Genomic DNA, 288358 nt, shown 5'->3' on the forward strand with positions numbered 1-288358 from the left:
ACTTCTTTCAGATGGGTCCGACAGAAAATCCAATTGGGGATTTATCTTGAGGTGAAAATGCAGCCTTCCTGCTTGTAAGCAAACTGCCCACGATATCATGAGCTCAGACTGCAGGACTCGGTAGAACAAAGACAGGAAAGCTGGTCACTTCCGATCGGGGGTGCATATTAATTCCCCGTACTTTGTTGCAACTCATGACTCCATGGATGGAGTTCTTTCAAGAAAAGAAAAATAGACCTTGTCATTTCCTATTGTTTCAAAGACAAAATCCAGCCTGGGAAAGATTAAGGCAAGAGGAAGGGGACTCGTGTTCAGATGACTAAACAGCAATCTGACCTGGAAAATGCTTGATTAGTTTCTGAGGAAGGGAGGGAGTAGCAATTAGAGGGATGTGTAGAATCATGATATTACCTCCCTCAAGGAGAAAAAGCAAAATGTTCCCAACCCACTAACCATGAACTAGCAAGAGAATGTGTTAGAAATCTACGAAGCATTTGCAAACCCAGTGAGTTGCCTCCCAGCTCTGAGCTCCCGAACTTCCTTCCTTAGAACTTGACCTCTGATTGTAAAGCCTCTGGACCCTGGGAGACCAAGGCATGTGCTGTCAGCAGAGGGGGAAATCACAGGAGCTAGCCAGGCTCACCTCCTCCGAGGTTTCTGTTAAATCAGACTTGCCTACATCACTCAGCTCAGGCACGTGGAAAACTTCTTTTCTTATGGAAGATGTCTTGGGAAGAATTCCAACTGTTCGGAAAAAATTAGAATAAAGACGTGTTGTACTGTGTTTTTAAATGAGGTAGATCTGTATATACAGACGTGAAAAATTCTTGAAGTCTTATTCAGTGAAAAGGGCAAACTGGAAAATAATGCATAGATTATGATATCATTATGTAAAGGAAAAAGACTCCCACATAAAACTATATTTTTCTGTGCATGCATAGAAATCTATAGGTCTGCCTCTCACGTTTGCAGGTCGGAGAGAAGGAACGAGTGTTACATACCAAACAGCCGAGCATTAAAATGTTACAGACATCAGACCGAAAATATAAAGTTATATAAAAAAATGTTCTCTTGCCTTCCTTGACGAGTATACCTTTATGACGACCTTGAAGCCCAGGTTCAAACTTAGAATTCTCAGGCTCTTCGGGGTTTGATGCGGCAACGCGGCTGCAGGGGGAGGAGGGGGCTGGTCTCAGACTCTGGCCCCTGACCCACCTTTCGCGTCCCACCTCCCTTCTGTCCCTCCCTGGGAGGGGCCTCACATACTTAAGTGTGGATGACACAGCTCCTGTGTGCATTCTCTGTTCCACGCATGCTCCCAACAGCCTTAAGTATGTGATCTCCTGCTGGGGGCCCAGCCCTATAGGAAGTCAGGATGGTTGACAAGGCACTGGGGTGAAACAGGGTGGAGAAGGCTGGAAGAGAGCGGAGAGCAGGTGGGTCAGGGCAAAGGGAAGGGATTCTGTACAAGGGCAAACAGAAAGCCCAAATATGGGGGGGGGGCCTGGGCTGCAAGAGATAAGCAGGTAGATGGCAGGGCTCAGGAAGCCCAGGCAGAGGCCAGGCCGGGCCTCTCAGCCGCCTGCCCATCGGAATCCCGGGGGAGGGAATTCCCTGGCGGTCCAGTGGTTAGGACTCTACGCTTTCACTGCCCGGGCTTGATGCCTGGTCAGGGAACTAAGATCCCACAAGCCGTGCAGCACGGCCAAAAAAAAAAGAAAGAAACGCAGGGGAGCTTGTGATAAGAATGAAGATTCCTGGGCCCCGCCCCCTGAGACTCAGTGGCTCTTGGGTGGGGATTTGGAATCTATCCTCTTAGACAACGTGAAGAGCCCTGGGTGGGGGCTGCAGATGGCCTGGGCTGAGGACCAGGACTGGTCCCCGGATCAAGAGGTCCTTGACCTGGGAAAGGCAGGGGGCAGGAAGCCAAGCAGGTGAAGACAGCTCAACTTCACGCCTCCAGAAATCCCAAACCCTCCTGTAAGCCTGTCTAAAAGCTCCCACTGACCTAGTGGGTATCCTTGGGTGTCTGCCTACAGGGCTGGTGAGAAGCTCAGGTGAGTGGGGTTTTACAAGCACTTCTCATATCTGTAGTAGTTTCAGCTAGGGTGACCCCCCATCCTGGTTTGCTGGGGACCAAGGGGTCTTCTGCAATGCGGAAGTCTCAGTGCTAAAGCCAGGGTCGTCATCCTGGGCAGTCGTGATGGGTGGACACACACGGGTGGTCACCCTAATTCTCACCTTCCTTCTGACCAGGCAGTGCAAGGATAGAAATCTCACATTGCAACGAACAGCCACTGGGTTCTAAATCTCATTTTCCTTAAATCCATGTCCCAAAGAAATATTATAGCATTTGCTCTTTTTCATTTTATAAGACATGTTGAAAAACTGCCATTCATTTCTAAATCCCTCTTTTCAGTCACTTTTAATATTCTTTTTAAAAGAAAGAAAGAAAGAGAGAAGGCCATTGGGACTAAAACTTCACATACTTGGACTAGACCCAAAGGTGAATATTTATTTCAGCAAAATTTATTCAGGGTCTTGAAAGTCAAGTGTGTGAATATAAAATGCACCTTTTCAGTCTAAAATAATGCCCTTTTCTGCGCTTGGATGCCTGAATCATGAAATGTCAGGTTGACATATTCGGCGATCCCAGGAATGTGACCCTAGAAAACAAGAAAGGAGAATGCGGTACTTCTAAAGTCATGGGCTCCTTGGGGCCTGCGAGGCTGCCCAGGCTGGTTGGCGGACTTGGGTTCTGGGAGGGTCCGGTCCAGCGGCCTTGCCCTGGGGCTGCTCCCATCTTACCCCCTTGTGACCCTTCCTGCTCATGGGGTCTGTTCAAACTCCTTTCACACACGAGCGTCATTCGTTTCAGCTTCAGCCCCTCACCCCGATTCCAGCATGAAAGTGTGTCTGGGTCTCACACAAGGTGCCCTCGTGTGGGCGGGGCCAGGAGGATCCATCAGCACCTTCAAATTCCAGCCCCATCAACCCAGGCACAGAGCACCGCATCCCGCCCGCCCGTCACAAAGGCTCCCGGCCCCAGAGCTGCAGAAACCAGGCTTTCATCCTCTCAGATCTTCATTTGCTCAGTTGTTCTTTCCATCAGAATCACTAGCTGTTTGAAGGACAAAGAGAACATGGTGCGCGTGCATGGGTGCATCTGTGTGCGCATGTGTGCGGGTGCATCTGTATGTGCATGTGTGCACATGCATGTATGTCTGTAGCTGTGTGCATGTGTGTGTGCATGCATGTGTGTGCATGCATGTGTGTCTTTTCTCCCTTTGCCCTTAAAAGCACGTTGCCAAGTGCCCAGGGCATGAGGTGTCGTTTCCACTTTGCGGGTCTTCATATATATGTTTGAATAGAGGCCGGCTGGCGTAGAGGTCAGTAGGGTGGGTGCCGGTTTCTGCTGACCTGGGATCAAACCCCATCTCTGCCACTGGGTAGCTGCGTGACCTTGGGTGGCTTGCTTGGCCCCTCTGTGCCTCTGTTTCCTCCTCTGGAAAATAGAGATTATGGTAGTACAACCACAGAGTGCTGTGGCGGGAAGTAAATGAGGTTGGGAGCGCCAAGGGCTTGCACAGGGCCCAGATGTCAGAGTGCTCGGGGAACGGGAGCCGGGAGCCCCTGTCCTGAGGATTCTCCAGGTGTTCCCACCCTCACAGGCAACCCTCCAACCCCACTGCTTGTTGAAAAGCCTGGCTTTGGTCAAGAAAGTGGGAAGTTTACTCACACAGAATTCCTAGGAAGTTTGTCTTTAATGAAAAGGAAAACAGAGAGGAGATAAAGGCTGGAAGGAGCCCTGTCCCTGCACAGCTGGCCAGGCCCTGGGCTCAGGGGCCCTCTCGGCCACCTGGACTGTTTCCCTGGAGAAGGCCCGGCTCATGTCACCTTGTGCCCCAAGAATGATTCCCTTTTGGTCAGCGCTGGAGCCCACCCATCATCCCCAAGACCACAGCCCATCACCCGGCCCCGCCCAGCCCTCCAGAGCCCTTCAGGGAGATCACAGGATGGAGAAAGTCTTTGAAAAATCCTGTGTTCTAAGGCTCATCTAGGAAAACAGTGAAAGTAACACATTAGCGTATAGAAAAAACATCTACTAGAATGTGCTAGGCAGTGTCATTCCTACATATAAAAACATAAACATTGACATAGCAGTGTTATTCACAAGAGCCAAAAGGGGGAAGCAACCCAAGTGTCCACTGACAGATGATAAGCAAAATGTGGTCTATCCACACAATGGAATATTATTCAGTCTTAAAAAGGAAGGACATTCTGACACAGGCTACAATGTGTGAACCTTGAGGACATTTTGCTAAGTGACGTAAGCCAGACACAAAAGGACCAACACTGTGTAATTTCACTTATAGGAGTAGTCGAATCCATGGAGACAAAGTAGAATGGTGGTTGCCAGGGGCTGGGGGTGGGAGGAACGGGGGAGTTGTTATTTAATGGGTATAGAGTTTCAGTTTTGCAAGATGAAAGGCGCTCTGGAGATGGGTTTCATAACAATCTGAATGTACTTGACACTGCTGAACTGTGCCCTTGGAAGTGTTTAAGATGGTAAGTCTTGGGTTATGTGTATCTTACCACAAGTCAAAAAAGTATACGTAAACATTGATATTCATACTTAAAAATGAAAAGCTAACATTATGAAACCAAATACTTGTGTGACTCTGCCAGTGGTTGGTTCAGGGCTCCTCAGCCACGCTCAGCCTGCGTTTCACAGCCGGAGTACATCCTTCTAGAATGAAGGCTGCAGCTCTTTCTACCCTGTGGTGAAGCCATGGTGGGAAAACCCCATATTCGGGCCCACCATGAGAAACAGACAAATGAAAGGAGTCGCAGGGTGCTGGCTGTGCAGGGACACAGGGGAGTGTGGCGGGACAAGCGGGATAGGTAGGAAATTGGAGTCTAAAGGGGCCCAGACAACCTCACCAGACATTCCAGCAACCACGCTTCTCCGTATTTACTCAAAGGAGTTGAAAACTTATCTCCACACAAAAACCCACACACGAATGTTTAGAGCAGCTTTATTCATAATCACCAAAACTTGGAAGCAACCAAGAAGTCTTTCAGTAGGTGAATGCATAAACTGTGGTCCATCCAGACAACGGGATATTATTCAGTGCTAAAATGAAATGAGCTTTTCAAGCCATGAAAAGATATGAAGGAAACTTAAATGTGTATTACAAAGTGAAAGAAGCCAATCTCAAAAGGCTGCCTATGCTATCATTCCAACCATATGACATTCTAGAAAAGGCAAGACTACAGAGACAGTGAAAGCATCAGTGGTGGCCAGGGTTAGACGAGTGGAAGGGATGGATAGATGGCGCTCAAAGGATTTTTAGGGCAGTGAAAGTACTCTGTATGATACTGTAATGTAGATACATGTCATACATTTGCCCAGACCCATAGGATGTACAACACAAAGAGTGGACCTTAATGTAAACTATGGACTTCGGGTAATAATAACCTGTCAATGTAGGTTCATTGATTGTGACAAATGTACGCCTCTGGTCTGGGGTCTCAATAATGGGAAAGGCTGTGCATGTGTGACGGCAGGTAGTTATGGGGCCTCTCTGTGCTTTCCATTCAGTTTTGTTGTGAACCTAACACAGTTCGAAAAAATAAAATCTATTTAAAAGGAAAACAAAAAATACGGGTAAATAAAGGCTGACTACTTTTTAAAAAAAGGACCCAGACAATTTCCTTGAGAAATTAGAAAATGTCCCAATTTATTAAATTCCATTCATTTCTTCATTCAATAATTTTTTTTTATTTGCCATCTCTTCTTTGGTGAGGTGTCCGTTCAGATTTCTTGCCTATTTTTAGTTGGCAAAATAAACTTATTTTCTTATTGTTGAGTTTTAAGAGCTCTTTATATATTTCGGATGTTAGACCTTGATCAGATAAGGACTTTTAAAAAATATGAGGGCTTACTCTGTGCCAAGCACTGTTCTAGGGAGTGAACAAAACAGAAAACACCCCACCCGCATGGATCTTATGTTCTAAGTAACCCACAGTAGGCCATCTTGTGATAAATGCTATGGGGACAAATAAAACAGAGTAAGGTGGAGGAAGAGACCTTGGGATGCTATTTTACAAGAATGGTCAGGGAAGGTCTCGCTAATAAGGTTGCATTTGAGCACAAACCAGAAGGAAGTGAAGGAACAAGCCACAAAGCAGAGGGAAGAGGGCTCCCGGAAGAGGCAGAGTGAGTGCAAAGGCCCCGAGGAAGAGAACATGCTCGGCCTGTTTGAAGGAGAGCAGGAGGTCAGGGTGGTGGAGTCGGGTTGGGGGAGGGCAGGGGCTGGTCATTTAGGGCCATGTAGGCCCCTGAGAAGGACTTTGGCTTTGGGTTGTGGATCCATTTCCTGCAGCTGCTGTAACAAATACCACAAACTAGGTGGCTTAAAACAACAGAAATTAGTCTCTGACCGTTCTGCACCCTAGAAGCCAGAAATCCAGGGGTCGCAAGGGCTGTTTTCTCTGAAGGCTCTAGGGGAGGATCCTCCCTGGCCTCCTCCAGCCTCTGATGGCTCCAGGTGGTCTTGGCTTGTGGCTGCATCACTCCAGTCTCTGTCTCCCTCTTCACATACCCTTCCCTTCTCTCGGTGTCTCCTTCTCTGTGTGTCTCTAAAAGGACACCTCATTGGATTTAGGGCCCTCCTGGATAACCCACGATGATCTTGTCTCAAGGTCCTTAATTTAGATTATATCTGCAAAGACTCTATTTCCAACAGCATGGAGGTCAACGGTGGTGTGACAAGAGCCACTTCCGTGATGCTGTGTGGACTAGAGCCCACCTGGAGTAGGTTCAAGAGAAAATGCGAGGGAACAGCAGGTGTGGACGATGGTTTTAAGGTGCTTCGCTATAAAGGAAAGCAGAGAAGGGAGACAATAGCTAGAGAAGGATGGGAGGTCAAGAGGGGATTTTTTAATATGCTGTTTAAATTTTTTATTTAATTTATTTATTACATAAATGCAGTCACATTTATATATAATTTCGGTAAGCCACTTTGTGGCAACAATACATTACAACTATCTTCCCATGTTATTTACTGTACTTCTACAACTGACTTTTAATTTTTTTTCTTTATTTTTTATTGTGGTAAAATATATATAACACAAAATTTTCCATTTTAACCACTTTCAAGTGTACAGTTCAGGAGTATAAAGTACATTTTTGTGCAATCATCACCACCATCCACCACCAGAACTCTTTTCATCTTGCAAAACTGAAACTCGGTATCCGTTAAAGACTAACTCTGCATTCCTCCACTGCCCAGCCCCCTGGCAACCACCACTCTGCTTTCTGCCTCTGACTCTGACTACTTTGGGAAACTCATATAAGTGGAATTATGCAGTATTTGTCCTTTTGTGTCTGAGTCATGTCTCTTGGCAGAATGTCCTCAAGTTTCATCCATGTTGTAGCCTGTGTCAGAGTTTGCTTCCTTTTTAAGGCTGAATAATGTTCCATCGTATGGATAGACCACATTTTGTTTATCCATTCATTCCTTGATGGACACTTGGGTTGCCTCTGCCTTTTGGCTGCTGTGAATGCTGATGCTACGAGCATGGTATACTACTACAGCTGGCTTTCATGTTTATTTGGATAGGTGACTTCAAAAGGTACGAAAGAGCACGTAGTGAAAGCGTGACTCCTCCCATCCCATCCCCCTCCTCGCTACAGTTTTAACCACAAGTGGTCACAGTTACCAGTTTCTTGTGATTTTTCCACAAACAGTCTATGAGTATACGAGCATTTATGTATTTATTTTTCTTTTTAAACAAATGGTTGAGTGCATACACATAGTTTTGTATCTTGATTTTTCTATCCCCAGTCAGTACACATATCACGTCCTTGCTCCTAACAATGGCTGCAGGTGTTCCAGGATGTGGATGTACAATAATTTATCCATCCATTCCTTTTTGATGGACATTCAAGATGCTTCTAATCTTTTGCTATTACAGTGTTGTTAGGTGTAGTAGACTGAATGGTGGCCACCCAAACATATCAAGTCCTAATTCCTGGAACCTGGGAGTGTTACTTTATGTGGGAAAAATGTGCAGATGTGATTAAAGATGTGATTAAGACTCAAGATGGGGCTTCCCTGGTGGCGCAGTGGTTGAGAGTCTGCCTGCCAATGCAGGGAACACGGGTTTGAGCCCTGGTCTGGGAAGATCCCACATGCTGCGGAGCAACTAGGCACGTGAGCCACAATTGCTGAGCCTGCGCGTCTGGAGCCTGTGCTCCGCAACAAGAGAGGCCGCGACAGTGAGAGGCCCGCGCACCGTGATGAAGAGTGGCCCCCACTCGCCGCAACTAGAGAAAGCCCTCGCACAGAAACGAAGACCCAACACAGCCATAAATAAATAAATAAATAAATAAATAATTAAAAAAAAAAAAAGACTCAAGATGAAGAGATGATCCTAGATTACATCTATCTCCCACTTTTTGAAAGTTCATTTTAGGACACTTCGCTTTTACTAAAGACCTACGTTAGTACCTGTTTTTGCTAACCGAAAGAATTTCGAAGAGGATTTTCATTTATATGAAAAAAGGCAAAAATTGAAAAATAGCATTCAGCATTTGTTTTGCAGCGAGCTGTTATAGAGGTAGTCATCCTGAGCAGCTAGAGTGGTACCACCGAGCTCCTTCCCTAGGAACTCCACTCAGCATCTCAGCACCAAGCCGCCAGAGCTTTGAACTGTCTGAGCATCTGTGCTCAATTTACTTTGTGCATTCATTAACAAGATGTGTCCTAAGGTAATTGCTTCTTTACTTTATGCCAGTTCGGCTTACGGAAGATTTCATAGCAATGCTCTACTTTTGGATGATGGGGGGAAACCTGTATCTGAGTGAAATCATATGTGTCCTTAGAGAGGCAGAGGGAGATTTGGTACAGACAGAAGAGAAGAAGGCACACACAGAAAGAAGGTGATGTGAAGACAGAAGAAGAAACTGGGATGCTGGCAGCCATGAGAAGCCGGAAGAGGCAAGGAAGGACTTGTCTTCACAGAGTGTGGACCAGCTGACACCTTGATTTTGACTCAGTGACACCAGTTTTGGACTTTATCTCCTAAATGTGAGATAATAAATTTCTGTTGTTTAAGCCACCAAGTTTGTGGTAATTTATAGCAGCCACAAGAAACAAATACAATAAATATATCCTCAAAACGTAAATCTACACACATTTGTGACTATATCTGTAGGAAAATTGCTAGAAGTGGAATTACGAGGTAAAAGGATAAGTATACTTTAAAATTTGATAGATGTTTACCAAAATGCCCTTCAGCAGGGTGGTCCTAATTTCAGCTCCTGCCAGCTATAAACAAGAATGCCTATCCCCCACTTGGGGCGACTTCCCATCCCCCACCTGGTCTCACGCATGCACATTTCACCAGCAGGTGAAGCCTGTAAATCTAGCTCTGGCTGTCGGAATGTGAACAGAAGTGATGTGTGCATCCAGGGGAAGTGAGAAGAGGGTGTGCATTCTCCACTTTCTCTTTTCCTCTCCACCAGCTGGAAGTCAATTTCAAGGCCCTGGGAAATGGTAGAGCCCACATGGTGGAAGGAATCCATCAATGAGTCACTGAACCACCAAGTGGAAAAATACTGTCCACCAACTAGAAACATCCACACGGGACTATTACAGAAGCAAAAAATGCATTTCTATTGTATTAAGACTCTGAAATGTTGGCTTTTGTCACATTACCCTAATACGCCATGATACTATTTTTTAAATAAAAACACCAGATCCCCTTTTCTGAGGACTCACTTGGGAAGTGTTGGTCACATATGTCAAGGTTAAGAATGACATTAGCTGCTGGGACTTCCCTGGTGGCATAGTGGTTAAGAATCCTCCTGCCAATGCAGGGGACATGGGTTCGATCCTTGGTCCAGGAAGATGCCACATGCCGCGGAGCAACTAAGCCCGTGTGCCACGACTGCTGAGCCTACACTCTGGAGCCTGCGAGCCACAACTACTGAGCCTGCGTGCCACACTACTGAAGCCTGTGCGCCACAACAAGAGAAGCCACTGCAATGAGAAGCCTGCACACCCCAACGAAGAGTTGCCCCTGCTCGCCTCAACTAGAGAAAGCCCGCGCGCAGCGACGAAGACCCAACACAGCCATAAATAAATAAATAAATGACATTAGCTGCTCTTTATTCTTTATCATGATGAGAAAGTATCCTTCATTTCATGGATTACCAATTGCCTTCCAATTCGGGGGATGCGGTTTCAATCCCTGGTCGGGGAACTAAGATCCCACATGTGGCAGGGCAACTAAGTCCACACGCCACAACTAGAGAGAAGCCCACGCACCATGACAAAAGACCCTGTGTGCCACAACTAAGACCCAACGCAGCCAAATAAATAAATATTTTTTTAAAAAAAGTAAACAGAAAATGCAAATTAAAACATTTCGGTAGATGAAAATTCTTCCCTTAAAACCAACTACAAAGCACAAGACTCATTCGGACAAATAACAAAAAGAAAACCTAGAATCAGATAGTCAAAAAATAAAAACAGAAATGGAAGGAAAAATTTAAAAAAAAAATTTTTTTTTCCATTGAGGAAGCAAAAAAGAGAAGAGACACTTCTGACACCAAATTCGTTGTGCGGACAGAGAGGATTTGTTTTAAGATGGGGACCATTACGTAATTATAGATTAATGGGATGGACGATGTTGTAGGGAGTATGGTGATGTGGAGGAGAGAGGGGGGTCGGCCAGAGCTGTGTCCTGGGCGGGCAACAAGGCCCTGGCCTTGGCGGGAGCCCAGACAGTTTGTCCACAGAAATGGGGACAGATGCCAGGTGGAGGCGAAGGGGTGGCAGGAGCGTGTGGACCGTCTCTCTGATAGGGGCTTCTGTCTTCTCTGTGAATTAGGAGGCAAGAGAGGATGGGAGGAGGGCAGAGATCTGGCGAGAGAGGAGACGTGACATGGGTGCCTAAGGGGAGAATCTAAGGACCAGGGGTGCCCTCCCTATGACCATGACCGTGGTGTTCTCTCCATCACGCTGCGCTGGAATGTTGTTTTTAACAACGGTTGGGGTTTTGCCAAACAAAGTTCCCAAGGGAGAGGGCCAAGTGTGGGAGCTGACTGGGCCTGCTGGGGGGGTTTAAAGGCGCCCTGAGGTCTGTGAGGGGGGGTTCAGATGCAGGGGCGGTGAAGGGGCAGCAAACAGAGCTGTACAAAGACCCCGAGGGGTTGAAGAAGTGTCAGAGGCAGGGTTTTGAGGGAAGAGAGAGGATTATGATCTAGAACAGCCAGGAGGACATCGACCCACACCCATCTGGGAATCGGGGGATTGGGAGAAACTGGTCCCCACTTCACAGGGTGCACAGAGATCGGTCCTCAGGGAAGAGTCAGGCTTTCGATGCGACAGAGAGAAGGAGACACCGAAGGGGAGGTTGAGCATAGGAGGGATTTTCGTGGATGTACCACAGGCTCTCCAGAGCCAAATGGTAGGGATCAGGATGAGAGACCCAGGAGTCTTGGGCTTCTTGGGACCATCAAAAATGGGAATAAAGGGCATGATGGGACCAGCCAGAATGGTCCCCAAGCAGATCACAGGGGCCTGGGACCCTCTACATTCTAGTGAAGTTCCTCACTCAACAACTTTCTATTAAAATTTGCCCTGTGGCAGGCACCATGAGAGAACCCCAGCTGGACCAAAATCTGACAGACTTCTTTCCTGGGGAGGCTATGTTCGAAGATTGAGGCCGTGATATGCTGGGTCCGTCACCTCCCTTGATCCAGGAGAACTCAATTATCACTTGGTTCTGGAGGATTTGACTGTCCTCAAATCACATCTCCTGAAACTATGAACAGTAACTGAAAATTCTGGGACTCTTTCTCTGTGTCACGTTAAGTGTTTTTACAGGGAGTATTTCATTTAGTCTTCTTAAGAGCCCTATGAAGTTAGGTGTATTATTATTCCCATTTTACAGGTGAGGACACTGAGGCAGACAAAGGTAAAGTAACTTGTTTAGATTTCAGAGCCAGCAAGAGGTGGTGTCAGGATTTGAACATGAGTCTGTGATCTTCACCCAAGCTGCTCTGCCTGCTACCAGCACAGGCAAGCACCAAAAAAGCCTAAACTGACACATGTCTGCAGAAGAGGGGCGATGCTCAATTGCCCCAACTCTGGAGATGAAAAGATTTTTCTTTCGATTCAGAAGTTACTCCCCATCCTCCCCCCATAGTCACCCACTCAGTGATCAGCTCTCATTGTTTCTACCTCTCTCAGTTAAATGGCCAAATGGTGCTTGCAATGGTGACTTACCATTTCAAAACTGCCGGCAGAAAATGCTCAGTAGAGGAAAAAGCGAAGTTGCCAGATTAGATGTTGATTCAGGAGCAATGAGCGATTCCCACGTTTGTCTGTCTGACAGTCGAGCGCTGAACCATCTGGCTCGGGTCTTCTTTTGAGTGTGGAACTAGGGAAGACTCTTTGAAGTGTTCCTCTGTTTTCCTCTGGCAGGCATGTGCCCTTCAGTCTTTCAACACTCCAGCACAAAGCATTGGCTCAGTGCATCTCGATTTTCCACAGCCTGAGGCAACTTCATCAATTCTGGCTCTGGTTTCTCTTTTTTTTTTAAATTTATTTATTTAATTTATGTATTATTTTTGGCTGTGTTGGATCTTCGTTGCTGTGCGTGGGCCCTCTCTAGATGCAGCAAGCGGGGCTTCTCTTGTTGCGGAGCACGGGGTCTAGGCGCGCAGGCTTCAGCAGTTGTGGCACGCGTGCTCAGTAGTTGTGGCACACAGGCTCAGTTGCTGCGAGGCATGCGGGATCTTCCCGGACCAGGGCTCGAACCCGTGTCCCCTGCATTGGCAGGCGGATTCTTAACCACTGCGCCACCAGGGAAGTCCCAGACCAGAATTTTAAAGCATCCCCTCCCTTCCTCCATTCCTTCAGGTTTCTCTGGAGCATGAAGTCTATATTTAGGAAGAACTAGGAGACATACATGTGTCTGGTGCTGGGATCTGTGGACAAGCTATGCTGGGTAAGCATATGCAAGCAAAGTGCCCAGAGGTGGTGGGTCTAAGGGTGATTTCTGCCTCCCCCAGAGCAGCCTGAAGGTGGGAGGCACAGGGAGGTGCTATTTAAACGGTAAAAAGAAGATGTTAAATTTGTCTCCTGGCCAATTCAACAGGGGTCCACTCTAGTTCATCGTGCCAGGGATGGGGGCCCAGCACTATGGGATCCCTGTCTGTCTCTCTTTATTCTGACACCCAGCTAATCACTGCAGGATCCTTGACAATGTCACAGAAAGTCAAGTTCAGGACTCGGCCCATCTCTCATGAGTTCAGACCAGTTATTACAAGTGTCCATGCATAGCCCAGCTTCCCCAGGCTCAGTAAGCCACCCATGTAGGAGGAGTCTCAGCTGGGTCAGGTTCAGGGCCCCTACTGGCCCAGATGTTGCCTCTGTGACAATTAAAAAAAATAAGAAAAAGGTGCTCTCTCTGGGGAGATGCAGCTCCATGCTCAATCTCAGCACCCACACAGCCAGGACTATTTGTGCTGTGTACAACCTGAACAGCTGTGAATGGCAGCCCTGATAAAGAGGATATAAACTAGCGGCTGGCATCACGTTTTCTGGTCACCCAAACAACCATTACTGATTATTTCCCAAGTGTGAGGAGTACCTTGTACTCCTGCCCCATTGATGTGGGTCCTCCCTCCGCCCTGCCAAGCTGGAGAGGATAGAGCAAAGCAGTGAAGAACATAGGTTCAGATTTAGATAAACCTGGGGTCAAATCCTGGCTTCGCACTTATGAGTTGGGCGATCTTGGGCAGCATGACGACCCTCTTGAGACTCAGTTTCCTTGTCTCTAAAGAGAATCATAACACCTATCTCAGGATTCTTATGAAACTTCAGGGAGAGATAACCTATGTGGTTTAGTTAGAATTAGGCTCAGCTTTGAGAAGCAGAAAAACCCAAGAGAGTAATGGCTTAAAAAAATACCAGTTTCTTTTCTCCCCGTACTCAAGACGGCAGGTACATCCATCTCCAAGATGTGACTCCCTTCTCAAGGTCAGGTTATGGTCCATGGTGTTGGAGTTCCAGGGACAAATAACCTGCACATTCCAGCTCGCTGGAAAGAGAGGGGTGGGCAGGTGAGAAGGTACATGTCTCAGAAGTCACACACAGAGTTTCTGTTTGTAACCCAGAAATCACAAGGTTATGCTTCAGTGGGAAGCTGGGAAATGTAGATTTTATTTGGGAGGGTCCTGCTACCAGCTGAATTTTGGGGTTTCAATTATTAAAGAAGTAGAGGAGATAGTGGGGGACCGCTACAGCCTCTGCTGTGGTGCGTGAAGCACTTAGCGCAGAATCTCGAACGTTCTTTGGACAGATCTCCATCTCATACCCAGTAATCAGAATAGTGAGGATTTCTTGAGCTCCATCGTGGAAGAGTGAGACTGGCACGACCAGGGTGTCTGCTCTTGTCTCGTCTCATTATACATGAAGGGAGGCTTCATGGAGGAGGGGGTCATTGAGCAGGTCCCTGAAGTACAGGTAGAAGTTGCTCAGGTAGAAGTGTGTCGGGAAGAGGGTCTTCTGGGGGTGAGGGAGCAACAGGAGTTGAGGGGCGGACACCAGAGATGCGAGCCTCTTAGGGGAACGTGTTAGGTCAGGATCCCTAGAAGCAGAACCTGAGATGGGGATTCCTGTTCAAGAGATTCATTAAGGGCGGGCTGTCCGAGGGGAGTGGGGGAAGGGGAATGGAGCAGAGGAAGAGAGCCCAGCAGGGCTGTGGATTCAGCCTGCCCCACTGGAGCCCTGCAGCGAAGCGCGTTCACAGGAGTGGTCCACAGTCGGTCGTGGGCGTGGGGAACTTGGTGGGGAGAGAGGCCAACTTCCCCATCAAGGTGGCTCCTGATTGGCAGACAGCAGGTCCCCAGGGAATGGGGTGGTGGTGGGAATTTAGCAGCCAAACTCACAGCGATGGGGGGATGGGCGCATCAGCCCAGTTAAGCAAATGGTGGGGGAGGGAGTTGTGCTCAGCAGTGACCATCACAGGGAAGGATGGGCAGTTCCATTCAGCTGGAATGTGGGGACCCAGAAGGGAATGATGGTGATCCCTGTGTCACCGGGGGTGGGGAAACACGAACGGCCAACTGGGCCCAGATCGTGACGCCAGCCAGTCGTCAGTGACCCATTCTAGCGGTTTTTCCTGCTTGAATGAGGAGTTTGAACTGAACTGTGAAGTCAAAGGGGAGCCTTAGAGGGGTGACCCCAACGAGTGAGGGGCTTGTGGTGGGATTCAGACAAAATCAGAGCAGAGAGAAATTAGAGGCGGTGGTCCAATTCAGAGACCATAAAACACTATATGCCCCCAGTCACCTTCTTGATCACCCCAAACCAAATCATATTTAGTATAGTTTCCAGTGATTGATGTGCTTTATTTTAATTCTTTAAACATTGGTATTTTAATGACTGTGGATCTATAGTGAGCATAATATTTGATTAAAAAGAGTATCCTGAGACTTCTGCTACTGGCCAAAATGGAGAACAGAGACTAGATTTACCCTCCCACCTGCAACAATCAAACACTTTAAAAAGGATGTGAAACAACGTCTTCAAGACACTGGACATGAGGCAAGGAGGGGCAGTGCTCGCCCCACTCACTGCCGTGGGGGCAGCGTAGGGCGGGGCAGCCCCGGGGGCAGGGGGTTGGGCAGTGGCTGACCTGAGCTGAAGACATGGAGCTGAGCATGCAGGGACACCAAGGTGGCCAGAGTCCCCGGGACAGAGTGTCGGGGAGGAGAGGGGTGCACAGGGAGAGAGAACCCAGGGGTGAGCAGAGGCCCCCTCGAGAAGGCAGCTGAGAGCTCATCACATGTGCTTGTGAGGGAACCACTCGAGGCTGGGGTAGGAGGGTGGGTAAAACAGGCAAGGCCTAGCAGAAGCTGCATCCCGAGCTCTCCAAGGAGCAGAGATGCCTGTTCCACCAGCGAGACCGGAAAACCTCGCAATTCTCGGGACAGCTGGCCAGGCACTCAGAGAGTCTCGCTTCAGAGGTGACTTTTGGAGATTCTGCCCCACGTGTGACATGGCTGTCCCGGTTATCCCCGTGGACCTGCTTTATGATGACCTCCCCGCACCCAGCCAAGCTCCAGCACTCTGGGAAGCACTTGGTTCCCCAAAGCCGAGGACCCAGGGCCGCTGAGAACCAGCCCATTCCTCTGACTTCACTTGGCCACCACACGTTCCTGTTGGGAGTCTGCTTGGTCTCCAGCTATTGAAACTCTTTCTCACGATGGCAAAATCTTGAGCTCATATGTAACTGGGCTGTGTCTGTATCCAAGGAAGTGCTATATTTCCCACAGCTTTATATAAACTTCCTTTTACTGAAACAGCCCGAACGCATCTGGGTTCACAAGCTGTGAACCTTTCTTTGAGATTCTAAACTTAGCAGCCTTTTTTCCCCCTCTGTTCCCCAAATATGGGTTCAGATAGAGCATACACTCTGGGAATCCAAAGGTCCAGTCGCTGCACCCCACAGCCTCGTGACCAGGGTGGGGTGCGTGGGGACCGGGCAGTGGGGCAGGGGTCAGATAGTGATGTGGGGAAGAACTGCCAAGAAGGGCCACGCCCGGAGGCAGGGGCCGGCGTCCGCGTTCCTGTGCATCCTGTATCGAGGGGAGAAGCGGCGCCTTCAGAGCTGGGCAGAGGCAGGTAGTCCACCTGAGGCCGAGTTGCACACCAGGATCTCAGCCACGCCCCCAGGCGTGAGCAGTTCTCTAAACTGCCTGTACTTGCCTATATTTTTGTGTTATCCTCTTCCTGTTAAAACATCGGTTGTATTATTATTTGGGGGTAGTGAAGGCAGCAGATCAGGAGACAACTGCTGCTGAAAAGACAGCTTGTTACTCACAGTTCCTAAGAGGAGGGTGCACACCGCCCCATGCAGGGCCACACGGGGAAGCACGAGGGTCGGTCAGGAGATGGAGGGAGTGCAGGGGAAACGTGAACAGAGCCTTTACTGTGGTTTAACTGGAAGGAATGGGCTAGGCAGGGTAAGCAGGCTTGAGACTGGCTAGTTTGAATAATTCCAGCACGCTCTGGAGGGTAGGGCTGTCTGGTACCTAGCCCTGGGTGATTAGGGCAGGGAGATAAGTGGCCTTGAGTGTGAGAGTCCTGTGAGAGCTCAGTGAAGGAGGTCACTGGGGTGGGCTCTGGATGGATTGGTTTGTATACAAAAGGTGTGCTCCCAGGTGAGCTGTTTGCTGTCTCTAGGAATCAGCTAACCCTGGGAGGGGCAGTCCTCCAGGGCCAGCAAAGGCCCAAAGTCACAGCATCAGAAACACATGGAGATGCCAGATCTCAATTTTGACCAGGACAGACTTGGATCAAGTAGGTGGACCCTGAGATGCTCAGCCAGTTGGCTGCCCAGCCTTGTCATTTTCCTTTCCTTGGTCTTGCAGTAATGCAATCCTACATTTTACACATTTGATGTTTTTGGACCTCACATGTTGAATTCATGGCTAAGTTTTATATCATCACCACTATTCATTTGTCTTGCTTCAAACAAATTATCTCAATTAATCCTTCAACAACCCTGAGGTTAGGTACGGCAGATATGAGTAGTTAACTATCTAATATTCACTTTCCCTTTCTTCCTTACTAGCAGAACTCCAATTTTGTTTAAGGTAGCAATGACCCTGGCTAAAATACTGACCACTTTATACTCCTTAATAGCTAACATTGTTGAAACAACCAGTTCTAGCCAATGTGATATAAAGGAAAGAGGCCCTAGGAACATTTTCAGGAGGGAGCAGACACAAGTGGCATCCACATTGCAGCTTCTTGCCTCTTGCCCCTCCCCTGTCCTCCTGCCTAATATAAAAGTTGGGTGCTTAGAGGCATGAGAGCCAGCTTCCAAGCATGAAGAAGAAAGCTTCAAGCCATGGATAATGGAGCAGGAAGCCAGAAGGAGCCTGGGTCTTCAGCTGCCCCAACCCTGAACTGTCTGCCTCTGGATTGGTTGGTTTGTATACAAGAGGTGTGCTCCCAGGTGAGCTGTTTGCTGTCTCTAGGAATCAGCTAACCCTGGGAGGGGCAGTCCCTCCAGGGCCAGAAAAGGCCCAAAGTCACAGCATCAGAAACACATGGAGATGCCAGATCTCAATTTTGACCAGGACAGATTTGGATCAAGTAGTTGGATCCTGAGAAAAATGTAACCTCTATCTGGCTAAGTTACTGTGATTATGTCTCTGGTACACGCAGCCAACTGTAGTCCTAATGGATGAAATAGGCGATGTTATTATTCCCTTTTATAGAGGAGGAGACTGAAGCCTATAATGTTAATAAAATTATCCAAAGCCTGGTGGCTCTGAAATGACAGAGCCTCTGTGGGCTGAACTGTGTCCTCCCAGAACTCATATGGTGAAGCCCTAACCCTCAGCGTCTTAGAATGTGACCGCATTTGGAGACAAGGTTAAATGAGGTCATTGTTGTGTGCCAGTCTCAGCCTGCTAATAACCAATGTTGTGGCTGGACAAGCCCTTGTGGTTATTATGATTGCAAGACACAATCATAATCTTTTTTTTTTTTTTTCCCTCCAAACATATTTTCTTTATTTCCTCCAGAGAACAGGCTTCAGTCCTCCGGTCCTTGTAAACATTTAACACAATCGGTGTGAGATCAAACTGCAATAACCATCAGGAAACTCTGAAAAAACTATGTATTACTTACAGGACCCGGAGATTACATAGCACACCTGGGGTCACTCCGCGAGATTGTGGGTAGAGAGCGCGTGAGCACAGGCCCGGGGTTCTCCTTCTATAGGGGTGAGGCTGGGGGCCTAGGGTTTCATGGGCTCACTACTGCCGAGTTCCAAACATAAGAGCAGGAATTTAAAGGAAGGGAAAAAAAAAACAAGTGGCCCAAAGTCGTCAGTTATTGAAGTCAATCAAGATCTCTAAAACAAAGGAGCCTTAGTGGGGGAAGGTGGCCTGGCTCTTTATCTATTCCTGTGGCTGGCAATGTGTTTATTCAATCAGAGCTTAAATCTGGCACTTGCATTACAAAAAAGAGAAAACCTAGTTTTCAGGGCTTACACGGCAGTCATAAGGGTGAGGCCCTAATCCAATAGGACTCATGTCCTTATAGGAAGAGGAAGAGACGTGAGGGATGTGCACACACAGCGGAAAGACCATGAGGACACAGAGAGAAGGTGGCCACGTGCAAGCCCAGCGCAGAGGCCTCGGAAGACACCAAACCTGCCAGCTTGATATTGGACTGCGGGTCTTTGTTTCCTCCTCAACTGCTTGCACATTTGCGGTCAACCCTGCTTCCTTGTCTGACCTGAGCTCCTCCACCTCACCCTCCATACTCAGCCTCCCCAGGGAGAGGGGCCTCCAGAGCACCCCCGTGGACCCTCATCCTTGTCATGTTTCGGAAGAATGTCTAAGAGCATGATGAAGTGTGGCAGGACGCAAATCATCTGTACAGTGTGGTTTGTGGTTTACAGCCGGAGTCAACTGGGAGTTAAATTTTGTCAAATGCCTTGTAGGCATCTATGGACATGATCATATGATTTTTGTCCTCGCTCCGTTAATATGATAGATTTCCTAATATTAAACCATCCTTGCAATTCTGGAATAAATCCCACTGGGTTGTGAAATATCATATTTAATGCATTTTTGGATTCAATTGCCTTATATTTTTATTTTAAAATTTTGTTTTGGGACTTCCCTGGTGGTCCAGTGGTTAAGAATCTGCTTGCAATACAGGGGACGCCAGTTCAATCCCTGGTTGGGGAACTAAGATCCCACATGCCGTGGGGCAACTAAGCCCACGTGCCGCAACTACTGAGCCTGTGAGCCACAACTACAGAGCCCATGCGCTCTGGAGTCCACATGCCACCACCAGAAAGAAGCCAACACACCGCAACAAAGAGCCTGCACCCCGCAACGAAAGATCCCACATGCCACAACTGAGACCTGATGCAGCCAATAAATAAATAAATAAATAAAATTTGCCTTAATATTTATTATTGATATAGGACTGTCTTTGTCAGTTGTGATAGTAATATTATATTAGCTTCATAAAAGTAACTTAGAAGCTTACATTCTTTTTCTATGCTCTGTAAAGGTTTATGCAAATTTGCAATTAATTGGTCTTTAAAGGTTTCATACCTTGGTGATTCTGTATGTGTGAATTTAGAGTTTTCTGTCTTCTTAGAAGTTGTCTGTGTACATATTCTATCTCTACTTGGGTTGATTTTGGTGCATTTTATTTTCCTAAAAATTTATCCACTTCATCTGTTTTCAAATTTATTTGCCGAAACTAGTACAAAATATTATCTTAATTTAAAAAATTCTTCTGTTCGGTTATTTTTGTCATTTCTTTTTTTCTTTTTTCTTTTGCCACACTGCATAGTATGCAGGATCCTAGTTCCCGGACGAGGGATCAAACCCGTGCCCACCCCCACCCCTCGCCCACCCGCCTCCCCCTGCAGTGGAAGCGAGGAATCTTAACTGCTGGACTGACAGGGAAGTCCCTCTTGTCATTCTTACATTGTGTATTTGTGGTTTTCCTTTTCTAAATTATGCCAGCTAATGGTGTTCCAATTTTGTTGATTTTTCAAACTACCACTTTTTTGACTTATTAGTTACACTCTTTTACAACTCATTAAATTTCTGGTTTGAACTTCATTAATTCCTTCCTCCTGCTTTCTTTGGTTTACTCTGTTGCTCCTTTACTAGTTCCTTATTTAGATGTGTAATTGATTTATTTTCATTTTTATGGTTTCTGGTATTTAATTCTGTGTATTTTTCTAGATTCTGTTTTAGTAGAATCCCATAAATTCTGTAATGTTCTTCTTTCATTATAATTGCTTTCTACAAATTATGCAACTTTGTTTTGAAAAATCTTCTTTCTCCCAAGAGTAGCTTAATAGTATGCGTTTAATTTACAGGATGAGGGCCTTTTGGTGGAGTTGATGTTAATTTCTAGTTGTTTTTGTTTTTGTTTTTGGCACTGTGATCAGACAATGCTGTTTGTATTTGTATATTTCAGGAAATTTAAAATTTTTCTTTGTGAATCTTCTATGTGCAAATCTGTTAGATGCAGTGAAAGTTACAGATGAAGTGAAATGACGTCTGGAAGTTTCTTTGAAGGACCTGAGTAGGGGGGCATTGGGAGGATGGAGGAAACAAGATTAGCAAAACATTGATCACTTTTGAAGTTGAGTGGTTGTGTACTTGGGGGGTTATCTTAATTTTTATTTTTTGTACTTTCATGATAAATTTCAATTTTCATGATTAAAAAAAGTTAACACCCTCTCCCTGGAGGGTGGTATTATTTTAAATTTCCTTCTTTACTCTTTCCCTCTTTTTCCCCCAAATTTTAAAAACTAAGCACATACTATTTTTAGAGTTAAATAGGCATTTTAAAAAGTAAAGAAAACCTGATAATTGGGTGCTGATTGGAAGCCACTCTGGGTTCCCTGGGCCTTGGCTGGTAGGGCTTCCCCTCACCAGGAGCTATGACAGGTAACCGGAAGTGGCCACTTGACCTCAGGGAGGGACAGTGCAGAGATGTGAGGTGGGTGAGGTGGCCTTAGGAAGACAGGACCAGATTTCAGCTGGAGTGAGGAAAGCTCTAAAGGAACAATTGTCCTGCAGCATATCTGACACTGTTGGGTCAAAGGAGGGTCCAGGCCCCCAAACTGTCTCCGGGGGAAGGGTGCCTCATCCCCCTTTTGGAAGATACATCCCTGGGTTGAGGGTAGGGTGGGTGTCTACACACCTCAGCTCCACATACGCAGCAGGAAGCTTCCCAGAGACATTGCTCTTTTATTTGAAAATGTTCTGTGAATATTTGGTGAATTTTCTATTTGGTAGCAGTTCTACAGCCCTTTGGAGAAACACAGGCCTGGAGGAGGCCTCCAGGAACAAAAAGAACCTGTGTGCCCCATTGCAAGCGGTGCTGGGTGGAACAGATCCATTATAAATGTTTGTCCCTAAAATGTTTTCGTTAAAAAAATGTAGATGATCGATTACATACGGTGCGCTCTGTGTGATGACAGAACTTCCCGCGCTCTGCTGAAGACCCCTCTCCGAAAGTGAAAGTCTGATCCTGTCATTGCTTCCCCAGTCACAAAAGCTGTAAGGCTGACTTTCACGGAGGACTTTCCCCAGGCCAAAAATTGGGTGGTGACAGAGGCACACACGGTAGGTTGTAAACCGAGCGCTATCCCCAAACTGCATCCTGTACCAGGAAAGTCCACATCCAGCCACAGCGTGCGGGAGCAGGAGCGTTTTCCAGCCAAAACCAGAGCGCCCGGCGGAGGGTGGTGACTGTGGAACCTTACCACTGACGCCGAGGCGCAGACTGGCAAAGAATTAACCTCCCCCCTCCCCCGCCTTGCCCGACTCTGGCCCCATCCCCCCTTTCGATAATCAATGAGCAAAAAGGCAAAGCAGCTCTTGAATTAAGATGGAAGTGCTGTCTGTTCACTCCACATCTGCCTCACCTTCTTTAGAAAGGTCGGAAGAAGTGTCAGACTACTTGCTTTTTCGGGGAAAGAGTCAAAATCTAGTAAAACAGCGTCTCTGCCGCTAAGAGCTCACAGTCCGTTCAGGGGACGGACATGCAAATAAAGACTGAGTTACACAGCTTAAATCCATTCTCTAGCAGGTCTGTGTCTTTATTCCCGTCTTACCACTAGGTTCTTCATGACCTTTTTTTTTTTTTTTTTCCTTAGATTCCACATATATGTGTTAGCATACTGTATTTGTTTTTCTCTTTCTGACTTACTTGGCATGGACATATATACACTACCAAACGTAAAATAGCTAGTGGGAAGCAACCGCATAGCACAGGGAGATCAGCTCGGTGCTTTGTGACCACCTAGAGGGGTGGGATAGGGAGAGTGGGAAGGAGGGAGATGCAAGAGGGAAGAGATATGGGAACATATGTATATGTATAACTGATTCACTTCGTTATAAAGTAGAAACTAACACACCATTGTAAAGCAATTATACTCCAATAAAGATGTTAAAAAAAAAAAAAAGACTGAGTTAAAAGTCGCTCAGAGGGATAGATTCTAACCATGGTAGTCTGTTCTGAAGCATTATAGGAAACGTATTGCTTTGAGAAAAAGAAAAATGCCCAATTCCTCGGTCTTAATTGTTTCAACAAGTATGGGATGTCCACACACTCCGAAATTCTCTCTCTCTCTCTCTCCCTTTCTTTCTCTGTTTTTAACAAATTGCTATTTTAGGCCAGGTAATGTTTCCTTTTTCCTCCATCTCAGCTCAGGGTGAATTTTCTAATACAGACAGCTTCAGTTGAACTTTATTAGATTAAATTATATTTGCTAACAGTCAATTTATGACATTTATTTTCTAGACATGTGCACCAATTTTTGACTTCCTTTAGCGTAAAGCTACTAAAATCCTATATTCAATAACTTAAATCAGATTTACCTCCCAGGGAAAAATTAACAGCTGTGCCACTGGAAAACTCTCTCCTCAGTTCAATGCTAAGTTACCTCTAGAAATGCCAAGCGTTTTCAGATCTGGAAATAGTTGCAAGAAAAGGTGGACACCTGTTCACGTGAGCTGAGCTCCTTTTGTGAAGGTCTAAGAGTTAAACTCAGAGTAGCTCTCAGTTTGGGGGTTCTGATTTGCATATTAATGCCCTTAGTCGTTTTATCTCCATCTCTTTTATTTTACAATAAGTGATTTAGTTACAACACAGGATTCTGATAGCAGGAGCCACTCCCCACCTCCACAAGGCTTGTGGGATCCTAGTTCCCCGACCAGGGGAGTCCTAACCACTGGACCACCAGGGAATTCCCAGTAGGAGCTTTGAGTGCATCTTGTATTTTGCTGACTTACCAGTGAAACATACAGTTGCTCTGAGCTTATGGGACCTGGTCCAGCGCAATGCAAACAGAGAGGCGAAATGAGAAATGAGAACGGAAGGATAATGCTGCTATTATACCTGCCTACTTTGTCTGGGGGTGGGGCTGGGGGAGGCGAGAGTAAGCAGGCAGGGAGGAGGGGACAGAGGAGACCCATGGGCATTTATTGCCCTGTAGTCCCATCACCCACTCGTAGGCGGGGTTTGTCTTGTTTCAAAACGATGCTACAGGGACTTCCCTGGCGGCGCAGTGGAGAAGACTCCGTGCTCCCAATGCAGGAGGCCCAGGCTTGATCCCCGGTCAGGGAACTAGATCCCACCTGCATGCCGCAACTAAGAGTTTGCATGCTACAACCGAGGAGCCTGAGTGCCACAACTAAGGAGCTGGTGAGCCGCAACTAAGGAGCCTGCCTGCTGCAACTGACCCAGCACAAACAAATAAATAAATATTAAAAAACAACAACAAAAAATGATATGACAGGTGAAGGGGCAGAATGAAGGCGCAGGTACCATCCTCACCTTCATTAGCCCTGTGCTGAGGCCACCTGGGCACCTGCAGTTCGATGGCCTCTCTCAACGAGCCAAGGAAAAGCAACAGAACGCATTGGATACCTTGGGCGGATGTACCAAGTGCACTGGGGTGGGGTCAGGGGAACGGCAGGGACACAGCTATGGTCTTGGGGCTGCAGAGCAGGGCTGCCACCCAACACAGACGGTTGTAGGATCAGGGATTTAGGTGACAAAACTGCAAACGGAGTTGCTGGCACTTCCCGTTCTGCATTTCATGACGATGCTGGAATCCTGTCCCATGGCTGGAACAGCAAGACAGCTGTGGCTGTCATTTTCTTGGTCTGAATGCAGCGAGTTCAATCTATTCAAAGTAATGATAGCTTGGGACTTGGCCTGTGGGAATCTGTTCAGCCAACAACCTCTGAATCCATACTAGTGTGGCCCAGAATCCTACGGCAAAGTGTCCTACGACCCGCGTGTGCTGGGCCTGAGAGCAGGTTGGGGTCCCTTCTCCAGCTGGGACACAACCCCAGACTCTTTTCATCGCTCTGGGCGGTGCTTTCAGAGTCAAGCCAAGTGTCTAATTGCTTAAAGCATCTCATGGGTGGGCTCACACAGCTTTCCCCCTTTTCAGTGGTTGGTGAACCAAAGCCGTCTTAGGACCCGTAATCCCATCACTATCGGCCTCAGACTAAGTAAAATAATCAAAGGCTGCCGTGTGCCCACCCTGGAGAGAGCACTCCTGCTTGGGGCCCTTCACAGGGGTGTGTTCCGTGGACGCTCCCTCCCCGATGTTCCCTAGCACGTGGTTTAGCATCTACACGAGGTATACATGGAAACTTACCGTATAGTTCGTGGCAGATTCTGGGGCAAGCAGGTGGGCTTTTAGATGCTTCACCTTGGGCAAAAGAACCTTTCTGGGCTTTGGCTTCCTTATTGGTGAAATGATAACACTAGTTTCTTCCTGATTTGGCTGTCGAGAGGTTGTAAATGAGAAAATACACGTAAAGCACTTAGCACGTTGGTAGCTGGGAAACAGCTCCGTACTCTGACATCCAGTATTGAACTTTTCTCGGGAACCAATGACATCTCTCCTGGCACTCTCTCTGGGGCCAGTGGACTTGGAGGAACAGAGTGACGACCCCTGGGATCTTGTGACGAAGGGCGGGCGGTGGAGGTGGTCTCCTGAGGCTTCATGGACAACTGCTCAAGGCCACCATGCCCTCAGCTTGTGGCGGCTGATTTCAAGCCTGACGGCACAGTCTTCGCAGAGCGGTTGCCAAGGAACAAAGTAATCCTGTGACAGAAATACTGCCCGGGGTTTCGGTTTGCCGGTGGAAAGGGTTTTGGGTGGTGACAAGTTTTATTACGAGCATTCCTGGTCTCCCTGAAACAACCGTGTGAGAAGACAAGTTATGTAGGACAAAACCGCAGACCCAGCCTGGCAACAGACGACATGCACTGCGTTTCCGTGATATTGATCCACAGATGTATGGGATTAAAAAAAAAAACGTCACACCAAGCCGAAGCCTGCATACTTAAGCTGATCCATAGCCTGCCATTTGGCAAGATGACTTTTGCTGGTAAGTTGATTTCTTGGGAAGTCCTGGGAGTGGCCCTTGGCTCTACCCTCACTAGCCAGGCGACCACGGATGAGCCAGGCCACCCATCTGAGGTCACCACCACCTTTCTCAGGGGGTGGATGCGAAGTGAATCAACCCACATTAGCACAGAGTCGCCCAGGGACTGCCTGCCCCCCTTCCTTACAGACAGACGGCCGTGAAGGGGCAGCTCCCGTACTGCCCTTCTAAGGAGCCGCTATGTCAGAACGGATAGAGGGCAGGGGTTATGAGGAGAGGACTGTGCGTTTTACTTGATTATTCAATAAAGGGCTGTAGTGTGATGTTAGTAATGTAGTGATTTCTGTACTCAAAAGCCAGTGGCCCTGGGCTTCCCTGGTGGTGCAGTGGTTGAGAATCTGCCTGCTAATGCAGGGGACACGGGTTCGAGCCCTGGTCTGGGAAGATCCCACATGCCGCGGAGCAACTCGGCCCGTGAGCCACAACTACTGAGCCTGCGCGTCTGGAGCCTGTGCTCCGCAACAAGAGAGGCCACGGTAGTGAGAGGCCCGTGCACGGCAATGAAGAGTGGCCCCCGCTTGCCACAACTAGAGAAAGCCCTCGCACAGAAACGAAGACCCAACATAGCAATCAATCAATCAATAAATCTAAAAAAAAAAAAAAAAAAGCCAGTGGCCCTTTGGTTAACAATTTCCGGTGATCATGTGAAGCAACAGAGTAACCGTCATGACCACAGAAAGCATTTAAATCCCATTGAGTCAAGAAGAATTCCTAACGATATGGAAATAGTGATTCTTAAGCAGATCTACTGCGATCATGCGGCTTATCGTCTTCTGCAAGTCCAGTATGGCCGTCATGCAGGCACATGAACTGTGCACTGACAAGAGCGGGTGCTCCTCACATAAAATCACAGGGTCTTATTGCAAACTTTGTATCATCCAAGGACAGAAGCTTTCCACAGAGACATTTAAAATTATAATGAAAAAAAATAAAATTACAATGAAAGTTACACCTGAAACTAATATAATAACTCTACTTTGCTAAAAATAAAATAGGAATGAAAGTCAAAAAGAAAACAGATGCAAACTTGATTTTACAAAATTTGACGATCAGAAGAGTAAGGCACAATCAGGACGTATAGTCAGTTACAAGCCACTTTAGAAAAATGCTGTTTTGAGGACAGCAGAAATGTTAGTAGGTAGTCAGTGCAGGGGCCCTAAGTGACTTGGAGATTGCAGGGCGATGAGGACAGGCTGCAGAAGGTTCTGGGAGGAGAACCTGTGCAGGATGCTCTCCAGGGGGACTAGTCTCTGCAAGGGGCCAAGGCCTCTGCTCGAGGTGAGGGCACTCTGAGGGGGTCTCGCTGATGTGTGAAGGGCTGGGGGAGACGTGGACGGTCCTCACCCTCCACAATGGAATCGGGTCTGGGAACCCAGGGTCCCGGCCCCGCCCCCAGCCCCATCCCTGTGGCTGTGTGAGTACAGGGGGGGCTCCAGCACTGTGGTGGGCGAGGAGAAGTGGGCACAGGGAGACCAGCGCAGGGAGTGTCCTTGTCACCTCACTCTTCCTCAGAGTGAGCGTGATGCATTTCCTCCAACTAGGGGAAGAGTCTTCTACAGACCAAATGTAGCTGGACGAGACGTCTAGGCCACTTCTGGCTGCACAATCTGAGATGTACTTGAGCTGCTGAAACGTCAGCATTTGCAGAGATGATGAGTTGGAGAATTTAAAATCAAAGATGTCCTAGAAAACCAGTCAGGATGACAGGTGAGCCAGTGTGTCCTGTGGCCAGACAGTCACCGAGCCAACAACGTTTGCATCTGTCAGCCTCGGTACCGACCTCAGCACGACAAGAGCTGCAGGCTCTTGTGAGCCCACGGGGAGCACCATCGGTTACCAGCATCTGCATTTGTTTTCAGGAAAAGCCCAGAAACTACACAAGAATTTGTCCAGTTTCAAGGTTAGTCTAGTTTGGCCACCCAACTTCCATCACAGGTGCAGCCTTTACACCTGGAAGACAAGACCAGCCAGGTCTCAGCCAGGGGGTGAACTTCACCTTTGAAGTTGGGAGACACAAGGCTACAGTTAGACCCCCTGTCAGTCTCTGAAACAAGATTGAGAATTGGGCCTCTGACAGTTCCACAGGGAGGGCCCAGGAAAAATGCGGGTAAGGAAGTGACGGGCGGCCTCTAGTGGCCACTGACGGCCAACTTGCACAGCAGATCCCTGGGAGAAAAGGTACTTTCAACCTCCTGCAATACAACAGCTGTTATGAGAATATAAAATAAAGCAATCAGGAAGAAAAAAATGTTTGTAACTATATCTTCCGTATTTTGCCAAAGAAAAACCTCAGATTAGTAGATAGTCGTCCTGAAATAAAAATAGTTTAGGCGGATTCTTTTGAGGATGTATTTATTAAGTTCTAAAACCTTGAATAACTTTTATTTTGAAAATTCAAACTGAAAAAACAACTAGGAAAACCAGAAATTTCAACAACTTTCAAAGAGAGCTGTGGGTGTCCTTTTTACTCATTATTATTATTATTTTGCCAAAAGAAAGGTGAGCTAATATTTTAGAAAGCTTCATCCACTGGTGAACTTCATCTTGGTCTCCACTTTATGTCTTTTACTCCATGAAAATGTCTTTTCAAAGCAGTGTTATCTGCCCACGGAGAATTTAAACAGGAATCGTCGTCATTTTCTTCCAATTTCTGGACATAAACGTGTTTTGCTCAGGAAGGCATTTCAGGAAAGCGTTCTGCAGAACCCACGACCGACCTCCTCGCTCCCCACCTCCCCAGAAGCAGGACACCTCCAGACTCTAAGGCAGGTGGACACCGGGCAGGGCGCCCGCAGCCCTGGCGAGGCTGAAGCTCAGGAGGTGCCCTCACCACATCCTGCAGAACCCACCGCCCCCCGAGCTGCCCCCGTGCCCAGAGTGAGGCATGGGGGTGAGCGGGTGAACGCCCCGGGCGCCAGCTCTGCTGAGAAGCCGTCAGTCACTCGGTACCTTGAGCTCCTCTTGTCTTCTGTGATAATAGAGCATCAGCTGTTTCTGCTCCTCACTGCTAATGATGGGTTCTCGCGCTGGAGCTCCCTGCCCCCTCTGAAAAGACAGAGGGACGGCAAATTGCGGATTAAGGCGTTCTTATAAGGACGACCCGGGAAGTTACAGCTCACGTCTTACAACTGCCTTTACCGACTGCTAAAGATAAACAGGTCATGCATTCCTGATCATCCACAGCGAATCACGAGGGCAGTCTCGCTCTGGCCCTGGGCCCTCCCAGTGGAGGCTGGGTGGTGACGTGTTGGTCACAGCCATTCCCAAGTCAGCCACTGCAGGTCCAGTGAGGGAGGGGTAGGGATAATCGTGGGGGGACCCTGTTGCCCCAAAACTATGGAGAGATGATTTAGGAGAGAGCACAGAACAAAGCAGCCTGCAGGTATATGGCTCCACACGAAGTCCTTACAGGTCTCCAGCCCTCCGCCTCATTCATAGACTATCAGCACTCAGAAAAACTTGAGATCAGTGCTCTGGGCCGTATTTTTCATTTCCAGAAACATTTTTAGTTACTTGTAAGCCCCATTTTTAAAGTTGAAATGAACGCAGCATACTCTCCTTTCCCCCCCAGTTAAAACAAACTCCAGATACTGTCAATCGATCCATATTTCCTTCATGTTTTTGTTGCTCCACGAAGAAGACAGTTTGGCTTCAAGCCCGGACCGGCAGGATTAAAGTGTCTGCACAAGAGTTTAAATCTTTCAGCTTTAATGTAAACTTTTATCAGTTTGCAAGTAAGTAAAAAATAGTGACATGTTACAGTACTTACCCGCTGAATCTTGACGATAATTTTGGTTTTTTCATTCTTCCCCACGTAGTCCGAAAGCTTCTTTGTTCGTCTTAGCTCCTTCGCTGCCCACCACAATTGTGCCTCTGATTCTGTGATGACACTGAGTGCTGCCTGGGGTCACGGTAAGAACCAGCTTTAAGGGAGTCAGGACACGGCCAAGGGTGTGGCCCGGCCCTGGGGGCACAGAGCCTGGCCAATGCTCCTCCCAGCATCGGAAGTGGGACAGGCTTCCAGCACCCTGCCCTCCCCTGCCCTCCCCCACGGGCAGCACTAACCCCCCTACTCAAAGCCCTCACTCATTTCAGCACCTTCCCTGTTAGTTTCAACTCATACCCTGACTCAGGTAACTTCTGGGAAGTGGCGGGTATCCTATCTCATTTGCACCCTCATCCATGATATAAGGTCCGTCTTAGATGGATTTTTAGGTTACTGCCAGGGAAGAATACGGGGATCCTGCTGGGTATTTAAATACAAAAGCCTCTGACTTACGATGGTTCGATTAATGACTTTTTGACTATATGATGGTGTGAAAGTGATACGCATTCAGTAGAAACCACACTTTAAATTTTGAATTTTGATCTCTTCTCGGCCTTGTGATGTAGAGTATGAGACTTTCTCGTGATGCTGGGCAGCGGCAGTAACTTGTGATCGCCACAGTAATCAACCAATACAACTGTCCGTACCAGACAACAGTTCTGTTTTTCACTTTCAGTACAGTATTCAATAAATCACACTATTATAAAATAGGCTTTGTGTTAGATGATTTTGCCCAACTGTTGGCTAATGTAAGTGTTCTGAGCACGTTTCAGGTGGGCTCGGCTAAGCTATGATATTCGGTAGGTTAAATGTATTAAATGCATTTTCAACTTAGAATATTTTCAACTTACACTGGGTTTGTTGGGACATAACCCCATCATAAATTGAGGAAGAGCTGTATAGGTATAATGGGGCTGTTCGTTTGCTTCTGCATATCCTGCCTATTTAAGATGGCTCAGAGAAAAAGATACTGTCCCATAGGATAAGGAATGAAAAAATGAGAAATGAGAAAAACAAAGGAAAGTGGAACATAAAGCTAAGAAAATAATAAGGAGCAAGAGGTAAGGCTAGGGACTTACCTGGTAGCGCAGTGGTTAAGAATGTGCCTGCCAATGCAGGGGACATGGGTTCGAGCCCTGGTCCGGGAAGCTCCCACGTGCCGCGGAGCAACTAGCCCGTGTGCCACAACTACTGAGCCTGCGCTCTAGAGCCCGCAAGCCACAACTACTGAAGCCCGCGTGCCTAGAGCCTGTGCTCCACAACAAGAGAAGCCACTGCAATGAGAAGCCTGCGCACCGTGACAAAGAGTAGCCCCTGCTCGCCACAACTAGAGAAAGCCCATGCGCAGCAATGAACACCCAACGCAGCCAAGAATGAATGAATGAATGAATAAATAAATAAATGTATTGGGGGAGGTAAAAAAAGAGATAAAGCTAGAACACAAAATTCCATGCAAAGGGACCAATATGTTTGGGTAGAAACAGGCACAAATTAGGGTTTTGGCTTCCCACTGGTCAAAGAAAATGGGAATGTTTTCAGTGACTCCCTTGTCTCTTGCCACCCCTGTGTGTGTGGGCCAAGCCCTCAACCAGGAGCACGTCCTTGGGGTCCTCCCCTGAATTCACAACTCTGCTCTGAAGCCTAGTCTAGCAAGATGGAAAGCAACAAACTACATCAGCAGAGAAAGGTCAAATCTGAGGGGCTTCTGCTGTTTGGGGGCTGGGGGAGGGAATGAACTCACCTGGAAGAAACCCCAAGAGCCACATACCTGACTCCCCGACAGATCTTCTTTATTTTCAAATTCCATCCGGATAGGATCGTATGGCGGCAACCCCATGGGATAAACAATCATCACTGCACCTCGAAGCTGGTCCAAGGCGTCTTTCACCATCTCCATGGTAACGCAGACATTGGCTTCCACATGTTTCTGAAAATGATTACAGGCACTGTTATCTACGATGCGGCTAATCAATTCAACAAATATCAATCAAGTTCTTGTACAAGACCCGTGCCAGATACTGCCAGAGCAACGGAAAGAATCAGATGGGGCTTGCTACCAAAGTGACTACAGTCTATTTCTGGGGCTGAGCCATGGCCACCACGACCTAGGTTATAAAGCAGGATATGAGCGGCACCAAGAGGGGTGAAGTGCAGAGGACACTCTGGGGGGAGGAATCCCAGTCCAGCGGTACAGATGCGAGAGGGGATCAGGAAACAGGGCAGAGGGGACGGCATCTCAGAGAACAGAGTGCTTCAGGACAAGCAGCAGCAAAGAAAAGCAGGTAAAAGCTAGCAGCCCACGCAGCTCGGGGAAGGGAAGACACTGCTGGCCGGCCAGGCTGGAGCCTGTTTTGGGATGGCCGTGAACGCCAGGCTGAGGAGTTAGCACTGACAGTGAGGCGATGGGCAGCGAGTGGCTTCTCTGGGAAGAAGTGGTGACACTGCGAGACTCATCTTGCAGTGGCTGTAGAACGGACCCAGGCGGGGGGAGACTGGTAGCAGGCTCTGAAGAGTGCAGAGAAAGGTGTGACGTAATCAAGAGTGTATCTGGTCTTTGTCCCCTGTTCCTGGTGCAGAGCTTCAAAAACCCTTGGCATTTCCTGAGTGATAGGGTTGTCATTATTCGTGAGCAGACCTGGGTTCATGCTGACGAGGTGATCCATGTGAACCCTTGGATAGTTTGGGGAGGGGTGGTCTCCCCAGGAAGCCCAAGCTGGGACTAGCAGGTTGGAGCTTTCAGACGCACCCCCCCGCCCCCGCATCCCCACCATCACCACCTCTGGAGAAGGAAGGGGATTGGAGAGGAGCTCAGTCACGTGGCCACTGATTTAACCAATCAGGTCCACACAATGAAATCCTGACAAAAATTCTGGACATTGAAGCTCAGTGGAGCTCCTGGGTGGAGAGCACACTGAAGGTGTGTGCCCGGGAAGGTGAGTGCCCGGGGTCCACGGAGAGGGGAGGCCGTGGAGGTTCTGCACCCCCTGCCCCTGGCCCTAACTTTGCTCTATGGGTCTCTCCCATCCGGCGGTTTCTGAGTTGTATGCTTTATAACAAAACAGGAAACACAGCACTTGCAGCATGTTCGGTGCATCATTCAAGCAAATTACTGAACCTGAAGGGGGGTGGTGGGAACCTCCAAATCTGCAGCCAAGTCAGACAGAGTGCAGGTCACCTGGTGCCTGAAGCCGGGCAAGCCTGGCTGGGGTCCTCACCCTTTAGCTTGCGGGGTCCGTGCCAGCTCTGGGTAGTTAGGGTCAGAGCTGAGGTGCAAGCCCCCCAGCTGGTGTCTGAACACAAAGGCTATCAGGGGAGCCTTAAATAAAGTGGTGACCATGGAAATGAAAGGAGGGGTTGGATTTAAGATGCATCTTAAATCCATGGGAGTGGACGGTACAGGACCAGACTTAAGGCATACGGGTGACAGAGAGGAAGTGACGAAGGTGACACTGAGCCTGGATAACCGAGACAGCAGTGGCTCTTAGTAGAAATGGAAAGTCTGCAGGAAGTGCTTCCTCTTGGGTAAAGAACACAGGGCAGAAGAATCAATGAGCTCGGGTCTAGAAAACTTGAGTTTGAAGTGCTGGTTGGACTTTCAGGTAGAACCTTCTAGAAAGCAGCTGGAAACTCAGGTTGCAAGTAAAGGAAGATGCTGGGGTAGAGGACAGAGATTTGAGAGTTATCTGCGGAGAGTGGAATCTGTATTTGGCAGAGAAGATAAAATGCCGAGGAAGAAAGAGCAGAAAGAAAAGAGAAGTGAGTCAGGATAAAGTACTTTGAAAAACACCAGATTTCAGAGGCAAGAGCCAGAGAAAACAGCAGCCAGGAACCGGGAGGGAACCAGGACGGAGGAGGCTCATGGATGTGGTCGAAAGACAGAGAGGGGTCCAGCAGTCGGACAGGAGAAGCCCCTGGATTTGCAGGAGGGGGTCACTGGGGGACCTGAGGTGGCCATTTCTGTGGCGGAAGAAAACAGAGGCCAGGTTCTGAGAAACCCAGGAGGGTCTGGCCCGAGGATCTGGGGGCCTCTCCTTTGGGAAAGCTGCTGGGGGTGGGAAGATGGGGGAGGCGAGTGTCGGGGGGGCAGGTGGAAGGTTAAGCTGTAGAGGATTGATTTCAGGCTAAGGAAAGAGGCCCGAGTGTGCTCACAGAGTAGATGCTGCCACGGGATGGGAGAGACTAAAGGCATTATTCCTCCTGGGTCTCTAGAAGGGGGGATGCAGCCAAGCTGGAGTGGGAGAGCCCAGGGGCAAGAGACACTGGTCAGAGTTTCGAGGGAAGAACGAGAGAGATGCAGGAAGAGACAGTTTGCAGGGCGGACAGAAAACCGAGGGCTTGTGCCAGACGGCCTCGACCTCACTGTCAAAGCAGGAGGCAAAGCTGCCCACGGAGACGGTGAGAGGGCAGGAGCCCAAGGAGAGGAAGGGTCTGAGGCAGGCTGGGGGGAGGGCCAGCGGGCCCGCAGTCCCCATGAGGTCAGAGCTTGCTCAGCACAGGAGGTCAGGCCAGGAGCACAGGCCACGCAGAGACCCAGAGCTGGAAGAGGCCGTATCGGGCCCCGCTGGGCTGGGCGGCAAGGTAGGGGAGAGGGCTATCGGGGACCCTCGGCACGCTGACAAGGGGCTGGGGGGCAAGGGAGGGGGCAGGGAAGGATGGTTGATCCTGCACCATGAGGGCAACATGAGGGCCCACATCTGAGACGGAGCTGCTCTGAGTAACTGTGAGTTATAACCTGACCGAGCTGTAGGCAAGTGACACGGAAGGGAGATGAAAATCCTTGCTTCCGAGGAAATGCAGGCATCCTGTGACCTGGTACAACACGGACCATCAGCGTGGATGCCCAAGTCCCGGGGGGCCAGGGGGCCAGGCAGCACCCATGGCCTGAAGCTGATGCACCCCAGGAAGGCAGAATGCCCTGGAGGCCCAGATTTAAACTCTCTAAACCTACGTTCTTATCTGTAAGATGGAGGTAATATTCCTGCCTTACCTACTCCCAGGGCGGCTTATGAAATTGTTTCCAAGTCATAAATCCCCATAAAATAAATCAGGCCTTCCCATGAGGGGCACATGCCGTAGAGACAGTGTGAAGATCTACCGGATCTGGGGTCACCGGAGGGAAGCTGTCCCACTCAGAGGGCTCCACCCCCCACTACCAATATACGCAGAAAGGGGGCGCCACGGGGTCATTTTCTACAAAAACTCCACCAATGTCAAGGGCGGGGATTCCCCACCAGATGCCACGGTTGGGTGACAGAACCTCACGGTGCGGCCTCAGGACGACAGAGATTCCCCGCTGTCCGGGTCTCCCACTCACAGCAGAGGGTGGGTCCCAGGAAGAGGGGCGGCATGGACACCATCGTCCCACCCCAAGGAGCCCCAGTTTCCATATTCCACCGTCTTCCACTCTCCCCCTGAGGAACCTGAGCGATGGTGGCGGAGTCCCAGGCCCAGGGCCAAGGGGCTGGTCACAGTGGGGCTGCTGGGACCTGAACCCTTCCTTCCCTGCTTGCCCAGTGGGTTCTGACCCACAGGGCTAAGTGCCCCCCGCAGGGCAGGGTCTAGGGAGGCGAGAGCAACGCCAGCTGCATTTTGGAAGCAGCGTGGATGGGCCCCGGGTGAGAAGTGAGGCCTGGCCACCCAAGAGCTCTGCAATTTTGGGCAAATCGCTGCAGCAAAGCGACTGGAGCCCCTGGGAAACCCCTCTCTCTCAACTATGACATGACTGTATAAAAATACACACAGGCAAAGGGAAGAAGTGATACAGATGAATAGGAAGGATATCCACAGAAGCAAGAGCAGGGTCCAGGCCACTGTTCTCCTAACGTGCTCCGAGATGTACCCGTTTGACTAGACGTTACTAGCTATTATCTATCCTTCTAAAAAAAGGTTCTGCAGTCAAATGCGTTTTGCAAACGTTGGATCGAACCGAAGCCTTCCTTGTAGGCTTTCCCAGAGCCTTTCCTATATTAACAGGCAGAAGGGCAGCCTTTCCTGAAGCACTTAAAGGAGTAGTTAAGAGCTTGAAGAATTTGGGAAATGTTGGTTTAGAAATGACAGTTACGCCCAGTGCATTGAGAGGAACGGAAGAAAGAGCAGTTATCAAGTGAGAAGGCCTGCAGTGGCGGGCGGGAGCAACTAGTATCAGCAACGCATAAATAACAGCGACTGAAAAAAACGTTCAATTCTTGAAAAATCCTTAAATCATTTTCCTCCAGACTCACAGTATATGCATGTCAATGGTATGTTTCTCCTTCAATGAAATACTTTTTGTGTAAATACTTAAGACAATTACAGAAAGCGAATTCATAATAAACGCATGCTGTGTCAGTCAGGTATCTGTAGATCCAGCGTGTGGTTACAATGTTCGCATCTCCCCATTCCACTTTCATTAGTTCTTAAGGGATACAAACTACAGCACATAAAATAGACAGTAAGGATTTACTGTATAGCACAGGAACTTATATTTAATATCTTGTAATAACCTCAAATAGAATATAATCAGAAAAAACCACAACTGAATCACTATGCGGTGCACCTGACACTAACACAATATTGTAAATCAACTATACTTCAACTAAAAAAGAAAAAGTTAAGGAAACAAAATCATATATGCATCAATTCGTACGTGAACCACATTTACACAAGCCAATAACCATTTCTGTCAGACCTGAAAGAACTGGGAGGATTGAGGACAACTGTCCCAATTATGAAAAGGAAAAGCTAGGGCCCACCCCAAACATGCTTGTTTCCCTTGCCTCTGGAAGGAGGAAGGAAGGAAGGAGGTAGGGAGGGAGGGAGAGAGAAAGAGAGAGAGAGAGAGAGAGAGAGAGAGAAAGAGAGAGAAAGGAAGAAAAGAAAGAAAGGAAAGGAAAGGAAAGAAAGAAAGAAAGAAAGAAAGAAAGAAAGAAAGAAAGAAAGAAAGAAAAAAAGAAAGAAAGAAAAGAAAGAAAGAAAAGAAAAAAAGAAAGAAAGAAAAGAAAAAGAAAGAAGGAAAGAGAGAAAAGGAAAGAGAGAGAGGGAGAGGGAGGGGAGAAAGGAAAGGAACGAAAGGCTTCATTTAAAAAGCTAACCTTAGATATTATTGCTTTGGCTTCTTCTATAGTCTTCTTTAAAACTTGCTTCATCTTTTCATTTGGAGCTATAAAAATAAAAAAGGGAAGGGGGAGAGAGACAGTCATCTTTAAAACTCTTCTTAAACATCTTAATCCCTTCTGTCTGAGTCAAGGAGGAAGTGAGATGAGAGAAAGTACAAGAATGGAATTCAGCTGAGGGATACAGGAAAGCTGGCTGTAAGAAATTAGGTAGAAATCTTTCAAACTTCATATTCTTCATAAATAACATAGCCACTGGGGCTTCCCTGGTGGTGCAGTGGTTGAGAATCCGCCTGCCAATGCAGGGGACACAGGTTCGAGCCCTGGTCTGGGAAGATCCCACATGCCACGGAGCAACTAAGCCCGTGAGCCACAACTACTGAGCCTGCGCGTCTGGAGCCTGTGCTCCGCAACAAGAGAGGCCACGATAGTGAGAGGCCCGCGCACCGTGATGAAGAGTGGCCCCCGCTTGCCGCAACTAGAGAAAGCCCTCGCACAGAAACGAAGACCCAACACAGCCAAAAATAAATAAATAAATAAATAAATAAATAAATAAATAAATAAATATTAAAAAAAAAAAAGAAAATGTCTTTAAAAAAAAAAAAACATAGCCACTGAAAATACTAGAAATATAAAACTGTATTAAAATACAAGTGATTAAGACTATCTTGGTTTAAAGATGAATAATGAACTGGTAAAAATAAACTGTTAACTGTTCTTACAAGTACCATTATTTTTTTCATTGATGCAATTCCTCCTAAAAAGCAAAAGATCTCTCCAAATTGAGAATGGGTTTAGGTATGAAAAGATGTGGAAGACAACCAACTATTTTCTAGGTTAAAATTCAAAAGAAATAATACTAGAAATTCCTATTATCTTCAATACTAAAAAAAAAATTTCTAAGCATGCAAAGGCCTTATAGGGATACTTTATTTCTTTTGCTCCTAATAGTGTTTTAAGGGCATAGTAGATACTTAGGTGTTCGTTAACTGATCAATTATAGTCTTTTATTTTATCTTATTCTTTTTTAAAGAATCCATGATAAACTTTATGTATTTATTTATTTATTTATTTGGCTGCATTGGGTCTTCATTGCTGCACGTGGGCTTTCTCTAGTTGAAACTTTATTTATATATTTATTTATTTGGCTGCCTTGGGTCTTCATTGCTGCGCGCGGGCTTTCTCTAGTTGCAGCGAGTTCGGTCTACTCTTCGTTGTGGCTCGCGGGCTCTAGAGCACAGGCTCAGTAGTTGTGGCGCACGGGCTTAGTTGCTCTGCAGCATGTGGGATCTTCCCGGACCAGGGATCGAACCCGTGTCCCCTGCATTGGCAGGCGGACTGGTAACCACTGTGTCACCAGGGAAGTCCCAACTATAGTCTTTTAAATGGAGTTTTTTATGCAGGTTAAAAGGTATAAGAAGCTATCAAAACGGGTTATCATCCCTTTCTCCTTCCAATTCCACACAAACAACCACATACTAAAACAAGAGGAATTTCTTCAGTGTTCTGGCATGTCCTAAGCTGCTTTGTACAAAAGAGAGGCATGTCCTCAATTCGAGTGGAGACTGTTGGGCTGACATTTATTTCCTCCTTCCACACAGAATCTCTAAATAAACCCTGATCTGCAAACTGTAACAAAACACACCCTTCAATACATTATCAATGATTATCCCCTCAAACTATTAGGTCGAACCACATGAAAATACCGATTTTCAACCACTTGTTGCCTACAAAAATGGTAATTTCTTATGGTTCATCTATCACATTTAAAAGCTAGCTGCAACTCAGAGCAAGAAGACAGATGCCTTCTTTTCCACCTAATTCGTTCTGGATTAGTGTTTTACAAGTAGTTATATGGTGCAGCATTTTATAAGTTTGTATATAAATACTGAGGTCAATTTTTTAACTTAAAGAACTGCTTTCGTACTTATTGCTATACTCAGGCATGCAGAGAGAAGAAAAATACTGCATTACCTTGTCCATTCCTTCGTCCAATATCATCCTTTTTAAATACTGAACCCGCACTGGGGACACACTTTTCACCCCATTCATCCTTTAATTTCAAATCTTCAATCTGGTCATCAGTCAGTCCTTGCATATTGGGAGGGAGAAACACGCCATGTTCTGCTAATTCTTCCATTTCTTAAAAACAAGAGAAAGTTAGACAATACATACGGTAGTCATCATCGTAACACCTTACACCTCATTGGAATGTAAGCTCCCTAGTGGTCCAGCGTCTTGCCCATTGGCTATTTTATTTAACAAACACTTTGATGCCACTTGCTATGTGCCCGACCTGTCCTTGACCTCTGACAAATGCTCACCAATCTGTCCTAGGTCAACCGAAGCAGAGAGTCTGGGTGATTACCCACCGTTCACAGGCTACAGGTTCTGTGCTCTAACCCTCTGTGCTATGTTATACTTCCCGGCACTCAGGAGGCACAAATTCAAATTCACTGACGGTCTGAATACACATCCACATAGGGCGTTATGGTTTTCCAAGCGCGTTCACATAGCTTACCTCATTTAATTTAACCTTGAGAGGTAGGCCAGACCGTTATCAACATCCCCATCTTCCCTAATTTGCAGCTGTATCACCTGAGGCTTGCTCTGGTCACACTTCAACTACTGCATATAAAACTTCATATAAATACTTTATAAAGGATTTATGTACATCTGATCATTGGGGAGGATATAAGGCAGCTCATGCCCTTCCACAGTGGCAGAGACAAGACCTTGATTTTCTAGTATCATGTTCACTATTCAAATGCATGCTTTATATTTTTCCTATTCCATATACATTCATCCCAAAACGAATCCACATTTCAGCCTTGCAAAACTGTCTTTCTTTCTTTCTTCTCTTTCCTTCTCTCTCTCTCTCTCCCTTCTTTCTTTCACATGAAAGAGGTACGTGGAGCTAAGTCTTCCCATAGCACTGTGTGAAGACACCAGGTGGCCTATAATAATACAATACTATGGAACAAATGGTGGAACTTAATGGACTATTTATGGGATACCTATTGTCTCTCTCCCCAGCAGACTGTAAGTATCTGGGGGTCAAGGAGCTGGTCTCATTCATCCCTGTCTTCGGTGGGTATAGCACTGGGGTCTGCCTGAACCACGGCTGATAACAAGGACTGTAGATTAAATGAATGGGGTTTTTTTTTTTTTTTTTTTTTTGGCCACGTTGCATGGCATGTAGGATCTTAGTTCCCCCACCAGGGATCAAACCCGCACCCCTTGCATTGGAAGCGCAGAATCTTAACCACTGGACCACCATGGAAGTCCCAAATGAATGGGTTTTAAGTTCACTAACATGCCTGAACAATCAGCACCACATTTCAATGGATAATTTCATAGAAAAAGAAGTTGAGGCCCTTTTCTCCCCAAATGCTTTCATTTTAAAATAACACTTAATCGAGCTTGTTTTGGAGTCAGTAAATTTTACTAAGAAACTATACGTATGACCCATAAAGGTAGAAACCATGACCCTTAAGGAGTTCTCCATGGTACAAAAATCACGTGGTATAATTATAGACACAATCACACCCTAGACCACACCTGGAGTAGCATCCTGTCAAGTACTGTGCTGCCTAATGTGGCAGTGACTAGCTGCACGTGGCTACTTGGATTTAAGTTGAAATGAAATGAAATAAAAAACGCAGTTTCTTGGTGGTGCTCAACGGCCCCGTGTGCTTAGTGGATACCTTACTGGACAACACAACCTGGGAACATTTTCCATCGCGGTGGAAAGCTCCCTTGGACGGCACTGCTCCAGTGTCGAGAGGACGGTGACCAAAACACTGTAACAAGAGAATCAGGCTTTGCTTCCTGGAGAAGGGAACACCAAGAGAGGCAAGAACACCAAGGCTCTCTCACTGTTTCTCACCTCTGAAAGCCATCCCGAAGGTGGGGGGCCCACCACCGGAAACTGCTCTACCTCCAAAGTCTCAAAATAGGAAATTCACTTTGAAAAAACGGCCCAGTGGTCGTGCCACCTCTCGCACTTGCTGAAATCCACTACACCTGCTCTTGGGCCCAAGCTTCCGGCTCCCTTCTGTGCCTCTTGCGTCCTCTGTACAGGGTCTATTTCGGTTTGCTCACAGCGCCCCAATCCCGGCTCCCAGACCCTGGGGTGCGCCCTCCCGCCGGCTCCGGGAGCCTCTCCTCGCGGTCCGCCAGCTCTTGAAGCATCTCTGGCGAACCCCGCTGTCCCATTTCAAGCCCGGCTGCCGCATATCTTTGCAAATCTTCGCAAACTTGACCCTCGGCCCCGGCCTGCCCGAGAAAGCCTCGTGGGTCCCGCCCAACTTCGTCCCAGATGGCCCGGTTTCTTCTTCCCTTCCGGGGCCCTCGCGGTCCGGGCCCCCACCCCAACCCAGCCGGCAAACTCGCCGCGCCGCCGGGCCGCACCTGAGCAGACGCGCTGCACCTTGAGCCGCGCGTTGTAGACCCGGGCCACCTGCACCGTGAGCTCCTCCAGCTCCGTGCTCCCCGGCGCCTGCAGCAGGAACTGGCTCTCGTCGCCCCGCTTCACGTGCAGCAGAACCATGGTGGCTCCGGAGGTCCCGCCGAGGCGGCGAGAAGGCTCGGGATGAACGGCGAACAGCGACGACCGACCGACTAACTGCCGCTGGGAGGCGGAAACCCGGGCCTCCGGGGCTCGCGTTGCTGGGGGAACTGCACTCGCTCCCGGAAGTGGCTGTGGCCAGGAGCAACAAAGAAACAGTCTGAGGGCCGCCGCTCAAGGTCAGACCCCGAGGCTGGGGAAGCTATGGTGCGCGGAGATCCCGCCCTCCACTCCCGGGAGCAGGTGCTGCCGAGCAACGATCCACACAGTCCGGGAGGGCCTCCGGGGCCCGCCCGCACCCGCCGAGCCGGATTCGCCGAGCCCTGCTCCCGGAAGTGGCTGTCGTCGGGGCAACCCTCAGACAGACCAGCCGGCGGAGTGGAGCGCTGGCCGCCCAGTCGGCTCGCCTGCGGCCGAAGATTCCACCCAGGGAGATGGGTGGGTGGGAAAGAGGTTGCTAGGTCGGGAATGGGTGGGGTGGTGGGAACCCACAGGTGCCCAGCCCCGCAGCAGTCCCCCCACCGCAGCTCCGAGCCTCCGTAGCCTTTCCGCCGCCCCCAGTCTCCACTTCCGGAAACTCCTCCCGCTGCTTCGGGTCTGGAGCGCTCAGAAGAGGCTGTCTCGGATCGCTGATCCCCGGTGTCTGCTGCCTCTGCTCCGGTTTTCAACACTGAGGAGTCAGGGAAAGTGTCCGTCCTCCTTCGTGGGGGCTGATTCGAATTCGCCTCTCTAGAGTGGCTCGAGCGGCTGCTGCCGTAGCGACCCTCCCCAAACTATCCAGCAACTCACTGCCCAACAAATTCTTATTAAAGGCAATCGGGTTCGGCGTTTTCTTCCGGGCGCCGGTGACAGGGAGGCAGATTCAGGGTCACTGCTCTCATGGAGCTTATATTCAGTGTAAGTGACAAAGAAAAAACAAAAATAAACGGATAAGGCAAATTCAAATAGATATAAAAACAGAACAGGGTGACTGGCTTTTTAGATTGGATGGTCAAGGAATGCCTTAAGCCTTCAGGCATTCCTTGGGTAACATTTGTACTGAGGCCTTGATAACGAGGCGCTAGCAAAGCTAAAATAGTGCAAGGCCCCTACCCCTGGTTATCTCCTTGGAAGGGCCATTGCCGAATGCAAATTGAATATTACAAGCACCTGCCACTTTGTGTACCTGAAACATTGCCTCCCTCCACTGAAACCGTATCCCTGAAGTTCCGGGGCAGAGTGGAGAAAGTGTGTGACCGTAGGCCTTGGAAATGCCCAAAGCCAATCCAGAGCCTCATGTGAAGACCGTTAGACTGACACTGGATAGACGCGGATGGCGCCCAGGGAGAGATGTGTTTTCATCTCTAGTACTGTTGCAGCAGGGTTCACCCAAGCCCTGGAACATGCAGTACTGGTCAGATTGGCAAATGTCTCTCTTCCTCAGAGGAAGAAAGTGGCCTACTGTGGTCACTTAGCTCCTGACTGCTGGCTGTAAGATCATCCCCCTATTTCTCTTGAATCCAGCTGCGTATCCATCAAGCCAAATCCTGCTTAAAAACTTGGTTTATAGTATAGCCTTCTAGGTAGAGAGAACCATTTATCCACACACTCATGTACTACAGGGTCTCTGGGTATAATTTTTAATAATATAAAATGAATGAATAGTATAGAAAACCCATGTTTGTACTGGCCACTCAGTTTTGTTTAAATATGTAGTTATTAACTACATATCTGTTGGAAAAAGTTTTGTTTAAATATGTAGTTATTAACTACATATCTGTTGGAAAATCTGCCAGATTGTCACAGATCGAGCCCTTACACCATCTTTAATCTTTGTCAGCACTGATATTTGCCTTTGTAGTCCTCTTAACTTTAATCTTTCGTTGCATTCCTTTCAGTGTTCTCTTTAGGTCTTTTTCTTCTCATACAGGCCATGTCTTACAAATTCTGTGCGTAGCTTTTTCTCAGTGTGGTGGTGGTGTTGTTTTTTTATAAATTTACTTACTTATTTTTGGCTGCATTGGGTCTTCGTTGCTGCGCGCAGGCTTTCTCTAGTTGTGGCAAGCAGAGGCTACTCTTTGTCACGGTGCGCAGGCTTCTCATTGCAGTGGCTTCTCTTGCTGTGGAGCACGGGCTCTAGGTGCGTGGGCTTTGGTAGTTGTGACACGCGGACTCAGTAGTTGTGGCTCACGGGTTCTAGAGCGCAGGCTCAGTAGTTGTGGTGCACAGGCTTTGTTGCTCTGCGGCATGTGGGATCTTCCCGGACCAGGGCTCGAACCCATGTCCCCTGCATTGGCAGGTGGATTCTTAACCACTGCACCACCAGGGAAGCCCTCTCAGTGTGGTTTAAGTGATCGTAAATCATGCCAAAGCCTGTTGTCTTGTCACCACCCAAGTGGGTTCTGAATTTGAAGACAAAGATGACATCTGGGTGGTCTTGTGTACTTTAGCTTATTGTCTCAATATTTTAGGTACTGTTGCCTTTCTAGGGTAAAGGGCATCTTATGACCATTTGTATCTGCTGAAGCACTGCATTAGCGATGAACACTCTGGTACAGATAACTAATGGGCCATTCATGATGGCTGCTAGATATCAGGCAGCCAGGGAGGAAAAGAGCACATTTTTACTGTATTGAAAAAAAAACATGTTTTGCATGTTTTAAATTTTATGTAACTAATGTCATACTGTATTATTTTGTACCTTGCTTTATGGCTCCATAATGAGATTTACTAATATTTCATTCACTTCACCGCTGTATAGTATTCCACTATGAATATGTCACTCTATTCCCCTCTTGATGGTTAGTTTCTTTCTAGTTGTCACCATTACAAACAATGCACATCCCGTTCCACATGTCCTAGAGTTTCTCTCCAAGTCTAATTGGTGTGATAGAATATACGAACTTTACTGGATGTTGCTAAATTGCTCTCTAGAACTGGTGTGCCAGTCTGCCCTCTCGCCAACAGTGTGAGTTCCCATATTTCCACGTGTTCGCTAAATCTTGATGTGGTCAGACTTACTTTTCTAACATTAATAAATTGGCATTTTGATTTATACATGAGTTTGTGAGTTTGGTTTTCCTGTGTCAATCACTCATGCTGTAAATGTGGACCTGCGGGGCTCAGGATCTGGCTATGGATTATGTGGAGAGGCTGAAAAGACAAGCTACAGACAGGGAGATATATTTGCAAACCACATATCTAACAGAGGTGGAGTATCTAGCGTACAAAAAGAACCCTCAAAACACGATAGTAAAAAAAGCAATCTATTTAGAAAATGCACAAAAGACACAAATAGATATTTCACTAAAGAAGATGTTAGATGGCAAATATCACATGAAAATATGTTCACTACCATTAGCTATTAGGGAAACACAAAGCCACAATGAAATATTTACTACCAAAATGGCTAAAGTAAAAAATAGTAACAACAGCAAATGCAGGCACGGATGTGGAAAAACTGGATCACTCATAAATTGCTGATGGGAATGTTAAATGGTACAGTCATTCTGGAAGACAATTTGGCAGTTTAAAAAAATCCAAGCATGCAACCACCCTACGACCCAGCAATTGCACTCCTGGGCATTTATCCCAGAGAAATGAAAACTTCTGTGCACATAAAAACCTGAGATGAATGTTCATAGCAGCTTCATTTATAATAGCCCCAAACTGGAACAACCCAGATGTCCTTCAGTGGGTGGGGAAATGGTTAACCCAACTGTGGTACATCCATACCATGGAATACTATTGATACACAGCAATAAAAAGGAACAAACTATTGATACATGCAATCCAGATGAATCTCCAGAGAATTATGCTGAGTAAAAAAGTCAATCCCAAACGGTTCCACATGATTCCATTTCCCTAACACTCCTGAAGTAGCAAAACTGTAGAAATGGAGAATAGGTTAGTGGTTGCCAGAAGTTAAGGACACAGGAGAGGGGCATGGGATGGGAGGGAAGTGGGAAAAGGGCAACATGAAGGATCTTTGTGGTGATGGGAAGGTCTTGTGTCAATGTGAATGTCCTGGTTGTAGTATTGTACTATAGTTTTGCAAAATGTTGCCACTGAAGGAAACTGGGTAAAAGGTAGTTTCCCAGTTTTGGGAAACTGGGATCTCTCTGTATTATTTCTTATAACTGCATACAAATTTACCTTAAAATAAAAAGTTTTTACAAAGCCTATTATTCTGTATCTGTAACTTCTTAATCAGAGGTTAATGAACATAACTGAACTATTTAAGAATCAAGGTTATTGTTTTAAATGGCAATCTGAAAAAAGGCAATACTCACAGGAACTACTGGCCTCGGTCTCTTACTTTGGGTCTTTTAAGGCATTCTCTTCTTTTGCCTGGCTCCTCGTGCGCCTGTTTCCCTTCTGCGCCTCCCCCTGACCCCCCAGGCTGTTTCTCTCGCTCTGGGTTAGAAAATCATCATTCAGGCTTCACGTGTTATTTTCGAGCCAACAAGATTTTGCATGAGGGCCTCTCTTGCAGAATAAGTGCATGGCTTCTTTTAAAGGATTTTCTTATTTATTTATTTATTTATTTATTTTTGGCTGTGTTGGGTCTTCGGTTCGTGCGAGGGCTTTCTCCAGTTGCGGCAAGCGGGGGCCACTCTTCATCGCGGTGCGGGGACCGCTCTTCATCGCGGTGCGCGGGCCCTTCTCTATCGCGGCCCCTCCCGTCGCGGGGCACAGGCTCCAGACGCGCAGGCTCAGCAATTGTGGCTCACGGGCCCAGCTGCTCCGTGGCATGTGGGATCTTCCCAGACCAGGGCTCGAACCCGTGTCCCCTGCATTAGCAGGCAGATTCTCAACCACTGCGCCACCAGGGAAGCCCCGTGCATGGCTTCTTAATGATGATTAGTAATCTCAGAATAGCATTCTTCTTACTTTTAGCCGAAATATTACATAGAGAAGTGAAATGGATGAAAATAAGATCTTGAATTAAAATACCCAATTATACAACAAGAATTAATCCCCAAATGTCACCAAACCCGTATATATAAAGTTCAAGGAAAATGGCTGAGAAAAATTCCTCCCTTTTGAGCAAAGTAGTCAATATGGTAAAGACAGGTATATTTATTTCATATGAGAGCACATTTCACAGGATATGTACAGAGTGTTTACATACCACTGACTTTAATACTGTACTTCTATAAAGTATATAGTTATAAATACTGTATGCCACATAAGCAATAAAATTCTTACATATAAACAGCAATCTACTATAGAGAACGAAGAATTCACAAAGAGATCCTTAGTGTCTAGTTTCTGCTCTGCTTTTAACAGAACTGGTAAATATTTTAATAATACACAGAATAGTGGCTAGTTATTTGCAGCATACCTTTAACTTTCATAACTTTGTGCACTTTTTCAGCAACTTGCCAAGTAGAATTTCCTGATAAAGGCTGAGCTGCTAGATGATATGTATATTTTAGACAGTAGTTTATATTCAATAGGAAACATTGCTCACAGAACTGCAATCTGCACTAGTGAAGTTCATAATGAATTATTTTGCTAATGGAGAGCAAATATTGAATACTATATATACTAATCACATAGATGTTAAAGCCACAGGTTCAACAAGTTAATTCACATTTTGAAGCACACTGCTTATAGTAATACTGCTGTTTAAAATATACTACTGCTGAAATGATTAGAACCCCCCCAAAAAGCGCAATATAAAACTCACGAGTTATTTCTAACAGCAAATCCTGGCTGTTAGTAGAGACAGGGTTACTTTTATAAACATAGTATTCTGATAACATTTGAGAATTTAGAAAAGTGCTTTTTTCCTAACAGATTTGCTTTATGCGGTTAAGTGCGATGCAGTTTGCTGTGCTTTTACATTTTACGTATTCTTAGCCAGGAACTCTTTTTTTTCTGATATTCCGCTAATGCACATCTTTAAAGGTTAAATGCGGACAACGGAATTTAGGTCGACATATACAACTCTTTGTATAAAAGGAACGTTAATATAATGGGTAAAGGTAATCTTAAACTGACAACAATACAACTATTGCTCAAGTTTTCTGATTAGGATTACTCAATGGTATCAAAATACTACATTCTGTATACATTCTGTGTACGTCTTCATAAAATTAAAGCAGGATCAGCTGCATATTGGCAGTGCAGGAGACGAAATCCACAGCTAATTTGAGGTGTAGCCTCTACACACGTAAAGCAGCATCACAGATGTGTCGTGTAGTTCGTGAGAGGGAGAGAACACACAAGGAGTAGATCCCAGTTCCCCCCGGGCGGCGCCTGCGGCCGCTCACCACTTCCAGAGCGGAGGCGGCAAGAGAAGCGCGCGAGGGCCGTGGGCAGCGGACGCCTTCGTGTACGTTGAGCTCTAACGCTTCTCACTGAGCTCGGTGGCACGTGCTTTCCCGACTTTCTGGGCCAGTGTGCTTTTTTGAAAGGGCCGGGGGTGTCTGCCCACGTGACCGACTGTAACCACACACTACGCCGCTTCCGGCTGCAAGAAGCTCCTCCCCCGGAAAAGCCGGCGGACCTGCTGGAGTGGCAAGTAACAAGGGTGTGCGTGGTGTGCGTGTCAGACGGGGGTGGGTGTGGGACGGTGGTCGATAATGGTTCCCTAGTGAGATCATTCTAGTTTTAGAAAGAAAAGTAATGAAATGTCCAGATTTCATTTTCAGCCATCCTTTAGATAATGAAATATTGAAAGAAGAACTATGTTCTAATTTTTAGGTAAAAATTTGGTCTGATTTAGAATTTAAATTATGTGTTTTACAAATATGTAAGTGTATATATTTGTGTGTGTGTGTGTATATACACATTTTTTTTTTTCTTTAAGCAATGTCTTTCTAAATTCTGTTTCAGTATAAGTTTGACAGATCTTTGGTAAATACTTATAAATACCAATTTTTAACAAGTACAAAAGGGGCTGGCAGTAACGTCAGCTAGAAGTTGTTTGGGCTTTTTGAGATTCTGTAAAGGAGACTGACAAAGAATTTCTGAATAAGGACTATTTTCTAAAGTAGTTTCGAGCACTTTTTATGGCTTCTACTCTCTCGTATTTATCCAAACAGAAACACACCAAAATTCCAGTTAATAATGGGAAAGATTTTTCCTTATTTCCAATATACACATATTCCAACTTTGTACACATTAAATAGTGGTATTTCATGACAACATCAGTGCACTTAACAATTACTTATTGCACATAATGAATAACGAATGCCCAATTCTTTTGGCTCTACCCTGCCAAAATTAAAAAAACAACTGCTTTCTACTGTAGAACATTATCTTTCTGTAAAGTCTAGCGTGGGTGATGCCTTAGAGGCCAAGGCTGTGAAAGGGTCTGCTGGAGGGGTGGTGCCAGGTGGGAGCAGAGGGGCAGGAGGCGGAGGTGGTCTTCTTGCTGGCAACACACAGAAAGAGACACTGGTACCTCTATTCCAGTCATCACTAAAGGTCACCTTGGAGCCAGAAGACGAACTCGGCTGATCACCCAGTCGGTCTGGACAAGTGGACCTTGACTTTCCTGTCACACCAAAGTCCTCTTCTTCCTCGAAGGTTACCCATCCTTTTGGGTTGCTGCTTTTTAATGCAGGTGGGCCCTGTGGATCAAAACTGTCCTCAAAGCCACCCAGTGAAGATGAAGGCTTGCTGCTGTTCTGTCCAGGAGGCTTCGGAGAAGGGAAAGGACTCTGAGCAACGGGCTCTTCTTTGGAGAACCACGAAGTGGCCTCTGATGCTTGAGATTCAGCTCTAAAGGGGTTTCTGGGAGCGGCAGTCCTGTCGGTGAAAGGATTTGTGCTGCTCGAGCTCTCAATGAATGGGTTTGGAGAACATCGCGTGTTTTCCTGGGATTTACTCCGGGCTGGAATTGGAGGCATTGTCGGCATGCAGCTTACAGAACTCAAAGTATTCATGTTACTTGGGGTTGCAGAAGGCAATGAAATCAACCCCTTTGGGTCTGGGGTTTGAACAGATGGCTGAGTCTTTGATACAGCAAGCAGGTTCAATGACAGGTCTTCAAATGGGTCAGTCTTTAATGGCGAGTCCAGACTGATGGCGGAGACTCCGTTTGTTTTTACCTGGAGAAGAGAGAGAGAGCACTGAATAATCAACCAAAAAGCAATATATTTACTTTGAATACCCCCTATTCCTCCTGTCTCAATTATTCTTCATTTTGGGGGTGGGGGTGGGGAAGTATACAAATTTAGAAAATAAAAAGCAGCTTTGTGTGGCTCGTTACTCCGGTGGTTTAAGTAAGATAACACAGCTAAAATATTATTTTTTAAAAACTCCCTACTAAATAAATAAGTCCTTTTATTAAACAGAGCTTATCTTATCCATGCAAGTATTGATATGGTAAGATGGAGAACTGTACAGAATTAGCAGATGAGTTTTGCTCATGCCCAGTTCTATCAGATGTTCACACAAACTGAAGAAATCCATCTTTAGAACTTATGCGAAATCTCTATAAATAAACTTCCCGCACCCATCTATGATGATGATGTGGTTTCACTGTTCTTTTAAATATATTTTCATTGAGATTTAAATATGGAAATTCAACTTTATGGATGAAAATTAATTTTATTAGTATATTTGTATTCCTCAGCTGAAAACAACGCATCTTTTCCTTTTCTACTTGGATAAATAAATTTCCAAGGCATTCTTTGCTTTTTAATGTAAGTTCTCCTTTGCAGGATAAACTCTGTGAATAACCTGACAATATTCCTTAACTGACCTTCCTTCATCTTGTAAAAATGTTCCAAAACAGATATGTTTGTTAACAATCAAATGCAATGATTGTTTAAAACAGGGTGGCGGGAGGAGTCCCATCTTCTATTTGGTATATTAATTCTTAAACCAAAATGAAGCTGTGCCCAGAGGGTGCACAGTCCTCTCTACGTGACAGAGTTGGCTGTGAACGGTTACTGGCAGGAGGAGGGGTCGGAATTACTTCACAGTCATGAAAAATCTGCCCTGTGCGCCTACTTCACAAAGAAGCCGGCTGGAGCGGAGCATGGCTGTGGGACTGAGCACGGCCAACCTTCCCTACGGGAAACAGAACTGGGGGCCTGGCCTTATGAGAAAATTGGCTCATCAGGAACTTCATTTTAATAATTTTTAAAAACCTACATAATTATTAAAACTAGGTAGATGACTTGGATATTTATGCCAAATTAAAGGTAAGAAAACAAACCTTTGGGTTGAAAAGGACAGGGGAGGGAGAATTTTAGCTCAAGACTTGCAACGTAACAAAACAGAGCACGACCCAAAATGAATTTAGATCGTTGTTAAAGCAAATAACTAAACATTCATGAAACATGTTGAAAAAAAGAGCAGCAGTCCCAATAAAACGTAACTGCATCTTATGAAACAGTAACTTGGTGCTTAAGAATAGGGAAGGCTGTTCATTTGCAAAAGGAAACAGTGTGGATAACTTCATAAGTGAATCACTCTCTAGTATCTGTTTTATTCAACGGATCTAGAACATACTTTATAATTGAGTAAACAAATATATTTTTCTTTAAACTTAATGTGGCAATAAATTTGTACAAAATTGAAGAGCAAACATGTCACAGATTCTAAACTGTATTCTAAGTGTATTAAAGTACTTGAGAGACAAATTTATTACAGACATCATAAAATTACAATTAGCTCTACATTACCAAGAATGTCTGGATTATTTATGGTTCATATAACAAAACAGAAGTACTTGATTGGGCCTGGGCCCCAATTCTCCCATGGTAGATACAAGAGTCCACGACATAGACATTATAGGTAAGAAGTTTATGCTTTGCACAGCTTAGAATAGTAGGCCCTTGCCAAATAAATGCTATACATTTAAATATCTTTATTTTCATATATTAAAATTTTTTCTTTCAAAATAAGTTAAAGGGTAATTTGATAGGAACAGGATCATTTTGCCCAATCAGACTTGAAATTATAATGAGAGCCACACCATCATTCATTACATTAGAATTAATTTATATATATCTAAGCAGGATTTGTGATGACTTGACATTAATGATGCTGGTATTTTTACAGAGAAGGGTGTTGGAAAGGCCCTTAAACAATCCTGCTATGTTAACTTTCATCTTTGTAAATCATCAATTCTTCCTTATGAAAAAGAATTGTGCTACTAAAATTATTTTTTTTAATTTCCCAAAAGAAATCTAAGAAAAAAAATTGAACTTTGTATTTATGTAATTATGCCATTGTTAAAACCAAGAACCAATTTGGTTTTGCCAAATACACTTCTATATACCTAAAGCTTACCTTCTTGAAGTTAAACTTCTTAGTCTTGTTAATTTTTGTAAAAAACAAAGCAAAAAAAATGGGAAAGCATTAGCAAGAACTAAAATGGTTCCTAAAAATTCAAAATACTAAGAAAAAAAGCAGGTTTTATGGTATGATAATAGAATTTATTAATGTGGACAGGTGGTTTTTAAAATGAGTGAAAATTTAGATGTATGAAGCAAAAGATTCATACATCTAATGTGCTAAGACAGATGAAAAGCACATACAAGATTGAGAAATAATCCAATACCTGTTACCCTGATGGTTGCTCCTGCTTTGAGAAAGGGAACACAGACATCAAAGGAAAGAGTTAGGAGGACAATCGGAGACCAACCAACAACCCTAACAATTCAGCCTTCAAAATACTTTTATTTCTATATTATATACAAAATCTAAGAGCAGTGATATTTGCAGGTCATAGCATAAGATCAAGAGACAATTCCAATTTCTTATGTCATTTTGACTGAAAAATGTATTGTTGTAAATGTATTGTTGAATTAGTGTTCAAACTTTAATTTTGTCTGAGGTTGATTACTAACTAGTTCAAAGTGGTTATTCCAAAAATAATATTCCAAATAGGGTTTGGAAGCTCTAAAATATTTTCAGCAGCCTGTTATGGATGAAATGTTTGTGTCGCCCCCCCACCCCAAATTCATACGTTGAAAGCCCTAACCCGCAAAGTGATGGTCTTTGGAGATGGGGCCTTTGGGAGGTAACTGGCGTTAGATGAGGTCATGGGAGTGGGGCCCTCACGATGGAATTAGCACCCTTAGGCGGAGACACACCAGAGGGCTTACTCTTTTTCTCCTCGTGCAAGCACCAAGGAAAGGCCATGTGAGCACATAGCAAGAAGGCAGCTGTCTGCAAGCCAGGAAAACAGCCCAGAACCCAAACCACAGTGGCATCTTGATCTCGGACTTCCAGCCTCCAGAACTGTGAGAAAACAGATTTCTACTGTTTGAGCCACCCAGTTTATGGTATTTTGTTATGGCAGCCCAAGAAGAGTAGGACACAGCCTTAAGATAGTCTGTGGGTTTATCATCATTAGAGAAAATGTACAAAATAGCATCACTTGGCAAAAAAGTGAAAAATGGTATTTAACAAATGGTCAGGATCCAGGCTTGTTCTGTATTACTCAGGTTTTCTCAGGGGTGATACTAGCAGTAATTCACTTCATAATTTATGAGCTGGAAGGTACAACAAGGTAAGAAACTGGATCCTCTTTTTGTTGTTTAAAAATGAAATCATAATCTTTTCATAATATAGCAATACTTTTAAAAATTACAGTATTCTCAAGGAACAGTTTGAGCAAATCTTCCCCAATATTTAAAGCTCACCTTATTTTAAAATACAAAACTCACTTTGACAATTTAGAGAGACACCATTCTAAAATATATTAAGTATTACTACAGTTTCCTGCCTACGAAACATGAGACTCCTGAATTTAATGCTTTCCTGATGATCTTGATGTATCAGCTTTGGCACAGGACAGGAAACAGGAATGGGTTTATACTAAGATACACAGGGATGGTATTCAATTGATCCAGAATGCTGAGATTTTCTACTTGGTCTCTTCCCTCACTGTCAGCTATCACGTTAATAGTATAGCCATGATGCTATTATTTTACTTCTTATTGGATTCCTGACTTCTGGTTTTTAGCTGATAATCAGATGACTAAGATGTTGGAAGTCAGACAGGTGAGGCATTTTCACATTTTGTAAAGGATATATAACGTGTTGTATAATCATATGAATTAGAAGAATCTTTTCTATATGGAATTATAGAATCAAAGGACACTTAAATAGTAATAAAAAGTAAAGCTGGGTCATGTGTGTTTTTATGTTTTAAATACCTTGTAGATTTTTGGCAGAATTGATAAAGACTTGTAAAAATTACTAAGTGTTCAATTCTAAGACTATTTCATATTATTACCAAAATATCAAATGTCATATTTTACTATCTCATCCTTTTCAACTTATAGCCACTGCAGAAGATTTTTAAAATTTTAAATGTCTATTATTTTTCGAATAGGTATTATTCTTATGGTTCAAAGTTCAAAAGGCACAAAAGGTAAAATACTTCCCTTTCCTTCCGGCCCCTCAGCGTTCTAAGCTCCAAGGAGGAAACTAACCACTTTGTGATCCTTCACAAAGACAGTGTACACATGAACAAGACCCCACTCCCCCAAAAGAAAAGTGTGTCTGTGTATATAATGTGCAGAGGAATTTGGTATCAGTGATTGAGGCAAAAAGAAGGTTTAAAACAAACATCTTTCATAGTTTTGATGAACAGAATACAAGAGTCAAGAACACAATCTACTAAGCCACACACAAAGCATGGGCTTGCTGTCTGTCACCAAATTACCACACCCATTCCAATGAAAATCAGAAAGCAAAACAAGTTGAAAAATGACCTAAGAAAATGATATATGGCAGTCATTGGAATATTCATCCTGTAGTATTTCTGTGTCATAAGATGACTGTCTACTGAGAATTGCAATCTTACTTAAAGTGTGTTCTTTCTGAAGTTGCTCAGAGGACCATACCTACTTTCAATACAGAAAACATTTATAGAGTTTTAGGAATCAGGGTTCACTTTTACTATGAAATTCATGATCACTTTCTGTCCTAAAACAGTAATACAAAGCTCTAAGATACAGCTACTTTGAAAGTTTCTTGCCCTCCAATTACATTAAAAAAAAAAATACAATAGTACACCTCACAAGGAAATGAGAAGAAAACTTCATGATGCACTAAAAGCCGATTGGCAGAGAGAAAATAATGGATATTTATTGTTGGAAGGATTTCTACAATTATTATACATCTTCAGCAGCCTCAACAGTGCAATGGCACTGTTTTCTGTGTGACACTCATGAGATAACATTATTTTGATGGTTTTTACTTTGGTGAATAAGCCTGCTGCTGCACGCCCAAAACTTCTAAACTGATCCAATAGTGTCTGAAACTGTTAGAGATCCCTGAGGAAGCCCAGTGCCGGCTCCACCACGGAAAAGAGCTAGCTGTGTGGCATCAGGAGGAGTAAGAGGATTACGGGAAATTAGCTCTACTGCCAATGGTCAGGACTGATCTGACTGCCTCTCTCTCCAGGAAGTAAAAGCCAAAACTAATTTATTAACTGTGAGCAATAAGAAAACAAATTATTATTGTCCATCCTAATTCATTAACTATCCAAAGTAAATTATGCATAAAAAAACCAGAAAGTCACCAACACTTTAAACATTAACAAGATAAAACAGCCTGGGAGCTGCTTGGAATTCCTTAAAGATCCCTAATCTAGGGTCACTCTCTGAGAACCCTTGATCCAGGCCACAGGTTAGACAAACAGACAAAAACCCCAAACCTCAAACAGCCAAACACCCCAAACCTCAAACAGCCAAACCATGCATCTGTTGTGTGACTGGTTTGAGATATCCAATGACATTCGCCTGTTGAAGTCATATCTGAACATGCGATTACTACCAAAAGACAAACATTTTTTAAAAGTGAATCTCATATTTGTTTATCTCTTAAGCTAATAATTAAAATAAGTATGTTCAAAGACTATACCAAAGGCATCAAATATACCTCAATAAAAAAAGAAAAACAGAAAAACAAAACAAAACAGAAAATAAGCCAAAACCCTCACAGAAGCGTCCAGATGATCTTCCGCCGGCTGGCAGGACTTACCTGCGGCTGCACTGAAGGTTCAGAAGGCAAGCTGTGGGACGACCTGCTCCGAGGGGGCGGCTGCGGGACGGCTTCGAGGCTGGGCTGCGGGGCAGACTGAGGCATAGGTGTGGCCACCGGGACACGAGGCTCCCGCATCTGCTGAACCGGCGGGGCCAGAGAAGGCTGCACAGGAGGGGCGGCCTGAGGCTTCAGTGGTTCAGGAAGAAGAGCTGGCCCTAAAAAAAGTCACTTCCAGATGTTAGGTGTTTTCTAGAAAACCACTTTTTATCCTTCCTTTAGTGAAGTGAACGAGATTCTAGTCCCTGTCCCGCCCAGCCCTGGCCCCAAGCAGCCTCATTTCTTGTGGCATGAGGAAAGACAGGAGGCTATCCCAATGTGAGTAAGCTGTAAAAAGCGAGACGCTGCAGAAAGGAAAAAAAAAGAAAAGGAAAAAGGGAAAGAATACAGAACGGCACTGCTGTTTCTAATACAGGGCCTACCTTTCAGTACTTCTGACGGTTTGCTTTGGCTTTCAGGAGTCAGTCTCCCAGCAGACACCCGAGCATGGCTCTGGGGGGCGCTGATCACTCCGGCACGGGGTGGAATAATCTAAAAATGGGAAACGTAACCGTTGAGATATTTACTTATTTTCAACAGATAAGATTTGGTGAAAATATCTGCTTTTGCATCTCATCTCATTTCCTCAGCCTCTTGTCATTTTAATGGCTCTCTATTTATAGCCACATCGTCATAAGTTTTAAAGATCTTCCTTTTTATTTTCCACTATTTACTATGTGCCAGGCGCTGTGTTAATTGAGCACTGTGTAGGCATTTCCATTTCGTTGTCCACGTGGCCCTCAGAGGTAGGTATTCTTTTATCATCTCTATTATAAATGAAGATGAAGAAATGTATACAACTTTCCCAAAGCCACAGAGCTAGAAAGTAGAGCCAGGAGCCAGACTCAGGTCTGACCGGCTGCAGGGCCGTGCTCTTCATCCCGTGCAATGCTGCCTTAATGGGCGACGGGGATGGTCTTACAGGTCATGAGGACGTGGAGAGGGACATACACTGTGTAACTAAGCGGCTTATGAAAAACCATGCCGAGGTCTTTTTTTTAAAACACAGATGTAAAACCTCTTGAGTGGCTTACTCGATATGCTAAAATAAATACACTGGAAGACACACTGGTGAAAAATGTCTTTTCTATTTTCACACGTTTGCTGAAGACTTTAAGCCCCCAATACTCCTTATTTTAAGCAAAAGTTATGAATGTTATCTCACAAAATTCTGACTTTCCTTCCCTATTCTTACAGTATTAAATAAAGAAAGTACTTTGTGGGAAGTGGTAGAATCGATGGATAGCAATTTCCCCTTCTTTGGAAAAAAGGAGAGCGGGTAATGGCTATCTTTAGGTATATTCCACAGACATTTTACTTTGGAGTGTGATATTATATATAGAAAAAGGCCTTTAGGTTGGATGTTAAATAGAAAGCTACAAGAGAAAGAACGAAGTATTTCTATCTTATAAATCTTCTGAGGATTTCTTAGAAATTACAAGTAGTTTCATTAGCGGAAGTTTCTCAATTTCCGGTTACAGCAACAGTTCCCACTTCTTACTCTTCAGCTGGAGGCCTCGCAACAGCCTCCACTAGACTGATCCTGGTTTCTGTTTTCTTTCTTTCTTTTTTCCTTTAAGTTACTTGTTCTATCCCAGAGAAAATTCTCACTTGGGTGCATAAGAGGATAACTCTGTGTGTAAGAGAACACTGATCAACACGCAGAAAACCACAGACTCACAACCCAGGGAAAAGCACTGCAATGCCATCTGCTCTCCTGCCTTGAACACCTTGAGAACCAGTTTTAGTTGACCGACTCTCATAAGTGGGTTTTCTGAAATCTAGTTTTAAAATCCTTCTGATTGAAGAATTACTCAGATAATATAAAACGTTGTCCCCAAACATCACTTCCTCATATACAGATTCTAAGATATTTATGTAGCGACGGTAATTACTTAATTGTATCACTTTTATTCAAATAAGGAAGTATGTTTAGTTACTTTTGAAGAGGATGTTAAAATACTCTTAGTGTTGAAAGGTACCTTGGAGAGCGTCAAGTGCAATTCCCCATTTTAGAGTTGAGGAAACTGGGGCCTTAACGGGCCCCATGATTTCTTCAAGATAACACATTTCATTAGCAGCAAATTGGGACCTAGAACCTAGACCTCCTGGCTCCCAGGCGAGGTGCTGCCTACCGGTCTGGCTGTACTGTATCCAGCAGGTCCTGGGCCTGTGAGTCCTGTTTGAGGTGAAGGCTGGCTGCGTCCTGGAACAAAGACATCGCACCATGTATTTCAGTTTTTTTAAAAAAGAAAGAAACAAGAAACCATGTACTTATCCCCCAAGTGTCTATTCACGGTCCAGTTTTAAGGTTAAGCTGAATTCAAGTGTTTTTACCTATATTATCTTTCCGTGTCGTTCCAGGGCTTTTGGGTGCTTTGAAGCAGGAAGGAAAAAAAAATGAGTCATGAGTAAACAATCAAGCCATATTGCATAACACTGGCTGGCTGTTCTGTTTCATTACCAGCAGAAATGGGGGCATGAGACGGAAACAAAAGTACTTTGCTTTAGATAATGATGAAGGGTATTATCAGCTCTGAAGGAAATATCCTCAAAAAGAGAAAAATTAGGATACTGAGAGTGACATTCATGGGAGCCAGCTTAGCACTTGGTCTGATACCTCAGTCAAAAGGTCACTTTTAAGGTGACTTTCCCAACAGAGCTCACTCCTGTGAACCTTGAAAACACATGGTCAGCTTAGGGGGATGGTCACAAGATGCAGCCCCACTGTTTCCCAGAGCTTGGTGGACAGACAGCTCCAGAGCAAACAGACAGCACTACATTTTCCGAGTCACGCAAGAGGCGCCTAATGGCACTGTTTCAGGGCTTCACGCTGTAGATGTCATTATGGATAAAGGAATCCCACGATGGGATCTTTGGGATTTCTATAGCAAAATCCTATGATGAAGGTAGAAGACCGGCACATCTTATTACCAAATATCTGCCTCATGCAAGACAATATTAAACCACGGCTCAAACTCATTAGAAAGGTAGCAAAAGGATGAAATGAAATAAACTACTTTTGGGGCCAAAAGGAGTAGGGGACACTATTGAGGCCTGCATCTCATATTTACTCTTTTTGAAAGGAAATTCAAGTGTGATTGTTGTATGTAATCCATCAGCTTTTTAAGAACTATAATCTTAATGAATGGCTTCTAGTTTTTATAGCCTTTTAAGCAAATTTATTAGTTCAGCATCATTATACATTAAAACATTTCTGTTATCTGAAATCATCCAAAAAATACTATACTCTTGGACCTGAATTAATAAGGTTTAATTACAATTATTAATTTTTAAAACTCCAGAGTTAGTATAGTACATTTCTAAACATTTGACTTATTCTGAAGAGAATTTTGAAGGCATTCTTCTTAAAATAACGTTGTACAATAATTTCACATCCAAAGGATATATGAAATATATACAAAACAGAGTTCAAAACAGCATGAGAATTGTGGGGAAATTAAATGGACATCCATTAGAAACTATATACAACACAGAATGGAAAGAGAAAAAAAATACAAAATTACAAGGTATACATAAGGATGGGAGGGGGAGTTTACAGTTGGACCAAGAAAAGATTTGGTATGCCTTTAAACACTGGAGGGGCTGACATTTAGAAATAAGACGAGAGATCCATTTCTATGATGCAAAAGTCTTGTTACCTTCCATCTCTCGCCTAGCTACCCCAGGACTGGGAGGGGCTCCAGTACCTTTTTAGAGAAAGAACAGAAGCTGTATATTGTTCAGGGCCCGTAGCACAGAATGAAAGGCAGGCAAACAAAACAATTTCTGAGCTAAGCTTACTTTTGCAAAAAAGTTCTTTCACTGTTTTAAATTTCTTCAAAGATATCAATACAAACCAAAGTGACTTTAGATGCCTGGCCCAAACCTGAGTCTGGCCCTTTCCACAGTTAGAATGAAAGAGAAGGACAGTTTGCTTTTTATATCTGACATTACTAGCAGTAGGGAATTGAAAAATATGTGTAATGAAAGCCTTTGCTTTATGATCATCTCATTCTTTATATTCAGTGTTAAATCACTAATAAAAGCTCTAATATTTGCCAGTCAAAAAGGAAAAAAAATCTTAAGGTTCCAATTTCATATGAAATCTCTATGAGACTATATTAGTCTCTCTGAGAAGTTAGTTTTCGATAAATTATTTAAAAAAAAAAAACCTAAAAGTACTGTAATTACTTTCTCTCAGCTTATTGCCTTCAAGCAGTTATTGGTTTATAGGGTTAAAAAAAATACACTGCAAACATTGTCTACAAAAGAATTGTGAAGAGAAGCGATTTTTAAAAATTAAATCAGATTTCTAAGTAAGCCACAGAGTTGCTAACATGTATAACTTTTCACAAATTTATTTAACTTATTTTCTACAGATTGTTTTCCTAATTAAAGGAGAAAATAAATAAAAGTCTATTATGAAACTATAAATAAAAGCACAAGTTTGAAACCGGAAAAATTAATGTTTTCTGTAAGTCAATGGAAAAGTTATACTCCAGCAGTATCTTGCAGAAGCCGCAGTGCTGAAATAACTTTGCTACCCTTATTATACAAAGTCATTAAAATCTACACACAGCAAAGTCAATCTGTAACAACACACGAGTCGGTCCGCAATGTCCTTAGGCAGCTAGAGTAGAAAGAGACCAACTGCATGTGTATAGTGAGCCTTAATGATATTAAAACTGGATTTGTAAAAGCTCTTCTGTGGTACTGAAATATCTTGCCTCAGCCTTTCCTGAGAATTAGATTAAATAAGCTTGTCAAATGTATACCTCCAACTACGCTCTGTGAGTTTTCATGTAAACCAAGTAAACTACACTTTTAACAAAAAGTGACCCATGTGTTAGTAAGAATTTCTTTATTGAAATATATAAAAGAAAATTGTTCTTACATTTTAAAAATGAGGCATGAATGTTATGACAAGTTATGATAAAGCCATGCAAAATGAAAGCTATAATTCAGATAATTATTTTAACTTTAAATTGCATTTCTAGGACACTTTGCTAATCCACAGGCTACTGGCAAGGGAATGTACTAGAGCTCTAATACAATCTAATATAATCAAATACTTGGGAAACATTCTATATTCACTGTGCCTGAATCACTCTTGAAAGTAGTATGATTTGGGGGAATTAAATCTTTGTAACCAAATTGACTGTATTTATTAAGAAAAAGTATATCAGGCCTTGATGAGTAATTCACCTCTGACTATCTGGAAAATGGAAGCTCTTGTTAATTCTATTCACTAATAAAACCAAGCTCTAATCTTTTACTTAACAGGAATATAATGGAAGTTTGGAGCTATTTTTAACTTGGCATATAAATGTCATTCATTTTGACTTTTATCAAACAAACCTAAAATGTCTTTCAGTTATAAGGAATCAAACTCCAAAAAAATTAATGAACCAAGATCCATACATTACAACAAATATAAATGGTTACCTCCAAATTCTTTTCTAGCAGGTGCAGGACTCCTAGCCCCTTATGGTTCATAAGAGAATGTGCAGCAGAAAGGAAACGACATTAAATAAAGAATTGAAATGTCAAAGATTTACTGTAGTATTCCTGATGTCAAATATCATGTAGAAACCACATATTCATGTCTTGGTGCTATAAAAAAGCTATTATGTAATGCAAATGCTTCTAAATAGAAACATTATACTTATTTTAAAAGAACATTTAAACAAATATATAAAACTTTATAGTAAATAAGTATATGTATGTTCTTCAGTTCTAATCATGCATTTTATAGAAATCAGTACAACCCCATTAGCAAAAACAAAACAAACCCTTCTTTCACACTTGTAAAAGGTCAGCTCTGAAAACATGTTACAGGAATCTAGTTGAGAAACAATAATTTTCCCTGTTCTGTCACACCCACCACGTTTTTTAGAGAAAAACTGAGGAAATAGCACCAGTGATAGAAAAACAGTAAAATCTAGAAGTTAGAAGTTCGAAACATGCAAAACATTTTTAAACAGAGTGGAGGGAGATTTTAAATCGAGCAAAAATGGAAATAAAATGGTTTGTTACCTGCAGGTGGAGGCGGTCTTTGTGGGGGGGCTGGACGCGCAGGAGGAGCAACCGGGCGGGGAGGGGGAGGCCGCTTGGGTTCCAGGGGCTGGGAAGAATCTTTCTGCTGCAGTTGTGTTGCTAGCAGAGCGTCAACAGGAGAACCTACCGAAAAAGTACCTGAGGTAAGAGGATCACATTCCAAGTGGATGTGAGCACAAAGGTACTTTCTATATGCGTATGATAAATTATTTTGCTAATTTTCCAAATTTGTACTACAGTGTAATGACACACATTTCTGGTATCAATAACATAAGCAGTTCTGCTACTACATTACCCTCTGGTACCATGAGAGCAATCAGGCTAGCTCTCTGTGGACTTCTTACCCAGGCCCCAGGTGCTGAAGGAGATTTATCGAGCGGCCCTATTAAGACAGCACAAAGGGGGCTTCCCTGGTGGCGCAGTGGTTAAGAATCCGCCTGCCAATGCAGGGGACACGGGTTAGAGCCCTGGTCCAGGAAGATCCCATGTGCTGCAGAGCAACTAAGCCCGTGTGCCACAACTACTGAGCCTGTGCTCTAGGGCCCACGAGCCACAACTACCGAGCCCACGAGCTGCAACTACCAAGCCCACGTGCCACAAATACCGAAGCCCGCGTGTCTAGAGCCTGTGCTCCACAACAAAAGAAGCCACCGCAATGAAAAGCCCACGCACCGCCAAGAAGAATAGCCCCTGCTCGCTGCAACTAGAGGAAGCCCGTGTGCAACAACGAAGACCCAATGCAGCCAAAAAAAAATTAAAAAGAGAGAAAGTGGTTATATTATTAAAAAAAAAAGATGGCATGAAGTATTGTGTGAGTTAAGTCATTTGCAGTCTGCTGGCCAATAGAGAGAAGAAAAAGAAAAGGGTGTCTCTTCTCTCTGTACCCTGGCTTATCTTGAATTTATTGAATAAAGCCAGTCCTCTAAGAGTAGCATGGGCGAGTTAGAGAAGTTTATGAAATGGAAGGTATTTTCTGAAGACATTGGTTAGCATGGAACAGTGACTAAACCATGTAACGTAACAACCTCCAGAGACAAATCTCCCAACTTTGGAGGAGTCATGACTATTAAGTTGAATTCAAAAAATCTGTCTTGTCTCTTTCTGCTTCATATTATAATTTAGGTAATGTACAGATAGATAGTTAAGCCTGAATAGTTATGGGCTTTGACTATAACGATAAAAAACCATCAATGATAAGACATGGACAAGCCTGGCCACAAAGAAAAAGAACTAGAAAAATTCTCGTCTAGTGCCAGTGATGAGTGTCCTTTCCATCTAGGGCTCACCATCTGCGAAGCCTCCTCTTTTGCATGCACAGAAAACATGCTACACTTTAGCCCATGGATAGGAAAGTTAAAACAAAAATGGGTCTCCAAAGGAGAGGCAAAGGCATCAGAGGTTTAACCATCTAAAATCAAATGCATCAGCCAGGGAAAGTCATACAAAACTTTAGGTAGGATACACACTTTGTGAAGCTGGGTGGCCAGGTGTTCTTGATGGAGCTCGACTTGGTCTCACGGGAAGGGAAGGCACAGGCCCCTCTGATATGGTGGGTGACTGGCAGGGACTGGTCCGGGGTGAGGAACTTGGGGAAGCGCCAAGGCCAGAACTGGAAGATGGCTGGAGATGCTGAGGAAGGATTTCCTCTACCTCAGCACTGTAGTCATCAACATCACCTGAGAAAGTGCAAGGTCAGCCAAGTTACCACCATGTTACCTTTCTCAGAGATTTTTTTTTTTTCACCAATCTAGGCTTTAAGGGGTTATATACAAAAAATAAACACGTTTAACATTATGACACTGCAAACATATATAGGTTAAGCATGTGGGCATATATAAAAATTTTATACGTATAAAGGTAGAATTAGCGCAAACGCTCTTATAGGAAATGTAATTGAAGACAGTCTTCTGTTTCAGAGCAACAGGAGGCCAGTGGTGACTTCACACCTGGAGCTGGGTTGACTCCATAGCTTTCAATATTCCACTGAGCAGCTGTCTCAGTGCTGGCTGACTTGGAAGCTTAATGCTCTCCCTCCAAACCTTCCTTCTCGCCAATGGAACTGCCCGCTCCCCAGTGCCCTCAACTCAGGTCCTGCCCTTGCAGTAGACAGGCTCTCACGCAGTCACACACCTTCCCCAGAAGTCTCCTCGCTACTCTGTCCCCTGTACTCCCCCAACCTGGCATATACACAACAGGGGGAAGTTGGTTCTCCCCTGAGGTCTCCTCACCTCCTCCTTCCTTAGGGTTGGAAAGTGGAGTCAGGGTGCCCCTTGCAACCCAATTCCAATTGCAGAACTTCAATCTTCCAACCCTGAACAAAAAGGCCTATTTCTTTGAGGCTGTGCTGTCAGGAATTTATGTAGCACCCTCAAGCCCCACTTGCTGCCATAATCTCCAACCTCCATCCTTCTGGTCTCTTGAGCCCATTCATCGAGGACTAAGGAGAGAGCAAGCTGTTAAGTTGGGTCCTACCATCCTTCTGGGCGACATCGAAGTCCATGTGGTCAGCCCATCAACAACCTGATGTCTTTTCCCTGCTGATGCTCTCCTCCACTCCTGACGCATATGCCCCTTGGAACTGCAGTGCCTCTGCAACAGGGAACTCAGAACACTGCACTCTGACCACCACTCCCCAGACTTTCACCCTCGCCCTCAGTTACTCTTTCCTCTTTTGACTTCACCAGGATCCAGGCCTTTGATTTTGCATCTCTGCAACTGTCTTCACATCCTCCGGTTCCTCACCTCGGCCGTTCCCCTCCTGCACTATTCTTCCATCGCGCCTGCATCAATTCCACCGTCTAACCTCTCCATAACTGCGCACCTGGGCTGCTGGGTGCTGCAGCCAGAGACAACCACGTGGCCCCGATGACTGAAGCCATGTTAACTCTGTGGTTTTCCGCCTCATCTGGGCTCCCAGGGCTGCCTGGCAATTCCACAATTTCCTGGCTGGCTCTCCCTCTGACCCCTTCTCAGGAGCTTTATCTTGAACCTTCTCAATTCTCCTGAAACCATGAGTTGCCCCACTCCTTAAACTTCACAGAGAAAAGGGAAGTCTTAAGATGGGACCCCATCTCTTCAACAACCTGGCCCCCAACTGGAGCCTAACCACGTGGTTGGCACTCAGGTATCTGTGGATGGAAACAGTGGGGTTCTGCCCACCCCCCGTTTTCCCAGGGACCGTGCTCTGCCGCTCATTCTGCCCTGCCCCTCCCCAGTGGCGTCAGCCCTTTCCATCAGCACTAAGCGTTCCCAAGCGTCCCCATTTCAAAATAACACTCCCTGGAGCAGCTGCCTTCCTCTCTCTTTCCCCCGCCTTAGCCAAACTTCTGTAAAGAGTTGCCTACAGACACTCTCTGCACGTCTTCGCCTTGCATCCACACCCGGATTTACCACCATCTGGCTTCTTCACTCCACTGAAATCACTCTCCTGAATGTCACCGACAGCTTCCTCCCCTGGGACTAAACCCAAAGGGCAGGCTGCGGTGCTCACTTCTCCTTCTTGCCACAGACCACTCTCCCTTGTTATCTTTTCTTTCCTTGATTTTTAAGCTGCTATATTCTCCTGGCTCTTTGACATTTCTGGTTCTTTCTTCTCATTTTCCTTTTATGGGCAGCCTTCTTCTGCCTGTCCTTGAAGTCTGCATTTCTGTTTGATCCCAGGACCAGTCCTCTCCCGTCTCTATCTCATCCTCCTGGCCAAGCTAATAAAAACGCATGGCCTTAGACTGTCATCAGAGCTGCCTGGTGGGCCCAGAGCTCTCTGCTGAGCGCCAGGCCCACACACCTACAGCCTACATCTGGGCCTGATGGACCCTACAGACACCTCAGACTCAACATATTCAAAACCAAATCCACCTCCCATCCCGACCCACTCCTCCTGCACAAGCATACTTGCATCGTCTACTTAGATCCTTTTTGTTCCCTGAGGTCTCTGCACATTCCTTCTTCCTGGTTCACGCCTTTCTATCCTCTTTAATCTATAGACTCTCAATGTCAGTTTCTCTGGGAGAACTCTCCTGACTTCCCAACTCTAGGTCAGGCAGCTGCCCCATGAACTACTGCAGCATCGTTCACTAGTGCATTGGTGTCACGTGATTACAATTGCCTGCTTACTTGTTTGTAACACCAACTGAGCTGCGAGTATGGGGAGAGCAAGGATGACATCTGTTGAGTTTCCAACACCCAGCATGTACCTGGCACGTGAAAGGTACTACATAAACGTGTGGACCAGGTAAACAAATGAACAGTGAAATGTGAAAATGAGATGATCTTCTGAGGTGTTCAACTCTTAAATGCATTATCTAGACATACAGGGTATCACAATATGATGCATTGTCATTTTATAAACTAAGGTATGCATTTTAATGGAAAATATGCTAAAATAATATAGCAGATATATAGCATTAAAAAGCAAATGCATTTCTTAATCACATTTAAGGAAATTACTATATCGAGATAATCTGTCCCGAACTCCAAACTTGAAATGATTACATTTATATGGCTGGGTTCAGTTTCAAATGCCATGTGTTCCTAGCCACTTTGAGAATCTTTTAAAATTACTTTGAAATATATCCTCTTTTGAACAGACTTATGGTTGCCAAGGGGGAGGGGGGTGGAGGAGGGATGGATTGGGAGTTTGGGATTAGCAGATGCAAACTATTATATGTCGAATGGATAAACAACAAGGTCCTACTGTAAAGCACAGGGAACTATATTCAATATCGTGATAAACCATAATGGAAAAGAATATGAAAAAGAATGTATGTATGTATATATGTGTGTGTGTGTGTGTGTGTGTGTGTGTGTGTGTGTGTATAACTGAATCATTGCTGTACAGTAGAAATTAATACAACACTGTAAGTCAACTATATTTCAATAAATTTTAAAAAAAGAAAGCAATATATCTTCTTTTGTAGTAATTATTTTGAACTCATTTCGGCACATTGAGCTTCTACTCTTCTACCTTAACTACAATTAGTGGGACCAAACCACACACCAAAAATACCACTTTGTGCTCTTACGACACAAGGACATAAACTAACATTTGTAAAGGTCTTGACCTTTGCATGGCAGAATGGCAAATACATTTAAGTCTGGGTACAAGCAAAAGACACACAATACGATGCAAAACAAAATCTCATTAATATTGCTCTCAGTGTTACAAGAAGGAAGACAAGGATAAACTTGGAGACTGAGACTTTACTGATGGGAAGGAAACATCTTGAAGGACAGCAGTAAATGTGTTCAACAAGCAGACCTTCCATATCGAAGTCGGCCGCGACCTCCGCGTCTTCACCCAGCAGGGTGGAGCTTGTTGAGGACGGCAAGGGGACGCTGATTTTCTCTAAACTCATTTCTTCTTCCAAAGTTTTGATCCAGTCTGGACTCTTTAAAGTAATAGTTATAGTCCGACCCAATAACTAGTTGAGTAAAAGAGATATAAAATAAAAATTCATTGCATGAAAATTCACTATCTTGGAATAAAGTGCCTGCCTCAGTCATACTACAACAACAGTATAGGCTTAATTCAGCTAGACTCAATTCAACATAATCATTTCACATATACTGTATTTTTAACTAATTTTTTGTTTTGTTTTGGTTTGGTTTTGGTTTTGGTTTTGGGTTTTGGGGGGGTTTTTTTTGGCCGCTCCACACAGCTGGCAGGATCTTAGTTCCCAGACCAGGGGTCGAACCCGGAGCCCCCTGCAGTGGAAGCGCGGAGTCCTAACCTGGGAGTTCCCTTAACTAGTTTCAAATGTCCCCAATCCTCCCTTTAAAAGCCTGTGAAGCTAAATCTCAGGTCTTCTTTCTTAGGATGCACACAGATTTAAGTTTCCTTTGCTGCAGTAAGTATCTTTCCCTGGCCAGATATAAATTCACTGACAACTCTACTACATAATTTTATACTTCCTATGATTTTGATTCACAGATTAAGTAATTGTTCCTACATGAGACAACTAAAGAAAGGACAGTAGAAAATCCTTAAAATACTTTCCCTGTTCATTTGGACCTTCCTAACTTGGTATAATGGTCTTGAAAGGTGCTATACTGTCAAAGTAGTTTCAGCATTTCAAATCTCAGAAGAATATTGAGAGAATTGAAGACCATTTTAAATCTTCAACAAAAGTTAATCATTCTGAAAACACAAAGACTGGTATCTGTGAAACTGGCACCCTGCCTTTCCTATAAATCTGAGAAGCTTTTAGACAAAAGTGTAATCTAAAACAACCAACATATTATAATCAAGTTCCACTGTCCTGTGGATGTATTAAAAAAAATACTTTCCTTACGTGCTATTGACATTAGAATTCTTTGAAGGCATAGGCTGGAGAGGTTGAAAGCTGCTTGCCTCAACAGCACAGCCGTGTTTAATAGGAATTTAGTGTCCACCCTGAGCTTTGAAGTCAGAGTCCTAAGAATTAATAATTCGTTACCCACTTATTAGACCAAATCAATTAAATTTCAGAACTTGGCAACAGGCTTCATATGCCATTTGTTACTTTTTAAAGTCAACAGCATTCTTTATATATTCACCAAAGAATACCAACAAGTATTCTTAAGCCTCAGTCACTATAATGGCCATTTAAGAGGCACTTCATCAGGAATATCCACTTGGCAGAGATCAGAGCCAAATGAAAAGAAAGAAATTTAGACGACAGAAAAGAAAACGCTCAGGAAGGTGGTCATCCTTTAGGTTTGCCCTGCTTACGCTGTGTGCTTTCCCCAGATTCTCCTCTGGATCGGAAGTGTTCCTACTGATCTACTTGCGTCTAGAAGATTTCGGGCTGAAACAGTGGTACTAACAGAGATAGACTAGAGGTTTGGAAATGTCTAACTTTCAAAAGGATAAATCAAACATTATTATGCACTTTCCAAAAACATTGTTTTTTCAGAATTTTGAAAATCTTTTAAGGGAGCTACGGGTGGGTCCTTTCTAAGAGAGCGTAACATACATGACTAGACTTGAGGGTGAGGAACAGAGCTGAAAAGAAGGGAGGAGAACACCAAACAAGGAGAATTATCAGGGGCAAGACAAAAGAAATATTCAGAAAGGGAATAAGAGCTGACAAAGAATGCCAAATTGAGAGCCGCTCTTAAATATTTACAGCACCATGGGAGAAGGAAGGACTTTTTAAGATATCAAAGTTAGAACTAAATTTAAAGATCAGTAATTTCCATATGGTGAAGACACAACAAAGTCATAAGGCAAACTGGGAAGAATATCTGCAGCATATTATGAAAAGGGATTAACATCAAGGGAGCTTCAAAAGATGAATGAATAACCCAGGGGAAAAATGAGCTAAGGTCACAGACAGCTCGCCAGAGAAGTACAAAATGACCAATAAATGAAAAGAGCTAGCAATCAAAATCTTAACACAGAAGTGACATACTACTTCTAGTTTTTCAGACTGTCAAAGTTAAAAGACATCCAACACTGATTAGAATGTTGGATATTAGGTAATCGGAGGCATAATACAACTAGATACATTCCTTCTGAAGAGCAGTTAGCCAACAAGTATCAACATTTAATATGTTAGTATATTTGTCGTAGCAAATTTACATTTAAGAATTTATCCTAAGGAATAATAGGATAAGCATGCAAAGTTAGAGTGTACACAGGGGTTCCCTGGAATGTTGGTTTTAGTAATTAAAAGTTGGAAACAACCTAGATGTCTATTAATAGGAGTTTGGTTAAATAAATTTATATATTTATCCACATAATAAAATTAATGCAGTCATTAAAAATGACATATTCGTTCATATAGAAAGATGTCCATGATATGTATATCTCATTTTTGTTAATATATATGTACATGTATATGTAATCCCATTTGTTTTAATATATATATATGCGTATGTGAAGGTTTAGGACCACAAGTGGTCTTTATTATTTCTTCATACTTTTCTGTGTTTCTTAATTTACTTTTGCATGAGTGTATTACTAATGCATTTGGGAAAAACAAGCAAAACCCTACAAAATCTATTTCAAAAGCAATATACACATGGAAATCTTTTTCTCCAAGGAAGTGGAAGTTATGTAACAGAAGAGGAAGCTCAGGTAAATCTTTACCGCATTGCCTGCTGTTGGAGAAATTAGGCCTGGATTTTAGTCCATCCTATCTAGTGACCATATACTTAGATATATAGGATTTGTCTAAAAGCATTCAGAAAAAACTAATAGACAGAGCACTTTACAGGAGTAAAACTATTCCAGGACATTGATGTAAGTTTCCCCCAATCAATGACATTTCAAATTGCAGGTTAGGAATATCTCCACTAATTACAAATTTCTAAAATGCCTCAATGGGATGGATTTGTTATCTATGGGAATTATTTTACCTATGCTTGAAAAAGGGACCTGGGTACCACACTCCAAGCCAATAAAACAAGTTCCTTGGACTAATGAGCACATTCCTCCTTTGTTTTCTTGTAAATAAAGCATTTCCTTCCATTGGCTAGAAATCTTTTCTACTATATAGATGAGCCAGAATATCTGTTCCAATTAAAAATTTTAAAGTTTTATATAAGAAAATATAGTAAAATAAAATTTGGTAGTAAACATGTTTTCTTCTTAGTCTATATCAATGATTAACATCTCTAGGGAGGGACCAAAATTATCCTAAATTAGTCCGAAATCTAGTCTAAATGATAAATATTAAAGCACAACACTAGGTCTTTTATCCTCCTGAACTGGAAATCCATTTAGATAATTTGCTGCATGTCTCTAAAAATAAAATCTTCAGACACTTAATTACGGAATGGTTTAGACTCAACAAACGCTACCTTACCTCTTTACCATTCAGGCTCAGAACACTCAAGGCAGAGCTTCCCTCCAAAAATGTAACCCACATTTTATCTTCTACAAATCTTTAAGGAAGGGAAAAACAAACAATAAAAAAAACATAATTAATACCTAAGGTATAACTAGCCCAATGACTAGTCCAATGATTATTGATTAACAAGGGCTTATAGAGGCCAGGAAGTAAAAATGTAAGAGTGAGAGCAGCAGGGCCAGCGGTGACCTGGAGAGGGCACTCTTTCCCTAAAAGCATTCAAATTCAAATTTCTTTCAAATACTCTGTTAATAAAACAGCCTGCCAGAAGAAATGGACCGTTGGACCTCCAATTGTGACCCCTGCTAATCCAATCCTTCATCTCATGGACAAGGAGAAAAAGGGCCAGAGGTGAAGTGGCTTGTTCAAAGTGACCCTACGAGAATAAAATACAGGGCTAGGACCCAAGTCTCCTGACCCTGTAGTCCAGTATTATGTATTTTCACTGTCTCAGTGACTTTCCTGAAGCAAATTCCCTTTGACCAAGAAAGAAGACAGGGAGTTGTCACAAAAAAAAAAAAAAAAAAAAAATTGATATCAGTCAATTAATCAGACTGGCCCCAAGGAGCCTTAGATTATGGTCCTTGTTTTTATTCAATGACAGCCATTTAACTCTCTTGAGACTTCAAAGGCCTGTGCTATAATTCTAAGTTTATAGTTTTGAAATAAGAAACCCCCAAAAGGAAAAATAAAAAGGACACTGGAACAAGCTCTGAAGGAGATGGTCACTGATACGTAATAATGTTATCATGAAAAGAAAAAACAAATTATAACATTATCAGTCTTATTTACAGAAGCAGTTTTACCAGTTGAACTACTCCCAACTGTATAAATCAAGTTCAGAAATCCTTGCAGATTTTTCAGATGAGAGACAGTAAAACATGTACATGTGTACATACCCACATACACACAAAACATAGGTAAGAGACTCAATTTCTTTGGCATAAAGTTACTAAATTGCAGGATGCTGTCATTTGAAAGACACAGGGACATCATTCCTACCTAAAGACTATGAAGGGGATCTTTTTCAAATCGTTGGCAATGGACCAGATCCGTCCTCCAAAGGTTTTAATCACTATCAAAAGGCTGCATTTACGCTGCACCACTCTCCCCCACGCCAAACCCTATCTGTTCTCTGACAATGGTACCAAAGTGTTTTTGGCCATGTGGCAGGGCTAATTTCTTGGTCCTATCCTTACGTGGCAATGTGCCCCCTATACATTTTGAACTTTAACAAGAGATTCTGGTTCTGATATCCATGGATTTATGTAGGACCTTTTAGAAGCTATATTTTCTTCCTTTTTTTCACTCACGAGGATAAAAGCTTCTAGACTTTTCCCCCAATTGATATAAGTATCTAAATTTGCCCCATCTACATTTCCAGGGGATCTCGTACTTACATATAAAGACTTCACTCATTCCCTAATGGTTGCCTCATTCCAGAGCAAAAGGTGATGATCCGTTTAGCCTACCAGTGACAGTAGTCCCGTCCTTGTTTACTTTCATTGTCTGCTTTTTCTACTCTAACTTGGTTGTCTAAGGTGTAACAACCAGAATATTCCAGGTGAGGAGGCACGGCACGGGTTTATAATGCTAGGATAATGCCTTGTTTTGTTACCAATACTTTTTCCAATGATAAGAAGCATTTTGGGGAAAGTTTTCAGCTCTAATTTAACACCAAGTTCTTAAGAGACTAGGATAAAGGCAGACAGGTCCTTTTCCTGCATCAGTCTTTCGTCTCTTATGCACACTCTGGGTTCTGTCTAGCCCAGTGCAGTATTTTAACTTGCTCAGAAGGACACTTATCTGCTACTGTGCTGCCCACTCACGCAGTCCGTGTGATGCTCCCGGTGGTTTGGCATTTCTGCGCTTGGCAAAGCTTACTGTCATCTGGAGATTTCACCATGTACTTGCTAGAGTCTTAAGATCTCTAGACATTTTTTGTTTCATTTTAAACCTTTGGGGTAGATCTTTGTCAAACGATTTCAGGTTAAGTCTACATACAATTTCCTCTTATTTGCCCATTTACTCTCAGAAAGGAGAGTAAGGTTTCCCAGGCATGCTTCTCACTCCAGAAGAAACTATCCCATCTTCATTCTGTGGAGTATTCTGTTTAGCATCTAGGAAAGCCATTACACACATGCTGATCTTCCCTAGATTCCAAACAGGAATTGGGTCTTCCATTTGTCCTCTGCTCTGCCACAGCACCTAATATAGAGATTTGCCCACTAAATAGCTATAAAACATCCCTAAATAAACAGATGAACAGCACAGAAAGGAATTTGATAGTACCTCTTCCCTATGGAATTCAATACATGTTATTCAGTCTCTCAAGATTGCTGGGCATTTGGAATAGACTGTTTTTTTAAACCACACAAGAGGCATCTGGTTCTGCAAAAGGCAGACGGTTAAGTCAGTGATGGAAACCAAGACGGGAAAGAATGACTCCTGACTATTCACCTGGCAGGGCTGCTCCTCCACCAGATGGAAATTAAACGACTTAAAATTACAGAAAACATCAAATTTCTTAAACCGAGGGCAGAAAAGTCACTCCGCTTTACTCCTATCACTCCTTAAAAAAATGAAATAGCAATCACATGTTCATTCTTCCGTAGGGCTTACATGTTATAGCGTATAGGAATCTTGAGAGAACACATCTAAACGTGTACCTATTCTTGTCAATTGTTCATATAAAGTTTTACTACTCAACTTTAAACTTTCTAAGTAGCAAGTCCAGTTTCAAAACCTATGAGCTCTTTGAATAATATTTCTATAGTATGATTCGCCTTTAGTTCGGAAATACAAATACTCATATGCTATTCAAATACTAAATAAAGTGATTTCTAACACAGAAAATATTATTTACAAATCATGAGCTGCTTTTGGACAATAAATATTTTACTTACCTTATGAGTATAACTTCACCAAAATTTGTAAACTGTTGCAGAAGTTCATCAATCAAAGCATCATCGAAAAAATTATTTTCTGGTAGAGAACTTCTGATTGAGACCAACACCGTACCATCTGGTGGACCCTGAACGGCAATTACTTCTTTATAAATGCTTTGCCTCTCTTCAGCTTCCACTTCAAATATATCGATATCAATCAGGGCAACGACAGGCCTTAGGCATAAAGGAAGGAAGATGTGTTAGGAACGTTTAAGGAAGGATGCATTTCAAATAAATTTCAAGCACGATTAGGAATACAGAGACTGTTTAAACCTATGGTCAGAAGTCTTCAGCTCGGCCCTTCCGTAGTGCAGCAAAGTGCCAGGAGTCCACGTGTAGAGGATTTTGCTTCCATCTTGAAAACTAGCATTTAGGAGATCTAAATCTTCAGCTGCAGTCAGAATAAAACAAAACATAAGAGAAGCCACCTGAGCACGACCGATCATGTGGAGCTCCTTCGTTTCACGGGCTTCAGTTGTCTGAGGCTGCGAAGCCAGACACACTTGCTAACAGGCAGGAAGCCTAGACACCGTTAAGTTAAAAAGGTTTCTTGGTGAGGTTATCATGTTATGCTTTACTTAGTTAAAATTAAGATGAGCCTTTACTCTGAGGCTACTTAAAGGCCTGTGACCAGATAGTGTTTCAAAAATAATCGAACAGACAAGTAGCAGTTCAAAATATCTGCAAACCACTTGAGTTATTCAAATTAGAAATCTTAATTAGCATTCAGTTGACAATTCCGTAAAAATGTTTCCCTGCTTCTCTTTGTATGACACTACATCACTGAAAGAAAATAGATTAAAAAATTAAAGTATTACAAGCAGGTCTGAGAATTTTTTTTAAGTTTTATATTTAAATTGAATTTATTTTATTCTAGATAACCTGTGTTGAAAAAAAAAAAGTAGTCCTCCTCGCCTTATTTGATATTTATATCATCCCCTTCTTCCTTGTAAAATTTGCACTAGCTCATTTAAATGAAGAAGTCCATTTCCCAACTTTCCCAACCTGATCTATCAAAAGGCCATTTCCTTCTTCTCCAGAGGACACGGTCTGTCCATGCAGGGGTGCGGCACTTTTCACTGGTGTCGTAGTCATCAGAAAACAAATCATATTTATATGTTGGAGCAAAGGTTACTTTTCCTTCTAAAAATCCTCTAAAAATCTAAAATAAACATACATAAAGTAAGTTATTCGAAAAGGCAAAAACGTTCTGTTTTCATTCAGGCAGCCATGCATTAAATGTCTATTATGCGCTGGAGACTCATGAAATCTATGTGCCTCTGATGAACACTTCTAACTGAATGGAACAGAGCTTAAGAAAAAATAACCCAAGACGTGGGCTTTATCATGCCACTTGTTTGACCATTTGATTAAGCAAAGTACAAAAACGTGAACAATGGAATTCCACCAGACTTTTGAGCTACATGACACATTTAGAACTGTATGGGATTTTGGAAATCAAATAGTTTGATGTCTTATTCTCAAATGAGGAATTGGGGCCTAAGAAGGTTACATGGTATCCATCAGAATTTAAGTCTGATCACCAGAAAGATACCATATCAAGTGCCTTCAATCACCTCTTCTTAAAAAAATTTTTTCTAAATAAATTCTTCCAACTTTTGTGGTCACAAGTTTTTAGAACTAAGTCTCAAAAAGGCAGATGATATGAGAAACAACAACATCAAAATAAAGCAAATTACCATAGGATCTTAAAGCCAAAAAGCTCTAGCCCTGACAAGTAAGAATCTAAATTCGGAATTACTGAAAGAAAAAATGCATATTCTTCTACTTGAAAGTGAATCTGATGGAGACGCAATGTATTTTTCCTCCTGTAAATTATTATGAGTTTTCATTTCCATTTCTTTTTTTAAAAGAGAAGGCAATTTTCTATCTGTTAAACTACAGATATATATTTACTAAGTATAAAGAGACTCCAAGAGGTTAAAAAAAAAAAAAAAAAGTAACACTTTAAGGAAAGTATGCTTTCATAATCAAAGGTCCCCTTCTTCCCAATGCAAGTATCTTAAGTATGTATCTACCTGTCCAGCATTTTTCTGGTTGATAAGCTGATCTCCTGCTATAAGAGAATCCCAATTTTGCTGTCTTATGAGCTCTTTCACTTCTTCATTAGGAAGATCGATTCGGTAGTTGAAATCACCACACCAAAATACGTAGTCATGGGAGAACAGCATCCTTCCCTGGAAGCAAAGAGAGAGAATTTTAAACAATCAATTAAAAAAATGTTTTACAACTTTTTCTTTGCCTCACCCCTGCCATGCCCGATTTATTTAACCCCACAGTAATTACACATGAAGTATCTAATATTTAGGTGAACACTGCTGACATTTCTAGGAACTATCTTAAATTTTCAAAAACTGATACAGAATTTGGGGTAAATTGAAACACATTTCAAAGCTTCCTCTTCAAAAACAAGCAGCAAGAATTTACCATTGGAAAACTCAACTTCCGTGCTATTTCCACAAAATCTTCATTTCGTTCTTTGACTTGCGATTGTCCTGCAGCAAAGTGGCTGCAGACGAAGCAGAGGCTTGTGGTGTGGAACAGCATTCGTATTGCGACCGCTCCCTTATTTCCAGTTGCACCTCCCATTCCAGTCTTCACAGTATCAACTGCAACATCCCTTTAAAAGGAAGAATTCTAAATCAAAGATCAGAAATTCCAATAGTTCCATGTGCATAAGAAAATAGGAATGCCTGTTGCATAATTATAACATTACACATTGTGGGGCACTTAGAGGGCAAGCCTGTGAAAGAGTACAGTGAAACTATTAGTGATTCTTTACTCAAGAACACATTTAAATAGAGTTACCATATGATCCAGGGATCCCACTCCTGGGCATATATTGGGAGAAAACTATAATTCTAAAAGACACATGCACCCCAATGTTCATTGCAGCACTATTTACAATAGCCAAGATATGGAAGCAACCTAAATGTCTATCCACAGATGAATGGATAAAGAAGATGTGGTACAGGGACTTCCCTGGTGGCGCAGTGGTTAAGAATCCGCCTGCCAATGCAGGGGACACGGGTTCGAGACCTGGTCTGGGAAGATCTCACATGCCGCAGAGCAACTAAGCCTGTATGCCACAAGTACTGAGCCTGCGTGCCACAACTACTGAAGCCCATGCGCCTGTGCTCCGCAACAAGAGAAGCCACCACAATGAGAAGCCCGTGCACCGCAACAAAGACCCAACGCAGCCATAAATAAATAAATAAATAAATTTTAAATAAATTTAAATCTTCAGAAAAGTTTAAAAAAAAAGAGTAAGTACTACTTTATAAACAAAAAAAAAAAAAAGAAAAGAAGATGTGGTATATATGTATACAATGGAATACTACTCAGCCACAAAAAAGAATGAAATAATGCCATTTGCGGCAACATGAATAGACCTAGAGATTGTCATACTAAGTGAAAGAAGTCAGAGAAAGACAAATACCATATCACTTATAAGCAAATGAACTTATTTACAAAACAGAAATAGACCCCCAGACACAGAACACAAATTTATGGTCACCAAAGGAGAAGGGGGGTAGTGGGAGGGATAAATTAAGAGTTTGGGATTAACATATACACACTACTATATATAAAATAGATAACTAATAAGGGCCTAGTGTATAGCACAGGGAGCTCTACTCAATACTCTGTAATGGCCTATATGGGAAAAGAAGCTAAAAAAGAGTGGATATATGTATATATGTATAACTGATTCACTTTTCTGTACACCTGAAACTAACACAACATTGCAAATTATACCCCAATAAAAATTTTTTTTAATAATAAAATAAAATAAAGCATAACCAACAAGGACCTACTGTATAGCACAGGAAACTATACTCAGTATTTTATAACAACCTATTAGGGAAAAGAATCTGTAAAAGAATAGATATATATACAAATGTATAACTGAATCACTTTGCTGTACACCTGAAACTAACACAACATTGTAAATCAACTATATTTCAATTAAAAAAAAAAAGCACATTTAAAAACAAGAACCATGAACAAGTGTTTCTCTGAAGCCACAAACATGCCTTTTTATTATCTGATGTTAGGAAGTAGCCTTAGGAGAGAGATATGTTTACTGACCTGATGAACGGAGCATGCTGTGGTCTGATAAAAACAAATAGACAGACGCCCACCAACTGCTCGGAGGCTAGCAGCACATACTTGTTGTCTCTGGAGATGGTCTTCTGAAGTTCCACGGCCCAGAGCTTCTGATTTGTTGTGCTACCAGAAAATATTAAAAAGGGAATCTTCAAAAAGATGGTGACAGTAATATAGCCTGTTTTATAAGACAGTTGTCAATTATACCTTTATATGCCCACATTTAATAAAACTATGACATCACGAAATCCACACCAACAGTGAAGTCTTTATGCAGGCTGGGCTTTTTTGTTTGTTTCCTTTAAAAAGGAAAACCCAAAATTTAGCCAAAAGAACACCCACACTTCAAAGTCTATCCTATTACACCCTTACAAAGAAAATATGAGCTTACTGATTAAATGAGTGCTCACCATGTGAGTAATCTCAAGCTTGTACACTTTATTTTTTCCTTAGTATTCACTGGGATAACAGAGAAGAACATGCTTCCAGATACACTCCCCCCCACCTTTTCTTATTTTTATGGGTTATAATATCTTTAAAAAAACTCATTATGGAAAATTTTAAACATCCACAAAAAAGAGATAATCATAAAATAAACCACCATATACCCATTATCCAGCTTCAACAATTATCAACATTTTGCCAATCATTCTTCTTCCATACCCCCTCCCCTTTTTTTAAATCTGGAATATTTTAACCCAAATCTGAGACATAGGCCATTTCACCCAGAAACACTTTGGTATGCACCTCTAATGCAGCAGGACATTTTCATTTTTGCGTAGTCACAATGCTGTTATCACACTCAAATATTAACGATTCCTTAATATCATCTAATACTCAGTTCATATTTAAATTTCCCTGATTATCTAAAAAAAACCTCCTCTTACAGTTGGTTTCTTTAAAACAGGGTCCAAATAAGGTCCACACATTGCATTTGCTTGTCTCTTAATCTCTATTAATCTTTAGCAGTCTCTCAGCTCACCCGACCCTCTTTTTAACGCTATTGATTTTTTAAGAAGCTGGGCTATTTGTCTGTAAAATGTTTAACAGTCTGGATTTGTCTGATGCGTCTTCATGGTACCTTGTCCCTCTGTCAGGTTTGTTTTAAACTGGTTACTCTAGAAGCTTGATTGAGAAACATTCAATTTTATTGATTTGTTTTGGCAAAAATAACCTCACAGGTGGTACAGTCACCCTTGCATCATAGCAGGAACTAATCTCTGTGATATTACATCTGATAGGCTATTAGGACCGTGACAATCGACTCGTTGTAATAAAAAGTTCCTCCACTGATCCTTCTTCTAAGGTTTTAACAACGACTGATGATCATTGCCTAGATCCATTATTTCATTAGGGGTTACAACATGTTGGCTTCATAATTTCAGCATTGCATGGGCATTTGTAATAAGTTGGAATTCTTCTATAAACAACTTCTCTCTTATCAACTATTCAGTTACCCTGAAACACAGTTTGTATAAAGAAGGTAGCAAAAATGCTGGAGTCTTTCTCTTTATACATTTTCAGAGTATTGAGTTTGTGCCCAAGAACCTCCAATGGCGAGCAAAAACAGTCTTCTCGTAGTTCCAGGTCATACAAACGATAAACGGTAAGCCAGAATACGACCTCACATCCACGCATCTAATCTATCTAACACTATGCCATACTGCCTCCAAAGTACAAATTCAGAGCACGGATTCCCTACCAACCCCACCACTGAGACTTGGATTCTGAAAACAGAACGACAGCTTTCATCCCTTTCTTCAGCTCTCTCAATGAACCCTGATCACTCCATTCCAAACCACACACACCTCCCCACCTCCACATGCCCGATCCCCTGACCTCTATCTATCTACTTTCGGTTGCACTTACCATCTTCTAACATGCTATATAACTTACTGATTCGAGTTGTTTATTGTCTGTCTCCTCCACTAGAAAAGAAGGTCCACACAGGTAGGGATATTTGTCTGTTTTATTCATTGATATATCTTTAGCACTTAGGGTAGGTGCTCTGTAGATATTGGTTAAATATATGAATGAATAATCACCATTTTCATTAAAGAATAATTTGATTAATCTCTACTTAGACCAACAACTGAACAATGTGTTTGGTACTGGGAGCCCTAAGAATATGTTCTAAGACCTGAATCTGTATTTTCAGGGAAGAGTCAAACAGCAAAATGAATGAAGTCGGAATTCTTCTCTACTTCCCTGTATAAACTGTTACTCACTTTAGCTAAGAAGAAAGTTGTCATTTTCAAGACTGATGACTATACCATACTATTTCAGCCCATAATTTTATTCTGAAAATCTTTTTTAAAGAGTCACAAAAGAGGACTTTCCTGGTGGCACAGTGGGTTAAGCATCCGCCTGCCAATGAAGGGGACACGGGTTCGAGCCCTGGTCTGGGAAGATCCCACATGCCGTGGAGCAACTAGGCCCGTGCACCACAACTACTGAGACTGCGCTCTACAGCCCGCGAGCCACAACTACTGAAGCCTGCACGCCTAGAGCCCGTGCTCCGCAACAAGAGAAGCCACCGCGATGAGAAGCCCACGCACCGCAACGAAGAGTAGCCCCCGCTCGCCGCAACTAGAGAAAAGCCCGTGCTCAGCAACAAAGACCCAACGCAGCCAAAAATAAATAAATAAATAAATAAAGTTAAAAAAAGAAAAAGATTCTTTAAAAAAAAAAAAAGTCACAAAAGATGGGCAACTACTCAACTTTTAAAGCAAGCATCATTTCTTAAAATACAACACTTAAGCTTTCAATTTCACTAAAATAATCTGTATTTGTAATAACACTTCAGAACATCAGTTCTCTGCTTGGTCGGGGAACATCCCTGGGGATCCCTAAAACCCATGAGGTCGAAACTGTCTCCCTACTATCGCTAAGAGATTGTCTTTTTCACTGTATTGACATTTGCATGATGGTGCAAAAACAATAAGTAGAAGTGCTGATGTCTTAGCAGGAATCCAGGCACCAAACTGTACTAGTATTCCTTATAATCTTTACCCCCATGCGCTCACAGTTTAAAAAAATGCCATTTCACCTAAGAATATCCTGATGAAGCAGTAAACATTATTAATTCTGTCAAAGCTCAATCCTTGAGTCCCATCTTTATAGTATTCTGTGTGATGAATGGGCAATACACATCAAGCACTTCTGCTGCATACTGAATGCATACACCATGGTTGTTTCAGAGAAAAGCACCTGATAGTTTCAGTTCAGAGTTGAAATGTCCCTTTTTTCATAGAATATAAGAAAGAACGAGTGACAGACTATGGTTATTCAGATTTAGGTTATTTGGCAAACAGTTTTTCATCCAAGTCTGTGTTTTCAAGGGAAAAAAAACGAGCATCTCTTTCCAATGATAAAATTTATGTTTTCAAGCAAAAATGAGAATCTTGATAAACCTGTATCTGCTACTCTGATCTTGACAGCTTCCACATACTTGAAGAATTTGCTGATGAGTGATGAAATTAACCAATATAATGTTTAATATTGTATAATGAAATGTGTCAAAATTTGGAAGATCTACATAACTCAGTGAACTAATATGTTCCAAATGACCAACACGTGATGTTTCAAAATCATGCAAGGGTAAAAGACAGACCAATGTTTTAATATAATTGAGCACAAAAAGGTCATCGCTATGGTTTCAGATTCCACACTGCAACTAACCTTTGGGAAACTATTTGTTAAGTGGTATCAGAGAAGAAATGATCTGAAAAGGCTATTAAGATATTTCGGTTTCCAGCTACATATTTATGTGATGTTCCTCATATAATTCAACCAAAACAACATATTGCAACAGACTAATGCAGAAGTAGATGTGAGAATACAGCCGTCTTAAGCCAGATTCTAAAGACATTTGCAAAACTATCAATGCCATCCTTCTCAGTAAATTTTTGTTTTGGAAAATAGCTACTTTTCAGGAAGAAAATGTGTTATTTATGTTAACACATAATGAGTTTATTATCATTGTTATTTTAAAATGAATTAAATGTTTTAAATTTTTCATTTTTAATTTCTAATGTGATACATATCGAGAGATAAAACTCACATAAATAAAAGTTCTTTAAGATTTTCAATATATTTAAGAGTGTAAAAAGACCTGAAACCAAAAAGTTTGAGAACTGCTATTTTATAGTTTAAAAAGCATCTTCACATATATTCTCTCAATCTATCCTTGTAACAAGTACTTAGTTATCTGCTCCCCATGTCCGTCAACTAGAAAGTTTCCCTGTGTGTTACCTGGCTGGCTTACCTTGCATTCACAATGTTTCCAGCATTCAACTCTACCATTTCCTCAAAACCAATGGCAAATATATCAGTTGGTTTACTTCTTTTATCTACAATGAAGCATCCAGGAGAGACTTTTATGAGATGGCCTTAGTTAGATGGCAACTCCCCTACCCCCTCAACACAAATAAGATCAACGTCAGACCTCATAAAAGTCCATTTTTGTGTTTCAAGTTTAACCAAATTCAAATTAAAGGCAAAACCCCCTGAGGGGGACAAAATTACATTCCATTTAGTTTCTATTTAGGTGACCTAAGTTTGCCTATCTAAGACTGTTATTTTTGAAGATCCTTAAGTCCTCTCAGAAATCATTTTGAAAGAATTCTTGCTAAAGTTTGTACCATGGAGAGCAGAGAAACAAGCCGCTTCTCAAAGGCTAAAGTGACTCAAAATGGAGAGGGAAAGAAATTTTTCAGAAAGGGTACAAATAATTAAAGTGGTTGAGTAACAGTCTCAAATTAGAGGAAACAGTTGAGAGGGATTTTTTGCACTTAAATTTGAAGATTCCTAAGTGGAAGCAGTCTAGGAAAATGAGAAGAGTCAGGGGCTCAGACTAACCCCTCTGTTCTAGCCATTAGCTCTCTCATAGCTGACAAGACCAAAAGAGAACAGAGCTGCTTTAGATAAGCAACCCCAGGGTACTTCGGGTGTCCCAAGCATTCAGAAATGAGGATAAATAGCTAGAGAAAGAACTTATAAATACTATGAACAAATACTGAGAAAAAAAAAATTTATTGACTGCTATTATGTGCAAGCCTTATAGACAAATCTTCTCATTAACTACACAAACACCTTATGAGACAGATTATATTTGCCTTTTATTTAAAGACAGGAAACTGAAGCTTTGGAGAACCTAAGCAACTTGCCCAAGTTCACAAATAAAATGCAGTGGCCCAACTGTGGAACCAAACTGCCTGAGTTCAAATCCTGGCTGTGTCACTACTAGCTGAATGACCTTGGGCAGGTCACTTCTCTTACTGTGTCTCAGTTTCTCATCTGTGAAATTGGAATAATAATAGTGACGGTGTATTAGGTCTGTTATAAGGATTAAATGAGTAGATGTAAAGTAGTTAGAATTGTAGTATTAGCTGTTATTTTATTATTGTTATTATTACTACTACAACAACAGTTTCAAGTTAGGTTCAATGTAAATGAAAAGGGGCATTTTAATAAAAGTTTAGGAAAAAAAAAAAAAAAGTTTAGGGAAATTCCCAGGGTTTAAGGTGTGACTGATTAAAGACAACTAAAAAAGGAAAATCTGCATCTCACAGTATTTCCTATGTACATCACCTTCATAAATAACACTTGGTAAACGTGTACCATTTGAAAAAGGAACTAAGTTGACTTGAACAAAGAAGGCCTCAAATCCATGATTCTAGTTAAAATCTTAATACAAGCATCCTCAGCTTAATGTTTGCTTCTGGCTATTAAGAGCTTGGTGGCAGAGTACCCAACTGGATGACAAGTCTTTACAAGGATGAATCAGTGCTGGTTAGTATAAAGGGCCAACGAATGTCAAAACAAGTCTTGTAAAACTGCTCATGATCCACCCTGTTTCTTATCTTAGCAAAAAGGACTGTATTTGAAAAATAGAACATATTAGATTTGAAAAATTATCAATCATAAAATAAGCTTGCTTTGTATCAGTCTAAAGAATAAAAACAGAACTAGTTTTTCTTATACGTGCAGTTACCTTAAAGATATCAATTTATGTACGGATCCAATTTCCTGAGAATCAAATAACAAAGAAAAGGATTTTTTATTTTACCATGTTTTCTTATGAAGTAGTAGATAAAGGTCTAGGAATACAAAAGACCTAAGATTTGAACAGATTTGATCTATAAGAATGTTGGTCTTCAAATGTATAAATCCCAGTTTCTTTTATAAGGTAACGCATACTGTGAAGTGCCACATTTGTTTTCTAGATTAATAAATCACAGTCAGGGTTAATTAATTAAATCTGTATTATAAAAAGCCAACCTTGAAACTCCTGGATGCCAGCTAATTGGGGTGCATCGAGAAGCCAGTCAGTGAGCGTCTGATTCTTGAAAGCTATGCTGCGAAACTGCTTCCCGCCATTCACATTCCAGGTGCCCACACATACTCGAATTTTCTTGGGCTTTGAATACTTGTAGAAATTCTCACACATGCTCTTTAGAACTTTAGAAGATGCTAATCGAGAACAAAACACAACAGAATTTTGGCTGCATTTAACCATTTACAAAAAAAAAAAATTGATTTTCATGACTGAGAAATGATGGCTGGAAAGTACAATTACCATCGTCAGCACAAAGAAGCATCAGATAACATGCATAAGCACAAAAAAGACAGCCTTGAACACAGAGCCCAGCACAATACAATTAACCAACACAACTTTAAAAAAAATCATACATTAAGTACAATAGCCCAAGTAAAAAAACTTTACAAAATTAATGCAGCAACAAAAAACATGCAGAACAAACAGTTCTGTTTCACTGAAATGGTACACTATTTTATGAAATACAAAAGCAGAGACTGCACATTTTTAGGAATATAGCAACTGACTTTCATACAGCTTTCATTCGGAGGCTAGTAAAAATATGTTATTTCTCCACAAACAAAAACATTCAAGAACCATTACATTTAGGATTCTAGATACTGACAGGTGGTTTGATGAATAATGGCTCCCTGACAAAAACACAAATTATGGACAATAATGAGAGGATGGAGATGAAGTCATGACTAAACGCCCCCCAGCTCAGAGGAGACACCAAGTCCTTACAAACATTCTGCAAGGCCCCAAACAACCTGCCCCGCCTTTCTGCCCTCACCTGCCACCCCATCCCTGTTCTCTCACTGCTCAGCCACTGGACCCTCGCAAGAACGGAAGCTCCACGAGGGCAGAAATGTTGGTCTAATATCCCTAGTGACTAGAAGAGCGCCTGGCACATAGTAAGTGCTCAGTAAGTAATGGTTAAATGAATAAATGTTCAATATATTTTGAATCCTCAATCCTTTCCCCACCTATTTTTCTGACTTCCACCTATCCTTCTTCCTCCTAAACCATGCTTCATTTAGGTTAAGTCTAATCCTTGGCACTTAAGTTAATAGAGCCTTAACAGGACTTCAGTCTAAAGACAGAGAATATGCCCTTAACGGGCGGTTAACTGGCAAGAGGAAAGGGAAATCACAATGGTGCTCACCTTTCACCACAGGATCTTATTTTATTATGATATTAATTATTATTGTTGGATTCCAAGGTACATACAGCAAGCAGTCTTGTGAGAGAACGAGTGAAAGAGGCAAATAACTTTTTCGGATTAGAGTGAAAATAGTTTGACCTGTGAATCCCATGAAAGGACTGCTGATTTAGATGACAAGCACGTCCCCACTGTTCCCAGGGGCAGACGTGCACACTGCTAGCCCTCTTGCTATTTGATTTGATTACTCATATAGAGGTGTCCGGTGGTAATGAAAGCAGATTGTTTGTTCTGGCCTGTTGGTATGGTTAACTGAAAGCCTGCTGAACCTGGATAAAGAATAATTCTCTATTACTACAGATTATCACTGGTCTTTCTAATTGAAGTCACTGCCATTGTTACTGCTATGAAAACAGCTTCTACAATCCTTTCTACATCAAAACCCAAGTTCTATAATGATTTAACAGCTTAAAATATCCAGCAAGACAAATAATGAATTGTGTGAACAAAAACATGTTGCCACGTTGGGTGAGCTACTAAAGTCTGTTTACAAATGGAATAAAAAGTTTACAAAAAATTCCTAGTTTATTCTTAACTGGTTGGCACCTTAATGTACAGGAAGAAATGAGTCTATGTTCAAACAGATGTCCATCCCTAAATACCATACCATTTCAGAAAATGGATATCATGACATAACTCAAAAATATATCCAAGTGCTCTCTTCCTCCATCCTTCTCAAAAAAATTGCCAATAGTTTCTCAAAACACTCAGAACAATAACTAAGTGAAACAAATCTTAAGGGATATCAAATCTTAAGTGAAAGTCTTTTTCAGCTAAATTTCTGGCAAGAGTTTAGCTTTTGCTCATTTTGCCACAGATTCAAGTTTAAAGACAAGATCATAAACCTTGTCCACCGAATGAAGGCGTGAGATTCCTAAGAATAGGAAAGGCAAGAAAAATAATGACCTTTAGGTCTCACACACTTAACTCTTCTAAGTTTGTCAGCAATCTTAATGCTTTTTAAAAGATTTCAGATCATATTTTAGTACACTAAATGCCTTTTAAAATATTATGTGTGAGAAACGCCGTTGAGTAGTCATAAATATCACAGTACTCGGGCATTAATCCAAGAGTCACACCTGGGTTTTGTTCAGTAGCCTATAAAGAGTAAGGTATAACACTAACAATGTTTGTTCAATGAAATATAAAAGTAAAATTAAAACTAGATGACCTCTACTTAATTGGAATTAAGCATTTGCTACAGGAATACAAAGAGCAGTGCATATTTCCTTCTAAATGAAATACTTAGTTTTCTCAAACTTAAAATTTTTTTCTCAGATTAAAACAAGGTATCAATTTATCATGTTAGATTCAGAGGGCAAAATAAAGTTTCCATTTATTTGCGGCTTTATGTATATACAACATCAACTTTTTAAAAAAATAGAGAAGTTGCTTTTATTTACAGATTGATTTTCTATACTGTACCTGACTGTAATGTCTGTTCAGAAACTATGGATGCATCAAGAAGAAAACAAAGAATCATTAGTAAAACAGCAAGTTACAGCTGAAGTCTAGAATGTTATGACAAAACATTCTCAGACGGCCTCATTTCTTTCTTTTGATTTAGTTTGATGAGTCAATTTTTTTCTGATGGCTGTAGGACACCAAAGATAAAAATAAATGACAATGACTGATGCAAACCTTCTGCATCTAAGAAAAATCCTATGGGAACTCAGTGATGTCCAGAGTTTCACAATCAGAAGGTTGTAGGCCTGCTTTCCAGGCTACTCCCATATGTAAGTCTATGTGTGTCCACGTGCATATGCTTGTGAGGGAGAATAGGAACCTGAAAACCTAAGAGGCTGGAGGACTTTGAAATACTGAAGATACTGCCCTAACATACACCTTGTAGTATTCCTTCTGGGACTCACCAGTTGATAAGTACAATCAGTTCAGTTATAACAAAACATGTACATTCCAGCAAAATCACCATGCTAGGCAGAATGGTGCAAGTTCCCACAGGCACAGGGCTTATGGCAAAAACGGGGTTCGGGCACAGCATTCAGACACTTCGTCAATGACGTGCCAAGAAAGATAGGGACCTAACATAAAAACGGTAGCAGAACTTTACGCACGCTGAATGGTTAAGGAACGCACGGGTACGTCTAAAATACGGCACTTCGTTTTGACAAGGACCTGAGGTTTGCTCACAGAAACGCGCAGCAGGAGGCCTGTGCTTGTGAGTAATTGTGAATCCTGGGAGGAGGGGTCTCTGCAATTGGACGGTAAGTTGTAAACCAGATATGGATGGATCTGGCTCATCATACGTCTGGTGAACGGAGGGAGAGGGATGTCTCAGGTGTACGCACATGTGTATGTGTGTTGTGTATATTTCTACCCAACTCAGTTCTGCTGGGTGCAGCTTTCTGCATTTCCCTAGCATTATTACCAGTGAAATCATGCATAAACGACTGCAGAATTGGCATTATACTCAAAATGTCCCCTGATATAGCATCCATGTTGGAACAAAATTCCCATTCTCAGAATAAGCATTAGAGCAGAACTGACTGTACTTTTTTTAAGGGTATATTTCTCATATAGTAAAATGTGCAGGAAGCCAAAAAAACTGATGATCAAGTCTGGGAATTACTCAGGTCCCTCACTTCTCTTTCCTTCAATGGCTTACTTTCAGTTGTTGCTGATAAATGCCTCCGTATCAAAGTAGGCACAGGTGGAAAGAGGTGATAAGACGCAAATCAGTCAGCGTCTACTGCTGGAAGCCAGGAAGAAAGCCTGACGTTAAAAGCAGTAGCTAAGATCAGATTCTGGTTTTCAGAGCTTTAGTAGACTTCAGTCCGCAGCCTACTCACAGATCCCTGAGGAGCTGACTGTAATTAACTACCTTCAGCACCATGCAGAATTCTGAAAGAATCCATGATAACGTACTTGACCAAGTAATGATCCAAGAGTACATTATTTGATGAAGAACAATTTCTCCTACTTGAACAGGGAAAATTGAAAGGTTTGGTTTGGGGGGGGTGGGTAACAGAAGAAATAAAAATGTTCAGAGTGCTACAGTGTTAAAATAGAAAAAAATATGAAATTAAGGAAGTCTATTAAGTTCTACAATGTATATTGAGTTTTCCCACGATACTGCTTAATATACGCTCACTGATATGAGCTCAAATTCTTTTGATTTTAATGAAAGACACAGTGAAAGATAAACAGCCATTCTGAAAGCCATATATTTATGTCAAATATTAAAATTGGGAATGATAGTGTCCAATAATAAGCAACGTTTTAAAATTATTAATATGATTTAATGCTCATTCAAACAACAGCATTTCAAAGGTAGGACCAAGTTATAGAAACTTTTGGGGTGGTGATTAGCAAAATAACTAACAAAGGTATTGTTTTTTTCAATAAAGCAATGTTTTCTACTTAACTATTGAATACTCTACTGAAAGTACTAGCTGAATATTTTATGAATTCCTGCCTTATATAAAGTTAGCAATACTTAAACCATTTACCTCCTCAATCATAATCTATAAAAGAAAACATGCATGGGCCTCGGTTTTAGCTTAATAATTCCACTAATGATATAGACATTTTAGGAGAGATAAACTTCCTTTGGAGAATGCAATTTTAGAAAATTACATGGATAGAAATTCCTTCCAAAACTATTTTAATCAACTCAATCTAAAAAGTATTTATGTAAATAAGTTTACATTCACCTCTTGGACTTTTAGAAGGAATATAAACAATATAAAGTAAAATATAAAGTAAGTACGCATACCACGCAAACTTCCAGTAGTTAAAAGGGCTCGAGCTTTGTCAGCTAAATCACTATTTAAAGTATTTCCCAGTAGCAAAACATCAATGGCCTCTTGCTTGGAGCTGTCAAAGAAGTTATTCTGAATTGTTCTACTAACAGAACGAGCACCATCTTTTAACTTTCCAGCCTGTTGGGGAAAAAAGCATGGACTTTTCATTCTAAATTGTTTTTATTCAATAGGTATTCTTAAACTTTAAATAAGTTTTATATGACTTTACTGTAATAAAAAGGACCTAATTATTCTATTTGAATATCAAACCATCACATTAAAATGCCTCAAGATGTCACTGTTTCTTTTCCTCTTTTGGATAACAGCTCTGCACAAAGAGACAGAAGAAGCTCTGTGCCACAACTGCATCCACTAATGATATCTAGAGCCTTAAAAGTTTAAAATTGTTTACTATAAAGGAAATAAACTGAAATGTACTTATTCAAGACAAGGAAATTACTTCTTACATAGTAACTTTTAGACTTGGGGATGGATGGGATAGGTGGGGAGAAGCAGGGGAGATAAAGGAGGATACACTGCACTTGCATGTTCTCAGAAAAACTTCAAAGTACTCTAATAGTAGAAAAATAAAATTGAAATTGCTCCCAATAACTTATATTAGTTAAAACTAAAATTGAATATGAGAACGAAGGTCTAGTCTGTAACATGTAAACTACAGTTTGTATATTTTAGGTCACTTTGCCTATGTAAATATAAGTAATAAAAATAAATATATGCCAATTCCTACAGTGAGAGAGCCGATTGTAACTTCTAATGAACATATATTTTACTTAGGTGTGTTAGCTACCATAAAGATATTTTAATCTTACAGATTTTGATGATTGTTTTAAAAAAAAAACAAACTCTTGCCTTTTAGAAAAAGAACTTTAGTTTGCAATATGTAATTTTTATTCCTTAAATAACAGGAATTTGAGGCTTAAAATGTTATTTCCTTCCATAAAACATATGCAAATGACATTATTTGAAAAGAGACTCACCATTCACATTATCAGGCAATTAATCAAAAGGAACCCAGAGAAAGGAAAAGAAAGAGCAGTTCAGATGTTAGATTTTAGTTAAATTTAGACTAGAATATTTAATACATAAAATTTCATATCTATTTTGTTAGAGATAAAAGACCATTGAAAATATATGTAACCTCTGTACAAAGTCAACTACAGAAACAAAAAGGCAGAACATAAAAGAATATTTTAAGCAATAGTTGTAGAGAATCAGGTTTAAAAGCAAGAATTATGTTCTTTATTCAAAAGGAATACATGAAAGTTTAACAGTCTCAGGTTTTCAAAAATAGGGACCATTTAAGAAGTAAATATTTGTAAATGTCAATACAAATTACTTCTGTGAGTTGAACATAAGGAACTTTTGCAGGTAAGGCCAATACCTCTGAACAGAGGCATGACACTTTATGAGACACAGAAAAGGAGGAAGATTTGGAAATTAAAAGACTTTGTGATGATGAACTTCAGCTGCTATACTGAAGCGGCTAAATAAGAAACTATAAAAGTGGTTAATGTCCCTGTTTCTATTTCTGGGATAATTTGAGAAATTGTAGGGATTTAGAATATTAATAAATTCAATGGAGGCCAGGAGCCATAAAAGGTCAATATTTAAGTATATAAAATAATGAAAAATGTCTCAAGTATGCACCCAAAGTCCCTCAGTAAGGGCCAAACACTAAAGGAGAAAGTAGTCTGTAGATAAAAGTAATGATGAGGCACAGACTTATAATTACGTCCATATTTCACACTTCCTTTGCACATTTTGATAGCCTCCTTTTCAAGGTAAGAAAAGAAAAAGAATAAAAACTTAAGCCCTAATAGAATTCGGTTCACAGTGGGTGTGGCATAAATTGCCCATTGATTTATTGGTCCATCCAGCATTTATCACAAATCTATCCAACAGAATGCACTGTGTCAAGTGCTGGGGAAACAAAGTCAAATGAGACAAGACTCTTTATTGGGAAGACTGTGATTTGGGGGGGGAGGGGAGCTTTTGTTTTGTTGTTTTACTTTTTAAAATTTTTTTAAAAAAATTTTTTGGCCGCGCCACACAGCAAGCATGTGGGATCTTAGTTCCCCAACCAGGGATCAAACCCATGCCCCCGGCACTGGAAGTGTGGAATCTTAACCACTGGACCGCCAGGGAAGTCTCTGATTTTTTTTTTAAAGAAAAACATATTTGGGGGAATTCCCTAGCGGTCCAGTGGTTAGGACTCCGTGCTTCCACTGCAGGGGCCTGGGTTCAATCCCTAGACCAGGAAACCAAGATCCTGCATGCCGTGCTGCGCGGCCACGTACACACACACACACACACACAAAACCAAAGGTTTAAAAAAAACATATTTTTAATCAAAATAATATGAAAAGTAAAACAGATATTATGCAGGTGAAAAATCATTTAAAAAAAGGTGAGGAACACATATCTAAGCCTAGTGGATTATCACTAAACAACTGAGTATGTCATATGTACATGTCCCTCAAACCTAGGGGAATAACTATCCGTTCAGTAATTAGTAGCCACTATAGAAGGAAGTGTTAAGGAGGACATAAAAGCATGACAAAGCAGAATTCTAAAACAGATATCTTATAAAAACCAAACTATTAATTTAAAAAAGAGTCCATTTAAAGCTTTACTAAGGAAGGAAAAAGGATCTTTTATAATGTTACGATAGATCTAGATCTACCTTAGCCTTTCCTTCAAGAGCTCCAGTTCCTGCATAAATCTTACTGATTGAATCACCATTCACAGACCACATTGATCGAAAAACTTCTTGAAAGCGAGTCACCAGCTGAGGCTTTTCAGCTAAGCCGAGAGCTTCCAATTGTTTAGTTAGCATCTAAAATAGCAAAAGAGAAACTTTTGTAAGTATATTAATACATTCATTATGATGTGACTTTTTAAGAACTACCAGAATCAAACCAAAAATTTACGGATACAGGACTTTGTGGGTCTAGATTCTGAAAACACAGGTTTACTATTTCCCATCATGTCAATTTCTAAAGTAAATATCACGTCAATGAAACCTACAAGTAACTCAGTATTCCCTTGCAGTAATAAGAACTTCTTTCTGGTTAAATGATATTAAGCTTATCAAAATGTCCCTATGGGGAATTCCCTGGCGGTCCAGTGATTAGGACTCCCCGCTTTCACTGCCGAGGGCCCAGGTTCAATCCCTGGTTGGGGAACTAAGTTCCCACAAGCTGCGCAGCCAAAAAAAAGGAAAAAAATGTCCCTATAAATCAGACTAGCTTATCTTGTTCACCTAAAAGAACAATACACAACAGCATGCATTGGAGCAGAGAAATATATCAATATTTACCTAGTTTATTTAAATATATGTAGAAATAACTAAGTTTCTTTAAATTTTGGATTTGGTTCTACACATTTGGGTAATTAAGGTCAGGAGATTGTGAGAAAAGTTGAGCTGCTCTTGAATTGTTATCAAAATTTTAAAAGTAAGTCATATCTCTGAATAAAGTCACGACAGCTTCTAATGTATAAAATTCGTATCAGTAAAGCATATAAGGGAGAACTAGGGGGAACACAGCATGCAAGGAATGCAAGGATCTTTGGGCTCCCACGGTTCCTTCATCACAGTGGAAGTGTTTAGAGAAGTTATTGGTCTTTACTATGAATGACTCTTAGCCTTGAAGTCTGGCAAAGGCAAAGCAACATATAATCCTTATCCAGTCTCTTTCTCTTATTTGGAATCTAGTCGATGCCTTGCATTTTCACTTAACTCCTTCCCATTTGTGTTTTCTTTTATCTTGTCTATAAGTGGACATTATCCATAACTATAGAGGGATCAAATATTAAAATAATATACAGGGCTTCCCTGGTGGCGCAGGGGTTGAGAATCTGCCTGCCAATGCAGGGGATACGGGTTCGAGCCCTGGTCTGGGAAGATCCCACATGCCGCGGAGCAACTAGGCCCGTGAGCCACAACTACTGAGCCTGCGCGTCTGGAGCCTGTGCTCCGCAACAAGAGAGGCTGCGACAGTGAGAGGCCCGCGCACCGCGATGAAGAGTGGCCCCCACTTGCCGCAACTAGAGAAAGCCCTCGCACAGAAACGAAAACCCAACACAGCAATAAATAAATAAATAAATAATTCCCATTTTAAAAAAACAAACAAAAACAAAAAAAAAACCACATAGTTTCCTTTAAAAAAAAAAAAAATAATATACAAAACCCTATACTGGGTTTATCTGATTGCCTAGAGACCTACACCAGGGCTATTCTTTGCTGGCATGGAGTATTAACAAAATCAGCCTCCGGCATCTCCTTTATCATTTATACCTCCTTCTTCAAGGAACTGGGCAAAAGTGGTCTTCACTACAAGTAGTTTGGTTTTGCCTACATTAGCAGTATATTTTGTAACCAGTCAACCAACTGCTATACTAGGGAGTATTCTCACACCTAACAACAAACGGTGGGTAGTCAGCTAAGTCAGATTCTAACACTTGTTCTACTTTTAATGAAGATGTTCAAGTATTTCACTAACCTTACTCTCAGAATCTAACTAAATGTTTTTAGCCACTTCAGAACAGAACTCAAAACAAACCTGAGCCGTGTGATAAACTCCATCCCTATGACCAAATGCCTGGTTTTACTTATTTCTGTTGTATTTTCTAAGTAAACCTCAAGGACAGATTTCAAAAAAGGCAAAGCAGTAAAATTTATTTAGTTACATGAAAAATACATTTTTGTAGTAGACAATTCTATACATTGTACTTTCATTTCAAGATAGAAAGACCCTCAGTTGCAGAGTAACTAATTAACCAATATTCTGGCCAAATGTAAGATCATTTGTTAGAGGAAATAAGAACCTGTTACTTCCTATTCCTGTTTTTCATAGTATTTGAGAACTACGCTAAGTTCCTATGGAACTAAATGAAGACCCACAATAGCCATATGAACCTAAGTGCTGCATAATAGGCAAGACTTGGAAATCTCAGCATTGCTACACAGTTTGTCAAATAGTTGAGATTATGCCTAAATTAGACTGAATTTGATAGATAAATAGTAAAGGGAAAAACTTTTAAACAGAGACTTTGTTACAGAAGTTGGCTCTCATTCACTTTCCTTCTAACAATGACATTTTCATCTGATCCTGTTTTTTGTGACTACTGATTTGAAAATGCCATGTAAATGGCACTGGATCAGACTCTGTCAAAAATATAATCCTATAGGGTTGTACATGTGAAAACAGATCCTCCCCCATTCCAAAAAGACTTTTAAAAGACAACACAGAGAATAAAGGCCAAATATATACATGTATTTCTTTTCTTTATCCAAAAGACAGGCAGAAGAGGCAATTACTGGAATAGTATAAATAGCAGGGGGTTTTTTTTTAAGGGAAAGTTAAGGAACAATAGAGGGAAACAGACGCTATCTAAAGAAAGTATTTAGAACAGATAAAGGAAACATTTAAATGAAAAGGGATGTTGCCCCCTCCCCCAAAGAAAAAGACTAGAAGACAAGTAAAGAATGCCTTTAGCATAACTTCATTTTGTGAGAAGTAATTAATGAGAAACATAAATATTACAAAAGCACTGGAAAAGGCATTTGATACAAGTTGCATAGACGTATTTTATTCTTTTTACCTCTAAGCCAAGGAACGCCTGCACACTATTTGTTCTATCAAGACAATCCAAGCAGTTTGTTCGAACTGTACCACTCTGGCATCTGTAACAAATTCAGTGAAATTAAATGGATAGTTTAAAACAAAAATAACAAACCTAAAACAAACTGAGAAAAATTAAGCTGATTAAAGTGTAGCATCTACTTTCTCCCCCCAACTTTCTAGTGTAACAGTTCTCAAACATACAAAAAAGATGAAAGAATTTTACAGTGAACATCCATATACCCACCATCCAGATTCTACAACTGTTAACGTTCTGCCATACATTCTTTTTGTTTTAGATTTGCAAGATAGATTTTATTATCTCCATTCAATTTGTTGAAAATGCAAAAGACTTTAGAAAGTCACAAGGAATTACATTGAATTGTTTTCTTGTTACCTGACTTTTGGGAACATAGAGAAAGGGAAAAGTTGAGTACTCTATTCAGATGCCCTTGAGGCCAAGAAATATTAAGACATTAATTTTAAGAGAGAAATGGAGTAGCCTCAGAGATAGCAGCATGAGATCTGGAGCCAGATAAATCAAGCTCTACCATTTCCTAGTTATGTGACCTGGGGCAGATGATAGCTTTATGCCTCCACTTCCTCAAATGTGAATGGAGATAATAATAGAACTGATATTATACTTGTAAAGACTAAGTGTACTGCTTGACCCATGGTATGTGCCCAGTAATGTAAGCTATTACTAGAAAGAAAGCAAAACAAGCTTAAAATCAAGTATAATAAAGGAAGGTATTTTATTTAATTAAATAAAATTATAGCAAAGTCCCAATTTAAAGAAAAGAGAAACAGAGCAGTCAAACCTTTGAACTTCACTTCCATTGAAATAAAAAAATCCATAATCCAGAAACTTCTGGACTTGAGGTTTAAGAACACTATGTAATTTTTCTGCCTTTCCTCCTTTAACCATTTGATGATAGTCAAAATTCACCATCTGGATATCAGTTGCATGTTCAGAAGCTTTCAAATGACTCTGAAAATAAAAAGCAAATATTCATTTAAATGTTAACTAAATATGATCTTATCAATATACTGTTATAAATGGAACTTTACATCTCAAATGAAAATCTCAGCAGGTCCTTGAAATCTTACTAATCTCACAAAGCTTTCACTGCCACTGGCAGTAAAATGGAAAATTACTTGCTGATATCTTATGGCATCTTTTTCCTAAAACCTCATATACTATCCCAGAGAGATTGGGTATGACATGATTAATATCAGGGAACCTAAATAACATTCCCATCTGGTTTAGAAAATGAAAAATGATTTCCAACCACCAGCGTTTCATTTTTTACCATAAAAATATAATGACTGTTTATATCTATTACAGAATCTCAAAATAAAACAGCTTATTTTTTAAGACAAAGCCCATCAAAAATTGAAAAATTCATTTTTTTATACCTTCATTCAATATATACAAACGTTTCAAAAGTTTACCATAAAAAGTCATTCTCTAAAGTATAAGTTGTTTATTAACAATATTAAAACAAAATAGCCAAATAATTAATTTTGGACTTCATTAGCTTAAACTTTAGAAAATGTTTTCTAACCATTTTGTTTAAGTTTATAATCTTATGTAACACTATAATTTATATCAATTCAAACTCAATAAACATTTATGTAAAATATTTTTCCTTAGAAGTCAGACATTTCTTTAGGTTCTTATTTAATGAAAATTCTCAAATTTTCTCTCATCAGTACAAGAAGTCTTTTGTGTACACAAATGCATTATTCAACATTTCATAGGTTTAAAACAATGACTATGGTTTCTAGGAAATAGGCAAGGCGATGTACAGATGAAGGAAGAAACTGCCTGGTATCTTTATGCCAGTGACAGACGAGCGTTTTTTAGGGGGAGGGTATCCTTCTGCTTCTCTACAACATAAATAAGCAGATTAGAAAACAGGGTCAATTGCCTTGAAAGCTTTCCATAATCCCAATTTCAGCAAGATTACCCTAAACTGTTGCCTAATTTCCCCAAAGAATGAATGGTTCCAACAAGTACCCAATCTTTTTCTAGGAAGTAATTTACTTCCTGGAAGAATTTGATTATTATATTATTTAAAAATACCATTCTAGGTGTCCATGGGCCAGAACAGAAGAAAAACATGATCGTACTTACCTGGAAAGCCTTACTTAGCATATGTTCCCCTTCCTTAGATCCAAGCAAATTTACTATTATTTGTTTACCATATAAATTCTTAAGTGTTCTAAAATGCCTATTAAAGAAAGAAAGGAAATAAATATATGTCAAATGACAAGCCAAAAACTTTTTTCAATCAACAGGAACCCATTATTAAACAGGACCCACACGGCAGTATTTTATTCTTTCTTTTTGTGTGTGTGTGTCTGTGCCTTGTGGCATGTGGGATCTTAGTTCCCCCACCAGGGATCGAATCCAAAATTCAAGCCCCCTGCAGTGGAAGCGCAGAGTCTTAACCACTGGACCACCAGGGAAGCCCCTAAACTCACAGAATTGGCAAAACTGGATACAAATCCATTCCACATGGTCTCAAGACTCTGAATTTATAAAAACTCAGTTAATGCAATTTCCTCTCTGACTTAAGCTCCCACCTATGCTAGAGCTGTTGGAATCATCCAGATCCCTCTCCACCCTGAGGCTGAAGCTAGACAGGCATGGAAAACACGAGCCACCCAGCTTGGCTGGGAAGGCAGCAAGGGCAGAGGGCGTGGGGCTGCAGCTCACACATGAGGACATCACACGCTCCGTGAGTATTCAGAGAGACCTCCTTAATAGCTCTAGCCTTAAGAAAAAGAGACCCCAAATATAAGCCTTTATTTGCTCCAGCTTCTAACCATTCCAGAAGCTAGAGAGCAATGCTGTCCAAAGGAAATGTAATATGAGCCACAGATAGAATTTAAAATTTTCTAGAAGGCATATTAAAAAAGTAAAACTCAAAAGAGGAAATTAATTTACATACATTTTATTTAACCCAATACAGCTAAAATATCATTTCTACATGTAATTGATATATAAAACAAATATCAATAAAGTATTTTGCATTTTTTTTTGCACTAAGTCTCAAATCCAGTATATATTATATACCTACAGCACATCTCAATCTGGACTAGTCAATTTCAAACGCTCAAGAGTTACATGCGGCTAGTAGCTACCGTACTGGACAGCGCACTGGTAAGAGGTAGTTTTAAGGCCCAGACAACAAGACCCACACACCTAGTGCTACCACCCCTAGAATTCATAACAGTAAGTGTCACTGTTCTCCAGTTAAATTAGGAGTCAAGAAGAAATTTTCCTTAGAGCCAAAAAAGCTGAAATGAATCAGTAAATACAATTACAACTAGTCTCACTGCTTAGCAATATCAAAACCTACAGCACTATGTAAAAATAATCAGTCTTACCTGTCAAAAGCAGGTGCATTGGCTTCAAACCCCCTTGACATACGAACACGATGAGATCCCACCTAAGAAAAGAAAAATATGTTTAATCATACCAAAAGCCAACATGTAGACAAAAGAAATATTGTTTACAGTATGTAACAATGCATTTGCTAAACACCCAGTAGTGAGCTGAGTGATTGCCATTCATGATATTCTTTAAAAAACAAGTTCTAGGAGGTTCTCATCCCTTTTATTTTTTAAAACACAACCTCACAAAAAAAGAACTAGAAGTTAGACCATTATGAAACACTTGTAAACTAACAAGAATTTTTATTTATGTAAGATATTTTTAAGAGTGCTTTCACATACATTACCTTGTTTTAAGCTCAAACTACGTGCCATTTATATGTCAACCGATATTGCCATTTGGGCAATAAAAAACCAAATACAGCCAAGTGAATAAACTTGTCCTCTCAGGGCAACGGCATTCATTTCAAAAAATATTCGCATGACAATTCAGGCCTCCTTACCAAAATTCCTACTCTTCCGGGCTGCCGACAAGTGCAATGTCTACATGTTCTTTTCTTCTCTGTTATGCTGAATACTCTATTCACTCCTCCCTCACCCAAAGATCCTACAAATTAAAAGTATTGTTCCTGGAAAAACAGACTTTCCAAGTCAATCTCTCAGGCACACAACTATAGTAACAGCACATTCTGCAGAATCAGAAAATCTGGGTTAAGAGAATTAAACAAGATGGAAAATAACTACCGATTGTGTTTTGTTACAGTTTTTCTTTTCTCCTATAGGAAAGCGACAGAGAGATGAGGCAGAACTGAGCAAGGTATAACAGATGCCAAGAAGATATACAGCAGTGAGACCAGATTCTTTCCCTGAATTTCACTTTTAAACATTTCCCTGAGACTTTGGGATCAAAGTTCCCCAGAATTCGTTCTTGCTAATCTGTGAACAAAGTGACTTTAAAGGCGGCATGGGAGGAGGGCTGCCAAATCTGTCATGCAGTTGGACAAATAAAACTAGAAAATAAGCACTAATATGCCCATCCAAGTTCAAAACTGAATTAACAGTATTATCATTCACTCAGCATTACCCCTCCTGATCTGATGAGACAACTGAATGACTGTCCTGAGAAATCAGTGGATTCTCTCTTTAGTGCTTTTTATTCTTAGTAAGAAATTGATTAGCCAAATGTCACATCTATATTCCATTTCATTTTCTAGTGCTTAATAGACTGTATAAAATCTTAAATTTTGAAAGATGTGTGCTCCAGGACTTTAAGCATTTTAGGCGGCAGAAAACTTTCTCTTTGGAGTCCTCTCAGGTAATTGCCTATAACTCTATAAAAGTTCAAGACTTGGCATTTTGTTTATTCATTAACATTTATCTTGCACAGTACTTTCAACTGTTAAGAAGGTGTAAAAAATACAAGTTTTCTCATATTTTTTAGGTAACGGCTGTCGTTGTTCCCTGCTGTCTGCTCCCCAACACATATACACAATTAGCTACACATCATAACACTTACAGCAATCTGTTGGTTAGACTAGACTAGGTTTTATTACTCAATGTTAAAAAAAATTCTATAATAAAAAAGTTATGTCAATGGTGATAAAAGTTTTAAGGCTTTAAATAACCATAAATTTACCCAATTAAAAAAAAAAGTTACATCAAAGATATTTTTAGAAAACCATTTCATTGGGTGGTATGGAACATCATCTTCTGACAATAGTATTGCTTCGTGTTCACATACTTCTGAAACTTCAATTCAACCAAAAATTCAATGTGCCACACCATGCCAGGCATAGATCTCATGATGCTGACCATCTTTTAAGACTAATATAGGCTATAATATAATGTAATGATATAGTATCAGAGGAACACTACAAATTATAAATGCTAAATACCTTCAAAAAAAGGAAATCATAAGTAAAATGAGTGAGTTGCCAGCACTTGAAATATCACTCTCACCTGAGCAGCACCTTATGACAACTCTTATGATGCCTCAAACTAATTGATACTGATATTTATCTTTTCCATAAAAGGCCTGTCTCCCCAGATTGCAAGCTCTCTCTGAAGCATCACTACAGTCTTTGAATTTCTCATAGGATACAAGACTATATACACCTAATGAGTACAGAATAATACACGTTTAGAAGAACTCAAGGATTTCATGAAGAGATCAGTGTGGAGGAGTGACTGGAATCCATTCCATGAGATCTGAGTCGGCTACTGAAGGACAACAAACCTTCGTTTGGGGAGCAGAGGATTCTTGTTGGAAGTAGCCAGGCATGAAGCCGGATAAGTTGAGGAAGCCAGAACGTGAAGAAACGGGTGCCTAGATCTGATGAGTGTAGTAGATCAAAAGTGGTACGAATGGCCAGAAAGCTGGGAGGAGACCAGTGAGAAAACTGTGAGAATCTTCCAGGCAAGAAGGAATTATGAAGACCTTAACTGAGATGACAGGAGTGGGAATGAAAAGAAAGAGAAAGTCCCAAGACCTAGGAGAAAGCTGGGGCTAAGCGTCACAGGGCTGCCTTGCTGGCTCAGGACTGGCCGCTGGAGCAGGCAGGGCTGGATACGCCGCAAGGGCAGCACGAAAGGATCCAGTACAACACAAGTTCTCTAATTTGAGTGGTTAAACTAACCACTCAAATTAAAAGGCAGATTCCTGGCCCCATTCCAAAAGATTCTATTTTTGAATCTTTTCAAAAAGATTCAAGTTGATTCAAGTTGAATCTTTCAAAAAGATTCAAGTGAAGTTGAGGCCATGAATCTGCATTTTCAAATCACTTCCAAAGATTCCTTTAAAATATTTTAAGAACCTAAGAGGAATTATTCATGGAGGAAAAGAGGTAGAACAAGGGACAACGGCCTGAGGATTCTCTGTCCGTGACTTGTGAAGTGCGACATCTCACTAGGCAACACTAACTTCAAGGATCCCCAAAAATAAATCCCAGTCCCGAGAACACACAGGACACCTAACGACCATTTACAGCCACCCTAAGTCAAAAGTCCTTATTTGTCTTCTATGAGAAGATGAACTTGGGGTCTTGATATTTTTATTTTTTTAAATCAATATCTATTATTTTCATTCCTCTATTACCTACTCTTTTAGAATGGTGGGGAAATGATAAAAGATACTCATGAAACGAATCCATCCCTGTTCAAAGAAAGGCTGGCTTTAAAAACTACTAAGCTATATCTGGAGGATACTCTCTTCTATTCTTCCCTTGTTGAGGATTTTTATCAACACGTTACACTACAATAGATGCTAAATGAAATTCTTCAGGCTTATGAAGAATTATATTAGTTAGAAATTTGGATCCATAAAAAGAATCAACGGGTTTAGGAAATGGTAAATATTTAGGTAACTATATAATACACTGGGGTTTTTTTCCTCTTTCTAAATTATTTGAAACAAAAATTGATTTTTAAAGAAAAATAATATCGTGGCGTGTATAAATATGTAGTAGGAAAGTATATGACAACAATAGCACAAAGGATTGGAGGGATGAAATAGGAAGAATGCTATCATACATTTCCTACATTAAAATGAGCTGATACAGTATCAATCTATATAACATCAACATATGGCAAGCTGTAATAAATTAATAATAATAAATTAATACACTCTGCTTACTTAATATTAACTCATACACGGCCTTAACTAATAAATAATTTTTTTCCTTTAAAAAAAAAAAAAAAAAAAAAAAAAAACTACTAAGCTAAATAACTGGGAACTACTGACCCAATCCTCAACCCAACCTGAGACAACAGGCCAGCTCAGTGACGATTTGGCAGAATTGCTGGACTGCCTTGATGTCTCAAAAATTACTCTCTCTATCAAGAAAGGCACGATTTAAAAATCTGTAGTTTTCAGCCCATAATCAAATGACATTATCCAGCCAGACTACCTGTGTGGACAGGCCACAGAACACAGAAGGAAGTCGGAAGGAAGTCCCACCCAAGGAGGATCCCTCAATGTAACTACTCAGGATCCAACCTTACTGAATAACCAAACACTGTAATTCTGAACTTCTTAATAACACAGAAAGCAGTAAAACAGAGGGCCTATAAATAGGCTATTACAATCTCTTATACTAGCCTGTCTCTAAAGCAAAAGCATTTACCTTGCATCAAAGCAAGGTTTTAGAAATTTCTTAAAGCAAATATTCCAAACACCCTTCTCTGGTCACAAAAAGTTAGGAGAAGTGGGGTAGGGTTGGTATTCTTTCCCAAGAGAGACTTGGGGAACAACGTATCTATTTAAGTTACGCCTATATGCCAAAGATAAAACCCACATGAGTTAAACTGGTCTTAACGAGAACTCAGGAATTTTAGCAAAGCAGTACAAGTATTAATCCTTGTTAATTCTTAGCCTGTCTTGAATAAACTGCCTTATTGAAAAGGTTCAAGTGGTCTGCAATTTTTCTCCACAATAACCATCCTAGAATGTAAGAGAGATCCAACTGTGAACTAAATTGGAGGCAAGATTTTTTTTTTCTGTCCGTTTTCTCAATACTGTAGACTGAGGCACAAAATTTACTACACATTATATATCAGAAAGCCTAAAATGAATATAATTTAACACTTTAAGAACTAAACATGTTTGAATAAAAATAAAATGCAAAATCCCAGTACTATGGGCAATCCAGTATTATGATCTTAGGTGAAAAAAAATCTTACATTTTAAAGGTTAGACATTTAATCAGCAAAGGAAAGTTTAGGAAAAAATGATCAGAAAGCAAAACAGAGAACATATTCAAGATGACAAGTCACTACAAATTACAAAGTAAAATTTCAGTAGCAGATATATTCTTACTAACAACAATAGCTAACCCTTACCTAGTGCTGATGGTGTGTGTCAGTTACTATTCTAAGCACTTTTCATTTCATCCTCATAAGAACCCTAAGACCTAAGAAGTAGGAACTACTAATATTAGTCCCATGTTACAGATAAGAAACCTGAGACACAAAGGGGTTAAATCACTTGCCCAAGATCACAAAACTAGTAGTGGTGAGTAAGGGTTCAAACTGAGAAGTCTGATTTCAGAAGCTTTGTTTTAACTACTACATTTTTCTACCTACAGAGACTAAATTGTTATACGCTAAGATACTGAGATAGTAAGCACAGAAACACTTTGAAAATCAGTGTGCCATGACAACATCAAAATTTTAATATTAAATATGGGAGCTGAATTTCTATGGATATTTAAAAGAACATTAAAGGAAAAAATAACTAGCACAATTCCAGGACCTCTATACTTGGATCCTCATTTATGAATCTAGCTAATATTATTAGACTGAGTAATAGAACTATCCAATGAACTGATAAACTATCCTGAAACTTTAGAAAATATGGAAAGTTCTCAAGAGAAAAAAAAACTGACTGTCAAAACACATACCTGCAACCCTGGTTGCTCCCAGAACAATGGGACAGACCCCCGGATTTGTATGAAGGAAGAAACACAGTCATCTAAGTACACAACCTACAGAGAAAAATAATGGGTAAAATATTTCCACAGACGAAGTTGTTACCTCTACATCAAAAGACAAATTTACTAACTTCTAGTGCACGCTAGTTATATCTTATGACCAATCTCTCATATACAAATGATCCTAACAAAACATCCAAAATAGGCCACTAAATAAGTTGGATTCTTTTTTCAACTAGTGATAGTTCTTCTATATACATTAACCAAGAAAATAGTGACTATAGAAGCATAAGAATTACAACTTTTAAAAAGGAATTCCTTTTGAATTTCAATATTTTATACATACACCTTCAGAGTTCATTTTTTTTCTTTAGCTTTTTCTATTTTTCAAAAACTAATTTGAAGATCTGAAATGGACTGGGGGCATGGCCTGAATTTACAATTACATAGTTTCATAGTCAAAAATATTATAACTTTTCATTTTAACGGTACTATATACTTAGCTTTAAGAGTTGGGTTTGACTTAATTTCATCAAAACACACTTTTCTTAAGTTGTCTAGCTCTATAATTGAGGATTTTAAATTCAATACTAAAACGTATGACACTGGCAATGCCATGCTGATTAGCAAAAAGTTTTGTTACTTACTTGAAGAGCCATGGCTAAGTAAGTTTGTTTTGGGGAATCCTTTCTTAAGGCTAATAAGTAGCCAAGAACAACCATAAAATGACATTACAGTGTCGAAATGAGTTCTGAATCAATAAAAATCTGTTATTCTATTATTCTCTATGCCCCTCCCCTAATACATGAATTAAGCAATATAAACATATACCTGTTCTGTTTCTACAAAATTGGCGACGTGACCGTCATCATTTGTTCCCCTTACGTTGAACCTGGTCCCAGCTCGTTCACAGCTTAGCCTGGAAACGAGGCAAGCCTTTGCCTGTTTATGAGCAGCATAAATTGTTCTGACTTCTACTCCCCCACACATGAGGCGTAATAACCAGTCATCGCAATTCACACCATAGTGCTTGAGATGCAAGTGCAAAGACTGATTCCTAACAAAAAAAGAAGTAACTGCATTAGCGTAATGAGCACTGGACAACACACAGCGTACGTTTCAAAATGGTGCTCCTGGAACGTGCACATTAAAAGGCACCAAAAATAAATCAATTCATTTACATTCACTATGCCAGGGATTGGAAGATAGGGCTGTAAAATGAGATCCTTGGACATGTGATCTATGGTCCATAGAAAAGAAGCATACATTCTATGATTTTAGAATCTGGGCCCCATTTCTGTTATGCCTTTATTCATAATGTATTTATCACTTGTTCCAAAAAAGGGTTTCATACACATATCCCCACCCTACTTTAGAAGGCTCTACTTAAGGCTTGACTTTTATAAGGCTCCATTTTAATTAAGTTTAAATAGCCAGATGGGCTAGTGGTTACCGTATTAACGCATGTCTAGAGTTTTCCACTGCTCCAAATACTTTTACATTCTAGATAATGGATGGGGCCTGGTTGCCAAACTTTTTTGGGGCAAAGAGTTTTGTTCAAACGAACACGCAGAAGGCTGGTGACTAGGAAACAGAAAAGCAGAGTTGCTACGGCTAAAGCAGGGATGAGGGGCTGGGGTCCTGCCACGCCGGCCATCTTCTCATCCTGCTGACCGCCTCAGGGGCTCTGTCCGAACCTTATTCCTCCAAAAGCAAACATGTGAAGCTCTTCACCAACCTACCACCAAAGCAAATATACTGTTGTGCAGAAAAACTTTCTATCTGGTACTTTCAGATAAAAAGGTGCCTTAAAAAAGTGAAGTTTCTAGAATACTGAAGCTTGGTTCTCTGAGTTTTAAAACTACCAATTTAAGCGGAAATCTTTCTTAAGTGCTTTGCACTATCTTGTTGTTTTAAGAGGTAGAAAAACAATGTCACAGCATTCTCTTGACGCCTTAGGGCCATTAATACCAAGAATACACAGCAACGCGGCTGGAACAGTTGTCCCCAACACCCTCCTCCTCAGGCGACAGCTGTAGGAGAGAGAAAACAGGTGGTGGCCCCGTGCAGTCCTGGAAAACCAGCTACAACCCCAGCCCTTCTCATCCACTCAGGAAAGCATACTGGAACGGCGATGAGTAGTAGGATTACTCCTGCGATAACATTTAATCCGATGACCATCATTAATTTCAAAATAGGACTTAAGCTTCCACGCTTTACTATTATCTACAGTGACCTGAGGCAAAGCTCAAACTGTGGCCCAGTCTGTCCAGACACCACAGCTGAGGGCCCTGTCCTAGCAGAGGTCCCCCATTTAGAGAGAAGTGGGATCCATACATTTGCTCAGGTAGAGTTTCTCCCTCTGCTGTCAGTTTTCATTTTTCTTTGCAGTCAATGCCTTGCTGTTATGATTCTGCTTAAATTTACACCTGACTCTCGACTGGCAGCAGCCTCAAATCTCCAGTGGAGTAAAGCTACCTGGGTTTTTGTGATAGGAAGTTGCTACTCTCTGGCTATAAAACTTACTTGGCTGTATCCTGGAAAATACTCCTACTGTTAAGCTGCAAGGGTATGCACAATGAGTTCTAAGAGCTTTCGTTTTTCTATGCAAAGTGAAGCTCCAGAATCCAATCCTTAGCAAAACTGTAGAAACTGTAAAATGAGCAAAACTCACCTTTGGCGTTTCAGCCTCCCCTTCGCTCAGCCTGTCTCCTGCTGGATAAACCCTTCAATCTGTTATCTAAATTTGCCCCACCTCTAGCCATAATTGAATGAAAAGGTATATGAATTATTCCCACTGATTAAACTTAGTGATGTTCTGGACTGCTGACCATTTAGCCAATGCATCTGCACCTGCCTGGACTTCTAATTATGGCAGGAAAACTTTTCTCTCTCAATCAAAGAAACGTTGGGTAAAAATGAGCAGGGGGGAAAAAGGTAAGGATAGCTGCCCTAAGTCCAGCTGCAACACCGTTACCTTTTGCAGAATCTTCAATGTCTCTTCCGTCAGAAAAGTGTAGGGCTGACACAAGCAGACAGGACTCCGTCCACTCATCTGTCCCACGGCCCTCCCCACCGCACCCCACCCCCATCGGCTCCTCCTCCGCTAGGCTCCAAGTCTCTGACTACAGTGCTCCAAAGCCCTTTTTCACTCTGCCCTCTCTGTTCCCCCATGCCACTCCTCTGGGCCAAGACACTTCCATGTGAGCTACAAGGTGACCAAGCTATTGCTCTGAAGTTAGCTTCCTGTCCTAACGTTGTTGACTTTAAGCCCTCTGACACCCAGGGCCTTCTCCAGGACCATAAAGGCAGATAGTGAAAGTGGGAGGGAAAGCATACAGGAGGAAACACCTTGAATCTGAACTACTGAGGGAGACCGAGAGCAGAGAGTCCCGGACTTTGGCCTTATAACATAAGTAAACAAATGAAATAAAATTTGTCCGTTGTGTTAAGGAAAAAAGTCAACATCGATGCTGACCGTGGACAAGAGAACAGCTATACTAGAAATCTGGTCTGCTCCGATAAAGCGATACTAATCACAGTCATGTGGGCCCTGCCCCCATTAGTGCTTACTTACAATACAGCACACTTATGCGTAATCGTGAAATATGGCACAGTTACATACTTTATTATGGTAAGTTTTACTGAGTCTTATTTTACTACAGTGCTAAACTTTATCCCAGCGTACGACTTCCTCGTAGTCGGTTGCTCTTGAATCAAGATCATCTATTTACAACCTTAAAATTAAAAATAATAAGGGAAGGTGGGCTTAGAAAGGCAATGCTGCCAGAGACAAGACCTCGAAACTAAGAACAGTGGACGTGAGTAACACAACTGTATTACAATTAATTCGTTCCTAATTTTAAAATAAGTATTTAAAATACATGTCTGAAATGGAAGGTCAGTATAGATCAGGGAGAGTAAATGGGTTTCACGTCACATGACGACTTTAAAAAAACGACAGTGGATGCCTGCTATGCTCTGCTGAGGACCCTGCAGCGGGAAAGAGTGGTGTGCTCAATGGGCAATGCCCACTGCTGCTATCTCTGGAAATAACTGCTCAGCCTTCTATGTTGCACAGCACGTGATTACAAAGGGAAAAATGTAATATGAACTCACCAGAAAAATCTATTATCGGTTGTATGTTCTTGCATGCTACGATGGGCATTAAGACTCAGATCCAAACTGACTCCAGATGCGGACCATGCAAAATAGAAATTTCCTGAATTCAACACTTTTCGCACTTCTGAAACGCGATCCTCCTCTGAAGAATCGATTCGTAGTGATATAAATTCAGTGGAAGTAACTCGGAAAACTTCAGATTCTTGAATTTTTCCAACAGACATACATCCAGTGACGAGGACCAGATAATGTAACATAATATCACCTGCAAAAACCAAAGACTTTAATTGGATGAAAAGTCCCAATGTTTTTCAAGCTATTCAAAGTTTCTTCTGCCTTCCTTCTCGTGTCTCCATGTTTGAAAATCTCTGGCCTTGTGGTTATTTTAAGTTTATCATAGACATGTTTAAGTTCACAACTAGATTTTGGCAAAAGTTAGGGGAAAAAAATCCTTGTTTAAATACATTCAGTATAATGAAGCATTTAAACATTAACAGGATAATCTCACATTTATGAAACTGTTCCTCTACTTAACTGAAGGGTATGCAAGATTTATCAAATTTAAAAAAATATATGCGTTATCTTCCCTACCTTTCCTTTAAGATTGTTAGGAAGTTCAGACAAGACAATGAATGTGAGAGTTCTGTGTGAATAGTAAGGCTGAAAAAATGGCACATAACTGTGAGCTGCTGCTGCTGCTATGCGGAAAAAGTCCTTGGAAACAATTTATAAAGCAATTTGGCTTATAAAAAACTCACAGGGATTTTTTTCATCTAGTTTTGACAAAATTTCGGTGCAATGGGTATGAAGGTGGAATTCAGCAGTGGTGTACTTTGCTTTTTTTGTTTGTTTTAATTCATTAATTAATCTTATTTTTGGCTGCATTGGGTCTTCGTTGCTGCGCGCGGGCTTTCTCTAGTTGCGGCGAGCGGGGGCTGCTCTTGGTTGCGGTGCGCAGGCTTCTCATTGCGGTGGCTTCTCTTATTGCGGAGCACGGGCTCCAGGCACATGGGCTTCAGTAGTTGTGGCTTGCAGGCTCCAGAGCACAGGCTCAGTAGTTGTGGCGCACGGGCTTAGCTGCTCCTCGGCATGTGGGATCTTCCCGGACCAGGGATCGAACCCGTGCCCGCTGCGTTGGCAGGCGGATTCTTAACCACCAGCAGTGGTGTACTTTGAACGTGGGCTTTAATGTAGGCAGAAGCACCCTGCGCCTTGGCTCCTCCACTACTTATTATCCAGACCAACTTCACTGTGTTAACATAACCAACCTGAGATATCCACCCTTAGAAAATAAAATTAAAACAAACCTCACTGGACTGTGAGGATGACCCAAGACAGTATCAGTTAAGCGCCAGGCACAGTACTTTACGCGTGATAGATTCATAACATACAGCAAGTCTCCATTTGATAGACCAGAGCTCCTCAAAGTATGCCCCATGAACCAGTTCACAGTTACCAGTTCATGGTGAGAAAAGGTGCTTCTTCCACAACAGAAAATGACATCACTAAGTTCACCATTTGGTTTCGCTGACTTCTTTTTTTCTCCATAGTAAGACTTTATCAATGAAGGAAGCCATGTGTTGATTTGCACGATGGTGCTGGCTTCTTATCTCATCCAGACCAATAACCAAACAGTTTATGGAACGTAAACTCACCCAGTTTATGGAATGTGGCCCAGTCCTTGGGCCACGCTCCGAGTCACACCGTTATAGAATCATAAAGGTTATTTTGCAGCCCACGGTGACACTAAGTAGCAGACACAGGCTCAACTGAGACCTTTTGAATACAAAGCAGATGCCTTTCCCACTATAAACCAGGGAAATCAGTGTGTGGTTCCCACTAAGACATCTTTTCCTAAATGCACTGAAACAAAGAAAAAGGGCAATGCCCTGATTTTCTCTTTTTTTTTTTTTTTTTTTTTTTTTTTTAAATACTCTATTTTTATTTATTTATTTATTTATTTATTTATTTATTTATTTATTTATTTATTTATTTATTTTTGGCTGTGCTGGGTCTTCGGTTCGTGCGAGGGCTTTCTCTAGTTGCGGCAAGTGGGGGCCACTCTTCATCGCGGTGCGGGGACCGCTCTTCATCGCGGTGCGCGGGCCTTTCACTATCGCGGCCCCTCCCGTTGCGGGGCACAGGCTCCAGACGCGCAGGCTCAGCAGCTGTGGCTCACGGGCCCAGCCGCTCCGTGGCATGCGGGATCTTCCCAGACCAGGGCTCGAACCCGTGTCTCCTGCATTAGCAGGCAGATTCTCAACCACTGCGCCACCAGGGAAGCCCTGATTTTCTCTTTTGACAACTGATACCAGTCTCTTAAAGTGTTCAAGTAGGACGCTGTCTCTGGAACTTAAAATCACAAGAGGGGCTTCCCTGGTGGCGCAGTGGTTGAGAATCTGCCTGCCAATGCAGGGGACACGGGTTCGAGCCCTGGCCTGGGAAGATCCCACATGCCGCGGAGCAACTGGGCCCGTGAGCCACAATTACTGAGCCTGCGCGTCTGGAGCCTGTGCTCCGCAACAAGAGAGGCCGCGATGGTGAGAGGCCCGCGCACCGCGATGAAGAGTGGCCCCCGCTTGCCGCAACTGGAGAAAGCCCGCGCACAGAAACGAAGACCCAACACAACCAAAAATAAAAATAAATAAATAAAAACATTAAAAAAAAAAAAGGATTATACTAGCCTCATAAAATGAGCTGGCCAAAAAAAAAAAAAAACCACAAGAGCATGAGCATGTAGCATGCCTTTTCGGGCAACAAGCATTATCTCAAGATTAGCTTAATTAAGGTTTAAAAGCTGTTACCACACTTATAGCTCAGATATAGAGTCTGAAATAGATAGTCTCTCTCAAATCTTTAGAATTACAAAAACAGAAATAAAAAAATAGATCAATTATATTGACTACTTACCAAGATTTAATCGTAAAACACCTAAAAGTCCATAGGCATCTAGAACTTTGGAGTATGTACTCTTGATTGCTTCTTTTTCTGCTGATGCTGTAAAAATAAATAAATAAATAAAGTTTTAGGGTGAGAAAAAGGACCTGAAACATCAGATTCTATTTAGCTATAAAGCCATAGTTTCAAGCAAAAATGTCCAGATCTAAATCTGATATTCTTAACATAAATGCATCGCATAAAATATTTTTTCAAACCAGTAACTTAACAGTTTTTCCCAAAGAATTAACAAGTTACTCCAGGCCCATCTATTCACTAATCCATCCTCTTCCTAAAGATCTGAAGTACTACCTTTAACAATATTCATATGTTTTGGAGGTTGCTTTTGAATTTTCTTCTGTGTCCCACTGATCCGTTCACCTACTCTAATACCAGGAACACTCTCTGTTATAGTATCCCCTATAGGACAACACCCAACTCCTTAACAAAGAATCTTCCAGAATCTGGCCTCAACATACCCTTTCTGCTTCATTTTTCATAACTCTCCTCTCCTTCCCACCCCCTGCATCTTAGGCTCCAATCAGATTAAACTCTCACTATGGCCCAAGCATGGTCTTTTACATTTCTGTACCTTTGCACAGCGATCTGGCTTTCTGCCTGAAAGACTCTACCCAACCTTTGCCTCTTGGCAAAATTCTATTCACCCTATAAAAACACAGGCACAAAGTCACTTTCTGGAAACCTTTCTTTACTCCTCCAGGCACAGGTCTTTCACAGAGCTCCCTCTTCACGTTGCCCAAACATTTAAAATATACTCAACACTTGTCCTTCTCATTAGGCAGCCTGCTCCTTGAAGGCAGGAATTCTGTCCTATTCATCCTTTCATCCCTGACACTTACTGCTTGACACACAGAAGGCTACTAACGTTTAAATAATGAAAGCTAATGGCAATACTTGACCACAGAGTCTAGCAGAGGGGAAATTGTCAGTCTGGTCTCCGTCTGGATTTATTTCTTCTGCTATGAAGTTAATGTTATCTGCTAATGAATATAACCCACAGAATAATTTCCCTAGGACAGGCTGTTGTGGTTATTCTATTCAGGAAAAACAAAACAAAACAAACAAAAAAAACAAATCCTAAAGCTTTAAAGGAAAATGCCTAGTTCTTAGCAAATACACTTATTAAAAATTGAACACAGAACCAGAGAAACATAAACCACAGCTAGTAACTCAATGGACGAGTACAAATACTACATTCTAAGGTCTACAAATCTGGAAAGGTATGAGCCTCTTTCTCATTCTATCCTTTCCCTTCCAGTTCTTTTCTTCTTTACTGCCTTCCCTTATCCACTCCCTACCCATACCCCACCAACTCACCTCTTAGCTGACTGGTTCACTCCTTATTTACCTCTTATCTCTTGCACTTACCCCTTTCCCCTTTCCTCATTCCTCTATGATCTGTACATGAACGATAGTATGTTATAAATTCTAATAAACTACACTCTGATACAGAATTATAGTACATTTTTAAAATTTATTTATTTATTTATTTATTTATGGCTGCGTTGGGTCTTCATTGCTGTGCACGGGCTTTCCTCTAGTTGAGGCAAGCGGAGTCTACTCTTCATTGCGGTGCGTGGGCTTCTCATTGTGGTGGCTTCTCTTGTTGCGAAGCACGGGCTCTAGGCACACGGGCTTCAGTAGCTGTGGTCTGCAGGCTCAGCAGTTGTGGCTCGCGGGCTCTAGAGCGCAGGCTCAGTAGTTGTGGCGCACGGGCTTAGTTGCTCCACGGCATGTGGGATCTTCCCGGACCAGGGATCGAACCCGTGTGCCCTGCACTGGCAGCCGGATTCTTAACCACTGTGCCACCAGGGAAGTCCCTCTCTGTCAATCTTTATTGCCAACAAAATGGCTATCTTCTCGGTCTACTGCTTTCCTAATATCCCATAGTACCCTGCACTAGAGCTCTTTTCCTTTGTTTTGAAGCTCTTCTCCAGGGTTCTACAGACCAGCTCACTTTCCCTGCCTGTCTCACCTCTTTTCAGACCATCTACTCTTATACTTCTTCCTAGTTATCCCACTTCTGCCTTCGAATGAGCTGTGCTCTGCTAGCTGGCAGCACAGGCTAAGACTGAAGGACTCAGTCACTCAATTAGCTGATACTGTCACAATTTTCTAGTATGTTCATTATTAGGGGTAGGTCTTTATCTTTATCAAACCACCCAGTATGAAGTTAGGAAGTGAGGAAGATTTCACCAAGCCACTAAAGTTATGGGGATTTGAATTTCATTCTGCATTCCTAGAGTTCCTATTATTATTACTGCACTATATATTTAGAGAACAGTTACTCCTAACACTCAGTGACAAGGAACACAGCTAGAAAACATCACAACATAAATTTTAATATTTTATAAAGTAAAATAGGAACTCCTTCCCCTAAATACTGCCTTGTTAAGAGTACCACATGTACAAAAGCAAACCTTAGAGAGGCTTGCTATATCTCTGATGATAGAAGGCATGGCTTCCAGGGCAAATACTATTCCAGAGTTTTACAGGTTACATGCTATATGCATTTCAAATACTATCACTAGTAGAGTAATACAGACGTTACTAGACGTATCTATCAGTTTTAGCAGCAGCCAATTGGGGTCCAATACCAGCAGCTAGTAAGGGTTAAAAAGAAAATATATTTTTAATATTAAGTCATCGCCTTCCCTTAGAAAAGAGAAAGTCATTTTATAACAAATTACCCTGCAACAAAATGTTCTCTCTCTAATAATGCATAATAATTACCTTTTCATTAACTGTGCTCCAGACATATGAATCTACCACGTCTTTCAGGCCCAAAGAAGACCCATCTATTAGATTGTCACCTGATTCAAACATGCAAACAAATGTCATGCTGCTTAGTTATTTGTGCTTTTGTATTATATTCTGAGACTCAAGAAACAGGACACACACACACAATTTAAACTAAAGTGCATATTCTTAGATAAAAGTATGCTAAAAGAAAAAAAAATGATTCAAAGAATAGATGAGATTTCATTTTCCCTGCCAGGAATTTTTTTGGCTTCCCCTCAAAATATTAAATGAAAATTTTAAATGATTTTTTAGAGTGACGAATATTGTTTTAGCTGAGGTACTTGTACATTGTTTCTGTGATGATTAAGACAGTAGCTAACTAGTTACTGGGCTAGGTATTTTTCATGTGTTATTCAATTTTCACAAGCACCCCATGAGCAGAACTGCAACTCTTTCCACTTGACATGAGGAAACAGGCTTAGAGAGATTACTAATTTGCTACTAACCTGTTTAAGCTTAAACAGAGTCAGAGAATGCAGCTTCATGAGAGAAGGGGCTTTGTCTAGCTCACCGTCCTATCCCCGGTGACCTAGCTCAGTGCCTGGCACCCAGGAGGGGTTCAGTAATTTATGTTCAATGAACTGGTGAATGCAATTTCAGAGCCATACGAACGTTTAACTCTAGACACTTCCAATTTCATAAAAGAAAACCACGTGTTTTCTTCTTAAATATTTTTAATCTAAAGGACTGCAGATGATTACCTATTTTTCCATTTATGCTTCAAAGGTTTGGGGTGAAGGGAAGGAGGTTCTTTGCAGGCTGTGAGAGTCTAGGTAGAGTAAGAAAGGTGGCCCTGTTCATGGAGTTGAAGTCAGAGGTGGGGAAAGAAAGCATCCACTTGGCGGGAGGAGCAGCCGGGAGGAGATGCTGAAGTCTGAGTAAGGAGGGTGGTGTTCATCCAGAGACAGCAGGAGTGGCCTGGCACGGGATGCTGGAGCTTGAGAGGGGTGGAGAAGGCAGGGTGCAGTGGAGAGAGCCCCAGGCAGGGTGCTGGAGCCCCACTGGGGTGAAGAAGGCAGCCACGCAGTGGAGGAGGCTGCAGGGGCAACAGGAGAGTGGTTATGCACAGGGGAATGATCAAAGACCACAGGAGTAGGCTTCTCACTGTCAGAGAAGGGAATTGCAAACATGGAAAGAGGGAAAACTAGAAAGACCACTGCAGCGCTGATCAGAATTGGAGTTACCAGTATGAACTCACGGTTTTCTAGAGAGACAGACTGACAGAGATACAAATGGGTGGGTATAACTATGTATGCATATACATATACATTTGTATGTTCTCCTTAGCTCTAGCCATTGACAGGACCATGGCCAGCAATACCCCAATAACAAACAGCACACCTAGCACCCAGATCTTGCCTTCTAATACCATTCTCCACTAAAAGGAACTAGGACTCCTTGGAGAAACAGCAAATTCCAGGGGAAGGGCAGGGACAAGATGAGCCTATAACATGTTTCTGCACCAGAAAGTAAGGGAGTGTTCAAAGAATGATGGTGGCATGTTACAAAAATGCGGAAGCCGGCTTAAAGGGGTTTCTTCTACCGGTGAAATCTGGGACAATTTGAGCATCAAAATAAATTATAAGAGTAACAGATTACAACCCACTGAATAAACCCATAAACTGAAAGTTTGAAGAGCAATGGGACCATACATAGTCTCAAAGTACCTCACCTCCAAACACTTACTAATTATGAAGGAAAAAAGAGCCAGCCAGAGACACCTGGCAGACACCACCTTAACCCAAGTAATCCAAGTGAACACCAACAGTAATGGGACAAGTCAAGATTGTGTCAACTGACAGGATACAATGAAAAGAACACAGCAGTACTTCTGTAATATTCCTGCCAAGATAACCTCAATCTGAGCATGAGGAACCAGCAGACAAACCCAGAGTGAGGGACAGTCTACAAAACAACTGGCCTTCATCTTCAAAAGTTTTATGGTCATAAACGTCAAAGACTGAGAAACTTTTCCGCATTTAAGGAGACTAAAGAGACATGATAACTAAATAAAATGTACAAAATTCAACTGGATCTTTTTTGCTACGGAAGACATTGTTGGGACAATTGATGAACTTAAATGGAGTCTGAGGATTAGACAGCAGTAAGGTACCAATGTTAATTTTTTGATGGTTATATTGTAGTTATGTAGGTGAATACCTTTCTAGGAAATATGTAATAAAGTATTTGGGGGTGACAGGGTACCTTGTTGGCAACTTAGTAGTCCTAAATAGTTCAGAAAAAAAAGTTCTTTTGTACTGAACTTCAACTTTTCCATATATTTGAAATTATTTAAAAATTTAAAAAAATTTTCTTAATGTAGCCAGCAAAAATAACTGAAAATACATGTGCATATTCCTAAGTTATGAAGCTTTTTTCTCTAAATGGCATGAAGATAAACTCTTATAATACCGTTTTATTCCCTCCCCATATATTTTTTTTTAATTGGGGGAAAAAGATTCCCTTCTTTTATGAAACTCCATGAAATACAGAGAAATATATGATTAGGAGGGATCTAATTAAATTATTGTCCCATTTCTCTGGTAATTTAATTCTAGAAAATAATCTGAGATCCCTCCACTATAAAGAGATTACTTAAAATAAGAAAGCCATGGGACTTCCCTGGTAGCACAGTGGTTAAGAATCCACCTGCCAATGCAGGGACATAGGTTCGAGCCCTGGTCTGGGAAGATCCCACATGCCGTGGAGCAACTAAGCCCGTGCGCCACAACAACTGAGCCTGCACTCTAGAGCCCGCAAGCCACAACTACTGAGCCCGCGAGCCACAACTACTGAAGCCCACGCGCCTAGAGCCTGTGCTCCACAACAAAGACAAGCCATCGCAATGAGAAGCCTGCGCACCACAAGGAAGAGTAGCCCCCACTCGCCGCAACTAGAGAAAGTCCGCGCGCAGCAACAAAGACCCAACGCAGCCAAAAATAAATTAATTTAAAAAAAGAAAGAAAGCCATAACACTTTAAAATAACCTGTATAACCTTTAGATAAAACACAGCATTTGTAACGACTTTACTCAATCCATCCCCATCTTTCTTTTTCCCTTAATACTCTCCCCTTGCATCCCAGGCTTTAGCTAAAATGAGTAACTTGTTCCCCTCCTACAGGCTCCATGTTCTTTCCCCTCCCTCCCCTCTCTTTTGTTGTTCACCACGTTCTCTCCATCCCGAATACTTGTTAGCCATCTTTGTGTTTCCAAATACTACCCACCTTTCAATACGTAACAAAAAATGCCGCTTTCTTCCTGAAGTTTCCTCTGATTACTCTGGTTGGAAGGAAATCTCTTTCTTCTCTTTACTTTATACCACAGACACTTGTCTACTAGTAGCAATAGAAACTAAATCTTATTTCTTTATATCTCAACACGATGCCCACCTAACATAGAGACTCTGAACACTGCAGCTATTGATTAAGTATTCATCTAATAGACAAAAATAAATTGAGAGGTTTCGGCACAAAAGGGAATGTTTTGTAAGTTTTAAAATAATACATAAGGGGAATTCCCTGGCAATCCAGTGGTTAGGACTCTGCGCTTTCACTGCAGGGGGCCTGGGTTCAATCCCTGGTCCAGGAACTAAGATCCCACAAGCCGCACAGCGCAGCCAAAAATAGTAATGATAATAATTTTTTTTTAAATAAAAAAATTTAAAAATTTTTTTAAAAACTTAAAAATAAATAAATAAAATAATACACAAAAAGATAAACATTTTATCTTACCACTGATAGCATTTGAATGCCTTCATTATTGAAGTTTAACAGTTCCTCATAGTGATGTCTGGAAATTTTCAAATGTGATGTCTGTGGTGGGGTGTGAAGGTGAGGATGGGAAAATGGGCACTGTTAAATGACTGCTAACCAGGGTGTAAGCTGTGGAGTGTATAAAATGGCAGGGGGTGCGGAGAGCTGAGAGGAAACAATGAGCAGAAATGAAAGTTCAGGAAACATGGTGATACGGAAGTTCAGGCTACTCGCTCTCCTGTTAGTGCTGTCTTTCAAGGTTATCTACTGCGCTTTCCATGAGGGCAACAGCCTGCGTTTTGAAAGAGAAGTGGTTTGTTTTTCCTCCTTTTCATGTTGTTATTAAACAAACGAAACGCTAGGAAAAACAAACCTTTCTTTTTACAAGTGACTGATTTCTAACCATGGGTAGGTAGGAATAGCCAAGAAGCCCATTGTTTTAGGAGTCATTCTGAGCCGATCAAGATCTTGAGCAGTTCAGCTGAGGTAAGGAGGGCCACATGTCTTCAGCTCATTTGTTAAGCCCAGAAGGTAAGACAGAGCCTGGCTTCTGAAGTTACTGCTATGACACCTCAGGCATCAACAGTAACTAACCCCCTCCTTATTTTCCTTATTTTAACTGGAAAAACTTTTCTTCTCATGTCACATTCAACACTATCTTTCATTCATCCTTTAAATCTTAGTCATCAATCTAGTGCAAATGTGCATTTCCTGAGAACACAGAGCTATCTTAAGCGTAAATTTATAATTATAGCTCTATTTTTAAACATATCCTCACGTCATTAGAACTGATCATCTGAAGGCCCTCTGAATCTACTCCTAGTGAATATATGAATATGAATCAGGTCATAGAAAAGAATTTAAAGCAAAATAAAATATGTGCCATAAACATTTATTCTCATAAAAATATTTATAGATGAAATTAAATGATGTCCAGGGTTTACTTCAAAATAAACAGTGGCAGCGGAGGGGGGAGATAGCAGATAAGGGATACAGATAAACACAAGCGTCTGTGACTGGACTTCCCTGGTGGCACAGTGGTTAGAATCCGCCTGCCAATGCAGGGGACACGGGTTTGAGCCCTGGTCCAGGAAGATCCTACACGCCGTGGAGCAAGTAAGCCCGTGCGCCACAACTACTGAGCCCGCACGCCACAACTACTGAAGCCCGCACGCCACAACTACTGAAGCCCGCGCACGTAGAGCCCGTGCTCTTCAGCAAGAGAAGTCACCGCAATGAGAAGCCCACGCACCACAATGAAGGGTAGCCCCTGCTCACCGCAACTAGAGAAAGCCTGCGCGCAGCAACAAAGACCCAACACAGCCATAAATAAATAAATAAATAAATATATTTTAAAAAGCGTCTGTGATAATCGCTGAGGTTGGCTGGCAGATACATAGGAATCAACGACACTATTCTCTCTTCTTTGATGTATGTTTGATACTTCCCCAGTTAAAATTTATTCTGACAACATTCTTTGGTATCCTGGATAAATTCAGAGAGGAGAGAAGACAAGATAACCTGGCCAGTCAGTGGGAGAGGACAGGCTGCTCGGATTCTAAGTGATCCGAGAGGTATTTTCCTCCAAGCAGGCAAAAGTTCAATGGGCACTAGGACTTTTATAAACTTGAAAGGGAGCAATAAGTTCTACAGCCTTGAGAACGGCCCCATGGCCTGCTCTTCCCAAGGCTATCATATATTCATCAAATAATAGATATATAACAACTTGGGAAAGAAGCAGACTCGGCAATTATAGAATGGAGAGCCCAGGAAGGGTAAATATTGCTAATACTCTGTCACAAATGTTTTCCTTACATTCATCCTAAATAAATTAGCTTTCATATCCTCCTCTGTCAAACTTGTAGCTGGAAAATCATAAGCTTACCTTTACCTGTCATCACAGAAGTAGTTAAGAAGTCTTTAAAACTACGTAAAGCCACGAGCTAGTGATATCCCACAACTTAATACAGATAACTTATTCATTATTTTAGCTCTGTGCCTGTTTCAGAGTTTTTTAACTGAACAAATTCATGACTGAAGGCAGGCCTAATCTACGTCTCCTATTTAAACTACAGGAAAGTAATGAAAATAGAAGCTATAGAGATTATCTATTTATAGACTACAGAAAACACTCAGAGTATAAATATATCAATTGTTCTCTATCAAAATTTAACATACCTATTGTTCTCTATCACATTACTCAACACCTTTTTTTGCTGGATTGGCTTATTTTATAGCACTCTGTCATATGACATAGCTGGCATTACTCAGCATTTTTGGTGTTACACCCGCCCTTCTCAAATGAGAAGTTAAGGCAACTAAGATAAGAAACAAAAGATCAGGCTACAGAAATTCAGATGAAAACATAATCATATGCCTATTTCTTGATTTTCATGAGTTGTGACTCTAAAATACAGGCTTATTAAACATAGGATAATTGCAACACGATGGTCACGCCTGCCTTGCTAACTCTACCATCTGAATGGAAAGAAATAAAATTAACTTATTATCTAAGACATTCAGATAAATAAAAAGTCATTTCTTTAAAAACTTAAATGGTATTTTGAGGATTAAATTTAAATGTAGATTTCTCTAACTTCTGATGAATTAATATTTCAAACTAAATAATTACGCTACCCACTGAAGGTCCTGCCATCCAAGGTCAACATTCTGCTGCGGCTCAAACCTTCCAGGTGGGAACAGACTGTCTTTCCTTAGCTGATGATACAGAAGCCCAAGCTGAAGAAAGCCAGTAAGAATATGAAAACAGGACTACAAATTAGCACGACCTTCCTAGAAACACAATTTGCCTGTGGTTGCATGCACCGCAGTTTGTGGCCGGCTTATTTGCATGCAGGTACAACTCTGGCGTAGAAGCAGAGAGCCTCTAGTCAGAGGATCCTTGAGATGGTGCAGTCCAAGCTACTCATTTTCAGAAGAAAAAGACTAGAGGTTAGGTGATTCGTCCAAGATCATATAACCAGCTGGTGGTAAAGACTCTTTCCATTTCATTACACATAAAGAGAAAATTATTTTAAAGGAAAAAGGTTTTCTTTGTATTAGTAAATAACTAAAATTCCAGCTGAAACATACTCAGCTATCCAAATTAGTGTTCTATGTAAACTGCACATCCCAATCCTGGCAACATTTCAAAATAAAAATAACCTTTCACCCATTTGTGCAACAAGTATTTACTGAATGCCTACCATATACCAGGATCCTGGCAAAGTTCTAGGAATTAAAAAAGTCAGTGCCCCAATACCTTCCACTGGGAAGACAGGCATTATATAATCATACATCTGCAAAATTATAAATTATACTAAGTACAGTGATGGAGTTCCAACAGACTGCAACAGGAGGACCTAATCTAAAATTGTTTGTGGGGTAAGGCGGTGGTTAGAATAGGCCGGCCTGCCTGCAGAAGTGACCTTTAAGTTGAAACCTGAAGAATAAACAGGAAGTTAGCCAAATTAAGAGTGCAGGTAAAAGTGTTCCAGACAACATCCACATACCCTATGACCAGAAATTCCATTCCTAAGAAAATATCCAACAGAAATATGTATGTATGTGCACCAAAAAACATGTAAAAGGATATTCATACTAGTGTCATTTATAATAGGAAAAATTGGAAATAAAGCAAATGTCAACAGAATAGTGGAATATTCATACAATGGAATACTACATAGCAATGAAAATGAATAAACTACTGCTATATGCTACAACATGCATGATCTCCCATATTTAACACTGAATGAAAGAAGCTGGGCACAACAGAATACATACTGAATGATTCCATTTATGTTAAGTTGAAAACCAGATGAAACTAACCTATGAGGTAAGAAGTCTGGACAGTGATTATCTTTGCAGATCATGATGGAGATAATAATTGGAAAGGAACATGACAGAATCTTCTGGAGAGCCAGCAATAATGTTCTGTTCTCGACCTGGTAGTGGTAACATGAATATGTTCACTCTGTAATAAGCCATCAAGTCGAACATTTATTGTTTATGTACTTTTCCACGTGTGCGAACAAGTTTATCTTTAAAAATAAAATCCTGAGCAGGAGGAACAGCTTTTGTGAAGACCCTGAGACCAGAAAGCAGTTGATACATTCAGAACTAAAAAAAAAAAAGGGCCAATGTGGCTGGAACACAGAAACCAACAGACAGTACAGTGTAAGACTGAAGAGGGAGACGGACTCGATTTTATTGCAGGTCATTTTAAAGAGTTTGGATTTTAAGTTCAGTGACCAACCACTGAAGGGTATTAAGCAGGGGAATAATAAAATCTAAACTGTGTATTTAAGAACACTGGAGAGTGGGTAGGGGGAGTGGAAGCAGGGAGACCATTTAAGGAGGCTATTATAAAGGTCCATGAAAGAGACTGCAGTGGCTTGACTGGTGTAGAACCAGCTGAAACGGTGAACTGCGTGGATTCTCAATGAAATTAGGAGGTTGAGTTGACGGTACGCGGTAATGGAGTGAATGTGTGAAATGAGAGAGAAGGAGGTGTAGAGGGTGATTCTTAAGTTCTGGTTTAAGCAGCTAGGTGGATAGAGAGCAATCCCCTGAGATAAGGAAGACTGAAGGAGAGCAGATTTGAAGGAATGCAGTGGTCAAGGTGACCATCGACCCAGTACCTGTGCCCACCCTCCCTTACTATGTAGCCATGGTACAGGTGGGGTTTTATGGGAACTCAAACAATCACAGAAATTTCTACCTTCTTTTGCCAATCATCTGCCCAACCCAAGTAGCACCTGATATCCCTGTAGCCACAGTAGTTGGTTCAGGAATGGACACAAAACTCAAACAAGGGGGAGTGCATTTTCATTTTGTAGGTTCTAACCCATTTTCTCAGTTTGAAAAAAATTGGATCTCAACTGTGCCATCCAAAATAAAAAATTATTCTACCCAGCTCTGCATCAGTCCCACACAGCTTTGCAACATCTACAAATCTGATAACGACCTTTCTACCCCATTCTCCAAGAAAATAATCAAATTGTGAAACAAGATAGGCCAAAGTCATATCCCCAGCGTTGACCAAGACAGACCACTAACGAGCACTAATGTACAACCAGTTAGGAATTTACTTAATAATAAGATTCAGGACTTCCCTGATGGTCCAGTGGTTAAGACTCCGCGCCCCCAATGCAGGGGTCCTGGGTTCAATCCCTGATCAGGGAACTAGATCCCACATGCATGCCGCAACTGAAAGATCCGCGTGCTGCAACGAAGAGCCCGTGTGCCGCAACTAAGACCCGGCACAGCCAAATACATAAATAAATGAATAAAATATATATTTTTTAATTTAAAAAATAAAATAAATAATAAGATTCATCCTGCCTATACTTTGAACATGGTGCACAGGATATTAAAAGGCTGTTTATCTACCTTTCAGTAAGGTATTCAACAGACGACAGCAATCCTATGGTCGGCTAGTGAACAAAATGAAACACAACCCATAATAAATATTTATTGCAAAGACCTAGTTTATGTAAGCAAACACACTTTATAAAGTTATGTAAGAAGACTATAATAAAAGGGAAGAAGAGAGAATTTTAATAACATTCAGTATGTTTTAGCCAATAATTTAATAAGAAGTATTTTGTTTTTTATTTTTTCTTTTAACTGACTAAGTTATCTTAAAATCATCCAGGAGTGTAAAGAGTACATAAATTCTTCCAGCCTGAACTGAGGGAGTAATTAAATAGGTGTCCAGCTGACCACTGAGGATTAATGCATCTCTCCAAATGCCAAATGTACTCACAGTAATTTGATTAGTTCATTAGCTATGAAATGCACTCCAATGTGAATGCATTGCTCATATTGTGTAACATTACAGAGGAGTAACAATGGATTTCACTTTCAAAATCTATTTTAGTGGAAAAAGATAAAACACAAATTCTTATTAACAACCATTTAAAAACTCAAGCAAATTTAAACTGTCACCAGTAAAAACATGATATGCAATTTTTAAAGATATACCTCCTTTTGGCACTCTGCTTACAAGACTAACCCCAATTGCACTAATCCATTCCACTCTTTCTGCCTCTTTCAAGCTTAGAGTTAAAACATAACTAAGTAACAAAATGTAATGATTCAGACTTTACAACCTCAAAATTTCTGAATGTATTGGCACTAGATGCAAAGAAAAGCAATACTATTTAAATTGCTACTCATATAATTGGCTCATTTTTTTTTATCATCTGAACATCTGAAAGTCTACATCATCTTTGTTTGTGACTGGGTACAGAATTCTAGGTGGACAGTTTCATGGTTGTTGTTGTTTTTTCCATTTCAGTACATTAAAGATATAGCTCTTTCTCATCTGGCTTGGACTGTTTCTGAAGTCTATCATGATTTGTATCTTCCTTCTTCTACATTTATATCTTTTTTTTTTTTCTTTCCTGGGCTGTTTTTAGGATTTTTCTCTACGTCACCGGTTTTAAGCAATTTGATCACATATTTGGGTGTAGTTCTTTCTCTTCATGGTTCTTCTGCTTGGGGTTCATTTAGCTTCTTGGATCCGTGGATTTATAGTTTTCATCAATTTTGGAAACTTGTCAGCCATTATTTCTTCAAATATTTTCCTGCTCCACCCCCTTCCTTCTAGGATTCCAACTGCACATACATATGGGGCCACTTGAAGTTGTCCCACAGCCCTCTGATGCTCTGTTTATCTATTTTAGTCTGCTTTTCTGTGCTTCATTTTGGGTTGTTTCTATTATTTTGTCTTCAAATTCACCACTCATTTATCCTGCAGAGTCTAATCTATTAATCCCCATCAGTGTATTTTTTTTCATTTCAGACATTGTTTTTTTCAATTCTGGAAGTTTGATTTGGGCCTTTACATTTTTCATGTCTCTCCTTAACATGTTCATTCTTTCCTGTGTTCCTGAACATATGGACTATATTTATAATAGCTGTTTTAATGTTCTTATTAATTTGAGCATCTGTTTCTACAGATTGACTTTTCTCCTCATTACAGGGTATATTTTCCTGCTTCTTTTCATGCATGGTAATTTTTTTTTTTTTTATAGCTACTTTATTTATTTATTTCTTTATTTTTGGCTGTGTTGGGTCTTCGGTTCGTGCGAGGGCTTTCTCTAGTTACGGCAAGTGGGGGCCACTCTTCATCGCGGTGCAGGGACCACTCTTCATCGCGGTGCGCGGGCCCCTCACTATCGCGGCCCCTCCCGTTGCGGGGCACAGGCTCCAGACGCGCAGGCTCAGTAGTTGTGGCTCACGGGCCCAGCTGGTCCGTGGCATGTGGGGTCTTCCCAGACCAGGGCTCGAACCCGCGTCCCCTGCATTAGCAGGCAGACTCTCAACCACTGCGCCACCAGGGAAGCCCCTCATGCATGGTAATTTTTAATTGAATGCCAGACATTGTGAAATTGACAGGGTTGAATGCTGGATATATGTATATATATTTTGTATTCCTATAAACAGTCTTAATCTTTATTCTGGGATACAGTTGAGTTATTTGGAAATTATTTGGAAACAGTTTGACCCCTTTGGGTCTTGCTTTGAAGCTCTGTCAGGCAGGACCAGAGCAGCATGTGGTCCAGAGCTCCTTGGCTCCACTACTGAAGTAATACACCCTTCTCTGAGTGTTCAACCCAATCCCCCGAGTATTACCAGTTTTCTCTATTCTGGCTGTTTGCAGCATGAACTATGCCCAGCCCTGAGCTCCAGGAATTTTTCTGCCTGCTCCTCTCTGGTGGTTCTTTCCTGCCTTGATAGCTTCCTCATCCACCGGCACCAATCAGAAGTCAGCTGATGTCTCAAGTGGAATCCACTACAATCTCAAGAGCTCTGTGCAGTTACACCTTTTCTGGTACTTAGTCCTGAGAATTCTAGCTGCTCGCGTTTCGCCGAAGTTCCTACTCTATCTCCTCAACGCAGGGAGACTGCCAGGCTTTGTCTGGGTTCATCTTGCTGCGGCTGTAGCCTGGAAGCTCTCAAGGCAGCGATCGCAAGGCTCCCCTCATTTGTTTCCCTTCTCTTAGGGATCAGTGTCTTGTGCTGCCTATTGTTCAAGGGCTGAAAATTGTTTCACATTTTTTTGTTCGTTTTTGTTGTTGTTGTTATTTAAGGTGGAAGGGCAAATACAGATCCTGTTACACCATCATGCTCAGAAGCAAGTATCCTGTTACATTCCTGGCCTAGTTATATTTTAAGGACATTTTAGAACATCTGAGAGACCTGAAATCATATAATAAGTCACATAACAAGGCTTTACTGTTCAGTGAGAGAGAAATTTTTTGCCTTCACCTTTTACTTCCTCATAGCACACTTAAGTGGTAAAGAAAAGAAGGCACTTAGGAACTACTACTGGCCCTATGTTAGCAGGCTAATCCTGCTGCCCAGGATAGAGGAGTAAGGTGGATTTTTTTTTTAAGTGTTGATATTAAGTTGCTATTTATTTTCTTTTCTATTAAATACGAACATTCCAAAAACTGTTTACAAAAAGAAAATGAATTTTTGCAACCCTAACATAAAGTGATATATAACCAGTCTAAATTTCATTTTTCTGCACAGAAATAGTCAACTATAAAAAAGGAACTTCTTTCCTCAACTTGAAATTTTTTCTTAAAAAGAGATAAGATACTGCAACTTATCTAAAGGGCAATCGTGCTGACTAGTAGCATTTGGCAATTAAAAAAACAAACAAAAAACTATGCACACTGCTTGTCATCGCCACCTACTACACTCCTCATCCAAAATTCTAAAACCTGACATTGAACTTGGCCCGGCAAAGTTAAAACATAAAGTTTCTAATTACCTAATGCTAAATCAAACCATGTTTCCCTCTTAGATATTAACAGTTTGTAGGTAAAAACACAGCAAGTTTAACACTTCCCTCATTAGAAAATGCTTACCATTTCACTCAACTTTAAAGTCTACTGGCATTCCTTTCTTTTTGCTCTTCATTTCTCAACCCCACCAAATAATAACCACCACCCTAACAAAAGCATAAATAATAATTACAGCGTAAAAGCAAATGGTAAGACTATGTCATTGGAGAAGTTATTTAATCTCTCCAAGCCTCAGTTTCCACATCTGCGAAATGCAGATAAAAGTACAACCCACAGAATTAAATGAAATAAAGCATGTCTAATGCCAGTCTAAACTGTATGCTGAGATGCTCTGGGACACTTCAGCAAACTCTCAGGAGAGACGAGGGATATTTTAAATGGAAAGAAACACGGAGATATTCAACACATGCTGGACACTGCCCAAACTATTAGCCTGGGGTAGCTCAGAGTTTTAACATTTGATTGCAGTACATTCCTTTATGACATCAGACATCAGATCTTAGTGAAACTGGGTTTTCAGTGGTTGCTGCGATTAAAAAAAAAAACAAAAAAACAAGTACTGCTCCAAAATCAACGTGGAACAGGCAATGAGGGCGGTGCTTTTCAATCTGGTGCCAAGGTCTGAAAAGCTGTTCAGTGCTCAACAGGCATTGCCATACCGTAAGTAAAGAACTGTGGCTATTTATGAAGGAAATAAATTATTTTCAATTTCTTTGCAATATTTTTTCCAAACAGCTACTAAAGGCTGTTAGGACATAAATATTTATTGTTTGAAAAAAAAAATTTATTGTTTGGACCTAACTATTTAATGAACAGAACGGTGGCTTAGGGGTGCTGTTAAAAACTTAATGAGACCCCAAGGATGCCATGAAACGAGAAAGCTTAGGCCCCTCTGGCTTAATGTTGTGACTAGCAGAGTAACTTCCAGTAAATGGCAAGTATGACTCCTTTACCGTGTGCAGTTTCATAGAAAAGGCAAGACACTTCACATTCTGTGACAAAGAGCTCCAGAATATTATCCCTCAGTTTTACAGCTCAGGTTTCCATGACAAAAGAAAACAAATAAGGTAGACAAAAGACACTTAGACGGACAACGTGGGGTAAAACCAGGTCCAGAGTTAAAGCCTGAAGATAATCTTACCACTAGACAGATAAAAGCAATTAATCCTTCCTACCATACCAGCATGTGACACCCAAAAGAACAAAAGCTCTCATTTTAAGAGTTAGGAATTTACATCAACACCTTACATCCGCGTCTTTTAAACAGGTGATCCATAACTTCACAATATTTAATTTACACACTACTGTAACTCTATGCAACTTCTGAAGACAGGTTAAGGGGTACAAGAAACTGTTTAGAGCAAGTAAGTCATTTGGTCCAATATTATCTTAATGTAATGGTTATTTGCTCCCTCCCTGTTATGTGACGACATACTATGACATACAACACATGCACAATCATTCACTCATGAACAAATGAGTAAGACGCCACTCAGACTAACATTTGTATACCCAGAGGGTCAACCAAGCACACACAACTAGTAAGGCTATGAGACAGCTGTGCAGCATAAATGGTCAACACTGCTGATCCTAAAAGTGAGCACCACATATACATTTGAATATAAAAAACCATTGAAAACCAAACACATATGGGTTAGTTAAACAGTGCCATTCCAAGGTTATGCATAATCACAGGAAAAAGTATTTACATGACTTGGAAAACAGCTGCAACAAAGAGTTTACTGCCAATGCCCTTTATAAACGTCTCTCCTACGTTTAATACAGATGTCACGCTCACTGTCTATGTGAATCATCCTCCATTTCCGACGTGCTGACCTTCTCTTTACTCCATCTTCTATTTAGGATACAATTATAAAGCAAATTATTTACCTTTACTAAAGCATGAGATGGCTTGTAAAAAAATGAGATAGCCTGTGAATTTAAAGCATGTATCTGTCTGACTGGCTACTTGTCCGTCCCTTGTGATGGTCTTTTCATGTGTCTAACTGTAAAAAAGTGGTGGAAAACTGAACTCAACACAGAACTGATAGATGTCTTCCTTTATCTCTTAAAAAATTAGTTTCCAAGAAGAAGGGTGTAGTGTTCCAACTTGCTGACCATCACACTTGTGCTTATGCTGGTTCAGACGCAGTATACCGGCCACAGACGGTCCACTTGCTACACTGAGTCACTGCTCCACAGACATCAAATTTTTGGTTCAACTGAACATTTTTCTGGACTAGTAGTTTTCAAAAATGAGTAACATTAAAAATGGGCATGTGACTAAAAAACATATTAACTATTATCTAAGAATGCTTCAGAAGGTTTTTTTAATTTTTATTTTATTATTATTATTTTTATTTATTATTATTAAATAATAAATATTTTTATTTTATTTTTATTTTATTATTTATTATTTTATTTTTATTATTTTATTTTTATTTTATTATTATTATTTTATTATTATTATTTTTTCATTTTTGGCCGTGCCTCGAGGCATGTGGGATCTTAGTTCCCCAACCAGGGATCAAACCCGTGCCCCATGCAGTGGAAGCGTGGAGTCTAAACCACTGGACCACCAGGGAAGTCCAAAGGTTTTTTTAAATAAATAAATGCAATGAAAGAAATCGATAAAATTATTTTCCATCTAAAGAAAAGTAATTTTAAAACAAATTGTTAACAGTACTTATGGTAGTTATGAAGAACATTCATCACACACATTTTAATTGGCATTTCAGAAAAACCTTAATGATGTGGTTAATAGTTATTTCCAAGAGAATTTTTCAGTAACAAATCCAAACAATGTGTAACGTATGTGTTTCATATCAGCAGTTTGATCAAACAGCAATTCTTTAAAAGACAGAAAATAAATTTTATATGAAAAGGTACCACACTTTCAAACACAGAATACTGCACTACAAACACAGAATACTATAATCTACATTAGGTTAGTCTTCCCCCCATGCCACTTATTTAATAATCATTTATTCTGCAATATGAGTAAGACACTGAACTAAACACTAGGGATACAAAGATTACTGAGACCTGGGCCTTTTCCTCAAGGAGTGAAGCATCCAGACGCAGAAACCTGAACACAGTTCCACGTTCTGTGAAAAGCACTAGACCAAAAGTGCTATGGGAACATCAGCACTTGGTTCAGGCTGAGGGTTTCAAGGAAACTCATTACGGACCTCACAGTAGGCAGTAACAGCACTGAAATTCTGGAAACATGGTTATTTTGGATAGCGTCTGTGAGCCAAAAAAGTTATGCCATAATCTATCACAGAAAGGCCTATATAAACCATGCTCAGAAATGGTCATCCCAATCTAATTATATCAGAATCTCTGGGGGGCTGGAGCCCAGGCATCAGTATTTGTAAAAACCTTCCCAGGTAATTATAATGTGCACACAGGGCTGAAAATCACTGATTCATCGATTGATTAAGTCATAGCATCATGACTGATTGAACATCTTTATCAACATTAAGACAGAATTCTAAGGCTTGATTGATTAGTGGATACTTGGGTCCTAAGAGGATCCATGAGCTGAGTTTATTTTCACTTGCACCCTATTTTTTAATATGTGCTAATAATAGGAAAAATGACATTTCATATTGGTTATCTCATGGCACTTCTGGCCTAAGCCAAGAAAATTAAGTGATTGTCAATCCTTAACGATATGTATTGCCTAAGATGTCTAATTGTTTAAACTTTAAACCCGGGCAACTGAAGCCTGTAGAAGTCACAAACTTTGGGTACATGAAACTGAGTCCTGCTAGGGTCACTCTCACCATGTACGTTCAAGAAAAACACCTGCATACAAGCATGTAGAGAACAACAAAAGCAGCATATAAAAAGCATTCATCTTGTGATACAGACTAAGTTCCACAAAATGAAGGGAAGGAAGAGACAAGAGTGAGCTGGAGGGGCAGATTCTCATGAAGGAAGAAGACTCAAACTGGAACTGACAGGCTTCGACTGGAAAGGCAGAAAAAAGCATTCTAGCAGTCTTGGAGGAAGAGGGACTGCAAGATGACGGTTGGAAAAAGCACGCTTCTTTGGGAGAGCACTGAGGAAACACCAGTCTCCCTTAAAGGAGATCAACACTGAACCAACAGGGTGGCACCAAATGATGGCAGGCCTTGATTGACAGGCTGAGGAGTCTGAACTTAATCTTACTGAAAAATAGGGTTACATTTGGGTTTAATATCAAAAATGATTTTAGGAGATTCTTCTGGTAGATTAATATGCAAGATGCATTGAAATTCAAAGGGCTGAGATTGGTGAAGATAAACAGAACACCACAGTATCTTCCAAGCACAGCTCCCTGAATACAACAGGCACTGAAAAAATGTGAAGGTTTTAAAAATGAACATTCTACAGCACAATACACATCTTGGTATTATTGACCTGAATGTCAAATTAATTTTACAAGTCAAATGATTTATAAAAAGGTCTGTTAGCTCTTAAATATTAATATTTTAAATATTAAAGTTTACAGTAGAAAAGCTACTGACATAGAAAAGCTAATTAGTAGAAAAGCTAATGACATACCCAAAAGATTATATATCCATTTATGCTAGCTTTACGGAGAGAGGCAACATTCACAGTTTTATTCTCCTGAAAAGAATTACTTATATAGTCTAAATCTAATGAAAATAAAAAGAGTTAATAGTTAAGACAATGTTTTTAAGATTCTTTTTCTTAAAATGAATGTTAATGCCAAAATGGATGGTTTGGGGAGTTTTTTTGTTTTGTTTTGTTTTTTTAAACCATTATTTGGCATAAAAGAGAGGACTGCTGGAGGTTTGGAAGTAGGATTATCCTTAGGCTTCCTGACCTTGGAGTAAAGTACAGCAATAACCCTAATAACTCTAGGTAATACATACTTTGTAGCTGAAAATTTGACTTCCCATTATTACCAGTAATCACAATTAGAGAAACATTTAGAATTTAGACAAATTAGGAAATCACTAAAAAACACAAGCAGTTGAAAAGGGTTTCACATGCTAAAACAAACCTTTTTCCCCACAGATAGTTTTATCTGGATAGAATTCATCAGTATAAGAATAATATTTGTAGTATGAAGAAACATGCTTTGCAAAATTAATATTGTAGCAAGTGATATTTTAGTTGATTTAAGCATAAATAACAATGTATCAGTAAATGAATTAAGTCTGACTGAATATAACCCATATTACTAACACTTGTTTCTTAGAACACATATAGCCTCTTCCTGTTCACTCAAACCATGTTACCATATGTACCAAAAAATACATATTTCTTATACATTGTTCTCTGCTTAAGACTTTTCATTATGTCACTATCCTTTTCCCCAGTCAGGATAAAATTTTGCTATTTCAGAGTATTAAGATCAATCAGGTTTAACTGATATTAATATTCTGTATGTTAGTATTCTGTATGCAGAGATTAGGGTCTTCTGCCCTTCACTACTGAATATGGAGAAAGTTTAACAGTTTAAAATATTTAGGGGCTTACAGTTGTAAGTATGCCTTTCAAATGGTACTTTTAATTTTAAAAAATATGACCAATAACTAAACTGATCCTACATAGCAAAAGCATAATATAGAACAACTCGTTACCACTAGAGAGCCTCTGACAACACAGTCACATTTGAAATAATCCCAAATTGAGGTTACCAGACAAAATCTTATATTACCAAGTGTAATATTCAAATTAATCTTTTTAGTTTTAATTTTATCCATCTGCCCACAAAATCACCCAAGCCTTACTAATCTACTATTTTTCTTGTGCTGCAGTAGTCCTTTTCTTTAAAATAAACTATCAGAGTAGTTTCTTAAACAATATGAAATCAATCACCTACCTTACATGAAATTTTGAAGGTTGTTTACAATCCTCTTAATGAAAATGTAAGCGCCTCACCATAAAATCCTCCAACAATATTAAATAAATACTCTTATAGTCCATTACTACAACTGACCTATAAGAAATGCTGTTCATTACAGCAAAAATGTCAAGCAAGCCATTTTACAGGTTTATGTGATATGCTATACATTGCAACCGTAATTTTTTGGAAAGAAAGATTTACTTTGAGAAGCAGCAGAAGAACCCAAGAAAGCAAAAATCTGTACCAAAACCTGCATCTTCCCCACCCCCAACAAAAACCTGCAGTGGGGGGAAGAAAAGAAAATAAAAGTTTGAAAGAAAATAAGGTCTGATTAAAAGGAAATAAAAGCATATCAGAGTCTTCCTTAAAAAATGGTTGCATCTGAATTACTTCAAGCAAAACAGACCCTGATCAGCTGGGATGTGAGAGATGACTTACAGAGCACAGCTACAGCCCCAGACTCGAACATGAGACATTCTTCCTTATGCCTAGTTTCCACTATGAGGCTGAAAGGTGGAGGATCCAATTTGTGATAGATCCGAAATCCTTTGCTGAACGCCATTCTCCTTTCTTCCGAGGCAGCCCTGTGAAAACCAAGCAAAGCAAAGCAAATGAAGCTAATGTTTCCTTCTGCAGCAAGGACTGCAAGGCATCCAGAAGTCCCTCCCTGCCAGGTTTTGATGGGGGGTGGGGTGGTAAAAAATAAAGGGGGGGGGGGAGCTTGGGGAGAGAATGGTTGATACCAAAAGATAAGTCGTCACTTAATTTTACCGAAAAGCAAGAGGAAAAGCTACCAATTCTCACAGCAAGGCAAGACAGGGTTTCATCACTCCAAGTCCATGAACGGTTTGGTGAACGGTTTGGTGAAGATGAGTTTCCCCTTTACTTAATGTTTACCAAAAGGAAACATTTTGAGCGTATTTCGCTCGGAGTTGTTTATCAGCTTCCTGCTTCAGAATTTGTCAACTACGTTGAAAGGGAAACGATTCGAAAACTTCAAGCCGATCCTCTACGGGGCAAGAAGAGGTAGGTGCGAAGGAAGGTTAACAAGGCTGATTCAAAGCGCCTTAGGGGGCGAGAGAAGGGAAAGGATTATCCGACACAACGGGCTCTCCCGGGGGCGGCGGTGAAGGGCAAGAGCAGCGGTACAGGTTACCGCCGCCTCCAGCCCAGCGCCAGGGCACCGCCGGCTAAGGGGTCCGCAGGCAGCACCCCGTGGATATGAATGGCCACCCGGGAAGAGTCACGAGTCGGGACACGGACCGGACCGAGGCTCCTCGGGGGTTCCCGGCAGTCAACCTCCGGGAAAGCGGCTCCTTCCCAGGGGGACGGAAGCGCGGAACAGCCCGATCCCTCCATTATACGCCAGAAGAGATGACCAGGCGCCCAAACCGACTCGGTGCCTTTCCCGCGGGCAGTCTGACAGCCGCTGTCACCTCTGCCCCCCGCCCGACGCGGCGCCCCGCACAACCGGTGGTCTCCCAACCACCCCGCCTGCCCTCCCGTACCTGGCTGCCCGCGGTCGCCGCTCACCGCTCCCGCCCAGGCTGCGGAGGTGGAGACTGCTTCAGGAAGCGCCGGCCCGCGCGCCCCGCAGCCGATGCGTCTGGCCGCTGCCGCTCCCCGCTCCCCCCCCACCAGCCGGCAGGCTCACCTCTTCCTCCGGCTCCTCCTCCTCCTTCTTCCGCAGCCGCCGCCGCCGCCGCCACAGCCGCCCGAAGCGTCACTTCCGCTCCAGCAGGCCCATCTCTTCCGCATGGCGCCGCGGCCGGGGGCGGAAGGCCCGCCCCTCGCGGGGAAGGGCGGGGCGTCGGGGGAGGTCCCGCCCCCTCTGGGCTGCCCTGCTGGCCAGGTAGCCGTGAGCTGCCCGCCGCCTCCACGCGCAGTGACCTTCTCCTCGGAAGGCGTGTTCCCCAAGCTGCAGCTGCAGGTCCCACCGCTGAGGATGCCGGGAGAGGGAGGTTGCGGCCTCCCCGGCCCCCTCGCGTGGGCTTTTCAGAGCTTACCAACCACGGGGAGGGACTCAGGGGAAAAGCTTTGGGGGCTGGGTATTGATAGGTGCCCAAGAAGGGTGTCAGGACCACCCCCTGCCTCCCCCACCGGCCTGACTGGCTGGGGGGAGGCTTCGGGACACTCAGCACGCTGGGCAACAGGGCAGCGCCTGAAGAGCTGTCCATGGTGTCTCACCGCGAACAGCGCCGAGTTCTTATTCTGAGCGTCTGGGTAGGTAGCAGGAAGAAAAACTCATGTCTGCTTTGGAACAACTCTGTTCGCTGCCTTTTCTTCTGGTGTGCTCTGCAGCTCTCAAGAGCACTATTAAAAAAGAGTGCTCGTAAAATGTATATCTCAGAAATAACTAAATTTCCTTGTCAATTGCATTATTATGAACTTTCATCAAATCTTTAACCGTGGTCATTTTTAAGTCTTTTGTCATTTACAGACAGTTCTGGGTGTACTCTGATGCTTTTGCAAATATGTTCCTATAAAAGGGTTTCATCTTCAAGGAATTCATGGAAAAGACTCTGACAAGTACAGGTTTCTGGTAACTGACTATACTGCTGAACTGAATGAATAAGCATTTTCAGAACTCTAATGGAAAACTGATGAATTCATAAAAGTTTTAACAAAAGATCAAGATGAAAAAAAATTAATTAATTACATGGGACTGAGTGAACTGATGAGGATGATTATAATTCTTGTGACTTTCTGTTGGAATAAAAAAATAAAAATCCCACAAGGACTCAGAGGCAAAAAATATACAAATCAATTTTCACTGCAAAGTAAAGGAGCTGTTACAGTGGAGGATTACTGGACTGAATGTCAATATTATGACATAGTATGAGTGTGTTTCGTGTTTGGTAATTGCAATCATTGTTGCTTTTGTTGTGGTCATCCATTTACAATGCTTGGTGTCAGTTTATTTATCTCTTGTAAAAATAAAATACAGTGTGTGTGTGTGAAAAAAAAAAAAAAGAGAGAGAGTGCTCAGCTGTACGTACAGTGGAGTGGAAAAGTCCCAAGTCAGGATCTCCAGACTCCAACACGGCTGTACTGAGGCCGAGGCAGCTATGGTTGGCACTGAATGGCGAGTAGCTCCTGCCAACTGTGTTATCTCATAACTAAAGACATCTTATCCTTTCATCCTATCCTCATTTTTCAACAAATCATGCTTCCTGGTTAACATCAGTGTGTCCCACGGACTTCTCATTCCGTTTCCACTTAATAGGCCTAAATGTGGGAATGAAGTCAAAACCCAGAGAGTCAAAAGGAATTGAAAACCTGAAGAACTCAGCACCCTGGGAAACTGTTTCCTCTTGCCTTTGCTCTTTCTTTGCCTCTTCCCCTTCTTGCTTTTATTAACAGCAAAAGCAGAATTTAAATTTAGCATATTGCACAAGATCATTTCCCCCTCCAGGCCCTGTCATGTGGCTTGATTTAACATTTCTTCATCCATTTTAGAGAAGCTGGACCCACCCTGGTTTCAGGATACTAAAGTAGCTATAGTTCATTAGAAAAAGAACCACTTCTTTTATAGAAGGAGATATGCAGAAACACAGGTTTAGTTCTGAGAACTAGAGGGGCTTTCTCTCATTTAATATGTACTATCTCCTTAGAAAAACTGTTTTGCTCTTGATAGTGGTTACTAACAGCAGCCTCAGAATTAAGCTCATTAAGATACTCTACTGGTCCATGCTTGCTTCCCCCCCCCCCTCCAGAAGAACCCATTTCAATTGGAGGTTGCACTGGACAGAGAAAAATGAAATGGGAGTGGGTGAGAATGGATTTTTTCTTATTTGCCTTTTCAGGTATAATAGTTGTATAGCCCCGAAGGAATACCAGACAGATATGCACCAGAAAAACACATGTAAGGTTATGGCTCCAGAAGATGTGTTGATGTTATTGAGTATGTTGCTCGGAAGTTGCTTTTTATGACAACTGAGACACAGAAAAGTTAACTTGTTAAAAATTACTCAGTTTGAAGTGAAGTTGGGACCACAAACCAAACTTGCCCACAGCAAAACTTCCAGTGCAACTCTGTCTGCGTGCAGCTGCTCTAGGAACCTCTCCTTTCTCAGAGTGGGAAATATCGGTGCTAGGCCCTTTTAGAAGTAGATGTTCTGCCTATTCCTGGTTTCTTTGGATTTTGAACTAAGGAAATTTAGGTCAACGTTTCTTGGTTCTTGGTCTGAATTGCTGCTTTTCTTCAAGTTAAACTGGACTCTTATTAGTAGAGCTGTCAGTAGAAGACCACAGCTTTACCAAACCCTTTCTTTTTTTTTTTGGTAATGGTTGGATTTTATTTTATATTTTTTTATACAGCAGGTTCTTATTAGTTATCTATTTTATACATATTAGTGTATATGTATAAATCCCAATCTCCCAATTCATACCACCACCATCACCCACCCCCGCTTTCACCCCTTGGTGTCCATACGTTTGTTCTCTACATCTGTGTCTCTATTTCTGCCTTGCAGACTGGTTCATCTGTACCATTTTTCTAGATTACACATATATGCGTTAATATACGATATTTGTTTTTCTCTTTCTGACTTACTTCACTCTGTATGACAGTCTCTAGGTCCATCCACGTTTCTGCAAATGACCCAATTTCATTCCTTTTTATGGCTGAGTAATATTCCATTGTATATATGTACATCTTCTTTATCCATTCATCTGTCGATGGACACTTAGGCTGCTTCCATGACCTGGCTATTGTAAATAGTGCTGCAATGAACATTGGGGTGCATGTGTCTTTTTGAATTATGGTTTTCTCTGGCCAAACCCTTTCAAAATAGATCACTGTAGTCATGAAATAAGCACATGCTCAGGGTTTAAAAACATAAGGGCCATTTTATTAGTGACTTTTAAAAACTTTATTTCTTCTTTTTCTTGTCTCTCTTTCTTATTTATACTTCTTTATTATAGCACTTGAAAATAGCTGGACAAATTGTCACCAAATTTGAAGAGTGTCCTTGGGGTTGGCTGACTTAAAATACAAGTTAGGTGGTATACACAAACTTCTTAGTGAGGTCCTAAGGGCCTACAGAGATGGGCTGACACCATCTTGAACCTTGAAAATGAGCAGTGAGGCCTGTGGTAAGATGAAAAATACCACCTCCAAAAGATATCCACATCCTAATCCCTAGAACATGTGAATATTAATTTACAGGGAAAACAAGTCTGTAGATAGGATTGAGTTAAGAATTTTGAAATTATTTTGGATTATCTGGGTAGGCCCTAAATGCAATCACAAATGTACTTATAAGGAGACAGCAGAGGGAGATTACACACACACACACACACACACACACACACACACACACAGAGGCAGTGTGAAGACAGAGGTAGAGACTGCAACAACGTGGCCACTAGCCAAGTGATGTCAGCAGCTACCAAAAGCTGGAAGAGGGCAGGAAGGATTCTTCCCTAGAGCCTCAGAAGGGAGCATAGCTCTGCCAATACCTTCATTTCGAACCTCTGGACCCCAGAAGTGTGAGGAAATGAATTTCTGCTGTTTTCAACTACCCAGTTTGTGGTCATTTGTTACAGCATCCACAGACAATCAGTAAAACAGCCCATAGGTGTTTCAGATAACAGCTCCAATCGCTTCGATGAATTGAAGGCAAACATCATGATTTTTAGGGACTTCCCTGGCGGTCCAGTGGTTAAGACTCTGTGCTTCCACCGCACGGGGCACGGGTTTGATCACTGGTGGGGGAACTAAGAACCCGCATGCCGCAAAAAAAACAAACAAAAACATGATTTTTAAATGTTGGGTTTTGACCAAATTATTTCTCCTACGGACAATTCCCTGTATCAGGTTGAAACATGTATTTGCCGTTTATTTAGGTCAAAAACACTTATGTACCCGGTAAATGATGGGATTTATTAATTTAGAAATGAATATCCCAATGACAAAAAATATACCATATGTTACAAGGCTATGAATTTTGACAGATTCACCATGTAAATTAGTAATAGGGCCTACTTTTCCTGGATTTCCTTATCAAAAATACTAGAAAGCATTTGGCAAATTTGGGGAATGTTTACAGCCTGATTCAGTTATCTTTAATAGCTTTTTTTCAGGTTACACAGACTAGAGCTAACCTTCATATCGGGATCGGCAGAGATCTATTATACAGGCAGGGATGACTCCTTGTTAAAGAGAAAATGGTGGTCTTGAGAGGCAACACAACAGTAGGTTACAAATAGCGTTAGCTGTTTGCTTTGAATAAGTTCATAGTAAAGGACAAGATTTTAAACTGGAAAAATAGAAATTTTGTCAGTCAAAAATATAGTAAGTTTGAGAGCAGAATCATTGTGAGAATAAAACAAAAACTTCAAAGAGTGAAAAATTGCTCACACATACCAGAGTTAAGAAAATTGCAACTGGAGCAAACAAGGAACTTGTATGTGACAAAAATAGTTTTCATTTGGAAAAAGAAACCAAGTCAAGAGAGCTAAGATGGTTTGTTTTAATGACACACAAGGATTCTTGTGGAAATCAAAGGACCAGAGCCATAACAGGGCTTGGCCTTCCTGAGATCAGGGCTGTAGGATGTTCACTCTTCAACATGGCTATTAGTCCCTAAGCAGCAGGCACCTCTGGAATTTCAACATCTAAAGGTACGTGTAAAAGGTAAGCTTTCATGGTCAAAGTGCTTTTGTAAAGTAGCTTAAAATGGTTTCTACAGGATTTGTCAAACTTTTTATCATTTACCATGTATTTTGAATTATCAAGCATGGGGTATAAGGTACATTTTCCTAAAGATCTTTCTTTTTAAAACTTATTTTATTGAAGTATAGTTGATTTACAATGTTGTGTTAATTTCTGCTGTACAGCAAAGTGATTCAGTTATACACATATATACATTCTTTTTCATATTTTTTCCATTATGGTTTATCACAGGATATTGGGTATAGTTCCCTGTGCTACATAGTAGGACCTTGTTGTTTATCCACTCTATATAAATAATGGTTTACATCTGCTAAACTCTAACTTCCAATCCACTCCATCCCCCCGAACTTGGCAACTACAAGTCTATGTTCTCCATGTCTGTGAGTCTATTTCTGTTTCATAGGTATGTTCATTTGTGTTGTATTTTAGATTCCACATATGTGATATCATATGGTATTTGTCTTTCTCTTTCTGACTTACTTCACTGCTATGAACATTGGGGTGCATGTATCTTTTTCAATTACAGTTTTGTCCAGATATATGCCCAGGAGTGGGATTGCTGGATCACATGGCAACTCTATTTTTAGTTTTTTTAGGAACCTCCATACTGTTTTCCATAATGGCTGCACCAATTTACATTCCCACCAACAGTGTAGATGGGTTCCCTTCCCTCTACACTTTCTCCAGCACTTGTTATGTGTCGATTTTTTTAAATGATGGCCATTCTGACCAGTTTGAGGTAGTACCTCATTGTAGTTTTGATTTGCATTTCTCTAATAATTAGCGATGTTAAGCATCTATTCATGTGCCCGTTGGCCATTTGTATGTCTTCTTTGGAGAAATGTCAATTTAGGCCTTCTGCCCATTTTTCAATTGGGTTGTTATTTTTGTTAAGTTGTATGAGCTGTTTATATATTTTGGAAATTAAGCCCTTGTCAGTCGCATCATTTGCAAATATTTTCTCCCAGTTTGTAGATTGTCTTTTCATTTTATGGTTTCCTTTGCTGTACAAAAACTTGTAAGTTTGATTAGGTTTCATTTGTTTATTTTTGCTTTTATTTCTATTGCCTTGGGAGATTAACCTAAGAAAACATTGGTATGATTTATGTCAGAGAATGTTTTGTCTACGTTCTCTGTTAGGAGTTTGATGGTGTCATGTCTTATATCTAAGTCTCATTTTCCTAAAGATCTTTTAAAGTAAGAGCCCGTGAACTGGTGGACCACAGTATACATTCTGAGAAACCCTGTGCTAGGCATTCTCATTGTACAGGATGATTCTAACCTCTGAGCCTCTGCTAGAGTTAGCACTGACAGGGCTGGGAGGAAGCCAGTACAAATTACCGGGGCCCGGAGGTCCAGAAGCAGACCATGGGCCAGTCAACACTGCCTATCAATACCAATTCCATATAACAATTTTTAGCCTGTCCGCCTTTGCTGGGCAATCTGTAGTCTCTCAGCAGCTGTGAACCTACACCCATAGATAGTTTAATTGTTCTCATTTTCATTTACTTGACACCACAGACCAAAGTGTTCTTTGCCATAATCAGGGAATGGCAACACTCCCTTTACTATATGGATATTACAATGTTAGAAATTAGAAGAGTTATTGTGACCGTAAAGAACCACTACAATGTAGCAACTGACGTTTTCATATTGTATTTTGCAGCTCTAAAACATCTGACCATTTTTAGGAGGATTTCATGATTTCAAGGGAAATTAGCATTTAAAACAGAATTAGGCATTCGTCCACACTCATTGAACTATACATGTTTACAGAGGGTAAACTTTACAGTTTATAACTCATACCTCAATAAACCTGTCTTTAAAACAATTAGGGAACTCTACATTTTAGTACATTCTCATGAGGAAGGTACTTGCTTGAAGACTTGGGAGATTCTTGGCCAGTTCTGGGTGATGAGGTTATCACTGCAGACAACCATGGTTCACATGAAATGAAGCCCTCTGGGAGATGATGTGAAACCTGTTTTCCTATGAGGTTAGGAAGCTGGTGTGGTAGACGTGAAATCGTGCCTTAGATTTTCTACGAGAATCTGGTTGTACAGGCCATGCTCCCCAAGAACTGCTCTCCACCAATTACTGAGCATGATGGAATACAAAGGCAGGCCAGCTCCTGGAGACATGAAACTCCTCAGAATTGTAACTTTGTATTAAGGACTCTGTCAGCCTTGCTGAAACTTTCTTAGAACTGCACTGATGTCTGACACCTTCTTTAATTCCTTCCCTGCCTCACGACCTCTCAGCACTAAGGCTCTCCCAGCCTCCTCCCACTCCCTCTTGGCCCCTCATTGTCATTCCCTGCCCCAAATCTCTTGTATCAATATATGTAATGCCATCTCAGAGACTGCTCCCCAGATGACCTGAACTAACGCACTGGGGGATTTATTGTTCCCCCTCCTTACTTTGGCTGAGGGTTGCTCCCAGGGACATTAGGCAGTGGACACTCCAGCCTGTAGCACAGGCCAAGAGAAAGCCCTCGGGCAGCGCTGCAGGTCTATGCAGGACACCATGGCATCAGTAAGGATATGGGCCACCATCCTCACCTGGTAGAACAGCAGTTAACAGTTCCTTATGCCTATGGTTTATGTTGTCTCAATAAAATAACTTTCCTTTTCAAAAACCTTCCTCATCTATTTTGGAAGACTGCGCCAAAAGAAAAAACTGCAAAGACAAAACCTCAGCTTTATTAAAATGTCACCCTCTGAATTTCTCTTTTGACAATTTCCTTCCTAAGAAAGAATGTCCTTTAGCTATTTCAGGAATAAAAAACTTCGGGTTGTGAAACGAAAACCACTTGTTTTATGCACAGTTCTATGCTAAATTCACCTGACATCAAGGTCCTAGTGTGGTGTTCAAACTCATTCCTGAAAGTAAAACAGCCTGATGGATTTCACATGATGAAAAATCTGAGTTTACTTCAAGAGTCCTTAAAAGCAGATACAGGAAAAGTAATCGGTTCAATGCGTTTGGAAACACAAATTTAAGGCACAAATGATGTGCACGTCATATATATATGCGAGTTTATATGTTTTAGTCCAGTTAAGTTGAGAATAAGTGTTCTATTTTAATTCTATTTAGTAGGCCACTGAGTTGTAACAAAAAATTCATCCAGAATGAATCTGTAGGGATAAGCAATGATCCTACAATAAAGATAAAATTGACAGAGCAATTAGAGTGCATGACACTGTTCTAAATATTATTTGACTTGACCAAGGGTACACATGCTAATAGTCTCACTATATTAGTCATTTGAAATGCTCCAACTAAAATTAGTCGCCAGCCAAATACAACAAAGGTTCTATTTAAAAATTAATTTAATGCTTGGCTAAAGCTTAATTACATATATAATTATCAAACAATAGTCCTTAATTTCCAAAAAGTTCCTCTTTTGAAAGTCACAGAATCAGAAAGCATAAACTTTAAAACAAGTTCTCTGAATATTTACAACATGGTATAAACATTACAGAAGACCATGGATATTAAACTGCTTGGGTGTAGCTAATCAGCAAGGCGTGTTCTTTATTGCATATCATAACTCACATATGTGAGATTTAAAATATAATGCTAGATTACTAAAATTCAAATGCATGTATTTTTTTAAGCTGGTCAGGGAGTAAAATCATGAATGAGACAGGACAGTCAGCCCCAAACCATGCATTAGGTTGTGGGTCTATTATTTCCAAAAATGAAACTTCTACATTCTTTTCAAAAACCTACGTTGCATATATTTATTTAGAGCTCACATTAAACGTACAGTTGACTGTAATGCTAATTCAAGGAAGAAAAGTTCACCATTCACCAATGACTGAGTCCACACTCAACTCTCAATTTTAAGGCAGCACAGCTACAGTGATAGCAACTGCTAACCAAAAGGTGACAAATACTTAGTCACTTGCCAGCCCTTTTGTTGCAACAGTGTAGTAATTTCCCTAAGACAATTTGCTATTGAATAATTTTCTGCTGTTAAAAGGCTTACTCTGTAGAAAAACACCACAAATTTCCAGTGTGAAAGTAACTCCATGGTGGTATAAATATATATATATATATGCATAATTATACACTATACACTGCACACATTGTTTACAGAGAACAATTAGCTGAGAGGGTTAATTTAAATGACCATATAAAATACTTCTGTAAACAAAGTATGACAGGCAGTAAGGAAACCATTCACAGACTTCCTAGAAATGATCTGAATTCCTTTCATTCCAAAGAAATCGCATTTAAGGACACAGTATTGAATATTAATAATGTTCTTTGTATTAAAACAAGAGTCAATATTTTACAGTTTAAGAAACTTTACATATATACAAAATTTTTACATTGGGAATGGTATTAGAACAAATAGGCTTCTTTTCAATCTCATAGATCTATTTTCCTTCGATCAAAGACTTAAATTCTTTCACATTGTGGTCACTTGCAATAGATATAGCGTGATCCAGAGCTCGAACACTTGCAAGGAGTTTTACTATCTGTTTTATGTTTTCCCTAAAAGAGAAAAAAGGAAACACAGATCAGCAGGTTACAGCATGTGGAAAAAAAACTGTCCATATTAAAAAAAAAAACCTGCCCATGTTTAAATGCCCAGAAACAGAGGACCCATTTTCAAAAATAAAAACACCCCAAAATCTCATTCAGATCCATGATTTTCATTAATATCGAGAAAGGAGAGAAAGCACTCTATTGCCTAACTTAACTACTTCAGAGCCCTGCCTCCCATTCCTTCCCAAACCAGAGTCCTAGCTCTCCTAGAATACACCTGGAACACAAATTATATTCGTGGGTATTCATGACCAATCCATCAAGATCCAGAGTAATTTCCACTCCTCCAAAATTCACTAATAAAGTGTAACCTGGCTTCTTTTATCACCCAGCTAGAAGTCATTCTCAGTAATCCTCAAATTTTAGCATACATCAGGATTACCCAGAAGTGTTCTAAAACACAGATCACCAGGCCCCACCTTCAGAATTCTGTTCAGTAGGTCTGGAGCGGGGCCTGAGAATCTGCATTTCTAACACAGCTCCCAGGTGATGCTGCCAGGAACTACTTTTAACATTTACAATAGTTTGAACCACTTGTGAGAAACAACACACAATGTGACATTATTAGCTGTCCCTTCTCTACAAAATTGTAGTGGGGCTTCCCTGGTGGCGCAGTGGTTGAGAATCTGCCTGCCAATGCAGGGGACACGGGTTCGAGCCCTGGTCTGGGAAGATCCCACATGCCACGGAGCAACTGGGCCCGTGAGCCACAATTGCTGAGCCTGCGCGTCTGGAGCCTGTGCTCCACAACAAGAGAGGCCGCAATGGTGAGAGGCCCGCGCACCGCGATGAAGAGTGGTCCCCACTTGCCACAACTAGAGAAAGCCCTCGCACAGAAACGAAGACTCAACACAGTCATAAATAAATAAATAAATAAATAAATAAATAAATAAATAAAAGAACGTGAATTTCTTTAAAAAAAAAAAATTGTAGTAAGCACCTTTTAGGGAAGGATTATAATTTTTAAGATTTTGTGACTCACGTGGAACCTACTTTATGTGCACTGCACACAGCAGGTGCTTAAACAGCTGCTGAAATTCTTTTCCATAGAAAAGTAAATACTGTTTGTTGATATTTACTCCCAAACAAAAACACTGTTACATATATAAATCAAAATTTAAAAAAGAGTGAAGTGAATAGGATTTATCTAGTAAAAAACAACACATTGAGAAGAAATATTAGTGCCAATAAATAACAACCAACACCAAAATGACATGTTAAGGATGAAATAAAAATATAAACCAGGGAATTCCCTGGTGGTCCAGAGGTTAGCACTCTGAGCTCTCACTGCCAAGGGCCTGGGTTCGATCACTGGTCGGGGAACTAAAACCCCACAAGCCACACAGTGTGGCCAAAAAAACCCCCCAAAATCACCTGGCAAAGATTTTTTTTAACCACTGAAGTATTTACTATCTACTTTGCTTTTAATTTTATTATAAAAGATAGCAAAAAAAAACAAAAACAAAAACAAAAAAACAAAAAAAAAAAAACAAAAAAAAAAGGGCTTCCCTGGTGGCGCAGTGGTTGAGAATCTGCCTGCTAATGCAGGGGACACGGGTTCGAGCCCTGGTCTGGGAAGATCCCACATGCCACGGAGCAGCTGGGCCCGTGAGCCACAATTGCTGAGCCTGCGCGTCTGGAGCCTGTGCCCCGCGACGGGAGGGGCCGCGATAGAGAAAGGCCCGCGCACCGCGATGAAGAGCGGTCCCCGCACCGCGATGAAGAGTGGCCCCCGCTTGCCGCAACTGGAGAAAGCCCTCGCACGAACCGAAGACCCAACACAGCCAAAAATAAATAAATAAATAAATATAGCTATTTAAAAAAAAAAAAAAAAAAAAAAAAAAAGATAGCAAATTTTCTCTCACGAAAATAAGGTTCTTTTTCCTGGAAGGGGAACAGGGGAAAAGAAAAAGATTTTGTTATGGGGTATGACTAATGGTGTGATCAAAATGAAAATGAAACTCTGACATTAGGAAGAATATATGAAATGAAACTTTAAAAAATAAAATTCGTTTTTGGGAATTCCCTGGTGGTCCAGTGGTTAGGACTCGGCACTTTCACTGCGGTGGGCCTGGGTTCAATCCTTGGTCTGGGAACTAAGATCCCACAAGCCATGCAGCGTGCCCAAAAAAACAAATAACAAAAAACAAAACAAAAATAAAAATTCTTCCAAATGGTACTAGTTGTTATTATTACTATTACTTACTTTTTATGCTAGAGATCTACCCCCAAATTCCATGAACACCCAAGACAATGTACTGAAAAAGGGGTAATGGTTTGTTTGTTCATTCCTTCCTTGAAACCTTGATAAAAAATATGTGTAAGCTGCTCCCCATAAATCATGAGTGATGACTTAGTCCATGAGACGGATACAGAAAAACTCAACACAGAGCACAAACATCTCAAAACTGAGATATAACCTTCAATATACTTTGGGTTTCAGTGGCTATCTTTTCTAGGGTTTGTATCTGTAAAATGAACCTCCAAAGACCAAGATCCATGACATTCTAAGAGCCTGAGATTTCCCCAATTATTCAAGGGAGGAGACAGAAAAAGCAATGATTCACTTACCGAAATCTTCCCTTAATATCTTCATAAATAACATATTGAAAAAAGATTAGGTAAAAGTTGCAAAAATGAAAAAAATAATGTGTATTTTTGGTAGATTTATCAATACTAAGTCAATGTTTACAATTTAAAGTAAAATATAGGGCTTCCCCGGTGGCACAGTGATTAAGAGTCTGCCTGCCAACGCAGGGGACATGGGTTCAAGCCCTGGACCGGGAAGATCCCACATGCCGCGGAGCAACTAAGCCTCTGCGTGCACCGCAACTACTGAGCCTGCGCTCTACAGCCTGCGAGCCACAACTACTGAAGCCCATGTGCCTTGAGCCTGTGCTCTGCAACAAGGGAAGCCACCACAATGAGAAGCCTGCGCACCGCAACGAAGAGTAGCTGCCGCTCTCTGCAACTACAGAAAGGCTGCACGCAGCAACAAAGACCCAGAGCAGCCAAAAATAAATAAATAAATAAATTTAAAAAAAAAGAAAGAAAAGAATCAAAATAAAATAAAAATTAAAGTAAAATATAAACATGTCTCTACTGAAAACATTTTAATAATACTAAACCTAACAACTAAAGACTCTAGATCACTGTTTCATTCAATAATTACAAATAATTACCTTGCATTTCTTTTTTCCACGTCAGAGCACCCGATACTGTTTCTGTAAATTGTATCTGCTAAGTGTACAAGGTATCGACAGAAGTTTTCTAACTGAGAAATAGTTCTTTCTCCTTTCAGATTCATGAACCACTGCTTGGGGAAACAACTGATTACCTATGAAGAAGAAGGATGTAAACAGTTAAAACAAAAATAAATTAAAGCATCTAAAAGCTGAGTCTAGATAATCCATATCATGTATTTAACTAGAAGACTTGCTATTGAGCAACATATAACTAATTACTTAGAAGGGATATTCTTTTAAACCTGATTTTCTACATAAACTATACAAATACACCTAGATATACCCTAATTTTAAACTTCAATATATAGACACTCAAAGCAAAAGATAAATAATTTCTCCAATATTTAAGTAAATTAGGGACACAAAATTGATAACCAATTGCTTCATTTTCCAGTCTTCCAGAAAGCCCTAAATGAACTCAACTGTCCTTTGATCAGCAGCTTTTGATGTAAAAACATGTATAGCATAAGTACCAAACTGCAGCCTCTCCCCATGCTGAACAGTTCAGTAAGTAGGCATCTTTGCTGGCAGTAGGAGCCGTGCTGGCCCAGAATGGAGTGAAGAGAGCATCACATCGGAGGGGCAGCCTAGGGCAAGAGCCCGAGCAGGACATGAACAGGGCATGGTGGCAACCTGGCATGGGGTACCAAAACCCGAGCAAGGGGAGGCTGTTTCCCACCCGGGAGAAAGCAGCCAGTGGGTAGAGATAGCTCCCCACCAAAGAACCCAGGGATGCTTGAAGAAACAACTGATGCCACAGCTGGGCCAAGCAGGTACAAGATAAGCCTGGAACATCGTGTGCCAGAAAGCAAGAAAGTGCTCCCCCCAAATTAGAGGACATGCCACAAGGTCGCAGAGGTCAACTTGAAGGGACTCACACTAATGAAGTCTAGGACAATTCCTGACAAAGATGCAAAATCTGAATCTATTCATGAGAGAATACCAGACATACCCAAATTGAGGGACATTCTACAAAATAACTGGCTTATCATCTTCAGAAGTGTCAAGGTATGAAGGTCAAGGAATGAAGCACTCTTCCAGATTAAAGAAGGCTAAAGAGACATGACAATTAAATGCAAAGGATGATCTGGGAATTTCTTTTGTCAGCTCCTTTGGATATTACTGAGATAGCTGATAAAACGTGGAAAGGGGCCTAAGGATTAGGTGACAGTAATATATAAACGTTAATTTCCTGATGTTGATGGTCATATTGTAATCATGTACAAGAAAATCCATGTTTATAGGAAACAGACACAAAACTATTTGAGGGTGAGGGAGTATCATGTCAGAGAATTACTCTGATGTGGTTAGGCTGAAAAACTGTACTGTACTTGCACATTTTCTTTAATCATATGACTGTTTAAAAAATTATCAAAACTGTGTAACTCACGTATATGAAGTAAAAAAAATTAACTAAAATTATTTCTTAAATGAGAAAAGAGACCATTTCGTTAGTAACACTTAAAATAGCATTCATTCAATTGTTAAAAAATTATCCCCAAATTAAAACTTTTATTAATACCTATAAAAATATTGATATAGATAGACTGATAGAAGGACAAATATACACATATGTAACAGTACAACTTTTTATGTAAAAAATGCTAAGGGGAGATTGTCAACATTACACCAACTTCGATAATCAAAGGGGTTTTCATGAAATTCTCAAATCTCTTCAAACAAAGAAAACTTAATCCATCTTAACTCGTATGCTTTAAAAACTACAATATGTGTCATTTAACTCACATTTTGGGCTTTTTTGATGCTGTCATCGCCATATTCTGAATTCTGAAAAGCCATGAGAATGTATCTATTTAATAAACCGTCTATTGATAATTCCTGAAGAGTTTTGTTTGAGAAAATGCCATACCATTGAAGAAAATTCCCTAAGAGCTAGAAAGAAGAAAAAAATTATTTTTTCCCCAGTTTTATTGAGATATAACTGACATGTAACATTGCGTAAGTTTAAGGCATACAACACAATGATTTAAATATATATTGTGAAATAATCACCATAACTTAACATCCTTCCCCTCACAGTTACAAATCTTTTTTCTATTCTCTTAGCAACTTTCAAATATACAATACACTATTGTTAATTACAGTCATCATGTTGTACATTACACCCCCAGAACTTATCTTATCTTACAACTGGAAGTTTGTACCTTTTGATCCCCTTTATCCAATCTCCCCACAACTCCCCACCTGTGGCAACCACAAATCTGATTTCTGTTACTAAAAGTTTGGTTTTTTGAGAAGGAAAAAAAATTGAGAGGCAATGTAAAGCAATTAAATTAAGTACAAAGTAAATTACTTACACAATAAAACACCTTATGAAATACCCTGGACCATGTCTTGCCAAAGCACTAATAAGCAGTTTTGAAGGGTCTGAATATTACTGATAATGACTGAGGTTAACTAAAACTTAAATAGCCACATGGAGCTAGTGGTTACTATAGTGTCCAATGCAGATACAGAACATTTTCCATCATAACAGGAAGTTCTGGTGGGCAAATGATGATTCTTAGATAAATGTCCTCCCTTGAAAATCATGCCTAAACCAGTCCTATGACCCTGCAAAAAGATGGAAATTCTCTTTTTGACTACCACATTGCATGTTCACCAGACTTCATGAACCTGGACATTGGAACTACTTAAGCTCAATACATATAAAATGGAAGCCCTCGCCCATTCCACCATAAAATTCTAAGTTCCCAGTATTTCTCATCTTAGGAAATGGCAACACTATCCAACAAGTCAATCAAGCCAGAGCCTACATGAGCCTTATCATTCTTGACCTCTCCCTCAAGTTGTCGAACCCCACCTCTTCCCATTCTGTACCCTTCTCTCAGTCCTTGCTGCCATGCCCCTGATCGAAGCTGCCGTCATCTCTTTGCGGACCCTGCAGTTATTCAACTGACTACGAGCAACAGCTCTGGTATAGTTTTTCTCAAGCAGGGCTCTGTGAGAAAACTAAAACCTACAGAAAATGATTTGAGTGACTCCTTACATAATTTTCCCAAGGATGGTACAAGCTAGTACCATTCTAGTTGCATACGCAATGGAGGCCTTAGGGCATCAGGTATTAATTCTTCTACAGAAACCCAGTTGAGAAGAGCTGCTCAGGAGTTTGAGTGGCTGAGTTAGACTCCCATCTCTACCACTTAACAAAGGGATGAGCCTGGGCAGGTTATTCTGTGCCTCCCTGTCCCACCAGCAGAGTCAAGCTCCTAGGGCTGCTGTGAGGATTCAATGAGATAATCTATGTAAGAGGGTGTGCTACAGTGCTTGGCACACAGTAAATATGTAATAAGTACTAATTTCCGTTTTCATTGTTACTATCTTCACCTACTTCATTTCACTATCCCCACACAGAAGCCAGAATATGTTAAAAAGGGCAATATTTTCATGTCACTTCCCTACTAAAAACCCTTCCACAACCCATATAAGAGCCAATGATTCTCAGCAAAGGTACAAAAGCAATTTAATTTTAAAAAGGATAGTCTTTTCAACAAACTGTGCTGGGACAAAGGAACTTCAAGGCCTCATGCCCTATATAAAAATTAACTCAAAATGGATCACAGACTTAAATGTAAAACCTAAAACTATGACATGTCTAGGAGAAAGGATAGGAAAAAAACTCTGTGGCCTTGTATTAGGCAAAGATTTCTTAGATGCGACACCTAAAGCACAACTCATAACTGGAAAAAATAATAAGTTGGACTTCTTCAAAATGAAGAACTTCTGCACTCTGAAAGACTGTTAAGACACAGACTAGGGGGGGAAAACTCTTTGCAGATCACGTATCTGATAAAGTACTTGTATCAAGAATACAAAACTCAAAGCTCAATAATAAGAAAACCCAATTTTTAAAAATGGGCAAAAGATTTGAACAGATACTTCATCGAAGAACATATACAAATGGCAAGTAAGCACATGAAAACATGCTTGGGCTTCCCCGGTGGCGCAGTGGTTAAGAATCCGCCTGTCAGTGCAGGGGACATGTGTTCAAGCCCTGGGCCGGGAAGATCTCACATGCCGCGGAGCAACTAAGCCCGTGCGCCACAACTACTGAAGCCCGCGCGCCTAGAGCCCATGCTCCGCAACAAGAGAAGCCACTGCAATGAGAAGCCCGCGTACCGCAACGAAGAGTAGCCCCCGCTAGCCGCAAGCAGCAACGAAGACCCAACGCAGCCAAAAATAAATAAATAAAATAAATAAATTTATTAAAAAAAAAGAGGGGAAAAAAAAGAAAACATGCTCAACATCATCAGCTGTTACGAAAATGCAAATTAAAACGATAACAAGACACAACTATACACCTAGGAGAATGACTTAAAAAAAATAAAAACCCTGAAGATACCAAGTGTGGTGAGTGGTGAGAAAGAATAACTAGAATGCTAATATATTGTTGGTTTAGAAAACAGCTTTGCCTAGGTATTTACCCAAGTGATGAAAACTTATATACCCAGAAAGACCTGTGTGCAAACAGGTTTATTCATAATTACTCCAAACTGGAAACAATCCAGTGTCCCTCAATTGGGGAATGGATAAAAAACCAAACAAAAACACCTGTGGTATATCCACCATACGATGGAATACTACTTGGCAATAAAAAGGAGTGAACACAAGACAACACTGATAAATCACGAATGCATTCTGTTAAGTGAATGAAGCCAGACTCAAAAGGCTAGTTAGTATATAATTCCATTCCTAAGACATTCTTACAAAGAAAACTACAGGACGATAAAAAGGGGTGGTCAGGCTGTAGGGGTGGGCTTGACTACAAATGGGCATGGGGAATTTGGGGGAGATGATGGAAGCGCTATACATCTTGATTTAGGGAGTGATTACATGTCTGCGTGTAAATGAGAGCTCCCATATCATCTGAACTGCTCATCTCTTCCCTAACTCTAGCCATCCTGGCCTTTTCTCCATTCTAGTGTACCCTGCTCTCCCTTACCTCAGGGCCAACTAATAACGTAAATATCACTTCCTCAGGGTGGAAGGGAATCTTCTGTGACTCATCCATCAAGGTATCTGTGCCCCTTGTCATATGCTCCCATACAACTTTGAATTTTTTTCAAAATTCATCACACCTGAGATTACTTATTTGCTACTGTCAATTGAGTTTGGTTATAAACACCATGAAGGGTCTACTTCTACCTTAATTCAGTGCTATATTTCCGCAACTTAGAAGAGTGTCTGGTACTCTATTTGCTGTGGCTTAGTAAGGCATTTTGTTGGCTAGTTTGGACCTTACTGGAACTCAGAATACATTTTCACCTCTGCAAACATCAAACCTGAATAAACTTTTGGAATAAAATTAGTTTGTATGAAGTCAAACAAAATCTGAAGTCTTTTAGACAGCCTAGACACATACCTTAACTGAAGACCAAAACTGTCGTTGAAAAAACAAGTAAGGCCCAGAATTTTTATTTTCCAAGACACTAAGAAAAAAAGAGAAACACATCATGATCAAAGTTGTGTGTTAAATGCCATCTGATTCCTAGAAGATTTCTGTAAGTAAAAGAGGTGAACGTAAGAAGTTAACTAATTTTTCAAATTTTCAAACAACTGTATTCCAGAGGATAATTTTAAAAGGTAATGGCAATTTATTGTGAGATACTAAGGGAGGACTATTTGCGTTATGCTGCTTAAGGGAGCAATTTCCCCACTGAGCCACTCTCTTCGGGCTACAGGTTTACACTATGTAGGTAAAGCTTGTATTTCAAGCTATGCTTAGTTTTCCGGAGTTTAAGAAGTCTTCTCTGAAAGATAATGGAGAATATTACCATCTTTAATGTTCTCAGGAGTTACTTACTTTTTGGGATACAAGGGCATGAATACATCATCATCTAAAGTTCTCCTCATTCTCAATAGAAGCGCTTTTAGGTAAACCTAAAGAGTTAAAAATAGATCATGCATTTTAATAAGGGCTATGATAAAAGTTAAATTTTAGTAAATAAAAATAAGCAATATTCCAAATCATATAGAGTATTCAATTTTGAGTGAACAGCATCTCAAATTTTTTAACTTTCCCCACTGAAGGTCCTAAGGTCTTTAATATTTACTACTTACTCTTCGTTCACCCCTCATCAATTACCAAGCAATAAAGCCATTTAGAAATCTTCCAACCTCTTAATCTACTATATAAAGATTTAAGATCAGACCTATAATCTGGTTCCTCTCAAAATGAGGTCAGTGAAAATAAAACAATGATAAGGAGTACTTTCTCATACCTAAATAGCTCATAAGAATGTTCACAGTGCGGGCAGTGGCAATCTGAAGTTTTGAAACTTTATAAAACAATACCTAGTTATTTTACATGCTATTTAAATGTTTCAGCATTTAAATTATCAATTGTTATCCATTCCAGTAGTTTTTCTTTTCCCGAAAAAAATACAGTTCTTCAAGGGATGTCTGATTAGTCCGATTGAGAATGGGGGTGGGTGGTGAGGAGGGTGAAAACAGTACAAATGAGAGGCTATCTAGACTAATTACATCATCCTTCCCAATCGATATTTTGAAACTAAAAACTACTATCTCATATTTTATATATTTCAGGCTATAAAGGACAGATGCCTCAAGTGGGAGAATCAGATTTTCTCGTTGGCTCAGAATATAACCACTCATTCTCTCAACTCTTGCTCATTTTCAAAGGGAAAGGAGAAGATAAAATAATACATTTTAAAAAATTTAAAAAACCTTTCATAGATAATAATTAAATTACCTGTGTATTTTTGTTTTCTGCATTCACTACTGAAGGATAACCATTTACTAATTTTAGGGTAACTCCAACCATTCTTGAAGTCTGTGTTGTAGAAAAGGGGTCCCACATATTTTCAGCTATCACTATTAAGAAAATAAAAAGTAGAATGTACTGAGATACAGAAGTAAATTGCTGCTGACTTAAATCTGATGTCAAGCAGTCCCCAACTTAGAAATGCCAATCATGATTTTTTTCTTCCTCTAGTGTAAGCTTCAGTCTTCTTTGTCCTCTTAACCGTGGGAATGTTGAGAAGATTAGGCACATGTAGCGAGGGGACAGATTCCTATTATTTTCTGCTGCTTGGTGAAAATAAAGATTGGGGAAAGCAGGATTTCTATATCCTAGGAGATGTTGTCCCAGCATCAAGAATTTCTAACTGAACTTGAGCTTTATTTTTAATATCAATATTTTAAATAGGTCCCTATGTCAATGATTCCTCATTTTTTTGTAAGAAATTGATGAAAGTAATGAAACTGCTCCCCAGAAAAATGCATATTCCCCCTGAAACTATGTATTCAGTTTTGCTTCAGGCAGTTCTTAAGAGCCTGAAATTTGCCTGTGGATCAATTACTGCCCCCAACTCCAGGCCCTCCACAAGGTGGTCTTTAAGTCCCAAGTTAAGAGATAGGTACTCTTTAGCCATCTCTGGGTCTGGTGGTAGCTTTATTATTAATAATGTAATTTCTATGAGAAAATATGCTCTGATTAAAAACTCCTAAAAATAGATGTGAAAAACCCAATGTGTTTGAATGTTCAATTCAGTAATCTCTACCTGTTAGTTTAGGGAGAATCACCTTTTCCACAATGGTCGGTAACAGTGCAACATCTACATCATCTTTTTCTTGCTCTCGCTCTTCACAACCGTAAAACAGCAAAGATTCAAACCACAGCATATTCTCAAAGTCACGACATTTTGCCTAGAAAATATTTAAAAGGTTACCCAAACATTTAAAATAGTGGCTATTTCTGCTTCTAGCCATGAAAAGAGTAACAGGAACTGGATTTAGCCTTCAGTCATAAACTAAAAACTGGACAAAAATATGAAACATCTATTTTCAGACAATGGACCACAGGCAGTACAGGACCATGACCCTGAAAGAACAGAATCAAATGAGCTCCTGGCCAGAAGAGGAGATGAGGGTAGGCAACTGCAAGCAAAGCAGTCCTGCTGAGTTAGGAGACAATCTAAGTTCAGGAAGGCTGGAACGCTAGAAGCTGTGGGGCAGAGGAAGGAGCTACACAGAAGGAGAGCTCCCAGATGCACACAAGTGTCCCCGAGCCTCTGCTGGACACTAAGAAACACATGCCCAGGGCGGGACTCCACAAGGTCTGGCAAAGAGCAATCGGGAGCTGGGAGCTGAATGGTTCCCAGAGCTTAGATTTTTTTCCTCTTGTTTTCAGGGCTTCAACCTCAGCCTTCTTTTTGTTACAGTTTACATATTCAACCCAGCCCATCTCATTCATGCCCACGGCTCCATCCATATGTTGGTAACTTCCAAAACCATATCTTAAACATGACCACTACATGTGTACAGACAATTTGAGTTTCCTCCCTTATGTAACAGGCAATGAGGTCCTATTGATTCCACCTCTTAAATCTATCAGTTTATCTCATCCTCCTGATTTCCATCACCACTGACTTAGTTCAGGGTCCCATTTCACATCTTCCTCATTGAGCTTTCCCATGATGTTCTGTTTTTCTGGAATCAAAGAACCAAGTTCTTATTCATTCATGTTCATATCTCAGCGTCACTACATGTAATTTTAGTTGACTGAGAAAGTGTATAAAAATCGAAAAGCAAGAGACAGTTCTCTTGAGAAGGGACAGAACATAAAAGGAAATATCATAAGATTATACCCAGTGATAATGTGTCAATTATAGCCCTGTGGGTGACCTATCTCCCCTGAAAAACACTTTGCTGAAGCTTACATCTCTAGCTTTGAGATTAAAATTGCCCAAGGCATCATGGTATATTGCTTTTTTTTTAGAAGAAAGTGTTTTTTGGTTTTTGTTTTTTTTTAATTAATTAATTAAATTTATGGCTGCGTTGGGTCTTGCTGTGCGTGGGCTTTCTCTCGTTGCAGCGAGCGCGGGCTACTCTTCATTGTGGTGCGTGGGTTTCTCATTGTGGTGGCTTCTCTTGTTGCGGAGCACGGGCTCTAGGCACACGGGCTTCAGTAGTTGCGGCACGCGGGCTCAGCAGTTGTGGCTTGCGGGCTCTAGAGCGCAGGCTCAGCAGTTGTGGCGCATGGGCTTAGTAGCTCCGCGGCATGTGGGATCTTCCCGGACCAGGGCTCGAACCCATGTCCCCCACATTGGCAGGTGGATTCTTAACCACTGCGCCACCAGGGAAATCCAGTGTATTGCTTTTCAACAGTGATAGAAGCCACTCACCTCAAGAGGAGTCCAAGTGAGAAGCTGCAGCCTTATGAGGGGATTGAACAACTTTGGCAAGCAAAGGCCGATGTAAGCATCCTTGTAGGATGTGTAGTATTTTGAACGCCATGCTTCAAACTGGGATTTAATACAATCGATTGAACAGAAACTTTCAAGGACATCTTCAAAAACCTTGCTGGACTCTTTTGAAATGCGATCTAAAAACAACAACAACAACAAAAAAACCCCAGAGAATCAAAACTTAGTATGCAGTAGAAAAAACACAGTTCAAATATTTTCAGTGTTTTCTTTGTAGCTTGAGTATCAATAAGATAGGCTCATTAGCAAAGGAATAATTGTTAACTGCAACTTAAAAGAAAAGAACCAGAGATAAGTTTAGGTTCCAAACGTCTATCATGCAAACCATAGTGCAGGTAGTCTCTGCTTTGCATAGTTCCAATATGTACTATTATCTGTCACCACAGTCTAAATAACACCTGTCCCCAAAAACTCAGTTCAAATTTCAAGCACCATGGAATAGTAACTGTGAGTAATTGCATAAAGTACAGACTCTGTATCTAGCTCTTCAGCCCACAAATCACCACGTAAATAACAGATGTGTATCATGATCAGTGACCAATCATTTCTCTTCTTTCAAAGTCTGTTGGTGATTGCAATAACTGACATAGACAAGAATCAGCAATGGATGCTAGGATCTTTAAGGAAAAGGTTATTTAATGCTCCATATGACTTGGAACAGCAGACTCTTTATAATGAAGAGACCTAGTCATGACAACCTACTTCTCAAGATCCATCTTAACACCACTAATAGTGGGCAACCTAACATTTGCCATCTGGTATCATGCTGGTAACAGCATCTTGTGTGAAGTATTCTTGCCAAAAAAGCTTTAACCTGAATCTAATCAAGACTTAACTTCCAGTTTACAAGAAATATAGTGACTGGAAGAACAAGTTAAAACCATGAGGAAACAGACAAATTTAGAATGTAGGACGTTTTACAAGATAAGTGGCCTGGTCTCTTCAGAAAGTTAATGCCTTAAACAAATAAAGAATACGGGTGTGTGTATGTGTATAAGGTATCATGACATTCACTAATTCTACATAAAAAGATGTAACAACCAAGTGCAATGCAGGAACCTTGTGTGGATCCAGGTTTAGAAAATACAGAGTAACAGAAACAGTCCCAAGAATTCTGGGCGGGGTGGCGGGGGGCTGTTACGGAGGAAAACTGAATGCAGACATGATACTAAAAGTTCTAGGTAATTTTCGCAGGTGTGACAATAGTGTGGCAGTTAGGTAGAAAAGCATCCTTTTTTTTTTTTTTTAAAGAAGACATTAAAGATGTTAAAGTTTTTAGAGGGAAGTGCCATGATGTCTGTAAGTTAATTTCAAATGTTTCAGCAAAACACACACATATCCAAAGCAACCTTGGCTAAATGATGGTTAGAATTGCTGAATTTGGGTGACAGGTGTATATGGGTGGTCACTGTGCTATTCTTTCCAATTTTCCGTACGTTTGGAAATGTTCACTGTAAAAAGAGTGGGAGAAAAAAATAAGCTTATCCAACTAAGTTCCAAAGGGCTCGCAGTCAATATAATTCCAAATAATCACAGCCAGTGGTGGGGAATAAAGACTTTTACTTGGGGATCCTTCTGGAAATGTCTTCATGTAACAGAACTAACTATTCCTTTTGATTGAATTATTCGGGGCTCCCCAAATCAGGAATTTCCTTTAGGGCTGAATGCCCTACTGCCAACCTTTACCTTTCTAGACCAGACAGGCTGCATTACGGCTGCCCCTGGGATCTGAAACATTTTCTTGTCACTTTTAAAATTCTGTGATTCAAAGAGTAATATCATTTATAATGCAAGTACTAGATGAACCCCACAACAAAGTGTTACCACTAATTTTGAGAACTCATCAATAAAAATGGGTGCAAGTTTTTATAATTAAACCAAAGTGCCTAGTTCTAAAGCAGAGGCCACAAAACTTCAAATTATTTCATGGTGGAAACCACAGCCAAGGAGAAAGCACATTGACAATGAATCTCATTTCGAAATAAATGTCTAACCTTTTTCCAGATTGAAATTTGTAATATCTGTAGACGTTTCTTCATCATCGCTGGAAAGGCCTTCAAGGTGATCTGCCATCTTACCGGTTTGCTCTCTGGCTTGTCTACGACGAGTCCTAAATAACAAATATCAAGTTCCCAAACCAGATAAAAGAGACTCCTCCCTTCACAAACAAACCAAGAGCAAGCATCTGTAGAATTACCTTCTAGCCTCCCGTTCTGCAATCCGACGTTTTGCATGCTCTTGATACAGTGCCCGATCTCGTCCAAAGGAATCAAGATTTGGTGCCATCAGAGCTTTATCTGTAAAACAACAATGGTTGAAATTAAAAGCCTTCCTTCAACAATCTTGAGGAAAGAGTTTGCACAGAATAAGCCATAATGATAGACTGCTTTCTAATCTCAACAGCAGGATTCTGCAGTAACCGATAAACCAGCCAGTTTTCTAGTTTAGAGCAAATCTCAATATTAATCTGTGTTCCCACAAAAAGGAAGAGAAAAATAAATGGAGAGTTCAACAACACTACACAAATGCAAATGGGCTTAATCCCTGTTCTTATGCCTAAGTAACAGAACTAGTTTATGCTATGATGATGATCAAATAAATTAAAAATCTAAATTACTTGTGTAAAGGGAAAAATAATACATTACTTTTTTAAGGACGAACTTAGGCATCACATGTTAAATGATAGGACAGCAGAGACATAAGTAGGAAGGATGAAAAAACAGCTTTGTTGCAGGAGTTTAATCATTTATTCTATTTCATTCTAATTTTTCTTTGTAGAAATTTATTCTCTATTACTACTTTAAGAACAAGGGCAGAATCAACATATAGACTGAAAATCATACCTGATAGGACCAAGTTGTGCTTTCTCAAACCCTACTTTCAAAGCACAATTCCCTTATTTCTTTTTTTCCCTATTTTCCATCTCTCTTTTTTTAATTTCTAGGGCAATTTTCTAGCTTTAGCTTTCAACCTTCCTATTTAAATTTATATCTCAGTTACCGTATTTTTAGTTTCTGAGATACGGCTATTCTTCTTAGAACATCCCTTTTCTATAGCATCCTCTACTTGTGCTACGCGTAGGATCCCTTCCAACATCTCCCTGAGGACAGCAATTATGTTTTAAATTTTCTACTGTCACCTGCATTGTCTTTGTTTCCTCAGTCCCTTTGGTTCTATTGCTTGTATTGTTCACCATGATCATTAACTACCTCCTATGTAAGAATGAGGTTGGAAATTTCGTGGATGTAGGTGGGAGCTGTCTAACAGAGGCATCTCCATCAGATCCCTGGGTACAAGTCAACTTTCTGTTGGGGCCCCCAGACGTTATAGTGTCTCATGGTCTTTTCGTTGGACCCACTCTCTTTCTCCAGAGAAGAATCTTCGAATCTCTTGCCTAGGGTAGAAGGAAGAGTGGGGGAAACATCTGTCTGTGATGCTTCCTCATGTCTACATTTAAGTTCTACACTATGGAGATATTCTGTATTACATAGGATAGTAACGAGAAGCACAAAACCCAAAGGGTGGTGGTGGGGGAGGGGGAGATCACGTGCAAAACGAAAGACATCAATTTAAGGCTTTTCCACAGTTTTTTTCCTGATATCAAAGATGTGTCACCGATAGCAGCAACAGGAAAAATAAAACCAAAACTGAGCTGGTATCCACTTCAGTGTATCCTAACTATCCTAGATCCTACTACTTTTAAAAGTTGACTATTTTACTGAATTTTTCATTCATATTTCAAAATAGCTTGGATATTAGGAAGTATGTTCCCGAGTTCAAATTACAAAAAAAGATCAGTAGAGTAAACAAGATGCCCCAGCTCTACCTCAACTGGAACTCCACTACACACCAGATGAATTGGCTAAAAAGTCCTAAACTACAGAAATGATTCCTGCCTCTTTAAGAGCTACCCTTCATTAAAGAAATATTTTAAAGAAAATTCTCTACTATAATAAATACTTAAAATGTTATTATATTTACAGATTTTGTAAAATATATATTGAGGGAGATATAAGAGAGTAGATAATTCAAGAGATAGCCTCCTTCATCTCGGTAAGAATTATATATGCAGTAACTCTGATAAGTGTTTACAAATCTAAACAAATGAATTTCTGGCTGTATTTTTGTTTCTTTAAAAAAAGATCAGAAAGAGAATTGATACTTCAGTACCCCATGCAATTTTTCTCAAATGTTCGGCAATTAATAAATAATCCCTCTAGGACAATACTTTTCACTTTCTCATTACCTTTCACTTCTTTCCAGCTATCAATCTAATTAACATCCATCATTCAATTCTTACTTCAAATTCCATATACGTAAATACCTCCAAATTATAAAGAACAGATTATAGGCAGGAAAAAGTATTTGATGAAATGCATAGCTCACCCAACCATTTAACTTAAAAGGAAATTACTTCTCGTCATAGGTATAATGATTACCTGTAATTTGCCCCAGAAATCTGGTTCTGTCTGGATCAAAAGTGATTTGGGCGGGATGCATTAGTTATTTAGGTGCCCAAAATGGCACTAATCCAATTTAAATGTGTATGGCAAAAACAGGTCAAAGCCATTCATGTGGCTTACATCTGAGTCTGACTCATCTGACGGCTATGTTACCACCTCTTTATGATGCTCCAAAACCCATCCAGCACACAGCAGAATGCTTTCTCAGGGATTCAATGTCTCTCTCATTTAGAGGACACACTATATGACAAAGCATGGTTTTCAGAAAGAATAACAGGGCCCTCTGCACTTGGAACACCTGGGGTGGTTGTTTAATATGCAGATTACTGGACACCATCCAAGACCTGGCAAGAATCTCTGGGGACAGGACCAAGAAATCCGCATTTTAAATTAATATCATGGGTAATTCTGATGTACACTTCCATTTAAGAACTGCTGACATAGGGCCCAAAGAGATGACAAAAGAAGCCACGAGAAATCCAACGTAGGAAAATTCCTATTACAGCACCCAAGAATATAGAGGGCAATGAAAAAGCGGAATTAAAATGTTTAAAATGTCTGGTTAAAGAATTTCAGCTCAACTATTTAATAAGATGTTTCCAATTAATTTTGGTTTTCCATAACACACATCATAATGAAAGGAATATAAATTCAATTTCCAAATTTTTACACTACAATTTCAAGAAGTGTAGGCACCAAATGACTTACTAAAAAAAAAGCCCACTATATGAGGCAAACTAGAAAATACAAAAAAATTTTAAATACAAAAAATTTTGCTTTATCTAAGGGGTGAAGCTCAAAACTCCCCTAATCTTGGAGTTGTATCATTTGTTATGTAATAAAGCCCCCTCTCCCATACAAAATTTCCCAGCCCCTAACTCAAAACCTTTGTTGTGATCAACAACAGCATTTGTATTGGTGTTAAAATGGGGGGAAAATCAATTAAGGCCAAATAGATATGGTTTTAAGATAAAATACTGATGATGTCTTTACTATAAAGAATGAAAGAATATGCCCAAAGACGAATAAGATCGATAGAATATTATTAGTACATGATTTGAGTTCCTTTGCAAAGCTATATTTTCTTAAACACAATCCAAGCACATGCTAATTTTAGATCTACCTGACACAAGAGCAAGGAAATTTGTTTCTTTAAAAAAAAAATGCTCTGAGACGTCTAATTTTCAATTAGGATGCACTAAGTAAACAAGGTTGTTTAATGAATAATAAAAACCTTCAAGATGGACTGACTTGAATGGCTTGAAAACTCCGAAGATTCATCTTTAATATCATCTTGTCGTCTTTGGACAAGGCGGGAAGCTCGCTGTTTGTACAGCTGATGTATTGCTGATTCAAGTTCATTAATCAGTGGCACCTGTAAAAATACAACACACTCCGTAACACCAAACTCCTCAGCTGCTTATATATTTGAGGGTTCCATATTATTTCCGGATTTCTGAAAAAGTACCCTCTGGACAGAATAATCATGAATTCTCAATGAAACACAAATAGTAATTCAGTTTTATGATTTCTGGGAAACACCACTTCTTCTTTTATTCCATATATGGAGCTATAATGTCCAGTGCCTAGTTATTGGAGCAAAAGTTTGGTTAGGTTAAACACTTTAACATTAGTAAAGAGAGCGAGTAAAGAATTGTCAGAAATTTCAGTGCTTCTTTTAGAATAAAGTACTTGAAAGTCCTTTTTAAAAGTCCATTTTTAACTTTCTAGCAGCATGATCTCCCTTGCCAATTTTTGTAGTTTAAAATAAACCATTATTGCTGTGTAATACCAAAAGATGCAATGGCATCTCTGTGGCTTTATTACACATTTAAAACGTGAACTGCATTCATTTACATTAATACAGTGAATAAAATTTCTAGCTATCACTAACCTGTCTAAAATCAATCTATCTAAAACTCAGAAAGTTCTTCTCTTCCTATCAAATGTTTAAAATTTTCCATATTTGTAAGTAAAATAATAAAATTCTTTGTATAAATTGTCAGTTTACAAAGTCAACAAATTTTTCCAGGTTAATAGCCGCAGCTAAGCATTCACTTGGTTCATATGGAATACAAAAGGCTTACGGAATGAGACCTAACTTAAAAGGAAAAACCAGAAAACGTTCTCTTTATAAATACCTATGCTATAACCAAATGCTATGAAACTTTCACAAAACGCTAACAACCACTACACGTACCTGAGGAAACCAGAAATTCTAGTTTCCTGATGGTTAGTGCAAATGAAAAAACACATTATTGAGAGTTTGGGAACACTGGCACCAAGTGTTATAGCAGCGTCCTGAACTGAACAGACTGTAAATGGAAAATAGAAAAAGGCAGGTGGAATACAAAGATGTCCGTAATAAAAGCAATTTTATACACTTGCATGATCCCATTGCAAAAGTAGCAAATGTTCACAGAAAGGTCAAACTGATGGAGTTATTTTATTTTTTAATATGCCACACCATGGGCAACAATGTCCCCAAATCTGCACTGATTATCTTGGTGATATGAGCTGAGCCCACAGACTCTAAAATTAACTAGAATCGATTTTTAAAGCAATTACTGTCATATTATTGTGACTTACACTTATACCTACCCCCTCATTTTTTTCAAACTGTGCAGGACTAAAGACAAATGTACCTATGCATTCCTTTAGTCCTGGAGATTATTAACACTCCTCTACTGTAAGAGCTACACGCCTGAGGTTGCATCAGACAGAACCTTAATTATTCAATTTATAGTTAAAATTCCGATAACGTAATTTTCCTGTTTAGGTAATTAAAATGCCTTTTAACAAAGCCCAGAGAAAATTCTACTGAGAATAAAAACCCTAAAACACATTTTCATCTCTCATTCATGTTTCTTAACAATACTGATTTATCTCAAGAGTGCACAAGAGCGCACCATGACAATTTCTTTACCCTCTCCAAACTGGAAATTGTTATTGACTATCATTATTTCAAGGCCAAATTTAAGACAAAGAACACAAGAAGGAAGATGACTGCAGGAAAATAAAACAATGTAAAGTTAAAATAATCTGCAAAATAATTAAAAATCTAAGTTCAAAACCACTTAAACTTTTATAACAAAAGAGAAAAAAAACAAAAGAATGTTTATATTTTGATGGTCTTACCCTGAAACAATATTTTTATAGTATAACTGGAATGAATATTCAAATCTATCCAATTATTCCTCAGTATTTCCAAAATGACAACTTATGACATTATTAACTCAGCAGCAGACTCAATAAAATCAAATGCATATGAAAATGTCAAAATAAAATACTCATATTTAAAAGGGAATTATCTACTTCTCTTCTAATTAAAATGTAGTCACTATATAATAGATACAGTTTAAGATCTGCTCCATAAACATTTATCTAAGTGACTCTGTAAAAACGTATTAGCACAGTCTGAGGGATACCTCCCTAGGAACAGGGTAATCAAGGAGAGAGAAAGTACACTACTAAGTGTTTTTAAAATAGTAAGCAATTGAAAACTTTATGAACTAGATATTCTACTAGTCTCTTTAACTCAAGAATGGTACAATCTAGTTGATCATATTACTGTCAATATTTTTTAAGAGTTCAGTTTGCAATTACAAGCGTGGAAGTTTACTCAGTAAGTTCCAAAGCAAAGACCCAGATACTTCAAGAAAAAGCTCCATACGGACAAATCTCACAAAGTATGGTTTAAGACAGAGATCCTTTCTCTAGTCACAAAAGGTTATTAGACCTGCTCCCAGCACCATGTCCCCTGGGCTCATAAGGGCTTTATTAGTAGGAAGGACACAACTGCCAGCTCCGACATTTATGTCCACTTCCCCTCTTGACTCTAGCCCCTCTGCAGAGTCAAACTTATGTTTCTTTCTCACCCCTGTACTTGTCACCCTAAGCCACAGACCTGCCACAAGGGATATCATAGCTTAGAATGTAGCTGCTTCTCCACAAATCAGGTGATCAGGACAAGAACATGAATCCTTCAGAGAAGACTTGGCGGATCTGACCAGACTGGCTGGAACCATTAAGATCCATTTGGAAGACACAGTTTGGCACTGTTCTTTAGCCAGCCTTTGGCCTTAAGATACTGAAGTAATCAATGGAGATAATAAAAAGTTAAAATACTGTATGCTTACTGATTCTATGCTAACTCATATGGCCAAGAATAACAGAAAATGTGCCTTCTAATCCTGTATCAGTTGAAAGTTTATGGAGACAGGATATTCAAAAGCACCATGATTTTACTTTTTTTTAAAGAAAAGGCTGTGAAGTCCACAAATGCCTATAAACCAATGCATCAAACAATAACATTTATCTTCAAGAAAAATCAATTAAAAGGCTGTTTCAGAAAAGGATTCTGCGTGCAGCTAACAAAAAACGCAAACAAATGGTACAATAGGATGCAAATAATTGTGCCAGCTGACTGTCATACTAAAAAAAATGAACTTGGAAGAAATGACACCTTAACAGAAATTATGGCCAATGAATGGTTTCTGAAATGGATAAAGCACAGGCTTATTTAGATGAAAGCTATTAGCAGCAATGGCAATCAACTTTATCTAGAGTAAAAAAAAGCTAATAAAATATTGCAACTTTATATGCATATTTGGAATTACTTGTAGAAACAGTTTAAAGATAAGTTTAGATCTGAACCATAAAAAAGAAAATTTCATGAGTCCCTTATATTTTAATAATTCAGGACAGGCCAATAATCCACCATTAAATTAAGGCAGGATTTGCCAAAGTCTTACTTAAATATGCTTTGAATTATCTTTTGTTGTTTTCTACAAGGCACTAGATTACCCCAAGATAGAAGGTTGTTAATGAAGTGGAGAAAATGAAGCATGACTTTTCATCACTTCTAAAGTTGAATTCAGTGGATATTTTCTGAGAAATATAGAAATCTAGACCTCCTTAATTTTGCCTCATTCAAAGAGATTAATATTTTTGCATTCTTACCTTTTCACTGAAACACTCAAGCAAGTCTTGGACATACCCTCGCATTTCTTGCAAAAATTTATACCGTTCACCAATACCCCCAGAAGACCCTTCTAATCTTTCAATAGCCCTGGTGGAGTCCACTCGGCTTTGCAGATGTTTCTCATGCTGCTGTCGATTTGTTTTGTGCAGTTCTTTCATGGAGTCCAACCTTAAGAACAGAAAAGGATAAATATAACACATTTACATCTGGAAGTCTATGCTGTCAGGACTCTTGCAATATTTATAATAATGCATTTAGTTCCACTATTAGAATATAAAAATGCTTGGAGTGGATCTTTTCATCTGTACTGCTTTTTTCCTCAAAAAACGGCAGTTTACAGACTTCATATAAAGTTATTTGGTGGGCTAACCAAAATCTCACTGTTTTGTTTCTCCCCCCATATCTTGACTACACTTTTTCAGAGTCCAAGAGGTGCAAATTCAGAACTGTCTTCAACAAGATCATGGAGTGGTATTTTTAAAAACTTTTCGAGGCTTCCACAGAAGTAATCCAAGAAGGTAGCAGAACAAAGTATGAAGTCATCTTCTGTTTAGCTTTTGAAGATAGGCCAGTGAATCTTCTTTGCCGATATTCTGCATCTGCTACCCCAGACTACATGTTGCCTGAGGGAACGGAAAGCTAGAGGACAGGTCTTTAAGAAGTTGATCTGCCCTACCTGTCTTTAAGCTGTTTCTTTACCAAATCAATAGTAACGGGAGTCATCTCATTACTGGGAGTTTTGAAAGGGACTGTATTATCTGTTTTTTGAGATTTGGCATCGGATGATCCGTAGGCTGTGTAACTATAAGGAATGCCATAGGATGAACCGTAAGGCATTGTCTGGTAAGTGTTCTGGTAGTACATGTTCACTTCAGTGGGCTGACTTGCTTGAACCTAGAAAAGAAATGGGATGTATATTAAAACTAGTAGCTGAAACTATGAAAAGAAAAATCCCATGCCTTTAGTGTTAAACAAACAAACAAAAAAACCACTAACAATAAACATTATACTCATTTTCCAAATAGTATGTAATTAAAATAAGTAATTGCAGAGCTCCTCAAAATCAGGTAACAGTAGGGCTGGATTCATTTCTAATTCTTATGGGATTACTGGATTCATTTCTAGTAACTTTCGGGAAAACAATAACAAAGAAGTTTAGAGTTAGAAGGGACATTAAATTGTGTCAAAACACTAGCAACCAAAAAAATTTTATGTGATATTTCCACTGTATTACTTACTTCTATAAAATAAATTGTTATAACTATTTAGGAAGATATTTTTCATATACAATAAGATTTTTGCATTACTGAGAAATTCATCTTCTACAAAATAATTTTTAAAGTCGGAAAAAAATAAGCTCTATAGGAAAGAAACACCTTATCTATACAGTGGTTCCCAAACTTTAGGAGCAACAGAATCACCCAGAGGACTTGTTAAACAGATGGCAGGGCCCCACCCCCAGGGTTTCTCATGCACTAGGTCTCACTCAGGAGGGTGAGAATTTGCATTTCTAACAAGCTTCCATATGATGCTGCTGCTGCTGGCTGAAGGACCACTTTGAGAAACACTTACCTAGGAAACCAGAAAGTCTTCCATCATTTGGGTGGTAAAAAGCAAAATTTAATATAGTTTCTTCTAACAGCTTACTGGATACATAACTTTATATAATTTTCCTCATTATGTTACTTGAATGAATGACAAAGGATCAATTCAATGTGCAGTATGTTTTTACTTCAACAAGATAAGCTAAAAATTTTTTTAATTTCTTTTTATAATTTTTGAAGTTTAATTCTTTGGTTCTTACCTGAGGGATATTAATTCCTTTTCTTATCTGCTCCTGTTCCCATCGGCTGAGCTCTTCATCTTGTTCTCCAGTTACTAAAGCATCATCATCACTCCCCTCAATACCTACAGCCATAAGCAGCAAAGTAAATAATTCCAAAAAAACAGCGAGGGAAGAGATGCTACCCTGATATTTCACAAAAATCAAGCAAAACTATTGGCATTAACTCAATCGTACTAAAGTTAAAACGTCTATTATGATCTCTCTCGCATTTGATACTTCTGCTTTTGCTTGTCTTAACACACGGCATACCTTAAGCAGAAGGCAGTATCAATGTAACGATTAAAACCTTAGATATGTTTCCTAACCTCTGGAAACCTAATGCCTCCTAAGAATGAAGAGCCAATTACATATATTTATGTACGTTAGGTGCTTAGCACAATACTGGTCACACAGTGCTCAATAAACACTAGCTACCAAAATCATGCTACACTTTTCAAAAAATTCCAATAAGACACTTACACCCAAGCAAGAACAGTTCTCTAACATTAAACATAGTTAAATAAGTATAGGCACTTTTTATTTGATTGTAGTATCAAATTATATTTAATAGCAATGAAACAGGCTTACTGTCCCATTAAATCAAGTTACCTATTTCCTCCGCAATTTTCTGTCTTTGTGATTTTTCTTTCACAGAAAAGACTATACGGCGTTTCTCATCATCATCTTCATCATCACTGGCATCATTCTCATCTTCTCTAACAAGGCGGCCTTTACCAGGCTCACTATCATGAGGAGTGAAATCTCCCAATTCCCGGGCCATCTGACGCTTTTTCCTTGCAGCATGTATAAAAGCTGCATCTGGAATTTCTCCTGGAAACAAATGCAATATTAGGGAATAAAGTTTCTATTTTCTTGAAAATATGAAAGATAAGTGAATCTCGTCAAGACAACCTTGTCACGGTGATGTTCTAATGTTATCTGCTGGCATCCCCGCCCCCCTTCCCAAATTGTGCCTGCAAAACAACTGATTTATTTTTAATTTAGTTTAAATGAAAGTAAAAGTCGCTAGGGAAACTAAAAAATATGTATAATGGCAATATGTACAGGAAGGGGGGGAAGGGAAAATCCACCAAAGCAGTTTTATTTTAATGGTATATTTTTTCATTTTTAAGAAATAAACAAAAGCAATAAAATCACAATTATTACTAAACCAGAAAACAAATAAAAACAAAAAAGGGATCTACAATCTTACAACCTTAAAAAACACTATGAGATTTATAGTATATTTCTCTTGCAAATAGTTTTCAGTTGACGTGTAAGCACACTGAATATATAATTCTGTATCTAATTTTTTCTTCATATTAAAACATAAGCTTTTCCCCATGTTGTTTTGCATAAACATAATTTTTAGTGGTTTACAACATTCACTCAATAAAGCATAATCTACTACATAATCAAATTAATTGACATTTTCACCTACAGTAAAAATTAATGCCTTGCTACTTTTCTAATTGTTGTTTAAATAGCTATGTAATATCCCATCATGTAAATGCACCTTAACTTACTAAGCCATTTCTCTCCTGCTAGACATTTTCTAAATGTTGCTCATTACAAATAACATTGCAATAAAAACATTATTTCCTTGGATAAACTTCTAGCTATGGAATTACAGGGTCAAAGACTAAGAACTTTTGAAATCTACTGATTCATATTGTCCAACTGCTTCCCATAAAGACTGTACCAATTAGAATGCTACTAGATCTATGTACATAACTTTTCACAACTTTACAAACCCAGAGTAAGCATTTTTATTTTTTTAAAATTTATTATTATTATTTTTTGGCCACCCTGAGCAGCCTGTGGGATCTTAGTTCCCCGACCAGGGATTGAACCGCGGCCCACAGTAGTGAAAGCGCTAGGGAATTCCCATAGAGTAAGTATTTTTAGATTTTATAATGAGTTAAATGGTTTCTCTTCATAATTTAAATTTGGCTACTAAGCATTTATTTATTCAAAAGCTGATTAGCCAGTGAATAGATCTACAAATAATTTCCATAAAAAAGTTAAAGAAAAAAAAAAAGTGTGAACATAAAACTAGCAGCAATTTTGCTTTTGGTAGCAGTTCTTAAAAAAGTTAAAATCTTAATCTGAAATACATAAAAAAAGGCCTTTAGTACCACTGACTTGAAGCCCTACGTTTGCTTTCATAATAAAACTGCCTGTTTGAGAATGAACTTGGAAAGTTGGGAAGTTTCTAGTTTTCTTACTTTCTGTATTTGCAAAACGAAACAACCTGGCTTCAAACAGGGATGTCATGAGAAACACCACTTAGCTAACTCCTTCCTTAATGACCATCTTTACAGACGGCTCATTCTTGAGGGCTTACTTCAGTTCTAAGGAGAATTTGCAAGTACACACCTGGACGGAGAACATTCAAAGAAGATAAAGCATTTGAAAAGGCTCCGGCAGCCTTTGGCTTTTCTTCCTCCTTCTCGCTTTCCATATCCATTTCATCTTCCCCGTGTTCACTGATGATAACTCCATCTTCTTGACTGGTGTCCTTAACATGACCTGTTTTGTCCAAAGAAGGTTCGTCTAATTTTTGAAAAGAGTAATAAAATACATCTAAAACAAGATCCATAAATTAAGGAGTCACTTCTAATGCAATTATGGGCTCAATTCATAAAAGCTTGAACTATTTTAATTGTTTATAAAAAACTAAAACCACTGATGTGTGAAAATGAATAATCACAATAAACACAATTGGGAGGTAACAACAATACAGGGGACGCAGGGATGCATGAGGCCCTGCCCAATCGCTACCTTTAATTTTATCAAAATTTTACTAGTTTATCAAAACTAACTGTTTCTCCCTCTAAACTCTCATAGGTAACTGTTCAAACCTCTTGGAAGCATTATTTCACTTTACATGTCAGTGTTTCGTTAAACTCTAAACCCATTTGAGGCAGCTTTCTATCAAGAACAAAGATTATAGACCAGATATACCTCTCTGTAATGAACACTTTATGCGACATCGTCTCAGTTCACAGCCATTTGTCACCCATCATCTGAAGGGTTGAGACCCATAAGTCACATTTACACTGTGTAAGCCCCTGACCCCATTGCCATTACTGAACGTTTAAGAGTGGATGTGTGTTGGGCTTCCCTGGTGGCGCAGTGGTTGAGAATCTGCCTGCCAGTGCAGGGGACACGGGTTCGAGCCCTGGTCTGGGAAGATCCCACATGCCGCGGAGCGACTAGGCCCGTGAGCCACAACTACTGAGCCTGCGCGTCTGGAGCCTGTGCTCTGCAACAGGAGAGGCCACGATAGTGAGAGGCCCCTGCACCGCGATGAAGGGTGGCCCCCGCTTGCCGCAACTAGAGAAAGCCCTAGCACAGAAACGAAGACCCAACACAGCCAAAAATAAAAATAAATAAATAAATTTAAAAAGCAAACAAACAAAAAAAAAAAAAAAAAAAAAGAGTGGATGTGTGACTAAACTTGATTTTTCTGGCAATCTGGAATCGGGACACAGAGACAAGTCAGAGACTAGGTGGCACTAAAAACCACATGCAAACTAGGAAGGGAGTTGTGGAGTAGCCGTACTTGGCCACGTGGACAGAGAAGAGAGCTCTCTAGTTCTCAGGCCATTCCCGAGGCCAGTTTCAAGACTACCTTCCTGCCACAGGGTTCCAGGAGGCACCACTGTTACAGTGGTTTACTTTACACCAAACGGTTTACTTTACTTACAACTAAATAGTCCTATTACACCTTCCATCCCAGGCAAAACTCAGAAAATCAGTGTTTTTCACCTTGAAGCACTGAACCTGGCAATGCACACAAGAGGCACCATGAATATAATGGAAGAGTAAAACAAAAGTTCATTCTAAATATGAAAGGTGAACTTCTGTTGTTTCCCTAGCATGTTCCCCTCCCTCCCCAAAAGTGCTTCAAAAGTTCTTAATTCTTCTCAAACCATATTCTACTTCCCTAAAGGAGAGTGCTGGGGATAATGACTCCCCGCCCCCCCAGCTTTACTGAGAAGATTTAGGTCATTCTGCTTTAAGGCTCTTTAATTTTTTAAATTTACCATCCTACCTCGTTAGCCACAGACTCCCTCTGAAGTGACTTCTGAGGCTATGAGATTTTAAAACTCAGTTTAATCAGATGTATAAAGATAGATGTAGTCAAGAACTACCCATTTCCTTCTGCTCTCAATCTACGCTACATCAATGGCTTTTTATAGACAAAACAGAACTACAAGAAGGTTTATTAGATCAGATATGCCCAGAAAAAGATTTCTGCAGACTTCAAAAGATTCAGTGTTTCAATAAGTTGATACGTATTTGCTTGTGACTGAGCAAATACAAGTCCAAAACATGGTTGACAGGTGAATTTTTGTTACTTGGTCATATATTATCCTTCCAGACAGCTTAATAAAAAGAGATGCTAAATAATCTTTTCTAGGCTCCTCTTGGGCCTCAACTTCTCTACTACTTTAAGAAACTTGCTGTCACAAATATTCTCTCTACTTTGAATGTTTTTTTTTTTAGATTTGCCGCTATTTTATTTATAAGTATACATTTAACACAAGGAAATAAACACTGATATATGCAAGTCTAGTTAATAGTGGTGTAACTATGTATCATTTGGATGATTACATGATTTTAGACAACAAACTACACTGACAAATTAATGCGAGAAAATTCTTGGTCATAATATTATTAAGAATATATAAATTGAAATTATGATTGCTCCAAATTTGAAAATGGAAGTGAACTCATTTGGACAGAGTCGGAGTTTAACATCATCTGAAAGGAGGAGGTGGGTGGGGGTCAGGCTCTCCCTCTCCTCTCTTCTGTCTACAAAGACACACAGGCTTTTCTTTAGCAAAAGAACTTCTACTTGACCCCAATTGTTTCTCTACTGTCCTTTCCTTCTCTCTCTGCCAAACTTCCCAAAGCAGCAGCGCAGACCTGCTACCCCCCGCTTCCTCACCAACTGGCGTGCCGCAACCCTGGCAAACAGCCTTTGATCTCTCCCATTCCAAGCTCACCGACTAACCCAAAGGCTGCAGCCACTGCTAATTCATACAGTACCACTGAGCAATTTAGTAAAAGATGTTCCTTCCTCCGAACAGGCACAGAGCTTGGCAAGTAAACTAGTCTCTTTTGCCAGATGCCCTCCTCCGGAAAAAAAAACAGCAACCCTGTCAATAGCCCTTCCTCAGCCCTTCCTTTTCCTGACCCTTCTGATACTATTTCACACAACTGACAATCATCGTCTTGAAACTTTCCGATCTTTTCTCCTTTGGACTTTATGATTCTTTTTCTCTCTTCAGTAAACCCTCTTCTCTATGTGTATGCTTATTACAGGTGGAAGTCTTTGGTCCTCAGGAATTTTTCCCTTATGCTACTCCCTCATCAATTCCATTTACTCTTGGTTTTAATTATCACCTCAGTGAGCACCGTATCTAAATCGACATCTCCAACTCTTCACTGGCCATTTCCACTCAAATTCAAGTTTAAACGTAAACTCATTATTTTAGGAATATCACAGAAGTAGATTGATACTACCCTTGTTTTCAAGTTAATGCACCTCTGCCTGTCTAAGGAGGGCTGGGGTAGGAAAAGTCTGGGATTGTGATTTGATGAATGAAGAGAGCTACAGAGCGCCATCCCTTCAGGGATGACGACCTATGTGACACAGAGGCTCCACCTTTGGGGAGGACATTCATTGAGTTATTGGGTGAGTAGGAAATCCGTTATCTGAAAGTAGAAGATAGAAGAGGTCACAGAAGGTGGCTTCAAAAACCTTGTACTTGGGGCTTCCCTGGTGGCGCAGTGGTTGAGAATCTGCCTGCTAATGCAGGGGACACGGGTTCGAGCCCTGGTCTGGGAAGATCCCACATGCCACGGAGCAGCTGGGCCCGTGAGCCACAATTGCTGAGCCTGCGCGTCTGGAGCCTGTGCCCCGCGACGGGAGGGGCCGCGATAGAGAAAGGCCCGCGCACCGCGATGAAGAGCGGTCCCCGCACCGCGATGAAGAGTGGCCCCCGCTTGCCGCAACTGGAGAAAGCCCTCGCACGAACCGAAGACCCAACACAGCCAAAAATAAATAAATAAATAAATAAATAAATAAATAAGAAAATCCTTTAAAAAAAAAACCTTGTACTTGCTTCAATTTCTTAACCCAACAGTAAATGGTCCTTTCTCAGTTCTCACTTTTCCTGACCTTCCTTGTTCGATTTCATCGTACACAGTTGGTTCTCAAGAGATCTGGAAAAAATGAAGCAGCTTCCTAGAGTCCAAAATAATCAGTTCCCCTAAAAACCCTCCTCCTCCCACCTGCATTCCCTACTTCTGTATATCATACATAATTATTCTCTCAGTCACCTGGCACAAAAGCTCAAATCTGACTATTTCTTTTAAATCCAATAGCTGACTCATACATTAGGTCTACCAATTCTTCCCTTGCAATACTTCTCAAATAATCTTTTTCTATTTCTTTTCCCACACCCACAGCAAACATTGTTAACTCATCCACAGTTTCCCACCGAGTCAGGAAAAGCCTCAGTCTTGCTCAACTGAGACCTTTTTAAACCCACTATTAATGGATCAAGGCTGGCCCTTGCATTTAAACTGCTTTAGGCCTCCAATCTCTCCCTGTGCCAATCCATGCTGCATGCTAATACCAGGTTAAGATTTCAAAAGGCATTCATCATGTTGGCATCTTGCAGGCCACTGAAACAGCTACCCTAAATCCCTTACTAGACACTAAACATCCTTCACAATCTGTCAGCAAGGTACCTTTCACCCTAAACCTCCGCTTCCTCCACAAATCGTCTACTTTGGCCTATCAGGCATACTTGCTCTTTTCGAAAACAGCCTAGGCCACATTAATCTTTAATATCCCCATACCTCCCTTAGCCTTTGGTATTTAAATTATCAAAAAGCTGGCTTCAAATTCCACTTTATCTATGAAGCATTCCTTCACCCACCTCTAAAAAAAAATGTAGTTAACCTTCATCGGACACTTTGCCAAATACTGGGTCCAGTTATACATTTAAGTGATGCTGTCTCCAAAATAAGATTGTAAATTTGAGATATAAGGACATACTTTTCCACATTAAGCCTATAGTGGAGAACTGGGAAATAATAATTCTATCTTTAATTCCATAAAATAAAAAGATTTCCCTAAAGCACTTGCACGAGAATAACTCATATTAGCATATTATAATGGAACCACTTTCCTAAGGACAAATAACTGCTTAGAAATTTTAACTTAGATTGTGAGAGGACATGAGAGATGTCTGTACAATGCAGGAAGGGGCCACACACTGAGGAGTCTTCATCTGTGTAGCTGACAAGGCTGCTGAATGGGAGTATTATCAACATTAGACTTAGGGCATTCCTAAAAGTTCTCTAAGAATTAAACTAACTGTGTAAATAACACCAAAGGAATCAAAAACTTGTCTCTGCAAAATACAAGTACGGGAATTTGCACAGTACTCCTTCAAATAGGAATAAACCTGTATCTCAGGTTTAAGTGGGAAACCTCCCTTCTCTGTTCAACAGCAATTGGAAAACTAGTAGGAAAACTGGGAGACAATTTAGTCACTGCAGCAGAAACATTCCAGTGGCAATGGTTCTGTCTTTTTAAAAAATGCATTTACAATGCAACTGTGTTATAATTAAACAAAAGAACTGTATCGTTACTCAATTTGTACCCTTGACAACGACAAAGTCAACTGAACAAGTTCACTATATATACCAAATGCATTCAATCCCTGTGAGAGAAGAGTTTCATTTTGTCATTTCAAAAGAATCGTATTCGTTTGGTACTTACTGTCAGCTGATGAGTTGATTTCTGTCTTAATCTTCGATTTTTCAAGATCTTCTTTATATTCTTTCTTAAGCAATTTTACTATCTTTTTGCTATAACTTGATTTCTTCACTTTGAAAACTTCTTCATTTTCTTAAGAAAAGAAATTAAACCAAGTCTGTAGTAACCATTTTCAGACAGTATTTTCCATTCTAACTTTCAAATTCTTCCAAATATATACTCATACACGCCAAATCATTACATAACTTGAAATTATTTCAAATCTGTAATAGGTTCTCAAAAACTGAGTCAACTTCATAAATTAATCTGGAATAAGGCCAATTTGAGACTTTTTAAAAGGCAAAACCCATGTAACTGCAAAAAATTTTCCTGTGTCCTACTGTCTTCCTTGAATCATCTATTTCAGGAGTAAAAAAAAGTCATTGAAAAAGCACCTGATTATCATATTATTAAGGTATCTGAAACAAAATACCCAAAATCAAAAGGTGCTAGTTTACAGAGCTGTCAAATCTGAGTAACTCTATATCCATCACAAACTGACATACTGTTATTTCAAGACTAAGCTGAGAGCTAATCACTTTTCAAAAATAAGTTTTGATGACGTATCCATCATCCTTGATTTGAAAACTTTAAAAGTCAAATGCAAACACTTTACCAAGTTGTCCCTGTATCATTAAAAACAAAAATGTGGCTGTACTCCTCTCAAACGTAAGATAAAAAACAACAGGAAAGCCAAAGAGAAACTGCCTATTACTGGAAACAAGAAAGCATCCCGCGTCGAGATGCCTCATAACATGGACTTAATTGGGTTATATAAACACACACTCAACAATTCGGGAGGTAAAATGGTTTAAGATTTAAGGCTCATTTACGATCAGAAATCTAAATCCACTGCAGCCTGGTCCCTCACACCAGATTGGATAAACTGCCCTGAAATACCATTACACTGTCTCTCTTCATTGTCCAAATGTCAATGCGAGGAAGGCCGCACATCTGTACCCCTGTTTACTTTTATGGGTAAACTGAGGCTCCGCGATCGCAAGGGACTGGCCCAAGGTGACTCAGAACCAGTGCTTCAACTCCGGGCGTCTGTTCCCAGACCGAGTACTCCTCCTTACACACCCGGCCTTCCTGGTCAAGGATGTCTAACCAGGACGAGGATGGCAAAAGGCGTGGGCACGATGACCTACAGAGGGCTCAGAGAACGTGCCAAGAGCAGTCTGGGGACCTGACTCGAGTTCTCCCTAAAACACACCCGCCAGTTAAAAGAGGCAGGACAGGGAACACCGAATTTTCACTTGAAAAACTCAGAATGACTGATCTGAGATCCAGGAATAGAAGATGCACGGGAGGACGATGAAGAGGAGGCGGTAGTTAAGAAAAGGCTGGTGGCGGCGCGGGAACACGTCCCCAGCCAGAGCAGATGGCCGGAGGCGGGGACACTGTGCAGCGGGTCGGGCGGGAAGGGGCTCCGTTCCCGGGGGCTGAGGCTGGGAGTCCAGGGAATGCGGGGACTCGAGGTGGATGCGCAGGGTAGGAATGTCGGGATCTGGGAGGTCGAAGCGCGGCGGTTACCTTCGTCCTCATCCTGGAAGCTGAGCAGGCTGGCCCGGGGCACCTCTTTGTTCTCTCGTGGCCTCTTGCGCGGCTTCAGCCCGTTACCGGGCTCCGCGCCTCCCGGGAAGCAGCCCCCGGCTTCAATCCCGGGGCCCGAGGTCAGCGCGGCAGGAGGCGGCAGCCCCGGGCCCAGCAGCGACTCCCCCCCGGGGGCCCTGTCGCCGCCGCCGGGGCCCGGCTCTTCGCCGGTGCCCGGCGGCGGCAGCAACGGCGGCGGCTCCTGCTCCTCATCGCGCTCTCGCTCCTCCTCCTCCGAGTCATTTCGCTTACGCACGTTCACTCGCCGGGCCTTTCGGAACATTCCCGCGGCCCGCACGTCGGTCTCACACCGGCTCTCACACGGCGGCCCCTGCAGCGCAGAACTGGCGAAGGCGCACGCGCGCTCCCCCAAGCTTCAGCCGCGTCGCGTCTTCCCTCCAGCGACAGCGCACCCCCTGAGCCCTCTTGCGCTCACGCTCTCAGTACTTGGAGAGAACTCCGCGCCTCTCGCGAGAACGTCAGCTGTTTGCACTGTCCTCTGTCGGCGTGGAGGACTATCGGCATGGAACTCTGGGACTCCGGTGCTATCCGACGGGTCACAAAGAGGACCATAGAGATGAGAGGACAGAGTAAACCCTGCCGTCCCTCAGCCCAGGGAGCTGCAGTGCGCCTTCCGCACTTACGTAGTCACGCGAGGAAACCTCCCGCCAAGCGCTGGGAGGGGCAAATAGGGAAGGAGGAGGAGGGGAGGGAGGAGGAGGGGAAGGAGGAGGAGGGGAGGGAGGAGGAGGGGAAGGAGGAGGAGGGGAGGGAGGAGGAGGGGAAGGAGGAGGAGGGGAGGGAGGAGGGGCGGAGCCAGAAGGGGAAGCCAGGTTTGGCGAGGGAAAGTGCAATCCGGAGGGCGAGATGTTACTCTCGAGACTGAATTGAGGTGTGGTATGATAATTATGACTAATTCTACTGAGTAATACTTCGTATGTCTACAGCTTTATCGCTACCGAGCACTTTCAAAAACACTGAATCTCATTTAGGATGAAATGTTCCTTGGCCTGATATTTTAGCCACCTTCCCTCTGTTACAACGAAAGCAAAAGTGTTTTTGGTGTTTCCGAAAGAATGCCAGGTTTGCTAGCAGTTCCGAAACCTGGCTGATTTCAGAAACAAACGGAAGGAAAAATCGACTTGAGGGTTGGAGATGGTTGTGACACATTTCAGACTTGTGTCACAGAGTAACAATCTTAACTGCCAAGGGCGGAACCGGGTATTTGACTTTGAAGTGGAACTCACCGGCTTTCTCATTGTGCCACCAAACGTAGGGCCTTTTCCTTCACCTGTGTGCATATATGCGAATTTTCTTGTCTCAAAATTCAAAAGGTAACAAGGGGCATCCATTCATATAGTGAAAAAAAGCCACCCATCCTTAGAAGCCTTCCAGTTTGCCGGCAATGTTAAAAGTTTCTAATGATCCTCCAGAGATATTCTATGAACATAAAAGCAAAGATGTATATTTTATGAATTACCCTTTTTACACAATGTGCAAACAGTGCATTTTTAGTCTAACATAAATTGGAGATCAGTTCATATCTGTTCTTAAAACGTTGTCTCTTCTAATACCCACCTGCATAGTGATCCATTGTTAGATTGTACCATAATCTATTTAACCAGTCCCATTAAAAAATTGGTATTAATGTTATTTCCAGTCTTGCTGTAATAATCAATGCTGCAATGAGAAGCTTCGAAAAATGGTCACTAGTAGGATGAACTAGTATTGGAATTGCTAGATCCAAAGGTGTGCGTTTGTAATTTGGCTAATTCTAAGCTGTTCTGTATAGCAGCTGTGCCAGTCTGTGCTCCTACCAAAGTGCCTACTTGCCTACACCATCCTGTCAAAATTTCACTTGAGATTTAAGTTCCAAGCTGAAAAAGATCCCAAGCTCAAGAATTTCTATGTCATACACATCTGCCTCTGGTTTTCTTTGATTGGATTTGAGATCTGCCCACCCATGACTCACTTCTGGAAACTGGCAAGATGATCTAGGCTGAGAGCGTCCTCTGTAACATTTTCTTCCAGTTAATAGGGAAAGTTAATAACATCTAGCTTCCATTCTACTCAAATTACTCTAAGTTCTTATATTCTGGCTATTCAGCATTGATTTAAGTTCTGATTCCAACAGTGTTTTGTTGGTGAAATTGAACTCCAATTCCTATCACAAAAGATTCAAATTGTGCCTGGTCAGCCTCTAGACACCAACTCCAGAGCCAAGAGACAGATTTGCAGTAACTTGATTAGGGTAGAGGTAACAAAGACAAGGTCCAGAGGACTTAAAGACTATTTAATATTTTGGCCTAAAACCTCAAAAAGATCTTCCACTGTACAAGTGGTGGTTGAATATGGGTAGAGAGGAGAACACTGGTCGTTTTAAAGCAAGCTAACAAATTAAAAGACAACATGTATTTATAACTTTGACAACATACCTATTCAGGTAATTGAAGGGCAAAGTTAAACTGTTAGAAGTTACCTTGCTGCCAAAGCAAGCCAAAGGTCCTTCTAGAGGTTATAGACCCTGTGGAAATTATATTCCTGAAACTGAGTAGCTGCTTTAATTGCCTGTCATCCAGTATATTACCTGAAACTAATTATTTTATAAAATGCTCTGTGCTTTGAGTATTAAACTGACTAATTTGTTTATTGAATACAGTATGTCATCACTATGTTTTTTTTTTTTTTGGCCATGCTGCATGGCACGTGGGATCTTAGTTCCTGCACCAGGGATCGAACCCGAGGCCCCTGCGGTGGAAGCTCGGAGTCTTAACCACTGGACCTCTAGGGAAGTCCCAAGTGTGTCATCACTATTTAATGTTGGAGTGCTTTTAGTATCTGGGAAGACAAAGACTGCTTCCTTAGAACTCTTACATCCATCATTTTGTTTGAATCAATCAGTTAGTTCAGTGCTTTTTTAAAGTTATCTTTCCAAGCAATAATTCTGATTAGTTGGTGTTTTTTTTTCCACCAAATTATGACTTTACATGGATTAACTGGCCCATAAATTCAGACAAAAAAGGCAAACCACTTTTGTTTTATTTGCCGACTCAGACTCTGTAGTCTGGAATGATAGTTACCAAATTCAGGTCTATGAACCTGTGAAGTTTTCCCTAGGCAGCTGCCAGATGAGAAGAGTAAGAACAGTCTGTTCATGTAGAGTAGCCAGATGTCCTGTCTTGGGGGGAAAAAATGGTCCTTTATTCAGAGATTGTCTTTCTCTTTCCATGTTAAGATACTGAAATCTCTTTCCTTATATGAAATAATGATGATAGTATATGGTAGTGTGTTTGTTTTTATACCCTTATTTGGCAAACTAAATAGTGAAAGCAATGAGTCCTCCCAAATTGTTTATTTTATCTAAAAATTTTATTTGGCAGGCAAATAAATAGTCTAAATAATAGTCTAATCTAATAGTCTATGAATCCCTGATCTACAAAGTTTTCTTTTCTTCCTAAAACTATAACTCAATAATTCTGTTCTGGAAAAAAAAAAAAGCTGAAGAAATCATTTAATTATTTAATTAAATTATGTGAGCCCTTGCCTTGGCAAAGACAGCTCTGCATTAACTTAAAGTAAAATGTAAGCTTCATGGGGGAGGAGATTTTATGTTTTGTTCACTGCTAGCTTCAGAGTACCTACCATAGTGCCTGGCACACAGTAGGCAATAAATATTTGTTGACTGAATGGTACTAGACATTATCTGTGTATTTAATTAGTGGTAAATGTTTTACCCTATGTTGATATAAATCAATATTTTCAACAGTTTACATCTCTTTATTCTCAAAACAAGATCACAAGACATTTGTTATAAGTTACTGGGTAGATTAGTTCTTAAAGTAGTTATAGATACCTCCCCCTCTGCCTTTGGGAACTGCCTTCTCTGGGAGAAAGGCACCCCACCCAGCGAAGGTTGGAAGCCTGGTTACATTGTACTGACTAAGCAAAGGATGGGGACCTGATCCAAGGTAGGCCAATCACGTTCTCCCAAGATTTTGCACTTGAAACAGAGACAGTGAGTCCCTGCTTGTGGCTGGACTTGTAGTGAACTCAGAAGCTGCAGGAAAGCCATAAATTACCATGTCAATTCAGGAGCTGAGAAAGCTAGTCTGTGTATCAGGAGAGAAGGATGAAGCAGATGTGCTAGAAAGCAGAAGAGGACAAAAAGGATAGCATATGGGATTCTCGTGCCTTTCCCGGTTCCTATTCTCAACTCTTCTTAAAGCAGGACTGCACTCCTGTCTGTGGGTTCCCTTAGATACCCCCAGAATCCTTAGAATAAATGTCTTTTTGTTTTGTTTTGTCGTTGATGATGTTTTGTTTGTGTGCATGTTTGCTTAAAGTAGTTCAAGTTTATTTCCATTAATTAAAAGCTAAGAACACTAGGACCAAAGAGTTCTAACGAAATAAACAAGAGTTATTTTAATTTTGTAGTAATGGTAATTTTATCCAACTTAATAACTCTTCAGTTATAGCTTTTGTTCAGAGAGGAGCTTTTCTTTCTTCCTTTTTTTCTTTTTTTAAGATATTCATAGAGGTATGCTCACTGACATTTAAGTAGTGGGTTAAAGTGAGGAAAGCTCTTTACCTTGCAAGTATATAGTTATTGTAAGTAAAGAGGGACAAGTATCTCCATCCAGAGCAGGTAAATGGTCCTCTTAAAAATGTTAGAAAATTTCTATATTCTCTGTCTCAAACTGCATTTAGCCATTGTATCTAATTCAGTAAGATTATCTTTTCAGTCAAACCATGATTATTGATGGGATCCAGATTTAAAAGAGTCAGACTTATAAAAGTTAAAAAAAAATTGTTTTTTGCCATATTAGTATCCCTGGTGGAAAGCCACTCAACTTTTATAAATGTATTGGCAATTCAACTGTAATGGCTATTCCTTACATTTTCTGAAATGACAGTTTCTTCAACAAAAAGAAAGTTGGTGAAATTTCTCTTCATCCAAATTTAGAGTAACATAAAAGTAAACGATGTTTTATTTCCTTGCATGGAAATACTGAGCTTATTCAGTATTTTTAAAATACATCTTCTACTTAGACTGGGTAATTCTATTATCATCCATTCATTCAACAGTACTTATTGAGCAGCTGCTATGGTCTGGGTACTATGCTAGGCAATAGGAATCAATATGAACAAGGCAGATGTGTTGTTATAATGAACAGGAAAGGTGTGTTCTTTCGCCTTCTGGATCTTTAGTCAGGTGCTGAAGACAGATAAAACATGTAAAAAGCCAAAATTTTATTACAATTGCAGTTAATATTATGAAGAAGTCAATAGGATATTATTATGCAAAAACCACAGATATAAAATCATAAATTTCAATTTGATTCATTTTTTTCCTTTGTGCCAATGGCCATTTATTTATTTATTTAAAAAGATTTATTAATTTATTATTTATTTATTTTTGGCTGAATCAGGTCTTAGTTGCGGCACGCGGGATCTTCGTTGAGGCACGTGGGGTCTTCGATGTAGTGCTCGGGTTTCTCTCTAGTTGTGGTGCACGGGTTCCAAAGCGCGTGGGCTCTGCAGTTTGTGGCACCCGGGCTCTAGTTGAGGCTCGCGAGCTTAGTTGCCCCGCAGCATGTAGGATCTTATTTCCGCAACCAGGGATCGAACCCTCGTCCTTGCATTGGAAGGCGGATTCTTTACCACTGGACCACCAGGGAAGTCTCTGGCCAGTTTAAATATCTTCACCATTAGTAAATGTGGAAAGATTTCTGGGATTGTGTAGAGCATTTTCCTTCAAGATGATTACAGTTAGTAGCTCCAGGATGTCTCTTTTAGTAAACTTTTCTTTGAATATTTCATGCAAAATGAGGAGCAGCTGAAATCGTTTTATCTGTTTAGTATTTTATATCTTCTAGTGTTAAAATGTAAAAGAGTATATAATTCATAATCATAGTACCTATATGATATTTATATTACATTCACAATGGACACTTTATGAATACATCTAAGAACTATACAACCAATGCAAAAGCAAAAATAGTGATGCATCCTTTCTGAGAGAACTCACTTATCTCTGTTAGCGCAATATCATTTGTACATTACTGTCTTTCCTTCTTGGGGAAAAAGTCAAAAGCAGATACGTTATTAAAGACAACAGAGTTGGGGACTTTCCTGACGCCCCAGTGGGTAAGACTCCGCGCTCCCAATGCAGGGGGCCCGGGTTTGATCCCTGGTCAGGGAACTAGATCCCACATGCATGCCACAACTAAGAGTCCACATGTTGCAACTAAGAAGCCCGCATGCTACAACTAAAAACAAAAACAAAAACAATAAAAAAGATCCTGCATGCCACAATGAAAATCCCGTGTTCCACAACTAAGACCTGGTGCAGCCAAAATACGTAAATTTTAAAAAAAGACAACAGAGTTATAAGTATCTCTTCTGGGTATAAAGACAAAAGAATATTTCTTTTTTCTGTGTTATTTAGTTTTACTCTAGGGCAGCAAAACTATACAATAAATACACAGTAACATTATAGTATGATTACAGAGGGAAACATCAAATCAAGCTTTGAATTTTATTTTTAGTATTTATTTATTTATCTTTGGCTGCGTTGGGTCTTCGTTGCTGCGCACGGACTTTCTCTAGTTGCAGCGAGCAGGGGCTACTCTTCGTTGCGGCGCGCGGACTTCTCACTGCGGTGGCTTCTCTTGTTGCGGAGCATGGGCTCTAGGCGCGCGGGCTTCAGTAGTTGTGGCTCGCGGGCTCTAGAGCGCAGGCTCAGCAGTTGTGGCTTAGTTGCTACGCAGTATGTGGGATCTTCCCGGACCAGGGCTCGAACCCGTGTTCCCTGCATTGGCAGGCGGATTCTTAACCACTGCGCCACCAGGGAAGCCCGAGCTTTGAATTTTTGAAAAAACTATTGAAAAAACTAAGTTGACTTTAAAAACTAACCTTTGTCTGATTTTAAGAGTACTACCTGCATTACTACATTTTAGAAATTTAGAAAATGTAGAACAATACAAAGAAGAAAATAAGAATCACTTATAACCTTAACAGTTAATTTTTGGTGAATTTCTTTCCAGAATTGTTTTATGAAAATTCACTCATTCATTCTTAGTGGCTTCAACATTCCAGTGCAATATCTACTTGGAGTTAGTTCTCTAACCTCCTGACTCTAATCCTCCTATCATAATCATTGCATCTTGGACCTCCTCCAAGTTACTAGGGAGTTACTGGGAGTCTTCCCCAGTGAAAGCGTCACTTCCATCCTTCTAGTTTGCTTACTCTACCTCCGGTCCAATGAACCCATCACTTTTCACTGCCCATCCTCTTGCTCCTGCCCTTGTTTCCCTCCTTATCCAGATTGGATTTCATGGGGACAAGATTATAGTCACTCCCTTGCAACAACTTCAATTCCCTTTCCCCCTCCTGCTTTGTTGTACTCACCCAGCAAAACCCTAGTCATAGTTGAGCCAGACTGTGGCCTTCTCTTTATCTGTCCCTGAGTGGCTAATTTTCCTTATTTTCTCTTAAATTAACTACAGACTTCAAATGGACACTAAATACATTATTTTTCTTTGTAATACATTATTTGAATATGCTTCTCAGTCTCAGGCAGATGAAGTAGTCAAATAATGTGTAAGTTTATACGGGATTTTAATAATATAATCAGTGAGCTCAAATATATAGATAGATAGAATTTTGTACTCTCCAAACAGAGTCTATTTAATCACCTACGTCATCTGTGAGACATTTATAAATATCAGTCATTAACCTGGCTACCAAAAAAAAACAAACAACCATGAACAAATTCCTCAAAATAGAGATTTTTATAGGGCACGTTTTCCAACCAGAGAAAAAGTTAAATGACAAACCAAATTCAAGAAGTTGAATGACACTTCCTAATTAAAAAAAAAAAAAAAAAAAAGCCTTCACTACGTTGGAATTAATAAACCGTCATCTAAATCTCTGAATCAAAGAGGAAATATACATTATCTAAAAACTCTAGAAATTAATAAAAATGTTATTTCCATATAAACATATATAGTACATAGCTAAAGGGGTACACAGAGAATAATGTATAACTTTAAGTTTATAATTACCAAAGTGAAAGCAGAAATAAAGTATTCAGCCTCAGAAATGACAAAGGAAAGAAAAACCCAGCAAAACAATTCAAAGAATGTGTGGAGTCGGAATAGTCAAAGATAAAACAGTAATTAATAAATTAGAAAATAATAAAATAAATCCCAAAACATAGGAATCACAAGAAAAACCCAAGCTTAATTAAGGAAGAATACAGAACACACATACATATCCCCACAACTTTACATATAACCAGACACGAGGAAGAGCCAAATTAATTATGAGAAAATGTGATACGGAACCCAGGGACAATACGTTTGAAATTCTACAGAAAATGTGTATTCTAGCAAAATACAAATTTCACAACTGACTTAAGAAGAGCCTAATAGCTCTTAGCAAACCAATAAGCAAAGAAGAAGCAGGAAAGACTTTAAGTAAGAGGTAAATCGACTTTGAGTTAAAGATGTGGGAATAACCGTAGGTTTTTATCATTTCCTTCTCCCATCACTCCAGTGAAACAACGGCAAAGGCTTAAAATGTGTAAACATATGGCAATGAAGAGATCATGAGAGAGTCATCTGCACCTTAGGGATTTCAACAAATTTATCTATCTCGTATTTTTAATGTTCCCGTGGTAAGTTTGCTTTCCCATACCAGGAGATTATTATGTACCTCTTCTCAAACCCTTCATGCTATCCCCAACTAATAACTACATAATTCTTTACTGAAAAGAGAGAACCATCAGAGGGAACCACATCTACAAACCAGCTTGTATCTGTACTCCTCTTCCTTGCCTCCACTCATGAAAATGAAAAAAGTGGCCTTCTCCCTATCAAAGATGAATTCATCAACTTGTGCTCAGAATTCTATCCCCTTAAAGGCTTCACTCTTTTGGCCTTCCTATCTTCTGCCTCATCAACACTTTGTACTGTGTCATTCCCATCAGCATGCACACCTACATTAGTAAGTTCATCCTAAAATTTCTTTTGACCACTCTTTCCAGCCACTGCTCTGTTTCTCTCGTCTCCTTCACAGCGAGACTTCTCCATACATTTGTCTTCACTAACTCCAGCCCTTTCTCATGTCCCATTCATTCCTCAAACCTCTCCAATCTGAGTTCTGTCCTTACAACTTTACTAACACTTCCATTATTGAGGTCACCAATGCCTTACCTCTTGCAAAGCCAGAGGACCCTCCTATGTTTACCTTATTTGACCCATCAACAGCCTTCAACGGAACTGACCCCACTCTCCTACTGAAAACACGGTCCTCTCTAAGGTGTGCTGGGGCTGGCTCATCTAGATTACAGAGCTGATTCTGCACATCTCCTCCCAACTTCAAGTTCAGTGATGCCACATTGTAGCTTGAAATTGGCCATGGTAGGAGTATTTACACCATGGAAATCAGCAAATGCCTCAAATTAGACTCCTTTTTCCTTGAGAGCTGATTATTAAACGTTTACCAGAACACCATTCCTTCAAAAACATCCCAGGCTCATGTTATTTCCTTCCTCACTAACCTTGTCAACCCTTTATTGGCTCTCCTCTAAGTGATCCCTAAGTATTCAGGTGCTTTATTTTTTGATCCTGGGCCCTCTTTTTCACTCTCTTGTTAGGTGACCAAATTAAGTCCTGTGGCTTTAAATACTCTCATAGTAAGGTGAATCTTAGGCCTGTGACCAATATGGATCAGGTAGTAAGCTGAAGTTGAATTCAATTAAATGACAAATAAGTATTCTCCTTTTGAGAAATTGCTCCTGGCTTGATGTGAGCCCTAATAGAGACTGAATATTTAACCATGGGACACCAAGTGACCGTATGATCTTAGCTGCCCCAAATAAACTGAAGTTATCTGATCTACTAAAAATATAATGATGGGCATGCAGAACAGCCCTCTATAAATGAGTGGAAGTCGTATATATGTGACTGGATGCTAGCGATCTTGAAGACACAAGCAAGTTGAAAGAGTACTTACCTGTTCCCTGTGCTTTGTTGCTCTTACTCTTGATGCATTGCTACGTGTCCCTTGAGCCATACCTATGACCAATTGATTAAGGAAGAAACAATTCAAGTCTAGAACACATATGGTTCCACATGATGTGCTGGCATCATCTGAAGTGGGCTCAGTAGCATTATAGCCCCAATCAGGCATAGGCATGAGGGAAGCAGTGAAGGGAAACCTTCCCAGCAGCAGAACACCAAGCAGTTCATCTGGTTGTCTGCTTTGCCTGCAAAGAACATGGGTAGAACTACAGATCTATTCTGACTCATTGGTAGTAACTAATGGCTTGGCTGGATCACCACTTCTCAACTGGGGTTCCTAGAGGCAATTAGCCATAATGCCCTAAGGTAACCATTTTACGTAATAAATGAACTTACCTTGTATGCATCTAGGTGTGTTCCATCTTGGGAGAATTGAGAGAATAGTCATTCAAATCATTTTCTATATGGTTTACTTCTCTCACAAAACCCAGAGGAAGAAAGGCTGGGGGGAATGTTACAGGACTTGGAAGGAATAAGACAAGGAGATGCGGGGAAGTGTTATAGGGACAGACTCAGAATAGGCACAGGTAAGAGGATGTTTGGGTCTGTGTGAATACTCCAAAGTGCCCCCACCAAAAAGAGCGCTCCCAATAATAAGGTGGATGAGATGACTCATTCTATAGATACCAGTCTACCTCTTCCCCTAGCTATTCCTGTGCTTACCCAATGGGCTCATGAACAAAGTAGCCATGGTGTCAGGGATGAAGGCTCTGTATGGATTCAACATGGACCTCTGATCCGTTTAGCATCCAACCTGTCAACAGCAGAGACCAATCTTGATCTCCCAATATGGAACACTCCCTGGGAGGACCAGCCAGTTTCATTATACTAGACCCTTTCCATCATGAAGGGGACAGCAGTTTGTTCTCACTAGATAAAATGGATCCTTATTCTATGGAGTTGCCTTTTTCTGTCTGTGCCAGTTAATTTTATGTGTCAACTTGACTGGGCCAAGTGATGCTCAGACAGCTGATAAAACATTATTTCTGGGTGTGTCTGTGAGGGTGTCTGGTAGAGATAAGATCACCCTCACCAGTGCAGATGGGTATCATTCAATCCTTTGAGGGCCTGAATATAACCGAAAGTCAGAGAAAGAGAAATTTACTCTCTTTGCTTGAGACATCTATCTTCTCCTGCCCCTTTCTTTTTGTCCATGCCGCACAGCATGCAGGATCTTAGTTCCCCAACCAGGAATCAAACCCGCAGCCCATGCAGTGGAAGCACAGGAGTCTTAACCACTGGACTGCCAGGGAAGTCCTATTCTCCTGTCTTTTATAGCTGTTGGGTTTTCCCCAATTCAGGACCCAGTGAAGATTGCACATTATATTTAGTTGTCACTACTGGTTTGTCTCCTTCATTCTAGGACACCTCATCCCTTTTTTTAAACTTTCATGACACTGATATTTTTGCAAAGTCCAGGCCAGTTTTTTTGGTTTGCTTATTTGTTGTTTTTGCAGAATGTCCTTCAATTTGGATTTGGATTAGATGCAGGTTTAACGTTTTAGGCAAGAATACTACATAGGTAATGTGTCCTTCTCAGTGTATCACATCAGGCAGCCCATGATGCCAATTTGTCCCATTAAGTTCAGTCCCTAAATAGGGACCTTTCTCCATCATAAAGGTACCATTTGTGGTTAATAACTAATCTGCAGGATGATAATACTTTTAGACAGTATTTCATCCAATCCTTTTAGCATCCATTAATGATTCTTTTCAGAATTATTATTGTGGTGTTTGCAAAATGGTGATTTTGTATTTCTATTATTCCTTCTATATATATTAGTTGCCATTCTTCTGTAAAGTAGTACTTTCCCTTCCCCATTCCCACTTCTTTCTTTTTCTCCCTCCCTCCCTCTCCTCCCCTCCCTTCCCTCCCTCCCTCCCTTCCTTCCTCCCTTCCTTGCTTCCTTCCTTCCTTTGTTTTGACAGTACTAACTCATGGAATTTTTTTCAAGTCAATATGCTAAAATCCACTCTGGTAATTGATCATATATATATATATATATCCACTCTGGTAATTGATCATATATATATATATATTTTAAATAAATCTGTTGGGTTTTTTTTAAGTTATACAATATTTATTTATTTATTTATTTATTTTTATTTATTTATTTATGGCTGTGTTGGGTCTTCGTTTCTGTGCGAGGGCTTTCTCTAGTTGCGGCAAGCAGGGGCCACTCTTCATCGCGGTGCGCGGGCCTCTCACTATCGCGGCCTCTGTTGTTGCGGAGCACAGGCTCCAGACGCGCAGGCTCAGTAGTTGTGGCTCACGGGCCTAGTTGCTCCGCGGCATGTGGGATCTTCCCAGACCAGGGCTCAAACCCATGTCCCCTGCATTAGCAGGCAGATTCTCAACCACTGTGCCACCAGGGAAGCCCCGGTAATTGATCATATTGATGCTCAGATAGTCCCTTTGTGACCAGTGGAATTCTTTAAGCTGACTCCTATATTTTTTTATATGTCCCCATCAATTTATTGAGCTTTTCTTGCTTTCTGTCACATTAAGATGTTCCAGGCTCACCCTTAAATATTTGCTGCCCTAGCCCTGTGGAATCAGTTATTTCTTCAAGGCCCTATTTTCTTTTTAAAAAATATTTATTTATTTATTTATTTATTTAGGCTGTACCGGGTCTTAGTTGCGGCCTGCGGGATCTTTTAGTTGCAGCGTGCAGACTTAGTTGCAGCATGCGGAGTCTTAGTGGTGGCATGCAGGATCTAGTTCTCCGACCAGGGATCGAACCCGGGCTCCCTGTGTTGAAGTCCCGGGGTCCTATTTTCTTTGTTGTTGTTGTTTTGTTTGTTTTAATGGGGAATGGTTTTGAGGAACCAAAATGTAGGTATCGGTGTGCTTTTTGCTACAGGAGTGTCATTGCTTCTTGGCCCTCTCAGTGGATAAAGCTAAGAAATAGGTCTTTAAAATGTCTTTTAAAACACTACATATCAGGGTTTTATTTATTTTGTTGAGTGTGATGGGAAAAATGTTAACAGTGCAGACAAAACTTAAAAATGTATCATGTCTGTAGCCCTTACATTGTGACTAGTCCCCTAAACTGAGGAAAATTTCCTCCAGTATTTGAAACCTATTATTTGATTCAGCAAAGAAGTTGCTTACATCATTGACTAACAAGTGACATTCCCACATACATCTTTATTGTTGAACTTTCCTCTTACTCCTAACATAAATGAAAATATCAATGAACACTTATGCCAGAATTATACTTGCTCATCAATTGCCACCCTAGGTTGGCTTTGGATACAAGATTTTGGCAAAAATCAACTAAAGCATTCTTTGAGAGTTAATTGCGTACAGAGTTTATAATAAAGAGCGTTACACATTTTATTATCATTTGTAAATTGTGTGCTGCACATCCTTTCTATCAATACAATTTATAATAAACTTATGCACATTTATATCTACACACAGACTTTTGGGGGGAGAGCTGGCGGTTAAACTTTTACTAGCACACCACTGATCAGAGGTGACAAATGGCTAGTCCCAGACACCATGGGGACTACTGACATAGTTTGACCCACACAGTGGTATTTAAAGAAACAAATAAAAAACAGAATAATGTGCCAACATTTACAAATCACCTGGAGCCCCTAATTCCCTTGAAGGATCAGATCTGGCCTTGCTGTATTCTCCCATGGCAGTGACACTCAGCCAGCTTGCACTGCTATGGACCCTTCAGCTGGATGTGCATGCTCAGCTTGCCACAATCCCCACCACTCCCTATTGTCCTCCCAACCTTGTGATTGAGCACCAAATGCCATGTTTCCCTATGTATATGCTTATTTGTCCTCTGTCAGCACAACCTGAACCGCATTTCAGTCTAGAAACCTGGCAACCTCAGACTTGATTTATAACTTAATTAGCTTTCCTCCTCTATTGATTTAAGTCCCATTGACCCACAATTATTTCTTATAAGAATCACTTAAAACACATGTGAAATGGCTCTGAAACTATTAAAAGCCACCAAATGGAAGATATGCACATTAAGATGCTCATAATGTCTAACATCAGTTAATGTTATACTTTATTAATAAAAATCTATTAAAATTCAATTTGTTACATTTTCAGTAACTAATGACAGTAAATATATTTATTATTAATCTTTTCACTTGTATCCTTCTTGCCATTCTTTCTCGCTCTTTTTTTCTTCTTTGTCTTTTTCCATCACTTTAATCTTACCTCTCAAATACAATGTCAGTAATGAGGTCATTACATTTTTCTATTAGAATTCATATTTTGGTCTTAGTTTTGGCCTAATTTAAACACTGACATTATAGATGCATGCTAATTAGCCCGAATGGCCAAATCCCCCACCAATTAAGCTAATGTAGACATTTCAGGTTATTTCAGTTACCCTGTGTTAAGGTTAAGAGAAAAATGTGATGAATGTGATATAAAGTCATCAATTCCAAGACAGCCTGTCATTTCATAATAAAACTATTTCTTATTATGATATCATAAATTCAGTAATGTTTCAAATCCTTTGCACTCTGAATTTAGACATTTATACCATAATTGCCACAGATTCTTTATATTCCACTTTAATGGTTAGTTGGGTCTCTGGGAGAGAAGATTTTCCTCGTACAATGATGAGTCAGTTTAATTAATTAACTAATTAATTTTAAAATATATTTATTTTTTATTTTTTTGGCTGTGCCGCATGGCTTGCAGGATCCTACTTCCCCAACCAGGGATTGAACCCGGGCCCTCAGGTGTGAGACTGCGGCATCCTAACCTGGACCACCAGGGAATCCCCAAGTCAATTTAATTAAAAAAGAAATATGTTGTATTAGTTCCTTGTATCAATGCACATAAAACCATTTTGTGTTAACCCCATCATACAAAGTGTCTTGACTTTCCAGTCTTAAACTTCCAAATGGACCGAGTGCTAAAAGTTCTTTCGTTAATTATCTATTAGTAATCTGGGCATATTTACCCATGGGAGTAATGTTATAAGGGACTATTACATTCCCAGGCTAGTCCCTCATGTAGTCAAACATAGTTCTACTGGTATTAATCTAAGTTCTGATTTCTGCAGCAGGAGAAGGAGGAGGAGGGAGATGAAGACAATGAGAGGAAAAATGGGGAAGTGGTACAGCGGGGCCGAAGATAGGAGGCAAGACAAGAGAAGGACGTGAAGGGCTAGAAGAGGAAAACTTTCCCTGGGTTTAGGCCTTGCTCTAAGGAAAGAACCCAATGCACTTGGTTTTTGTGACTTCCAATTTTTATTTCTGTATCCCTTCCTCAGGACCCTAGTGCCCTCATTTGGTCCTAAGGTCCCACCCTATCCTCCAAGCTTCAAACCTCCTTCACTAAACACACTCACAAGACTCCCCTTTCTCAATGTGAATATTCTTAACAAGATATTTGGAAAATACCAGTCTAAGAGAACCTAATCATTTTGTGGCGCTCACAGTCTCAGAATGCTGAAGTCCATCATTCTCTACTTAGGGGAATTCCAACCTATCTAACAAAATGAAGCAAAAAAAAAAAAAAAAAAATTAAGGCAATGTTTTGAAGGAAGACGTCTTTCTTGGGGGTCATCCCCTCTGCTGAGCTCCACTAAGTGGTTCCTGGGGTGCACTGTTCTCTCCATTTCTGATCTGACATTTCTCCACCTGCCCCCAGTAGCAAGGACCTAGCCTCTAGCTGGCCCTCAAGGCACGTTTCTGGACTGAACCAAGTAGGTTTTTTGGCTCTTTTTATTTTGTTTTCCCATGGATGGGCATGGGCAGAGCAGAGAGGGCCGGCAGAATGGGGGCTGGGGGTGAAGTGAAGTTGAGGATAGGAAAACCCATGACCTTGTTCACAGATTCCTCGCTGAAATGATCCATAATGTGCCAAAGGTCCCACAGGTTGGACACAGCTACAATGTTAGTAAATGAATGTGACAACATAGCTTTTGTTGCTTAGAATTGGGAAGGTTTTAAAGTAGGAAAAGGAGGGGAAGTTGCTGGCCATGCCGGCAGAGTTTGCAATACTATATGATTTTAAGGATGACTCCCTGTTGAAAAGTGCCATATCTAAGAAGGAGATATACATACAGGTTTGCCAGCCTTGGTGTAACCACATGGGCTTCTCTCTGGATTCTCTCTCCCCACCATCGTGGATGAGTAAACTCTGCTCTGGGGAGGGATGCTTGGCCTCGGTGCTGATGCGAAGCCTCTTCAGACCACAAATAGCCAGGTACTCAGTGGGGAGAATGTTGGTACTGCACAGAGAAAGCTTCAGGTCCCGGACCAGCGTGAAGTTCAACAGGAGTCCCAGCGCAGACGTGTCTGTGAACCAGATGGTCAGGTGGTCATTGTAGCTGCTTTGCTCGACTGCGAGAGGCAGGACGGTTTTACAGCTGCACATCAGGTTGGCCAAACTGTAATCACAATCCCGGATGTCCGCAGAGCAGCTGCACTTCCGAATGGTGTTTTCCTTCGTGAAAATCAGCGTGCTGTTCTGCTGAGCTCTCGCGAGGCAGTCAAGTGCAAAGACGCCCAGTGCACCGATCACAAGGAGGCTGCACCCAGAGGGGGGCGCCATTCTTGCCTCAGGGTGGGCCAGCGAGTTCCCCCTTCACGAGCCGATTCATTGGAACTCACCTGAAAGAAAACGTGCAGCTTTATCACAGCCTCTCGTTAGAAATGTGCAGCTTCCGGAAAAGGAGCCCCCTAAATAACCCGTCTTAAACTTTCTCTCTTGCAGTTCTAGCAAAGGCAGGCAATGCTAGGAGCCCAAGTGCAGGCCATGCTCTTTTCTCAGAACCTCCTGGGAGGCCTCAGCCAATCCCATGAACTCTGCTCACCTGAGCTGTAAAACTCCCCGTGATGTCTGTTGGTAGTGAGACTAACATGCCAACAAGTAAGCAAGAGCAGATGCCGGACAGGACACCTACCGCAGCCTCTCTGCGGGCAGGAATTTGGAGTGATCTGAGTGCGCACATCCTCCAAACTTCCCGTTGCCAGTACTGAACGCCTGTCTACTCTCTGAACAGGCACATATCCGTCCCCCAGCCCCCAGTATCTGACTTCCTGGAATTCAGGAGGCAAACAGTTCCTTGTCGGAATCAGCTACCCACGTGCTACCTGTTAACACAGCATGAATACCGGTGAAACATTTAGTTAATGGTAAACTTCAATTTCTAACTAGACAAACATGCTCCCCTCAATCGTATTAATCTGTTTGTAGGACCATTCATACTTCTCCTGGTCTCCTAGTCCAGTATTAGAATCCACTTTAACTGTGTTACTCGACAATGAAAAGATTAATCACACACCAGTTAATCACAATGATCCTGATTTACCTACTCCTTTCCCAGAACAAATTTTATAAATTGACTTTATTAAATAACTTACTATAGGGCTCCAAAAGGAAGCAATATATAAGCACGGTTAAATGACCTAAATAAGGTAGGAATGCATGTTTAATTTAAAGAGCAACCCTGATGTCCAATTTGGGGGAAAATGCCCTACAGTGCCTGGCACGTAATAGATGTGTGGTCTTCTTTTGTGGTGTGATTGGAATAAGACTCACATTATGAAATAGGGCACCAGGTTTCAGTTTTGCAAAACTAAGGACATTTCTCCTGAGTTAGCTGATGACTGAACAGACAGACCAAACAATACAGTTCAGTGCATCTGTACATATGGTGGTAGGCATGGCAAGATACTGGGGATAAGACCTCTGAATAGGAGAGTCCAGAGCTAGTGATGGCCCCCTGCAGGAAGTGTGGTAAGGAAGGATTGATGGAAGGTCACTCCAGGGAGTTAAACATGTGTCCAAAGAGGATGGTGACAGCAGGAAAGAAGCTAGGCAGACCTGCACCCCTCAGGGAGCAAGATGAGGCTACAAGATGGCAGAGTAAGTCAATGTGAAATCTAAGGTGGGGGGCAGAGCTAAAAACACTGGGGTCAGGTACACAGGCAGGCAGCACAAGTCCATCGTCAGGTTGGTGGAGTGAGTGCTGGGAGATTAAAAATCAGCTCAGCCAAGTAAACTTGAATGGAAGGTAAGACATTGGTTCACAGCAATCATAATCCATTCATTCATTCAACAAATGCCCATTGGGAGTTTACTAGGTGGCAGGCACTTTGCTAGCCCAGGGGATACAGCCCAGAATAAGACAACAAGCTTATGTTCTAAGGGACTTGATTCTGCTTCCAGAGCCCAAGGTGGGTCAGGCCTGTGTATGAGGACCAGAGGCTATGGAAGTAGGGAAGGGGAAGGAGGCAAAGGCAGGAGTCAGGTAAGGCCAAGCAGAAGAAACAAAAATGAACAAGCCCTGGACCCTGCCCCAAGAGCTCATGTGCAAAAGAGGAAGACAAGGAAGGCTGAACCGAGAAAGCTCTCCTGAATGTACACACAAATATAGGATCATAGGAGAGAGGTAGGCTAAAATCCATTCAGGAGACTGGATAAGGCGTTTGATAGTGTTTGTGTTTATTTTGAAGTTGGCACAGGGCTTTCTTCTTTATTTTTTTTTTAAGTATAAGTAGTGTTTTTATTCTTTCTAAAAATGGATTTTTCAAATGGTTTTTTAAATTAATTTTTATTGGAGTATAGTTGATTTACAATGTTGTGTTAGTTTCAGGTGTACAGCAAAGTGAATCAGTTATACATATACATATAGCCACTCTTTTTTAGATTCTATTCCCATATAGGTCATTACAGAGTACTGAGTAGAGTTCCCTGTGCTATGCAGTAGGCTCTTATTAGTTATCTATTTTACATATAGTAGTGTGTATCTGTCAATCCCAATCTCCCAATTTATCCCTCCCCCACCTTTCCCCTTGGTAACTGTAAGTTTGTTTTCTACATCTGTAACTCTATTTCTGTTTTGTAAATAGGTTCATTTGTACCACTTTTTTAGATTCCACATATAAACGATATCATATGATATTTGTCTTTCTGTGTCTGACTTACTTCACTCAGTATGACAATCTCTAGGTCCATGGCACAGGGTTTTCTTAAAGGATTTATTCATTAGTTCATTTTGTAGTAGAAGAAAGGGCTTTGAGAAACATGTAGATCCAGAATTCTCCCTGAATGAGAGGCTTAGGAGTTTTAAATTGTTAGAATGTGGTGGCAAGTACCCCACTTAGTAAGGAACAGTGCATAATTTATTAAATACAGATAATTTTAGATGATCACCTGTCCCAGATTCCACAGGAGGTTTCTAGGACTTCATGTCCCAGTAACCCCATCATCCCAGAACTAGGAATGCTGTCATCAGTATCAATGGCCTGCTCTGACCCCAGCCTTAGAGGGAAAGGGAGGGATGGGCATCTATACATCAGCTGGAACCTGGTGACAAAAGTGTCAGCCTCATTCTTTTAGGTGCTGTTACCATTCAGAGGCGTGCATGGAAGAAGACAAGGGGTAAGAAGGGAAAAAGATATGGATTTCCTGGAGCTCTCCAGTGGAGCTGGAGATCCCCAAAGGGATTTGTGAGCAACTTCCTAGCAGTCAAGGTCCTGGCTAGGCCTCAGCAACAGGGGCGCTGCCTTCTGGACATCAGGGAACTTGAAGGCCAGAACAAGGAGGTCAGACACCTGAAGCCTCATGAAGGGTTACAGAAGGGGACAAGTATCCCTGGTAACCAATTGATGGGGTTTCCACAGAGATGCTAGTTGGACATTTTTCTCCTTCAGTTTTTTAAAAAAATTTTTATTGGAATATAGTTGATTTACAATGTCATGTTAGTTTCAGGTATACAGCAAACTGAATCAGCTATAGATATACATATATCCACTCTTTTTTTAGATTCTTTTCCCGTATAGACCATTACAGAGTATTGAGTAGAGTTCCCTGTGCTATACAGTAGGTTCTTATTAGTTATCTATTTTATATATAGTAGTGTGTATATGTCAATCCCAAACTCCCAATTTATTTCCCCCACCCCTTATCCCCTGGTAACCGTAAGTTTGTTTTCCATATCTGTGACTCTACTTCTGTTTTGTAAATAAGTTCATTTGTACCATTTTTTTAGATTCCACATATAAGCGATATCATATGATATTTGTCTTTGTCTGACTTATTCACTCAGTATGACAATCTCTAGATCCATCCATGTTCCTGCAAGTGGCATTATTTTGTTCTTTTTTATGGCTGAGTAATATTCCATTGTATATATGTACCACATCTTCTTTATCCATTTCTTTGTTGATGGACATTTAGGTTGCTCTCATGTCTTGGCTATTGAGAATAGTGCTGCAATGAACACTGGGGTGCATGTATCTTTTCGAATTATGGTTTTCTCCAGATATATGCCTAGGAGTGGGATTGCTGGATCATACGGTAGCTCTATTTTTATTTTTTTAAGGATCTCCTTCAGCTTTACCATGGATTTCTTTCTTTAGGTTTGTTGAACATGGATTATGAACACCCTACTTTCACTATGTATCTATTCATCTGTGGGCAAATTCCAGCCTGGCATAAGCAGAATGGGCACAGACACATCACATTGCCCCTGCCCCTTGACCTGCTTCTGCCCACAGTAGGAGGGGCACTGTTGGGAAAGACACTTTTTTCTCTGGGGGTTGCTCAGCTTGTAGAAGGGAAATACAAATCTATTGGTAACTGCCTTGTGTCCAGAATGGGTGAGCTTGAGAATGAAGCCAACACAGAGGAAAACAGAGACAAGAAGTAGAGAGACATTCTTAACAATCTTTTTTTCAGCACCCAGATCAAGCCACACCTGACATTCTTCCTTGATTTTTTAAAAATATATGAGCCAAGTTTTTTTCCCTACTCAAGCCAATTTGAACTGGGATATCTATAAGAAGCAATTAAAAGTGTCTTGGTACACTGACATTTGGTAAACCATGCTTTTTTCAGTCACTCGGTAAACATTTGTTGAGCGCTTGCTTTGTGCTAGGCACTGTGCTAGAAAATAAAGCTAGTAGGAGCTTCGTCAAGGGGTTATACCCCAGTCAAAGACACACTGGAACCAATGATCCCGGAGTAATGTGATAATAATTATAATAACAATTTGTATGGGATATTAAATCTGCACCTAGGACTGCCTGGGAGTGGCTAAGTTCATAATATCTGATTAGAGAAATATTTCTTGAGTGGGAAACCTAAAAGTAAAATTACCTATGTAATTAGCATAGAGTAACCAGAATTTTTTAAATCAAAAGTAGGATAGAGAGATTGACAGGATAGGAGGGTGGCAGGGGTGGCAGTGGGAAGGGGCAATCGAGGGGTCCTGTGGGGCTGGAATCCTCTGACTTCGTCTGACAGATCATTTTCTCAGCATCCCAGCTTTTTGTGGGCTCCATCATTGAGATTTGCAGACTGTGTCCTAATATAAGCCCCCTCCACACCCCTAGGGTTGGGGCATAGGGAGGGGCAGAGGGGCGTGAGCTTTATCTGTGGCCATTCTGCTTATGCCATGCTGCAGTCTGCCCGCTAATGACAAATGCACAGTGAAACTAGGGTAAAGGTTCATTCCTCCCTTACATGCAGTCTAATGCCATTAAAGGGGGGGTGGAGGTAGGGAGGGTGTGCTCCACTCCACACAGTCATTCAGCGACCCAGGCTTTATTTATTTATTTATTTATTTAGGCCAGCTTCTAGGGCCCTCAGGTCCTCCACAGTATTTTTTTTTCTTTTTTCTTTTGGCCGCGCTGCGCGGCATGCGGGATCTTAGTTTCCTGACCAGGGATCGAACCCGTGAACCCTGCAGGGGAAGCGGGGAGTCTTAACCACTGGACCAGCAGGGGAGTCCCCTCCACAGTATTTTCTGCCCACGTTTCATGGGCCAGAGCTCAGCCACATGGACTGCAAGCAGTGTGGAAATGAAGCCCAGCACTTTGCCAGGAGAGGAGAGGAGAATGTGGGTACTGGTGGGCACTGGAAGTTTCTGACATACCTAGGTTGTGAGATACAATGAACAGCTTTATGCAACCGTGACAAAAGAAGCTCAGGTGGTATCAGTCCACCTAAACTTTTCAGGCAAGATGCTGAAAACAATGTATGGCCGCTAAATCTTTGATCATTGAATCATTGAACATGTTTAGAAACCGGAGCTCCTATTCAGACTCATTTGAAATATTATTTTTATATCTCAGTTGGAGAAATCCTGAGAGCAATTAATAGTAGCAGCTAGCTGCATGAAAGCAAAGACTCCTGAATTGAGCAGATACAGACATCAGTTACTTCAAAACAAATTCCACACAGATTCCTTCTCAATCTAGGATTACACCCAAAATGTAGATAATGTTTATACTTGGCTCCAAAAGGAATGTTTCAACCTGGACTAGTTTTGTTTATAAGAAGGTATTACTAGTAAGGAGATATTGTGTCAGCAGGAGGATAGCCTTTGGACCATTTGCCTGAAACAGATTTGAAATGTCGTGAAGAATGATGCTTTGAATTCTATAGTCTTAACACAAAAGACAAGACATACGATTTTGGGAAAATAGAGTGACACTCTCCAAATCCTTACAGCAATCAAAACTCGAGTGATTTCAAATTTTAATTCAGATGTAAGTTTAATTTGAAATTAGAAGTGATTGTTTTTAAAGTGCAAAGACAATTAAGGGAAAGACTCAGTTGAAGAAACTGGAGAAGTAAGAGAAGCAGACACTGATGAGATGCTCCAGCAAGAAGCAGACAGTCTGAAATATAAATCTGAACGCAGCACGGGGAAGAAAGGGAGAAGAAATCCAGCATCTGGGCATCCCAAGAAACCCACTTTGAAGCAGGACTTGCGGAGCTAAGTGAGGATGTCTCTCCCAAATGTAATCCCCAGAGTGTGTCCCTGCAAAAATCCTTGAAGATTTGGAGGTGGTGAAAATGAGAGGAATTCCTGAAAAGGAGACAATTTGGAATCTTAGGTGTATCCCACAAAGTGAGACGTGTACGCATACTCCTGGAGTGTATTTTATCAAAAGGGCCCACACTGGAGGATTACTGGACTGAATGTCAATATTATGACATAGTATGAGTGTGTTTCGTGTTTGGTAATTGCAATCATTGTTGCTTTTGTTGTGGTCATCCATTTACAATGCTTGGTGTCAGTCTATTTATCTCTTGTAAAAATAAAATACAGTGTGTGTGTGTGTGAAAAAAAATGTAAACAATGCTTGATAGGATAATGAGATTAGAGATGGTCTTTTACATTTTTCATTGTTATGCTAATACAATACCTTTATAAAACCTAAAAGTCTTGAAACAACACATTTAAAAAAAATTGTGGTAAAATACACAAAACAGAAAATTTATCATTTCAACCATTTTAAAGTGGACAGTTCAGTGATATTATGTCAACAAATTTTTAAAACTTTCAGATGGCACCTGAATAAACTATGTGTTGTCCATTGGTGATTTTAATATATCTGGTATATAACTAAAGTCACCACAAAACTTTTTCTGGGAAATTGGCAGATCATAAACATAAAAAAATTATTTTGCTTTATATTAAACCTTATTGTTTTACTGTTTCAAAATTCAAATTTGCTCACAAGAAAGAGTCAGTTTCATATTAGATTTGGTTTAACAAATGCTGCTCCTGCTATTCATTCTTATCACAAAAAAATAAAAGGACTATTTGTGACTTAACGATAACATGTTCCAGAAAATTAAAAGTTAAGGTCTCTTAGAAACAATACAAATGTTATCAGTAGAAGTGAAGTATACCAAATTTATATATTCAGGAGAACGTGAAACTTATACCATTGATTGTTAAAGGGTTTTAAAAGCTTTTTATTACAGTTGGTAACAAAATTCTAGGCTTAGTTGTAAAATCCTGGGTTAACTATCATTTGGAAATTTAAATATACATTACAGTAAACATTTAGAAAATGTTTTTCTAAAATGTTCCATCTAGGTCAATAAACTTGTCTGTAGAAGTCTTTTATAAGGATAAAAAAAAAGAAAAAAAGGGCGCACATTGCCTGCTGACATGGACAGCAGTTAAGATGGCCTCGCTCACTGCTGGAGTCTAATGGGTTGCTCAAGGAACATCGCATGTCCTCTGGGAACAAACAACTGGGCAACTAACTATAAGGTGATGTGCATGGTGAGTGCTTATTAAAGACACAGACCAAGTGTTGGGCAGGAGGAAATGGGAAAGACTCCCAGAGATGTTGCTGTGTGGACTGAGAAGAGAGGGGATGGGGTGAGGAAAGCTGAGGGGCTGCATATAGAGGAGGTGCTTGAGCAAAATCTCAGACTAGAGTACTTGGCGTGTCTTGGGGCCACGAGACCGGGACTGTGCCAGCCAAGCTAAGGGGTTTGATCTCCAAACGCTTCTGATCTTCACCCCACCAATACAACCCCTCGCCAGTAGATATAATTTTTAATTTCTAAAGGTATTAGAAATACCATAATTATACTATCTACATTGTAAACAATACACGAAGAGTAGAATTTTAAATACTTGAGACGAAAAATAAAAATGGAAGTTTGAACAGCCTCTTCAATAAGTGGTGCTGGGAAAATTGGACAGGTACATGTAAAAGTATGAAATTAGAACACTCCCTGACACCATGCACAAAAATAAACTCAAAATGGATTAAAGACCTAAGTGTAAGGCCAGACACTATCAAACTCTTAGAGGAAAACATAGGCAGAACACTCTATGACATAAATCACAGCAAGATCCTTTTTGACCCAGCTCCTAGAGAAATGGAAATAAAAACACAAATAAACAAATGGGACCTAATGAAACTTAAAAGCTTTTGCACAGCAAAGGAAACCATAAACAAGACCAAAAGACAACCCTCAGAATGGGAGAAAATATTTGCAAATGAAGCAACTGACAAAGGGTTAATCTCCAAGATTTACAAGCAGCTCATGCAGCTCAATAACAAAAAAACAAACAACCCAATCCAAAAATGGGCAGAAGACCTAAATAGACATTTCTCCAAAGAGGATATACAGATGGCCAACAGACACATGAAAGAATGCTCAACATCATTAATCATTAGAGAAATGCAAATCAAAACTACAATGAGGTATCATCTCACACCGGTCAGAATGGCCATCATCAAAAAATCTACAAACAATAAATGCTGGAGAGGGTGTGGAGAAAAGGGAACCCTCTTGCACTGTTGGTGGGAATGTAAATTGATACAGCCACTATGGAGAACAGTATGGACGTTCCTTAAAAAACTAAAAATAGAACTACCATATGACCCAGCAATCCCACTACTGGGCATATACCCTGAGAAAACCATAATTCAAAAAGAGTCATGTACCAAAATGTTCATTGCAGCTCTATTTACAATAGCCAGGACATGGAAGCAACCTAAGTGTCCATCATCGGATGAATGGATAAAGAAGATGTGGCACATATATACAATGGAATATTACTCGGCCATAAAAAGAAATGAAATGGAGGTATTTGTAATGAGGTGGATGGAGTTAGAGTCTGTCATACAGAGTGAAGTAAGTCAGAAAGAGAAAAACAAATACAGTATGCTAACACATATATATGGAATCTAAGGAAAAAAAAAAAAGTCATGAAGAACCTAGTGGCAAGATGGGAATAAAGACACAGATCTACTAAAGAATGGACTTGAGGATATGGGGAGGGGGAGGGGTGAGATGTGACAGGGTGAGAGAGTGTCATGGACATATATACACTACCAAATGTAAAATAGATAGCTAGTGGGAAGCAGCCGCATAGCACAGGGAGATCAGCTCGGTGCTTTGTGACCGCCTGGGGGGGTGGGATGGGGAGGGTGGGAGGGAGGGAGATGCGGGAGGGAGGAGATATGGGAACGTGTGTATATCTGTAGCTGATTCACTTTGTTATCAAGCAGAAACTAACACACCATTGTGAAGCAATTATACTTCAATAAAGATGTTTAAAAAAAAAATGGAAGTTTGAGTATTGTCAGCTCTACCCCATTGGCTCATGTACTCCCTTTGATGTACACACCCCCTTTGGAGGCCCCTGCAAGAGTCAAAAGTGAGGCGCTGAAGGTTTGTAAGCAGGGGAGACCCGTGTAGATCTGTGCTTAAGGAAGTTCATGGAGGTGCCAGGTGGAGATTGAATTAGAGGGGCAGAGACCAGAAAACAATGAGTTCTAAGTGAGAAAACGCTTTTCTTTTGTATTTTCTTTGAAGGTTTATCTCTCTTCATTTGCTGACTCCTTCTAACTCCAGGCTCTCCAGATAAATTTATTTCACTATCTGGAATCCTTGAGGGGGTAGAGGGCACAAGAGAGTGGGATTGAGGAGGTGGGAATGAGGTCGAGGCTCCTTCCCTGCTGTCCCCTTGCTGTGCCTTCCTCTTAGTTCCTTGGTCATCCCCTCATCCACTCTTTACAGATGCCTGGTGCTGAAACCCCACTCATACAGGGGTCTAATATCACTTGCTTAAGCCTTAATACAGACTTAAGTAAACACATTCTTGCCCAAGGGGATTGTGCTTTAAGCCTTATCCCTACCTTGCCCCTTGTTAGAGGGATAGCGAGGGTTAAATAGAAATACAGGAGAAGTGTGGGGTGAGACTCCTTTCTAGGACCCAGAATTGTGTGGCCACCTGGTCTCAGGCCCAGTTCCCACTCGTTTGTGGCTGTGCAATCACCCTTCCCATGGAGGCCAGGGAGGAAATGTTGGCTACTCTGTGTTCTGTGGGTGAGAAGCTCGCAGAGATGCTGGATGAAGGCTTTAGGTGGAGAACCTTGAGAATGATTTTTTGAAAAAAAAAGATTTTTAGCATTTTCCTTTTCCTTGGCTCTGCTCCACAAGTACACTGCAGGAGACAGTTTAGAGAAAAGCACTACATAAGATGGTATTGGGACTTCCCTGGTGGCGCAGTGGTTGAGAGTCCGCCTGCCAATGCAGGGGACACGGGTTCGAGCCCTGGTCTGGGAGGATCCCACATGCCACGGAGCAACTAAGCCCGTGCGCCACGGCTACTGAGCCTGCGCTCTAGAGCCCACGTGCCGCAACTACTGAAGCCCGCGCACCTAGAGCCCCGTGCTCCTCAACAAGGGAGGCCACCGCAGTGAGAAGCCTGCGCACCGCAACAAAGAGTGGCCCCTGCTCGCCGCAACTAGAGAAAGCCTGCACGCAGCAACAAAGACCCAACGCAGCCAAAAATGAAAAATATAAATAAATAAATGTATATAAAAAAAGAGTACATAGACATAAAATGTGGGGAAAAAGTTTGGAGAGGCATGTCTGATAGCTAATTAATAAAAATATTAAAAAAAAAAAAAAGATGGTATTGGAAGGAGGAATAATGTTCTTATTGCTTAATATTTCAAAGCTTATAATGTTGAAAGCTAATTTGGGTTTCTCCCCCATGTTTTCTTACTAGGATAAGTGTTGTCTTTTCTTTCTTCTTCACATTCCACAACGGCACACTCCCGTCCCTGGTACGAGCCACTGAATTTTCACACACCCTTCCAAGTGATTCTGAAGTCACCGCCTTGTAAAGTCTCTGTTGACAAAAATCACTTCCCCTTCATCGAAGTTCACATGGTTCATCGTGAGAGGCAGGAAACGGGGTTTGCTGTGATTCTGATGGGGTCAGTTTCTCATTTGATTTATACAGTAAGACCTACACTCTTTGCTATCATCTGATAGATTTCCTCATCTAGAAAAAGAGGAAATACAAGTTCATGTCTCCATAAGTTGGAATTTAGGCCAAATTAGCTTCAAGCATGCAATTCGGGTCTTCAGGGGACACAATTTAAAGCATTTTTGTGATTGTTAAACTCACTGAATATTTTTGGGCCAAAGAGCTTTTCTGAGTCATTTTTCTCAATATGGCATGGGAATGATAATACCTACCACACAAGGTTATAATAAGAGTAAAGCAAGGTGCATGTCATAATATATAGTCTATTAGTGCTGTTCATAAGTACTATTACTACTACTCATAAGCAACTATAATACACAGAGTACTATAGTACTATTCATAAACTATGGTATTTTGTAATGTCAGAATTATAGTGATAATAGGAATATATATATATTTGGGATATTAGGGCATCCCAAAAGCCACCTTCCCCCAAATCTAAAGTACTGGTTAATTTTTTTTTTTTTTAAGATATTCGCCATGTATTTCTTCTTTACGTCTTTTTTTTTTTTAGTTTATTTTTATATTTATTCTTGGCTGTGTTGGGTCTTCCTTTCTGTGCGAGTGCTTTCTCCAGTTGCGGCCAGCGGGGGCCACTCTTCATCGCGGTGCGCGGGCCTCTCACTATCGTGGCCTCTCTTGTTGCGGAGCACAGGCTCCAGACACGCAGACTCAGTAGTTGTGACTCACGGGCCTAGTTGCTCTGCGGCATGTGGGATCTTCCCAGACCAGGGCTCGAACCCGTGTCCCCTGCATTGGCAGGCAGATTCTCAACCACTGCGCCACCAGGAAAGCCCTAGTATTGGTTAATTGAATGCACTGCTTGCATTGAAAATTGAAACAGAGAACAAGCTCAGCATAAAACAAAAAGATCTTTCTGTATCATTTTTTCTTGAACCTAATTTACAAATGTCCTCCTGTAAATTCTGGGGAATGTGAGGCCTTGAAATTATGAGTGAGCAAGTCTGGTAAATGGAAATAACTGTCCAATTCCCATTTCTACTAATTTAAATATGTGTAAAATGTTTACAGAGACAGCAAGAGTATGGGATAGGATCAAAACACTTTCTTTCTGATCTTCTCCTGTGCTTGCTGGATATTGTGGTGGGCTGAATAACGGCCCCTAAAGATATCCATATCCTTATCCTTAGAACCTATGAATATTACCTTACAAAGCAAGGAGGATTTTACATACGTGATTAAGTTAAAGATCTTGAGATGGGGAAATTATCCTGGATTATCTGGGTAGGCCCAACGTAATCACGAAGGTCCTTCTAAGAGGGATGCAGGAAGAGAGAGAGAAGAAAAAGTGACAACAGAAGCAGAGATTGGAGTGACGTGGCCATAAGCCAAGGAATGCCAGCTGCCTCTAGAAGCTGGAAGAGGCAAGAAATGGATTCTCCCTTGGAGTCTCCAGAAGGATTAGCCCTGCCAATACCTTGAATTTAGCCCAGTCAGACTGATTTTGGACTTCTGCCCTCCAGAAATGTGAAAGAATAAACGTGTGTTGTTTTAAGCCACTGTTTGTGGGAATTTGTTAGAATGGTGATAGGAAAGGAATACAGAAATTATGGGGAAACAAAACCACCCAATCAAACCACTTTTGGATCAAACACACTAGCTCGTCTTTATTCACAGCCCTGCAGTATTCACTAGTTGTGTCATGTGTCTTATTACTCTCACTAGACTGGATCATAAGCTCTTAGGGTAACAATGTCCTAAACTCCTTTCCATTCTTCTGTAGTACCAAGCTCCGAGCTGTCGTAGAGTAGCCACCCTGTACTGGACCCAGCCCAGTCTGAACAGATGCATCTGGACACGTCTCACGAGTTCAGGGGATGACCGTATCCAGGTGGTTATTTGCATATGTGGAATTGTTGAGAAAAAAGAAGGAAGAGTAAAGATGATGTGTGAGGGTCTGGGGCAGGAATGAGTGGAGGGACGGGACAGCACTTGCCTCTTCTTAACCTAGACTAATTAAAGTCTTGGGCTGAGTCCAGTGGAGTTGTAGGCAGATACTGCATGGACGGCTCTCAAGAACTTGGAGATGCGGGGCACAGTGGCCCCTGCCCAGGTGAGAAAGTGTGACACTGAGCAGGGGACAGAGTCATTCTCCCCACTTCTGCACTGAGGGCAGCCCAGCTCTGGCACAGCGAGGGATGAGGGGCAGATAGCATTATTTGGCCTCTCCTGGAGGACAGACTGGGATGTCTCCAGACACTGCTCTCCAGGCAACAAGTTAACAGGGAGCCCCATGGCAGCGGCATGTGGTGGGCAGTCAACATCCAATGGCGGCTGGGGACAGAGGCACATGAGAGGACTGTTTGTGAATACAGGTGAGGCACTCCTGGGGACCCCAAGAAATGATTAGAGGAGACTCTATTGTGTAGACATGGGGGTGGGAAGGAGGCAAGGACCTGTATCAGGTAGATGGGAGCACAAACCAACTAGATACAAGCGATTAGTGTTAATTAAACCTTATTTGTGCCCACTGATTGGTGAAGCCAGGATCTCTTCAAGTATCAATTGGATTACTGCTTTCAGATTAAACATAGTTAATGATAGAAATGAACTAAAGTGCTCAAAAGCGTCTAGACTAAGATAATTAAGAACTAACTGGGGACTTCCCTGGTGGTCCAGTGGTAAAGAATCCGCCTTCCAATTCAGGGGACGCAGGTTCGATCCCTGGTCGGGGAACTAAGATCCCACATGCTGCAGGGCACCTAAGCCCTCATGCCACAACTACTGAGTTCATGTGCCACAACTAGAGAGAGACCTGAGCACCGCAACAAAGATCCCACGTGCCACAACTCAGACCTGATGCAGCCAAGAAAATAAATAAATAAATGTTTTTTAAAAATAGCTTTATTTATATATATATGTGTGTGTGTGTATATATATATATATATATATATATATATATATATATATATAAAGTTATTTTTTAAAAGAACTAACTGAAAAGCAGATGTTTTATGTTTTGAAAGCATTCAACTTAATTGAATGTTGATTTCACCCACTAGTTTGTCTATTGGATGCTGGAACAATTGCTGCTGGTATGTTGTGTCAGTCAGATTTCTGATATGACACAGCCCTGGTCTTCACGTTGACCATGGTTTCCCCAGTCCTTAGCGCCTGACTCATAGAGGCACTCCGTAAATATTTATATTATCCAAATAAATCCCTATATTAGCTAAGTCAGAGAGGCATGTTATTGATCCTTTACTTCCTCTTTTACCTTTTACCTCCTGGAATTGTGGAGTGTATCATATCAAATTAGCAAGCAAAATCCATCTTCTTCTTTAGCAGGAATTTCAGCATGTGGCTCAGCCATGACAGAGGAAGTATAAGGAGATTTTGTGTACTGGTGAGAGGGTGGCAATTTAAGCTCAATATCTTATGCCTTGCCTGTGAGTCTCCTTGAAAGTCATCGAATGACATCTGGCAAAAGACCCATGAGGCATCCCCAACCTCTTGTGACTTTACCAGTGAGCATCGTCTAAGTTTGCAGTTGTCTTGGAGCTTTTCTGTGAATCTGATGGGGACAAAGGGTGAAATACACTCACCTAGGATAGGGACCATGAGCCCTGAGTCAGGACCCCAGATCACCGTCCTTCTACCTCACTCCACATGGCTTCCCCAGGCTTAAGGGAAGCATGAGCTGAGTTAGTATATATTGATCTCACAGATATTTTTGGGCATCAGAAGCCATTGCCTTAATTGCTCTCCATTGAGGGATTATAATAACCCCTGCTGCAAACTTCCCCACAATCTAACATTTAAGCATCCAGTCTTGTGAAACTAATTCAGGGAGAGCTTTGCTCAAATTACTGGGCCTGTATTATATGAGTGTGAGGTTGCCAAGGAAAATAAGTCAGAGTAATCCCTTTGCTAGGAGATGAGAAACAAAAAAATGCTGGCAGACCTTTAATATTTTAATTACCTGCTTCCAGAACAATAAAAAGGGATTCAGGTCCTCCACTTACAGTTGTACATTATTACAGCCCATAAAATACCTTAGACTATTTCCTTAAGATGTAAGCCTTAAGCTTTTTCCTTTCATCTGTATTCAACCATTAGATTTTAGACAAGTAAGAGTTAAATTTTTCCTTTAGTGGTTTTAGTTACAAATATTGGAACCAAAGGTAATTTGAACCTTGTTGCTTTCTTGGAAGATTTTTTAGGGTTTTACGTGCCTACAACTAAAGGTAATATGGGATCCTGGAACAGAAAAAGGACATTAGGTATCTAAGACAATCTGAATAAAATATAGATATTAGTTAAAATAATAATAATGTATCAATATTGGTTCATTAATTGTGACACATGTATAATACAGTAATGTAAGATGTTAATAATAGGGGACACTGGGTGCAGGGTATATGGGAACTCTCTGTGCTATCTTCACAATTTTTCTGTAAGTCTAAAACTACTCTAAGATAAGAATTTTATTTGAAAGAATGCCTCCTGACCTCATCGATGACTCATTGAAGGTTATTTTTGTGACAAGAGCAGAACTCTAGTGGATAATATGGGCAACACAATTTGGGCTAAACTGAATACCCATGAAATGGTGACTAGGCATGACTCCAAAGGAATCCTGTAAAGCTCCTGGACACAGAGAAGATCCTGGCTTCCTAATGACCTTGGAGCCCAGGCAGTTCAGAAATGCAAATGAGAAGTGATCATTTTATGGGAAATGGATCAAAACTGGAATGGAAAGGCATCAGGGAATATTGTTAGAACAAGTCCTGATGGATGTGTGTGTGTGTGTGTGTGTGTGTGTGTGTGTATTGTCTTCTTGTGTGTGTGTGTGTGTGTGTGTGCGTGTGATGCCTCCCTCGTGCTGCTTATGTTGCCCCCTGTGTCAGGGGTGTTTTCTATTTCTCATCTGCTAAGAAACCACCCTCATCTCTTAAACTGTCTTCACATCCTTCACGAATCTTTAGTAGGCTAGATTCATGGATGACAGTCCTTGCCTACCTCAGACCTCTTATAGGTCCACATCAGTTAACCATAAAAGAAATTAAAAACCAAGCTTTTGCAAGCAAATCTACAAGTATACAGAGAGCCCAGTGCCTGTTTTATGTTAGATTTTTTAAGCCCCTCTAAGCCGGCTGTTCTTAGGGTCATTCCACTGGCGTGATTGTTATCAGATTCCCAGTGACTCCCACCCCCCAAAATGCACCAAAACCAATGGTTAATGTCCTCATCTCATCTTGCTTGACTTCTCACCAGCATTCAGCATGGTTGCCAGCTCCCTCCTTCCTGAGCAAAGACCTTTCTGTTCTTCCTTGACACCACGTGCTCCTGTTTTTCTTGCTACCTCAACGCCGACTCATTCTTAGTATCTGGCTGACATCTTCTCGTCTTCCCTGAGTGCTGCATGCCCCTGGCTTGGCGCCTGGCTCTCTTCTCTCTGTATGTCCACTCCCTTGGCGATTGCATGCTGACCCCTGGATTTCAGTATTATCTATATGCTGATGACTAACCAGCTCCCAAACCCTTCCCTGAGCTTCAGGCTCGTGTATCTAGCATCTCACCTGAATAGCTAACAGACACCTCAGACTTAACTTGTCAAATATACAACTCTTGACTCCCAAGAGAGTTCAGACTACTAGATAGAGAACAGATGTTATTGTATTCACATTTTACTACACACACCTTTATTGCCCCTCAGCCCTGTGTTCCCAGGGCTAAACTAGCTAACTATAGAAAACGGTCATCGATAAGAGGCAATGTACTTTCAAATAAGAAATGTGGGAGTTCCATGTGTGTTGAAAAATGACTGAAATTAGGAAACTACACATATTTTTCAATGATTAATAATATTTAATAAGTGCTTCTTTTGTACCAGATACTGTTTGAAGTATTTTACGTGTTTTATTTCATTTAATCCTTACAATAATTGTAAAGGTAGATATTATGGCCCCATTTTCTTATCAGAAAATGAAGACACAGAGAGGTTAAATAGCTTGGTCAAAGTCACAGAGCCAGAAGGAAACAACTGAGACTTGAACCCAGACAGCCAAATATACTCTAAGGAGTCATGGTGGAAATTACAGTTTCGTTTCCCACCCCAGGGTCAAGTTCCTACTCACATGACGTTCCATGCCTCGGATTCTATTACTAGACTCCGTGGCCTCTAACCTCAAGTGTGTATAGAAACCTCACGCTAGATGAACAGGAAACAAAAGGAATGAAGTGAGTTTTATTATGCACAAGCATCAGAACACTTTTTTTTTTTAAAAAAAAGAAATGGCTTATAAATTAGATTTTAAAATAAGGACAACATTGGTTGAATGCTGCTGCTGTTAACATAGTCATGCAATGTGGGACAAAGACTCTCAGAGAGCAAGCCAGTGGGAAGTCTTAACTAAAATATGTAGCTACTGCACCTTTCTACTCAACACAGGTTCTTGTGCAAGTTTATTAACCAATGGTTGCAAACCCTTCAAGCATTTCCTGTGAATGGCTTGCTATACGTTTAGCTAATTAGATCATTGGTGCTCCAACCCCCATCTCGGCAGGTCTGGCCCCCTTAATCACACACCCATGGAACTGTGTGGTTTGTCTCTTCTCTTCATTGACACAGAGACATGAGCCACTGGACCCTAAATTTTTTTTTTCTTTTTTTTTGGCTGCGTTGCACGGCTTATGGGATCTTAGTTCCCTGACCAGGGATCGAACCCGGGCCCCTGGCAGTGAGCGTGCCAAGTCCTAACCACTGGACTGCCAGGGAATTCCATAGACCCTGAATTTTAAAAGTGGATCATATACTAGGTTCAAGTGATAAAAATATGGATGCGAAAAAGAAAATTGGGAGTGCTATGTCAACTGTTGAAAAGTATTCATTTCCATAGACACTGTATTGAATCTGTTATTTTCAGAAAATGCCCAGTTTCTCTCAAAAACATGATGAGAAATCCTTTTTTCCTTTCAAACGTTATTTTTAAATAATGCATTACATTGAATTGTTTGGTATAAAAATAAAAGTAAAAAACTTGCGAAATATCACCCTTTTCATTAAAAAACATTTCAAGCAAGCGAGGTCTGATATTTTTGGTAGTTTTTAAGGACAGGTTTTTATAAATATTATGCACAATTCTTTTGAAACATTTCCTTTCCTAAATATACACCAACACACTTATTGCTAAAAAACTGCCCCAAAACATATTTATTAAACAATGAATATATGCAGAACTGTGTAAGGATTACTGGTTTTGATTAAAACATCCCCATTACTGTTTTACTACAGTATTTATCGTGTTTGTTTCACTTTTGAAAACAAGGACCAGTTTTTTAAAAAGTTAACCAATCCAAATGTTGATGCTCATCTAAATTGGTTTCTTCTTGTCTTCCTATGTTTTCTAATGACTAGTGTGTAAATAAACAGCAAATATAATGCCATTAGATAAAATCAGAGCGAAGAAACAATAAAAGCCAATGTTTTGAGAGTTCCTAGTTTTACTGGTGATCACGGTAAGGAAAAGAGATATGACACAAATCTCTTTCATTTAATTGTTATTTAGCATTAAAGACCAACAGGAAAATATAGCCGGATTCTTTTGTTTTTCTTTTTTTTATTTTATTTTAGCCAGATTTAAAAATAGAAACAGGAAGCTCAGATTCCACGGCGATATTTGTTATATAATATTAACCTAAGTGAGTTTATCTATTTAGGGACTGAGAAGACCATTTCATTCTTTGCTTAATGTACTGAAAACATTTCCTTTTAAAGGCAGGATCTCCGTAAAGAGCAATTCATACGCCTGGAAGCTTAAAGGAGTGTTTCACGGTGAAAGTGACTTATAAGTATGCGTTATATTCAGGAAATGCAAACACGACAAGAAGAAGGTGGCGCCGATGGTGATTCTTCAAACCATCACAGAACTTTCCTGCCATGCAGCAGAAATTGTGAAGCTATTAAAAACTGTTAAGCTAGACGTGCCTTTCAAAAAAAGAACAGAGAAATTACTTACATCTCAAGCTCCACTGCAAGGCTGGCTCCGCCACTCCCAGACCTCTGCCTGATCCTTCACTCTGGCTTGACAGCTGGTCTAATCTGCAAGGCAGGACGGACGGAATGCCTGTTCTTGCACTTGCTGTTCTTTTCCGTTTTCAGAGGGCCAGTGGCCCTGGTCATTTCCATGGCAACCAGAGGGAAGCTGGCCACCTACCGGTTTCATGAACCATGCAGTGGGAGACAACCCACCTTGGTGACTTCTGGCTACTCTTTTGGGGGTTCCAAAGTGGAAAGTTTCCAGAAGAAATGAAGGAGACTGCTGACCTGAAGGGCTAACAGTAATGCAAGAAATTCTACTTTAGCAGGAAATTGAATGAATTAAGTGTAGAGCGTGGAGACTCCTTGATGCTTTCACTATCATGATTTGTTCCACTCATTTTGGCCCAATGAATTGTTACTTATGGCAAATGCCTGAACTAGTATAAAGATTGACCTATTGTGGTTGTTCCAGAGAGAAAGTGAACTCATTTCAACTCCAAAGATGTAGTCCTAGAGTTTATTACACTATGTGAAGTAAGTCAGACAGAGAAAGACAAAGATCATATGATATCACTTATCTGTGGAATCTAAAATATGATACAATTTTAGTATATGTGCTGCCAAAGCCAGCACTAAAATATGATACAAATGAACTTATTTGCAAAACAGAAACAGACTCACGCACACAGAAAATAAACTTATGGTTACCAGGGATTTCCCTGGTGGTCCAGTGATTAAGACTCCACGCTTCCAATGCAGGGGGCGTGGGTTCGATCCTTGGTTGGGAAACTAAGATCCCGCAAACCCCCCCCCCCCACAAATAGCATCATACAACTATGGTTACCAAAGGGGAAAGGGGAGGAGGAGGGATAAATTAGGAGTTTGTGATGATCAGATACAAACTACTATATGTAAAACAGATGCAGAACAAGGTCCTACTGTATAACACAGGGAGCTGTACCCAATATCTTGTAATAACATATAATTGAAAAGAATATGAAAAAGAACATACGTGTGTGTGTGTGTGTGTGTGTATGTATAATTGAATCACTTTGCTCTACACCAGAAACTAATACAACATTGTAAATCAACTATACTTCAACAACAACAAAAAACAAAGATGTTGTCCTGTCCTCTCTTTTTTAGTTCCTTTTATAAAAATGTTAAAATCAAATAAATATGTAAAAAACATTCTGTTACATTAATTGATGAGGGCTTACTATGGAAGAAATCAGGTGGATGATGGTGATGGAGAAAAGTTTTTCTACTTAAAAACATTAGAAAACTAGAGCAATTGATTTATAATTACCCGGATACAGATTATCCAATACATTAAAGAAGAGAGCACCTCCCTAGGGAAATTTATTCATTTCTTTATTTTTCATCTAGTGAACCCTTTCTACACTCCGCATTGTGCCAGAAGCTTTAAAGGACAATAGAGATAAATGTCATCATTCTTGTCTTCAAGGAAGTTATAATGTGAAAAGGGTGATTATATATGTTGAATGTGGGAAGTGTATGAAGGGAGGTACAAAGAAAATATGTAGGAGATTCGGAAAATGCAGGACTACATTTTGTCAGGGAGACTGGAGAAGTCTCTGTGGAAAGGTGCTTGATCTGGGCCTGAAAGGATGGCTGGATATGAGTAGTCGGATATGGGAGAAAAAGGGCAATAATGCCTCATGGGATGATTCTTTGGCCAATGGAGGATGTGAGTTGATGGATGTTTCCTCCTTTCTCACCTCATACAGTCCTGACACATACATCATCAAGCTTCTCAGGTGGTCCATGGGATCAAGCAACACAGGCAATTAAGAAAATTGCTGGAGCAAAGGTTTCGAGATTGGAGAGCACCTACGAGTGTTCTTTGAAAGCCAGTGATTCATATTTAGAAGCAAGGGAATTAAGAATAGAGAGAGTCCATTATTGTTGGTGTTTAGTTTCAGCAAAGCAAACATATTAATTTTACCACATGAGGATAGTGGAACATGGACTTTAGTTCAAATCTCGATTCTGCTACCTTCTAGAACATTATTACCTTTTAATTTTTTATTTATTGCAGTTAGTTGATTTACAATATTGCATTAGTTTCAGGGGTATAACATAGTGATCCAGTTATTATTTTTTGCAGATTATATTCCGCTGTAGGTTATGAAAGGATATTGAACATTATTATTTAAACTTTATAAGCCTCAGTTTCCTCATCTATAAAGTGGGGGTAACAATATGTCATTGAGAGGTTGAGGTGAGGATTAAATGAGATGATATGTGTGGCCGGGATGCCTAGGATGGAAGAAGGGAAGGATAAGTGTCCATACACCAGCGTTCCCAACTTTCCAGAACAACTGTGGCTAATACAATGGCTTGGTGTACTCAAACTCTGTGCCAACGCTTTTCTCTCTCGCTTGCCTCTGCTACAGAGATCGGAAAACCAAAATAGTCAATTTGCAGAGTCCTCAACTGCCATGGCAGCTGGGGCTCCACACATGATTTAAGTTTTATTGATCCTTTATCCTTGAGTCGGAACTGAGTCACAAGGAGAGAGGACCATGAGCGTTTGTTTGGGAACTGAGTTCAGTGGGGGGCAAGAGAAGGGTTATGAGCACCTCTGTTGCTGGCCTGGCTCTCGGCAGAACTGGCCTAGCCTGGGAGCTAGTGCTGTGGGGGGTGTTTTCTGATTGACTTGCTTCCAGGTTGTGGCAGGTGCCTTGGAGCCGATGACTGTGGCGCTGGCTTCCTGTAGGAGAAGATGGCCTCTTAATTCGGCAACTGCCTGATTATGGAAGAGGCAGCAGCTCCCTTGATGACCCAATTCTATGGTGGCATTCTGAGTTCAACTAAAATCTTTTCAGCCCTCCCCAATGATTTAAGAACTCTGTATATCTTAAGGAACTCCTTGTGTTTAAACCAGCTAAAGTGGACTCTGTTGTCTCTAATCGACATGATCCCTGAATGAAACACTAGTTCTGGCCGATACAAGGTAAGTTTGCTGGTACTGCCTCTTCCGCTGCTTCTTCCTGCTTGAACACAGACACAGATTGGGGGAGTAATTCCTATCACTGAGGGCAGAGCAGGAACGTGAAGGAGCCTGGTACCCTGAGGACATTGCTGAATCCCTACAGCAGCTCTGTACCACCCAGTCTTCAAGATAGAGTTAATATTATCTGCTCACAGTTATTTTAATGACTAACTGGGATAAACTACATAGAGTATTTAGCCTAAACTGTGCACAGAGGAGGCATTCAATCATGGTAGCTATTATAATCATTACTCTTTGTCACCATCTCTCTTTATGACATGGATGCTTTCCAGGACCTCTTGCCGAGTCAGGGGCTGGAATGAAGGCACAGAGGGCGTAGGGGTGGGTTCCTCCCTGGAAACTTGAAGTCCAAAAAAAAAAAAAAAAAAAAAGGCAGCTGCCGATGAAGTATGGCTGGATCTCTGTGTGTGGCATGTTAAACATTTACCACAGGTTATATATCTCTCCATCTTTCTGAAACACTCACTTCCATTTGCTCTTTGTGTTAATGGGGTCACATGGTTTAAGTTGATTTAGCAAAGATAAGTGTTTGGAAGACTAAAGAAACCATTCCACTGCCTGTTCTCTTCAGCTGCAGAGTCAAGGGGGTGGTGGAAAAGTGTTTGTCCCCTGTGGGCTTGAATCCTACTTTTGTCCTTGACTAATTTTGTTTCTTTCATTTTTTCATCATCACAAGAGCAATGCAGGCTCCTGCTAGCACATTCAAATGATACCCAGTGCATTAAGTAAGAGTGAAAATCTACACCTACCTCTCCAACACGTCCTGGAGAAATAGTGCTCGTGTAAGTCTTCATTGAGGCAAATCTTGCTTTGTCTTTAAACTTCAGCAGCTGCTTTGATTGTTCATTAACATGCTGGCTCCTTAAACTCTTTTATGATGAGGTCATACCCCATCGCTTCCAACAGGCTTTCTTCTATGTTTTATCATCTAGGTCTCTACTACCACTGGCTTAGCCACCTCCAAATCATCACCAGTATCATCTAATACTGTTTATTCTGTCCTGGACAACTTCGGGAACCATGTCAGTTTCCTTCTTTCCTTCTCAACTCCTTCTTGGCGATGTCAACAACCATATTACTCGATTCACTGCAGGATGAAGTGACACTCATGTCTTCACCTGGTAGCACTGAGTGTGCTGTAGACTTTGTCATCAGTGTACGGCTCTGTTCCACCTTCAAGATGCCACATCTTCCTTTTTTATTCTTTCTCCCATGCTCCTGCTCTGCTCCTATTGTCACAGAAACCTCTATACATTGGGGCCTTGGTGTTACTTTGTCTGTTGTACCTACTCTTGATTCTCTGATCAGCTGCTTCCATGCTGCCCTCCCCACCACTCTGATGACCTTCCCACCCAACCATTGCTAGACCCCCCATACCACTCCACCCGACCCACAGAGTCTGCTTTCTCAGTTCCTACTCTTAGGGTGAAGGCACTCATGGAGAAAATGCAAAGAATTAGATGTTCATAATGCTTGGCATCAGATGGACCCCCCAGATCATCCTTTCAGTCTGCTTTGCCCAGTGGTTTTGACAACGCTTCCCTACTTATATCGAATACTCATTCCCAACACAGCATCCTCATTCCTGTAAGAGCGCCCGGCATCTTTTTGCCCTGAGAGGAGCCAGGACCTGGTCTGAGTTTTCTTATCATCCTGCTCACACCAACACACGTCTTCTTAAACCACAAACATCTTGGATCAGGCACCTCTCATGTACCACTTCAGATCCTTTCAGCCACACTTATCTTTTGTTCCAGCCACCCAACCAACTGCACATGGAGGCATTCTGCCAGCACCTCCTGCCTCCCATCCTAGGACTTATCTGTTTTCACTGTGGCTTGGGACCCTGCAGGCACCCCTCGGCATCCTCATAAGTACAACCCAGAAGTGCTGGAGAGCTAATGCTTCCTGGAGTGTTCTTTGACTAGTGAGGGATGCGAGATGCTGGATAAATGCTTCCTCCCTTCTCATCCCAGACTGGCAGTCCTGAGACGATGTCATCTGGCTTCTCAAGAGGTCCATGGGATCAAGCAACTTAGTAACATATCTTGTGCAGCGTCTCACTGCTTCACTCTCTTATACTCCTTCTTGAGATCACATGCTGATACAATAAAGGACATGCAGATACAATTTTTCTGATGTCTGCTCTCTGCGGAAATAGTCTGAGACACATTCTTTATTCTTCTTTCCAAATTCTTCCTTCTCTGAGCTAAAAAACAGCCCTTCCCATTTCCTGAGAGAGCTTTCTTCTACAGTGATGGCCTCACCTCTTCCAGTAAGTAGAATCCTAATAATTTTAAGAAATGTGTCCTGAGAGCTTCAAAAATCGCACTGTTTTGAGTATCTCTCATGTATGATTACCTCCAGAAAATGGAGAGAATATCCAAAACATCATGGTGATGTCTTCAGGCACTTCGGTGGCTTTGTAAAGTACAGTTGATCCTTAAACAGCATGGTTTGAACTCCGTGGGTCCACTTACATGCAGATTCTTTTTCATTAGTAAATACTATAGCACTACACGATCCATGGTTGGTTGAATCTACGGGTGGAACTGTGGAGGAGGAACTGTGGATGCCGAGGGTCCACTTAAATTATATTAGGATTTTCTACTTCGAGGAGGGTCGGTGCCCCTAAACCCCACATTGTTCAAGCGTCACCTGGACTAAAGTAATTTGTCATAGTACATCACCGTAATAGCAACATTATCCATGAGCTTGTCTGGATCTATGAAGAAGTAGAGTTCCTACCACTTCATGACAGTTACAGCATATTCAGAGATTAGTAGAGAATAACAAAGCCATGATATGATACAGATGTTGGGCAGCTGGCTAGGCATGCTCTCCAAAAAAATGACTCACTCCTGCACAGCACTTTCACAGCAGACATGATTCCAGTGTGTGCTTTGGCAACATTTAAAAATTACTACTTGCCTTGGATCGTGGGGTCATTGACAAACAGTAAGAACCATGAGTATCAAAGTTACAAATGCCAGGGTCTATTGTACTTTCTATCTCTAAATCTGTATTGTCTGGACTTTGAACTTCAGATGTGCACAACCTCTTCAACAGGAAAAAATAAACCTTCACTTGACTTTACAGTGTCACTCAACTATGACTCTATTGTCAAATAGATCTACTGGACCTTCACTCGCCAGGTTGTCCTCTGACTTTATTTTTGAATCTAGTGACTCTTTCTAAGCTTTACTAGAAAGTAAAGCTTACTACTTTACTTTCTAAGCCTCTCTGTTGTATTTGACTATTAGCCAGCCTTTCCTTGGTCCTCCATTATCATCCATGGGTCTGTGATTTTTCTCTAGTGTTTACTTCATCGTTCGAATCATCTCTTTCTCTTCTTTTGTCTCTTCTTTCTCCTTCCTTTGAGCACTACTCAAAGCCCATCCTTGACTCTGATCTTCTTTTACGTTTCTTCTTCATAAATTCCAGTTCCTTGTTTCAATTATACTAAGGCCATTTGGAGAACAAGTAGTCAGCACAGACTATTAGAAATAGGAGGGCTGTCATCTTGATACTTGGTAATCCATCCTCATTTGAATGCCTCTGGAAATGAAGGGTTTACCTTCTCACACAGCAGCTTTTTTTTTTCATTTTTGGAGAGCTCTACTATGTAAAATGGTTTAGTATGTTTGGCCGAATCTATCTCCTCATAATTTTGAGACATTGACTGTTTTTCTGTCCTCCAAAGTAACATTGAAAAAATTTCCCTCTTCTTTTTGATAGTCCTTAGCAATACTCTGTCGGCTTATATTAAGCTTCTCTTAGTCACTCAGACCCCGAATCTCAGAAACATTTTTGATTCTTCCTTTTCCTTTAGTTCATAGAGGAAACAAGTCACTAAGTACTCAAGACTTGTTCTGAAGTTTCTCCTGCAGAAATTGCATGTTTCAAGGTAGAAGACTTAAATATTGTAAAAATAATAACATCTCAAATTAATTTATAGAGCTAATGCAATAGTGATAAAATCCCATTGGATTTTTTTTTTCAAAGGAGTAAATACAAATTTTCTGAAGTTCAAAAGACATAATAAACAAAGAATATTCCAAAAATGTAGGGTGATAAGGAGCAATTAGTAACATGCATTATTAAAACAAAGTTACAGTCTTTAAAATAATGTGGTATTGACTTGGACTGATCAATGGAACAGCAGAAACAACTCAGAATTATCATTTATTAAATATAAAAATGTGATATATAAAAGAAGAGAATACATATCAAAGAGGAGATTAAAGATTACTCAGCAATGATTCTGGAATCACTGGTGAGGAATTTGGAGGAAAATCCAAACTTCAAATTTACTGAATGAAGTCCATATGCGATTAGTGAATTTAAAATATAAAATCATAGAAAAATAAGGAGAAAATTAATTGGATAGTGTGATTAAATCTCTGGAACACTGAGAAACTTTTTAGATAAGAAGTAATTGATGGTGCAGCCACCTTGGAAAACAGTCTGAAAGTTCCTTGAAAGATTAAATGCAGAGTTACCATATGACCCAACAATTTCACTGTTAGGTATGTACCAAAGAAAAATGAAAATACACATTCACACAACAACTTGTACACAAAGGTTCATAGCAGCATTATTCATAATACTCCCAAAGTGAAGACAACCCACGTTGTCGTCATCCATCAACTGACAAATGGATAAATAAAATGTGGTGTATTTATACCATGGAGTATTATTTGGTAATAAAAGGAATGAAGTACTGACACATGCTGCAATATGGATAAACCTTAAAAACATTACCTAAGGGAAAGAAGCCAGTCTGAAAATATTACATATGGTATAATTCCATTTATATAAAATACCCAGAGTAGGCAAATCTATAGAGACATAAAGTAGATTGGTGGTTGCCTAGGGCTGGGGGCTTGGGGTTAAATAGGGATGAATGCTAATGTGTGTGGGTTTCTTTTTGGGGTGATGAAAAGTTTCTAAAATTGACTGTGGTGATGGATGCACAGTTCTGTGAATATACTAAAACCATTGAATTTTTCACTTTAAACAAGGGTATTGTATAGCATATGAATTATATTTCAATAAAGCTGTTAAAAAAGTAATTGAAAAAGTAAGAAAATATCAACCTATTATAATACATTCCAAAAATATTAACCTTATCCTAAATCCTTTCTCAAATGAGATAGGAATATATGGTGTTCAAAAGGGCAGAGAGATTAAATGAGGTAAGAGCTGAAAAATTTTCATTGGATTTCTTTTTTCCCTCTTATTAACTGTGGTAAAAGTCATTAAAATGTTCTGTAACCAGATTTCACTGTAGCTTACTTCAATTCAGTCTTTGGTTTTCTCTATGAAGTCTCCACCTCATAACACATCCTCCCCAGAAATCATCCTTTACCAGGAGCACAAAGGAGAGCTCCCAAGATCAACCTCTTCATTTCTGAGGTGAACCTACTAGATGTTAATACTGTGCTGTAAGGAAAAATGATCCCAACTCAAACTAATTGGAAAAGAAATAACACTGCTGCAAAGGGCACTTTAAGAAGTGCTTTTTGCTTATGGAAAGAAACCAGCAAGTCCTCTAAGTATAATAAAGGAGAGTGTTTTACAGTTAAGCACGATTTGGAGTGAAGCATTCAGATGTTGCTGCTTTGCTGGTCCAGGCTGTTAATGCTCTGCTGGTCCTTCCCATGGGGCCCCTTCCTTAGGAATCACAAAGCTTCATCTGTGGCACAGAGACGCCACACTCCCAATACAGGGCAATCTTCTTCCTCATTCTCCTGGCAATCAGTTCAAAGTTCCTTAGCTTTCCAAAGTAGAAATCCTTTGCTTCTCCTATTTGTCAGCCGTTTCAATACATTGATCTGCAGCATTAATCTCACTGCTTCATAATACCCATTGCCTAAGCCAAGATCTTTTGTCCCAGCCAGAACCTGTATTAGTATTTGAGTCTAACTGGTCTCCAAGGAGCTGCACTGCTGGTTTGTTCAAACTCTAACAACAAGGGAAGATGCTCCTGATATATCTTGACCTTGTCTAGCAGCTACAGTAGGGTCATAATCTTTTCCATCTTACTCGCATAAAAGTTTTCTTGAACCACTGAGCAAATTAAAAAAGACTTGAAACTTTCCTTTCAATGATTTGTCCACAAGAATTATTTTGTCAACATCCATTCTCTTAAAACCTGCTTGTAGTATTTTAAAATTCTGGATATATTCATGATTTGGCTTAGTTTGGAATTTCCCTTTCTTCAAGGCAGTATAACCAGGGAACAGCATATCCATTAATTGACAGTCAGCAGCCCCCATGCATAACTGTTCCATCTTTTTTGGGGCCGATTGAAGAGAATCATTCATTAAAACCAGTATCACCTCCTTTTACTGGAAGCGGACTTAAAATTGGAATATGATAATGGAAGGACACCCTTTATGCTGTGAACATAGAGATATTTTAGAGATGCCACAGAAGTGGATGGCTGGTCATTTAGAAGGTGATCATGGTTCAGGATCTAGTCTAATTTTGAGGCAACAGAAATTCTATTTTTTTCAGTGAACTTGGAAGTGATCATGCTCTGAGGAAATGGCTCAAGCTACCTAAAGTCTTAGGAGACTGAAGTATAAACCTGGTGGGCATTTGACTGCCTGGGGCAGGGTACAGCTAATGAAGGGCAGGGGAAGGAAGGGGAAGGGAATGGAAACCTATTAGCTTTTTTATTAACTTTGTACAGAGAGCCCAGCTAGCAAAATCTACATCCACGAGGGAGGGGACTCTTAGGAGACCTGGGAGATGAATTGCCCAGGTATTTAAACAACCAGTGTGATGGTATCTGTAGGTTCATGTATCCCAGATGCGGGAACTTGCTGGGCCTAGTTCCTGAATCCCCACCAAGCCTGTGCCTTCAGCTAAGCTGGGGATCTGCTGGCTGCCTGCTGAAGGGCAGGTGGCTGGAATCCACCGACAGCTAGACGGAGAAAGTGCTGGCCTAGAGGACCAGAGACTGGGCCTCCATCGCCCAAGAGAAAGCGCCTGTAGCACTCAAAGTGGAGGGCTGCTCCGGTTTAGTGGGGCCATCCTTCACTTACATCCTACGTTTTCAGTTAGTATTGTGCCTCACTTATTAAATACCCACCTCCTGATCTTTGCTAATCTATCTGGACCATGAGCATCTCTTCACTTTCTGCTTCCAGCGTTTGTAGCTGTCTGTAACCTCCATACATCCCCACAGCCTATGGATTTCTGACCAGGTACGCCACCTATTGGTGACACTGGATTCTCACAGAATCAGCCCTTAAACCCTGCTGTCCCAAAGGTTTACCAGCAACACTTAACCTTAACAAACTCTCTGTTAGAGGAGGTGCTCGCACTCGCTGGATCTCATTTCTTCTAGAAGTTTCAAACTATTGACAAAAAGTTAATGTCTGTTAGAGATGCTATCCATGAAGCAATAAGAGATTAATTTTGATATAAACTAGACACTGATAGGATGAAACCAGAAACAAAAAATCAGCTTCTTGTTTTGATGGGAGGTGGAGGGGGGCCCACCACCTAGTCAAGACGATGGGAAGAAAGGCCTACTGCACTAGTTATTCAACCTTGTACTAATTCTGATTGATTTCTCCTAATATGTAGCTCTCAAATGGTGATTTGGGTTGCCTATTATAAACCCTTAAAGTTTATTGGGGAGGAATTAGCAAACACTGGATATTTCAGATCATAGAACGATCATTTGTGTGACTTGCCCAAAATAATGTTTTTATAAACTCAAGGAATCTGACTGGCTTTAGGTGACAAAGCAATGTTACTATTTGGTCAGTTAGAAATGAAATTTAGGGTTATGGTTCACAGAATTTTAAAAAAAATCAGTTTTTCAGTATTTTAAATGTCACTTGCAAAAGCAGGAAATGCTGTGTTCAACTGGCTGATAGAATTAGGATGACAGTAATAAATCTTTTAATAAAAAGCATGGTATAACAGTAAAATTACTGCAGAAAAAACACACCCTTATAGTGGCAAAATCACAAAATGTAGTATCTGAGTAATGTCATTTGTTTGGGCAGGTGAGTCATAATTCTGTACATTGCAGTTTTTCTATGTTTTATGAACATGTAGTAAAAATACTGTGAAATTAAAGAACAATTTAAAACACTCTAGGTAGTCATAAATATTTACTTGTTATAACAGATGAGCATAAAAGACTTACTGCAAAGTCTACTGGACCTCCAAGAAGATTCTGTTTTGCTATGTTTCTGATTTCTGCAGCATCTTACCAGAAAATGTGCCTCCAAATAGACAAAGAACACATTGTCCGGTTCATGTTTGCACCATCAAGGTTGGAGATTCTGTCCCCTTGATCAAATGATTTTTATTGGATTTCCACGATGCACTGTGCATTTCAGAATGTGGAAGTAGACAGAGAGAAGACAAAAATACACCCCCATGGAGCTTATTCTTGGTGGGGGCAGTTTGGGGGTAAGTAGCAGGGATGCACACAGATAAAGATTAAATGAAATGATGAATAGAGTAATTCAACTCATTTACATATGTTTGGCTTTTGATAGGAATGGATCATGAATTCTTAATTTGTCCTTTCTTTATTATGTTTTTCTGTTGCTTTTTCGTCTTCTTTGCTACCCTCCACTATTGAATATCCTTTTCTTCCCTTAGTTACTAAAATTTCTGAACTTTGTTAGGCATAGATCTGCCAAGTTGAGAATGCCTGTCCCTTGTAACTGAGTGTAACTACTTCTACAGCAACAACAAATAATAATAATGACAAAGGCAAGAACCTATATACCACTTAATAAGTGTCGGGCAGTGTTTTCAACACTTTTTGCATATTCCTCATGGAAACCTCTCAGCAACTCTATGTGGTGGGTGCTACAAGTATCCTTACTTTTCAGATGTGGAAACTAAAGAACAGGGAGTAACTTGCCCAGGATCTCACAGCTAGTGAATCCTAGGGCTGGGATCCCTAGGAGCCCTTCCCTAACCTGAAAGATATTTCTTAATATTTTCTTCTGAACATTTTAAAGTTTTGCTTTTCACATTTGAGTTATTAATCTATGTATAACGAATTTTGAGCATGATATGATGTAGGTATCCATTTTTATGTGAATAACTCATTTTCCCAGTTCCATTTATTGGTACGCAAACATAAAATTTCTATCTATGTCTGAGATTGTTTCCGCTTTCTATACTATTCTCCTGGCAAATTTGCATATCCCTGTGCCAATATCAAATTGCCTTAATTCATTTAAATCTCAGTAAATTCTTTATACCACTTTATTCCTCTTCTCCAGGAGTGTACTGGTTACCCTAGACCCATGCTCCTCTCTAAAAATTTTAGATCCAGCTTTTCTTATTTCCCAGAAAACCCCCTAAGGATTTTTAAAAATCAGGCTTGCAATAAAGCTGTAGATAAATTTGGAGAGAATTTGAATTTTGTGATAGTGACTTTCCCTATCTGTGAATATGACATACACTTCCATTATTTGAATATTCTTTGATGTCTTTTAATAGAGTTTGAGACATTTCCATAGAGATCTTGCACAGCGTTTGTTAGACTGATTAAGCAAATTTTTATTGGAATAAAGCCTCTTTGCAACAGAGTTCACAGGTCTTAAATGTATATAAGCTCCATGAATTCCCACAAATTGAATACGCTTTTGTCACCAGCACTCAGATCAAGGAAGAGACCTTTATCAGACTCAGAAGTCCCCTTCCAGTCTTTCCCCCTCCCCCAGATAACCACTACTCTGACTTATAACACCCTAGATTGATTTTATACCAGTTTTTGGACTTTATATATATGGAAATATTATTTTTGTATTTTATCTGTTTCTTGCACTCCGCGTGATGGTTATAAGATCTATTCATTTGAATAGTTATGAATGACTCATTCCCACTGACTGCTTTATATTATTCCACTGTGTGAATATAGCACAATATATTTATCCATTCTCTCTATTGATGGGCATTTGGCTTATACTATGATTTTGGCTATTACAAATAATGAGGCCATGAACATTCTTATGAATGTCTTTTGGTGACCATTTGTATACATCGCTGTTGAATACATGCCTAGGGGTGGAATTGCTGGGTCATAGAGTACACAAGTGTTTCAGCTTTAGTACATATTGTGAAGCAGTTTCCAAAGATGGTTGGACCGTTTTACACTCCCACGAGGAGTATATGAAGGTTCCAGGTTTTCCTTATCCTATCCATACTTGGTAGTGTCTTATTTATTTTTGTCATTCTAGTGGGTATATAGCAGTATAGAATTGTGGGCTTAGTTGACCTTTTTTCTTTTAAATTTTTAAAAAAACTTTTAATTTTATATTGGAGCATAGCCGATTAACAATGTTGTGATAGTTTCAGATGCACAGCAAAACAACTCAGCCATACATATACATGTAGCCATTCTCCCCCAAACTGCCCCCCATCCAGGTTGCCACATATTAGTTGACCTTTCCTTGATAACTATTTGATGGATATCTTCTTTGTGAAATGAATAATTGTCCATAATTTTGCCCATTGGGTTTTCTAGCTTCTAAAAAATCACTTTATAGGAGGTCTTTACTAATCTACATATAAGTCCTTTGTTGAGTACATGTATTTTAAATGTATTTTCCCACTCTGGGACTTACCTCTTCACACTAAATGGTGTCTTTTTTTAAAATTATTAAGTGTTTTGGAATAGCATTCAATGATCTTATTTATTTATTTATTATTATTTTAAAATTAATTTATTTTTGGCTGTGTTAGGTCTTTGTTGCTGCATGTGCATGGGCTTTCTCTAGTTGCAGCGAGCAGGGGCTACTCTTTGTTGCAGTGTGTGGGCTTCTCATTGCGGTGGCTTCTCCTGTTGCGGAGCACGGGCTCTAGGTGCACAGGCTTCAGTAGTTGTGGCACGCGGGCTCAGTAGTTGTGGCTCGTGGGCTCTAGAGCACAGGCTCAGTAGTTGTGGCACACGGGCTTAGTTGCTCCGCGGCATGTGGGATATTCCTGGACCAGGGCTTGAACCCCCTGCATTGGCAGGCGGGTTCTTAACCACTGTGTCACCAGGGAAGTCCCTAAATGGTGTCTTTTAAGAAACAAATTTCTTAGCTAAAAGGTTTTCTAATTCACTTATTTTATTCTTTACTATTATCACATTTTATGTGTCAGTTTAATAAATCTCTGCCTATTTCAATACATGAAAATATCCTGCTATGTTCTATTTCAAAAGCTTTATTGTTTTACTGGGTTGCATTATATGAAATTACCAATAGTCAACCTACAAAACCATCAGTTTCATGTGGTTCAACCAAACGTATTCAACCTGCAATCGATCTGGAATTGATATTCATATTTGATGTGAGGTAGGGATCAAGACTTTTTTTATTCAACTGTCCCAGTGTTAGCTTTTCATAAATTAGATGACTGTATATAGGTGGGTCTCTTTATTTATTCATTATTCTGTTCCATCGGTTTATTTGTTTATTCTTGTGCCAGTACCATACTGTCTTAGTTACTATAGCCTTACAATAGGTCCTTTATAAATATGTCCCAGTTTGCTCTTCTTCAAGATTGCTTGGCTCCCCTTAGCCTTTTGCGGTCCCATTTAATTTTAGAATCTCCTGTTTTCCAATGATTGCTTTATATATTTTGATGCTATTTTATGTGATGTCTTCAAGTTTAGAATTATGTTTTCTTAGTAAATTGAATTTTATATCAAAATGTTAGTTACCCTTTATATTGTTATTTTGTCTATAATTAATATGGCTATCTTAGATTTTTTTGGTCTGGCATATCTTTATTCATCATCACTATTCTCTTATCCATATGTTTTGGGTTTATCTTTTGTCAACAGAATATAGCTAAATTTTTAATCTAAACTGTTTTAACGTGATAATTTGAATCATTAATATTACTACTGTTATATTTAGAATTTGTTTTTATTATTATTCTCCATAAAGGATTTATTTATTTTTTTATCCCCATCACATCCTCTATTTTTATTCTAAACTTTCCAAGGTTTGCTTTGCCAAGGCCTACAGGTCACACCTGATAATGCTTATCATTCCCAATTTGGCTGCGATAAATCTTAAGTTTTTACTCTGAGTTTTGGATCATCAGTTCATCTCTATTTTTTAAATTAATTTTTATTGGAGTATAGTTGCTTTACAATGTTGTGTTAGTTCATCTCTATTTTGAAAGTCATTTCTTAATAGCATATTCCCAAAACGAGATTACCAAAGCAGACTGTCACATCAGGAAGTTTTGCTGACATGAACACACATATGTAATCTTGAGTCCATGGGACTCGGTTAGGTGAAGCTTTCGACAAAGAATCAAAATATGTACACAAACAAGGGAAAGTAGCAGTAATAATGCGGGAAACGGCAAATTAATCATGAACTAAAGATACCTTTATTCTCTCCTCATTCCCTTTCCTGTCTAGCTCAGGTTTCTGGTGATTTCTATAGGAAAGAAGTACCCAATTTCGTGTTTTTTTTAAAAAAATAAATTTATTTATTTAATTTTTGGCTGTGTTGGGTCTTCGTTGCTGCTACTCTTTGTTGTGGTGCGTGGGCTTCTCACTGCGGTGGCTTCTCTTTGTTGTGGAGCACAGGCTCTAGGCACGTGGTCTGCAGTAGCTGTGGCACGTGGGCTCAGTAGTTGCTGCTCGCGGGGTCTAGAGCGCAGGCTCAGTAGTTGTGGCACAGGGGCTCCGCGGCATGTGGGATCTTCCCAGACCAGGGCTTGAACCCGTGTCCCTGCATTGGCAGGCGGATTCTTAACCACTGCACCACCAGGCAAGCCCCGCGTGCTTTTTCAATTCACTGAAATATATGTTTTAAGGTAGAAAGAAGTTCAGACATTTTCCTGGGAAAGCTTAAATGTGATTCAGCATAAAAGTGAGATTGTGCTATAAATATCTTATCCACCATTAGCTCACGAAAATGAATGGAAACGTTGCTTTTTCTTGCACTAGATGGCAGTGTTTCTCTGCAAACCAAACCAGATTGACAGGCCAGCCAGCTTCCGCTAGGAGGTGCCCAAGCTCTCTCAGTAGCTTTCCTGACTCAGGAAGTCAATTTAGAAGTGGTACAAGCTTCTATTTACTGAGGAAGGAGTGATACTGACAGTCCCCTGAGGATTGAGACTGAGTTAGAAGTAGGGAAGGGAAGAGAATGAGTGAAAGAGAAGAGAGGGTATATTTAATTAGAGCAAACACTTCAGTGAAAACACAGCAGGAAGCAGATACTTTTCTGAGAAAGTGTCTTTGGACCTAACTCTGGATTTGAGAATGAATCTTGCTTTCCTTCTTTCTGATGTTCTATATTCACAAGCTTTCTTTATCCGATTGTCTTGGAAAGAATCTGAATAATAGGCAGTGCAGCTTTAGGTCTTAATATGACTCAGCTAGGAATCAATTCACCTTATAAGACGCTTTATGTTACTGTGTCTCTTAATTAAAAAAAATTTTTTTTCCAGAACATTTCTTTTAGTATTGCCACTTTTCATCAATAGACATTTATGGAGATAATTCTATGTTCAAAATATTGTGCTAGTCAGGGATCTATAGTCAATATCCTGTAATAAACCGTAATGGAAAAGAATATAAAAAAAAAAATATATATATATATCTGAATCACTTTGCTGTACACCAGAAACAAACATAATATTTTACATCAACTATACTTCAATAAAAAATAAATTTACAAAATTAAAAAAAAGAGAGAGAAGGGAAAGTAATAAAAAATAATTGCGCTAGCACTTTGGTATACACAAAGAAGTACTTGGTAGGCACTGAAAAAGTGCTGTTATCTTGCTGTATAAGCATATTGGGTTGTCAAAAATGGCACAGCCAGCCACCTCTCTATGAAGGGGCTGTATTTTCAAATTTTTTGGAACTCAAAATATACTTTCTAATTAAAATGTTCCTACTACATGGCTGTCAGTTTTCTGAATTAACCCATAATATTAATACTTCATATTTTTAACCATTTTCCTTTATCATCAGAGTAATCTATGATTATTTTTTAAAATATAAATATCAATAAAAATATTGTAATCATCCCAAATTCCATCCCCAGAGATAACCACTGCTAACATTTTGATGTCAACATTTTTCTCTGTTCATTACAAAAAAATTGTCATAATTTTTAATTATCAGGAGCATTTCGCTTCATCAATTAAAATTCTTCAAACATGTACACTCTGGAGAGAGACTGCCTGATTTGATTTCTGGAGCTAACATTGAGCTTGATCTCTTTATCTGTAAAGTGGAAGTAATGAGAATCCCTCCAACACAGGATTATCTATAAATGAGATAATACAGGTAATGTGCCTGGCATGTAAGAAATGCCCAATAAACGTTAGCTTTTATGTTGTTATTACCATTATTACATAAAAATTTCTCCTATTATAAAATCGATTAAAAGTTTAGAAAAGTCAAAGGAGTATAAATAAGAACATAAAAATCACATATAGTCTCACTACATAGAGATGATCATTGTTAATCTTCCAATTCTTTTTTAACAGTTTTCTTAAAAAAATCCAAATAGGGATCCTACTGTATGGTTTTGTTTGCTGCTATTTGACTTATTATTATCTCACCAAAAAAAAAAAAAATCCTGATTTTATTGGCTGCAAGATAGTCTATTGTACGGAAGTATTGTAATTAACTATTTCCTTATTACTGGATGTTTGAGTGCCTTCCAGTTTTTTGCTATTATAAACAATGATGTGATGAATAGTTTAGATATAAAGCTTTGTTTGCATTTGGCTTATTTATCTAGATTAATGTCATAGAACTGGAATTATTAAGTTGATGTATATGAACTGTTTTTGTTTGTTTGTTTTTTTATTCTTTGGCTGCATTGGGTCTTCATTGCTGCGCGCGGGCTTTCTCTAGTTGTGGCAACTGGGGGCAACTCTTCGCTGCGGTGCGTGGGCTTCTCACTGCGGTGGCTTCTCTTGCTGCGGAGCACGGGCTCTAGGTGTGCAGGCTTCAGTAGTTGTGGCACACGGGCTCAGTAGTTGTGGCTCGTGGGCTCTAGAGCACAGGCTCAGTAGTTGTGGCGCACGGGCTTAGTTGCTCCGCAGCATGTGGGATCTTCCCAGACCAGGGCTCGAACCCATGTCCCCTGCATTGGCAGGCAGATTCTTAACTACTGCGCCACCAAGGGAAGCCCTATGAACTGTTTTTCAATTCTTGATGTACACTAGCTAAATTCTTTTTAGAGCATTTCAACTGATTTATATTTCCTCCAGCCTCAGTGAGAGTGCCTGTTACTTTAAATAGTCTCCCATTTCAAATTTTGGCTAATTTGAAAAGTAAAAAGTTCAATCTCGTTTCACTTGGCATGACTTTGATGAATGATGCGGCAATATTTTTTTTCCCATTATCATATGTTCTGTGAAATATCTTTTTCTTTTGTCCATTTTCCTATTGTGATCTTATTTTTTAAAAGTCAGTTTGTGTCAGTTTTTTATATAATACATACACTAACTCATTACCATATTCATAGTAGTTATTTTTTGAAATTTGAAGATTACTTTTTCTTAGGCTTACAGTGGAATTTTCTTGAGGGAAAGAAAATTTGAATTTGTGTGCAATTAGACCTGTTTAATTTGTATGTGTGTTGGTGGGCGGGTGGATTTTGTCTTTTGTTTCTATGCTTGAAAACATCCTTCCTCACCCAAAGATCAGGTTAAATTTTCTTCCACAATTAAAAAGTAATCTGTGGGGTGAAGCTTTGAGACTGTGTGACTCTCTTGTTTCCCCCCAAAACTCTCACTACTCGCTTTTTAAATCCATTGATAGCTCTTGCTTGAATCAATTATTTCATTGATGTTTGCAATATATAATTAATTCTTAAAAATGTAACAATTTTAATCCATCTGGACTTTGGTTTGAATATAGTATGAGAGGAAAAGTTAACTTGACTTTATTCTTTCCAAGTGTGGTTATTTACTTTTTATTAATTAATTTTTTTTAACTGAAAAAGTAACACTGTGTGATAAAAATGCAAACAGTAAAAAAGGAAATACAATAAAAGTAAGTTCTCCTCTTACAGTCTTGGTGGGAATGTAAATTGGTGGAACCTCTATGGAGAACAGTATAGAAGTTCCTTAAAAAACTTAAAATAGAGTTACCATATGATCCAGCAGTCCTACTCCTGGGCATATATCTGGAGAAAACCATAATTCAAAAAGATATATACATCCAGTGTTCATTGCAGCACTATTTACAATAGCCAAGACATGGAAGCAACCTAAATGTCCATCAACAGATAAATGGATAAAGAAGATGAGGTGTATATATATATATATATATATATTACTCAGCCATAAAAAAGAAAGAAATAATGCCATTTGCAGCAACATGGATGGACCTAAAGATTATCATACTAAGTGAAGTAAGTCAGACAGAGAAAGACAAATATCATATGATAATCACGTATATGGAATCTAAAGTATGATACAAATGAACTTATTTGCAAAATGGAAACAAACTCACAGACATAGAGAACAAACTTATGGTTACCAAAGGGGATAGCTGGGGTGGGGGGATAAATTAGGGGTTTGGGATTAGCAGATCCAGACTCTTATATATAAAATAAATAAACAACAAGGTCCTACTGTATAGCACAGGGAACTATATTCAATATCTTGTAATAAACTATAATGGAAAAGAGTAGACATATACATATAACTGAATCACTTTGCTGTACACCTGAAACTAACACAACATTGTAAGTCAACTACACTCCAATTAAAAAAAAAGTTAAGTTCTCTTCTCACCCTGGTCCTTCAGTTCCCCTCTTCAGAGTCAATCAGTGTTGCCTGTTTCTTGTATAACTTTCCAGAATTATTCTAATACACAAGTTCGTGTGTGTGTAAGTCCAAGTGTGTGTGTATGTTCGCCCATTTTTACATAATGGAAGCATAGTATACATACTGTTGTGTCCCTGGATTCTTTCTTAACATTTCTGAAATTCATTTCTTATCAGTACGTAAAGGGCTACCTTAGTGTTTTTTTTTTTTTGATGACTGCAAGAGAGTTGTATTTGAAAGACGTATGGTTTATTTGACCCATTTCTAACTTCCAAATAGACTTTCATGAGCTGGACTGGGAAAGTGCCATGCCTTATTTTTACTTTTCTGTGGGAATAGATGTACTGTCACCAGTGGCCCCTGGAGCATTTCCAACCCCTACTAGTAGGTAAGCTCACTGAGGGCATTGGTTTGCTTCTTCTCTGTTGTATCCCCAGTGTCTATCACTGGGGTAGGTATAAGTTAGCCCCCTGTGCTCCCTTAATCTTCTGTTTTTCAGCCTTCATCCTCAACCTGTAGCCCTGAATCGACGAGCCCTTTGACAAATCTCCTTTCCCTTGCACTGCTGGAGGCTACTAAGTACTGAATAGTGAATGTGGTAACTTGGAGGTGCCCAAACAAGTGGGACAATTCGAGAATTGTTAACAACTAGCCTCTGAGGGATTGATCATAAGTGCAACTTAATAAGTGCCAGTTGAAGAGCAAACCACTGGATGTGACCCCTTGTCATGACTGCCATTCCTGCGCATTCCAATCTCCAACTATGACCACTTATCTTTGGAACACCCAACTCCCACAATTTTTGACCCAACTTGGACCTGTAATCCATTGTTACTATCGATTTGACACTACATTTTTTTTTTTTTTGGCTGCGCTGTGCAGCATGTGGGATATTAGCTCCCCAACCAGGGATCAAACCTGCATCCCCTACAGTGGAAGCAAGCTTGGAGTCCTAACCACTGGACTGCCAGTGAAGTCCCTGTCACTACTTCTTATCACTATCACATCCTCATGTCTTTCCTTGCCCAGCTGAACTCTCAATAGTTCCATCATGATATTCAGAGAAAGGGGAGAACAGGATAGACAAGAGCAGTCAGAGAATGTGGGACTCAGACGGATCCTTTGGTGAGTGGGTGATACTGATGTGTGAGTTCCGGGGCTGTGTAACAAAGTACCAGAGACTGGTGGGCATCGTCAACAGATATTATTTCCTCACAGTTCTGGAGACTAGGTCTTGAAACTCCAAGATCAAGGTATCAGCAAAATGGATGTCTTCTGAGGTCTCTCTCCCTGGCTTGTAGGCGGCTGTCTTCTCCTCACATCCTCACATGCTCTCCCCTCCGTGCACGTCTGTGTCCTCCTGTCCTCTTCTTATGAAGACACCAGTCATATTGGATTAGCCCCACCCATATGACCTCATTTTAACTTAATTATTCCTTTAAAACACAATCTCCAAGTAGAGTCAGATTCTGAGGTTTTGGGGTTAGGACTTCGGCATATGAATTTCGAGGGAAAAGTTAAGCCCATAACACTTGGAAAAGTTGGAGAAGGGGAACGATTTCTCAGGAAAAGAAACAGTGTGAACAAAGAGCTGATCAAGAGCGAGCAGGGTGTAGTGAGCTAGAGAGTGGAGTCCTGGAGGAGAGGGTTGATTGACATCAGGGAGGCGATAAGGAGTACAAGTGGGCAGGGGCGTAGACCAGAATATGGGGAGGGGCGGTGCGCTGTGGAGCGGAGCAGTGACGTGATGGAGGTGACATTTTAGGCAGGCAAACTCGTCTCATATTAAGTACCTAAGAGTGGCCCTGACGTGTGGAGGAGGTGATAGGATGTGTGTGCAATAATATAACTGGAAGGAGAAGCTAAAGACTTGAGAAACAATTTGAAGGAGGAAATAATAAGACTTGGAGACAAGGGGCATAAGGGCTGGAGGTGGGGATGGGGGATGGGGGTGGGGAAGCAGAGAATTTTCTAGCTAAGAAATTGGAGTGTAGGTGGTGCCAGGGAGCAGGAAGCTAGATGGTGTTCTCGATTTAGAAGCAGGAAAAGACAACCCTCGGAATGGGAGACAATATTTGCAAATGAAGCAACTGACAAAGGATTAATCTCCAAAACATATGAGCAACTCATGCAGCTCAATATCCAAAAAACAAACAACCCAATCCAAAAATGGGCAGAAGACCTAAATAGACATTTCTCCAAAGAAGATATACAGATTGCCAACAGACACATGAAAGAATGCTCAACATCATTAATCATTAGAGAAATGCAAATCAAAACTACAATGAGATATCATCTCACACCGGTCAGAATGGCCATCATCAAAAAATCCACAAACAATAAATGCTGGAGAGGGTGTGGAGAAAAGGGAACCCTCTTGCAGAGTTGGTGGGAATGTAAATAGATACAGCCACTATGGAGAACAGTATGGACGTTCCTTAAAAAACTAAAACTAGAACTACCATATGACCCAGCAATCCCACTACTGGGCATATACCCTGAGAAAACCATAATTCAAAAAAAGTCATGTACCAAAATGTTCACTGCAGCTCTATTTACAATAGCCAGGACATGGAAGCAACCTAAGTGTCCATCAACAGATGAATGGATAAAGAAGATGTGGCACATGTATACAATGGAATATTACTCAGCCATAAAAAGGAACAAAACTGGGTTATTTGTAGTGAGGTGGATGGACCTAGAGACTGTCATACAGAGCGAAGGAAGTCAGAAAGAGAAAAACAAATACTATATGCTAACACATATATATGGAATCTAAAAAAGAAAAAAAAGAAAAAAAAATGGTCAGAAGAACCTAAGGGTAAGACGGGAATAAAGATGCAGACCTACTAGAGAATGGACTTGAGGATACGGGGAGGGGGAAGGGTAAGCTGGGACAAAGTGAGAGAGTGGCATGGACATATATACACTACCAAACATAAAATAGATAGCTAGTGGGAGGCAGCCGCATAGCACAGGGAGATCAGCTCGGTGCTTTGTGACCACCTAGAGGGGTGGGATAGGGAGGGTGGGAGGGAGGGAGATGCAAGAGGGAAGAGATATGGGGATATATGTATATGTATAACTGATTCACTTTGTTATAAAGCAGAAACTAACACACCATTGTAAAGCAATTATACTCCAATAAAGATGTTAAAAAAATAAAAAAAATAAAAGCAGTCTTTGCCCTAATTGTTATGAGTCTCAGAACTGGGGGCTCAGAGGACCTGAGAAGTCATTTCATCCATGCTCTTCATTTTGTCTACATGGGCCTGGCCTGTTTGATTACAGCCTGTATGTAATCACCTGCTATTTTACTGTTTCCTCTCAGTGCCGCCACGGAGATTCTAGTCTTCACGAAACCCACGGAAAGTAAGTGCTGTGTAGCTCATTACAGGGAGGAGCTCACTCCAGCAGGGGGTGGGGCCGGTGTCGGGGGGCTGGCATTGCCCCGGTGCTACTCCCCCCGTGCTACTCCCCCAGTGGTACTCCCCCAGTGGACTGACAAACCTAGGCAGTCACCAGGCCCATCACCTTACCCGCCTCAAGGCTGAAAGCTGAAGGCCCAACCAGATGGCCCCTGGGGGCCTTTGCAGCTTTGAGACCTGGGACGTTAGCAGGCCTGGTCACCAGGGCCCGTGGCTCTGCTACCCCATCTGTGTTCTCATAGTTTCATGAGTGAACTATAGCTTCAACCCCCTCCAACTATTTAAGAGATAAGTTTTCAGATTTAAATAGAAGAAGCAACCCCACTACTTAAAATGACAGGAGGGCATAAATGTGGATATCAGATCTTTAACCAAGAGCTGGGACTAAGAAGGGGTGCAAAGGATGAGAAAAGAGGCCACGGGCATTCAAGATAAACAGGAGAACTCACCCATGTTTGCCTGTTGCACGTGGTCTTTCAGCCCTGTGTTCCCAGCTCTGGAGCTGAACCAGGAAAGGTGGGCAAAGCCAAGTCCCCCTTGGCAGATGGGTGAAGGGCTCCAGGCCGAGGTGTCCTAATGAACCTGGCAGAGCTGGGACCTGGCGCTGGGAGATTACCCTTCCTCGGGCTCGGATTTCTCCCCAGAGGCTTGCATAGCTCTCTTGTATTTTACTTATGTCACCAGCATTATGCTCTAATGCTGTCAATGTGGTTACAGGTAGCAAACAATCACAAATCATTATTCACTTTATTTTTCCTTCAGACATAGTCATCAGTCATACACGTGCACCGTAAACTGAGCCCAACCAGTTAAATCTGACTGTAAGGTTTTTAAAAACTGTGTTCATACAAAAACCACACTTCTTTGCAGAATATTGTTATTATTCTCTTTGTAATTTCATGGCTGTTGAAATATGGGAAAAATATTTTGAAACTCAAGAAATCAATTGTTTCAAAAATCTAAAATATTTCTGTGCTTGTTCAATGGATTTGCAAGGGTGCTAAATAAAACTTACAAAGGGCCGCAGTTTGCAGCTCCAGAAACCACAGTCCTATCCTCTGTGATTCATAAAAATCCTCTCCTGCTTGTAGTTGAAAATGCAGGAAATCTGTTTTAAAATTGTGCCATTAACATGTTTTTCCCAGGGCAAACTTAATTCTGTAAACTGTTCTCCACCACGTTCAACATATGCTAATCATCCACAGCTCAAGGTCAAACTGTGTTTTGTAACTTGCTCTATGAATGAAACAGCGAAACAAATTTTTGTTTCAATTTATTTCAAAATCATCTCTGGTTTTAACAGACTTTTTTTTTTTTTTGCATTAAGATTCAACTAATGATAGACATGGAGAAATGGCATAATTAAAAAAAATTTCATTAAAGTATAGTTGATTCACCATGTTGTGTTAGTTTCAGGTGTACAGCAATGGCATAATTTTTTTTAAAAACATCTTTATTGGAGTATAATTGCTTTACAATGGTGTGTTAGTTTCTGCTTTATAACAAAGTGAATCAGTTATACATATACATATGTCCCCATATCTCTTCCCTCTTGCATCTCCCTCCCTCCCACCCTCTCTATCCCACCCCTCTAGGTGGTCACAAAGCACCGAGCTGATCTCCCTGTGCTATGCGGCTGCCTCCCACTAGCTATCTATTTTACATTTGGTAGTGTATATATGTCCATGCCACTCTCTCACTTTGTCCCAGCTTACCCTTCCCCCTCCCCATATCCTCAAGTCCATTCTGTAGTAGGTCTGCATCTTTATTCCCGTCTTACCCCTAGGTTCTTCATGACAATTTTTTTTCTTTTTTAGATTCCATATATATGTGTTAGCGTACAGTATTTGTTTTTCTCTTTCTGACTTCCTTCATTCTGTATGACAGTCTCTAAGTCCATCCACCTCACTACAAATAACTCAGTTTCATTCCTTTTTATGGCTGAGTAATATTCCATTGTATATATGTGCCACATCTTCTTTACCCATTCATCCGATGATGGACACTTAGGTTGCTTCCATGTCCTGGCTATTGTAAACAGAGCTGCAATGAACATTTTGGTACATGACTCTTTTTGAACTATGGTTTTCTCAGGGTATATGCCCAGTAGTGGGATTGCTGGGTCATATGGTAGTTCTATTTTTAGTTTTTTAAGGAACGTCCATACTGTTTTCCATAGTGGCTGTATCAATTTACACTCCCACCAACAGTGCAAGAGGGTTCCCTTTTCTCCACACCCTCTCCAGCATTTATTGTTTGTAGATTTTTTGATGATGGCCATTCTGACTGGTGTGAGATGATATCTCATTGTAGTTTTGATTTGCATTTGTCTAATGATTAATGATGTTGAGCGTTCTTTCATGTGTCTGTTGGCAGCATAATTTTTTAAAGCCATCAAATTGTAAATAAAATGAAAACTGATAATATAAATAGATTTCAAGTTAATTTGCTATAATATGATATTAATTTAATATGACTTCCATTTCCCTTTGTAACTAACAATTATATTTTAGCAGCATCTGTTTCAATATGGGAGGACTAACAGTTTAATTGTATTTTTTTAAAAAAGAAACCTTATGAAAAGATTTTGTTTTTAAAATATTAAATGTTTACCTACAGTCATTTGCAATGATTATAACTCAAGCATGGCCTTTCTAATATTTGTACTGGATGCTAAGGAATGAAATGAAAATCAATAACAAAGCATATTATATTTAATTCATATGATTAATACAATCACAATGTTGTTACATCTCCTGAAAAAGGAAGGAATGCAAATTAACATGGAATTTTGTGAGAATAATACAAAAATCCTTCTTAATAAACCACGTGTTTTATTTTTTTATTTAAAAAAATTGTTTTTAAAATAAAGTTATTTATTTATTTTTTGGCTGAGTTGGGTCTTTGTTGCTGCGCGTGGGCTTTCTCTAGTTGCGGCAAGTGGGGGCTAATCTTCATTGCGGTGCACGGGCTTCTCACTGCTGTGGCTTCTCTTGTTGCGGAGCATGGGCTCTAGGCACGCAGGCTTCAGTAGTTGTGGTATGCAGGCTCAGTAGTTGTGGCATGAGGGCTCAGTAGTTGTGGCGCATTGGCTTAGTTGCTCAGCGGCATGTGGGATCTTCCCTGACCAGGGATCGAACCTGTGTCCCCTGCATTAGGCAGGTGGATTCTTAACCACTGCGCCACCGGGGAAGTCCGAAACCACACACTTTAAAAAGCAGAACCCTGAACCTGAAGAATAAACTTTCTCTATTTAAATGAGGTGAGAAGAACATTTTCATTTTTACTCGAAAATTTTTACTCCGTTAATTGTTACTTTACTTTGTTAGAGGTTTACAAAGTACACCGTAATCAGAAGACAAAAACCAAAGAAATAGAAACTTGCATTAAACCTATTTATCAACAAGCTAATAATGATAGTGCATTGTTTATTTGTGTGTGTCTTAAGGTTTAGGAAAAGAAAGAGCAAGCAATCTGTTTTCAGTGATTAGCTCAAATGGCAAAGAATTTTTTGCTCACGTTTCATCTTCGTTGCCCGCCCCAAACGAAATAATAAGTAGAGGGATTTTGGCTTCTTTTTCAATGATGTGCTGTGAAGATAGGAGCACACATTTCAGAACCAACCTGTTGCTTGGTTGAGCTAGAGCTAAAAGCTGTTGGCCTCTGTGGTCCCCAGCCCACTCAGCGTTTCTGCAGAAAGTCACAGTGCCCCTGCCTCATGTGGGTCCAGCAGCCTCCTGACTCTCTCCCCCAACCAAGATCCATCATCTTCTGGGGAGGCTGGTTGTGCCGTGGAATAAGCACAGCCTTTGGAGTCTCATGCTGCTCTGCCATCAACTCCCTGGGCGATTACATCTCCCTGAGCCTCAGTGTCATTCTATGAGCCAGGGCTAAGTAGGACTGACCACTCATCTGGAGAGGCTGGAGGGTTGCACGAGACAACGTAAGTAAATATAAGCTTGCCACATACTTAGGAGATACAAAATAAAATACCATTTGATGTAGACTTCTAGGCCTGGGTTTAATCTGGCTCCTGTAACCTTAGGAAATTCACATGACTCCTCTGAACCTCCGTGTTTTCATCTGTAAAATGAGTCCATAAGGCTCAATCAAGACCGGGTCATGAGAGTGCTTTGTAAATGGTAAAGCATTAAATAATATTACAAATACATCTTTCAACACACATTTTTCTCATGTTACCTTGAGAAAAAAATATCTTCCCACAGATGAGGAAATTGAGACTCAAGTACATTAACGTGAAGTCCTCCAGCTAGGATACAGCCCAAATATTATAATTATAATGCTATTCTTAAACCTTATACTCAAATGTTATAATATTAATATTACACTCAAATACTAATACTCAAATGTTATAAGATTAATACCATACTCAAAGAATATACTATAGGACCAGTATTCACATATTATAATGCCATACTCAAATATTATTCTAATATGCTAATACTAAAATATTGTAATTATAACACCGTACTCAAATATTATACCATTATATTTACACTCACGTATTGTGATTATAATACTATCATTTGAGTTTTCTTATAGTTATCTCTTTGTTTTGTGTTTTGCCATTTATTTCCAAGTTTTGACTCTGTGAACACCCATCTCCTGGATGGAACAGAAGTTCCTCATAGACAGGACAGCTGAGCACTAAATGCTTTAGGTGGACCAGCTTCTCACATCTGTGTTCTGCTGTCGTTGATCCGAGGCAGGGCAATTTTGCCTCCTCTCTCAAGATATTCCCGCTTGTTCCTTAAAAAACTAAAAATAGAATTACCATATGACCCAGCAATCTCACTACTGGGCATATACCCTGAGAAAACCATAATTCAAAAAGAGTCATGTGCCACAATGTTCATTGCAGCTCTATTTACAATAGCCAGGACATGGAAGCAACCTAAGTGTCCATCGACAGATGAATGGATAAAGATGTGGCACATATATACAATGGAATATTACTCAGCTGTAAAAAGAAACGAAATTGAATTATTTGTAGTGAGGCGGATGGACCTAGAGACTGTCATACAGAGTGAAGGAAGTCAGAAAGAGAAAAACAAATACTGTATGCAAACACATATATATGGAATCTAAAAAAAAAAAGGTTCTGAAGAACCTAGGGACAGGACAGGAATAAAGACGTAGATGTAGAGAATGGACCTGAGTACATGGGGAGGGGGAAGGGTAAGCTGGGATGAAGTGAGACAGTGACATGGACATATATACACTACCAAATGTAAAATAGATAGTTAGTGGGGAGCAGCTGTATGACACAAGGAAGTCAGCTCGGTGCTTTATGACCACCTAGAGGGGTGGGATAGGGAGGGTGAGAGGGAGATGCAAGAGGGAGGAGATATGGGGTTATATGTATATGTATAGCTGATTCACTTTGTTATAAAGCAGAAACTAACACACCATTGGAAAGCAATTATAATCCAATAAAGACGTTAAAAAAAAAAAAAGACTTTCCCACTCAATTCAGGCTACATGGTCTCCCAGTTTCCTGATCTCCTGGGATGCATAGAGGCAACACCATCGGATTACACCACACTACAGGAAAGGACCAAAGATTCAGGGTCAGGCATCAGATGTGGATAAACCATAGTGGAGGGAGGTATTTCAAGAAAAAAGTTGAGACTTGGGTTCTTGGTTTTTGAGAGCTCATTGACTACAGAATCCTGCAAATGTGTTTGTACGTAAGTGATGTTTTAAAGCTCATGTTGGTTTCTCTACATGCTGTAGTCTCTTTCTTGCTACCTTGGGGAATTTGTGTTCTTTTAAAAATGGTCTTAATACTGTATAAAAGCTCACTTAGTGACAAATAGATAAGCAATCACACACAAAAGGAATTATTTTTCATAAAGGAAGACATGAAAAATATTCAGACTTCACCAGTAGTCCAGCAATGGAAATGGCAGCAACTTATGTGATTAGCCAACATGTTTTAGGATGAAAATTTGCTGTGTCCCTGAGGCCTTGGCAAAAGGCTACATAGCCAGTTACAATGTAAATTGGTTCAAAGCATTTGAAAATCAGGCAGCAATTCGGATTTAAGATCTAATAACATGAAATAAACGTTCGTAATTTTTGATCCAGTAATCAGACTTCTTGGAATTTGTCTTAGGCAAAGAATTCAAAAGAAGTTGAATACTATGTGTTTGAAGATGTTCACTATAACCTTTACTGTTAAGGTTGAACATTTGGAAACAAGCTAATAATAACTACCACTTGTATGGGTTCTGCAGCTCAGAAACAGCTCTCATGCACATCATCTCTGATTTTATGGTGGCCCTGGGAGGTACAGTGCTGTTACTCTCACTTCATAGACGAAGAAACGCATGTTCAGAGTGGTTAAGGTACACAGATCACACTGTTGGAAAAAGGCAGCCCAGGGCTGAAGCTGTCTCGCCTATAGTATAACATCCCTTTATATATAAATAAATAAATAAATAAATATATATATATATATATATATATATCTCCAGCAGTAGGGTACAGGTTAACTATATGAGCTTGATGAAATAAATATCTAGGCACTAAAACAATCGTTACGAAAGCAGCATAGCAATATTCAACAACACATGGCTGTAAAAACGCAAAATACAAAAATCCCATCTTTGCTGCGATTATTGTATAGAATTAGATAGCCATAGCAGATAAGGACTTAGAAGGAAAAGGAAGAGATTAAAATCACTGAGAAGTTTCCTTTTATTTTAGTGCCACTGGGTTTATAATTTCATATTGCTATGAAACCACCTGGCGCCCTTAACTCTTCGGTGGAATCATAATTTTCTTAGGAAAATTAATATATGTCGAAAATAACTCCACTGTGTTGTACCTGCTTTGAGAACTTTAAATATAAAGGTGCCTGGAAATCGAAATAAAGCTTTTCAGGGAATTATGGATCTATAGAGTAACAAAGACCTGTGAAGGATGGGCTGGGGCTGGTCGCAAAGGCTGGGCCCCACAGTCCTAAGTCCCACGGACTGGCTGTTTCATCTCAATGACACTTGTGAAGCGAATCTTGTGCGGAGCACGGGGAGATGGGGCCTCCTTGGGAGGCTGACGAAAGAGGGCTGGTCTTGCCAAATGGAACTGGGCTCTGGGAGGCTGGAGGAGCCTCCATTGTCCTCAGCTCCAGTGATTAAATGCCGGATTAAAGAGGAAGCACTCCTTCCAACCCTCCCTGCCCCCCAACCTCGGCTCATCAGGCCCATTCACAAGGCTCCTTCCAAAAAATATTGACAGGGGTGCCTTCTATTCATCGCCCTCACAGCTGACACTGCCACCCAGACAAAGGGGCTTCAGGAGGTTAATTAAAACCAGGTAATAGAAGGTATCAAGGACCAACACTTCAAAAATGCCACAGGGGCTCTGGGGCAGGGGAAAAGACATATGGTGTGAAAGCCACCTCCTGGCCACGGCTCCACTCTCAAGCTTTGTTTGGAGCTTGCGCTCAGTGATTTTCTTGTGCTGATGGATGCGAGGAAGTACTTTCTCCCCGGTTTTTACCCTTCTCCCGACCAAGCACGCTGTGTCTTACGGCACCTCTTAGCCTAGCTAGTTTTCTACCTTTTCCAGACAATACATGTTGTGTGGCAGCATCACCTGCAGCCTCTTTATCAAACTGATATTTGATGACATTTGGTATTTAGTTCTCCCTTGTCACCATGGGTACCCACACAGGATCTGCCAGGATGCCATCAGACTAAGCTAGTATCTTGGGCTAAACTTAATATTCCCTCAGTCTACATACTGGGTCTCAGTAGGCAGGACAGAAATATTAAAAGGTTGGGGAGAAGGATTTATGGAAATACTGCCTGGACTAAAGGGATATAAATATTAGATTCATTACATAGGCCTACATATTCATTTGCTTATTTAAAGGCAAATGTATTGTGCAGTGCCTTCAAAATAGTAGGCACTCAGTAAGTACATGTTACAGTTGAATAAATGAGCGACTTAGGGAATCAAAGCATAAACTTTCATGGCAAATTGCTTGGACTTTGTCACTTACTACCTGTGTGACATTGAACATGTTACTTAAGCTCAGTTTCCTCATCTGAAAAACAAAGATGATGATGATGATGACGATGATAGTACTTTCTTTACAGGCTGCTCTGAGGATTGAAGGTATTAATACATGCAAAGCTGTTAGATTAGCATCTGTCACAGAATACATGCTATATAAGTGTAAACTACAATTATTATTATTATTTGCTTTCAGCAAAAATTTCTAGAGGTGTATTAACAGCATCCCCCTTCCTACAGTGCCAAAGAGAATAGAAACAGCAGTGTGGAGAGGGATAATACTGTTTCTTTATATTGTATATCCTTAGGTACAGTTCTAAAAGAAAATATTAGCATATAGGATTCAGGAGTTTATTAAAATGCAAAAGTCATAGGAATGCAAGGATAGTTTGACAGTATGAAATCTGATATCAAAATTCACTATATTAATAGGTCACAGGGCAAAAACCCCGTAAGTATATTTTTGGTGGCCAAAAGACCTTTTTATCAAAATTTAACAGCCATTTTTTATTTAAAAAGTTTTAATTAGGAATAGATCCTAGACACAATGGGAAAAAACATTTTCCTATTATCAAAAATAAGACAATATTGACCACTATGGAAACTATTATTTAATATTATTCTGGAAGTACTAGCCAATGCAATAAGAAAAGAGAAGACAAAAGAGAAGAGAAACAAACAAACAAAAAACCCCTATACATATGGGGTTAGGAATTATTTGCAGATGATATTATTATATATTTCTAAAATTCATAAAAGTCAATTGAAAAGCTGTTAGAAACAAGATAACTAACTAAAGGGCCTGGTTACAAAGTTAGTTATACAAAAGTTAATAGGTTTTTCTATAAGTAGGCACAGTGGGATGAAATTGAACACTTCCAAGTCTGATAGGCTATATTATTTTTTGCCTCAGCAAACCAGGCTTCATTCTGCCTCTGAGCAGTGGGCTGTGACATGATGAATTTCTGTTGGATAAACTGAAGTGGTGCCTTGGACAACAAGGCAATTCCTCATCAAGAGACACTTTTTGTTGCCTCTGATTACCTGCTGGCAGGAACTAAGTTTGTCTGTTATATGTGTGCCATGTGTTTTAAATCAGAGTCTTTGAAGTTGTTCAAATAAAGAGGATTAGTCATAGTTCTAGGGAGATATAAAGACTAAGCCAAAAGAAGCAGAGTTCATATGGCTTCATGCATCTGTTAACCTGGCTTTGACACATTTCCTTGTTGTAGTATGGGTATTTCATGCACTGTTTGCCTTGAAATGGTCACAGATTTAATCAATTCTTTATGGTACTAGACCTCTTGTATCCACAAAGAAAGAAGATGTTCCATCAGTATCTTAATAGCACATCTAAAACAGAGTGGCAGTGCAATCCAATCAGAAAGTTATTTCTCAGACCATTACATTTGTACAGAAACTCCAAACACCATATATTGCTTTTAAGCTTACTTTCTGATCTCCTGCCATCAAACCTGACTTATTGCTTTATTATGATTAACTCTGTATAAGAGTTTACTTTTTCCTCTAAAATGTGTTTTAAGGGCTGAGGCTATTTTAATAACATTTTTGAAGTTATATGATTTATTCTTATTTACTTGACACTGTCAAATATACATTTCAAAGATGTGTTATCATTTTCAAATGCTAACTAGTTAGGGAACATAAAACTTGGTAAGTGATATAAAGCTTCATTTATAAATCCCAAACCCTAATTTTGCGTACCCACTTCATCCACAGTATCAGAGGAAACCTATATATAACATATATGCTGAAAAAACAGAGGTGCTTGTATATGTTTGTAGACATTTTTAATTTTAAAAATGTTAATCATTTAGAAAAGATCCAAAGATTTACTTTAAAAATCAGCTTGAAAAATTCGGTTTATTTTTTATTGTTTTGACAGTAGATACTTGATAAATATGCAAAAGGCAAAAATAATTATAAAATATCACACCATTCAGTTTTGTGCTCCCTATGTATATATCACTGTATAAACAAAGGGAAGTGAGACTTAACTTTACCATAAAATTTCATTTCTTTGTTTCATTATATGATCCCCACACACATAAAAAAATTGATTCATTTAAATAGCAATCTCCTTTAGTATAACTAAAATAGTTAATTTACAAAAATTAAAAATACACACATTTATTTAAGAGCCCATCCAATAATTTTTCGAGTAAAATTTTTCTGGCAGATACATCTTTGCTTCCCTAATTTCTACTTCCTCCTCTATTGAGCTTGTAATCAACTTTGAATACACTATAAAATAAGAACGTATAGCAAAAGTATTTAACTTTTCTATATGTCTAATTTTGAATTTCTTTCATTCATTCAACAAAGATGTACTGAAAACCTACTATGTGCCAGGTATATATGTTATAGCAGTGAACAAAATTCTTGTCCTCATTGAGTTTATATTCTGACTCTAGTAGAGATAAGAAACTGATGACATAAAAAATTTTTAAAGTCTATCAGATACTGAGTTTCTCAGAAAAGAAAAGAAGAGAAAAGAAATGAAAGCGCAGGTCAATAAGTGTATCTTGCTAAGCTAAATCCTTCTTGGAAGTAGCAAGGTACTTATCCCTCAGTTATCAACCATTTGGGCATTCTGTGATGATTGGGTTACCTCTCTGATTGCAGTGCACAAACAGAAAAAAATTCTTTTCCAACAGTCGTTCCTATTTGATGAGTCGTTTGGTGGGAGCCATGGGCTCTTGGAATTTGCCTGCAGTTTCATACCAGTTAAGTGTCATTCTGGGAAGGATATTTACTTTGATGTCAAAACAGTCCACCTTCAAATCTCCCCTCTTACTATGACATTAGGCCAATTACTTGATTTCTCTGAATCCAATTTTTCATCTGGTAAATGGATAGATTAATCCTCCCTCAAAGAACTATCATTCAGATTCTGAAATAATCTGTGGAGAGTGCTTGGCAGGTGGGAATTATCTTATCCAAGGTCCCCATTTAGTGACAGAACTGGGATTAGAACCCACCTTCCTTTGAGACTGTCCTTTGTCTTGTGCCATATTTGCATTTAGTAATCTCTGGTGATTTTACCCACGTGACAAGACAGTAGATCTATTCATCCTTTATTAAGAAGACCTGAGCCCCATGCTGTGCTGCTCATGGACCCCACTGGGCCTCAGTTTCCCTTTATATAAGATGAAGGAGTTGGATGAGATGGTCTTTGGGGTCTCTGTCCACTATGCACTTCTGTGACTCCAGGAAGGTGACCAACTGTCCTGGTCCGGGACTGAGAGGTTTCCCTGGGCACTGGACTTCTAGTGCTGAAACTGGCAGAGTTTCAGCTGAAACTGACAAACAGGGATGAGTTCACCCCAAATTCAGGCTTCCTCTCTCCTTGGTTTCCACCATCACCCTTCCCCATATTCCACTGCACACTTAAAATTGAACCTAATCCTACAAAAGAATTCAAGCATAAAGTTAGCAAACCAACCATGCTGCAGCCATGAGGCCTCTCCACCTCCTCACTCATCCTTTCTTCTCCCTTAGCTGTTTCCTAGCTGAAAGCTGGTTTGCAAACCTGTTTTTCATCATCTTCAGCTGTGGTTTTAGTTTTGGTAGCTAGTAGCTCTAAAGCGGCTGACCGGTTATCTCAGCTGACTAAGGAACAGTCCAAGAGACTTTCTTCTCTGCCAGGCTGATGTCCCCATTTACCTTGGGGGCAAGAAACCAGTATTTCCAAAATCCCACCACCCGGCCTCATCAGAAATGTTCGCTAGTGAGTGTAAAGGCAAGTTTTGTCTCCTGCGCCTCCCCTTCTTCTTTATTTTTATTCTCCTCAGTATTACTATCATTACTACCAAAAGGCAGTCACCTCTATGGGAACCACACCAGAAAGGGAGCGCTCAGAGCACGATGTTTTGATTCTGCACAGAGGCTGCACACCTTTCCGCTATTCCCTGGGGGTGACGCTGGCTCTGCCAGCCCCAGCTGAGATATCACTTAACAGTGAGAGCCTTCAGGGGCAGGGTCCACTCAACATGTTTACAAGATGTGTAGCTATTAGCAACATCTTAGAGCTCACGCTAATTAATGGGGAGAGCGGCTGATGCAGCCTGGCTCTAAAGAGGGCCAAATTGCATCAGTGTTTGGGCTTTAAACTGATACCAAAAAATAACTCATCACAGGTGTGTTTTGAGTAGCACCTTCCCCCAGCAGGTTGTTTGTTTGCTACGCTTCAGCTACAGCAGATCCCAAAGTGGCCAAAACACCAGGGTTACGAGTTTATTAAGGTCATTTCAATTGGTTAAGACTATCTATTATTTCAGCTGAGTGACAAAGGCTCTACATGCACACCAACCCCCATGAATCCCACACTAGGAGCAACCTGGTCGTTAGGTCCTGCCCCTGTCGTGGTTGAGGGCATAGATTTGTGTTATGTTCTGAGCCTTGTAATGGAGGGGCCATGCTCCACTCTAAGACACACACGTCCCTGTTATTCCAGCAGGAACACAATGTTTCGCTCACATTTATAATGATATCTCTTCACGCTGAATTTTCTTAATAGACCAGTAGATGAGTTTTATTTCTTATTAAAATCATCCTTCTACTTTACGAATAGCTTCTTTGGCAGATAACGACCTTAACGATTGTTTATTCAACTTCTGCCTATTTAAATTTTTAAAGCTTTCATTGGATTAAGGAAAACAACTTGGAATTTTGAGGTCACTAAAATTGCCACTGTCCTGGATTTTACTATCCTGGATACCTAGTTATGTATTGCTTCTTGCCCTGTGGTAAGAAGGGGGTGAGTTTTATCATGTCCATTTTATGAAGAGTAAAATAACATCCCTATGATCCTACCAGAGTTTAAAAAAATCAATCAATCAAGATAAAAATCAGTATCTCCCAACTTCCAGTGTAAAAGGCTATGTTATGTGTGAGATATTCTCACCAGGGTGAGGTTACAGGGATATTTCCGCTCATTCTCAGCATCATAAAGGAGATTCCAATAACCATTGGGAAATTGATGAAGCACCATCTAAGATCCCTTTCAGAATACCTAACGTACCCAGTAACAGTGGTGTCCTTAGGCAGAAGGGAGAAGGATGATCAGAGGGGATGGTCAGTTGACAAAACTTGCACTTTTTATTTTATCCTCTACAGTATATTTTAAAAATTTAGAAAACAATCATATCTTCTTTTTCAATAATACAAAAAAAAAAAAAAAAGATTTGTTTTTTCAGGCTGTGATTCAAAGATTCCCTACCTGCTTGGTCATGTTTGCCTCTGCATAGACACAGAAGGGGCTATGGACCTAGGGCTGCCCCCTACGGGTGGTGGCAACTGTTCCGTAACATTTGACAAAGTGTTACACACAAACCAGAAGGTAGGAGGTACCTCATGGCAACATCTTTTTTCTTCCCCAGTTTTATTGAAATATAATTGACATACAGCTCCGTATAAATTTAAGGTGTGCCGCAGAATGACCTGACATACCCCGTGGCGATCTAAATCCCACACCCAGTTTGGTCAAGCCCTCTTATTTTGGGGGTGCTTTGAGGGGAGAGTGGGAAAAAGAGTTGCAACCAGAAGAAAGGAAGATGGCTTTGATGCCATCCCACTCTGGGCTCACAGGGGCTCTGTGAGGATTGCTGTTTGGTAATTATACTTTGGTGAGTGCTCATGCTACTTGGAGGAAAGGTCAGACACATAAATGCAAAATAACAACCAAACATTACTCCTAATATTGCCTAATGACTTTTCTCTTGAAATTCAGTCTTGGGCTGGTCTCACCTTTCAGTGGCGTATAAACTGCCTCTTATAAACTCCGAAGGTTCCACTGGACCCAGCAGAGGCTGACGAAGCTGCCTTGAGCCTGGCTCTTCCACAAGACACTGTCCTCTCTCTCTCCTGATCATTAAAGAAAATCTTCCCCCTTTCAGCAAGTCTTTTAGTTGCATGTAATTATTCATATCTTGATTCTAAAACCTACGCCCTGTCTGCTATGCCTCATAGAGAGGGCAAAAAATAGATTTCTGAGAGCTCCACATCCATCCAAGTGGCAGTTCTGAGAACAGACATCTTTTCTCCTATGATTGCTGCCACCGTGATGGTCTCCCAGGAAAAGATGAACCCCTCCTAACCTGGTTCCGTCTGCTCTCCTTCGCATCTCATATCCTGGCCGTGCTTCCGACAACAGCAACCCTGCAATTAGAAGCAACTACTTTTATGAGACATTGTTTTGCCAAAGCAAATACCCTCAATGCATTGATTTAGAAGGTTTCAGGGAAGCCACGATGAGGCCACTTGTGCAATGTCAGGCTAACTACTTTTGAAAGAGGACCATATGTTGCCTTTACAACATCCCTCTGGTGTTTAATTTGATGAAACAATGTGCCATAATCAGCCGTGAGGACAGCAGTGGTGAGTGACGGAGAGAGACTCACGTGGTACAGCTCTGATTTCAGTATCGCCACGCTAATCCCATTAATCGCTTGAGTTGGCTTGTTTTGGGCTACCTTAAAAAAAGTTATTTCTTTAATGGTCAAATTGCCTTGATGTCTGGAAGATTCAATGTATCATAAAACTCATTAAATAACCAGCCTGGCAACCCCTACTGCTGGGTAGTGTTCTGGTGTATGGGGGATCCTAGCCGAAAACTTTAGCCTTCATTTATACACCACCCAGCCAAAGCCTCAAGGGATAAGTTGAGAGTGTAGAGGAAAGTGTATTCTAAGCCGGCGTTTCTCAAACTTTAACATGTGTGTGAATCATAGGAGTGTCTTATTAAAAAAGATTCTGATTCCGCAGGTGGAATGGGGCCTGAGATTCTGCATTCCTAAAAAGGTCGTGTGGATACTGCTGGTCCAAGGACCTCAGTTAGAAGAGCAGGGCACTGGAGGAGCTTGAGAATATCCAACGTCACCCCCACCTTATAGATGAAGAAACCATGCACAACCTAGTTAAATAACTAAACAAGGTGCAGCCACTGAGGAAAACAGCATGGAGGTTCCTCAAAAAAATGAAAATAGAACTACCGTATGATCCAGCAACTCCACTCCTCAGCATATAGCCAGAAAAAAACAAAAACACTAATTTGAAAAGATTCACACACCCCAATGTTCATAGCAGGGCTCTTTACAATAGACAAGACAGGGAAGCAACCCAAGTGCCCATCAATAGGTGATTGGATTAAGAAGATGTGTTACATATACACAATGGAACATTACTCAGCCATAAAAAATAAAATAAAATTTTGCCATTTGCAGCAACATGGATGGACCTAAAGAGTATTATGCTTAGTGAAATCAGACAAAGGCAAATATCTGGTATCACTTATATGTAGAATCTAAAAAATAATACAAATGAATGTATAAGCAAAAGAGAAACAGACTCACAGACATAGAAGACAAACTTGTGGTTACCAAAGGGGGAGGGAGGGGCAAATTAGGGGTATGGGATTAATAAGAGATACAATCTACTAAGTACAAAATAGATAAGCAATAAGGATATACTATATAGCATAGGGAATTATAGTCATTATCTTGTAATAACCAACAATGGAGTATTATCTGCAAAAATACTGAATCACTATGCTGTATACCTGAAATTAATACAATATTGTAAATCAACTGCACTTCAACAAAAAATTAACTAAAAAAAAGTCTATACATGCAGAAAAAAATAACCAAGGTCAGATAGCTTTTGAGTAGTTGAAATAAAATTCAAAGGCTTGTCCTCTGACTGCACAGTCTATTTGTTTTGCTTTTCAACCTCCTACACCGTGTTCCTTCTCACATGGGATTGAATATCCAGGTCCCATCTTTAGTTAAACAGTGGTGGCTCTCATATGCATCTTCTGTGAGCTGGTACTGGGAGAATTGATGAAATTCATCTTGGGGGATCTAGCTTTCTCTTTCTGTACCCCTTTCTCTAAAAGATAATCTCTGCCCAACTGGTGTGCTGATAATACTTGAATTTTACAAGGAGTCTGTTGAATCAATGCAATATGTGGTCCAAGAGATCAGCTGCTAATAGTCTAACCTGAGCCCTGAGGGGTAGTTGTTCTAGCTTCTGTCCCTTCTTGTTGAGTTGGTGCTTGTGGCGAAGTTGGTCTGGCAGCCACCCCAGAAAGGGAATGGAAAGGAGAAAACAAAAACCTTTTAGAGGTTTCTAGGGGAACTGAGGGCATCTTAGAAAACCTGTGTAAGGTGAAGCAAGTACATTTCTCATAAAACCTGTTTTAATTGGCATTCCTGTTTGCCATTCATTTTTCCCTTGGGCCCAGGTTTAGGTACAGTTTTCTCAAATCAATAATTCTTTTATATGAAAAATGTATTTTCAATGTTAAATTTTTAAAAGATGTTAAGAAAAAAGAATAGATGTGCTTAGTTTGGTTTATTTGACTTCACAAGTAACAAGACAATAACCACCACCTCAGCATTTACCTGGAAAAATTAGACACTGTAATTAACTTCTAAAAATAGCTCTTACAGATCTGCACACACACTCAGAAGGCAAAAAGTGGCCAAACAGCGTCAATTAGAAAACGCACTGAGCTCACCCAAATGTCCCTTTTTATACAAATAAAATTAGAATTACGTACCCAAAAGATAAACCAGCTTACAGCATTTACAGTATTTCCTTTAAAATGAATGTGCTGAACACATTATTAGACTGGGGGTTAGAGGACCTGAGTTTTAACCCCATGTGAATTTGAACCTCGGTTTCCTCATCTGTGAAATGAGGGAGGCAGACATCCCGACCTGACATTTGATGAATTAAGTCTTACCTGGTAGTCTAGCACCAGAGTGGGGTTTACCAGTCAGGTTAGCTTATTAGGCTACAACCATGGCCCTGTGTTTTCCACTGGGTTTTTTGGATGCCTCAGAAGACACTAGTACTTTTCTGCTTTAGCCTGTTGAGATTGCTCAAAAACCTCATAAGGATAGATACAGATCTAGATATAGATACTGATCTTATATATATTTTTAATTACAGGACCAGGAGACCAGGCATAGTGTTACACATAAATTATTCATCACAACAACAGTAGGAAATACTATTCTTCCCATATTGCAGGGGCAGGGTAGCTCTTAGAGGGGTCATTTTGCCACCCTGGAAGACTGTACATGTAGGTCAATGGCACTCCCTTCCACAGAGACCTGCATACAATGCCCATCCCCCACCCTGCTAATTATGCCGTTTTCTTTAGCACCAGGTCTCCTTTTTTGAGCAGAAAAGCTTTGTATTTTAGTCTACCACTTGCTATTAAAAATGGCTTCCACCAGCAACTTTCGTATCTCATCAGTACTAAGGCAAATAGGCAACCCTAAGTATTTATTCATTTTTCTTCAGTCTTTGCATGGAACTTGGATCAGCTTTGGTCTTACTCATCCCTGGGTTCTTTTTAATCCTAGTGGATTGTAAAGAGAAGCATGCCCCAAACAGGTGACCGATTACTGAAGCCCTTGACTTTTCCAACAGCTTTCCACGATAAAGGAGTCATTCCATGGCAAAATTCATGGGGAAATGCCATTTTTCTAAGCATAATTCTCTAAAAAGATTTCACTAAACATATGCGTTTCCTCAGCCCAAAGTTCTTCACAAGTCATGGCGTCTGTCTTTGAAATGCCTTAAAATGTCATGATGAAGTAGGAAAAACTCTTAGGTTTGCTGAAAAAAGAATGGCCATTACAGGGAAATATTGGCAAAGTTTTGGAGGAGAGATGGAAGATGGAAAGAGACCCCCCGGGGATGGTTTTTGTGCAGCCTTAGTGTAGAGTTTGTTGTTGAGTTGTTTGAAACTTTCTTTCCTACTCCTGCCCCCAGATTTAAAGGACCAATGTTGACATCAGGGTTCACGTGTGCAGTATATACTTGGACAACATCACAGAAAATGATTTGACCACATCAGGGATGAAGGCTGTCCCTCCTACCCTCTAGCAGTCTAATGTTTTTGCTCAATTCAGATTTCCAACAGCCAAATATCATTGACCTCGCACATTTATGAGTTAAGATTATACTTATTGTTTGGAACTCTAAATGCTGCAAAATAACAGTACAGGATTTAGACACTGATAAGGGTAAAGGTTTTAAGGGATGTTTGAACTAATTCATAATGGCTGCTTGCAAAGTTGCCAAAAGATCTGGTTTTTTAAAATTGTCTTTAGGGTACACAGAAACGTAATAACAAACTTACTAAAATATGAAGTGCTAACTCCTAGTATTACAGGGAATTTGGCCTTCCTGGGGCTGTATCTGATCAAAAAGGAAAGAGTGCTTAAGTCAAAAATGTTAGGTAGATCAAGCTTGAATTTGAAAAAAATCTTAGTTTGTTACCTTTGTTTGTTTCTCCTATAAAGTGATAGAAATACGTGATATTACTTTTGTCTGCTATTCTCCTGCATTTATAATAAATCAAAGAGTTATACTTAAGCCAATCCAGACTAAAAATGATCACCAAACTGATGATAAATCACATGGTAAAAATATTCATCTTATTACCTGTAAAGCATTCTGCCTCAATAAATTAGTTTAACGTAGTCACAAAACAATTGAAACGCCATAGAAAAATAAAATGGGTTTTATCTAATTTACACATAATTGCCTATGGGAAAGGTTCAGAAATCTAAATGACTCATTTTAAACGACCAATGCAATTAAAAGGAAGGGAAGTATTGTGACTACTTTTAAGCAACAGGTACTAAAATGAATAGAAATGAAAGTTTTTGATCTCCTCCCTGCCATCTTTTAAAAATCACACATCTTAAATTAATTCCATTAGATTTTCAGCTGCTTTCTGGGAAGCAGGGTGCCTGAACAGAACAAAATGTTTCCTGCCAAACAATGGTCCTGCTTAATTTGATGTCTTAAGCAAAAACCCAACAATATTCCATGAGACCATTACACACTATTTTATCCTTTTCTTTTTTTTTAATGTTTCACTTGCAGGAGCGGGGAGGTTGGGGAAAGGCTAACACAAACTAATTTTTGGTCATTTTATTCCTTTTGCAAACAGTTTGAAGCCTAACCAATTTGTACTTACAAATCTGGGGCATTAGCAGGCGGGGACCCTAAATCCGCATGCATACAAGCAGTAACTGTTTGTATGCCAAGCTGTTTGTAAGCCTGATTTGACAGGAGAGAGCTATTCATTCTTTTGTCAACTGTCAGTCTAAAAACCTTAACCTGCCCGGGGCCCGGGGTATGGGAGCGCTAAATCTTCCGTCCTACAACTGTATAATGAACAGACTGTTTCATTAGTGGGACAATTCCCTCGACAAATCCAGCCCAAACAACTTATTTCACAATTTGTGAGCAGAATTAAATTTAGGGGGAGCCGCGAGAGGGGGGAGGCAGGGGAGGCGGGGGAGTAGGTGAGCGGCACACAATGTACCCAGGGAGCTGTATGTTGGGACAAGTGTTGCAGGCAGTTTGGCCGGCAGTTGGGGGCTGAGTCTTGCGAAGCCACGGCATGCAGATCAGCGGATTAGGGGGGCCAAAGCATTAGGTCAAGTGTCTCGAGGGGGGCTGATAAACACCCCAAACCTAACAACAGATTTTCCTTTCTTCCCGCACCACTTGTTAAGTGTCAGAGCAAATCTTTTGAATGGCAGTCGAGTTTACTTAGAGGCCCTTTCTTTAAGAAGACACTCTATCCATTTTCTGAAGCCCATTCCAGGCTGCCTCGGGAATAAATTTGCCCCGCATCTCACACACAAAAAAACGTCTTTTTCACATCTTGACTATGAGCCTTTGTCTCAAGGTGTGTGAACCAGAACAAAAATCCACATGGAGAGGCCCGAAGGTTTCAGAGCCTCTGGATTTAGCTTTAATACAAATTAAACACTTTGAAGATTATACAATCAAATACTTTTTTTTTTCTTTTTTGGTCTCACAAAAAAACTCATTTTTAACATTAGCCATGTATGGATTCTGCTAAATGGGAAAAATTTTAAGCGGTGAACAGCCAGAGAATAAGTTGATCTCAGTAATATCCTATAAATACATTGCTATTAATTCAAGCCAAGTAAATAGGCAGCATGCTATATTTCTTATATCTTAAGAATTCCCAGTGGGAGAAGCCATGCTTCTTGTATTAGGTCGTATCTCTGTGTTAACTCAAAGTGCATGATAGAAAATCTGTGTTGTAACATCAAATATTTTCTAACTAGGTTTGAGCAGAGACGTTTTTCACTTTGAGATGTTCTAAAATGTTTAAAGAGGCTCAAATGTTTGAAGATTCTTTGTTGCAGCTTGGTTTTACTTTATGGTTTTATCTTTTATTTCTTTTGGCAGTTAAGTTTGAAAAGGATCAAATAGGAAAGCCCTCTGAAAATTAGGATGTCATTTTCCCAGACATTTAAATTGGAACTCTTTGGGGTAATAATTTTGGAGATATTTCCCTTTTAAATAAGTATTTTGGGTATATCTTTATGACACCTTTGTGAATTTAGGTAATGGAAAATGTGTTATTGAAGTATTGAAGATTCTTTGAAAAGTGAATACTTTTAATTTCTGTTACTAGCTCTACCCACTCTATAAGAAATCTCCAATCAGGCAAACTAGTAACCAGGACCAAAATGCTTCTCATTTACCCATCCAGAAAATTTTACCCATTAGAGCTCTTACACTTCTAGTAGATAACTACACACATCTTTGGTTTATGAGGATTTCAAAGCTAAATATAATAGTTACAGGATATTCCATAATCACTGCTGGATTCCTGTCATAGTAAGAAATATACCCTTTGATCTCTTTTTTCATCCTTTTTTAGGAAAGAAAAACTTAGTATATCTCATAGTGCTGAATGCAACTGCCATTCAAGATAGTTTTGAGCCTACCCGTGGACGTTGATGATTTAGTATGTTCCCTGGAACAATTTCTCCTCCACCTCGAAAGACGGTGGTATTTCTTGAGAAAGTTAACTTGGTATTTGTTTTTCCTGCACAGGCCCTAAGCTAACCGGGGAAATCTCGGTTAGCCAGGCTGTTGCAGTGGCCCACTGAGTCCTCTGATGGCAGGAATTCTATGAATAATAATGGGGACACGCAATCCCATGCAGACTTGAAGAGAATTCAGTCTAATCACCCGGAAATTCTGCTTCGTCACAGTCCTTCCTCTTGCCATAAACTGCCTTGGCTCTCTCTATGCTTCCACATCATTTAAGCCTTTCTGCCTACCCTCCAATCCAGCCACGGGGCCTCCCACTGACCGGTATCCCAGGGTTTCCCGGGACTTTCCAAGAGGCTCCAGCGGTGGTCCTTTCCCAGTCCTTCCAGGACTAGATGATGAAATCCACACGTACTCTTTTAGAAGGTTGGAACAACACAGGACAGAATAAGAAACAAAGTAAAGGTTTTCCTAAATTCTCCGCCTAGAGATATCCACTGCCAATTGACTGGAGACCATTCTTCCAGATGTCTCTCTATCATTTGTACATCTCATTGAATAAAAATGACACTATACCATGCATGTCATTTTATAAACTGCTTGTTTTTGCTCAACAGTATGTCATGGAGATATTTTTCATATCACTGATTTTATGTCTGTGTATTTCCTTTTAAAGGCAGCGTGAGTCCCTCATATAACCCTTTTGTGGGACATTGAGGGCATGTCCATTTTTTTCATGTTATAAAGAATGCTGAAATGAGCATCTTCTATGCAGACATTTTTGTGTACTTCTCTGATTAGCTCTTAAAGACTTAAAAGAGGAATTATTGGGTTGAAGGATATACATGTTTTTATATATGTAGTCAAGCTGTCCTCTGGGAATTTATTATATGATACAAGTCCTGCCAGCTGACTTTTGCGGCTGGGAAGCCATATTTGCCCCTATTGATTCAGCCTCATGCGGCCTGCAGCTCGGAACTGTGGCTTGTCCTGTGTCCTCTCTAGGTTCTCATCAGAGTGATTTATAATGCACCTCGACTGCCTTCCCCCTCTTTCTTTTTCTTACCTTAATAGCATATGACATTTTAGGGACCAATTTCCTAATGCTTACAAAAGTGTCTTGAATTATTTGAATGAATAGGTGATGTAAGAGAAAAAACTTAATCCTTGTATATGCCATGTTCTATGACTTGGTTGACCTGTGGATAATCTCTCCATTGCTTTCTATGGCTTCGTCACCTTCCTTTGTCACTTTATGTGAAAGGGGGAACCTTAGCACATGCCTCTTCTAGCCCTAGTGGAGATTCACTCTATTTTATTTTTAGTAAACATTTATTGAAATTGTAAAACTAACATGGTCAAATTCCACAAAGATTGAAAAACAGAGAAACAAAGCATATCACCATTTCTCCAAATTGTGAAACTGTCACCTAGAAGGTTGCATAGTCTTTGCCCCATTAGTGAATTTAGCCGCTCCTTTGTGCCTGGAATGTGGTATTTTCACTTAAACCAAAGAACTACAGGGTTGTATGAACTTGCAGAATATCAGCTTCTCAAAATAAAAAAATTTTTTCTTTATAAGATAGGATCAACATTTGGCTTTTAAGAATAATGATTTCTTTTGGGGCAGTAAATATGAGATTTCTTAAAAAAAGAAAAAAAAACACAAAAAGAAAAAAGGGAGCTCTGCCTAAGTTTTCCTGATGTCATCATTGAGTAAATAAATGCACCTTGTACAGAATGAAGTAACAGCCACAGGCCTTGTATCCTATTAAAATGGATTTCCGAATGTCTGGGATAGTTTTCCATGACGGTACAGGAGACATGAACACAGGCCAGGTTCTGGTTGTGACATCAAGATTGGTTGGTCTTCTACATGGTCCAGGACCTCTCATTCCTGCGTCTCCTCATGAGCTCCATCTATCGTCCACTTCGACGCTGGGTGCGCCCAGGAGATTTGCTTCTTTGATGTGTGTGCATGGATTCTTACTTTTGCGTATTTTGACATCCTTCATTTCCAACAGCTGTGGGATAAACACTTGCAGGCAGTGAGTGGTTTCATCCTGCAAGCTGCCAGGATGCTTGCCAAAAGTTTCATGTTTTCTTACCCTGCATGGAAAGCCTTTAAAAATGCTTAGTTTTCTTTTCTCTTATTTCTAACAGTCTTGCCCTCTGTTTTAGGAGATATGGCTGGTGAATCTGGATGTCATATTGGAACGTTGTTTTTTCATGGGGTTTAATTTCTCCTTTAAAAAATTGAACGTGCACTGCTTTCTTGTCTCTTTGTAATCAATAGAGTTGACTCATTTTTGTAATTCCTACACTCATCAAATTATGTCAGTAGAGCATTTTGTTCAACATCTTTGATTCTAATCAGGTGGTTCCTGAGAATTGTTAAAACAGCAACCTTAGAATAGAAAATAGAATCAGGAATTTAAATTTTATTGAATCCCTGGAATGTGAACTCCATGAAAATGTGCAGTTTTTTGTCTGTTTTGTTCACTGCTATATCCTCAGCAGTGCCGGGCATGTATTCAGTAAATATTTGTGGAATGAATGAATGAGGGGATCCAATAAAAAAGAATTATATACGTTGAACAATTCAAAGAAGTGGTGATTCAAATCCCTTTTCTCATTCTCTCATTGATTTGTAATATTTATTTATTTATTTATTTTTGACTGTGATGGGTCTTTGTTTCTGTGCGAGGGCTTTCTCTAGTTGTGGCAAGCGGGCGCCACTCTTCATCACGGTGCGCGGGCCTCTCACTATCGCGGCCTCTCTTGTTGCGGGAGCACAGGCTCCAGACGCGCAGGCTCAGTAATTGTGGCTCACGGGCCCAGCTGCTCCGCGGCATGTGGGATCTTCCCAGGCCAGGGCTCGAACCCGTGTCCCCTGCATTGGCAGGCAGATTCTCAACAACTGCGCCACCAGGGAAGCCCCCTCTCATTGATTTTTAAGTGAATGAAAGCTCTGTGACTTTGTCAACTGTCTTAAATTTTCTGGATCTCAGTTTTCTCATCCATAAAATAAAGACTTGATAAACTGTAGAGTCCCTTCCAAGCCTAAACCTTTATCATGGCAGGTGATACACATATATCAGTGATGAGCTAACTTGTACACCTCCTGCCAAGCAGAACCGCCACAGAAAAGATAGTTCCAAATGGAAATTTTCCCAAAATAATTGCGGATGGAGTTACTGAAGAATAAATGCATAATCTCCAGGGAACACCCTTGAATGATAATACTAATTTGAATGCATGGATTCCCTCCTTCCTTGCTTTCATCAGTCTCATTGCTACATCAGGCTCTTAACTGATGTGTACTCTGAATAAAATGAATGTGAAAATGACCCAAACAAAGAAAGAAGGCATTTCCCGTTTTTCCATACTTAAAGCACAATCCTTTGTGCTTTCATACCCAGGAAAACAATGTATGGCGTCAGTGGTGTAGAGTTTTGTTGGTCAATACCATTTTACTTATATTATTAATGCAGTGCTCTGAAAAATAAATTTTAAGGCAGTATATTGAATATAATCACATTTCATAGGTAGCTGGGTATGTTCTAGAATGAATTTATTTTGTCTGTTTTAAATTGACTTAAAGTGCTAGAAATTGTATTGCTTTTCTCAGGTTACTCTCTATTTTAACAGCTCTCAACTTTAAATGTTTTCTGTTTGCTTGGATATTTCCATGTCATTATATTTTTCTCACTAGTTCTTTCTTAATTCATTCAAGGAAAATGTTTAAGCAGTAAATCTCTTGACCCCATGATACAATTTCTTTACAGTCACTTAATCCTATATGTGAAAGATCCAGCTATTTGTCTAGTTGCCTTTCTTAGTTATATGCCTAGTTCCAGTATATTAGCTTGGTTGGTATTATTGCACTGAAATGTAGGGGAGATTGTAAGACCCATCCACGTAATATAAATGGATACGTCCTTGAGAAGGAAAGGAGGGTGGAAGGAGGAAAATCCCTGTGACTCTCTGTAAAAAATGGTAAAAATGTCTTGTGTGCCCAACACAGATGTTTCACTTTCAAATTTAAGGATAATTTAATGTTTTGATGCTGGTTCTATTTAATAATTTACTTTTGTTTTATGGAGATTTAAAAAAAGGAATAAGGAAATAGGAGGGTAGACATACAACGAGAAAGGAAGGAAGGAAGGGAGGGAGGAAAGAGGGAAGAAAAAGAGGGAGGGAGGGAGGGAGGAAGGAAGGAAACAAGCTAGCCATTGCTAAGGCCAAAGCCCTTGCTTATTTGAGTGGAGAATGTTAGTGATGAAAGTGGCAACTCAGAGGAGCCCCACAATCCCTTCCTTCCTTCCAATCTTCTCCCAGTTTCACCTGCCTTCCTTCCGTCCAACTTTTTCTTCCCCTCTCAACTTCCTTCCTCCCCCTTTTCCCCGAATATTTCCCCACCATTGCCGATGATACACCTGTCTGTCGCTGGGGACACCTTAGTGACAACACAGACGTGGAGCTGAGCCTCTCCTTGGGGAGGAGAGAGACATAGCAGCAAGTCATACCGACTGATGGGATTATCCATTCTGATAAAGGCTGTGACAAAGGTGACAGGGGAGAGGATGATGGTGGGACAAACTTAGACTAACGGGTCAGCAAAGAACTCTCTGAGAAAGTAAAATGTTTACACTGAGACTTGAAGGATGAGCTGAAGTTATCTAGGAGTAAGGGTGTGGGGTGTGTGTGTGTGTGTGTGTGTGTGTGTGTATCTGTCTGTCTGTCTGAGGGGAGAGGGGAAGGTGTGAGCCCAGGCAGAATGAAAAGCAGGTGCAAAGGCCTTGAGATGAAAAAGACTGAATGTTAGAGGAGCTGGAAGGTGGTCAGAGTGGCCAGAGTGGTCAGTAGGATGGGGGCAGGGCTGGAAATGACTGTGGGTAACATAGGCAGAGCCTTGTGGGCTGTGTCAGTTATCTTGGATGCTCTCTAGAACATCCACAGGAATCCACTGAAGGGCACTGAGTGGAGGTTAATATGATTTGAGTCTTAAGGAGATTTTAATAGTTTAAAGATTTTTCTGACCACCCTCTAGGGAATGGATTGCAGTTATCTGAACTAAGGAGTGCCACAGTGCACCTAGCCAAAGTGTACCTACACAGCATAATGTAGGAGCCAACTGTTCAGGTTCAAATCCCAGTTGCTAGCCTTGGGCAAGGGAATTAAATTTTCTGTGCCTCTGTTTCTTTATTTGTAAAAGGAGGGTGATAACGGTATCAAGCTGAGGGATGTTGTGTAGATGACAACAGCGTAATAATGTCTGGCATATAATAAGTGCTCAATAAACATCTGCCATTGTGATGACCTATTCCTGAACTTTGCTCTGTAACACACAGGCTGTCAAAAGGTAAAATTAAAAGACATTTAAAATGTTTTCTAGGAAAAGTAGCCCATGAGAATCCTTTAATAAAACTAGCAAGCAAACAAACAAAAAGACCCTGTATCTTTCTAGCTGGAAAAACCTTTTCGTTTATGAGGTTGCTTAGCATGGGGGACAGTCATGCTGCCTAAGGAGTCCTCTGCGGGCAGTGAACCAGCCCCGTCTTCCTACTTTAATTCATCCAGCAAACTTTAGAGTATCTCCTGTCTGCAAGGTACTGGTGTTGGTTAAGGTGGTTTTGGAGGCAAGAGACAGAACACTCCTACTCAGCCAGCTTAAACCATGAAGCACTCTATTATTTTATATGGTGAGGGATCCAAAGGCAGCGTGGCTCTGGCTCTTTGTCTTTCGGGATTCCTTTGCCTCTGCCCCTTTCTGGTGCTGGCTTAACCCTCAGACTGGTGTCAAGAGAGCGGCTTTCATCCCCTGTGTCTCATTCGGGCGGACCACATCCCTCCTAAGCAGAGGAACAATCTCTTCCTTGTGTCTTCTTTTAAAAGCAAGGAAATTGAGATATGTTCGGTAGATGGGCTTTCTGCCCGTGGATGCTGCTGAGTAAGTATCGTTGACATCTCGCCCCTCCACTGCCGTCATGTCCGAGTCAGAGTGTCCCAAAGAGCCCGAACAGCTGTGGAAGCTCTTCATCGGAGGTTTGAGCTTTGAAACAACCAATGAGAGTCTGAGGAGCCATTCTGAGCAAAGGGGAACGCTCACAGATTGTGTGGTAATGAGGGATCCAAGCACCAAGCGCTGCAGAGGCTTCGGGTTTGTCACGTATGCCACTATGGAGGAGGTGGATGCAACCATGAATGCAAGGCCACACAAGGTGGATGGAAGAATTGTGGAACCAAAGAAGGCCATCTCAAGAGAAGTTTCTCAAAGACCTGGTGCCCATTTACCTGTGAAAAAGATTTTTGGTGGTGACGTTAAAGAAGACACTGAAGAACATCACCTAAGAGATTATTTTGAACGGTATGGGAAAATCGAAGTGACTTAATTCATGACTGACAGAGGCAGTGGCAAAAGGAGAGGCTTTGCTTTCCTAACTTTTGATGACCGTGACTCCGTAGACAAGATTGTCATTCAGAAATACCACACTGTGAATTGCCTCAACTGTGAAGAAAGGAAAGCCCTACCTAAGCAAGAGATGACAGTGCTTCATCCAGCCAAAGAGGTCGAAGTGGTTCTGGAAACTTTGGTGGTGGTCTTGGAGGTGGTTTTGGTGGGAATGACAGCTTTGGTCGTGGAGGAAACTTCAGTGGCTGAGGTGGCAGCTGCGGTGGTGGGGGATATGGTGGCAGTGGGGACGGCTATAATGGATTTGGTAATGATGGAAGCCATTTTGGAGGTGGCGGAAGCTACAATGATTCTGGCAGTTACAACAATCAATCTTCAAATTTTGGACCCATGAAAGGAGGAAACTTTGGAGGCAGAAGTGCTGGCCCCTGTGGTGGTGGAGGCCAATACTTTGCCAAACCACGAAAACAAGGTGGCAGTGGTGGTTCCAGCAGCAGCAGGAGCTATGGCGGGGGCAGAAGATTTTAATTACTGCCGGGAAACAAAGCTTAGCAGGAGAGGAGACCCGGAGAAGTAACAGGGAAGCTCCAGGCTACAACAGATTTGTGAACTCAGCCAAGCACAGTGGTGGCAGGGCCCAGCTGCTACAAAGAAGACATGTTTTAGACAAAACTCATGTGTATGGGCAAAAAAAACTGGAGGACTGTATTTGTGACCAATTGTTTGTTTTTTTTAAAAAATTAATTAATTAATTAATTAATTTTTGGCTGTGTTGGGTCTTCGTTTCTGTGTGAGGGCTTTCTCTAGTTGCAGCGAGCGGGGGCCATTCTTCATCGCGGTGCACGGACCTCTCACTATCGCGGCCTCTCTTGTTGCGGAGCACAGGCTCCAGACGCGCAGGCTCAGTAATTGTGGCTCACGGGCCCAGTTGCTCCGCGGCATGTGGGATCCTCCCAGACCAGGGCTCGAACCCGTGTCCCCTGCATTGGCAGGCGGATTCTCAACCACTGCACCACCAGGGAAGCCCTGTGACCAATTGTATAACAGATTATTTTAGTTTCTGTTCTGTGGAAAGTATAAAGCATTCCAACAAAGGGTTTTAATGTAGATTTTTTTTTTTTTGCACCCATGCTGCTGACTGCTAAATGTAATAGTCTGATCATGAAGCTGAATAAATGTGTCTTTTTAAAAAAAAAAAAAAAAAAAGCAAGGAAATCTTTTTCTGAAGCTCCTCAGCCGAACCCCCTCCTATCCCATTGACCACAAAATTGGCCCATGACTACGTTGGAACCAGTCGTTGACAAGGGGAATGGCGCCATCGTGACTGACTTGGACTCCTCGTGGCCCACGCACTAGGGGCCCAGCCTCCTCGGAAGCACGTGGACAGATTGGAGAAGGGGAGACACCGGAGTAAAATGGGGATTGTGTCAGGAAGGAGGAGAGAAGAAGCGCCTGAGGGTTCGGCCTCCAGCAGCATCTACCAAATAGCTGTAGGGCAAGCCATCGCCTTCAAAACCTCACATTCGAGAGAGTGAGGTGGAGACAGAATTTGAACATTGATCAGAATGCAATAATTACTGAAATAGAGTTTTGATCAGAGGACATGGGAGTGTGGAAGAAAAATTGATCAATCCTTTTTTGGCTGGTATCAGGACTGGTGACAGCTGACCAGCCCATTGAAGAATTGAATAAGAGTTAGCTGAAATATGGCTTTCTTGGTAGAAAAAGAATTTTTTTTTTTACAATGTTTCTAAAACCAAGATTTTTTTTCCAATTTCTTAAAAACATTAAAAAAAATTGTGGTAAAATGCACATAACATAAAATTTACCATCTTAACCATATTTAAGTGCGTAGTTCAGTATTGTCGAGCCTACTCACATTGTCATGCAGCCAATCCCCAGAACTTTTTCATTTTGCAAAACCGAAACTCTGTATCCATTAAACAACTCCCCATTTCCTCTTCCCTCCAGCCCCTGGCAACCACCATTCTTTCTGTTTCTATGAGTTTGACTATTCTAGATACTTCATCTAAGTGGAATCATACAATATGTGTTCTTTGGTGTCTGGCTTATTTCACTTAGCGTAATGTCCTCAAGGTTCTTTCATGTTGCAGCCTGTCCCAGAATTTCCTTCCTTTTTAAGACTGAATAACATTCCATTACATTTATATATCACATTCTATTTATCAGGTCATCCAGGGATGGACACTTGGGTTGCTTCCATGTCTTGGCTATTGCGAAATAATGCTACTGTGAACATGGGTGTACGTATATTTCTTCAAGACTCTGCTTTCAATTCTTTTTGTTATTCCAGAGTGGAATTGTCAAGCTTGGTCCTTAAATCTCCTAATGTGTGTTCTTATTGTAAGGATAATAGTTGAAGGTGGATGTATGATTTATGTTTTAGAGCCTTGCTGTGGTACCTGGTCTCGTAGGAGCATCAGTAGCACCTGGGAGATGGTTAGGTGTCTTGCCCCAGCTCTATTTACTGAACCAGCTCTGCAAGTCCTAGGGAATCCCCAGGTGCCTCCAAAGCACATTAAAGTTTGAGCAGCCCTGCTCTGAGTATACACTGTTTCCCTTCCAAGAGTTAAGGTCAAGTGTATCTTTTCTCTTAGGTTTTACCTTCATTCAAAAATTTGCCCTTCCCTCCCCTTTGTGCTACATACAAATCATTTGCTTTCAAAGACTTGATATTTAACACTGCAGCGGCAGAGATCTTTTTTTTTTTTTTTCTTTTTCCCGTTTAGTGTTTCATCTGCCTCTAAAAGAGGCAGGAATTAGATCAGCTGGAATTAGAAGAGAAGACCCACTGCAGAGGTGACTGCTAATTAAGTCCCATCTTGAAGATTATTAGTTTAATACAGCAACAAAGCAAACAAACAAAAAGAGAGCATATTTTAGTTTTGGTTGAGAAGGGTAGGACCCAGGAAAACAGAAGTATGTGAAAAGAATTGCTAAGTGACTGATAAATAGGCTTAAGTTATTTAAACTGGCACCGAGCACGGCTTAAAGAGTATGTTTTGCATCATCTAAATTTCTAAATACCTGGAGTATATTTGTAAACATGGCAATCTAACATGTTATTGAACGGCACATTCATATTCAAATGAGCATAAATGAGGATTTAACAGCTGATTGCACAGTGTGAATGATAGTAACTAATTGTCAAGTCGGAAAGTTGCGCAGATAATAGTACTAATGCGATCGGCACGCAGCCGCAGTGATATGACTTACAGTAGCAAATCCGTGAATTTTCATCTGGCTGCCCAAGTCCCCGCACATAAAAGAACGAGTCTAGGTTAGGGCAACATGGGCCAAATGGGCAGTCAGAAGGGAAAAGAAGGGCGAGGAGGAAGAATCGGAGCTAGGTTTGAGGGGCGGTGTGAAACTTTTCTTTCCCCCTACGCGGGCCTTTACCTCTTTCATAACAGTCGTCAATGGGGCTCCCTGGCCATTCAGCGCTGTCCCTCTTCTAGGAAGCAATTGTTCAGAGGTGTGGCTCATTTCAGGCATTAATCTCCACTGAATGGCAGCTGTGTTACACATTCTGTCTCTACCCGGAGCCTGTAGGCAGCTGGTCAGTGGAAAGTAACAATGACCACAGGAGGAGAATGGGGCAAATGCTTTGCTGCAGATGCTGCGTCCCCAACCTTGACCTTGGTCATTTCCCTCCCAGGGTGGCTTGGCCCTTCGCAGCGGGGGCCTGGCTTTGCGAGGCTGCCACGGCGGGCAAGGTGGCCGCTACCTGTGGATTTGTCCCCTCCTAATAACCCTTAGACCCGACAGGCAGTCACCGTGAGGACTGGAGACAGAGGCCAATGTGGAGACGGCTGCTAAGTCCAAACACGAAAACAAACCCCCTAAGTTTTCAGGCAGGGGCTTTTCCAGCAGGGATGAGTTCCAGTTCCCAGCGGCTCCAGTCAGCGATCCAAGCCTGTGTGTTGGGCATTGGTCAGGGGAAGTGGCTGCTCTTTCAGGCCAGCGCTTGCCTCCTGCATCCTCTGTTGCCCGGTCTCCAGCCTGTGCAGAGCGCTGGGAGTGGGAGAAATGTACCAAATAATCCTGTCTTCTGTCCACCCCTCGTGCCTTCTATACCTCCACCCCCCAGGGGGAAAAGCACATCCCTAGTCTCTTCCCTATCCCACCTTCAGCCCATCTCCATTCTCATCCAGTCTCCTTCTGCATCTTTCTCTACCTCCACCTTTCTCTCTCTCATCTATCTATCATCTATCTATTATCTATCAATCGATGGATTATCTATGTATCTATTTATGTATCTATTATCTATCATCTATCAATTATCAATCAATCAATCATCTAGGTATCTATCTAAGTATCTATCAATCAATCATCTAGGTATCTATTATCTATCTCTATCTATCTATCATCTAATACAGAAAAGCAGATTTGGTCGAGTACTGCTTATCACTTCCTTGATTAAACCATTAATGACTGCCCATTGACAACAAAAAGTGCACACTTTTTACTAGAACCCTGCAAGTCTTTCATAACCTGAACCACCTTGGTTTTTCAACTTCTTCTTCCCCTTCCCTTCCTCCCGCCTCACTTCCTCTCTTCCTTTCCTTGCTCGGAGGTCACAGACATGGTGCCAGGCACAGGACATCCTGACACTCCCTCCCACCCACTTCCTGACGACTGCCTTTCATCACACCCTGCCTCTCCCCCCATCTCCATCACCTCCAGGGTTTGGTCTCAGAGCCACGCTGGACCTCTTGTCTTCCCCCCAGGCTCCCTGCTCCTTCCCCTCTCTCAGCCTCTGTCTTTGAAGTTTCCTCTCTAGCATGCTTGTTCCTGAACCCACATTCTGGCCATAAATGGTTCCTTGTTTAGAGCTCTCTTTGTCAAGAACAAGCACAGCTGTATCTCTTACCAGACTGAGGGTTCCTTTCTCATTTTATCCCAGTGCCTGGAAGGGTTTCCAGTTTAATAATATGTGCATGTGAGGGAGAAGGGGGAAGAAGCCTTGATTGCCACTTCTACCTGGATGGAAGTCAAGAACTCGGACCCTGGAGCCAGGCTTCCTGCTCAGACCTACTTCGGCCATTCACTGGCTGTGCATCCTTGGGTTGGTTTCCTCATCTCTCTGAGCCTCGTTTCGTTAAGTGTACAGTGCAGCTTGTTACAGTACCTACCTCATAGGGTTGCTCTGAGGACTGAATGAACGAGTGCATGTGAAGTGCTTAGCCAACTGTAGATGCTCAGTAAATAGAATTCGAACTCCCTGAGGACTGGGACCCTTGTTTGATTGACTGATACGTTTTCAGCACCTAGGACTCTGCCTGGCATGAGAATGAATGGAGGGAGCTAGAGTAATAATCATATGTGAAAGCTGCAGTTGGTGGGTCCTGCTGGCAGTTGCATCCATGTGGGTTGGAATAAGCTTTGGGTGACCCTCAAACCTCTCTTTACTCTGCATTTGGAAGGACTGTGCTTAGAACTTCGTTTTTGGTTACTGTTGCCCCAATTCACCTGGAAACACATATCTTTCATGCTATCCTTTAGGTGTCATTCAGGGGACCAACACTCTCCAGCCACACTGCAAGGTTTGAAGCTGTGTTTTCAAGGGCGCCCTCCTCCAGCTCTCCACTCTGAAGATGTTTCCCCCGCCCCTGCACCGCTGGTTGGGTCACATTGGCCATGAGATCCTGATTGGCCATCCCATTCTAATTTGGTTAGTCCTCCTGCTTTGCTGTGCCCTGTTTCATGCAGGGCTCTTGTGACACTTCCATTTCCCCCACACGTTGGCGTCCCCTGACCCAGTCAAGGTTATTTTGGTTGCAAGTGCCCAAAACCAACTCAAGGACTGTAAGGAAGACCAAAGGGGCATGTGTGGTGGAGGTGGTTTATTGGAAGGAATCAGGAATATCTCAGAACTGATGGTCAGGAAAGGCTGTTGGAACCAGCAGTGGGGACGGCTCAGCCACAGAGGCCGCCCTCTCCACCCACAGAACTCATGGGCAAGCATGCCAGAGGGCTTGGCTGGAGGGGTATGGGGCAATGGGCTTTGGACATAGGTTACCTGAGAGCAGGTGCCACTCCAAGCCAAGCTGGAGGAGAGGAGAGGTTTTGGTTGCAGAACCAAAGCATCCTGTCCCAGCATCTCCTGCTCAGACAGTCAGTTTGGAAAAGTCAGTTTCCTGAGGCAGGTTACTTTGGGACTGAGTGAGAAGGGACCTTTACCTAATTCTCCTCCTGATGCAAACCTAGGGGAAGGGCATGCTGGGAAAAGAGACTCCAAGGGGATGGTTGTTAGGGCCTGGTGCAGCTGGGATCCCCTGACGTGGGATATGGGACATGGGACCCCACTTTAGCTCAGAAAAAAGGCCTGAGCTGAGTCCACCTTTGCACACAGCAGGTCACTGTGTTAACTCAGAGACCAAAGGACTTGGGTGGGGCTGGAAATGGGATGGGAATTAGGGGTGATGAGATGCCAGTGATGTGAGACAGGGATTCTTCTTTCCTCTTTTCCTCAAATTCATGTCACACATTTCATAGATAATTTTGGTTCCCAGGTTGTAAAAGGACAATTCTTAATCCCAGGATTAAAAATGTTCATTTTAGGATTTATGTATTGATAATAAATTGATGAAGACAAGCATCATTGCAAGGAATAGAGAGCCAGGCTCCTTAATATTCACTCAGTTACAGCGATTATAGGATTTGGTTTTGCTCTTACTTTTCTACATCAAATAGAATTGTTTTTCTGTTTGTTTTTGACATTTCTATTTTTTTCTTAACCTTTATTTTTTTAGAGCATTCTTACATTCACAGAAATAGAATTGGTTTTTGTTATAGCTTTTATATGATTCCGATTTCACAGAAAGTTTCTACAATCTACACATTTGTATTTGTGCCATGGTAAATTTTATTCAGTTTTACTTTTTAACTTTTCATACAGAAGGATAAAAATAAGAAATTTTTAAAAATCACTGATTCGTGAAACACTTGTTTGGCAACAGTAGAACTATTGAGTTGGGACTGTGGCGACCTTCATTTTGACAGAATGAGGACAGATTATTGTTCAGATTAGAGTAGTTTATGAAATTAACCAAAATCACAAACAAAATATTAGCAAATAGAATACAGCAATGTATTAAAAGAAGAATATATCTTGACAAAGTGAGGTTTATCCAAAGTGTGAATATTTGTTGAACATTAAAAAATCAATGTCATAAAGAATAAAAACCTTTTGACCATACTAATAAATGCTGAGGAAACATTTGATAAAATTCAACACCCATTCTGTATTAAAAAACAAACAAACAACAACAAAAACAAAAAGCTCTCAGCAAAGTAGAAAATCAGGGAAAGAAACCTCCTCTCTAATAAGGGGTATCTATTGAACACTTAGGACTAACATCACACTTAGTGGTAAAATATTAGATGCTTTTCCTCTACAGTCAAGGCAAGGATATTCACTCTTATCACTTCTATTCTACAATTCAGTAGAGGGCCTAGCCAGTGCAATAAGTCAAGGACAGAAATAAAAGGCATAAAGATGAGAAAGAAAGAAGGAAAACTATCTTTATTCACAGTTGACATCACTGTGTACATGAAACATCCAAAGGAATCTACAAACTACTAGAATTTTTTAGTGAATTTAGTAAAGTTGCAGGGTAAGAGACCAATGTATAAAGATTAAATTGTATGTCTCTATACAGGCAACAAATGATGGGAAAATAAAATTAAAATACACTACTGAAAGTAACCTAAGGATCAAATACTAAGAATAAATTTAAGTTTAATGAAAGATATGCAAGGTCTCTACACAGAAATTTATAAAATATTGCTGAGACAAATTAGAGAAGTCTTAAATAAATGCAGAGATATGACATGTTCATGAATTGGAAGATTTAGTATGTTAAGATGTCAGCCTTCCTCAAATTTATCTATCCAGTTAATGCAATCCCAACCTAAATCCCAGCAGAGATTTTTGTAGAAATGAATAAGCTGATTCTAAAATATTTATGCAAAGGATCTTAAATAGTCAGAACAATCATGAAAAAGAAGAACAAAGTTGGAGGAGTTATGCTAGCTGATTTCAAGACTTACTAAAAAGCTATAGTAATCAAGATAGTGTACTATTGGTATAAGGTAAAAAATAGATCAATAGAACAGGATAAAGAGTCCAGAAATAGATGTACAGTGGTTATTGGGCAACATATAGATGCATGGTCAATTGCTTTCTGTCAAAAATGTCAAAGCAATTCAATGTAGAAAGGCAAATAAATCACATGACAGTAAATATCAGGAAAAAATGGTGGAAAAACTAGATATTGGCACAGGAAAAAAATTAAGCTTGACTCCTACCTCACACTATACATATAAATTAATTTGAAGTGGAAAACATACGTAAATATCTTCACTATTTGGGGCAGGGAAAGATTTCTTAGAAAGTCATAAAAGACACTACCAATAAAGGCAAACATTCATACATTGGACTTTATCAAAATTAAATACTTCTCATCAAAAGAAACATCATTAAGAAAGTGAAAAGTCAAGCTACAGATTGGGATGAAATATTCAAGAAGCATATATTTGAAAAAGACTTCATCTAGAATATATAAAGAATTCCTACAAATCAATAATAAAAAACCCAATTAATAAAAAATGGACAAAAATCTTTAACAAGCACTTTCAAAGGAAGATACCTGAGAAGCCAAGAAATATCAATACATGAAAAGGTGTTCAACATCATAAGGCAACAGGGGAATGCAGATTAAAACCACAATGGGCTTCCCTGGTGGCGCAGTGGTTGAGAATCTGCCTGCCAATGCAGGGGACACGGGTTCGAGCCCTGGTCTGGGAAGATCCCACATGCCGCGGAGCAACTGGGCCCGTGAGCCACAACTACTGAGCCTGAGCGTCTGGAGCCTGTGCTCCGCAACGAGAGAGGCTGCGATAGTGAGAGGCCCGCGCACCGCGATGAAGAGTGGCCCCCACTCGCCGCATCTAGAGAAAGTCCTGGCACAGAAACGAAGACCCAACACAGCCATAAATAAATAATTAATTAAAAAAATAATTAAAAAAAAAAAAACCACAATGAAATACTGCAACACACGCATCAGAATGTCTAAAATTACAAGACTGACAATACCAAGTGTTGGCAACCATACATTGTTGGTGAAAACATAAAATAGTAAAATTTTAGTTCAACATGTTATCTAACTTATGAGCAGAAAATCCACTTCTAGGTACATACCCAAGTGAAATGAAAACATATTCCTCATAAAGATGTGTCCAAAACTTTCATGATAGCTTTATTCATAATAACTGCGAACATCAGCAAGAGAATAGATAAACAAATTATGGTATATTTTAACAATGGAATACTACTCATCAATCAAAAGAAACAAACTCTTGATGCAGGCAACATCATGGATGAATCAAAAACATTATATTGAGCACAAGAAGCCAAACACAAAAGAATACATACTTTATGATTCTATTAATATGAAGTTGAAGAACAGGCAAAACTAACTTATGGTGATAGAAATTAGAACAGTGCTGGGTGACTGGAAAGAGGCACAGAGGAATTTTCTGGAATGATGGAAAGCTTCTCTATCTTGTATTGCGGGTAGTTATATGTGTGCCCATTTGTCAAAATTCAAAGGGCAGTAGACAAGATGTGGACATTTGACATTATCAAGGAGTACTGTCAGTATAGAAGAAAGAGAGAGAGGCCAAGAGAGAAAGAGAGAGAAGTGTATATTCCAGGAGGATTGCCTCTTACATTAGTCAAGTCATAGAAAATGAAACCAGTCCTCTCCTGCCCTTAGGTTATAAGCATTAAAAATAAACTGTGAAGCCTCTATCCTATGACTTTTGGTTCCTGGATGGCTTAAACTTTCTTTTAAAAAGTAAACCAGGGACTAATGATTCTCATTGGGGTAGAAACTCATTGAACTTATTTCTAAATTCAAGTCAAGGCAAGAGTTTCCAGCCTTTGGGACGGCCTCCCCACGCTCCGGGTCCCTAGTGGATCTCTAAATAAGTTGGCAGTTCTGCAAGGAGACATTTGCTACAATCAGCTTCCTTCACTTGAAAGCCCCAGTGGCTGAAGTTAATTGTGTCTGGCCTTGGCCCCCTTGGCCTCTCCTCCTTTTGATGGGTTTCTCTACTGTTCCAGCTATGCCACAGGAAGCATTTTACTAGGCCCTTCCCAGCAAGGAATAAAATTACAAACATATTGGAGGTATCCTTTTGTTTTGTTTTGTTTCTAAGGAAGGACTGCTTATGGCTGAATCCTCTGATAACCACGAGTATTAAATTGCAGTTGCTGATGTGGATACAGGGGGAAGCAAGTGGGTTGGGTAATCTCTTCAGAGAAACTGACATCAGATTTGGGTAAAATGTTGGATGACTCCAGGCAATGTGTAAATCAACAGTTCTTCTTATTAATCCCGGAAGCCTGGTATTTCTTTGCAAAAGAGGAAAAAAGGAAAACTGCAATCCTCAGCAGCTCTTTGTACCCACCAAGGTAGAGACCAAGTCCATATTAATCCATGTAAACAAAATCAATACTTCTGAAAAATTCAAAGTTTGGGGAGTGGCACACACATACCTGCAGGGCCTCAGGCATCTTGTGACTTAAGGATGAAGGCCACATGCTGAGGATGGTTGGTCAGGGTGACAGAAGAGCCTCCCTCTTTGATGACATTGTTGGTCTACCTACCTCTGGTCTTCTTGTTCCATTAGAAAAATTAACATTTTACTTTTTAGGTCATAGTCAAGATTTCTGTCACTCAATGCAAAACCCATTTCTTATTGAAAAAGATTCTTTCATAAATAGATAATAGAGAGGTAGATATTGCATGTTAATTATTTTTAAAAAAGTGTCAAAGGTGGAAGATAGCAATCTTATTTGCAATTCTACCCCCCTCCACATACCCGTGCCCTTTGCCATGCCACCTGGCCATTCCTCTCACTTATGGCAGCACCAAGTATTATAGTTTCCCAAGTTATTGGTACAAGGCTTGGCCGTGGACTTGCTGCGGTCATGGAATGCTGGTGGATGTAAATGAGCAGAGGCTTTAAATTTGGTTATGGGTGGGGCTTGTTCCACTCTGAGAATGTGCCCCTGGGAGCTGCTGTCCTGGAGGGATGAGAGACAATGAAAATAGGCCTGACCCCACCTGCAGCTGGGAGCCCATTCCGCTGCCCCAGCCTGAAGAAGAGCCACCCAGCAGAGCCCAGTCCAGATCAGCCTAACCTCAGACAACCTGCCCACTGTGAGCATGAGAGCAACTGTCTGTGGTAAGCCACTGAGTTCTGGGATATTTTGTTTTGCATTAATATTGTGGCTAATGAAGTAATACTAAACCTGCAGTTTTGTAGCTTAGTTTTTCAGTTAGCAATATACCATAAACACAAATATGCTTCTACAACTTGAGTTTTAAAGGATGCATAATATTCCATAGTATAGAATATCCTAATTCTTTTCTTCAGTTACCTATAATTGGACACTTGGGTCCAATTATTTTATTAGGGTTTTGCTAATAAAGCTGCCACAAAATCCTTGTATAAGTCTCTATGCATGTTCTTAGGTTCCCTAAAATAAATCTTTAAAGAACAAATTTCTGGAAGTGGAATTGCTAAGTCAGAGCAGATACACATTTTAAGGCTTTTCATACATATTACCACATGGCCGTTCAGAAAGACTGGAATAATTCATGTTTCTACCAGCAAGGAATGAAAGTACTCATTTCCCCAGATCTTTCCAGGATTAAATATCATCATGCTTATCATTTTTGTACAAAATCTTTTTTTTTTTTTTCAACAGGGAGCTTGTCTCCTTTTTTTTTTAAAGGAACTCCTTTATTTACTTATTTATTTATTTATTTATTTATGGCTGTGTTGGGTCTTCGTTTCTGTGTTAGGGCTTTCTCTAGTTGCGGCAAGTGGGGGCCACTCTTCATCGCGGTGCGCGGGCCTCTCACTATCGCGGCCTCTCTTGTTGCGGAGCACAAGCTCCAGACACGCAGGCTCAGTAGTTGTGGCTCACGGGCCCAGTTGCTCTGCGGCACGTGGGATCTTCCCAGACCAGGGCTCGAACGCATGTCCCCTGCATTGGCAGGCAGATTCTCAACCACTGCGCCACCAGGGAAGCCTGTACAAAATCTTGATGGTTGGATGATAGTGACTATTTTTTAGTGTTATGTGTGTTTTTTCTTATTATAAAAGAAATGCAGGTTAAATATGGAAATATAAGTATGTGAAAAGAATAAAATACAAATCACCCAAAACGCCATGTCCAAATGATACCCAATGCTAACATTTTGTATAAATCCTCAAGTGGCTTATATTTGAACTGTATACACTTAGATATTTACATGTTTTTGCAGGTCACACATGTAGATGTGAACAGAGAAACTTAGTTCACCTCTCTATAATGGAAATAAACTTGATTTTGAGCCCCTTATCCAACTGGGTAGAAAAAAGCACTTAAATTTGCTACCTGTTACGGACTGACTGTGTCCCTCCCCACCCACCCTCCATCCCCCCCCCCCCCAACCCCCCCCCAACCCCCCACCCAGCCCAGTTCATATGTCAAAGCCTTGACCTCCAGGGTGACTGTATTTGGACTAAGGAAGTATTAAGGTTAAGTGAAGTCATAAGGATGGCGCCTTGATCTGATTGGACTGATGTCTTTATAGGAAGAGACACCAGACAGCTTCTCTGTCCCCGCAAACGCACAAAGAGGTCACGTGAGCACATAGCAAGATGGCGTCATCTATATGAGAAGAGAAGAGGCCTCAGAATGAAACCTACCTTTCCAGCACTTTGATCTTGGATTTCCCAGCCTCCAGAACTGTGAGACCATAAATTTCTGTTGTTTAAGCCACCCAGTCTCTGGTTATTTGTTACGGCAGCTCGAGCTAATACAATAACTTAAATTATCGTTTGATAATTTCAGGTTTAAATAGCTTCTTTTGACTACTCAGTGTCTTTCAGGTAAATAATCAGTTTTTTCAGGATTTCTCCCTACTTCCCTTTTCCCCCTCCTTTCCCAAAGGGGTAACTGATGGTCAGAGATGGCTTCCTGTCTCACGGCAGAGGACTGGTGGCATCTGCTCTTTGGCTTTCTCTAAGTTCCAGATCATCCCTCCTGCTCATGGGCATTTCCGCTGAGTCTACAGGGCTGTGTCTATTACCATCTTGGGTGCCTGCTGGCTGGCTCTTGCTGCTAAAGTCTGTGGTCCGTGGGAAAGTTCCTGCTTCAAAGATTCCTACAATCCAAAGCCTCCCTGTCCTTGTCTCAACTCTCTTTTTTCCCATAGATACTCTTGGCACTTCCGCAAGCCCAAAGGGGTATGTGCGGCTTCTGAATGTCTTCCTCACGTGCCATGCTCAGGGGTGGGTTTGAAGGATTAGCTCAGGTCCTCACTTTTGCACCTCCTTCCTCAAACCCTGCTAATCTCCTGCCTGGGAATCATGTTGCCCCCAGACTCTCCTTTCTCCCAAGGTACCCAGGTTCCACTGGGTCTGTCCAGGTGCTCCTGCCATTGCCTGTCTCTTGGCTGCCCAGCACTCAGCAGGATATGGGTTCCAAGTGCTTCTTGAGGCTCCTTCTCTCATCCCCTCGGAATTCTTTCCAGGTTCCTCCCCAGGGCCCTGGAAGGGCCTGTCTTCTTCCTATGGGCTGCGAGCTCCCCTCATGTCATAGCCTACACACTGTGACCTATTCTGTGGCCTTTCCTCAAAGCTTTAGTTCTTTTTTTTTTAACTTGGCTGTTTTTTATTTTTTCTGCAGCTTTATTTTTTATTTTTAATTTTTTTTGGCTGCACCAAGCAGCATGTGGGATCTTAGTTCCCTGACCAGGGATCGAACCCATGCCCCCCGCATTGGAAGTGCAGAGTCTTAACCACTGGACAGCCAGGGAAGTCCTCAAAGCTTTAGTTCTTGATATATAAAATGCAGCTTTGGAAATTCTAAGAAATCCTTTTTCTTTCTCTTTTGAAAACTTGGCTTTCAAGTCTACTGCCTTCCTTTTCCCCCAACTACTTGCCAAGGACCTTGAAAAATTTAGTTTGAAGCATCCAACAAATCGATGAATTCTCTCCTGAGCAGTATCCATTCTCTTCGCAAAGCAGTGAATCTTTCAGCTTCAATAAGCTGATAGTCACCCAGTAAGTAGGAACAGATCGTGTCTTAATATTTTAAAAAATATAATCCCTGCTACCTATGATATATACATATGTACAACACTGACCTTTTTAAAGGCTGCATCTTCTTCAGGATGTTCAATATTCCATAATGAATTCAAACAAGCTTGTTTCTCTGTGTTGCTTTTCTCTGACTGTAATTCCGAGTCCATGTCCTGCTATGCATGGGTAAGGGACTACTCCCCAAACTGGGAGATCTTAGGTCAGGGTTGATTCAGGGGTGTTGTACCCAATATTGTCTAGGAAGCAGAGTATGAGTTGAAAATGGTGGGTTAGTGTACCAGAATCAAGGAATAACATAAAGTGAAAAGGTGGCCTTCAGTGACAGACGAGGCATGAGAGTGGGGCAGGATACAAGGTGAAGTGGAGGTGGCAGAAATGGCTAATCCGCCTTCTCTTCTCCTGGAGCAGTGATTCTTAACTGGGGGTGATTTTGGCCCCTAGGGGACCTTAGGCGATGGCTGGGGACATTTTTGTTCATCACACATAGGGGGCTGCTGCTGGCATCTAGAAGGTAGAGGCCAGGGATGCTGCTAAATGCTCTACAGTGCCCAGGGTAGCTTCTGCACCTAAGACTCATCAGGCTCAGCAGTTGTGCCAAGGTTGAACAGCCCTGTCCTGTCTTACTGGAATCACTGATTTTTAGGTCACATGGCTGCCAACACTGAGGACTATATTTCCCAGCCTGTTTTGTAGTTTGGTGTGACCATGTGACTAAGTTCTGGCTAATGAGACCTAGGCCAATGTAGCAACTTTTGGGAACTGTCCTTGAAGAAAGAAAGCATGCTCTTCTCCTTCCCTTTTGTCCTTCCTCATGGCTGGAATGCGATTGTGTTGGCTGGAGCTCTGGCAGCCATCTTAGAACAATAGGATGACTTTGAGGCCATCTGAAGTGGAGCAACAAGGATAAAAGGGTCCCTGACACTGTGAAGCATCTTTCTACTCGCAAATGTCCTCCCCTAAACTCCTTCAAACTAAACAGAAACACTCTATCTTGCTTAGTCTTCTATTATTTTGTGGGGTTTTTTTCCTGTTACTTACAGCTGAACTTAATTCTAATTAGTACAGTGTACTATTTGCACCTACCTTCTGCACTCTGGAATGTTCTGGTTATTGAGATCTGCCATGCCATGATGGGTTAGGGCTACATTCTGGAAGGAGCTGAACTTGGCAAGGAGCAGAGCAGGTCTGGGTGGATTGTGGGCAACAGCACAAGAAGTCAACTTGGAAATGGGCTAAGAAAAAGAAGGGGTTGGATTTAAGCTTCATCTTTTTCTGCAGGCTTGCTTAGGTTTGTCCTGGAGTCGGACCAGTGTCCACAACCAGACTCTTCATATGTTTTACACACCAGCACTCTGTCGCAAAGATGTCCCCAGCATCCTGGTGGCTAAGGTTGGATCCATCTACCTGACCAGGCCTGGCAGCCCTGATAAGCTCAGCCCTGTGAACAAGCCATAGAGGTAACAGGAAATGTGGGCGTGGCTCTTGTTCATGGTTAATGGTCGTGGGTGAAGGGAGCTAAGATAATCTGGTAGATTGTGCTACTAGGTATAATCAATTTTGAAACCCCATAATTAACTGCAAATTCAAATATGGATAAAACCACAGTTAGCCTCAGCATACTGTGATGTAGGGAGAGCTTATCTTCAACACCTTCCTGACCTTCAGTTTAGAATCTGTCCTCAACTCGCTAAGGTTTCTGGTGCTCTTAGGTTAGCCCTTGGGTTTCCATAGCCGTCGTGGCAACACAGCCTCTGATATGCCCTTTGCTTGCACCACCTTCTCCTCTGGATCTTCCAAGCTTTCCCACTTTGACACATTTTCTATTCCTTTAAAATGCTGTTCTTTGCCACGTGATAGTAGCTAAGGCACTCATACTTTCTACTCAGTTGAAGTGTTGGTGTATTCGTTTCCTGGGGCTGACATAACAAAGTATCACAAATGGGATGACTTAAACAACAAATTTATTCTGTCATATTTCTGGAGGCTGGAAGTCTGAGATCAAGGTGTCTGTGGGGTTGGTTCCTTCTGAAGACTATGAGAGAAGGATGTGCTCCAGTCTGCTCTCCCAGATTCTGATGGTTTGCCATCAATCTTTGGTGTTCTTAGACTTGTAGACTCATCACTCCAATCCTCCACCTTCACACACATTCTCCCTGTGTCTCTTTCCTCTGTGTGTGTCTGTGTGTGTTTGTGTGTGTGCGTATGTGTGTCTGAATTCCCCCTTTTTATAAGGACATCAGTCATATTGGATGAAGGCCCACCCTAATGACTCCATTTTAACTTGATTACCTTTATAAAGATGCTGTTTCCAAGTAAGGTCACATCCTAAGTCCTGGGGGTTAAGATGTCAACATATCTTTTTGGAGGCACACAATTCAACCCATAAAAGTCAGTCAGCTGAGTGGCACAGTTACATTTTAACAGAGGCTTCTGCATCTCCACTTGTAGGAGTATCTGAGCTATTTAATAAGGAGGGAGTCCATTCTCCCCTCTCCATCCTGAGCCCAGGGTGCATACCCCTCAGTCACCTGTCACAGGAGCTGTTTTCTTGGTGTATCACAGGACAAGGCCAGACCTCAAAGTTCCATTGACATTCAGAGATCCATACTCCCTCGCCTCTACAGAGACCTCATGGGAACAGTGTTGAATTATGGCTTTTTACGAAGTATAGTCTGAAGCAGGACGAGTATGTCTAAGGAGAAGGCTGTGGACCTGAAACCAGTGGGCAGTGACAGTTGTTTTCAAACAGAAAAGAAGCTGGTGATAAATATTAACAACATAGAAAATGTTCCAGAAATCAGGCCAGCAAAACTTAGGCAGGAGTGTCAGGTACAGCTTCTTATAAATGCTTCTTGTTGTCATTAATCCCAGTTTTAATTTCTAACCTTATTAAAGACTTAAGGCTTTATCTCCATGTCTTCCCCCTGGAAAACCAGATGCATGTAATGATCTTTATTTCTGTAATTTTCCCAGTGGTCACAGTGTCTGTGCTGCTTAATCTTTTCCATGTGGATTAATGAGAGCTGGGAAACTCCATCTTTGTCCCCCTGATGAGTCCCAGAGACAAGATCTGTGGATTCAGCATCGTTTCTCAGAGCTAGATTTTTACCATGAAGGCAAATATTGCAGGGGAGGGGGCCAAATACCCATTTGATGACCTGGGTCACAACAGAATCCAGTGTCACCACTTCTATGTCTCCTTATGAATGTGTTTACATTTCACCCACGGACCTTATCTGGACACCTGTCCCAGTTACAAATATCCACAATATCCACAGTATCACAGAATAACAGGGAAAGGACCACGATCATAGAAGTAGAGTCTTAAAGCCAAAATTGACCTCAGAGATGATTTAATCCAGCCTGCCTCAAATAAAACAAAACAGAACAGAACAAAACACTGGAGAGGTTGTATGATTTTCCAAAGGACACACAAGGAGTTTCTGAAAGAGACGATTCAGCCTTAATCTAATACCCCACTGACTGTAGCCTAATGACCTATTTGCAACCAAGGGTGAATATTTGTTTTTCATCTGCTTTAAGAACTTGTGAAAAATTAGGGGATTAAAAAGTCAGATATCTGCCAGGAACATGTTCTTATGTTATGAGAAGAGCAGAAATCTTGATAAATATGTACTTTAATATATACTTTGCAGGGAGGAAGGCTTAACATCAATATTATTCTTCTTCCCTAATGCAATATTGTATATCAACTATACTTGAATGAAAAAAAAGAAAAAAAATTATTGTTCTTCCCCATCAAAAAAAAAAATCTATTTGAGGACATTCCAAAGAATGTAAATAATAGGTGACCTAGTTTTTAGAGAGGATGTCATGCATTTGAACAGGGAAGTAGCAAAAAAATAACTTTTAAAGTACACCATTACACTACTATATATAAAATAGATAACTAATAAGGACCTACTGTATAGCATAGCGAGCTCTACTCAATACTCTGTAATGGCCTATATGGGAAAAGACTCTAAAAAAGAGTGGATATATGTATACGTATAACTGATTCACTTTGCTGTACACCTGAAACTAACAAAACATTGTAAATCAACTATGCTCGAATAAAAATTAAAAAAAATAAAGTACATGATTAGTAAAAGGCAGGGTATATGCATGCTGGAATTAAAAGAAATAAGAATGTTTTAAGAGCTTTATTCTGGTTATTCATGATGCATTGGCCACAATTAAAAGTATCTGGGATTTAGATGAAGCCCCTACCTTTCTTGCTCCCCTAAGCTACTGAGGGTTGGGGGTATTGTCATGGGTACTATGAAGTTTCTAGAAGAAAGTTGGTTCTCACCTGTGCATGGAGCTGATGATATCTACAGGGAATTTCTCTAAGGACAAAAAGGATGGTGGTGATAAGGCAGTTGGAATTTTACCAATAGGAAAAGAACGTGGTACAGAAAGTACAAATTAGGATGTAGGATTACGAATAGTGCATTTTATAAATAGGAAAGAGTTTGGTTCAAAGAGGACAACTTGGAGGCCAGGCTTTCATTGGTTGGTTTGTCTTTCTTGAGTCAGAGTAAGATGGCTGAACACTGGGGTGAAAAGGAGTGGCAGAAATGAGTGGGTGGGACCTTGGTTTGGAAGGCTGTAGAAGCAGCAGTGCTGAAGGCTTATGTAGAGTTGTGTGTTTGAAGGCGTGACGACTTTGGCCTCCCCAGTCTTCATTTTGAGTTGACTGCTTTATACAACTGCAGCCTGGTGGCCAAAAACATGAGCCTCACCTTCAGATAAACCTGGTTCAAATCATGCCCCACTCTATTCGCATGTGGCGTTGGATGAGTCACTTAACTTCTCTAAGCCTCAGTTTTCTCAGCTATAAAATGGGGCTAATCATATGCACCTCATAGAGTTGTAAGAGTTCATGGGATAATGGATGTGAAGCCCTTTGTACTGCACCTGGCACATAGTAATTGCCCCGTAATTGATGGCAATTATGACTATTATTACTAATAAGAAAAAAGTGTTCTTTAAAATTCTTTAAAGTGAATGGAATAATTATAACAATATTTGTTTGTTTCAAAATTGTCATTATGGATTTTATTGGTTGGCTATTTGCTCTGCTTAGGGAATCAGGGGCATTTCCTGCCTCCTCTAGCAGATAAAATAAGACTTGCCCCCCAAGTTGCCATGGGGCACTGCATCCCCGGTCTTTTGTTCTCCCTACCTACCCAAGGGACTTCCATTCCAGGCTCCTTCTCCCTAAATGACAGATTCACACATACAGCAATCCATTTCTTGGAACTATTTGGAAGCTTACCATCATACTTTTCCTATACAGAGCAGGCTGTTGTGATTTCTTAAGTTAAATATCATGTGGTTCAAAGGAAACAACGGAAGTCAACAAACAATATCCAGAAAAAGGGCAGCAACGGCCCTACTCTCATCTGTGTAGCCAGATAGTGAATGCGGCATGACATCCAACTCTGAGGCACGCACGTGAAAGGGGATGCAAAAGACATGGAACACGTGCAAAGGAGAAGAGCTGGTGTGCTCAGGGGGAGCAGAAGCTGTGTTATAAGACATACATTTTTTTGGTTAAAATGGTAAACTTTATGTTGTGTGTATTTCACCACATACACACACACAAACAAACAAACAATGACAGCCTGGCCGATATGGAAAACATCAAAAACTGCCGCTGTGAATAGGCCTCCTTGACTTTAAGTGCCTGGAGATCAAGGGTCCAGGAGTTAGACTTCAGTAACTCACTGTAACTCAGTAACTCAGCTGAAAGGAACGGGATGGAAAATTGAGGGAAGAAAAGACACAAAGACACAAAACAGTATCTCCTAGTAGTTGAAAGGCTGTCATGGGGAAGGTAGATTGGATAGGGACGACCTCAAGAGGAGCATATTCAGTCAGTAGGTGTAAGCTCTAAAGAGAGAGATTTTGGGTTTGTTCCAAAAAGGAATTGTCCAAAGATGGAATCCATTGCTTCAGAAGAGTGGATATATGTATATGTATAACTGATTCACTTTGTTGTACACCTGAAACTAACACAACATTGTAAATCAACTACACTCCAATAAAAAATTTTAAAAATATATGTACTCAAAAAAAAAAGAAGTGTAATAGTTAGAGTTCTCCAGAGAAACAGAAACAATAGGCTCTTTCTATATCATCTATATCTACCTGTATAATGAGATTTATTATAAGCAGTTAGCTTATGCAATTATGGAGGCTGAGAAATCCCACAATTGTCATCTGCAAGTTAGAGACCCAGGGGAGCTGGTGGTGTAAATTCCAGTCACATGCTAAAGCCTGAGAACCAGGAAGGCTGATGGTGTAAGTTCCAGTCCCAGGGCAGGCAGAGAGAGAGAATTCAACCTTCCTCAGCCTTTTTGTTCTACTTGGGCCCTCAAAGGGTTGGATGACGCCCACTCACAATGCGAGGGCAATCAGCTTTACTCGGTCCATCAACTCCAAAGCTAATCTCTTCTGGGAACACCCTCACAGGCACACTCAGAAATAGTGTGTAACCAGATATCTGAGCATCCCATTGTCCAAGCAAGATGACACATCGAATTAGTCATCACAAGAGGGCTGTGGAGTGATTTTCCTGTTCCTGGAAGTATGTAAGTCTCGATGACATGGTTTCTTGACTGGAGCGAGAGGGAGGGGATAAAGGCATTAGATGGGAGGTCTAGATGGTCCAAGAGGCCTTTTCTATCCTGTGTGGATAACTTACCTAACCCACCACCATATTCTCCACTCTGTATGGAAACCCAAGCCCCCTCTGTATGAGTTTTGTGAGGCTGCCAAAAAGAAGGACTAAAAGCAACAGAAATGTATTGTCCTACAGTTCCAGAGACCAAAAGTCTGAGATCAGTTGTTGGCAGGGCCACATCCTCTGAAGGCTCTGGGGGAATCCTTCCTCTCCTCTTTCAGCTCCTGGGTGCCCCTGACATCCCTTGGCTTGTGGCTGCATCACTCCAATCTCTGCCTCCATCTTGACAAGATAGCTCTGTGTCCGCTCCTCTTCCTATAAAGACACAGTCACTGGATTTAGGGACCATCCTAAATCCAATATGATATCTTGAGATCCTTAACGATATCCTGAGGTTCTGGATGCACATGAATTTTGGGAGGATGCTATTCAACCCATTCCACCCTCATTTTGGATTATTTCCTTTGTCCTTTAGTCAGAATATCTGATAAAGGATGTTGCTGCTATTTCTTTTCCTGGTAATTTGTCTGGGACATTTTGCCGAACGTAAACAACCTCTACCTTAAAGATTCAGTTTGAATTAGAATCCGCTTTCAGGAGATGTTAGGAGGAAATTAGGTCTTTTTTGAACTCACTTTAGGAAGGATGAAACCGTGAGAGGATCAGATGGGCTTGCTCGTGATAGGCCAGGTGTGTACGATGCCTAAGGGTCCTGAGCACACCATTACACAGGGGGCGGGGTGGCCAGCTTCTTCCAAATGGCAGGGCTCAGGAATTAAGCAGTGGGAGCTTCCGCTTAGAGACAATGCATTTCTTCATTCGTTTTATATGTATAGATGACCGAGGACCCCTTATGTGTATAAAGACTGAAGGTGGCTTCTTTTTCTTTTCTTTCCTTTTCTTTTCTTTTTTTTTTATTTTGTTTTGTTCCTAGAAGATCATGGTTGCAGTTGAAACCTCTCTCCAAATATACAGCTGCTAGAGCTTTTGCAGCAATGAGTGACATTTAGAAATTGTTTTTCCTCCAGCTTTATTAAGCTATAATTGACATGAAACATTGTTTTAGTTTCAGGTGTACAACAATGATTTGCTACCTGTATCAAATAACCACAATACTTTTAGTTCACATCCATTATCTCACATGGTTACAATTTTTTGTGTGTGTGTGATGAGAACTTTTAAGAGCTACTCTCCTAGCGACTTTCAAATATACACCAGCCACCCCTCCAAGTCAAAAATCCACGTATAACTTGATAGGCATGCCTCCATATCCACATCTGTGGATTCAGTCAACCAGGGATCATGTAGTACTGTACATATTTATTGATAAAAATCTTCATATAAATAGACCCGTACAGTTCAAACCCGTGTTGTTCCAGGGTCAACTGTACAATACAGTATTGTTAACTATAGTCACCATGCTGTTCATTACAGTCCCAGAATTTATTTATCTTATATCAATAACTAGAACTTTGTATCTTTTGACCCCCTTCACCCGTTTCCCCACCCCCCCCCCATCTCTGGCAACTATATCTGTATCTATATCCATCTATATCTATACCTCTATATATCTCCATATCTTCTTTATCCATTTAGCTGTCAATGGACACTTAGGTTGTCTCCATTGGCTGTTGTAACTAATGCCACAATAAACAGAGGGCAGGGGGATGCAGATATCGCTTCAAGACAGTTATTTCATTTTCTTTGGATATATATCCAGAAGTGGAATTGCTGGATCCTATGGTAGTTCTCTTTTTAACTTTCTGAGGGACTTCTATGCTGTTTTCCATAGTGACTGAACCATGAGTAACATTCTTAAAAATTGATTTAATTTCATGGGTTTTTAAAGGATGCTCCATTGTTTCTGACTTTAGGATAGGCTCGTTTTTTTCTATAAAGAGCCAGATAGTAAATATTTTAGTTTTTGGGCTCTGTCACAATTACTCAATTCTGTCTTTGTAGCATGAAAGCAGCTGTAGCAATTTGTACACAAAAGATTATATCTGTGTCCCAATAAAACTTTATTTGGATTTCATACAATTCCCACTTGTCGCAAAATATTTTATTCATTTGACTTTTTTCAACCATTAAAAAGATGTAAATTCTTACCTTGTGGACCATGCAAAACTAGGCAGCAGGCCCTGGAAGGGCTTATAGAATCTACGGAATCATTGCCCAGCCAAGATGCAGAAAGGAAGGACAGAGCTCGGCTTCAGGAGCAACTACCACCTCCAGGGACCCTGCAAGTCCCAAGAACTTCCCTCTGCTTCTTGTCTCTGCTTCTTTCTTCTCTCGTGTAGGAAACTCGATCACTGATGGCTTCTGAGCCTCATGTCTCATAGCTGTGGCTGTGGAGACTTGCTGAGCTGTATCTATACATTTGTATATCCCAGATCTATACATTTTGGAGCAGGGAGGCACTGGTCTACTTGGGTCAAGAGCCAGTCGAGAACAGATATCTGAGGCTGGTGGGTAGGGGGGTGGTAGGAACATGGTAGATCCCATGCGACTCCTAGAGGTGTGAAGGGCAGTTCCCAGGGAGTTTGGGGTGGACTAAGCAATTGTTGACTTGCCCAATGGCTCATAAAATAGGGTGTGTGTGTGTGTGTGTGTGTGTGTGTGTGTGTGTGGTGGGTGAGATAAAACATCCATACATTATTACAGATTCCCAGAGTGTGTTCTAATAGGGTCTCTAGAACATGTGCCGGCTCAGTAATTGCATACACCAGCTTTTAAGCACTTGTAACTGAGCAGGACCCTATGGAGCCTTCCAAGAACGGGACCCCCACCCCCGCTGTCCTCCACCTGCCTCTTGTCTGTAGAAAAACTTTAGCCTTCCAGGCCTCCTCTAAGTTCCAAAGAGCAAATTTAATCAGAGAAGTGAGAAAATGCAGAAAGAAAGGAAAACAGTCAAGCAAGAAAAAATAATAATAGCTTGGCCATTAAACAAAGTCAAGTCCTTTTAGTTCCTCCTCAAGGGCCAAAGATAATATCCTGAGCCATATCTTTGAGCTGTTTTGCAGATACTGAAACCCCTGCCAGGTGGAAGAAGTTAACTGTATGCTGCCCACAAGCACATAGACCCCAGACCGGTTGGAACCAGAAGGCTGATGATGTTGACTCCTGATTACCTCACCACCAACCAATCAGAAGAATGTCCACGAGTTGATCACGCACCCCACACCCCTCTCCTTCACACTGTCTTTAAAAACCTTTCCCTGAAAGCCATCAGGGAGTTCAGGTCTTTTGAGCATGAGTTGCCCATACTCCCTGCTTGGCCTTGCAATAAGCCTGCACCTTCCTTCACCACGACCTGGTGTCAGTAGATTGACTTTACTACATGCGGGCAGCTGGACCCATGTTTGGTTCGGTAACAGAGGACTGATAAACAACACTCCCACAAAAATAGGCTGCTGGAGCCATGCTGGGAAGATATGTTGACACCAGGTATTTTTCATTTGCAAGTTTAAATAGTCCTCCTTGTTTGGGCCCAGGATTTGATAAGCATCTTTCATAGAAAATCTTTTCCTGTCTCTGTACCCAACATTTGCTCTTATTTCAGAGAGAAAATTTTAACGACTCCTGCTCTTCTCACAGGGAAGTGGCTGCTCTTTTTGCAGAAGTTTAACTAATGGCTTCTCAGCCAGATCAGAGCAGACAGGTCACTACAACCGTCCGGAGGTCTTGGTCTCAGATATAAGCCAAAGGGGTGACAACACAGGGGAGGACGAGTGTGGTCAGGCGGCCAGCTGGCTGTGTGCCTGTTACCAGCCTGTTTGCTTGTTAGTCCCTGGAAAAGCGTGGGGTTTCACAGTCTGATCAGAGGAACAAACCCACATGTACCAAACACTCTGCGACAAAAAGGCCAAGGGTGGGTTGTGAGGCAGTTTGTGCTAATCAGACTTTCTAAATTTACACTTTTCCTCTTCATCCTTGACAGTAAAAGTGGAATACGGCCTCAGTTTTTGGTTGAACAGCATGCAGGAAGCAAGAACATCAAGCACGCATGGGCCCATCACAGCGTGGTCTGTCTCTACAAAAATTATCTGCAGCCCCTTGGGAGTAGGAATTGTGGTAAAGGGGAAAACTAAAATATTAACCAGACCAATCCATTCCAAAGCTATTAGGTGCCAATGGAAGAGAGTTGAGGCCCACGTGAAGAGGGAGCAAAGTGCCTTTATGCCCACGTAACACCAAGGCAAATGCAAAGCACAATACACATAGGATCCTCATTCACTCACCAGACGTTAATTGAGGACCTAACATATGCCAAAGACTGTTGGAGGGGGAGCTGGGGTGGGTAGAAAGGATAAAATGATTAAATGACGTTCCCACCCTCAGGAGATAATCACACACGTGAGCCAATAATTAGGATACGGTAGGATAAATAGTAAAAGAAGGGAAACCAATCAGGATGGGATTCAGAGAGGAGGTGGCATTTGACAGAGGTCCTGAGGGATGAATGCACTTTGCCAGGTGCAGAAGAAGAAAGGCTATTTCAGGCACCGCGTGTAGCAAGAGGTGAGAAAGAATCATGAGTTTTAACAGACGAAGAATTGGTGAGTAATTCAGTGAAATGAGACTTGATGGTACCTGACATGTACCTGAGGATACATGAGGGAAGTCTGGATGGTTGGATTGGAGTCAGGCTGTACAGGGCCCTGGGCACATACTAGGCATTCAATTAATATTTGCTCAAAGTTGAAAGATAGAAGAATAGCAAGCATGCAATAGTAAAAATGATAATGACAATAAAAGTAATAGCTATTTACTTAGGGCCTACCCATTGTTTTACAGATTTACAAGGTATCGGGAGAGAAATAAAGAATTACAGAAATTCAACTACTTATTACATTGCACTACATCATATCTATCTATCTATCTATCATCTCTCTATCATCTATCTATTATCTATCTATCTATCAATTATCTATCTATTATCTATCTATCTACCTATGAATGAAAGAGATAGTAAAAGAGAAAAAGACAGTAGAAGAGAACTGTGGGCTTCTCTGATCTTGAGTCCTGTGATGGGATGACAGTGGGTAAGAGGGCAATGTTAGACCATCTGCCCTTCCTGTCCCAGCATCTGTCCTAGGCAGTGGTCCCTCT

The 288358-nt window shown here is 40.8% G+C and overlaps 4 protein-coding genes and 2 pseudogenes across 17 annotated transcripts; 1 reads left to right on the forward strand and 5 right to left on the reverse strand.

Moving 5' to 3' along the window:
• Positions 1–28397: 28397 nt before the first annotated feature.
• Positions 28398–42094, reverse strand: CFAP298 (cilia and flagella associated protein 298). 2 transcript variants are annotated; one of them, XM_007183698.3, is made up of 7 exons: positions 41393–42094; positions 38954–39121; positions 36959–37026; positions 31657–31815; positions 29832–29963; positions 29012–29107; positions 28398–28712 (listed from the first exon to the last, which is right to left on the reverse strand). In XM_007183698.3, exons 1-7 carry the CDS (start codon positions 41529–41531, stop codon positions 28602–28604), a joined length of 873 nt encoding a protein of 290 aa, XP_007183760.1. In that variant the 5' UTR covers positions 41532–42094; the 3' UTR covers positions 28398–28601. The 2 variants fall into 2 exon arrangements, with proteins under 2 accessions (XP_007183760.1, XP_028022758.1); XM_028166957.2 differs by lacking the exons at positions 36959–37026; positions 41393–42094 and having other exon boundaries at positions 38954–39031.
• Positions 42095–46586: 4492 nt separating this feature from the next.
• SYNJ1 (synaptojanin 1) lies at positions 46587–133409 on the reverse strand. Of its 11 annotated transcripts, none has more exons than XM_057545271.1 (33): positions 133181–133318; positions 132111–132256; positions 110379–110465; positions 107466–107733; positions 104178–104403; positions 103317–103400; positions 97915–97976; positions 96656–96752; positions 95337–95506; positions 94496–94577; positions 91575–91727; positions 88843–88999; positions 86532–86555; positions 83848–84039; positions 81833–81917; positions 77548–77688; positions 75886–76078; positions 75477–75635; positions 74443–74599; positions 73711–73828; positions 73396–73611; positions 70445–70523; positions 66913–67075; positions 63122–63331; positions 61635–61778; positions 61044–61082; positions 59258–59305; positions 57933–57971; positions 57731–57801; positions 55979–56087; positions 55497–55714; positions 52060–52083; positions 49512–49594 (listed from the first exon to the last, which is right to left on the reverse strand). In XM_057545271.1, exons 2-32 carry the CDS (start codon positions 132232–132234, stop codon positions 52063–52065), a joined length of 3936 nt encoding a protein of 1311 aa, XP_057401254.1. In that variant the 5' UTR covers positions 132235–132256; positions 133181–133318; the 3' UTR covers positions 49512–49594; positions 52060–52062. The 11 variants fall into 11 exon arrangements, with proteins under 11 accessions (XP_057401248.1, XP_057401249.1, XP_057401250.1 ...); XM_057545270.1 differs by having other exon boundaries at positions 52060–52080; positions 88843–89008; XM_057545268.1 differs by having other exon boundaries at positions 88843–89008.
• Positions 133410–141665: 8256 nt separating this feature from the next.
• PAXBP1 (PAX3 and PAX7 binding protein 1) lies at positions 141666–176637 on the reverse strand. Of its 3 annotated transcripts, none has more exons than XM_057545328.1 (18): positions 176059–176637; positions 174487–174615; positions 169056–169262; positions 167286–167507; positions 166656–166759; positions 165528–165745; positions 164830–165019; positions 161119–161242; positions 157602–157701; positions 157399–157514; positions 155324–155523; positions 153701–153845; positions 152890–153011; positions 151981–152057; positions 151540–151606; positions 147903–148049; positions 146094–146248; positions 141666–142857 (listed from the first exon to the last, which is right to left on the reverse strand). In XM_057545328.1, exons 1-18 carry the CDS (start codon positions 176399–176401, stop codon positions 142740–142742), a joined length of 2784 nt encoding a protein of 927 aa, XP_057401311.1. In that variant the 5' UTR covers positions 176402–176637; the 3' UTR covers positions 141666–142739. The 3 variants fall into 3 exon arrangements, with proteins under 3 accessions (XP_057401311.1, XP_057401314.1, XP_057401313.1); XM_057545331.1 differs by having other exon boundaries at positions 169056–169208; positions 176059–176636; XM_057545330.1 differs by having other exon boundaries at positions 142607–142857; positions 169056–169232; positions 176059–176634.
• A 12713-nt stretch (positions 176638–189350) lies between these two features.
• On the reverse strand, positions 189351–193165 carry C4H21orf62 (chromosome 4 C21orf62 homolog). Its single transcript, XM_007183701.2, has 2 exons — positions 193019–193165; positions 189351–192815 (listed from the first exon to the last, which is right to left on the reverse strand). Exon 2 carries the CDS (start codon positions 192754–192756, stop codon positions 192097–192099), a length of 660 nt encoding a protein of 219 aa, XP_007183763.2. The 5' UTR covers positions 192757–192815; positions 193019–193165; the 3' UTR covers positions 189351–192096.
• Positions 193166–220487: 27322 nt separating this feature from the next.
• On the reverse strand, positions 220488–221132 carry LOC114238125 (microtubule-associated protein RP/EB family member 1-like; annotated as a pseudogene).
• Positions 221133–261937: 40805 nt separating this feature from the next.
• On the forward strand, positions 261938–262890 carry LOC103020136 (heterogeneous nuclear ribonucleoprotein A1-like; annotated as a pseudogene).
• Positions 262891–288358: the final 25468 nt, after the last annotated feature.

This window comes from Balaenoptera acutorostrata, chromosome 4 (assembly GCF_949987535.1).
Source record: "Balaenoptera acutorostrata chromosome 4, mBalAcu1.1, whole genome shotgun sequence".
Classification (NCBI taxonomy): domain Eukaryota; kingdom Metazoa; phylum Chordata; class Mammalia; order Artiodactyla; family Balaenopteridae; genus Balaenoptera; species Balaenoptera acutorostrata.

Coding starts and splice junctions, on each gene's coding strand:
- CFAP298 (XM_007183698.3), bottom strand. CDS start 41,531: ATGGTTCTGCTGCACGTGAAGCGGGGCGACGAGAGCCAGTTCCTGCTG. Junction 31,816..36,958: donor CCAAAGCAATAATATCTAAG/GTTAGCTTTTTA, acceptor AATCATTTTCAG/AAACATGTGGAAGCCAATGT. Junction 28,713..29,011: donor GAAGACAAGAGGAGCTCAAG/GTACCGAGTGAC, acceptor GTTTATGTCCAG/AAATTGGAAGAAAATGACGA.
- SYNJ1 (XM_057545265.1), bottom strand. CDS start 132,234: ATGGCGTTCAGCAAAGGATTTCGGATCTATCACAAATTGGATCCTCCA. Junction 75,636..75,885: donor GGAAGTTGAGTTTTCCAATG/GTAAATTCTTGC, acceptor CTTTGCTTCCAG/GGAAGGATGCTGTTCTCCCA. Junction 73,829..74,442: donor ATGGCCTTTTGATAGATCAG/GTTGGGAAAGTT, acceptor TTCTGACTGCAG/CTGAAGATTTAGATCTCCTA.
- PAXBP1 (XM_057545328.1), bottom strand. CDS start 176,401: ATGTTCCGAAAGGCCCGGCGAGTGAACGTGCGTAAGCGAAATGACTCG. Junction 161,243..164,829: donor TTGAGTGTTTCAGTGAAAAG/GTAAGAATGCAA, acceptor GTATTTTTACAG/GTGCCACTGATTAATGAACT. Junction 155,524..157,398: donor AAATTTCAATCTGGAAAAAG/GTTAGACATTTA, acceptor TGTTGTTTTTAG/ATCGCATTTCAAAAGAGTCC.
- C4H21orf62 (XM_007183701.2), bottom strand. CDS start 192,756: ATGGCGCCCCCCTCTGGGTGCAGCCTCCTTGTGATCGGTGCACTGGGC.